The 226,740-nt window shown below is 40.6% G+C and overlaps 5 protein-coding genes and 1 pseudogene across 12 annotated transcripts in view; 3 read left to right on the top strand and 3 right to left on the bottom strand.

The window, feature by feature from the left end:
* LOC141494088 (SCO-spondin-like) overlaps positions 1 to 73,970 on the top strand; it is a 74,144-nt gene extending 174 nt beyond the window's left edge. Inside the window, exons 2-83 of the mRNA XM_074195245.1 lie at positions 48 to 215; positions 753 to 835; positions 1,092 to 1,262; positions 1,522 to 1,766; positions 2,241 to 2,343; positions 3,029 to 3,187; positions 3,425 to 3,504; positions 4,063 to 4,215; positions 4,977 to 5,139; positions 5,493 to 5,733; positions 6,289 to 6,433; positions 6,651 to 6,768; positions 7,011 to 7,186; positions 7,876 to 8,106; positions 8,239 to 8,404; positions 8,652 to 8,886; positions 12,654 to 12,843; positions 13,001 to 13,095; positions 13,734 to 13,990; positions 14,244 to 14,378; positions 15,180 to 15,382; positions 15,548 to 15,675; positions 15,760 to 15,869; positions 16,221 to 16,370; positions 16,628 to 16,721; positions 16,840 to 17,009; positions 17,270 to 17,503; positions 17,804 to 18,028; positions 20,108 to 20,344; positions 20,679 to 20,807; positions 21,056 to 21,147; positions 21,261 to 21,492; positions 21,807 to 21,959; positions 22,304 to 22,444; positions 22,574 to 22,756; positions 23,029 to 23,179; positions 23,948 to 24,101; positions 24,383 to 24,437; positions 25,936 to 26,034; positions 26,452 to 26,670; positions 26,910 to 27,037; positions 30,769 to 30,910; positions 31,010 to 31,163; positions 31,559 to 31,625; positions 34,081 to 34,138; positions 36,156 to 36,302; positions 40,885 to 41,055; positions 41,225 to 41,389; positions 43,675 to 43,854; positions 43,933 to 44,055; positions 44,226 to 44,355; positions 44,526 to 44,651; positions 45,213 to 45,304; positions 46,549 to 46,722; positions 47,160 to 47,324; positions 47,709 to 47,961; positions 49,288 to 49,334; positions 49,602 to 49,772; positions 50,263 to 50,394; positions 50,516 to 50,529; positions 52,388 to 52,596; positions 52,789 to 52,835; positions 53,124 to 53,465; positions 54,823 to 54,990; positions 56,152 to 56,282; positions 61,970 to 62,100; positions 62,498 to 62,544; positions 62,771 to 63,049; positions 63,402 to 63,560; positions 63,976 to 64,092; positions 65,519 to 65,657; positions 66,061 to 66,263; positions 66,373 to 66,534; positions 67,258 to 67,385; positions 67,696 to 67,838; positions 68,144 to 68,190; positions 69,563 to 69,786; positions 70,065 to 70,160; positions 70,345 to 70,405; positions 70,794 to 70,924; positions 73,161 to 73,311; positions 73,717 to 73,970. Of these exons, the coding sequence (XP_074051346.1) occupies positions 48 to 215; positions 753 to 835; positions 1,092 to 1,262; positions 1,522 to 1,766; positions 2,241 to 2,343; positions 3,029 to 3,187; positions 3,425 to 3,504; positions 4,063 to 4,215; positions 4,977 to 5,139; positions 5,493 to 5,733; positions 6,289 to 6,433; positions 6,651 to 6,768; positions 7,011 to 7,186; positions 7,876 to 8,106; positions 8,239 to 8,404; positions 8,652 to 8,886; positions 12,654 to 12,843; positions 13,001 to 13,095; positions 13,734 to 13,990; positions 14,244 to 14,378; positions 15,180 to 15,382; positions 15,548 to 15,675; positions 15,760 to 15,869; positions 16,221 to 16,370; positions 16,628 to 16,721; positions 16,840 to 17,009; positions 17,270 to 17,503; positions 17,804 to 18,028; positions 20,108 to 20,344; positions 20,679 to 20,807; positions 21,056 to 21,147; positions 21,261 to 21,492; positions 21,807 to 21,959; positions 22,304 to 22,444; positions 22,574 to 22,756; positions 23,029 to 23,179; positions 23,948 to 24,101; positions 24,383 to 24,437; positions 25,936 to 26,034; positions 26,452 to 26,670; positions 26,910 to 27,037; positions 30,769 to 30,910; positions 31,010 to 31,163; positions 31,559 to 31,625; positions 34,081 to 34,138; positions 36,156 to 36,302; positions 40,885 to 41,055; positions 41,225 to 41,389; positions 43,675 to 43,854; positions 43,933 to 44,055; positions 44,226 to 44,355; positions 44,526 to 44,651; positions 45,213 to 45,304; positions 46,549 to 46,722; positions 47,160 to 47,324; positions 47,709 to 47,961; positions 49,288 to 49,334; positions 49,602 to 49,772; positions 50,263 to 50,394; positions 50,516 to 50,529; positions 52,388 to 52,596; positions 52,789 to 52,835; positions 53,124 to 53,465; positions 54,823 to 54,990; positions 56,152 to 56,282; positions 61,970 to 62,100; positions 62,498 to 62,544; positions 62,771 to 63,049; positions 63,402 to 63,560; positions 63,976 to 64,092; positions 65,519 to 65,657; positions 66,061 to 66,263; positions 66,373 to 66,534; positions 67,258 to 67,385; positions 67,696 to 67,838; positions 68,144 to 68,190; positions 69,563 to 69,786; positions 70,065 to 70,160; positions 70,345 to 70,405; positions 70,794 to 70,924; positions 73,161 to 73,311; positions 73,717 to 73,739 (12,250 nt within the window). The 3' untranslated portion in view covers positions 73,740 to 73,970. The remainder of the gene's footprint in view (positions 1 to 47; positions 216 to 752; positions 836 to 1,091; positions 1,263 to 1,521; positions 1,767 to 2,240; positions 2,344 to 3,028; positions 3,188 to 3,424; positions 3,505 to 4,062; positions 4,216 to 4,976; positions 5,140 to 5,492; positions 5,734 to 6,288; positions 6,434 to 6,650; positions 6,769 to 7,010; positions 7,187 to 7,875; positions 8,107 to 8,238; positions 8,405 to 8,651; positions 8,887 to 12,653; positions 12,844 to 13,000; positions 13,096 to 13,733; positions 13,991 to 14,243; positions 14,379 to 15,179; positions 15,383 to 15,547; positions 15,676 to 15,759; positions 15,870 to 16,220; positions 16,371 to 16,627; positions 16,722 to 16,839; positions 17,010 to 17,269; positions 17,504 to 17,803; positions 18,029 to 20,107; positions 20,345 to 20,678; positions 20,808 to 21,055; positions 21,148 to 21,260; positions 21,493 to 21,806; positions 21,960 to 22,303; positions 22,445 to 22,573; positions 22,757 to 23,028; positions 23,180 to 23,947; positions 24,102 to 24,382; positions 24,438 to 25,935; positions 26,035 to 26,451; positions 26,671 to 26,909; positions 27,038 to 30,768; positions 30,911 to 31,009; positions 31,164 to 31,558; positions 31,626 to 34,080; positions 34,139 to 36,155; positions 36,303 to 40,884; positions 41,056 to 41,224; positions 41,390 to 43,674; positions 43,855 to 43,932; positions 44,056 to 44,225; positions 44,356 to 44,525; positions 44,652 to 45,212; positions 45,305 to 46,548; positions 46,723 to 47,159; positions 47,325 to 47,708; positions 47,962 to 49,287; positions 49,335 to 49,601; positions 49,773 to 50,262; positions 50,395 to 50,515; positions 50,530 to 52,387; positions 52,597 to 52,788; positions 52,836 to 53,123; positions 53,466 to 54,822; positions 54,991 to 56,151; positions 56,283 to 61,969; positions 62,101 to 62,497; positions 62,545 to 62,770; positions 63,050 to 63,401; positions 63,561 to 63,975; positions 64,093 to 65,518; positions 65,658 to 66,060; positions 66,264 to 66,372; positions 66,535 to 67,257; positions 67,386 to 67,695; positions 67,839 to 68,143; positions 68,191 to 69,562; positions 69,787 to 70,064; positions 70,161 to 70,344; positions 70,406 to 70,793; positions 70,925 to 73,160; positions 73,312 to 73,716) is intronic.
* Positions 73,971 to 81,064: 7,094 nt separating this feature from the next.
* On the top strand, positions 81,065 to 118,732 carry ZNF862 (zinc finger protein 862). 5 transcript variants are annotated; one of them, XM_074193422.1, is made up of 8 exons: positions 81,065 to 81,218; positions 86,507 to 86,618; positions 91,179 to 91,283; positions 94,237 to 94,940; positions 96,919 to 97,096; positions 107,489 to 107,593; positions 108,647 to 110,761; positions 111,707 to 118,732. In XM_074193422.1, the coding sequence occupies exons 1-8, from the start codon at positions 81,195 to 81,197 to the stop codon at positions 111,934 to 111,936; spliced, it is 3,573 nt and encodes a 1,190-aa protein (XP_074049523.1). In that variant the 5' UTR covers positions 81,065 to 81,194; the 3' UTR covers positions 111,937 to 118,732. The 5 variants fall into 5 exon arrangements, with proteins under 5 accessions (XP_074049523.1, XP_074049526.1, XP_074049524.1 ...); XM_074193423.1 differs by lacking the exon at positions 81,065 to 81,218 and adding an exon at positions 81,562 to 81,869; XM_074193424.1 differs by lacking the exon at positions 81,065 to 81,218 and adding an exon at positions 81,683 to 81,765.
* Positions 118,733 to 123,224: 4,492 nt separating this feature from the next.
* Positions 123,225 to 132,798, bottom strand: LOC141492769 (uncharacterized). The gene is made up of 4 exons (XM_074193427.1): positions 132,484 to 132,798; positions 127,869 to 127,995; positions 127,083 to 127,202; positions 123,225 to 124,932 (listed from the first exon to the last, which is right to left on the bottom strand). Exons 1-4 carry the CDS (start codon positions 132,580 to 132,582, stop codon positions 123,746 to 123,748), a joined length of 1,533 nt encoding a protein of 510 aa, XP_074049528.1. The 5' UTR covers positions 132,583 to 132,798; the 3' UTR covers positions 123,225 to 123,745.
* A 1,422-nt stretch (positions 132,799 to 134,220) lies between these two features.
* Positions 134,221 to 169,476, top strand: LOC141492767 (V-type proton ATPase subunit e 2). Of its 3 annotated transcripts, none has more exons than XM_074193421.1 (4): positions 134,221 to 134,576; positions 136,259 to 136,306; positions 140,092 to 140,208; positions 147,270 to 169,476. In XM_074193421.1, the coding sequence occupies exons 1-3, from the start codon at positions 134,473 to 134,475 to the stop codon at positions 140,183 to 140,185; spliced, it is 246 nt and encodes an 81-aa protein (XP_074049522.1). In that variant the 5' UTR covers positions 134,221 to 134,472; the 3' UTR covers positions 140,186 to 140,208; positions 147,270 to 169,476. The 3 variants fall into 3 exon arrangements, with proteins under 3 accessions (XP_074049522.1, XP_074049521.1, XP_074049520.1); XM_074193420.1 differs by having other exon boundaries at positions 147,204 to 169,476; XM_074193419.1 differs by lacking the exon at positions 147,270 to 169,476 and adding an exon at positions 142,645 to 145,338 and having other exon boundaries at positions 134,233 to 134,576.
* On the bottom strand, positions 146,768 to 168,701 carry LOC141492766 (verrucotoxin subunit beta-like). Of its 2 annotated transcripts, XM_074193418.1 has the most exons (4): positions 168,560 to 168,647; positions 162,742 to 162,915; positions 159,902 to 160,026; positions 146,768 to 156,688 (listed from the first exon to the last, which is right to left on the bottom strand). In XM_074193418.1, exons 2-4 carry the CDS (start codon positions 162,855 to 162,857, stop codon positions 154,644 to 154,646), a joined length of 2,286 nt encoding a protein of 761 aa, XP_074049519.1. In that variant the 5' UTR covers positions 162,858 to 162,915; positions 168,560 to 168,647; the 3' UTR covers positions 146,768 to 154,643. The 2 variants fall into 2 exon arrangements, with proteins under 2 accessions (XP_074049519.1, XP_074049518.1); XM_074193417.1 differs by lacking the exon at positions 162,742 to 162,915 and having other exon boundaries at positions 168,560 to 168,701.
* Positions 169,477 to 186,659: 17,183 nt separating the features above from the next.
* LOC141494087 (GTPase IMAP family member 4-like) lies at positions 186,660 to 206,995 on the bottom strand (annotated as a pseudogene).
* Between the last annotated feature and the right edge of the window lie 19,745 nt (positions 206,996 to 226,740).

Below are 226,740 nucleotides of genomic sequence, written 5' to 3'. Positions count from 1 at the left end.
GGGGGTGCAGTAGCACTAAGATGCTCTTCTTCCTATCTCTGGGACAGACGGTGGTGCCAACGGACAGAGACTGTCCAGGTAGAGGAGGTGGTGACCCCTCGGCAAGAAGAGCTGGTACCATGCAGCAGCCTGTATCATTACATTCAGCGGGGTTGGCAGCTGGACCTGACCAGGCCCACAAGCTCCCCAACTTCTACTCTCTGCTTTATCTACAAGTGAGAAGAGGAAGAGGGGAAATTGGGCATAAACAATGAGGACTGGGGAGGGATGACAGATATAGGTCCTGGCAAGAGAGCTCAGGGAGGAGAAAAGAAATGAAGGACTGAGCATGGGTTGGTATGACTGAGATAGAGGAGAATAAATGGGGTCAGGAGACATGGAGGAGAGGAGAGAAACAGAGACAAGGAGGGGAGAGAGACTGAGAGAGACAGAACCAGAGATGGGGTGAGGGGAGAGAAAGACAACGAAGGTGGGAGAGAGACAGGAAGATAGAGACAGGGACTATTTTGAGTATTGTCCTTCATCAACCTCAAACTTTCCTTCTTTTTATGTATGTACAATTAGGTAGCAGAGAGTATTTGAGAATGAAAGGTGGGAATAGGTATGACTAGGGAATGGGATTTGGGAAAGTTTGAAAGAAGTGGAGGTTCTGGATATGTTGAGGAACATTTCAATTTCTCTGAGCCCTCATTCCCCAAGGGACGGAGAAAAGTGAAATGCTACATTAACCCTCCTGACCCTGTATGTTCCAGGCAACCTGTTATACAACCGGTAACATGGAACCGCACTGTTTGGACCTGTTGCCCAGGCTGGAGAGGGCCTCGTTGTACTCTAGGTAAGACTGCCCTGTATCTTATAAAAGATACAGAGTCCAGCAGAACCCAAGTGAGAGAGATGTATCAGGAGAGATGGTGTCAAGATTAGAATTGGGGTGAGGTCAGAGCAGTTGCTGGAAGAATAGGGGATGGAAATATCCATTCCCCAAAGATGACTGGTCAGATCCAACTTAAACACTGCCTCCCAAGCCCCAGTCCTTGTCCAGTTATTCCTTGACAATAGACCCTCCCTTTTGGCCACAATTTCCTTTGTAGGTACTGGATCCAAGGATCGCTGTTTTGCTACATGGCAATGCCAAGTTGGGTCAGATTTATTGAATGTCTCAGCAGGCAGCTTAGAGGAGTGTTGTGCCCAGCCCTGGGGGCACAGCTGGTGGAATGACAGTTCCAAACTTTGCTTCAGTTGTTCTTCCTGGCCTCTGACAGGTGATATCCCCCCCAACACTCATCCTTTGGCATAGGCAAGCTTATGAACCCTCAATTTTTCCCCAGAATAAATGCCCAGTCCCCAGTTTAAAGGGTGCCAATCCTATCACTGCCCCTTCTCCTCTGCTCTCCTACATATGGAATGCACTTACATTTCTACCTCCTGCCTCATGGTTAACCTGGGATTAAGCTCTTTGCTCTCCTACCCCACACCCTTGCTCTCCCACTCCCTTTGCTCAAGGGGGATGATTTTCTCCAGGCAATCATCTGTCTCCAGCCCTCTTACAGCCCTTGCCAGGAGCAGTGGGCCATCTCTGGAGCCAGCGCCAGGGCCTCTCTGCCACCTGTATCACTTGGTCAGGCTTCCACTACCGGACCTTTGATGGGCGTCACTACCACTTCTTGGGCCAATGCACCTACCTACTTGCGGGTGATAATGATGCCACTTGGACTGTTTATTTCATTCCTGGCAGACACTGCTCTCAGCCTGACTACTGCCAGATGGTGAGGGGCTGGGAGTGCCAGAGAGAGACAATACTAGAGGTGGGACAGGCCAAGGTTGGGACAGCTGCCCATCAGTCACGTCCATCCCTCTACTGAGGCTGCTTTCTCACTTCTTAGTTATTAAAGCCAATGCTTTTTTCCCCCCCGGTCTCATCTTCCTTGGGGCAAGCTTAGTGGCACAATGGATAAAATGGCAGGAAGATCTGAGTTCAAATCCAACCTCAGACTTTTATTATTTGTGTGACCTCGGGCAAACCACTTAACCTCCATTTGCTTCAGTTTCCTCCTCTGTAAAATGGAAATAACAGCACCTACCTCTCAGGGTTATTATGAGGAATAAATGAGATAATGTTCTTAACACAGTGACTAGTAGATAGTAAACCCTATGCCAATGCTGCTGTTATTATTATTATTATTATTGCTATTAAATGTTGAAGGAATGAATTTCTACTCCCTATCTCCTCTTGCTCCAAGACTATTCAGGTTCTGTTGGGACAAGATGAGGTCCTGATCCAGGGCACCAATATCTCAGTGAATGGAGCAGCAGTGCCAGAGGGGGAGCCGCTCCTACAGCATGGTGAGTGTGGTCCTTGGGGGAAGAGGAGGATATAACTCTCTAGTGAAGAACCCTCATCCGTCCAGCTAGGGGATGAGCCCTTCCTGGACCTGAAGGATGGGAAGACAGGGTCTACCATGCTTCCTCTCATCTTTTCCTCAACTACTGTGCTGGCAATGAGGGGATTTGGCTTTTGCTTCTACTTCACTATGTGACCTTGGACAAGTTAGCACACTCTAGACCTCAGGTCTCTCTCCTGTTAAATGGAGTAATTAATGCTTTTCCTGCCTAGGCTTGAAGGAGCTTGTGAAAAAATAATGGGTCAGTGGTTGGGGCAGTATTGTGAAGAGTCAGAGAACATTAGAAACAGAAAGGACTTCAAAAATCTAACCTCCCCATTTATCAGAGGATGAAACTGAAGTCTTCAGAGTTTAAAGGCCTCAACCAATGTCTCCTTGCTAGTGGTGATACTCTTTAAAAAAAATTTGTTTATTTAAGGCAATGAGGTTAAGTGACTTGCCCAAGGTCACGCAGCTAGGCAGTGATACTCTTTTCACTGTGCTAGGCTCCTGCTATCAGGTTTTAGAGATGTGTTCTCTAGTATCTCCAGTAAGTCCTTCTCCCTAAATTTGTCCTTATAAAGCTAGAAATTAAGACTAGGAGGGAGCTAGAACTAACCATCCCCTCTCTCTTTATCTTTATCCAGGGCTGAGTTTGCAGTGGCCAGGGGACTGGCTGGTGCTGTCCGGTGGTTTGGGTGTGGTGGTGAGGATGGACAGGACTGGTTCTGTCTCACTCACTGTTGACCATGAACTCCAAGGGCAGACAAGGGGCCTCTGTGGGTTCTATAATGGGCGGCCTGAGGGTAAGGGGGTCAGGGATAGAATGTGTGTGTGTGTGTGTGTGTGTGTGTGTGTGTGTGTGTGTGTGTGTTTATGAGAGAGACAGAGATAGAGACAGACAGAGAGTGAGAAACAGAAAGAGAGAGAGAAAATGTGTGGAGGTGGAGAGGTGGGGAGGGGGAGTTGGATTGGAAAGAGAATTTGGAGGAGAGATGCAAATAAAGCTCGAGACTGAGTGCTTCCTCCTCAAACTCCCACAGATGATTTTCTGGAACCTGGTGGAGGACAGGCTGTATTAGCGTCTACTTTTGGCAATTCCTGGAAGACCCCTGACTCAGAGGTGAGAGGTTTTATCCTTGACCCCAGACCCTCTCCCTTCTACCAAAGCCCTTCACACCCCTAGGTCATCAGCCTAGCTCCTGGGACACTATTGGTCCCATTTTCTTCAGAACTCTCTTCCTACTTCTTGCTTCCAAGAACCCTGACCCAATCCTCTATCTCCCAACCCCACTGTGGCACCAGTAGCAAGTTTTGGTTCCTGGCATTGTATCTAAGAGGGTGTTCCTGGAATGAGCTCAGGACTGTCAAGCCTACTGTCTCTGGTGCTGGTTAACAAAAGGGGACTGGCTATTGGAATAGGGTATTAGCTAGCTGACTAAAAAACTAGATGCTAGGCCCATTCACTCTTGACTTTCTGCTCCCTGCTCTTTTGCCATCCCTTGAAGTTTCCCCTTTCCAAATTGTACCCTCTTTATTTTGTCATCTCCTCTTATTTAGAGAACTTCTAGGTTGGTGGGGTAGGCTGCTTGGGAGAGAGATTGGCATTCCTAGGCCTCATTCAAAAGTGGCCTCCCTCCCTTCCTCCACCCTGCTCTGCCAATCTCAATTTTGTTCCCAGCCTGGATGCTTGGATGCAATGGAAGCAGCTCAAGGCTGCAAGGGATCCAGTGAAGGTGTGGAGGTGGACCCAGATATAGGGGTGCTGCAGGCTGAAGCGCAAGACATCTGTCATCAGTTGCTGGATGGTGTCTTCAGAGAGTGTCACATCCAGGTGTTGGGACTTGGGGAGGGAGCAGCAGGTAGGGAGGGCTTGGAGGTTAATAAGAGAGCCATCATGGCCATCATTTTAAAGATCATGATCTTCCTCCTTCCCCTTTTCCAGATGAGGAAATAGAGCCTCAGAGAACTTAAGTGATTTGCTCAGGATCCCACAGCTAGTGAGGGTCTTGGGCCAAATCTTCTTGACTTCAATACATTATCCCCTATTCTCCACTATCTTCCTTCACTGGGAGCTATGCTAGCTGCTCCCAGACTCAGCTTGGGTTGTAGGATCCTTAAACCTCTTCTTTTCATACCTAAGAAACATTTCTTCCTTGGAAGGGGAAGGGTTCCCCTAATTGTGTGGCAAGAATTTTCGCTTAATTTGAAGCCATCCATGCAATGAGCTCCTTGAGGACAAGCACTGTTCATTTCTGCATGGGGTGGGATACTTAATAAATGTCTGCACAGTTAAGTTGAAAACAATCAAACCAATACCAGGATAGGAAACCTGGGCTAGAAGGGAGAGCACTGACCCCTTAATTTGGGTTTTGCTTCTCCTTATGGGTCCTTGGGAAGATCATTGTACCTCTAGGATTGAAGTTTGGACTAGACTATTTTTTCAGGACCCTTCCAGGTCTGATGACACATGATCCTCTGAATCAGGGACTGGAGCAGGAGCAGTAGGCTGAGAGACAGAAAGGGCATGACTGAGGGTCTGGAGAGGGCAAGGGACATAGTCACAGGGCTGGCTTATTGCTCTTCCAATTGCAGGTTCCCCCCAGTGGGTTCCACGAAGCTTGCCTCTTTGCCTACTGCTCGGCAGGTGGTGGGCAGGCAGGGAGGCGGGAGGCAGTGTGCCCTACATTTGCCAGCTATGCCCGTGACTGTGCCCAGCATGATGTCTTCATCTCTTGGAGGAAGCCTGGCTTCTGTGGTATAGTTTCTACCCTTTTCCTTTACCACTGAGCCCCCACCCCATCCTTTCCCATTAGCAATGGTCACTGAGCCACTCCTAGGAGCTTTGGGAGGCCTGCTCATGGGCACTGTCAGTACCAGACCACAGAAGACCTTTTGTCCACTTGAACCCCTTATGAATATCTTTCTTTTGCTCATCAGTTCAAAATTCAGACCCAGCTGGGACATCCCCACTGTTCCCATCTGGTATCATCTAGGCATGGTTCAAGTTTAATACTTTCCACTTTGGTCTCTGGTCTAAACTTGTACCTGGTTGGGGGAGGGTGCCATCTCTTGGATCCTTTTGCATCATATCTTAAAATGCTTCTACAGAACGCCTTTGCCCAGGAGGACAGTTATACTCAGATTGCATGTCATCTTGCCCACCCAGCTGTGGGGCAGTGGGCGAGTATGAGCAAGGGCAATGCCGAGAGGGCTGTGTGAGTGGCTGTGAATGCCCACCAGGACTTTACAGGGATAACCACCTCTGTGTACCTGCCATTCACTGCCCCTGCTACCACCATCGACAGCGCTATTCCCCTGGCAACACAGTGTACCAGCAGTGCAATCCATGGTGAGGCCTGGGGTACTTCTCTTCCCTCCCAGTGACAGATGAGGGGTACTGATGAATCCTTTGACCACTTTCTATGGATCTCTGACTTCTTATGGTTCCACTCTCCATGCCAGTCCCCTTGTCCTCCAGATTGCCCACCCTGCTCACATTTCTGTTTTGGTACCTCCAGAGGGATCTCTGATCTCCCCATGGAGACTCTTAATTTGACATGGAATAGTTCAAATAATAGTAATAATAGTTAAATTTGGATAACACTTAAAGGTTTGTAATAATACCATTTTAGCCTTGCAGATGAAGTGGTAACTGTTATTATTCCTATTTTGCAGATGAGAAAACTGAGGTTGAGAGAGGTTAAGGGACTTGTTCAGGGTCAGACAGCTAGGAAATATCTCAGACAGGATTTGAACTTGGATCTTTTTGACTCTAGGTCCAGTGCTTCATCTGCTAAAGTAAAGGAAGGGTGGGAGGGATGGAAGGGGGGGAGGTGGCTCATTCCACCCTGCTCCTCCCTTCTCCTGGGATATGGTTGCTGATCTAATCTTCTTCTCCCCCCAGTGTGTGCCTGGAAGGCCGCTGGCACTGTTCCCAGAAGCCATGCCCAGCTGAATGTGCAGTGGGTGGGGATGGACACTACATCACCTTCGATGGAAGAAGTTTCTTCTTCCAGGGCATTGGGGGCTGCCAATATAACTTGGTACAGGTAGGCACAAGAGGGGGATTGAAAGGGAAAGAAATTCCTGGGAGAGGGTGGTGGTATGGTAAATTTTTCTAAAAGTCCTTTTAGGGAGGCCACCCAGCTATGGTAAAGTGTTTATCATAAGAGCTGGCTTGCCAGTCTGGTTTGGGTAGGTGGGCACAGACTCTGAGGAGAACACAGAGACCTGTGGATATGCTCTTCACTCTTTTTTCTGCCCTAGGACTATTTGAAGGGGGAACTGCTGATGGTATTGGAGCATGGGGTCTGCGAGACTGGGAGCTGCCTCCGTGCTATCTCTATCACCTTGGGTGGAGTCTATGTCCAGCTCCGGGCCTCAGGTGCCCCTGGCTCTGACTCCATGTCTTCATATCCCCAGACCACTTCTTTTCCCTCCTGCTTCATCTAGTCCCACAACTCCCTCTTCCTCTTTCCCTGCAAGGTCACCCAAACAACACCCAAACTACTCAGAATCCTCCCACTTTACTCCCCTGTTCCCCAGCATGCCATAGACACACTCCTATCCTCTTCTTTGTGTCACTGGGAGCTGCTTGCCCCCCAACAATGTTCTCTTTGTCCACAGGGGCAGTGCTGGTGGGTAGGCAAGAAGTGGCCTTGCCTTGGACTGGACCTGGTGGTCTCAGTGTCCATCATGCCTCCTCTACCTTCCTACTGCTTCATGGACCTGGTGTCTGGCTTCTCTGGGGTGTGCATGAACCTGCCGCCTACATTACCTTAGAGCCCCTCTATGCCCACCGGGTATGCCCCTGAGGAGATTCTAGACTCCCAAAGGGGAGATATAGCTTTTAGGAGGGACTTTGACAAATAGGAATGGGTGCTTAGGTGGGTGACCAGGTTAATGAGGTCCTGGAGATTGATAATGAAGAGACTGAATATTTAGACTGGATAAAATAGGACTTAGGGAATGAGAAACTTCGAGATGGAAGAGTCGTTCAAGGTAATCTCTTCTAATTTCTTCATTTTATAAATGAGAAAGACACCGAGGGCTGAGATGACTTGTCCAAGATGGCTCAGTATAAAATGGCAGAATCAGCATTTGAATCCAGATCCTTTGATTTACAATCTAGCACTCCTTCCCAAGGTCTCTTAGGTTGAAGAGTATCTAACCTGTTTTCCTCCAATGGAGAACTAGGAATAATAGGTGGGAGGTAAGAAGAAGCAGATTTTGACTTGTTTTAAGGAAGACTTCCCTAACAATCAGAATTAATGTGAGGCACCATGGATTGCTTCAGGAGGTTTCCCAGTGAGAGAATGGGAGGGTCGCTTTTGAGATGGGTTGTGGAGTTTTTTGTTCAGTTATAAGTTAGATGAGATAGTTTCTGACCTCTCCCCCAAATCTGAAATGCTATGTTGTGAATGTGAAGCAATCTGGGGAAGGCGAAGAGGGACGGAAGGGTTCACACTGACTTGTCTCCTGGTGATCCTAGGTGAGGGGTTTGTGTGGCACCTTCACTTGGAACCAGCAGGACGACTTCCTGACCCCTGTGGGAGACGTGGAATCTAGTGTAGCTGCATTTGCCAGCAAGTTCCAGCTGAGTGGTGAGGGTGCCTGCCTTTTGGGGGGCACTGGCACCCTACTTCACCCCTGCAGCACCCATGCTCAGCGGCGTCCCTATGCGGAAGCCTCCTGTGCCATTCTCCAAGGGCCAGCTTTCCAGGTACCCAAGCACTAGGGCACTATGATTTAGAAATGGTCATCGTCCTCAGGGCGTACACCTGTTGGGTCTGTGGGAAGGAGCTTGGGGCAGGAGTTGACTCAGCCCTTGTCCCTTTGCCCATCATCCCATCAGCAATGCCACGGGCTGGTGGAACAAGAGCCTTACCACTTACGGTGCCTGTCAGCAGTATGCAGCTGTGCCCCAGGGTATGATTGTCTGTGTCCTTTGCTAGCCGCCTATGCCCGCCACTGTGCCCGGGAGGGTGTGCTCAGCACCTGGAGGAATCAGACTCTGTGTGGTGAGTCCTGCTTATACCTCCCCATCTCCCTGTCTTTCCCCTTTTCCCTTTCTCCTCAATGGAGGGCTGAATCTACTCATTAGTGTCAACCATGTTGACCATCCTTTCCTAGAGTGACCTTTGTCCTTCATCTCCCTAGAGTCTCCCCATATAGTGAACAGGGAAATTGGTGGTGTTTGAAGGATGCCAAGGAGGCCCAGTCTCTTCTGTGATCCTCCTTCTGACTTCTATCCATATCCATCTTCAGCTATCGGGTGTCCAGCTGGTCAAGAGTACCAGGAATGTGCTCCAGCTTGTGGCCAGAGATGTGGAGAACTGGAGGCCTGTGGAGAGTTAGTGGGCTGCGTGGCTGGCTGCAACTGTCCCTCCGGCCTGTTGTGGGATCACGAGAGCCAGTGTGTGCCCTCCAGCTTGTGCCCTTGCCAGCTGGGAGGCCGGTTTCACCCTCCAGGGAGCATCACTTTGCAGGGATGCAGTCGCTGGTGAGGACTGGATGCTGAGGATGGATGAAGGGAGGCTTTGTGTGAAAGGGTCAAGGGACAAGGAGGGCAGGAGAGGCACAAAACTATTTGCAAACAGTGCCAGAGTTGTGGAATCAAAGTTTAAGGCAGTGGGGGGACCTGGGTGAGAGATCCAGACACCTAGATCACTTTGGGAAAGGACTTATGGGTTCCTTACTTTGGAGTGTGGTAGCTGGAGAATGTCCAGGGATGGGGATTATTTGGAGGACAGCATGGAGTGGTCTAAGCAACAGTGGATTCAGCTGCTTGGCCGCTTAATGAGCTGCCTCACCTTGGACAAATGACTTCTCCCCCATCTCCATCTTGGCTTTGGTTAAGTAGGAATGATTCTAAGAGCTCTCTTACTACAAACAGGACTGGTGTTAGAACTAAATAAGAAAATGAATATAAAGTATTTTGTCATCCTTAATATATTTTATATAAATATCAAGCTTGGTGGAAGATAGATAGAGCCAGACTGGTTTGTGTTTCTGGCCTCAGACACATATTGGGCAAGTCACTGGACTGCTTTCTGCCTTAGTGTCCTTATCTCTAAAGTGGGGAAATTAGCATCTACTTCACAGGCTTGTGAGGACCCCATGGGATCATATTTATAGAGCAAATCTTTAAGTGCTATCTATATAAACACCAGCCTGATTGGGATGGAGAAACTTAGGTGAAATACTGTGCTGCTTCTCTGGCCTGACCTGGTCAGGCCCAAGGCCAGAGCTCAGAGACTTCTTAGTCCCTCCCCCACTTTGCCCTATTCAAACCAACATCCTCTCTCAGGTCTGGGGCTCAGTTATCCTTAACTCTGGGAAGGGTGGTGACAATCTACTGTCCTATGACTAAGAAATTCTTTGCTCCTTATCAAAATCTGGAGCCAAAAACTTCCTTTCCTTTGCAGCTATTTCCTGCTTCCTTCTCCCCATCCACTTCAGCCAGCCCTAACATGTACCTATCCCCAGCTACTCTTTTCTTTCATTTGGCCTGTTCTCATTGCTAATAAATTGTCCTTAATTTTAGATCCCTTCTGACGCTATCTCCATCTTCATAAAAAAATACACACACATATAAATATAAATACACAAATATAGGTATGTATATATAAGTATATACATGCTTGTGTATATATATATATAAATATGTATGTATGTTTATATATATATATATATATATATTTATATAAATATGAGCACCTAAGTGGCACAGTGGATAAAGTACTGGTCTTGGAGTCAGGAGGACTTGAGTTCAAGTTTGATTTCAGATACTTGATACTTAACAACTGTGTGACCTTGGTCACCTAACCCTGACTGCCTCACATCCAGGGCCATCTCCAGTTACCCTGATCTGTATCTGGCCACTGGACCCAGGTGACTCTGGAGGAGAAAGTGAGGCTGGTGACTCAGCACAGCCCCCCCATTTAATCACCTCTCTGATGTCAAGTGAAGAATAAACATCATCATCATCATCAATATCATCATCATCTACCTATATAGACATGTATATATAATGTGCATATATAAAATATAATATATATGCATGTTATATACATATATGCTGCATGTACATAATTATATAAATAAATATATGCATATAACAATATGTATAGACATGTATGGATGTGCAAATCCATATAATGAACACACATATGCACATAGACACATACACACATGAAGATGGAGGTAGTGCCAGAAAGGATCTAACCATATAAATTTATCTATTTATTCATTCATCTATTTTTCTATCTCTCAACCTATTTATTAATCAATTTATTTAGTCAACCTAACAAGCTAGATGGCATGACAGATAAATGCTAGTCCTGAAGTCAAGAAAACTGAGTTCAAATCCTGCCTCAGTCACTTTTTAGTTGTGTGACCTTGGACAAATTCCTTAAACTCTCTCTTAGTTTCCACATTTGTAAAATGGGGTTAGCACCTACCCTATTTCATTGTGAGGATCAAATGAAATAATGACTGTAAAGTGCTTAGCATAGATTTAAATATTATTATTATTACTATTATTATTAAATTAACAAGAATTTCTTTCTTTCCTTCTCACCTACCTCTTGTTTACAAGAAAAAAATGGAACCCCCCCAAATCTTTTCAAGGAATATACCTAGTCAAGCAAAACAAGTCTCCACATTAATCATATCCAAAAAATATTTCTCATTCTGTACCTTGAGTCCATTCGTGAGGCATCTTCATTATGAGTCCTCTGGAATTGTAATTGTTCAGTGCATTGATCAGAGTTTTTAACTCTTTCTGAGGTGTTTGTCTTTATGTTATTTTATTAATTATTCTTCTGGTTCTTCTTACTTAACTCTGTATAAGTTTTCCTGGGTTTACTGAAAACTTTCCTTTTCATCATTGCTTATCACACAATAATATTTCATCACATTCATATTCTATAATTTGTTGCACCATTCTCCAATGGATGGACACTCCCTTTGTCTCTAGTTCTTTTCTACTGTAAAAAGACTGCTAGAAATATTTTTATATATGTGGGTCATTTTCCTCTTTGGGGTATCATCTTTCTATATCTGACTCATGCCAGAAGATACTAGAACCTTGGCTAACCATTGTTCCCCTCCTGATACCCTGATACTTCCCTTTTATCTCTCTCTCTCTCTCTCTCTCTCTCTCTCTGTCTCTGTCTCTCTCTCTCTCTCTCTCTCTCTCACACACACACACACACACACACACACACACACACACACACACACACACACACACACACACACAAACACAATCTAGCCTGGAGGGAGAGGCACACTTCCAGCTCCCCATTGTCCCTTGCAGATCCTCCCTCTGCCATCATCACACCCCTCTTCCTTTGAGATTCACTCCATCCAGATAGAACATGCCACCTGGATCCTAGAGACAACTTCTAGGTAATTTTCTCTCCCTTTGAGGGCCCAGTCCCTGGTCCATAGTCCTGCTCTATACTCAACCCTGTCCTTATACAGGGGCTGCATTATTCATGGCTTCTCCCTTCCCGAGCTTCTTCAGCTCCCATGGACTTTCACTTCAGTTCCGCCACTTACTGGACTGGTCATCCATTTGATCTCATCATCGCCCACAGGCTTTCTCAGCTGAAGCTCAGGGAAGAGACAGATGGACTGGATAGATTGATCTGGGAGTCATCTGCATGGAGATGATAATTAGACCCTTGGGAGCTGATGGGATTACCAAGACAGTAGAAATATTAGCTATAATGGAAGAGAGGGGCGACAAGGGAACAAGGATTTATTACGTTTATATTATGTTTCAGATTATTGTGCTAAGTATTTTACAAATATAAGTTTATTTGATCCTCACAATAACCCTGGGAGGTTATTATTCCTGTTTTCAGTCGAGGAAACTGAGGAAATTAGAGGTTAAGTGACTGCCCCAAGTCATAAAGTCTGAGGTTGGATTTGAACTCAAGTCATCCTATCTGTATCATTGTCTAGTCAGGGGTTAGAATAATCTGTATTTAATAAATGAAAGAATGGATGATACCACTGAATACTGGATTGAGATGTGGGCTATCCCGTGTCCTTTCAGTTATATCTGAAGAGGGGCTAATAATAGGATCCTTGAGACCAAGGCTGGGTTCTGGATTCTGGGGTCTCCTTTATCAGTGTCAGTGATTTGGGTTCCTTCATGAGATTCAGATGTTTGAGTTTTTTGGCCAGGGGGAAGGGGAGGGTTGGAGTTGGCATGGGATAGATTTGGTGAATTTGACTCTCACTCCCTGTTGGCAGTGTGTGCCAGGACAGAGGTATCTGGAATTGCACAGCTTACCCCTGTGCCCCAGGAGTGGCATTCTGCCCAGGAGGGCGTATATATTCCCCGGGCTCTTGCCTCCTCACCTGTGACAGTCTCAATGTCAACGTCTCCTGTGCCATGGATACTTCTGATGGCTGCGTTTGCCCTCCAGGCACTGTGCTGCTGGTGAGTAGGGCAGAGTCCAGACACAAGGAAGGTGCTTTGGGGGCTGGCTCTGGTCTGCATTGGGGCATCATTGGTGATGTTCCTTCCTCTGACTTCTGGGGTAAATAAGCAGGGCTGACTGGTAGATACTCTTTGGTCTTCCTCTTTTCCTGCTTAGGATGAACTCTGTGTGCCTCCTGAATTGTGCCCCTGCAGACACAATGGGCAGCTGTACCCACCCAACTCGACGGTCCAAGAGGACTGCAACACTTGGTAGGGCTTGGCTTCTGCCCTTCCATGATCTTGTGGCCTCAATAGTCATCACCAGACAGCTTGGCATTGTACCTTGCCTTTGCATGGACTTAGTTGCCTGTTTGACCTGGGCAGTCTGTCAAGCAATAAAAATTTATGAAAGACCCCTGTGTACCAGTCTGCCAGTCACTGAGCCAAGTTCTGGGTAGACAAAGAATGGTAAAATATAGTCCCTGCCCTCATTAAGCTCCTCGAGGGCAAGGACCATCCTTTGCCTCTTTTTATATCCTCATGGTTCAGAATGCCGGCCCTATAGCTATAGTTTAACACATGCTTATTGATTAATTACTTTCTCTTGAAGAACTCAATTTAAAGGGGAGATATTATGCAAATACTTATATGTTCAAGGGAGACCTCTTGCTGTACACTCTCTCTGAATCTCAGTTGGATCAGGGAGCAGAATGACCAGTCTCTTGTCTCTGGTGTACCTCAGTTTCTGATCTAACATGTTCTAAAAGACTTAACATGATCTTATGGAACTTTCTTAGTGTTCTTAAAACAATATCATAACTGCCTGTGACATTGACCCTATGCCTTTATGCCTTGACCCTCTGACCCCACACTCTGCCATTCATTTCTTTTGCTTTTCCTCAATTCAGTGTGTGCCAGGGCCAACAGTGGCAATGCACAGGTCATCAATGCGGTGGACGGTGCCAGGCTTCAGGTGCCCCTCATTATGTGACATTTGATGGCCTGACATTCACCTTCCCTGGGAACTGCGAGTATCTGCTGGTCCGAGAGGTGGATGGGCGCTTTTCCATCTCTGCTCAGAACCTGCCCTGTGGAACCAGTGGCCTCACCTGTACCAAGGCCCTAACCATCCGCCTGGGGAAGACTATCGTGCATATGCTCAGAGGTTCCTGGGGCCAGGGAATGAGGGGGGACTGCTGGAATGGGAGCAGAGGGTAGACAGTATCAGGGAGCTGAGAGGTCTGAGCCAAATAGGGAGCTGACAATCTAGCTTCCTCTTTTTCCTCCCTTACCTGGTCCTTGTTTGGACCTGAGTTGTTTCCTCATTCTATACACCTATTGGAGGGGGACGGTCAGAGATTCCCAAAATAACCTAGGACAAATCCCACAATATTTTTCTGATGTCCCTAACCCTACAGGTCGGGCGGTGACCGTGAATGGAGTGAGTGTGCGGCCTCCCAAGATCTATACAGGCCCCGGGCTAAGCCTGAGACAAGTTGGTCTCTCCTTGCTGTTCACCGCTCACCTTGGCCTTTCCTTGCTCTGGGATGGAGGTCAGACCCCAACTCTTGACCCCAACCTTCCCTTGACCCTCATTTTTCAGTCTTTGTGCTCCCATCTTCATTTAGGTTGACTTCACCTCACTGTGGAATATCACAAATATTTGAACCTTATATCACCTTCTCAGTCCTGGCTGACATGGAGCCTTGGAGCTGACCTCTGATTCCTATTCTTCTGTTTCCATACTTTTCTAGCCAACATGACTTCTGAGTATTAGCTAGAACTCTAAGCCTATTCCTCTATTGAGGAACCTCTGTTTTCATCCCTCCTTTACAAAAGTCCTGTTTTTAGTCCTAAAAGTATCCCTTGCTTCTGGACCTTTTTCCCCAAAAGGAAATCTAGAACTTTCTTCATTAAAAACCTACCTTCAGGGGCGGCTAGGTGGCGTAGTGGATAAAGCACCAGCCCTGGAGTCAGGAGTACCTGGGTTCAAATCCAGTCTCAGACACTTAATAATTACCTAGCTGTGTGGCCTGGGCAAGCCAATTAACCCTATTTGCCTTGCAAAAAAAAAAAAAAAAAACAACAAAAAACCTAAGAATCTAAAAAAACCCCTACCTTCATTAAAAACCCCAACAAGCCTTGGGGTAACTTGACCTTTTGGTTTCACTGGTAGATGCCTTGTTTATGGCACAATTACAATTACAATTACAAGCCTATGTCACATATGGGTCACCCTTGTCAAAGGAGAGGCTTGAAGACAGGGTCCCATCATGGTAAACCTCATAGTGCCCACCTCACCATTTCTCTGCTGCCATTGGCAAAGACTACTGCTTTTTCCCTTCCCCTGCCAGGCACACGGGTTATGATACAGTTGGTCCCCCAGTTCCGGGGCCGAGTGTCAGGGCTGTGTGGGGACTTTGATGGTGATGCCGCCAATGACCTTCGGAGTCGCCAAGGTGTCCTAGAGCCTACAGCTGAACTGGCTGCCCACTCGTGGCGTCTCAACCTCCTCTGTCCTGAACCAAGCCTTGGAGACATGCCTCACCCCTGCAGTGTAAGGGGAGAAATGGATATATTCCTATACTATCTATGAGGTGGGGATGAGGGAGGAAAAGGACAGGTCAGGAAGTCCAGAGGCTATGGGGGGGAATCCAGGTATCGTAGAAGGGGAAGTGTGTATGAGAGCATTCCCCTGTGCCCTCACTCTCCTTCCTTGCAGGTAAATGCCCACCGAGTGGGCTGGGCTCGGGCCCAGTGTGGGGTGCTGCTTCAGTCACTCTTTGCCCCTTGCCATATGGAGGTCCCTCCCCAGAAACACTATGAGTGGTGTGTGTATGATGCCTGTGGGTAAGAAAGGGCTGAAATTGGTGGGGGGGATGTTTCTGTATAAGGTGGGCTGGGGATCAGGTGCTGAGATCATCCCTTTGGCAGCTGTGACTCAGGAGGCGATTGTGAATGTCTCTGCTCGGCTATTGCCACCTACGCAGAGGAGTGTGCCCGTCATGGGCACCACATGCATTGGCGCAGCCAGGACCTTTGCCGTGAGTGCCTTTGCCCCTTTCCTGCCTTTCAGCATTTCCTCCCTTAACCCTCCTAAGGGCTGCTTCTGGGCAGCCAGAACCATATAGAATGACAGGAGCATTGCTTAAGAAACCCTACTACTTATTCTTGGTGTTCCCTGGTGTCAGCGCCCGCTGGGTCCAGATTACCCAGTGCTTACATTTCCTGAAACTATACATGTTTACACACATACATATACGTGTATATATATATATGTGTGTGTGTGTGTGTGTCTACATATGTGCCTGTGTCTGTCTATTAGTTTATCTAATACTCATGGGTTCTCATGACCCTGGGCTACTCTTATCTGTGCCTGTCTCTGATCTGTGCAGCTATACAGTGTGAAGGGGGCCAAGTTTATGAAGCCTGTGGCCCTGTCTGCCCTCCCACCTGCCAAAACCCTGCTCCTGAGCCTGTGTGGCATTGCCAAGCTGTATCCTGTGTGGAGGGATGCTTCTGTCCTGAGGGCACTCTGCTCCATGGTGTGTAGCACATGGAGGATAGGGCAAAAGAGATGGGCACCTCTGGTGGGGGGTGGGAGAGTAATCAGAGTGTGGGTGTAGGGGCCACAGATGATTATGGCTAGCTTTAGTGTGAGGAGTGGGAATAGGTAGCGCTTACTAGATGCTTGTGTTGGAGGGGCATACTGCCCCCTGAACCAGGCTAGTGAAGGGAGATCTGGAACCTTGGGGGGGGGGTTCCTCTCCTCTTCCATTTCTACATACGGGGCCTCCCTCAGGTGGGGTCTGTTTGGAGCCAGCTACCTGTCCCTGTGAGTGGCGAGGCAACTTCTTCCCACTGGGAACCATGCTGCAGAGGGACTGTGGGAACTGGTGAGTGTGTTGGGGAAGGGGGAGAAGAAGGGGTGAAATGGAGGCAGGGCAGAGGCTGAGTCTTGACCCAATGGACTTGCTGTGCATCTCTCACTGCTTACCTCCCTTCCCTCCTCAGCACTTGTCAAGCCGGAGAGTGGAACTGTGGGGGAACGGGTTCCCAGTGTGGGCAGCTGGAGCTGGGGTGTGCAGAGGGTGAAGTCCCATGCCACGAGGGTGGGTATTGTGTCCCCCAGCAGTGGCTCTGTGACAACCAGGATGATTGCGGAGATGGCTCTGATGAGGAGGGTAATTCTGGGTCCACATCTCTATGTCCACATGTCTTTGTGAATGGGTACGCTTGGCCTTAGAGAGTACAGATCCCATCTCACCTCTATGTTCCCATCCCAGGGGCAGTGGGTTTTGGAGAGTTAGCCCTAGGGGTGTGTGTGTGTGTGTGTGTGTGTGTGTGTGTGTGTGTGTGTGTGTGTGTGTAGGGTGTCGTTCCATGGATGAGTTCCAGGGAGCCCCTGCTTGGTGTTGAGATCTGAGTGTCTTTCTGTATGTAGGTTGTGCCCCTGCGGGCTGTGGAGAGGGGCAGTTCTCCTGCAGTGAAGGCCGTTGTCTGCCCTTGTCACTTCACTGTGATGGACGGGATGACTGTGGAGATGGGGCAGATGAGCTTGACTGCCCATGCCCCGTAGGGTTCCTTCCCTGTGTTGATGGGCATTGCCTGCCCCTGACCCAGCTTTGTGATGGGCATCCTGACTGCCCAGATGGTGCTGATGAGGAATCCTGCCTGGGTAAAGTTCCATTTTTTCACCTTTGGACCCCCATTTTGCGGAGTATACCTTACTTGATGTCCCAATCCATTTCTTAGGTCCTATCTTTTTCCTATGGGCACTATCTTTTCCAAATTAGTATGAGACCCTACCTGTCCTACTTTTTCTGTGATGCCCACCAAAAGGTTGTAAATCAAGTAAATATGTGATATTCTTTGGCAGGGGCTCCCCCTAGGTCATCCTTTGCCCCAGAGTTCATATATTCAGAGGGGTATGTTTAGTATGAACTGAATGGGCAGAAAAGTCCTTCTTTGCCCCCAGGATGGGAGAACTGTATCCCTGGAGAGGTACCCTGCTTGGATGGAACCTGTGTTGGCACTTCTCAGCTGTGTGATGGGGTCTGGAACTGTGTAGATGGGGCAGATGAGGGACCCAGGCACTGCCCCTCTCCTCTTCTACCTACTCCCCCTGCTGATACACCAATGGGCCCCTCCATGGGCGACCTGGAGACTGGACCAACTTCTCTGAGCAGAGGCAGCAGTCCTGGTGAGGGGGTTTGGGGTAGGAGGAGGTTAGGAAGTAGCGGGGAGGGGCTCTGGCCTCATTGGGGAAGAGAAAACAGTACTAGGAGTGCAATGATGATATATTCCCTTAATAAAAGGACGCATATGATCAAAGTTGCATTGATATCATACCTGCAACTTTTCCAGGATATTATCCATTCACAATCTTCCTTGATCATCCTGCTTTTCCTAGAAGATAGGCAGGGGAGGTGGCAACATCTCTTTTGGATAGAAGAGGAAATGAAGTTGTGACAAGACCACTGGAGTGGAAGTTGGAAGTAGATTAAAGCCCTAGCCCTCTGCTTAATTAGCCATGTGACCTTGAGTGAGTGACTTCCCATTTCTGGGCCTCAGTTTACTCATCTGCTAAATAAAGTTCTTGACCTTTTTTGGGGTACATCAATGAATCCTTTTGACAATCTGGTGAGGCTTCTGGATCCCTTCTCAGACCAATGCTTTTAAATGCATAAATTACATCAAATACACATAATCCTTAAAATGAAACATATAAGATTACAAAAGAAACAATGATATTGAGATCAATATATAACACATGAATATATAACTATGCAATACATATATGTGTATGTATATATATATGTATGTATATATATAAGTTCTGGGTTTAGAACCCTTAGATTTTTTTTTAAGGTTTTTGCAAGGCAAATGGGGTTAAGTGACTTGCCCAAGGCCACACAGCTAGGTAATTATTAAGTGACTGAGGCCAGATTTGAACTCAGGTACTCCTGACTCCAGGGCTGGTGCTCTATCCACTGTACTACCTAGCCGCCCCAGAACCCTTAGATTAAATCAGTTCTGTTGTTCTGTGGATCTGTTCATTAGCTGTAGGACTAGAACCCATGTCTCTAGGCTCTCAGTTGAGTTTTCCTTCCACTAGACCATTCTATAATTTCCAACCTTCCCCCCTTCTGCCATCACTGGGGTCCCCTCGGCCTCCCAGGCTGACTCGGTCAATCTGTACCTTCACTGAGGGTCCTATGTTAGACATGCTAGAGGGTTACAAGAAAAACTTAAGGTACATGGAGCCTTTCCCCCCACTCCCCTTGATTTCTAAACTTATCTATGTACAGGTCATTAAAATGGATAGGACAGTGGGCAAGGGCCACAGGAGTTTCATCCCTTTGGTCCAGAATGATGAGGGAAGGCTTCATGAAGTGGGATTTGAGGTGAACTTTGAAAGCTGTTCTGGAGGGTAGGTGGGAAATGCTTGACAGTGATAGTGGGGCACAATAAGACTGCTCAGACAGGAGAGGAGGGGGCCTAAAGGGACCCAGTGGAGCAACACAGGAGAGTTCTCAGTCTGACTAGAGGGACTTTGGAGTTTGTCCATGGGGAGCCAGTCTTTGAAGGTTGTTGAGCAAAGCATCTTGGGTTCTTCCTATCATCCTAGGACCATAGACCTAGAGCTGGAGAGGAGTTAAGAGGTCACCTCGTTAAACCCCTTCAATTTACAGGTGATGAAATGGAGGCCCAGGCAAGGGCAGTCGTTTGCCCAAGGTCAGACTGGTTAGTAAGTGGCAAAGCATGGATGCAGAACCAGCTTCTCCCAACTCCAGAACCAGCATTATTTCTATTACTCCTTGCTGATTCATCTGTCTGTGGGGAGCTGAAAGGTCTAGAGGACAAAATAGAAGTAGGAAGTTCTGTGAGGAGACCATTTCAGTGGTCCTGGTGTGAGGGAATGAAAGATTTATTTAGGGGATAGCAGAGGGAAGGGAAGAAGGGAAAACAAGGAAGCAAAATCATAGCATGTCAGAGCTAGAAGGGACTTTATAGGATTTTTAGTTTAATAGTCTTAACCTTTTTTTTTTTCTGTATGAGGCAACTGAAACCCCTAGAGGGGTTGTGAGTGCCCAAGGCCACACAGCAAGTATCAAAGTCAGAAATTGAACAATGGCATTTTGGTCCCCAGTTTAGTCATCTTCCCACCACAAAAATAGATATGGTTCTTAACCTTGAGGAGTTTACAGTTTAATTAGATGGGGGATGTAACTCATGCAAATGGGCTAGGAGAAATTTACATGTTGTTTTCCGCCTATAGAACCTCCCTGTGATCACCATGAGTTCAGTTGTGACAGTGGTGAATGTGTGCCTCGAGGTTGGCGCTGTGACCATGAGGAGGACTGTGAGGATGGCACTGATGAGCTGGATTGTGGGCAGCCCTGCCCCCCACATCACATGTCCTGTGCTCTCAGCCGCCACTGTATACCCTACCTGCAGCTCTGTGATGGGACTGCCCAGTGTCCAGATGGCTCCGATGAGAGTTTGGATGTCTGTGGTGAGTTGTCTAATCCTCCAAGAGTTGTAACCACGTGCTTGGGGCAACCCAAAAGTTTTGCTCTCTCAATTCTTCCAGAAATTAAGGTACCTCATCACTTGTTGTCTTCCTTAGGGGGTACCCTCTCTCCTGGCACCATCCAATCTCCTTACTCCAGGTCTTTTTAGCTTTCCTGGCCAGAATAGTCACTCAAAAGTGGAGTACAGAGGTCTTCTGGATCTCAATCTTAGATCTACCCCTTGAGTCCAATTCTTCAGCCTACTTTGTTACCCAGACATTTCTTTTTTTATCCTAAGCATGTTGAACAATATAGAAACTGGCTCTTTGCCTATAGGCTCCACCCAGCTGCCACCCTGTCCCGGGCTTTTCTCCTGTGGCTCAGCTCCCCGACTGTGCTTGAGATTGACTTTACTCTGCGATGGAATCCCTGACTGCCCAGAGGGTGAAGATGAAGTGAATTGTGGTATGGATTCCTCCAGCCCTGATCCTTTCTCCCTCCAACAGTGAGGGCCTGGAAGGGACAGGTGGGGGGGGGGGACAGGTTTGAGTGTTCATGGTCAGGAGGATGGCTTCTGTACCTGGGGACGTTATCTCTGACAATAGGGATATCTCCCTAATGCTTCATCCTTTCTCCCTCCCCCTTCCTCCCCCTTCCTTCCCCTGCCCTTCCTTTTCCTTCCGTTCCCTTCTTCCCTTCTCTTCCTTTCCTAGAGAGGCTGCCAATTCCCATGACTACTAACAAGACTGGGACTCCTTGCCCTGAATATTCCTGCCCAGATGGCCTCTGTATTAGATTTCAGCAGGTGAGAGTCAGGGATATAGGGGATGCAGACTTAACATTCCTGTCCCATCTCTAATCTGCATATTGATCCTTTACCTTCTGCCCATCTTGTCCCCATTCCCTCGCCACCCTCAGGTGTGTGATGGCCAACGTGACTGTGAGGTGAGGGATGGGCTGAGACCATCCTCAGAGGAGCAGGGCTGTGCCACGTGGGGATCCTGGGGCCCCTGGGGGCTCTGCAGCCAGACTTGTGGGGCCGGGGTGCAGACTCGGAGTCGCCAATGCTTCCCCCCTAGTCCCCCTGTGCTTCAGAGCTGTCTGGGCCCGGGACACCAAGCCCGTGCTTGCTTCACCGTTGCCTGCCCTGGTGAGTGTGAGCCCAGGGGAATGAGGGGGGGAGACTGGGAATGCCCTTCTGATGGAAGTCTTCAGAGTATGAGAGAGAGGAGCTCGGTAGAACTTAAGGGATGGGGGAAATCTGGTGGAGGGAGAGAAATAGAGGGGGAGAGGGAAAGTTTCTTGAGGCTGAAGGGTTTCAGTTTGGAACTCCCTCCCCTTTGTCTTGGTTCGGTGTGCCCTCCTTCCCCATGCCCTCCCTTCCTGCTCATTCTCCTCTTCTCCCTGGCCCCAATATCCTTAAATCTCTTTCTACTATCAGTCCTTGACTCTTTCTTCCCACAGAGGATGGTGTATGGGGTGAGTGGTCCCCCTGGTCTGAATGTTTGGAACCATGTAGGGGGATTGTGACTAGACATCGGGATTGCCACCCACCCCAAAATGGTGGCCGGACCTGTGCCACATTGCCTGGGGGCCCCCACAGCACCCTCCAAACCAGTGAGTGCCCACCTAAGGGCTAGGGACATGGGTAGATTAAGGGCAATGGATTGCAGTAGTAAATGTATTGAACTTTAAATTAAGAGACTTGGGTTCAAAATTTACTGATTAGTTCTATGACCAAAGGCAAATCACTTAGCCTGTCTTAGTTTCTTTCACTGAAAGAGAATGATGATCCTTGTACTAGCTACTCTATAGATTCCTTATGAGGAAATCATTACAGAAATATGGATGGTTATTATTTATTATTAATTTTTATGGGTCAATTGGTTGGGAGGAAGGGAGTGTATTCTTTGGACTTTTTTCTGTTCTCAATATATCTTCTTGTTTCTGCTTCTGTCAAGAGATGTGCTACCAGGATGGCTGTCCCAATGTCACTTCATGTCCAGGAGAGCTGGTATTCAAGTCCTGTGCCCCTTGCCCTCTGACTTGTGCCGACATCTCTAGTCAGGTCAAGTGCCTATCTGACCAGCCCTGCAACCCAGGTAAAGTGGTCATGGGCAGGTGGCTTGAGGAATGGCATTCAGCTCCAGCTCAGCCTACTCTCCAACCCTCGGGAGCTGGTCAGTGGTCATTGGTACTTCAGGGTTCTTCTATGCCTATCTACCCCTCAGGATGTTGGTGCCCCGAAGGACAGGTCCTGGGCATTGATGGACAGTGTGTACGACCCCGGCAGTGCCCTTGCCTGGTGGAAGGCACCCGCTATTGGCCGGGACAGCGGGTCAAGATCAATTGTCGACTCTGCACGTGTCAGGATGGCCGGCTACGTCGATGCCAGCCTAACCCTGACTGTGCTGGTAAGTTATTCCAGAGTTATGCCCCCATATGCTACTCTTGACCCCTTACCTCACAGCTCCTGACTTCTTGGGAACGTAGTATTTTTTCATTAAGCTATCTTCTATTACACTGGATCTTTTACTTTCCTTTTAGGACCCTTTACTCTAAGACCCAGGACATTTTCCTTGACCTTCTCTCTTCCTCTAACTTCTGGGGTCTTTCTCTCTTGACTCAACCTTTCCAAACTGATTTTGGGTCATCTATCCCCCATCCCTTGTGAACTAATTTTTAGTGAACTGTGGCTGGTCATCTTGGTCCCCATGGGCTGAGTGTCTGGGCCCTTGTGGGAGTCAGAGCATCCAGTGGTCCTTCCGAAGTCCCAATAACCCTAGCCATGTGGGTCATGGTCACCAGTGCCGAGGCATCTACCGAAAGGCCCGAAGGTAATTCCTGCCTGTCTATGGATATTATCATCCTGAAAACACCACCTCAGCCACCCATTCATTTTTTAACTCCCAAATCCCTGAACCCTTTAAATGTAGGGAAGTCTCCTACTAATACCTTCAATCAACGGGACTTATTTAGAGACAATATCTATACTCCAAGAGGACATCAAATCATGGGTTTCACACTATCCATAATTGATGGAACTGCCAAAAACCAGAACTCAAAAATCTATTTGCAGCCCTATTTTTTCTCTTCCTCCCCCTCAAAAGGATTACTGATCTACTGAGATTCCATCCCAGAGTATTTGTTAGCCCATGGACAAATCTCAATAAAGCTAGGGTCCAAGATCAGCTGTTCATCTAAGTCCCCACTATGTCTAAATCTATGCCTCTGTGTTTAGTGTGTATATCTTTCTGCCTGCCTTGATTCTGTTTTATGGTCCATTAGAAGAAAACTAGGCCAATAAAGAGAAGATCTAGGTAGAATGGGGTTAAGAGTGGTGAGAACTAAAAGATGGTGAGGGCAAAGACACGGAAGATCTTGAGTTATGGAACTCTTTGACACCATGTTCTTTTGTATGTTTTTTATTTGTTTATATTTGCATGTTGTTCTTTTGGGTGTGTGACTGAAGCATACAGAACTTGGATCCAGTGTGATTTGTTCTTTATTTCTTGAAATTGGCCTGGAGTCCAGGGGGTGGGGAAGCCCACTTGACTGTGAGAACCTTCATGAATGCCACAATTTTTCCTTTCTTCATTCACTAGGTGTCAAACAGAGCCCTGTGAGGAATGTGAACACCAGGGGAGCACACACAGAGTTGGGGAGCGTTGGCGTTGGGGTACATGCCAGGTGTGCCAATGTCTGCTCAACCACACTGTTCAGTGTTCTCCCTACTGTTCTCTGGAAGCCTGCCCGCAGGTGAGGGCAGGGTAGGACTGGTATTACCTGGGAAGAAGGAACAGATGCTTGGGCAGGGTGTACAAGCCAGGATGGGCAAAGGTATAGGCTGACAGTAGAGGGAAAGAGGGAGGAGGCAGGAGGTGTTGATGGATGGAATGTAGTGAAAGTCAGAAGGGATGGTAAAGAAAGGAGATTATAAATGCCCTTTTAGGTTCTTCCAACTTGATATTTATGATCTTATGAGTTTGGGAGGTTTTAGGGGGTTTTACCATTTTATCTACCTCTTTTTTCCCCCAAAGGGTTGGATGTTGTTGGAGGGAAAGGGAGAATCATGTTGCCATTGTATTCCTTTTGGTGAGTTGAACTGGGGATATGCGGCAATGTAAGGAGGATGGAAAAGATCTTTGGGTGATGAGACCTATCATCCCTACCCAAAGGGAATTGTGGGATTCCAGAGACCTGAGTTCTATGGAGGAATCCTGGGCAAGGAAAAAAAATCAATATGTAGCAACCCCTTCCGGACCAAGAACCACTCCAAGATTTCCCTGACTTCTGGGTTCCCATCATCACCACTCTAATTTTGAGCAAAAGAGCACCAAGATCAGAGAATGTCATTCTTCTGCCATGCCTTTTCTCCTTTTACTGAAGGGCATACTACCAGAACCCCCTTTCCATCTTTGCTTGGGACTTCACACACACATACACACACACACACACACACACACACACACACACACACCACTGAGAATTTATTTTGAAAAATATGAGAGACCATGGGAGAGACATATGAGAGAGACCAATGTTATAGCATATACAAATCTGACTTTACATCCCCATCCCTATCCCCATCCTTCCATCATTCATTCATTTGGATCAGTCTTAGCCTGTCTTGGTAGATTAGGGGAATGTTCAAATCCACAGAATGTTAGCAGTCTGGGACTTGTCTCTGCCTTAATGAAGAATATTCTTACTTCGGTCATAGCTTTTCAGAACAAAGCTTTTCTTCTTAGATTTAATCTGTAAATTAATGAGGCATTCAGTATTTCTATTATTTTATGAGGAAATGTCAGATATCCTCCCCTGACTGACTAAGAATCCAGGTAAAAAATTAATAAGAAGATGAGCCAAGGGGCGGCTAGGTGGCAGTGGATAAAGAACTGGCCCTGGAGTCAGGAGTACCTGAGTTCAAATCCGGGTTTCAGACATTTAATAATTACCTAGCTGTGTGGCCTTGGGCAAGCTACTTAACCCCATTTGCCTTGCAAAAACCTTTAAAAAAAAAGATGAGCTAAGAGCAGGTAGACAAGGGTGAAAGTGTTGGTGTAGTTGCTAACTATTGCATACACAGCTCCAGGAAGACCCCACAGGCTAAGTTTGTGGAATTTTGTTCCTACTCCTGGTTGATTAGTCATATGACCTTGGACAAGTCACTTACCTTTTTTCAACATCAGTTTCCTCATCTATAAAATAAGGAAAATAATTTCTCATAGTTTATTATGAGAATCTAGTAGTTGAAAAGACAATACTATGAGAAATAGAAACCATATCCAGGGGCAAAGTTTTCTGAGTAGGGTATGGCATATATTTATGGTATAGCATAATATAATATAACATAATATAAAGAAGACTAGATTTTATTAGAAGACTTATCTTAGAGTCCGAGATATCTGCGTGGTCTTGAGTAAGTTTTTTCATCTCTTTTTATTTTTAATTTGTAAAATAAAGGTATTGAATTCTATGCCATTTCTCTGTCTCTGTCTTTCTCCTTTTCTCTTTGTTACCCAAGGGCCTGGGGATGGAGAGACCTTGAGAAGTCTCCACCTTAACTCTCCGGTTTCTCTCTCTCTGCTAGGAGAGAACAGGACAGCTGCCCCTATGACCACTCCATCACTAACTCCTACTCTCCAACCAGAATCCAGTCTTCCCACCTACCCACTGCCTGCACCTGGAGGTGAAGACCAGATACTTTTGTGGGAGGGGCAGGAGGAATGTCCAAGAGGAGAGGATTGGCCTGGAATGGGGTCTAGGATCAGGCTGCCAGGAATTAGAGTCTTGGGTACCGAGGGACCCAGAGTGAGCCTGCTTTTCTGGATGGGTGAATTCATGGTGTGGGCCATTCCTAAAACCCTCTTCTGGATTCTCTTGGATTCTCATTGTGCCTCAGATTGGTGACTTGGGTCCCTTAGGGTTGGATGCCCAGAATGCAGCATGTCTTCCCGACTGTTGCCCCTGCTCCCTCCCTCTATGTCCCATGTCTTTCCCATCCTCTCAGTGTTTCTGCCATAGGTTCTTAGACTATCTACTTTAATACCAGGAATGGCTCTTCAGCCCCCTGGACTTTCCCCATCCAATATCTCTCTTCCCCCAGACCCTTGCTACTCCCCTCTGGGTTTGTCGAGGCTCCCTTCTAGCAGTCTAAGGGCATCATCTGAACATCCTGAACACCCTGCCTGGACTGGTCGTCTGGGGTCCTTGGTGTTGGGACTGGAGCCTCAGGGCTGGAGTCCCAGGGACGACACTTATGCTGAACTACACAGCCAGCCCCCTTTCCTTCAGATGGACTTGCTAAGACCCCGAAACCTCACTGGTCAGTGGGTAGAGATTTGGGGGGACAGAGCTTAGGGGAAGGACAAAGGCTGAGAGGGCAGACGAGTAGGGATGGGGGTCAGAAGTCCAGAAGGAGGATCTCAGGTTTTGGGGGAAATGGATGAGGGCAGGGAAATAGATCCAGGGGGCAAGAGAGGGCGTGAAGAGCATGTGCTGGGAGAGCATCAGGGGATGACTGGGGCCTCCGACGGCTCTGATTTCTCCTTGGCCTCTCTATAGGCATCGTGATCCAGGGTGCTGGTTCCTCGGATGCCTATGTCACTAGCTTTTCACTCCAGTTCAGCACTGATGGGCATCACTGGCACAAGTACCATGAGATTCTGCCAGGCATTCTGCCTACACCCCAGGTATCCTCGCTTCTGTCCGCTATGGGAGACTGACCTAACTAGCTAGTTTAATTGCCACCATTCAGTTTGCCATGGTGACTGACTTCCTTATGGGAGGCAGCTGGGGGCTGAGCACTATGGGGAATGGTTCCTCCCCTTGGGGAACTTGCAATTTATTTGGGGAGGAAAAGGCTAGAAATGTTAAACATCCAAAGACTGCCCTAGATAGCCTTTAAGTGCTAAAGATTTTAGGAGAGAGAGAGACAAATTACTAAGCACTGGGGTGGTCCCAGTGGAACACAATTTGAGCCAGGCTTTGAAGGGTGATGAGTACAAACTAGATAAATATTTATTAAACACCTACAATTTTCAAGTATTATAGTAGGGGTTGTTGTTGAGTCCTTTTTTGGGCCTGTCTGACTCTTTGTGTTGTTATTTGGTATTTTCTTGGCAAAGATACTGGAGTGGTTTGCCATTTCCTACTCCTGCTCATTTTACAGATGAAGAAACTGAGGCAAACAGGGTTAAGTGACTTCTTAATCAGGGTTAAGTGGGAAATAGCAAATCTCTCCAGTGCTTTGTCAAGAAAACCCCAAATGGTGTTGTGAAGAATTGGACACAATTGAAATACTAAGCAACCTTTTGTTTATATGTTTTTTAAATATATATATGTATAAAATAAGAACTTGCTTTGGCATGATAGATAGAAAGCTGGTTTTTTAGTCAAGAAGACAAAGGTTCAAATCCTGCCTATAACACTTATTGATTATGTAACCCTTAACCTCTAAGTGCCCCAGACAACTTTTTAAGATATAAGTTGCAGAATAGGTGGAGTCTTGTGCTGTTACCGGCAGTTTCCTCACCTTTCACCAAAGAAGTCACAGGTTTAATCCCTCTCCAAAAGTATGCGTGCATGTGTGTGTGTACAAAATTTTCAGTCTTATTTCTAGATTCATATTCCAACCATAATCTCTTTAATGGACTTTAATTCCCTATTATCAACTGCATGCTAGATATTTCATCCAGATTTTTATTTACAGAGAGAATAAGTGTGTATGTACAGTTATTGTCTTACTTTTATCTGTGTGGAGATGAGAACCGAATCCATAGTTGCTACTGAGATCAATAAGGGAGAGAAGAGAAGGTTCAGGATGAGGCCATGGGGGACACCCTTGGGTAGGGGTTGGGACATGCTTGATGAACTAGGAAAGGAGACTAAGAAGAAACTGTCGGGAACACAGGAAGAGAACTAGGAAGAAGTGTCCCAGAAACAGGGAAGGGGAAGCTCGGGTACAGTGCTTGGGGCATTGGCCCTGGAGTCAGGAGGACCTAAGTTCAAATAGAACCCCATTTCTATGTAGGTGACTTTCAGATCTATATGTCCAGACCTAGTCTCTGTTCTGAGCTCATCACCAACTATCTACTAATCATTTCCAACTGGAAATCTCATAGGTATCTCAAACTTGATGTATCCAAAATCCCAATTCCCCCTTCTCCCCCTTAATAACCCCACTCCAAAGAAAGAAACCAGGGGAGAATAGAGGATCCAGGATGAGGCTCTGATCAGCAATATGAAAAATTGTAGACATGTCAAGGAGGATGAGGACCTGGAAAAGGTCACTGGACTTAACAACTGACTGTTGATACAGAGAGGAAAGATGGAATGTCACGTTGTAGGAGGAGTAGCTGGTTGGGCTGCACTGCAGAGTGGGAAGGCGAGTGATGGGTAATAAGTCTGTCAGAGGAGGCTGGGCCTGGGTGTGAAGGGGTTTTAATGCCAAACAAAAGAAATGGAATTTTATAGAAGAAGCAATAGGGGGTCATTGGAGCTTTTCTAGATAAGGGTCAGCCCTGTCTTAGGTAGGAATAGCACTTAGGAAGTTCTGTGCAGGATCAGTTTGATGAGGGAGATGTGTGTGTGTGTGTGTGAGAGAGAGAGAGAGAGAAAGAGAGAGAGAGAGAGAGAGACAGAGAGAGAGAGAGAGAGAGACAGAGACAGAGAGACACAGAGAGGCAGAGAGAGACTGAGAGATAGAGAGACACATATAGACAGAGACAAACGTAGAAATAGAAAGACAGACACAGACAGAGATAGGGATGGAGAGACAGAGATAGAGAGATAAGTCAGAGGCAGAGAGAGACAGGGACAAAGAAGGATTCAGACAGAGACAGAGAGACAAATACACAGATATACACACAGACACACAGACACACACACACACACACACACACACACACAGAGAGAGAGAGAGAGAGAGAGAGAGAGAGAGAGAGAGAGAGAGAGAAAATGAGAAGTGACGAGGGTCTGAACCAGGGTAGAGGCTATGTGCATGAAAAAGAATTATGAGGAGGTAGAATCAATAGGAACTGACAACTAAATTGTGTGGGGCAGGAGTTAACTCTGAGGTTGAGAAGGTTGGTAAACGGAAAGATGGTAGTATGCTCAACAGAAATAGGGAAGTTGGGAAAAAAGATGGAGTTTTATTTTTTTGGTGGGGGGAAAGATAATGGATTTTATTTTGGGCATGTTGAGTTTGAAAAACCTAGGGAATTTATGGTTGGAAATGACCAGTAGATATTCCGTGATGAACTCAGGACAGAGACTAGGTCTTGATCTATAGATCTTAAAGTCATTTATATAGAGATGATAATTAAACCCATGGGAGTTGCTGAGATCATTGAGAGAGTGAGAAGATGATCCAGTACAGAGCTTTGGGGATCATCTCTAGTTAGGGGTTAGGACATGAATAATGACCTATCAAGGGACTCTGTGAAGGAGCAAATAGTAGAGTAGTGTCCAGGAGGTGATGAAATGTTGCAGTGATAAGGAAGTATGAGGACAGAGGACAAACAAGGGAGAGCAACTTGAGGAGATCATAGGATCATGGGAGAGTTTTTTCAAAACTTAGTGGGAGACAAGGCATGTCTGTTGGTAGAGGAGAAGGGGCCAGTTTATGGGAAGATTAGAGGAGGAGAGAGGATGACTACAGGAACAATGTCAGAGGAGACATAAAGGGGTGGGACTAAGGATAAAAGAAAGAAAGGGTAGAAGGAAGAAAGATTGGAAGTAAAGATTATCACTAGGGGATGAAGTGTTTGATACTATGGAGGTAGAAAAATAATGGGTGATGTCACTATCTAAAAAGTATGACCATCCTAGTGAGTGACTGTGTTTGAGTGAAAGCCTGATATTGATTAATTTAGGCTTAATATAAGACTTAATATAAGGGCTTACAAAATACTGATTGATTGATAGGTACTGAAGAAGCTGATGACTTGGGAGGCCAGGGTGTTTGAGAGGATATTAACATCTTTATTAAAATCTCCAAGCATGAGGACAGGATTTGGAGGGATGAGAATGAATTTATATTGAGCTCCTTGAGAAATGGAGGAAGAGGGGTCAATACATTATGGTAGAAAGGATCTAGGAAAAGGAACACAGAGAGACAAGTGGAATCTCAAGGGAGGAAAGGTTGGGGAGGGATGACACCAGAGAAAGGACTTGAAAGTAGCAGGGGAATAAGGAGCAGGGCAATTTTTCCTCCTGGGTCAGTGAATCAGGATGAAGGGCTTGATAAAAGGAGCAATCTAGGCTGGGGAAGGTGGCCTAGAGAGCCAGGTTTCTGTGAAGGCCAGAAGATAGTGTCCTATGAAGAGGGCTAAGGAGAAAGGGAATTTGTTATGGGGGGGGAAATATATATATCCCCTCTACTGGGTCTGAGTGCCCATTCCCCCTTTCCTCACCTTAACAGCTCTTCCCAGGAAACTGGGATGACTCCACACCTGCAGTGAGGACATTTGGTCGGTTGGTGCAAGCACGACATGTCCGAGTACTGCCCCATGACTTCCACCACAACATCTTCCTGAGGGTGGAGCTTCTGGGCTGTGATCCAGGTTTGGAGAAGTGTGTGTGGGGAGGATAGGGAGAGGACCTAGAAGCCATCATAGAGTAGAATCCCAGCAAGGCCCCCTCTCCATATGCCTGCCCTGCAGTGTCTACCACAATGACACCACCATGTCCAGGAAAGGAATTCCTTTGCTCCAATGGTGTGTGTCTTCCACCGGAGGCCATGTGCAATGGTGTAGAAGAGTGTGGAGATGGCTCTGATGAAGAGAACTGTGCTACCCTGCTTTCAAGTACTTCCAGGTACAGTCTAGGTACTGCCACCCCATCCAACCATAGGGATTTCCAGGGATGGGGTGGGTGCTGCCATTCTGCTCATGGGCATTTTCGGGTCTTGTCTATGAGCAAAGGCCCTACTTTTCTCTGTACTGCAGTTCTGGGGCCATAGCTTGAGTGATCTTTAGAAATCATCTGGGCCAACTCTCTGTGGTATCAATGAGGACCCTATGACAGCCCCTAGGGCCACTACTCAGCTCTGCTCAACTCTTGGGAACAGTGTCCCTCCCCTCTGCCTGTCTCCCATGGATGAAGTCCCATCATATTACCCAAGACCCAATTTATAGGAAAAGGAACCAAGGACTCCAGGCTGGAAGTCTGAGGCTTGGAGGGCTGACTTGAGGTTCCTTGACTCCTTTCAGGCCCAGAGACTACACCACATCAGTCTTTCCTGCTCACCTCATGCAGCCAACTCCCTGGACCAAGGAGGTGAGAAGCTAAAAGACTAGAGGCATAATGATGGGGGCATCGTGAGAGAGGAAGGGGGATGCTCCTATGCCCACATTCCTCTCCTCCAGGAAGTTTTCCCTGATTAGTCCTCCCTGTTCACCTCTTTACTCTGTCTCTATACTCACTAGTGACTGAGGGTCTGGGGTCAGAAAGACCCAAGTTAAAATCCTATCTCAGCTGCTCACTAGCTGTGTGACCCTGAGCAAGTCATTTCACCTCTGTCTTTCTCAATTTTTTTCAGCTGTAAAATGGGGAGGATCAAATGAGATAATATTTGTAAAGCTTGGGACATATCTCTCCCTCCCATTCTTCTGCTAAGATCTTAAAATCATAGATTTAGAGCTGGAAAGCAAAGCCCTCATTTTACATGTGAGGAAATTGAGGTTCAGAGAGGCTGGTTATCCAGAGGTTGCACAGGTGGCAAAGCCTAGATCCTGCGCTGGGATGCTGCCTCAACAGTACAGTCTGTCTCAGTGTGTCCAGGCAGCTTCAGTTCCAAAGTCCCCACTTCTCTGCCTGCATTTCCACTCCCCCACCACTACATTCGGCCTCTTCTGGCTTCCCTGCTTCTGGCTCTGCTCTTCTTCTGCATATCCTGTCAGGATCTGGGCTCCTCTTCAAGTCTCTCCTGGACTCACAGAAATGGACTTTTCAAGGTCACCCAGAGCTGTGCCCCATCATCCTTCCTCCTGTCTATATTGTTTTCTTTCTGATTCATCCCAGGGATAAAGATGAGCTTGCTAAAGAGATCATCTAGCATGACTGCATCTTTTACAATTAATTTAGCCCAGGGGTATGCTTGTAAATGTTTAACAACCTGCTTTCTAAAAACAAAAGATACATTTTAAACAAAGATCCTTTATTTGTTTTGTTTGTGGCAATGGGATTAAGTGACTTGCCCAAGGTCACACAGTTACTGACTATCAATTGTCTGAGGCTGGATTTGAACTCAGCTTCTCCTGACTCTGGAACCAGCACTCTATCTACTGCATCACTTACCTGTTCCTAAAAAAATTTATTCTGTACTGTTGGTATCTTTTTCATCACTTTCTTCAATTATGGACAAAATGATAAGCCAAACTGTGATTTGTAGAATTTTACTGAATTTGGAGGCATTAATGTTCATACTGAAAATTTAATAATTATTCTTGGGAACTGGTTGGAACTGACTCTGGCATACTTCTAGTTGCTCCTGTTCTTGGGTCCTGGATTTTTAGGAGCTACTTCTTTATACTAGGAAATAGTTCCTGCCCTCAGGAAGCTAAAAGTCTGATTCAGGAGAGCTGGAAGAGACTTTAGAGATCACTTAGTCAACCTTCTCATTTTACAAGTAAGAAAGTGACTTGCCTAAAGTCATAGAGGTAATAAGCAGAATCAAAACCAGGTCCACTGATTCTAGATAGAGTGTTTTCCTCTGCATCTTTAGACATGGAAACACACACAAATAGGTATAAATGTGATATATAGAACTATATACTTAATTATACACATTTTTGTATATGTAATATATAATCATATAATAATAACATATAGGTATAAATATAATCTATATTAATATTATAATGGTATAATTATAGGTATAATTTATATTATATATTGGTATAATAACTATAGGTATATTAATAAAATAATAACATATAGGTATAAAACTCATGCATATCCACTATATGTATATATCTGTATAACAGTATATGTGTAAAGCACTATCTAGAAGCCATATCTATATCTATATCTATATATAAAACACTAAGATGGCACGGTGGATAGAGCACTGGCCCTGGAGTCACGAGATCTGAGTTTAAATCCAATCTCAAGACAATTTACTAAGCTTTATAACTCTGAGCAAGTCATTTAACCTTGTTTGCCTCAGTTTCCCCATCTGTAAAATGTGTCAGGAAAACTACTCCAGGATCTTTGCCAACAAAATCCCAAATGACGAATTGGATGTGACTGAAATGACTGAACAGTAACTGACAACAACATATCTGTGTATAAAGATTATATGTGTATATAATATATATGATGTGTGTTTTCACATGCAAATACTTTAGTGTTGAAAAGATTGTTGAGAGGTATCAGTTTAGAGGAGATAGATAAACCCTGGAGAATAGTAGAGAACAGTAGGTCCCCCCCCCCAACTTTCCCTGTTGGGAAACAAGTCCCCTGAAGGCAGGGCACCACCTACCAATGATGTTGATCGACTCAAGTTAAGCTAGTTTTCATGTGTCTTTCTGATCTGGGATAGAAACAGTGAAAATAAGAGGAATAAATGACTGTGGGCTGGGGCAGTGAAACTATAGTGATGGAGAGATTCTTCCTTAGAGCCTTTGATCAGAATAGGAGTGCCAGAGATACACTGACTCATGGACATATGGGCAATGGCAGAATTGGAATCACAACTGGGATTTGGGAGTTGAACTCTTTTTCTTCCTAGGGTCCTTTGGATACTGAAGCTTGGAAACCTGGACAGGGGTCACCTATCCCCACTATAGGTAATTACAATTGCCAACTTTTTTATAGTGATTTCTAAAAAATATTTAAACTAATTGATTTCATTTACTTTTGACATTATTTTCATTTCCAAATCTATTTTCCCACCTTCCATCATCCAGGAAATTATCCTTTACAACAAAAACTAGATAAGAAAGTGGAGGAGGAGGAAGAAAAAGCAGTTCTTTCCACCCCCCATCTCCATTCTTTTATTCTTTTATTCTTTGCCCAATTGCATGCAAAGGTGGTTTTTAACATTCATCCTTTTACAAGTTTTTGAGGTCCCCATTTTTTCTACTACTCTCCTTTCCCTCCCTCCTTCCTCCCCTTTGGCAGCAAAAAACTCAGATATATATCAGATAGTACACAATGTACAATCGTGTTTAACATATTTCTATATTAGTCATCTTGTAAAAGAGGAACTAGAACTAAGAGGGGAAAACCATGAGAAAGAAAAAACACAAAAGACATTTTAAAAAGTAAACATAGGAGCACTCGCCCTGGAGTCAGGAGTACCTGGGTTCAAATCTGCTGTGTGGCCTTGGGCAAGCCACTTAACCCCATTTGCCTTGCAAAAACCTAAAAAAAAAAAAAAAGTAAACATAGCATGCTTTGCTCTGCATTGAGAGGATAAAGAAGTTCTAATGCTTTGTGTACAAAGTGATTTACATTCAGGATTTCATTTGAATCTCTCCACAATTTTTTGAGACAAGTGCTGTTAGGAGGAAAGGAGGAAAATGATAAAAGTTAAATGACTTGTCCAGGATCATGCAGCTTCTAAGGATTTGAGACTGACTTTGATCTCAGGTCTTCTGATTCCAGGTTCAGTACTTCCACTCTCTGAGTGCTAGGGAAGGGGAGATAAAGCATAAATCTAAGACAAAAAACAAAACAAAACTTGAGAAAATATCTCCTTGCTCACTATTGAAGTTCAAGTCTCTCAATCAAACTCCCCTGGGAGCTGAATCCTATTAAAAGTCACTAAAAAGTCCCCCAAGTCCTTTCTGTTTAGAAGGCCTGGCCTTACCTTATTTATATAGGCCACTCCCATCCAGGTCACCTAAGTCCCCGTCAGACCATATGATAGGGAAGAGGAGGAAGGAAAAAATAATGATGATAGCTAACATGTATATGGTGCTCACTATGATCCAGACACTGTTAAGTAAACACTACAATTATCTTAATCTGGTCCTCACAATAACCCTGTGAAGTGGGTGTGATTATTATCCCCACCTTACTGATGAGGAAACAAGGTGGAAATAGGTTACGTGACTTGCCCAGGGTCACACATCTAAGTATCTGAGATAAGAATTGAACCCACATCCTCCTGACTCCAGGCCATGGCTCTGTCCACGTGGTTGCCCCAAATACAGCTGCTCCCTCAGTTCCTTTCTTCCTGGTGTTCAAGAATTTCCTTTCCCGGGTCTCAGCCTAGCTAAATTCCTGTCTTTGCGTATCTCCTGGACAGAACCAAGTCTTGGTCTCCTCCCAGGGGACACTTTTCCAGCTTCTGAACCTTTCTACCTAGGTACAAAGGAGCCAGTGCTTGAGCCCCCCATCTCCTCACCACACAGGATCCAGACTCTTGAACCTAAAATTGCTTCAGTGACTGTGCCCACCTCACGTCCTCTGCCCACCATAGCTATAATGATTCCTTACATTGGTATAGACATCATGGCAACAATGGCTCAGATTTATATGATATATCATGTTTAGGAAATGTTTTCATTTGTTCCTCACAATAATTAGGTGGGGCGATTTATCCCAATTATATAGATGAGGAAACAGGTTCTGAGAGGTTAGATGATTTGCCCAAAATCTCATGGTAGAGCCAAGACTGGACCTGGAATTTCCTGACTCCTGATGCCAAGACCGTATCTATTCCAAGATAAGGAGTGAGGGAAGATGGGAATAGAGACAGACTGGGCACCTTGAGGTTGAAAGGAACTGGTGATTAAGGGAGACTAGGGCAAGTGGTCCATGTTTCCAGAGCAAATGGGATGGACATGATGCCCACAGGTTCAAGCTCTACCCAGTGGTCACCTTTCCCTCGTGTACTGTGCAGCCCAGATCAGATTCCCTGTGAGTTTCTAGGCTGTGTGGACCCCAAGCAGGTGTGTGATGGCCAAGAGGACTGTCTTGATGGTTCTGATGAGCTACACTGTGGTAAGATTGGGGAGCTGGTGGGTGGTGTTAAGGGCTGGGAACTAGGGACAGGCAGGAAATCATTTTCTTTTTTCAAATCCTGGGACCACAAGACTGGTACTAGAGTGTAATTTCTAAGAAGGCAGGGAGTAGGGCTTATCTGCACATAGTAGGGACTTAAATAATTATGTGAATGAATACATTTGTAGTGTAGAATAGATGTGAGAAGGAAGGTCAAGAGTTTCTTTTCCCACTTTCATCTTTCAGAGAAAGGGAATGGCCAGTGATCCAGATTGGGATGTACTAGCTAGAGAAAAAGAAACTGAAATGAAAGGGGATTGGCTGACTCCAGCCTGTCTTATAGAATGTGCTCATGATAATGATAATGATAATAATAATAATAACAATATATTGATAATAATATTTACATACTGCCTACTATTCCAGGCTTTATAATTATGATCTCATTTGATTTTCACAACAACCTTACTATTATCCCCATTTTACAGGTAAGGAACCTGAGGCAAACAAAGGTTCAGTGATTTGCCCAGGGTCACAGAACTTGTATGTATTCAAAGTTGATTTGGTCTTCTTGACTTTAGCCCAGAATTCTGGTCATTATTCATGTACTTATTCATTCCTTCAACTAGTTATTGAGCACCTGCTACTTCTTTTTATTGATACTTTATTTTATTTTTCCAATTATATGCTATGATAGTTTTTCCAGCATTTATCCATTTGCAAAATTATGAGTTGCACATTTTTCTTTCACCCTCCTTCTCTCCCTGCTCTCCATGGCAGCGAATAATCTGATAAAAGTTGTATATGTTTATCATATTTACATATTGATCATTTTAGGTAAGAGGAATTAGGACTAAGGGGAAATAAAGATAACCATGAGATAGGAGGGAAAACAGAAAAGAAGTTTTTTAAAAGTGAACACAGTATATATTCAGATTCCATGGTTTTTTCCCCCCCTTACCTCTGTATAGGGATGGCATTGTCCATAACTGATCTCTCAGGATTGTCCTTGATCTCTGAACTGCTGAGAGGAGCTCCATCCATCATAGTTGATCATCTCACAGTGTTGTTGTTAATGTGTACATTGTTCTCTTGGTTCTGCTCCCTTCTGCTCCCTTTGCTCAGCATCAGTTCATATGTAATTATTTCCATGCTTCTCCAAAGTCCCACCGTATATGACTTCCTATAGAATGATAGTATTTATTAACTTAACTTTCATATACCATAACTTGTTCAGACATTTCCCAATTGATGGACTCGATACCCAATTCTTTGCCACTATAAAATATGCAAAATAAGGGCAGCTAGGTGGTGCAGTGGATAGAGAACCCATACTGGAGTTAGGAGGACCTAAGTTCAAATGTGACCTCAGACACTTAATAATTACCTAGCTGTGTGACTTTGGCCAAGTCAGTTAACCCCATTGCCTTGCCAAAAATAAAAAGGAAATAAAAAAAATAAAATAGTCACTGCAATAAATATTTTTTTAACATGTGAGACTTTTCCCATTTTTTTAGTTTTTTTTTTTTTTGCAAGGCAATGGGGTTAAGTGGCTTGCCCAAGGACACACAGGTAGGTAATTATTAAGTGTCTGAGGTCAGATTTGAACTCAGGTACTCCTGACTCCAGGGCCGGTGCTCTATCCATTGTGCCACCTAGCCGCCCCACTTTTCCCATTTTTTTATGATTTCTTTTGGATATAGACTTATTTTGGTATTGCTGGATCAAAAGGTATGAGCACCCATGTCTTATGAAGTTCTCTGTACACTATAGTAGATTCTGAGGAAGCCTGGAAGATAAAGCCATGAGATATTGTTTGGGAAGCTTTCATAGAATAATAGACTCACAGAATGTTAGTGTTGGAAGGAACCAGAGAGGTGTGATGAAGATAGTTCAGGATCAGAAGTTTAATGATTGAATTCCTAACTGTGTAACCTTGGATGAGTCACTTCATCCTATTTCAGTTCCATATTTACTAAGTGCCTCCAGCATGGAAGGCATTGAATTAGGTTCAGATGAGAGAAAGACAAAATTGAAAGTTTCTACCCTCAAGGAGCTTCCATTCTATTGAGAGAACAAAAAGTGTACATAGATAAATCAGTAAATACAACAGATAAAGATAGATGAGATATTTCAAGATAGATGGAACAGAATAGGCAGAGGGGAGGAAGGAGAATTAAAAAAACACAAACAACTGTAAAGAAGATGAAGAAGGAGAGAGTATCTAGGAAGTCAAGTTGTCGAAAACTGTAGAGGGTCCAAAAGCCATTGAAGTTAGCATTTAACCCATTACTGTTAACCTTGGAAAGGTCTTCTGGTGAGTGGTGGGATTAGAAGCCAGATTATTACAGTAGATTGAGAAAAGGAGAGGAGGGCTTCCTTCTGAATCTACCTGAATCTTATGATTTTCATGGAACAATAGAAAAATGCTGCTTTTGTTGTAATCAGAGGACCTAGGTCTGAATCTTAGTTCTCTGTGAAATCTTGGACAAGTCTTTGTTTCTCTGAACCAGCTGTCAAATGAGGAGTTGGACTAGATGATTTCTTCGGTCCCTTCCAGTTCTAACCCTCTGACTATTTTATCTGTTTATTTCCTTATTTATTCATTTATTCACTCATTTATTTATACATACATTTATTTATCTATCTATCTATTTATCTACTCTATCTATCTATCTATTTATTTATTTATTCATTTATCTATTTATTTATATATTGTTTTTGATTTATTTATTTATTTTTTTCTTTCTCATTTTCTATTTTGAATCCTAAGTCAAATTGAGCTCCTCTGAAGTCATAGCAAGCAGAGCCCAGTGGATGGCAGCAGGAAACCATAAACAGAGTTGTTGCTCAGGTCAAGAGCTTGTTTTCTTTCACTGGACAGAAGAAACCACTTTAGGGTAGAGATCAAATGAAGTTACAGAGACAAATTGTTTCTCAACAACGAGGGAGACCAAGTCTGAGGATAAGGCTTGGGGCTTCCACCAAGACCAGAAGGGCAAGTTTGAAAGGTAGAGTATTGGCTAAGGAGGATAGAGCCAGACGGAGTGTAGATCTGAGTCATAGAGCAGTCATCTCTTGTAGATGCCTTTTCAACTTGCCCTGTCTCTTCTGGTTAACCTTTCTGGGCCCTTGTACCTGGACTGACTCTCCTAGGTGCTCAGAGAATGTCTAGTTAGCTTTCCTGTTCACTGACATCAGAAATACCCAGATGCTGCCCAGTCAGGAGAAAGGATGCACAGAGCTCATTTAATAAGGACTAGGAAAGCAGAAAAGGGTATCCATGGACACTAAGGGATAAAAATGATGATAAGGGCTATGCAGAGCCCAGCCTAGTGTATGTAATGAGTTCTTTATTTTGCTACGGTCCAAGGAGTCTTAAATTTTTTTGTGCAACATGAATACCTTTGGCAGTCTGATGAAATTTATGGACAGATGCAGAATAATTTTTAAAAATAATTGAATTAGGGGGCTGCTAGGTGGCACAGTGGATAGAACACTGGCCCTGGAGTCTGGAGTACTTGAGTTCAAATCTGACGTCAAACACTTAATAATTACCTAGTTGTGTGGCCTTGGGCAAGCAACTTAACCCCATTGCCTTGCAAAAACTAAAAAAAAAAAAGTTGAATTAGGAGAAGCTAGGTGGCACAGTCAATAGAGCAACTGACCCAGGAGTCAGGAGGACCTAAGTTCAAATCTGACCTCAGACACTTAATACTTACTTAGCTGTGTGACCTTGGACAAATTACTTAACCCCATTGCCTTGCAAAAAAAAATTGAATTAAATAATTTTAAATAACCAAAAGAAATGCTGAACTTCAATGAAAAATTAGTGAAAATAAAGATTTTTTTTCTATCTAAGTTCATGAACCAGCTTTGGAATCTATCCACTGATTTTTGGGGGTCCATGGACTGTAGGTTAAGAACTTATGCTCTAACCCCTCAAAAGTTCATGGACTAGCGGTGGAATCCATCCATTGATTTGTTGGGAGTCCATGGACTACAGATTAAGAACTTTTGCTCTAACCCTTTAAAATTTCATGGACCAGTGGTGGATTGATTTGTTGGGGTTCCATGAACCCCAGGATAAGAACTTTTGCATTAGCCCCTCAAAAAATACAATCAGAGACTTTTTATCTCTTGGTGAAGCAGTAGGGGCTAAGTGACTTCCCAGGGTCACATAGCTAACAAGGGTCAAGTGTCTGAGGCTGGATTTTCTAGGGCTGGTGTTCTATCCACTGTGCCACCTAGCTGCCCTCAGACTCAAAGCTAACCAAGAAAAACATTCAGTTTCTAAGGGTGTGCCTTTATCACTAATAAGAACTTAATAAAATCCTTTTTCATATGCTCATTTGCTTACACACTCACATAAGCAATTTGGTGTGTAAAGAATGGAAATGAATCTAGGAAGTTGGGCTAATCCTTAGTCAAAATAATTTACTCTGCAGGAGGAAAGGGTTCCTAGGTCTTAGTTTAGCCAGTGCCATGCCTAATTGGTTGGAAATTTAGTTGAGGAGGTGGGGACTATTAGCAAAAATGCAAGCAGACAACTGTCTCTTTCTCCACTTTGCTTCATGGGCAGCGAAAACCTCAACTTTTGTGGTGCCCACAGCCACACAGCCCACCTTGCCAGCCATGGGGGCTGTCTGTTCCCCAAAGCAGTTGAGCTGCCTCAGTGGTGAGTGTCTTCCTGCTGACCGTCGCTGTGACCTGCACCCTGACTGCCAGGATGGCTCTGATGAGGACAGCTGTGGTATGGAAACCTTTGGGCAGCCTGGCATCTATGAGCCCTGGGTGGGGGGAGCCAATCCTGCTTAGCCATCCCCTGGATACTTGTTAATGCTGAGCCTCTCCCTAATGCCTGTGTCCCTAGGCCTTCTCCTTGGTTCTGATGCTGTCCCTCTTCCTCTTCTACCCTACAGTTGACTGCATATTGGCACCCTGGTCTATCTGGAGCAGCTGCAGTAGAAGCTGTGGATTGGGGGTGTCCTTTCAGAGGAGGGCCCTGCTTCGAACCCCACTGCCTGGTGGTGACTGTCCTCAAGAAAATTTCCAAAGTCGCTCCTGTTTCCTGCAAGCTTGCCCTGGTAATCCTGGTGTGTGGGCTCCCTCCTGTACAGGGAACCCTGTCAGCTGAGGATGCCCAGGGACATGACCCTCCCTCCATCCAGGGTCCACAGGATCTGGGACTAGAAGGGAGCACAGACCCTTTAGTTTACAAATGGAGAAACTGAAGTTCAGAAAAGGATGGTAATTTGCTCCAGGTCACCCAGATGACCCCAAGATCCAGAATCTCACCTGGGAAAATGTCCTCTTTTTTTTTTTTTTTTTTAGGTTTTTGCAAGGCAAATGGGGTTAAGTGGCTTGCCCAAGGCCACACAGCTAGGTAATTATTAAGTGTCTGAGACCGGATTTGAACCCAGGTACTCCTGACTCCAGGGCCGGTGCTTTATCTACTGTGCCACCTAGCTGCCCGAAAATGTCCTCTTTAGAAAACTCATTGCATTGGAAATTCTGGAGGATTGGGTTGAATATAACACCTCCACAACTCTCTGTCCTGGTCAACCTAGTCTGCTCTTTTTTTTTGTTTTTATTTTTTATCAAAGCGATGGGGATAAGTGACTTGCCCAAGGTCACACAGCTAGGTAATTATCAAGTGTCTGAGGCTGGATTTGAACTCAGGTCCTCCCGACTCCAACCTAGTATACTATTAACCAGGACTTTCTATGGGAAATAGAAACCTTTTATGTATTCATTCATTCATTCATTTAATTAATTCATTTTTAGTTGCCAGAAATGTCCACCAGAGGGCACTCTAGAGGACAGTTCTTAGTCAACTTTCTCCTTTTTGCCCTTTATTGATTGGCCTTCCTCCTCTTACCCTCCCAGCTCATCATTGCTTTTTTTTTTATGAGTATTTGCTGTTAATAAAGAGGAGAAATGGAGGGGAAACAAGAGGAGGTCTGGAAGATCTTTCTAGAATGTCTGCCTTCCCTCCAGACCACAACAAAAAATTATGAATTGTTTATTTTGTTGTTTGTTTTGTTTTTGTAAGACAATGGGGTTAAGTGACTTGCCCAAGGTCACACAGCTAGGTAATTATTGAGTGTCTGAGACCGAATTTGACCTCAGGTCCTCCTGACTCCAAGACTGGTGCTCTATTCACTGTACCATCTTGCTGCACCCCCCCCCCCCCCCCCCAGTTTAGATGAGATTTGGCCCCTACCCCCTGAGTCTGTGCAGAACACACAACATTACCTCATCAATGTCTTTACATACCTTTGAGGTCTGCCCATCAGGATTTTAGATTGTGAGTGTTGTGTAACCCAGTCCATTTTATTTTAAAGATAGGAAAACGGAGCCTCTGAAAATCCTTTGGGTGCCAATTTTTCCATTCTCTAAGAAAGCTGAGTCTCCAGGGATCCTTGTGATCCCACAGCTGGTGCCAAATAGAGCCGCTACTGGGAAGAGGATTTGGAATTTCACTGGATAGCTAGGTGGTGTTGTGGATAGGGGACTGGGGCTGAATCAGAAAGACTCTACTTCCCGAGTTGAAATCTGGCCTGAGATGCGGCCTAGCTGTGTGACTCTGGGCAAGTTACTTAACCCTGTTTGCCTCAGTTTCCTTATCTATAAAATGAGCCGGAGAAGGAAATGGCAAGCCACTCCGGTGTCTCTGCCAAGAAAACCCCATATGGGGTCAGCAAAGAGTTGGATACAACTGAGAAGTAACTTAACAGAACTCTGGTATTCATTATGAGTTGTGTGATTCTAGGCCAATCCCTTCAAGACTAAGCCTCAGTTTCCTCATCTGTAAAAACACCTGTGCTTCTTACCTTATGGGTTTATTTGTGAAGAAAGTACTTTTTTTACTTTAGGGAAATGTGAGTGGTTGCTAGGCTTCATGGTTGACCCCGGGGTTTGTTTGTAGAGCAATCCTGATTCTGCCTTTATTTACTTAGAATCCAGCACTCTCTGGCCCAAGCAGCACACCCAGGTTAGGTAGCCGATTTTTCCTCTATTCGGGTATCTAGATGGTCTCCTATTCTTCTGGTGTTGGTTCTGGTGTTTAAAAGCTCAGGTCACTATCCAGAGCATGTTAGCAAGAGGGTTCCCTGTGGGCAGTATGAATGGGATTGGAGTCTGTGCCCACCTTTGGCACTGCCCAAAAGAATGGAGAGGCCAGAGGCTACAGGTGCCAATTCCAGCAGGCACTGGCCTTCTCAAATGAGCTAATATTTGTAAAGTGCTTTGCAGCCTGGCCTGGCAAATGGAGTTGAATACTCATTCCTTTCAGTTCTCTTCCCTTGACGCTCTGCCATACTGAGGGAATCTCCCTCAGTTTACAGGCTTGTCTTCCCTTTCTCTGCAGTACCTGGTGCTTGGACTTCCTGGGGCCCCTGGAGCCCCTGTAGCGCATTCTGCGGGGGTGGCCAACAGAGACGTGGGCGGAGCTGCACAGATCCCCCGCCGAAGAATGGGGGTGCTCCTTGCCTTGGGGCACCAGAGGAGAGCCTACCCTGTGGCCTGCAGCCCTGCGGTGGTGGTACAGGTACCGGGGGACAGATGCCTGTGCTGGGAAGTTTATCTTAGTGTTCATTCCCTGATTCCATAACCATCTGCCTCCTAGATTGTGGCCCGGATCTTGTATATGTGAACTCTGAGCAGTGCCATCAGGGCCTGGTGCCCCAGTGCCCACCATCCTGCCAGGATCCTGAAGCCAAGAGGAACTGTAGCTCACACTGTATGGAAGGTAAGAAAGGCCTTCATAGTGGAGGGCATGGGCAGGGTTCATGTAGACAAACTGCTTGGAGCTGACCTTTCCTCTCCCACCCCAATCCCTTCAGATTCTTTAATCCTCCCCCCCCATTTCTCAATTCCCTCAGTTTGATGCCTCTCCCATTTCATTTCCCTTACCCCTAGGTTGCCGTTGCCCCCCTGGACTCCTTCTCCATGATGCCCAGTGTCTGACACTCTCCCAGTGTCCTTGTCCAGTGGGCCCAGAGATAAAGCTGCCCAAGGAGTCCTTTCTGATGGATAATTGCAGCCGATGGTGAGTGTGTACATGGTTGTGAGTGTCTGAGCACAGAAAAAGGCACCATATAGGCTTGGAGTAGAGATAGGACCAAGGTTGGCCCCAAGCCCTGGATGAGGGAAATTCTAACACTCATAGTTCTCCTCCAACTTCTTCCTTTTTCTGACTTCTTTGTCTTCTCTCTTTAGTGTGTGTGAAGATGGAACTCTTCACTGTGAGCCAGGGGACTGTCCTGTGCCTTGTGGCTGGTCAGCATGGTCCTCTTGGGGCCCCTGTGACCACTCCTGTGGCCCTGGAACCCGGGTCAGGTTCAGGTGTGTGTGTATGTGTGTGGGGGATGGCATGAAAATTAGGAATAGGTAAGGGAGATTAATAGGGGGTAGGAAGAAGGACAAGAGTAAAAGAAAGGAAGCAAAAGGAATAAAGTGAAATTAGAGTAGAGGAAGGAGAGCTGAAAGGAGGAGGAGTGAGGTCAAAGTGAGGAGAGAAGAGTGGGTTTGGGGAGGGATAGATACAGTACAGTCAAGTTTGGGAAGGGAAGGTTGAAAAAGGAAGGAGGGGCTGGTAGGAAGGAGAAGGGGAGAAAGGCAGAGGACTGGCCTGGAGAGAATATAAAAAGAAATTAGGGGTGTGAGGAGGGAAAGAACCTGTGACCTCAGACTAACAGAGGGCTGGAAGATCATGAAGACTCAAAAAAAAAATAGGGGGGGAGAGAGAGAAAGATATATATATATATATATATATATATATATATATATATATATATATATATATAAATATATATAGGGAGGGAGGGAGAGAGAGAGAGAGAGAGAGAGAGAGAAATGCAGGAGGATGCCCTTAGTGATGGTGTGGCCTTTCTCCTCTCCATTCAGGTCTCCTAACAACCCTGCTGCAGCTTCCGGAGGGGCCCCTTGTGAGGGAAATGAGCAAGAAGTTCAGGCCTGTCATAGCGACTGTGGTACTGGTGAGGTCAACGGATGGGGAGAGAGCACCAGCCGTATTCTTGTAGCACTATTCCCTTCCCTTGAATTCCTATGCCACAATTTGTCCAGACAGGCCCCAGTGGAAAGGCTCCTGTCTTGTTTCCTGTTTTTGACTGGGACAAGAAGAACTGCTATAAATATTCTGCTCATAAGAGTTCCATTATATCACATTGTCTCTGGAGATTAGCAGAGAGAGACAAGATGGAAAGCGCTTAGGACCTTGCTGCAGTGGTCCAGAGCTGAGGGTTCCTGGGTCCGGGCTAGGACTGAGCCAGGAAAGAATGAGTAGTTTTGGGTGAGGTTGGGAAGGACAGGGGATGTGCTGGAATCTAAGTTACCTGGGAGGTTCTAAGCATAGGAAGATGGTTGGTGGCATCCTTGACCAAGGCATGGTTTTAGATAAGTTGAATTTAAGGTGCTATCTTAGGGGGAGGTAGGGAGAACAGGAGGGTTTATCTGTCTGATGATGGGAATTGAGGCTCTGGAACTCAAGATTAGGGGATTACTATATAGAGGTGAAGGCTGGAGTCTGAGAGCAACTGAGATATTCAATAATAGGGGAGGGGTTCGAGAGCATAATTTCACTGTGCAGGGAGCTCCTGGATGAGGAGACCCTCTCTACCAAAGCCAGTCAGCATCTTTTATAGCTAGTTGGTCCAGTGCATAGCATTTTTGGCCTAGAATTGAAATTTGAGTTCAAATACAGCTGTGTGACCTAGTTATTTAACCTTTATTTGCCTCAGTTTCCTCAACTGTAAAATAATGACAGCTATCTCAAAGGCTGTTGTGAGGCTCAAGTGAAGTGATATTTGTAACACACTTAACCCAGAGTAGGGGTAAATGGTAGTTTCCTTTCTTCTATCACTCATAGTTTTAGAGAGTTGCCTGGGACATGGAGAGATCAAGTGACTTGTCTGGGGTCACAGCCAAAATGTGTCAGAGGCTCACTTGAACTTGGGTCTTCCTAAACTTAGAGACTGGCTCTTCATCCACTTTACCATCCTTAGGAGTAGCAGCCTTTTCTTATAGAACCTTAAGATTTATGAGATATTTTGCATCCATGATTTTATTTGGTGGCCAAGGGAGAGAAGAGCAGACAACAGAGGGTAGAGGCTGAAGGAATGTTCCCTCTAATTCTTCTAGGGATCCCTGAGTTTCCTTGAAATTTTTTATGCCCTTTCTCTCCATCCTCCTCCTCATTGTCCTCTTCCTCTTGTCTCCACAGAGCTCCTGGGTTGGACTCCCTGGACACCCTGGTCCTCTTGCTCCCAAAGCTGCTCTGTCCCTGGAGAACCCCCTGTCTGGCGACACCGCTCTCGCCTCTGCCCCAGCTCTGAGGGGGTAGTCTGCCTTGGGGAGCCCTCTCAAGAAGAGCTCTGCAGCCTCCCTCCATGTCCAGGTGCTCAGTTACATCCTAGGCAGGAGAAATGGGCAGGGGGAAGAAGAGGACAGTGTGTCTGATGGGGGAAAGTCAAAGGGGAGGGGGTGCCGAATTCCTGAGGGGCTGACTCCTAAGCAAGGTTGGTTCATCACAGTCACACTACTCAGCCAGAGAAGTGGCACAATACTGGGAAGTCTCCCATTCATTATACTCAGAATCCCTTTCCCTGTGTCCCTGGGGATGCCTAGGATCAAGGTCAGGACTGTAATGGTCCACATTTACTGTTTCCATCTTCAGAGGGAGCAGAGTCATTGTGGGAGAGAGAGAAAGACTCATGAGTCTCCAAATTGTTGTCCCCCTTCCTGTCTGTCTTCCTGTTATTTCTTCATCTAACCTCCTGCAGACTTTCCTGTATCCCTGTTTGGGTCTTGGGGTAACCTTTTCCTTCCTGATAGTGTCTAGTATTTGGACACCTTGGCAGCCATGGTCCTCCTGCTCAGCTGACTGTGATGGGGGTATTCAAACCCGTGGACGCAGATGCTCTGGCTCAGTTTCTGGGAATCCTGAGTGCCAGGGCCCCCATAGCCAGACCCGAGACTGCCACACCCAGCCCTGCTCAGGTATGGAAAGTCTACCTCTTTTTTAGCCTTTCCCATCACTCAACATGACCACACCCAACCTAGCAAATATGCCAACATTGCCACAAAGAAGGCTACTCATCCTTCCTGCACCAGCATCCTGCCCCTGTTCCGATGAATTTCCACTATCTACTTCCTAATTTTGGGGCAGATGCTTTTGGGTAGAGCTGTTCCAATTTTCTTCATCTCTTCCCCAAAAGAAAGGCCTATTTCCAAAGGGTTTGGCAATAGGGCTAAATGTCTAAGGACTCAGGCCTCTGGGAAAAATCAGAAGATTGTGGTTCCTCCCCTTAGGTACAGGCCCCAGAGTCCTCTGATAGGGTCCTGATGGGAATAACCCTCTTTTTCCCTCTTGTTTGTTGCTAGCCCATTGTCCTGAGGGCATGGTATTCCATTCCAAGGAGCAATGTCAGCAGGAGGGAGGGCCATGTCCACAGCTGTGTTTGGCACAGGACACAGGTGTGGAATGCACGGGCATCTGTGACTCTGGCTGTACCTGCCCTCCTGGCCTCTTCCTGCACAATGCCAGCTGCATGCCCCTTAGTCAGTGTCCCTGCCAGCTTCATGGGCAGCTCTATCCACCCGGGGCTGTGGCGCGCCTCGATTCCTGCAACAATTGGTAGGTTGCCCTTTGTCAGAGCCTCTAAAGCATTGAAGGATTGGCCCCGGGAGATGGTGAATGCTGGGTCTCAAAAAGCAGTTTAGATAATATATGAATGTAACGGCTGTATGCCAGGACTGGAAGCCAGGCTGAATCAGATTAGCTCTCCTGGAGATGCCAGAACCAATCCAAGGGATCTTTTCCCATGACTGTTTCTCTGATTTCTAATGATCACTGATCACTGAACCCTAATTCGAGTAAGCACCTCCCCATGCTAGTCCTACTTGGATTCCTAGGTTCACATATCTGCTGTAGTCATTCCTAATTGTCTCTGTCATCCACCTTTGCTGCTGCTATATAACAAGATGCCTGAGTCTAGGAGCTTTCCTTTTATATCCCAGCTGAAAACTACCCCAAAACTACAAGTGTGCACCATGGATGACTTATTTACAAGGAAAAAGAATGTGAAAGTTCAGAACTAATATACTAAGAAAGGTAATTGGAAGTATGAATGGAGGAAAATTATCCAGTTTTTCAAATTGGTATGTCTGGTATACTTAAGTTCTTCTAAAATAGGAGTCCTTAAGTTTTCTTGTATCCTGGACTCCTGTGGCAATCTGATGAAGCCTTTGACCTCCTTCTCAGAATTATATTTTTAAATAAATAAAATACATAGTCTATAAAGGAACTTAATTATATTGAATGATTTATATATGTATATATATTATATATATATATATATTTAAATTTATGGATCACAAGTTAAGAATCTCTATTAAAGTTTTCCATCTAGACATATTTTCCCAGGTGGTCCTAACTTGGTGTGTGATTGAGTATGTCTGTTTTTTCCTCTCCTCTTCATTCTTCCCCATTAAGAAATGATACTTTTTACACCAGAAAATGACTCCATCCCTGCCAAAGGTTTCAGCCATTGGGTGTTCTGCCTGGAATCATTGGTCTAATCCCTCCACATCCCTTCTTAGCCAAAGAGAAAGTTTCCTAATTGTAACCCAGGGTTTGTAATGGTATGCTTATCTGCTCTACCCTGCCCCACCTAGGGAAAATAAGGAAATAAAAATAGGTAAATATATGGTGTTTCCATCACTTAACAAATCAGAAGAATTTCAATATATAATTGTACAGAGAATAATCTGTTGCCCTTCAATTGACTGAGGGGTGAACAAGGCTCTTTGATCTATCTAGGCAGTTACTCTTTCCATACTTTCAGTAGTTTGACAGTAGTTTAGAGAATTATTTGGGGAAGGGTGAGGGAAGGGAAGAGAAAAAGAATTTTTTTAGGGTTAGACTGGACCTCACTTGGCCTCTTTTCTCCTCTTTCTCTAGCACATGCATCTCTGGAGAGATGAAATGCAGCTCTGAATCTTGCCCAGGTACTTATGTCTCCTATGTTTGCTGTTGAGGCAGAGGTGGGTTGGTGCACACATGCACACACACACACACACACACACAGACACACACAGAGGCACACACAGACATACACACACACAGACACACACAGACACACACACACACACACACACACATACACACACACACACAACCAGCTCCTTTAGGAGTGTGACTTGATGTCATTGAATGGTTGGGGCTAGAATGAGGGAGGGGAAATATGACTCTTATCTATCTGCGTGCCCTGACAGTGACCTGTGGATGGAGCCTCTGGACCTCATGGAGTCCTTGTAGCCGAAGTTGTAATGTGGGCCTTCGACGACGTTTCCGGGCAGCCACAGCACCCCCAGCTGCTTTTGGAGGTGCTGAATGTGAGGGTCCCAGTGTGGAGGCTGAATTTTGTAGCCTGCAGCTATGTCGAGGTGAGAGAAAGGTCTGCAACCCTAATGATGCTAACCAGGAGCCACTCCCTTCTCAAGATTTTCCTTGATTCATCCTCAAGTGATTTCCCCCAAAGGACCTTCTCCAGGATAGACCCTGAAAGTCCCTCCAAATACTTTGAGAGTTTATGTCTTATAAAAGACCTCTCCAAGAAGCCTTCCCTAGAAAAGAGACCTTGGGGAAAAAGTCACTTCACTTCAGGACCTCATTTTTATCAAATGTGAAATAAGCACATTAGACTCCATGATCTTTAAGATTTCATACAACTCTAAATCTGACTACATCATTGTGACATTTATGACTTCTGGAGGGATTCCCCTTGAGAAACTGGAAGGTGACCTGAAAGCATTTGTGTGAGATCTGTAATGAACAGTAGTGAGCCCTTGCTGTGTAGGTAGGAGATGAGGTGAGTCCCCCGCCAGGAATATGAGCCATAGTGGAATGCTGGAATGATTCTCATCCCATCTCTAGGTCCTGGTACAGAATGGGGTCCATGGTCTCCCTGTTCTGTTCCCTGTGGTGGTGGCTACAGGAATCGGACCAGAGGCAACACCCCCCACAGCCCTATTGACTTCTCCACCTGTGGGCTGCAGCCTTGTACTGGTGAGGGCCATCTTAGATTATGGCTTTTTCCAGTGAAATTTCTTCCCTCAAGGTCAATGTTGCTACCTCCCTTCACAGAATAATTCCTTATGGGATATGTGAGACCTCTCCCTTTCTGTAGTGCGGGGGCTCCTGGTTGATGCTCAGCTAGCACTTTCTCTTCTCTGTTCAATCCTCTGGATCCCTCCCACCCTTTCCTTCCCTTGTTCCAGCTCCATCTCCCCTAAGGCTTTTCTTCCTCTCTCCCTGACATCTCAATCTCCACCTGATATTTATCCTTTAAGGTCTTTCTCCTCTGATGTTTCTCTTTTCCAGTTGTCTGCCTCTCCCTCAACAAATTGGGTACAAATTCTGGATATACTCCTTGCTACATGTGCGACTTTGAGCAAATCATGACTCTTCTGGGCCTCAATTTTCTCATCTATAAAATGAAAGGGTCAGACTAGCCTTTTTTGGGTTTAATAGCAATAAGAATAGATAGCATTTATATAGTGCTTTACACGTATATTATTTATTCTTCACATTCCTCACAGGAAGAATTTGGCATTATTATTATTATTATTATTCCCATTTTACAGTTGAGGGAAATGAGGCCAGCACAGGTAAAGGGTTACACAGCTATTAAGTGTCTGAGGCCACATTCCAGGTCTATCGCTCTAAAGTTGATAGCACCATAGGAGAGTCAGGATAACTGAACATGCATAACTTCCCTTCAATGATTACAACTGTTTTCATTGGGTACTTTAAAAGTTCAGGGTCTCCTGTGTTTTAAAGTTAGTGCATAGGGGTAAGAGAGATATTTTGTTTATTTTGTGAATAATATGCTCACCAGACTTTGTATAGAGGGTAAGTAAAATATCTATTAAACACAATTATTTATAGTTTTTTAAAAATCTATAATGACATAAGATCCAAAATGTCACAGTCACATTGAACTCTCAGTATATCTTTTGAGAACTGTTAGACAAGATTACCAAGATTCCTTCCTGTTTTAATTCTATAGTCACTCTTGTCTTTCTCCTTTAATGTCTTTTGCCTATTTTTCCTTTATCTTGATTTGACCCTCATTGCCTCTCTTCTTCTCATTTTCTCTCTCCTCCACTGTGCTTCTTTTTTTCTTCAGTGTCCCCCTCTTCCTAGGCGCTGTTTCTCTCAATTTGAATCGGTCTCCTCTCCCTACAAATCATATTTCCTTCCCTGAATTATCACCCCTTTATGAAGTTTCCCTTTTTAAAACATTTTTTAAATACTGAATGAGAAAATCATCAACAAACACATTTCCCTATACAAAGAAGACTCCCAAATGGAGAAAACAGGGCATTATGAATCAATTACATACTGTTGATATTTTTAAAAATTGATTAAATTGGGGCAGCTAGGTGGTGTAGTTGATAGAGCACCAGCCCTGGAGTCAGGAGGACCTGGGTTCAAATCCGACTCCAGACACTTAATAATTACCTAGCTGTGTGGCCTTGGGCAAGCCACTTAATCCCTTTGCCTTGCAAAAACTAAAAAAAGAAAACAATGGTTAAATTCAGTATGCAGTGCCAACATTTCCCAGCTTGTCTGCATCCCCTTCTGAGCTCCTGTTTTCCTCTGCATTTTTAGAAAGGTTTTCTTTGGGACCTTTCCTCCCTCCCTCCCTCCCTCCCTCCCTTCCTTCCTTCCTTCCTTCCTTCCTCTTTTCCTCTTCTTTCCCCTCTCCTCCCCTCCCCTTCTCTTCTTCTACCTTCCCCTACCTCCCTTTCCTTATCCTCCTCTTCCTCTGCCTTCTTCTTTCCTTCCCTCCTCTCCTTTCTTCTCCTTGTTCCTCTTCCTTCTCTCTTCTTTCTTCTCTCAGGTCCCCCTCCCCAGCACATTCTCTTTCCTTTCTCTGCCTATCCATCCTGGCTAACTTTCCCAACCTCTTACATGTCTCTCCAAACCTTAGCTCTTTGCCTTCTGTCTTTGCACCACCCTGTACCTTCATCTGCATGTCCTTTCAGATTGCTAGGAAAGGATCCCTAGAGTCCCCTCTCACTCTCTGCTTTTCCCCTCTACCCCACCCAGGTCATCTACATCTGGTTCGTGGGCCCCTGAGTGCCGAGAGGAGCAGTCGCAGACTAAACCCTGTCCCCAGCCCCTGTGCCCACCTCTGTGCCCACATGGTAGCCACCTCAAGGTCCTTGGGGACAGTTGGCTGCAAGGAGAGTGTCAGCAGTGGTGAGTTCAGAGGCAGCAATGGACACAACTGGCCATGATGGGGGTGGCACATTGGGCAAGGGCCAGGCAATGACAGAAATACAGGCTAAAAGGACCAAGCTGGGAGGAATACTTGAGGGGAGGAGTTGATTTCTCTGAGCTTTGTTCTAGCTGTGCTTTCCAGGGATTTAAGTCTATACCTCCTTCTTCCAGCTCCTGTACTCCAGAGGGCATTATTTGCCAGGACACTGAATGTGCAGGTGCACTACCCCTAATTCCCATTCAGTCTCCACCTTTGCCTTTTTTTGCTTCCTCCTCTGCTGCTACCCCACCTACAACCCTGCTCAGGTCTATTCCTTCCCTCCTACTAAAGCTGACCCACCAGTCTGTCTTCATTGCTGTTCATTTTCCCATCTGACCCTTAAGACCCAAAGAGGCTGAGATTCTGTTAATACCCATTTCTAGAAACCGCTTGAAGTCCCCTTCAGCTCCTATGCCCTATACCCCATTGTCCTGACTCCTTTGACCTCTGACCTCTGTTTTTACAGTGCCTGGGGCTTGGACACCGTGGTCCCCCTGGTCAGATTGTCCAATTTCTTGTGGGGGTGCAAACCAGGTTCGAACCAGAGCCTGTATTGCTCCACCCCCACAACATGGGGGGCTACCTTGCCTGGGCCCAGATACCCAAGCCCAGCCTTGTGGGCAGCAACTTTGTCCAGGGATGCCTGTGTCTTGCTCCTGGGAGCCATGGGGACCTTGCTCCCAAAGCTGTGGCCCTGGACTTGCCTCCCGAGCAGGCTCCTGTCTTTGCTCCCCAAATGATAGTCCCTCTTGCAATGGCACCACTCTGCACCTGGATACCCGTGCCTGTTATTCTGGACCTTGCCCAGGTAAGGAGAGGAAAAAAATGAAGAGATATAGTGAAAAGAGTATTGAATTTAGGGTCAGAGAACCAGGGCTCAAATTCTAGCTGTTCTTTATGACTTATGTGAATTCAGATGTACAGCATCTCTCTGGGACTCAACTTCCTCATCTGTAAAATGAGGGGGTTAGATGAAACGATTTAAGTTCCTACCAGATCTAGTTTGACTGTTTAATCTCCTTTCTTTCTAGTGTTGAAGGGAGGGGAGGGTAGATAGAAAATTTCAGGAAAAATAATTTACTTGAATATAATTTTTTCTTTTTGATTAACTCATTTGATTATTTTATTTTTTAAAAAATATTTTAATTTGTTTGTCCAACAACATGCAATGATTTCACTAATCATTTTTTTGCAAAGTTTTGAGTTTTACTTTTTTTCTCCCTCCCTCCCTTCCCTTCTCCCTACAATTATAAAGTAATTTAATATGTACTCTACATGTGCAATTATTCTAAACATAGATCCATAGTAATCATATTGTGAAAGAAGAATCAAATCTAAATGGAAGAAAAAATTAGAGAGAAAAAAACGACATAATACAGAAGACAACTTTTAAAAATTGAAGAAAATAAGCTTTGATCTGCATTTAAAGTCCATAGTTCCCTGTCTGGATATGGATAGTATTTTCCATCACAAGTCTTTTAGAATTGTCTTTGATTATTGAACTGCTGAAAATGTTGATCATAGTTGATCATCATGCAGTGTTGTTACTAGTGTGTATAATATTCTAATACTTCTGTTCATTTCACTAGTATCAGTTCATATAAATCTTTCCAGGTTTCCATGATTTTCCAGGAAATCCTGTTCCTCATGATTTCTTATAGAACACATATGATAGAATACATTCATATACCATAAATTGTTCAACCATTCCCCAATTGATGGGCAGCCCCTCAATTTCCAATTCTTTGCCACCATGAAAAGAGCTTCCATGAATATTTTTGTAAATTTACCCACATTTTTGTAAATGTGGTTTCTTTATCTTTTTTCATGATTTGAGTATCTATTTTTGGAAAAAAGAAAAAAACCCTGGACTTTCTAGTTTTTATTATTTCACTTCTATTATATTCTTTTTCTTTCTTCTCTATTTTTGCTCTCTAGAGACTCCTTTCTGCTCCACAGAAGGATATAGTAGAAAGCTTGTCTAACTATGAATCATGGGAAAGGAACCCTGCCAGAAATGGCCCAAATGCTCTAAATAGTCTGTGCTTTCTTACTACTTCCCCTTTCTTGCTGGGGTTAGGATAGGGGAGCAAAGATTGGGAGGATTTATAAGAAGTCACTGAAAGAAGCGTCTGGCCGACCTCTTGATTTGTGGTCTTTCCTAGAGGAGTGTGTGTGGACCAGCTGGAGTAGCTGGACGGTCTGCTCATGCCATGTGCTGGTTCAGCAGCGATACCGGCATCAGGGCCCTGGCACCAGGGGGACTTCTCAGGAGACCCCCTGCACTCGTCTTGATGGCCACTTCAGACCCTGCCACCCCAGAAATTGTTCTGGTGAGAAATGGCTACTGGGGGATATTAAGAATGAAGGGAGGAAGTATAGAGATGCTGGACGCCCCAGGCTCAAGCCGCCACCCTTGGTTTCCCGACAGCCCTCTTGACCACGGCTCTATCCTGCCTGGCAGTTACCACACCAAGAGTAACTATTCTTTGCCTTTACTCATGGTAGATGTGGTGTGGAAAGGCAGCTGTGGCATAATGGAAAAGATCCTTTGAATCAGAAGACCGGTTCTCAAATCCTGGCTCCAATACTTACTAATTGTTTATCCCTGGGCCAAGTGACTTAAATGGTTTTTTTTTTTTAGTTTTTTTGCCAGGCAAATGGGGTTAAGTGGCTTGCCCAAGGCCACACAGCTAGGTGATTATTAAGTGTCTGGGATTGTATTTGAACTCAGGTCGCCCCTGACTTAACTGTTCTCAACCTCAGTTTCCTCACTTGAGAAGTGGGGATAATAGCATTTCTATCACCTACCTTACAAAGCTATGAGGAAAGCATGTGTTAGCCTTAAAGTCTACATGAATGGTTATTATTCCCCATCCAAACTCATCCCTTAACCAGGGTTGCTCACTGCTCCATAGTCTCTGCTCCAGCTAGGCGAAGTGCCAAAGTTTTCTATCTCTGGCAAATTTTCTCTCATCATCAGACTTCAGGTCAAACTAAAATATTCTCACTCTCCTACCTGTTTGGTTATTCCCTTCCTATCCATTTACCATCTTCTTTAGCTACTTTTCTTCCTTTCCCCACACCTTCCTCCCTGCTGCTCTCCCTGATTTTTCACAGCACAATCCTAAAGCGTCATTCATTCCCTCAACTCCTTCCTTGCCTTAGTGGCTTTATATGGGTGTTGGGGTGGGACTGCTGGGTCAGCCACATTCCTTCTATGGAACTTAGTGCCTCGAATTCAGGAGCTATTTCTTCTGTTTGAATAGCACTCCCTGCCTTCCAGTGCGCAGAGCAGGGGGTCCCAAATCTCCCATCCTTCCATCTCCAAGGTTTCCTCTATGATCTTTAGTTCACACTACTGGAATCTCTCCTTCGGGTGGGTCACTGTCAATCAGGTAGTCTTGGTAATACTCTGGGGTATGGGAGAGGAGGGGACTCTTGGGGTCCTCCCCAGCGGATGATTCTGCTTCTCTAACTTCTGCTCCCCACAGAGGAGAACTGTGAGCCTCCGTTTGAGTTCCAGGCCTGCGGATCTCCCTGTGCTGGGCTCTGTGCCTCCCGTCAGCGTGCTGGTTTTTGCCAGGACTTAGCTCCTTGTCAGCCTGGGTGCTATTGCCCCAAGGTGAGGGGAAGAAGGGCAGCAGGGAGGGCACAGTTCTGGGGAGGTAGAGAGGGCATGGCCTAAGGTTATTGTGAGAAAAGCACTTTCTGGACTTAGAATCAGTAAGACTTGAATTCAAATCTTGCCTTACTATATGTGTGAACTTGATCAACTGACCTCACCTCTCTGAAAGCCTTAGTTTCCACATTTGTAAAAGGGGAACAAGAATAGCATCTACCTCTCGAGGCTGAGGGGACACTGAAATGATAGATCTGTGTCAGTGTCCATGTCTATATCTGTCATTGTCTATGTCTATATCTATGTGAATGTCTATATCTATGTCTACGTCTATGTCTATGTCTATATCTATATCAATGTCTATGTCTATATCTATGTCTATGTCTATGTCTATGCCTGTGTCTGTGTCTATGTCTATATCTATATCAATGTCTATGTCTATGTCTGTGTCTATATTAGTGTCCATGTCTATATCTATATCTTTTTATGTCTATATTTAAGTCTGTATTTATGTCTATGTCTATTTCAACATCTATGTGTCTATCTATGTCAACATCTATGTCTATGTCCATCTATGTCAAAGTCTATGTCTATATCTATGTCAACGTCTATATCTGCTTCTATGTCAATGTCAATGTCTATGTCTATATCTATATATGTCAACATCTATGTCTATGTCTATATCTGTCTATGTTTATGTCTATGTCTATATCTATGTCTGTCTGTATTTATGTCAATGTCTATGTCTATGTCTGTCTATGTCTATATATATATGTTTAAGTCTGTATGTCTATATCTAAGTCTATGTCTATGCCTAAGTCATTTTCTGTCAATGTCAATGTCTATGTCTATATCTATCTATGTCTATATCTATGTTTATATTTATGTCAATGTCTATGTCTATGTCTATCCAAGTCTATTTCTATGTCTATATCTGTCTATGTCAACATCTGTGTTTATGTCTATCAATGTCAAAGTCTTTGTCTTTATCTATGTCAGTGTCTATTTCTATATCTTTGTCAATGCCTATGTCTACATCTATGTCCATATTTATATCTACATTTGTCTGTATTTATGTGTGTCTACGTCTATGTCTTTGTCTATGTGTATGTCTGTCTACGTCTATAACTATGTCAGTGTCTATGTATATATATATCTATGTCTATATTTAAGTCTTTATTTGTGTATATATCAATGTCTATGTCTATATCTTTCTGTCTGTATTTAAGTCTTTGTTTTGGTCTATGTCTATGTCTACATCTACCTCTATGTCTATGTCTGTCTATGTCTATTTCTAAGTCTGCATTTATGTCTATGTCTATGTCAATGTTTATGTCTATATTTATCTATATTTAAGTCTGTATTTATGTCAATGTCTAAGTCTATGTCTACGTCTATACCTATGTCAATGTGTATATCTATGTCTATGTCTATATTTAAGTTTGTATTTATGTCTATGTCTATGTCTACGTCTATATCTATGTCTAAGTCTGTATGTCAACGTCTATGTCTATTTTTATCTGTGTCTATGTCTATGTGTATATCTATCTTTGTCTATTTTTAAGTCTGTATTTATGTCTATGTCTACATCTATGTCTTTGTCTAAGTCTGTATTTATGTCTATGTCTATATCTATGTCTATATTTAAGTCTATATTTATGTCTATGTATATGTCAGTTTCAATGTCTATGTTTATATCTGTCAACATCTATGTCTGTGTCTATCTATGTCAATGTCTGTGTCTATGTTTATGTCTATATTTAAGTATGTATTTATGTCTATGTCCATTTCAATGTCTATGTCTATATCTATGTCAACATCTATGTCTATATTTATCTATGTCAACCTCTATGTCTATGTCTATGTCAAAGTCTATATCTATATCTCTCCATGTCAACATCTATGTCTATGTCTTTCTATGTCAAAGTCTATGTCTATATCTATGTCAACATCTATGTCTATATCTATGTCAATGTCTATGTCTAGATCTATCCATGTCTATATCATATAATTAAGTCTGTATTTATGTCTATATCTGTGTCAATGTCTATATCTACCTATGTCTATATTTAAGTCTGTATTTATGTCTATGTCTGTATTCATGTCAATATCTATGTTTATGTCTATGCCTACGTCTACGTCTACGTCCACTTCTACGTCTATGTCAATGTCTATGTCTATATCTATGTCTATGTATATGTCAGTTTCAATGTCTATGTTTATATCTATGTCAACATCTATGTCTGTGTCTATTTATGTCAATGTCTATGTCTATATCTATGTTTATGTCTATATTAAAGTCTGTATTTATATCTTTGTCTATATCTATCTATGTCTATATTTAAGTCTGTATTTATATCATTGTCTATGTCTATGTCTATATCTATGCCAATGTCTTGTGTCTATATCTATGTCTCTCTGTATTTATCTCAGTGTCTATGTCTATGTCTATATTATGTCAATGTCTGTCTATATCCATGTCTCTCAGTATTTATGTCAATGTATATGTCTATATGTAAGTCTATTTCTATGTCTATATCTATGTCTGTATTTATGTAAATATCTATGTAAATATCTATGTCTTATCTATGTCTATGTCTATTTCTATATCTATGTCTATATTTTAGCATGTATTTATGTCTATGTCTATTTCAAAGTCTATGTCTATATCTATCTATGTCTATGTTTAAGTCTGTATTTATGTCTATGTCTATGTCTACGTCTATGTCTAAGTCTACCTCCATGTCTAAGTCTGTATTTCTGTCTATATCTATGTCAATGTCTATATCTATCTATGTCTGTATTTAAGTCTGTAATTTTGCCTATGTCTGCGTCTACGTCTATCTCTATTTCTCAGTCTGCATTTATGTATATATCTGTGTCTATGTCTATATCTATGACAATGTCTATGTCTATATGTATCTATGTCTATATTTAAGTCTGTATTTATGTCTATGTCTATATCTATGTCAATGTCTATATGTATCTATGTCTATATTTAAGTCTATATTTATGTCTATGTCTATGTCTATATCTATGTCAATGTCTATATGTATCTATGTCTATATTTAAGTCTGTATTTATGTCTATGTCTATGTCTATATCTATGTCAATGTCTATGTCTATATGTATCTATGTCAATGTCTATGCCTATGTCTGTGTCTATATCTATGTCAATGCCTATCTATTTCTATGTCTATGTCTGTCTGTATTTATGTCAATGTCTATGTCTCTGTCTATCCAAATCTATTCCTATGCTTATATCTATGTCAACATCTATGTCTATGTCTATCAATGTCAAAGTCTTTGTCTTTATGTCAATGTCTATTTCTATATCTTTGTCAATGTCTATGTCTATATCTATGTCTGTATTTATGTCTATATTTGTCTGTATTTATGTCTATGTCTACGTCTATGTCTTTGTCTTTGTCTATGTCTATGTCTATAACTATATCAATGTCTATATCTATCTATATCTATGTCTATTTATAAGTCTGTATTTATGTCTATGTCTTTGTCTATTTCAGCGTCTATGTCTTTATCTATATCAGCATCTATGTCTGTATCTATGTCAATGTCTATGTCAAAATCTGTCTGTATCTATGTCAACATCTATGTTTATATCTCTCTATGTCAACAGGCATGTCTATGTCTATCTGTGTCAAGGCCTATGTCTATATCTATATCTATGTCTATATCTATGTCTGTGTCTAAGCCTGTATTTATGTCTGTCTGTATTTATATCAATGTCAATGTCTATGTCAATGTCTGTCTATGTCTATATCTATATCTATGTCTCTTTCTATATCTATGTCTCAGTCTGTATTTATGTCTATGTCTACATCTATGTCTATGTCTATGTATGTGTTTATATCTAAGTCTATATTTATGTCCATGTCTATGCCTATGTCTTTGTCTGTATGTCAATGTCTATGTCTATCTATGTCTATGTCAATGTCTTTGTCTATATCTATGTCTATGTCCATGTCTATATCTATATCAATGTCTGCCTTTGTCAATATCTATCTATGTCTATGTCTATATCTATGTTTCAGTCTATATTTATGTCTATGTCTACATCTATGTTTATGTCTAAGTCTGTATTTATGTCAATGTCTATGCCTATTTCTATGTCTATATGTCAACATCTATGTCTGTATCTATGTATATGCCCATGTCTGTGTCTAAATCTGTATTCATGTCAGTGTCTATGTCTATGTCTACATCTATGTCTATGTCTTTGTCTATGTCTATCCATGTCAGTGTCTATATCTGTATCTATGTCTATGTCTATATCTATATCTATATCAATGTCTGTCTTTGTCTATATCTATCTATGTCTATGTCTACCTCTATGTTTCAGTCTGTATTTATGTTTGTGTCTACGTCTATGTTTATGTCTAAGTCTGTATTTATGTCAATGTCTATGCCTATTTCTATGCCTATATGTCATTGTCTATGTCTATATCTACCTATGTCTATGTCTAAGTCTGCATTCATGTCTATGTCTACATCTATGACTATGTCTATATCTATGTCAATGTCTATGTCTTTACCTATTTCAATGTCTTTGTCTATATGTGAACGTCTATGTCTATGTGTATGTCAATGTCTATGTCTACATCTATGTCTATCTATGTCAAAGTCTATGTCTATATTTATGTCAATTTCTATGTGTATGTGTATGTGTATGTCTATGTCTATATACATCAATGTCTATGTCTATGTCAACATCTATGTCTATTTCTATCTTTGTCAAAATCTATGTCTATATCTTTGTCAATGTCTTTGTCTATATTTATGTGAACGTCTATGTCTGTTTATGTCAACATCTATGTCTAAGTCTATCTATGTCAAAGTATATGTCTATATTTATGTCAACATCTATGTCTATATCTATATCTATCTTTGTCTATATTTAAGTCTGTATTTATTTCTATGTCTGTCTATGTCTATGTCAATGTCTTTGTCTATATCTATCTATATCTGTGTCTATGTCAATGTCTGTGTCAATGCCTCTGTCTATATCTGTGTCAAAGTCTATGTCTATATCCATGTCAATGTCTTTGTCTATATCTATGTCATCGTCTATGTCTATATCTATGTCACTGTCTATGTCTATGTCTATATCTATCTATGTCAATGTCTATGTGTATATCTATGTCTATGTGTATATATGTCAATGTCTATGTCTTTGTCTATGTCTATATCTATGTGTACATCTATGTCTATGTCTATATCTATGTCAGTGTCTATGTGTATATCTATCTGTGTCTATGTCTACATCTATGTGTATGTCAATATCTATGCCTATATCTATCCATATCTATATATGTCTATGTCTGTGTTCATGTCTATGTCAATGTCAATGTCTACATTCACGCCCATGACAATTGCAATGTCTATATCTACGCTGGTGCTAATGTCAATGCCAGTGCCAATGTCAACATCAACGGATGTGTTTATGTCTATGCCTGTGTCACTGTCTGTGCTTATCTCTATCTATGTCAATGTCTGTGTCAATGTGAATGTCTAGGTCTTTGCCTATCTATGTCAATGTCGATGTTAGTGTCAATGTCTCTAGAAAGCCCCTTTGCAACACCCATCAGGTGTATCCAGGGAAACAAGGACGTTTAGACCAGCGGGACTCTGGGAATCTCACTCCTGATTCCTATTTCCTTCTCTTCCAGGGGTTATTAGAGCAGGCAGGGGGTTGTGTTCTTCCTGAGCAGTGTCACTGTCTCTTGGGCCCCAGTGATGGAGTAGGGGAGCCCCAGACTGTGGCTCCTGGAGAACACTTGCATCTGGGTTGTAAGGAGTGGTAAGTGATGGAGGGAGATGGTTTAGAGATGGGACCTCATGGAGAATCTGGGACGGAGGCTGTGCTGGAGAAACTAGCTTTCTTACTCTCGGTCTAAGGTCTATGGCCAAGAAATGGATGGGGAGTGGTAGGGAAAGGTTGGAACCTTTGTTCACTCTTGACAGAGCAGATGGATTAAAGGTCTAAGAAGCTTGGGCCTGGGGTAGAACATCAAAGAATGTGGATCCAGGAGTGCATCCTTCTTCCCCCATCCTGTCCTTGGTTATTCTCAGTGCTCTGCTTCTCCTTTACCTTCACTCACTAAATCCCTCAGGGACATGTCCCCTGCTCCATATCCCAACACCTAGGGGTTATTCAGGCTCAGCTCTCCCCACCCACAAAAATACCTTCTCCACAGTATCTGCCAGGATGGGGACCTGCAGTGTTCCAGTCATAACTGCCAAGGTAACTCTAGTTCATCTTGACACCATCTCCTTCCCATCCTTGCCCCAAGCCCATCTTGCTATCCCTCCATGGCTCACATCTCCCAAGCCTAACCACTTCTCATTGTGCCTCCTTTTCCCCTAATTCTCCAGTCTCCTTCATGCCTAGGTCTAACGAGTTCCATTAGAGTTGATGCAACCATATGGGAGACCGTTCTGGATTCTCTCTATCTGTGCCCTGCTCCCAGGTCTTCTACCCCTGAGTGGCTGGTCAGAGTGGTCGCCCTGTGGACCTTGTTTGCCACTGGCTGTTCTGGCTCCAACATCCCTGAGTCTCCTGCAGGAGCATGGACCCCAGGATGGACCCTCTCCTTTGCCTGCTGATTTCCCCTTACTGGCTTCTGAGCAGCAGCGGCACCGCTTGTGCCTAGATCCTGAGACAGGAAAGGCCTGGACTGGGGACCCCCAGTTCTGTACTGCCCCTTTGGTCCAGCGGCGCCTGTGTCCTGACCCTGAAGTCTGCCAAGGTAACATGAGAGAAGGTGAAGTAGTCCTATTGGCAGGACTGAGCTGGGAGCTTTCTAGAATGACCAAGCCAGTGTCCGCACCCAATGAAGATTTTGAACCAGATCCGAGTTCCCTTCCTTCCCTTCCATTTTCCTTCCTGGCCTTTGGGCTGAAGCATCTCCAGTTGCCAATCTGAACATGACATTTTCAGAAATAACTGGCAAGGCCTGCTCCTCCCCAGAGCCAGCTGTGCTTCCAGAAGGAAACCAAGGAAGGCCTTGGTATAGGGCAGGAAGCAGGGATGGCAAGTGAGCCCTGCACTTTCCTTTTTACCACTTATCCCCAGTAATCTTTCTTTCTTTGCCCATCTAGATCTTTGTCAGTGGGAACCCTGGGGCTCTTGGAGTCTATGTCAAGTATCTTGTAGTGGAGGATTCCGACTACGTTGGCGGAAAGGAAGGGGTCTTGCCAGAGAAAAATGCAAGGAACCCTTGGCTCAGACAGAAAGTTGCAATACCGATCCATGCCCAGGTAACCTCCTGCTCCAGGAACCTGAGAGTAATAACAGGAAGAGGAGGGTTCTCATTGAATAATGAATGACCTGCCAACACTTAGCTTCTGCCTCAGTTTCCTCAACTGTAAAATGAGGATCATAATAGCATCTACCTCACAAGATTAGATCACAAGATTATAATCAAATGAGATAATATTTATAAGACACTTAGCACAGTGTAGGCACATGGTAGTTACTTAATAAATGCTTGTTTCCTTCCCCTTCCTTTCTTTAAGAACAGTGCCAATGGGCAAGTCAGAGATGAGGAAGAATCAAGGAATTGCAAAGATAGGGATTATAGAAGAAAAGAATGATGTGGTGGAGAGATTGGAAGTGGACAAAATGGGGGTTCCATTTATCCAAATTCTTTATAACATACATCTTGTGTCCCAGGGGAGATTTGTGAGGCTCAAGGTACAGTACCAACAGCTGATTGTGCCAACCAGTGTCCCCGCAGCTGTTTTGACCTTTGGAACAGAGTGCAGTGTCTTCAAGGGCCCTGCAGCCCAGGTATAAATCTATCCACTCAGACTTTTAATTTCTTTTTTTTTTATTTGCAAGGCAATGGGATTAAGTGGCTTGCCCAAGGCCACACAGCTAGGTAATTATTAAGTGTCTGAGGCCGGATTTGAACTCAGGTCCTCCTGACTCCAGGGCTGGTGCTATATTCACTGTGCCACATGGCTGCCCCCCAGAGTTTTAATTTCTAACAAAGAATTAGGCTAATAGCCATAAAAACTGATTCCAACTCCCTAGCCACTGCTACACATATAATAATTCCTGTATGAAAATAAATTTCATTCACTCTATTTTGTTTAATCCCAACTCTCTTTTATGATCAAGGAAGTAGTGTGGTTTTTTTTTTCATACCTATATCTTTGTTGGAAAAGTATTTATGGATTCTACTAATGAATTTCTAGTCCCCAAATGTTCAGTTTCCCAAGTAGTTTTGAAAATGTTGTAGTCAGGGACAACTAGGTAGTGCAGTAGATAGAGCACTGGCTCTGGAGTCAGGAGGACCTGAGTTCAAATCCAGCCTCAGACACTTAATAATTACCTGTGTGACACTGGGCAAGTCACTTAACTCTATTGCCTTGCAAAAAATATGAAAAAATAGGAAAGAAAATGTTGTAGGCAATGGAGAGCCATTATATATTAGCAATATGGTGTGATTTGCTGATCTGTATCTAGTTTCTGCCAGATTGCTTTCCAGTTTTTTTCCAATAATTTTTGTTGAATACTGAGTTCTTGCTCCACTAAGGAGATTTTTGGATTTTTTTCAAACACCAGGCTACTGTGCTCATTTACTTCTATGTTGTATACTTAATCTGTTCCACTGATGAACGTTGATATTAATCACCCAAGTACAAAATTATTTTGGTGATTACTCTTTTGCAGTATAGTCTAAAATTTGGTACTTCTAGGCTTCTTTCTTTCCACAATTTTTTTTTCACAATTTCCTTGATGTTCTTGACATTTTGTTTTTCCAGATGAATGTTACTATTATCCTATCTGATGTTACTTATCCTATCGCATGTGCAACCAATATCTCTCCAAATGAAGATCCTTCTCTGTTTGTGTAGAATCCTTTGCAATTGTGTTCATATAGTTTTTGTGAGTCCTGGTAGGCAGATTCCCAAGTATTTTATATTTTCTGTAGTCTTCTTCTTTTTTGTTGTTGATTTTTCAAGGCAATGAGGTTAAGTGACTTGCCCAAGGTCACACAGCTAGGTAATTATTAAGGTCACATTTGAACTCAGATCCTCCTGACTCCAGGGCTGGTGCTCTATCCACTGTACCACCTAGCTTCCCCTTTCTGTAGTCTCCTTAGGCCATTGTGCATTTTGGCAAGAATGAATTCATGTGTACATGTGCACCTCTGTGTGTGTGTGTGTGTATCTTTCCTTATCCCCTCAAATCTTGTTCTCCCACCGAGGTTGCCGTTGTCCCCCTGGTCAGCTGCTTCAGGATGGACATTGTGTACCTATATCTTCTTGTCCCTGTGACCTCCCAAGCTCCAATGCCACTTGGAAACTGCCCCCAACTGGGGAGCTGCAGTTGGACTGCCATAACTGGTATAGGGGTGATAGTGGTTTTAGGGAGGTTGACCTATAACCAGGGGTGTGCTAGAGCTAGTTAGAATTGGCTCCAGAGGACTAATTGTTAAAATTTCAAAATGAACATTTACATCTCAGAAAGTAGCAAACGCTTTTTGTAAGGACTGATTTGTTATCTTGTTGATTACCCAGATTTAGGAAAGTTATGGAGAAAAGTTTAATAATACAGATTAAATTTAAAAGTATATCATGTGTACGTTTTTTGGAAAGTCAGTTATTAAGCATTTATCAGCATGCATATATCAGTTTTGTAGTCCCTGGGGATGGGTGAGTGAGAGGTGGGATGTGGAGAGGAGTGGGAAGAGGGAAAATGGGATTGAGACCTCAATTCTTCTCCCTGGGTGTATCTGCCTATCTTTAGTACTTGTGTCAATGGGTCCTTGGTGTGCACACCCTATGAGTGTCTGACCTTTGGACCCTGGTCACACTGGAGTGACTGCTCAGCTTCCTGTGGTGGGGGTACCAGGGAGCGGCACCGGAGCTGTGAAGACAGTCTCCAGGGGTTCCCATGCCAACTCCAGGACATCAAACAGATGGAAGAATGCAATTCCGAGTCCTGCACAAGTAAGTGCTCATGTTTGGTCCCTCAGTTTCTGGGTATCATGCCTAAGCAGCTCTTTTGCCCCAGATGCCATTATGATCTGGAACTGGCTGAGGGTACCCTGTATTTCAGCTTTATGTCAAGTGGGTGAGTGGTCAGAGTGGAGTGATTGCAGTGTCAGCTGTGGAGGCGGTGTGTCAGAAAGGAAAAGAGATCCACCTCTGGGGACACTATGCCCCCTGCTCTCACCCCTGAGGCTCCATAGGACATGCAACCCCCAGTCCTGCAGCCAAGGTAAGGGGGTGAGGGAAGCAGAGGAAGGTGGAAGGCATTCAGATCTGGGGGTAGAAGAGGTAAGGGTTAGAGATTCTTTGCTTCTAAATCCTAAACTGTAGGACAGGGTAAGGTGTACTTAGAGTAAGAGACAAGGATTCTATATTTCCACAAAATATTTTTTACCTTTCCAACAAACTTTATAGCTGATAGAGCATTAGATAGTACAGTGGGTAGAGTGTGGGCCTCAAATCGGACCCTAGATACTTACTAGCTTGGTGACCTTCAGCAAGTCACTAACCCTGATTACTTCACATCCAGGGCCATCTCCAGGTGTCCTGATTCATATCTGGCCACTGGATTCAGGTGGCTCTGGAGGAAGAAGTGAGGCTGGTGACTTAGCACGGCACCCCTCATTGAAATCCAATTCATGTGCATATCATGGCATCACTTCCCCTGATGTCATGGTCTTCATGATCTCATTTTATCTCAGCAACTCTTAGCCACAGCAGAGAAGGCAGTATATCTTCATTGCTGATTCGGAGAAACCGAGGCACAGATAAATTAAATAACTTGCCCCAAATTCACATGATCAATGGCAGAGTCCATTTATGAAACCAGGCCTCATGATTTCCAGCTCTATGCTGCTTTCCGTCTAGGTTAGGAAGGGGACCCAAACTTAATTCTTTCTATGTCTTGTGGTTTCTCCCATGAAGCTATGGTCTGCCTTGCTCCCCTCTCCAGAATGCCCTCCTGGTCAGAGATCTGACCCCTGTGCCACATCATGCCCAAGCCGATGCTCAGACCTACAGGATGGCACCCTCTGTGTTCAGTTGCCTTGCCAACCTGGCTGCAGCTGTCCTGATGGGCAGGTGAATATAGTGAAAATGCTGCAGGGGTGAGGGTTAGAGGGGTGCATTTGTCGGGAGGTGGTGTGGGGGGCTATCTCTTTATGTTCCTTACATGCCAGAGTGACACATGTGCCCAGTCTTGGGAGTAGAGATTTTGGGTGATCTTATAAAAAGAGGAATCCTGGGAAAGGGGAAGGGGCAGAGAGTGGCTCAAGGCCTGGGACTGGCAATCCTCCAACCAGGTACTGTCAGTGTGGGGAGGCAGCTGGCTCCAGCCCGACAAAAGCCTGCCCTGGACATGGGCTAAGTCATTGTCATGCTTCTGCATTAGTTACTGCAGACTGGTAGATGTGTACCCCTGGCTGAGTGCCCCTGTGTCCAGTTTTCACTGCCCTGGGCTCTTTTCTTGACCCTGGAGGAGCAGGCAGAAGAGCTACCTTCTGGGACCATACTTGTCCGGAACTGTACCCAGTGGTGAGGGCGCCCAGGAATTAATAGCTAAGAAAATTTGGGGGAAATGGGGGTGGGGGGAAGAAAGGAGATGGGATAGAGTAGGGATGGAATAGATTGGGAGGTGATGGGACAGAAGGAGATGGAGTAGGGTGTTCAGTTGGAATTATACCAACTGGTGAAGCCACTTGGAACTTTATTAGAGGAAAGGGCCTTTGGGGAGAAATAGGGGGAGAGAAAAGGGTTAGGGATGGAATAGGGTGGGGAAAGAAGGGTGGAAGAGAATGGCATGAGATACTCAGCTGAATACTGTGGTTCTGATCTTCCAGCATTTGCCAGGAAGGATCCTTCAACTGTTCTAGCGGTGACTGCCAAGGTGAGACATAGCCCTACCCAGTGATCCTTCCATGGCACTATCCCTTCACCTGGCTTGCTCTAGGTCTAAGGGATTCAGAATCTGGCTCATGTCCAATCTCCTCATCTTCCCAACATCCAGGGCTATGGATGTGGGGGTAGGAATGGGACCACAATGGGAGTTATGGGTGGCCAGGAGGGTGTGTTTGGGGAGGATGGGTCCTGATCCTTCCTCCCCTGATTTGTTGAGGTTATTTACTTGCTTTCTACCTATCCTTCAAGGGCCCCTATTTCCCCTTGACCCACCCAGTGACCACTGACCAATTTATATAGTATTTATCCTCAATTTATGTAGTATTTCTGTCACCTAATATTCATCAGCACTCCTTTATTGCCTACCATTGTCATTATCTATGTGTGTCTCCAATTAGATTGAAAGTTGGAAGTTAGGGACCATGTTATAGATTCTTTTACCCCTCTGAGGAATGAACACTTGCTTAGGTGTCCAGCAGTAGACAAATACTGTGGTGAATACAAAGCTTGAGGAGCTAGCCTCCTGACCATCTAAGAGATTGCAATCTAGCTGGGAAGGAAAAATAATATGGGGAACAATGCATGATGCACAGAAGCTTGGGCTGGATTTTTCAGAGAAGGGAAAACTCATGGGCTGGAGCAGTTAAGAAGGCTTCTTGGAGAAGCCAGACTTGAGTTGGACCCAGGATGATGGGTAGGATTTGACTGATCAGAAAGGATGAGGCATCTGGGTGGAAAGAATGTCATGGACAAGAGGTAACAAGGGATAGTGGAGGGATTGGTGCATTTGAATCAGAAAGGACCAGGGTGCTATTTGCTGTCCATGTGGCCTTGGCTGGACAAGGCCTCTATAATTGCTTCTAGCTTGGAATTCTTTTCTATAAGTCACACTTCTGCTCCCCAGAGGCTTGTAATTTAGCTGGAGAGAGTGAGACTAGGCAGACAGAACAATTATGGAACCATTTTTAAAGAGAAGATGATAGCACAGTGGTATAGACAGTGATGCTGGAGGAGGTGAGAAAAGGGAAAGAGCCGTGTGGGCTGGGGTGGTTGGAGAAATGTCTTGACAAAAGGACAATTTGAGCTAAGTCTTGGAGAATGAATATTCCATGGACAGGTGGAGAAGTGTATAGGAGACAGAGGGAACAGAATGTGTAGAGGTGGGAGTGATGTGATGAAGGCGAGGAAGGAAATCAGTCTAGATGAGATGTATAGAGAAGGAGTGTAGGGGCAAGGAGTCTTCTGGGGACCCTGAAGGGAAGGAGAAAAATAGAATCCTTTGGGGACATCTGCTTCCTGGTCTGAGGGATGGATTCCTGGTCTTGGGCTAATGGAATAGTGGGGCTTGTGGTGCTCTCTAGCAGAGTGTTCACCTGGAGAAAGGTGGCAGCAGATGGTACCAGGGGAACCAGGTCTGTGTGAGAAGACTTGTCAGGAGGTGTATGCTGAGGAGCCCCTCCAGAGCAACTGCAGCATGGGGCCGATGGGGGGCTGTGTATGCCAAAGCGGGCATTATCGTAACCAGGAAGGCACCTGTGTCACTGCTGCCCAATGCGAGTGCTGGCACCATGGACACATCTACTTGGTGAGATGCCCCCTTCTGCCAACCACAGGGAAAGTGCCATTTCTCCCACCCTGACTCCAGTTTCTCTCTTTATCCTTTCCCTCACATCTCTGGACACTGGCATGAGCTCTTCAACCCCAAAACAAAGGTCATGTTATCTGATTTGAAAGCAGCTCCTTCCCGTCATAAAATAATTATACCCAGAACCTGTTCTGCTGTTTTTGTTTTGGCATGCTTTGGTTATTTGGGAGATCCTAGGGTATTTTGGAAATGTTCTTGTTCCATAATTTTCCTTTCAGCCTGGGGCTGAGTGGCAGGATGACTGTGAGTGGTGCAGATGCATTGATGGGAGGAGCTTTTGTACCCGGAATTGTCCCCCCATCATCTGTGCTCAGGTACCCTCACCTCCCGTGCCAGGGAGGGCCTCCTGTACCTCTTCCCTCTTGAGGCATCTCTGAAGGTGCTTATGTACTTATCTGCGGAAGAAGGCATTCCACATTGAGGTTTACTCTTGGGGTGACTGGGAGGGCAGTGAAGCGGGCTTCTTTTACCAAGTTGGGTCTTTGACTGTTCCTACAGGGTGAGATAAAAGTACAGAAACCAGATAGTTGCTGTCCTGTATGTCAACAGGAGGCAGTAGGTACAGAGTGAATGCTTGGGCAGGGGGGAGTCCCCTGCTCTGCCCTTCTTTATGTTCTACCCTTCTTCTCTTCCCTCAGTTCCCATAACCCTGAAGTTCTTTCTGGATTATCCTTCCTCTTCTCACTAGAAATCTTAGAAAAAACTAGGTCCTACTTCATAGTCTTGAGCAGCCCTTGTCCCCAATCCCACTTCTACTTATACTGCAGACCTGGTTCAGGTGTCCCGGCCCTGACCCCCTCTAGCACTTTGATGCCCCTCAGATAAAAGAGGAGACACCCAGTCAGGTTTTTACCTTTCTCCATCTTGCTCCAGCCCTCTCCTCTATCCCCTTCTCCTTCCCACCTTCATTCTATACCCATTGCCTACTTCCCTCCCTTTCCTAACAGAGGAGTCATTAGTGTCCTGCAAACACATCACAGAGCTTCGAAACATCACCAAGGGCTCTTGTCACCTGCACCAGGTGGAGGTGAGCTACTGTAGTGGCCACTGTCCTTCCAGCACTAATGTCATTCCAGAGGTGAGTGCTGGATCCTCCAGAAAGGGTGTGGAGAGTGGGATACTGAGGGAAGGAGGACAGGAAGAAAGGAGTTCCCTATTATCCAACTGAGAGAAAATGATGACACTTTGTGGAGCAGGAAAATTGATGAAATGAAGTCTGCAAGTTTTACTAATTACTTACAACTGTCCTACTCTGGGCTAGACGCTGTGGAAAATACAAAATACAAAAAGAAAAGGTTCTGTTTTCCTGAGAAGTTCCTATCATCTGGAGGGGGAAAATGCTATGAGACAGAAATAATTAGTGCTTGTGAAAAAATCATTTTTTTCCTTCCCTGAGAAAATATTTCTCCTCTCCCCACAGTAAAAAAAAACAAAAAAACCAACTTGGTAATATCACTTGTATATCATATCCATCTTTCACTTATAATGTGAGGGACTGGAATTTGTTGATCTTTAAAGTTCCTCCTGTTCTAACTCTCACAATCTTCTCAAGTACACAGGAAGGGACATTTCTTTACATGTTCAGGAGTAAAATTTTCTAATTTCTAAATGCTTATGTCAATAAAATAGAGAAAAGGGCATATCATTGAACTGGGTATGCAACTTTTTAGTTTAGTCTAGAAAAAGAACAAATTAAAAATCCACAATTAACACCAAATTGGAAATCCTGAAAACCAGAGATTAATAAATGAATGAATGAAATAATAAATAAATAAATAAAACAAAACAGAGCTGATTTTATGAAAAAAAATCTCCAAGATAAATAAACATTTCCTAATGATAAAAGCCATCTAAAAGTAGAATGGGCTACCTTTAGAGGAAGTGGGTTTTGCCCTCACTGGGAGTCTTCCAGCACAGGCTGGATGTTGTTGTTCAGTTGTGTCTGACTCCTCGTGACCACATTTGGGGTTTTCTTGACAAAGATACTGCAGTGGTTTACCATTTCCTTCTCCATCTCAGATGAGGAAACAGAGGCAAATAGGGGTTAAGTAACTCACCTAAGGTCATAGAGCTATATGCCTGAGGCCAGATTTGAACTCAAGAAGAGGAGACATCTTGATTCAAAACCAAGTGCTCTATCTACTGTGCCACCTAAAACCATTGTAGTTGCTTTTATTTTTATTCTACAACACCCTCCTGTGCAATAGTGGTGCAGTTAAACAAAGCAATGGGTACATTGACCGTGTCTGATGACATATAACTCATTCTATACCTGTTGTTGTTAGTCACCTCCAACTCTTTGTGACAAGGATATTGGAGTGGATTGTCATTTCCTTTTCCAGTTCATTTTAGAGTATATGAACAAAGGCAAACAGGGTTAAGTGACTTGCTTAGGGTCATGTAACTAGTAAGTATCTGAGGCTGGATGTGAACTTAAGTCCTCCTGACTCCAGGTCCAGTACTCTATCTACTGCATCACCTAGTTTCCCCAAAAGGCTGGATGATCACTTGTCAAATATGTCATAGTGAGGATTCTTGGGTTGAAATAGATGTTTTGTGAGATCCTTTTCATCCTTGAGATTCTGTCTTGGTAGTAGACTGCCAGGTCTTACTTAGAGCCTATGGTTAGAGATTAAAGTGTTGACTTGCCATAAGGAAAACCTGAGTTGAATTCTGCCTAGAACATTAACTCTGTTTTATGAGCAAACCATAATCCCTTTTAGCCTCAATTTTCTCATTTCTAAAATGGAAATTTAGATGACAGTGATCACTTTTTCCATGATCATCCCTCTTGCCCCAATTAACAACTAGCTCCTTAGGTCTAATATAGAGACAACTGTTACCCTATGGACTAACCTTCCCCAAGTGATTTTTATCACTAGATGTGTAGTGAAATTTATATACAAAAAATCCCCACAAGTGTGTGTTGGGGAAATACTTTTAGTTTAGTTGTTTCAAGGTATATCTTCCCAATAGACTATAAGTCTCTGGAGAACTGGACTGTTGACCTTTTCTAACCTTGTACTTCTCTAAGCTCAAAGCTTACATAAGGTACATAAAGCTTACAAAAATACAAAAAAATACATATTCAATTAGTTGAATATCAGTGTGGGTTGTAGTAATCGAGAGCTTTCATTTGTTGTATGCTTCTTATCTTCCTTTGCACAATGACAATGGAGAGAGTCAAAGGAGGAGGTTACACTTTTTGATGGCATATGGGAGGTCTGGCAAGGTTGACACTTTCATGATCTCTTGCTCCATTCCCACTCCATCTGGATCCCTGTCTAACCCAGATTCCTTCCATTTGCACCCAGGAACCATACCTGCAGAGCATGTGTGACTGCTGCAGCTACCTCCTGGACCCTGTGAACCCGGTCCGCATCCTGAATTTGCATTGTCCTGGCGGTGGCACAGAGCCTGTTGTACTTCCAATCATACATAGCTGCCAATGCAGTTCCTGCCAGGGTGAGAGGCCAAGAGTACCTGTATGCATATTTTTATATGTGTTTGTGTTTTGGTGGGAAAGATGGTGGTTGGTGATGGTTCAAGTGAGGGTTGGGATTTTGTCCCTGGGCTAGAAGATCCTTCCTGCCATCCCAAGATAGATGCAGTGTGCCAGGTCTAGGGGAATACAGAGAATACAAGAAGGACAGGGCCAGTTATGGTTTGATCTTATGGAGAGTTTCCCTATTTACACTCCATCCACACTACCCCCTCCTCATCAAAACAAATAAAGCCTCTTTCCCCACCCCGTTCTCCCCTTCCAACTTCTCTGTCCTTTATTCATTCCTGTTCTAGTCACTGTGGGTTACCTTGCCACTTGCCTCCTTCTTTTGAACATTTCTCTCTCTGCCTGGGTCTCTTTCACAGGAGGGGATTTATCAAAGCGCTGAAGAGATTGGATCGCTTGGCAACATACTTAGTTCAGCAAGATGAACTGTATTGTCTCATTTCAAGACCAGCTTTTAGCTTTAGCTCAAGGAATTTGGAGTTTGTGAAAATATAGCCTACCATAGTTGTGGTGGACAGCCCCTCTGTTCATGAAGCCAATAGATCAGTATGTATAAACTATAAATGACTTGGAGGCTCTGGTACAGGGGCAGCTCATCCTCTAATAAAGTAAATTTGCCAGTATTTTTTGTGTGTGGAATCTGTCTTGAGGGTTCTGGGGAAGCAGGTAGTAGATATGTGCCTTTGACAGAATGCTGGGCAGAAGAGGTGTCTTCTGAAGGACAGGCTCCTTAAATCCACAATCCACTACTAATCATATAACCTTGGGCAAGTCAGTTGTCATTCGTCCACTTTGGGCTTCATTTTCTTTGCCTATAAAATGAAAGAAAAAGAAACGAGCATTTATTAGGCACACATTCTTCTTCTTCTTCTTCTTCTTCTTCTTCTTCTTCTCATTATTATTATTTAATCTTCACAATAATCTTTCCCCATTTTACAGTTGGGGAATTAAGGCAGGCAGAGTTTGAGTGACTTGCCCAGGACAGATATGTGGCTGAAGTCAAATTTGAATTCAGGTCTTCTTGGCATACCTTGTCCATTGTGCCACCCAGCTACCAATAAAGCAGCATGGTAGAGTGGAAAGTCCATTAGCATTATAACCAGAAGATGAAGGTACTAGTCCAGGTTCTGCTATTCCCAGATGTGATTTTGGCAGAGTACTTTACCCCTCATATTGATCAACAAAATGAATGGGTATACTCTCAGGTCTTTTAGCTGAAAAGGTCTTCTCTAAATTGCCTGCAGCTGGGACCATTTTAAACCATTTTTACCTCCCATTGGCAGACTAGAGGCCCATCCATCTATTTGCCCAGGGCCCCTTCCTCTACCACAACTAACTCTCTTTTGGTCTGGTGTTTTTATTGTTGGCTACATTTAGCTGGAAATTTGCTCTATCCTAACTATCTAGGGAGAGTTAGCTGTTAATCATCTGTAGAGCTGATGGTTGAGAGGCCACAGGGACACCAGCCCAGGAGGAAGTCCAGGGAAGGAGCCAGGTTTTGGAGAGATGACAGAAAATAGAGTGCTAAAGTCAGAACTTAGAAAAAGAAATATTTTAAATAATGAACATTGTGGTTTTGAAAGAAGACTCCCAGCTGAGCAAGTGTTCTTAGATCAAAGAAAATATATTTTTACCCAGCTTATTTTTTATGCATTGCCTTTCTTACCCTCAGTTCACCTCAGCCATAGCTTGTAATTAAGTTTTTTTTGTATATAATCCTGTAATAAGTACTTTTTTAAATAGTAAGGAAGTTTAAGACATAATTATAGATTTTGAGCTTATATGGGATCCTAGAGTTTATTTAGGCCCTCCTCCTTATTTGACAGGTACAGAAACAGGTCCAAAGTGACTTGCCTAGGGTCGTACAGTATTACAGAGGTAGCATTTGATCTGACTCCAGAGCTGGGGCTCTTTTTTGTTGTGCCACATCTGTCTTCAAGTATCTTATGCTTTATTAAGGTATACAAATAATATAAATATAGCAAATAATTAAAATATAGCAGTTAAAGGGCAAGCTAGCACGTCATACAACTAAGAAGTACAGGAAGCCAATCCTAAAATCCAGTGTTGACATGAAAAACAATGCCTCAGGAAGGATGCTGGGCTGAGCCTGGGAAATCTGTGCATAATCCAGGCCTACCACTAATTAGCTCTATGACCTTGGTCAAAACATAACCTCTTTGAATCTCAATTTTATTTATAAAACAGGAATCGTAATGACCCACGTAAGTCAGAGAGATGTTGTAAGAATCCTATGAAGAAATGATATATGTGAAAGAAAATTGAAAAATATTTCTCCAAACTATGAATGGGTCATGTTGAAAGGGATTTATTATTAGGGTAGTCTATACCAGAGGTCCTTTACAATTCTGAGATTCTGCGATGCCATGATATTCTATTTTTGCTAAAATCTGGATACAGATTGATGGGTGGCATGGTGTGAGAGAAGAGAGAATTGAATTTATCATCAAAAGACATGGATTTAAATCTTGACCTTGGACAAAAACAGTGAACTTCTCTGGGGCTGGGGGGTAGGGGAACAGGGAATTGTATCAAGTGAGCATTGAGAGATCTTTCAGCTCAAATTTCTATGCTTTTACAGGACCGAAGATGGAGGAGGAAAAAAAGTTTGGTCTTCCTTCTGTCTGACTTTTCTTTCCCTGTTGCTTATGCTGCCTTCTCTTCCTTTTGATGAATATCCTTCAGAGTTCTATTTCTGGTACTTTATTCTCTCTCCCTTAGAGTTTTTACCTATATTCATGACTTCAATTATTACCTCAACACTGGCACTTTTTATATCTTTATCTACTGCTCTGATTATCCTTTTTTTTTTCCAGTTCAGTGTCTACCAGGCATTTCTACACAAAGGTTACAATACCACGTTAAATTCAAGATATCCAAAACTGATTCATTCTCTCTTCCTAAAATGACTCTTTAATTCAATTATCCCAATTTCTGACAAATAATGAATTCAACCAAGTTAAATTCCATATTTATTAGGTAAGGTACAATGTTAGCTTCGAGGGTAGAAAGCTTTAAAAAAGACAACCTTTGTCTTTGCCTCTGAAGGAACTGAGAATTTAGTCCAGTGAAAGTACACACACACACACACACACACACACACACACACACACACACACACAATTTCTACTTTGGAGAGAGGAAACAAAAAGATAATTAAATACAAAATATGTAACAGGGTAGTTAAGGACACCTTCCATGGAGCTGTATATATAGATATTTCTATAGATCCCTCTGTGTGTGTGTGTGTGTGTGTGTGTGTGTGTGTGTGTGTGTGTGTGTATCATTTCTATCACATATATCTACCACTCTGTCATCTATCTATATCATCCATCTATCATCTATCTATCTATCTATCTATCTATCTATCTATCTATCTATCATCTATCATCTATCTTTCCATCTATGGTGGGGAGAGACTGCTTTGACTCAGTGCTGAAAGATGTGTGATTCGAGATTACCCAGCAGTAATCCCTTATTGGTCACCAGGATTATGAGGTTGTGTCAAAGTAGATTGACAATTGCGCCAGAGCCCCCAATACCTAGAGTACTATATAAGGAGAGGAGAAGGACCCCACTTCTCTCTCAACTTCTTTCTTTTGAGGTTGTCACTTGAGAGTTCTGGCATTTATTTGGACTTCCAGCCATAGGATGGGTTGACAGAATTTTTTTTCTTTCTGGTGGCCATGGAAACTAGGAGCACATAGCAATGAAGACATGTACTTTCCTCAAGTCTGAGATGACACTTCAAGTCCCTGGTTGCCTCTTCTGATGTATATTTCTTTCCTCAACAATAAATGACCAAAGAGTAATATTGAGAGGTGGACATTTCTAGTGTTAGCAGTTGCCTCATGAGTTTAATCAAACCTAGTCTGTGCAAACCCAGAATTCTGGGTATCCTGAGCCACTGGTTTATAAAATATTTTTGACAATGATCTGCATACTACCCAACACAAGATCTTCAGTGAAGAAAAATAGAAGATAACAAGTGGATTTTTGCAAACAATTTTCTATATATACTGTATTATAATTGTTCTTTAGTTTAACTGTTTGTGTATTTTAAAAGTATTTGAACATGTTTATGTTAAGATCACACAAAATTCTTTGATAAATGCAAACACTAAGATAATTCTGTTTAATAATCTGGTTATTAATGTCAAGTGAAATATGAAATTTTATTGTTTAGTGGTTTCATTAGAGTTCAATTCTTCATGGCCCTATTAGGGTTTTCTTGACAAAGAAAGGGGTGGTTTGCCATTTCCTTCTCCATTTTACAGATGAAGAAACTGAGACAAACAATGTTGTTAGACTGAAGTTTAATTCAAGTCCTCCAGACTCCAGGGCCAGTGCTTTGTCCTTTGCATTAGTTAGCAACCTGAAATATTAAATTGGGAAACTTATAGTCTCCATACTCTTGGAAGATGTCTTGGGTGGGAGTGGGGAAAATGAAAAAGGCATGTACCATTTAGGTTGTGAAACTATCCAGATGCTTCAGTTTGTGGATGATAGAATACCAACTGTTATCAAACCCAAGAAAATCACAGGGTCTTCTCTTTGATTAGACTGTCCTAACAATCTTTGGAAGAAAAATTAAATGTATCCGGGCAGCTTGGTGGCACAGTAGAGTTCCAGTCTTGGAATCGGGAGAACCTGAGTCCAAATTCAGTCTGAGAAAGTCACTTAACCCTGATTACCTCACATATGAAAAAAGTGATGGAAAAACTAAATGAATTAAAAATGCCTCTTTCCCAGGCATGTAGATAATGGTAAATTTCTAATAGGTTAACACATCAGGACCTAATGTAGATTCTGTATTATAGAACATCAGAATTAGGATCACCCAAAATAGGAAGGGTTTCCAAATACCATCCAATTCAATTTGTACCTGAATTTGAATGCTCTCTATTTGATAAATGGTCATCCAGCCTTTGCTTGAAGATTTCCACTGAGGGAGAAACCCACTATTCACTGAAGAAACTCTTATATCACTTGAATTGTTGGTAATAGCTAGGAGGCATAGTACACAGTGGATTGAATGCCCATTCTGGAGTCAGAAAGATCTGAGTTCCAATCCAGTCTCAGATCCTTATTAGCTCTGTGACCCTGAGCAAGTCACTTAACCTCATTTGCCTCAGTTTCCTCATTTATAAAATGAAATGGCACACTACTCTGGTTTTGGACTCAAATGGGATCATGAAGAGTTGGAAATGACTGAGCAACAAAAAAAAACTGTTAGGAAGATTTTCCTTGTCTCTCTTGAGCCAAAATTTTTCTCTTTATAACATTCACCCATTGCTTCTGGTTTTGCTCTCTGGACAGAAGAGTCATTTTAGGGAGGGAAAATGAATTTGTTTTGAACAGCTTGAATTTAAGATGATAATGGGAGGGGCGTCTAGGTGGCACGGTGGATAAAGCACATGCCCTGGAGTCAGGAGTACCTGGGTTCAAATCAGGTCTCAGACACAATAATGACCTAGCTGTGTGGCCTTGGGCAAGCCACTTAACCCCATTTGCTTTGCAAAAAAAAAAAAAAAAGATGATAATGGGATCTTCAGGTAGAAATGCCTGATAGATATTGTACTGGAAAAAAAGGTGATCAAAGTAGTAAATAACAACAGAACAATAACAACAACAATAGCAGTAACTCTCTGGAGATAAGCCAAATAAATCTATTCTCCAATCATGTCCACATGTGTGAACCTGATCTTCATGCGGGACTCAAGGATGGCAAGAGATTGCCTTCTTCTGGATAGGTTCTAGTTGTTTAATATCTTTCCTAAAAAGTAATACTCAGGGGCGGCTAGGTGGTGTAGTGGATAGAGCACTGGTCCTGGAGCCAGGAGTACCTGAATTCTAATGTGGCCTCAGATATTTAATTATTACCTAGCTGTGTGGCCTTGGGCAAGCCACTTAACCCTATTGTCCTTGCAAAAAAAAAAACCTAAAAAAAAATAATGCCCTGAATTAAACCCAATACTCCAGATGAGTTAGGGCAAAGCACAACTGACAGTATTTCTTTTTGAATGCTCCCAAAGGTCAGGTTTTTTTTTTGTCACATTTTGACTCATATTCAGCATAAAGTTCACTAAAACCCTTAGTATTTTTCAGAGGAATTTTTTTTACCTAGTTATCCCTTCCATGTCCTACACTTCCAAAGTTGTTTTTTGAACTCATATAAGACTATAGTTTATAGGTTAGCTAGGTGGCATAGTGGTTAGAATGACAGACCTTTCAAGAAGATCCCTCACCTTCCTGAGTTCAAATCTGTGATCCTCTGGACAAGTCACCGATTCCCTATATACTTCAGTTTTCCTCATCTGTAAATTAAGCTGGAAAAGGAAATGACAAAACTCTCCAGTATCTTTGCCAAGAAAACTCAAATGGGGTCATAAAGAGTCGGACACGACTGAACAACAACAAAGACTTTATATGTGCATATTGAGAAATGTCAAGGACATTATAGAAATTTCCAAGGTGAGAACTCCTTCCTTCAACTGAGGCAGACAGAACTGTGAAGTCTTAGACAGTTGTCTGAGACTCAAAGTGTAGTATCAAAGATACTGGTTTTCTGATTTGAAGACCAGCACTCTATATACTAGGTCACACAGCCTTTCTGTGATATATAGATGTGTTAATTCAGTATATTGACTTTATAACTAAATCTATCACATTTCTTTTTTTGGGGGGGTTGTTTTTTTTTCATTTAAAGTCTATCATTTCATCTGATTCAATCCAACACGCTAGTCTGTTGAAATCATTTTGAATTCTGATTTATGTCATGCAACATGTTAGTTATGTCTTGCTTCTGGCTTAGTACCATTTCCGATTCTGATAAGCACGCCAGGGATGCCTTTATTCCAGTCCCTGATAAAGAACCAAGGACAGCTCCGGAAAGTGCTCCACCTTCTGAGGCTCCCCAGTCATGAATGACCACCCCGGACAACTGGCGATTCAACCAGTCCCAAACCGGTTGGTCCAGTTCACGTGACAACACGAAAACCTTGGCCAAGGGATTTGTTGACTTTTGAGTGAGTCTATATTGCTTCCGTGATCTGTGATTCTCGTTATCAAAAAGGGAAATGAGATGACTAGGACAAATGCAGGTCTCGGTGGGGCCGCGTTTGTGGTCACTTGGCTTTCCCTAACTGGCCGCTTCCTTGGCCAGGCGGCGAGCCGCACCCCCTCGAGCCCTAGTTTGCCCCCTCCCCCCGGAGGACCTGGCCGTGGTCATGCGGTAGGCATGACAGTGAGCCGTCCTGAGCCGCACCGACATGGGGGCAAGCGTCAGTGCCAGGGGGCAGCGCGTCATTCCCCTCCCCGGGCGCCTGGGGTGGTCTCCTCCAGCTGGGACGCGCCGGAGGCCCGCCCAAGACTGGGGCCGGGTGGCAGCGGGGCATGCGCAGAAGAGGGGAGGGGCGTGCCAAACCCAAAGACAGCGCCCCGCCCATTCTGGGCTCCGCCTTCCCGGCGGCCAATCGCGGGCGTCGGGACGGAGCGACCGAGGCTCGTCGAGGGAGGGCGTGTGCGGGGCGGCGACCGAAAACCGTGCCCCGCCCCCGAGGCGCGGGGGCGGGGCGTCCCGACGGCCAATCAGGGCGGCGTCCCCTCAGCCAATCCCCGCTCTCGGGGGCCCGTCTCGCTGCAACGACGCCTCCCGCGAGGCCGCGCCGTTGCCGTAAAGCTGCGCGCGGGGCGCGACCTGGCTTCGGCTTAGCAGCCCTCGGGGCCCCTCTGCTCCTCCGCAGCCCCGTCCCCGGCCGGCCTCAGGGCGGGGAGGGAGGGTCTGGGGTCGGCGCAGCCCGAGGACCGCGGGGCCATGGAGTCCGGGCAGTCGGGGCAGGTAGGACGGGGAGGGGCGCGGGGTCCCCCCATTCCCGCTCCCGGGGCCCCCGGCTGAGGCAGCCCGCAGGCCCCGGGGCATCGGCGCGGCCGCCTCCTGGGCCTGCGCCTGCGCCCCGCGAGCTCCCGCCGCTTCCGGCCGCGGCCCCGCCCCCACCGAGGCGCGACCCCCGCCCTTCGGCCCCGAGCCGGGCGGCCGCGGCCCCTCGGCCCGGGCTTCCCCGGAGGCCGCGTCGTCGCCTTCGAGAAAGAAGCGCCACTTGCCCCGCCGGCTCAGAGGAGAGCCCGCGTGCGGAGGCGGCAAGGGGCGAGGCCCGAGAGGCTCAGCTTGAGCGGGAAGTTAGCGTGGCCAGCGGCGATGCCGAAGGGAAGCCCGTGCGTGACCTGCTCTCCTTGAACTTGAACGTCGCCCTTCTCTCCTTCACCCGCTGGCGTCAGTTCCCCCGCATCCCCCGCGGCTGCCAAGGGCGCGTGCCCTCGTCACCCCGCGGGCAGCATCACGTACTGAAGAGCAGCTTTTTGTTAGAGATGATGAAGAAAGCGCACTGGTGTGAGCCCGCACAAAGTGGAACCCATTGGGTTCTCAGATTTTTCATCTATGGCATGAGGAGGTTGGATTAGATAGCCTCGGAGACCCCTTCCAGCTCTAGATGTATGGATCTTGAATGTAGAGATGCATAAATGAATCCCTGCATTAAAGACACTTGTAATTCCGTCTCCCTAAGATGTATCATTGACACAGATTTTTGGTGTTTATATGAGGCGGGAGAAGATTAAATTGAGAGCTGTAGTTCCCCCGTTACACTCAGACCCTCATCTCTCTATGTCTAACTGGTTTCCATCTTGGTTTCCATAGATCCATTCCCTTGGCATATGATCTGGAAGGAAATAAATGAAAATGCCCTGGTAGAACACTTTTTAGATTGGATGTGCAAAGAATCCTTGCTATCTTTACTAGGAGGGATTACAGATTCCCAGGGCTAAAAGTTTCATGTTTGATTCTAACCTTGACTTGTCCTTGGACAAAAATCTCTTCTCCGTATCTTTCGAAATGAGATTTTTATCCCCTAGAGTTAATGAGTGAAAATGACTGCTAAATAAAATGTCACTGCAACCTGCCTTGCAAACCAAGGACAGCTCCCAAGGCTCATTGGTGAATGTTGCTGTTCCTTCAGGTGCTTTCAACCTAACTTTATGCCATTTATAGCTCAATCTTTAGTGTGAGAAGCAGTTGACCTGTTTGGGAGAAAGCTAGTTTCAGAGTCACAAAGTCTTTGCTTTAAGGTCTTACTCTGACACATGCTGATGCTGTGACCTTGGGGGAGTACTTACTCTCCTGGCTTGTCAGGCACCTCATATTGTGGTATGTTGTACAACAGTGGCTGATCTTCACTGGCAGGAGTTTCCACATCAGGAACCCTACACCAATAAAAACATAGGACTAGATTTAAAAAAAAAAAAGTCAAGTGAGTGAGAAAGAAGACTTAGAGCTGGCTAAACTGACCCCTCAGAGACAGTCATAACAAATCATAAATTAAGGGGCAGCTGGGTGGCTCAGTGGATAGAGCACAGGCCCTGGAGTCAGGAGTGCCTAAGTTCAAATCCAGCTCAGACACTTAATAATTACCTACCTGTGTGGCCTTGGGCAAGCCACTTAACCCCATTGTCTTGCAAAAAAACCCCAAAATTCTAAAAAAAAATAAAAAATAAATCATAAATTAGTGTCAGCCAAAGAGTAGTCTCTAGTTTAGTGCCTCAGGACTCTGCCCTGGCCTCTGTCCTATTGAACAATTTTCTTGGCACCTGGAGTTAAAATTGATGACATGGTTATCACATTTTTGGCTGAAACAAAGTTGGGATTCAAAATTATATACATAGTGGAATGAATGAAATTTAATTGGGCCCATTGAAAATTCCAGCCCTTGGGTGCAAAATATGAATTAAGACTGAGGGAAATGTGTTTGGATGGCAATTCATATGAAAAGGAAATGAGGTTTTTAGTGGACCGCAAGGCCAATGTGAGGCAGCAGTGTGATGTGGCAGACAAAATAATATGATCTTAATATGTACCAACAAAATTAAAGTGATTAGAATAGAGAACATGATGCTTACCTAGTCAGACTATAGCTAGAGTATTTGATCCTATTCTGGCACCGTATTTTTTTTTTTTTTTTTTTTTAGGATTTTGCAAGGCAAATGGGGTTAAGTGGCTTGCCCAAGGCCACACAGCTAGGTAATTATTAAATGTCTGAGACCGGATTTGAACCCAGGTGCTCCTGACTCCAGGGCTGGTGCTTTATCCACTACGCCACTTAGCCACCCCCCTGGCACCATATTTTAGGAAATAAATGATAAAGCTGGAATAGGTTCAGAGGAAGATGACCAGGTGACAAGAATACTAGAAGCCATGATCAAAGATACCACTACTTTTAATCATCATAGCTTTAAAATGAGCAATTGTCATATGAAAAAAGAATTATACTCATTCTTCCTAATTTAGGAACATAATTTGAGCTACAGGAAAACACTTTTAGTTTAATGTAAAGAAAATCTCCCTAACTAAACTGAACCATAGTGAAATGAACTATCACTGGGAGAGTTACCCACTTCTGGAGGGCTTTTCTCAGAGATTGGGTGACCATTTGTATTGTAGAGGGGGATTCATGTATCAGGTGAGTTAAGGGCAGACTAAATCTTCTGTTTTTAGAATACCCCTTCCAACTCTTGATATTTTGTGACTGACAGGTGTGTGTGCGTGTGCGTGTGTGTGTATGTAAGTATGTAAAAGTGAAATTCTACAGTAAATCCACCTTTTCATGGAGCTTTCTTGTTAAGTGTTTAAGGGTGTCCTCTAGCTCTTCTTGTGACTGGATCATCAAGAAATGAAGATCTTGGAATTTATAAATTTTAAATGATTATAATAGATTGGAAGAGAATAGAGAGCCAGACATAATCTGAATTTTACTACTCTTAGTTGACATAATAATCTCACCCAAAGAAGTGAAATTAAAATATATATCAGGATTAAGTAATTTGTTTTTCTAGATGAATTCTAGCTGAATCCATTCTAGTTTCCTGTGATTAAAATGAATTGCAAGCTGAAATATATGTCTCTTGATTAGAAGTATCAGGTGGGAAATATTTGCCCAATTTTGAATCTATTGCTGCATTCATGTCTTTACCAAATAGCCGTTACTTTTGTTCCCCAATGTTCTGTAATCTTTCAAAGATTTTAAATAATAATTATCTCTATTTGGTATTGAGCATAAACTGAACCTTCTGTTAATGCGTTTTTTTAATCCAGTATTTGAAGGTCCTTTTTCAAGCTCTGGACATCAAATGGATACTGAAACCATGTATAATTAAGTAGAACCCCAAATGATAGCTTTCCATGTCATGCCATGTCATGACTTTGATCATATCAGGTTTTTCCTTAAACATTTAGAGTTAAGGAATTTTATTCCTAAAATGGATCTTTAACATATATTGCATGACATATAACATGAGTTTCCTCACTTAGCTGCCTTGCCTGTCTCACAGTCTCATGAGGATCAAGTGAGATAATGTACTATTTAAATCTCTAGATTTAATATTATAGCTGTACTATGCAGATATATTATACCTATAAAAACCTTAATAGTAGCAGCAGATACACTTTGGTAGAAACAAAAATACTGAATTTGAAATCAGAGGCTCTGGGTTCAAATTTCTGCACTTATACTTAGTACCTGTGAGATTTGGAGTAAGTCACTGCTCAAGGCCTAGGTCTCTCCATTTATAAAAATGAGTAGTTTATACCAGATGTCATCTCAAGTCCCTTCTGGCTCTATGATCCTAGTAAAATAGTATTTTGTCCCTAATCCAGGAATTTTTCAGTAATATCACTTCAATGCATATGTGTGTATATAAGTGATGCGAATATATAGCTGTGCGCATATACACATAAACACATAAATGAAGTCCTTTAGATTTTTATGCTGCACATATGTGTGTATACACATACACACACATCACTCCCTCTATATGTTTTTACTATTTTTAGGTTTTTTCCTTTCTTCTAGTTGTAAGGTTGTATGAAGTAGGAATATAGGTTTTAAAGTCAGAATGAATTTTAGAGATCCTCTAACTTAAGAGGCAGCTGGGTGGTACCAAGTCCAGAGTCGGGAATACCTGTATTCAAATGCTGCCTCAGATACTTACTAATACTTAATAATTGGTGACCCTGTGCAAAACATGCCACCTCTGTCTGCCTCAGTTTTATCCATCTTTAAAACAAGGATAAAAGCATTTAGTTCACAGGGTTGTTGTGAGGATCCAGCGAGATAATGTGTAAAGTACTTGCTATATTGCTTGTATACAAAGAGTGTTTTCTTCTAAATCCTTTTCCTTTCTGATTGTTTCTTTTGTAGATTTGTTCACTTTGACTATTTGCTAATTGTGTTCCTACTTTTCATGCCCTAAGTTCTAGTTTCAGATTCTTTCTCTGATTAGGTTCCTGAGCATTAGAGCAGCAGGAGGAAAGTGTAGACTAAATTTAGGAAATTTAATCTCAAAGTATTATTCTTTAGGATAGATTGGAAATGATGAGAAGTTACTATATCTTGAGTTTCTATTACAGGGCCCTCTCTTATTCTTTTTACTTAGTGTTGAGGGGATAGTATAGAGAAGAGATCAGTTCATCAGCCCTTGGGAGCTTGGAAAGCTAATAAACATGTTAGCTGGAAACTTAATGAAGTATGAAGTAAGCAAACTGATTGTTAATAAGCACACACACACACATATATATATGCATATATATATATATGTGTGTGTGTATATATATATATATATATACACACACACACACACATATGATTATTCCCCTAGGAAAGTATATACTTAACCTAATAATGCTTCCTTTGATCACAGTATTTTTGGAATTTCTTTTGTATATCCTTCAGATCCATATTTTATGGGCCACACATAGAAAATTGACTTTTTTGTTTTGACTCTACAGTCATATTTTACTCAATAATATTATGACTCATCAACTTGAATACTTTATTCACCAGTCTTGGTATTGAATGACTGCTTATGGTCTCCAAAAATTATATGCCTCCTCACAGGTGAATTTGCCACCATTGAGCATACTTGAAAGGATTTGACCCAAGCTTGAGCCAAGGGCAGGGAGCTAGTCATTGACTTATAGGGCATCATGGAGGATAGATGGCATTGAACAGAAGGAAAGGGCTTGGAGAGGTCAGAAAAATGAGCAAATAGATGCTGAAGTCAGTGTTTTTTTGTTCCTAGATGCTGGTGACATTTGATGATATCACAGTGTATTTGCTTCAGGAGGAATGGATGCTATTGGGAGAGCAGCAGAAGGAGATCTGTGGTTCTGACAAGCTGGTGGCACCCTTGGGTAGGAATTCGAATTTGCTTCCCCTTGGGCATGTGAGGGTAACATTTCTTAATCTTTTTTCCACTGTTTCTTACCTGGGAATTTATTGGAATACATGTGAGGCTAGAGAGTGGAAGGATAAGGAATATTCCCCCTTCCCTTGCTGTTCATTGTGCCATCTGCTTTGGCATTGCTGGTCAGCTTTACCCCTAACCACACTGTACACATGGAATTTTGGAGCCTTGGAGATCGTCCAATCCAACTTTCCCTCTTTTCTGATAAGAAAAAGGAAAGACAAAGATGTTTTTCAACATTAAAATCTAGTAATTAATTTATTTTGACCTGTGATTTTATCAGCCAGAGGATCTCTTGGTGAGAAAACTACCTCTACCTATGCAGCTTCTCAGCTGGACTGCAGCATTTAGTCTTTGAGAGTGACTGAGCTATCATCTAGCTTAGCTCTTCCTGACTGGCGCCTTCTCTCTGGCCACTGTGCAGCAGCACTTAACTCTGTAAGACGATGGAAGTAGAGTCATTCATCCCCTGAGGAGAAATCAGGGTGGCTCAGGAGACCGGCCACCTAGATGAAAAAAATGAAAAAACCAAACCAACACACAGTAAATTCTGAGTGGACAAAACATCATTGAATATCTAGACATGTCTGTCAGTCATGTCCTGGTAATTAATTTAAGTCATTTTGTACTTGAATCTCACTAATACTTATTTTGGTCAAACAGAGCTCCTTTGAGTAAGTTCTCTAATTTATTTGGTTTATTATTATTTCTATAGGGCACCTAGGTGATGCAGTAGATAGAGCACTGACCTTGGAGTGAGGAGGGGAGTTCAAATCCAGCCCCAGACACTGGACACTTACTAGCTGTGCAACCTTGGGCAGGTCATTTAACCCTGACTGCCTTGCATATAGGTCCATCTCCAGTTATCCTGATTCATATGTGGCCACTGGATCTAGGTGGTTTTGGAGGAGAAAGTGAGACTGGTGACTTAGCACAGCCTCACTCAAATTCAATTCACATAGTTGTCATGGCATCACCTTCCTGATGTCTTGGTCTTCTTCAGTAATGAAGGACAAACATCATTGTTTCTTTGTAGATGATCTCAGATGTACCACCAATCTTGGTCTTTCTTCTGCACACCCCACCACACTCCTGCATCCTTTTGCAGGGACATCTTGGACTGGATGCCCCTTAAGTATCTCAAACTTAACATATCAAAAGGGAACTTCTCATCTTTCCCCTTCAAACCCTTTTGTCTTACCATCTTCCTCTTGCCCTGGAGGATGCCCCCTTTCCCAGACACCTGGTTCTCACACTCTGTTTGGTCTTCCACTGCTCTGCTTGTCTGGCTTGTTATCTCACCTGGCCATTTCTCCACTTTGCTCAGACCTCTTATCTCTGCTTGCCCAGCCCCACTCTGGCACAGCCCCATGGCACAAGCCCTCCTAGCCTCTCCACTGGAATACTCTGCTACCTTCACTTCCTGTTCCAACCCATTCTTCTCCTAACTGCTAGAATCATTTTCCTAAGTGCTGTTCTGATCATGTCACCCTCCTACCAAAACACCTCCAGGATCAGAAATCAGTTAAACTCAATTCAGGACATGTGTATTAATCACATGGACCAGACTCTATACTAAACACTGGCTCTGCAGTCTTCCATTTATCCTCCAGCACCCCTCACAGCCAGACCCCTTTCTCCCTTCCTGGCTGCCTTGGACTGCATCACCCTCAGTCATTGTTCCTGCTTTTTACACTGGCCACCGCCATGTCTAGAATACTCTTCCTCTTCCCATGCCTCTGGTTGGCACAGCCACAACCAGCCTTCTTATTTTTTACTTGCTCTCCCCTTCCCCCTCAAGATCTTTCCTCCTAATTTTTTTTTATTTCTTTTCAAGGCAATGGGGTTAAGTGGCTTGCCCAAGGCCACACAACTAGGTAATTAAGTGTCTGAGGTTGCATTTGAACCCAGGTACTCCTGACTCCAAGGCTGGTGCTCTATTTGCTGCGCCACCTAGCCACCCCCTCCTCCTAATTTTAAAAGTTATTTCTATGTTGTTCCCTCATTAAAATGTGAATTCATAGGGCAGCTAGGTGGTGCAGTGGATAGAACACTGACCCTAGAGTCAGGAGGACCTGAGTTCAAATGTGACCTCAGACACTTGACACTTAACATTTAACTTTAATTGCCTCCAAAAGAAAATTAAAAAAAAAAGCGAGCTCCTTGAGGGCAGGAATCATTTTTTGCCTTTCTTTGATTAGCATAGTGTCTGGCACAAAATAAATGTATAATAAATTCTCCTTATATGACAAGGGTCCATACTGACCAACTGATTTATTGCTTATATTTGTGCATATTTCTCTGAGGACATGAATTATGACTGCCCATTGGTCTTCCTATTATGTGTGAGATTGCTTTGGCCACTGAAGAATTTCCTATGTAAGCATAGCACCTTGCATATGGTAAATGTTCAGCTCCTCAAAGAACATAGAGCTATCAGGGACCTTGAGACCTCACTCTGGCCATCCTTATTCCATGTATGTATAAGTAGGACTGTGATTTGGACTCTGGCAAGAGGCAATTCATCTACTCACTGAAGATCCTAAGTGATGGGGAACTCACTATTTCATGAAACAGCTCACTCTTAGACAGCTCAGAATGTTTTAGAAGTTTTTTTTCCGCTATTATTCTGAATTCTGCCTCTGAATCTTGTACTTTCTTATCTTATTGAACTTTTAAATATATTAAATCCCCAGTCTTTTTCACATGTCTAAACATATCTTCCAAAATAGGTATCAAAAAAAATTCCTTTTTGTTTTCTATACCATTCAAATGCAAACCTTGGCTTGTTTTCGGTTTTAGATCTTCTGACTGTATTCTTATAAGAACATGCCACACTTTACTATTCATCCTCTATTACCTAGCTCTGCTGCACTTTCTGTGTGTATCTTTTAGAAATCCAAGTTTGTGGATGAATTCCCTTATGTAGGCATGTTTTTGTTCTTAGATAATGCCTTTCCTTCCTCATTATACGCATTTGTGTTTGCTTTAATCAGTTTTTTTTTTTAATTCTCTAGAGAAGGAGTTCTATGGTCTACAGATCCAAGGGGTCCATGAAAAGATTTCAGGTGGTCTGTGAACCTGGATGAGAAAAAAATTACATCTTTATTGTCACTTAGTACCAACTGAAATTTAGCATTTTATCTAATTATGAGTTTAAAAATGTTATTATGAGAAGGGGGGGTCCATGACACAAATAGGATAAGCAACCTTGTTCTAGGACATGAGTGTCCAATCTTTTCATTCTTCTGGACTGCATCACCCAATAAAAACCTTGTCAAGGGCCACACATAGAATTTAGCATTTATTTATGACTACAAGGTAACCCATATCACCAATGAGTATAATAATATAATAAACTTTGGACTAGGAGGTTCTATCAGTTGAACACACCTCCTCTAGAGCATTCCCTATTTCTTGAATTAGTTCTCCTGGAGAATCTTAGGACATGCAAGCCTCCTTAGGTTTTCTCAGAACTCTTGGAAAATCCCTGTAGATTCCACCCCATAGGGTCTCTCCAGTTACTCCCCTTGTCACTTCTCAACTGGCCACCACTCCAGTTCAGGACCTCATCACCTCTGTCCTGAACTATTTCAGTGTCCTCCTAATTGATCTCCCTACCTCAAGTCTGTCTTTTCTCCATTCCATCCTTCATATATCTATCAAAGTAATGTTCATAAAATGCTTTTCTGATGTTGTTACTCTTACTCAAGAAGTCCTGTGGTCCCTTATTGTTTGTAGGATCAAATGCAAATACCTGTGTTTGGCATTTCAAACCCTTCTCTCTCATCGAATCCCCAACTTCCTTCAGAGCTTAGCTTTGGTGCCATCCCCTACTTTCCCCTCAAATGGCCTTTTATTTATATGTTTATGGACATTTTGTTTCCCTTAATAGAATGTAAATGACTTCATTTTTGTCATTACATACCTAATGCCTAGGATAATGGTTTATACCAAGTAGACACCTAATAAGTAGCTCTTCTTTACTGAAAGTCTAGTGTATATATATCAGATTATATCTGACATTCTCCCTTTGTAACTATCAGGAATTTTCACATAGCACAGTCCAATAATGATATATAAACACATAGCTCTTGGATTCTTCCTGAGTAATGATGGTGCCATAGTCATGATAAAGTGCAATGCTTTATCTCTATGATACCATGCTACCTCCACAATCTTTGACATTCTAAATTTCATTGAATGCCTTTATTGTAAAGAAATTCGAAATCCTCATTAATGTGGATTGAATAGAAATTTCCTTGGAGCTTTTGTTATGTGTCTAACTCTCATGATCCCTTATTCTTTGGAATGATGAATGTTCCTTCTCTTTCTCCCAACTAACTCAAAGATTACTCCTTTTCTTGACTCCTGAAGAGAAGTCCCTACTCATCTTCTATCTCTATTAAGAAGTCAATTCACAGAGGTTGTCTAAAACTTTCAGGAATATTCTTTCTAGAAAACCTTTCTCAGGAACTCAACTGTGATTCTCTTTTCTCTGGAATAGGAACCCCCATTGCTAATCCAGAATTGTTCTGTAAACTTGAAAGAGGGGTAGAACCATGGCTGGGGGATGCCTCTGGCCAGAAGAAACTCTTGAATAATCCCCTGGGTAAGTTTGGACTTGCCTTTTAAAGAAAATGGTGAACTTGAGGATTATTAAGAAGAAATATGGGGGTCCTGTATCTCCCCCTGGCTCAAAGGTCTCCTTTACTTCCCCCCAGGGATTCTTTTCTTTTCCATGCTGCATAGTCAGTCTATAGCAGGGCCATAGTTAATATTGTTAAAGCCCCCCATGCCTTGTGTCAGTCAGGGGACTTGAGATACTGCCAAGTTATATGGAAAAAAGGGGCTATGCTTTTCTAGTTTTTGATGACAGAATAGTTTGTATGCTACAATTATATTGATGATTGAGATTAACCAGAACATTGGGGATGTGAGGAGCTAGAAGAACGGTAGAGTTAAATATGAGGAGATAGTTCTTGTATTCTCAAACTTCAGCAACTACACAATTAATTTACATATATTGTATTATACATATAAAATATTACATATATAAAAATTCTAAAGTTGCTAAATTCTGAGGATGCAAAAATTGTCTCTGTTTATATATATGTAAATGTGTATGTATGTATGTATACACACATGTACATAGAGCTATAGCAAAGTGTTGATATATATATGGTCTGGAAAAGAAAATTCATTTGGGATTTTAGGTATTATAGAGTTATTTAAAATTCATTTAATTGAGTTAAAACAGTAAGTTAATTACATAAATTTTTAAAGAAACCTATTTGACAGATAATAATTAAAAGGTAAAATTCATTATTAATGAAGTTGAAACTTAATTTGTTTTAACTTATGAAAGTGAAACTTTAAATAATTAATGCTTTATCTTGTTTCTTTTAATTATTTTAATTCTTGAATAAAAATTTTTATTTTCTTTGAACCAGTTTTTGAGTAGAGCAACCTTCATAAATCACCCATTTATTTCCTCATATGAGCATTAATAACTATATTTTATGTGATTTTCATTGATTTTTGTATTTCTTACTGGCATCTCCTTTAATTTTGATTTTAGCCTACCCTCTCTCCACTATTAGACTTTAAATTCCTGAAGAGCAGGGACTGCATATCTGATATCTTTGGGAACTAGCTATATCCTGAACATGGGCAGCTAGGTGGTGCAGTGAATGGAACACCAGCCCTGGAGTCAGGTGGACTTGAGTTCATATCTTTCTTCAGTCACTTGACACTTACTGACCAGGTGGTCTTGAACAAGTCTCTTAACCTTGATTGCCAGGGCCATCTCCAGTCATTCTGATTCATTTGTGACCACTGGACCCAGATGTTCTGGAGGAGAAAGTGAGGCTGATGATTTAGCACAGCTCCCCTCAAATCCATTTCATAACATGACATCATCTTCCTGACACCATGATTTTCTTTGGGATCAAAGGACAAGCATTATCATATCCTAGAATATAGATAGTAGGTGCTCAATAAATGATAGTGATATTTATAAGCATGATGGAGCAGTTGATTGCTAAGTTTCAGGGATTTTTCATCATCTGCCTTTTTCTCTTTTGGTAACCTTCCCCTTCAGGATTATTTCCTGTCTAGAGATGGCTGATGATTCTCTATATTAAATGATTGGCCTTTTCCCTGAGAGCAAAAGGTACTAAAGGAGAGAGCCTTAAAGATACCCTAACAAAATTCTTTTTATCCCTTTTTCCAACCTTATTCATATCTGTCTGAAGTTGATCCAGAGGATCCTGGTACTTTTTGTTTAAGATTTAAGTTGTCAGAAGGACTGGTTTTTCCTTCCTTGTTTTCGTTTCTTTGCAGCTTTATTTTCATCAACTCTGTACTAGATTGTCGAGAGAACATGATGTAAGTTGCAAACTGGGTGATAATTCTTAGGGCAGGTATTGATGCATTAATAAATACTCCATTTTCTCTCCTATCCTCTCTCAGTACCAATTAAATAGTTCTTGGATGAGATGAGAAGTGGGACTATTAACATAGGCTTCAAATAAAGAACAACTGAAAGCACTGGATAGGAGAAGGCTAGAGAGACATTTGAGAGCTGTATTCAAGAATTTGTTTTGCTGTCATATAGCAGGGAAACAAGTTTGATTGCTCTTGTTCCAGAAGGCTCAATTAGAAGCTGAATGGATCAAAATGAAAAAGAAGCAGATTTGGGCTCGATATAAAGCTAACTTGTCCAGCAGTGGAATAACCTTCCCTGGGATCTGGGGAATTGCCCATTTCCCAAAAATATCAGACAGATTCAGGATAGCTATCTATGAGGATTGCTGCAGATGAAATTTCACAAGTAGGTCGACCTAATTATCTCCACATTTTCTCATACTTGGACATTCTAACCACCATATTCAGGTTTCAAATCACTTTTTAGAAGTAACAGTCAAACTATGTGGTAATGATCACCATTGCCTTGTGGCATAGAGCATTACTTACACAGATCTACCCAGATGCTTCTGTTCTTAACCTTATCCAAGTATGAAAATCTTGTTTATGGTCCATCTAACTCTGCTGAATTATTTTCATTTAAAAGGGAAAGAATTACAGCAGAGGCTCTGGCCCACTTTTTGTACAGTTAAAAAATGGGTTACTTTCAGCTTTAGCAAGATTTGCTGTTTTCATGTTCAGGTTCCTTTGTGTTACCAGGAATGGGGAACCTTTTTTCCTGCCAAGAGCCATTGGATATTTATAACACCATTTGGGGGGGTGTATTTAGTCAAACAATTAATCTGCCCCTAAAATACTCCTAGATTTATTGAATTTCAAGTCCTGCCTATGGTTGCCGTGACAACACCAGACCAAAATGGTCTATTGATTGGAGGTTCCCTGCTCCTGTGTTAGACCCATTGCTCCAGAGTCCATTACAAGGTGTCAGACATACCAGTGCTTGGTAGTGGGGATATGAAGACAAAAAAAACAGCCCCTGCTCTCAAGGAACTTACATTCTACTAGATGTAAATTCAGATTGTTTACTTTTTTTCCCCTTCTTTTAAAGCAAATTGCTTTTGTCTCTTTCTTTAAAGGAAATAAGAAGAGGATACCCATGGGAGAAATAGACATACGGGGTCCCACTGGAGATGTCGGGTTGTATCTACCACCACGGAAAAAAACCTGTGTTTCTAACCTCGGTCACTCGGGATGTGACAGTGTGGAAGACAATTCTATAGGAAAAGCCAGAAAGATATTGAGACCACGTTCCATCCAGAAGTCTTGGTTTCAACAGTTTCCATGGTTGGTCACGAATGAGGAGCAGACGACTCTATTTTGCTCTGCCTGCAGGGAGTACCCATCTGTTCGGGACAAAAGGTCTAGGTTAATAGAAGGTTACATGGGACCTTTCAAGGTGGAGACACTCAAGTATCATTCAAAGAGTAAAGCCCACAAGTTTTGTGTTAATGCTTTGGTTGCAAGGGATCCCATTTGGGCAGCCCGTTTTGAGAGCATCGGAGAAACCCCTGAGGATGTGCTGACCAATGCAGAGCATCTCTTCAATGTAGATTATCCTGTCCTCTACCCACCAGCATCCCTGGACAATTATGACAGTTTGGTTGAGCTTTTACCAAACTCTAGATCTGAGCCGGGAGATACCACTGAAAATAGAACCACGTCATCAACTCTCTACTTGGATTGTATTTCAGATGTGAGGCAGAAGGATGCTATCAGTGACATCTATACCTCATCAAGCATCAATGTTTTGTTGGATGATTCCACAGAGTTCTTTTGTCAGGTACTATGTTTGAATGAGTTTTCATCCCTTTAATCAGTCATCAAGCATTTATTAAACATCTACTATGAACAGCATTATCCTAAGGACTAGGGATGCAAAGAAAGGCCCTCAAGGAACTTACATTCTAATGGGGAGACAGCATGTAAGAAAAAGTATGCACTTATAAGATATAATCAGAGTAGAGAAAAAGAAGTCCAGAGAATCTCAGGCACCAGCAGCTGGAGGGACCATGAAAAATACTCCTTTAAGTCAGTCTGAACAGTAGATGTTAAAGTAATGATAGGGAGTCTTTTATGGAAAGATTCATGAATTAAAAAGAAACTTCATTTTTGACAGGGAAATAAGCTTATATTCATTTACTTTAAAAATAGTAAATTCAATGAATAAATTTAAGAAAGCTACTTTAATATTTTAATGTTAGGGTTAATTAAGTAAAGAATAGAAACAGAAGGCTAAGGAAGAGGTGGGAGACAGAAGCACTCTAAAAAATAAAATTCAGTTTAATTTGTTGCAATGCTCTTTTTTCAAAGCAAAATGGAATGATATAAGCCTTAAATAGAAAAAAAGGGCAAACATTGCCAGATTTTGTTATAAAGTCATCTCTGCTTGGGATAGTAGGATGATTCCTGAAATTTTCCTCATTTTCAAAGTGAAGAATACCATTTTTATGTAAGGGGGAAAAAACTCCAAAACATTAATTTCCAGAGTGAATCTATGTCTTTTCATTTTTTATAAAGTCACTGTCATAGAAAAGTGTTTGACTCCTTTTGAAAGATTGCTCTAGGCTTTGTATTGTTCAGATCTCTTAATTTCTTATCCTTGCTGTTATTTTGGGAAGTAATGAAAAAGCCTAGTTCTTTGCATCCCCAGATGCCTTAATGATGGATGATGCAACCAGTTTGGGATTCAGTGTTTTAGTATCGAGTGATGATACCAGGACCAATTCTTAGTCATATCAAGTCGTGGTTGTCAATGTGAATCAAAGTTGTGTATGGAGCCCTACAATGTGCTGGAAAGAGCCCTGGCTTGGGAATCTGGAGATCTCCCATCTGTTCTAGGGATGATTTTGCTATGGACTGACTTTGGAATCTTGAGCAAATCATTTCCACTTCGAAGCCTAAATTCCTTCAACTATTCAGTTGAAGGTTTACTGCTGATCTCTAGTTAGAGAAACCCATGAATATTATCTTTTATATTTTCAGCTTTAGTTATATTAATCAGTGAACTTTCCTGGCTGAAAATTTCCACAGAGGCCATGAGGGGATCATCCAAATGGGAAAGGCTACTTTCAGGGGAGACATTTAAAGGAAGAAGGGAGTATTCCTATATTGCATTCTGCCTTCTTTTAGTAAGTCTTCTTTATGAAAGGCAGTACCTTAGTACCAGGGCAATTCTTCCTTTTCCCTCTTCCTCTGAAAGTTCAACCACAAGCTAGACAGAAGCCTGGAGTTCCTAAGATAAGCTGGTTCCTGTTAAAAACACTGGCTACCTCTGCTTGAGCCTTGCTTGCTCCATCCAGGTACCTGTATTTATCTGATTCTAAAAGAGATCTGGAGGTCCACTTTGTTAGTGCACTGATTTTGAGAGGAGTGGGGAGAGGCACAGCATGTGCTCCTGAGGGCAAGGGGAGAATTTTATTCCCAGCTAACCTCAGGATTCATATGGGTGAGAAGGAACTTACCAAGACTTTAGAAACTGGAATATGTTTCTATGAAGATATTCTCTTCATAGCTGCCTTTTTTTTTTCCTGCCAGGTCTTACCTGAGGAGGTTATTTATTTTAATTATAGGCCTCAGGATACTCTGATACTAAATGTACTAATTCCTCAGAAACCTGAGGATTTTCTGGGACCTTGCCAGACTCTTGGGGGTATCAGGAGATAGGCCCTGAGAAGGGCTATCATGGAGCCCTTTTGGATTTTTGAACATCTTGGGGGGGGGTGGCATGACGACTGAGTGCCAGACATTCTTTGTTTCAGGATTCTTCTGAGGAGGGGCTGTTACAGGAGGTACCGGTGGTGTTTGAGGAACTTCCAGTGATGTTTGAGGACGTGGCCATGTATTTCACCCGTGAGGAGTGGGCAATGTTAGACAAGCGGCAGAAGGAGCTGTACAGAGATGTGATGCGCATGAATTATGAGCTGCTGGCTTCATTAGGTAAAGATTCCTCTGGGAGTTTTGTTCACCTTGGTTAGGGCTCCAGTGACCTCTTACCCCCTCTCCATTCCTGTTCTCCAGTTTGCAGAGGTGCTGGCTTAGTTGCACCTCAAAAACCCTCCAGCTTTGGATTTCCTTATTATGCTTTTCCCCTCCAGCCTGGTTTTGTGCAGTTCAGGGTGAAAGTAGCAGCTGGCTAGCTGAGGATATTCTCATTGTTGTTATTCAGTTACAGGAACCTGTGTCCTCAGTGTCACTGAGTTGGTCATTAGCAAATTTGGAAAGATGATAAATATGTCTGTGTTCTTTCATCTAATACTCTTGAACCAGCCTTTCAGGTTTTTCTCATGTAAACTAACAGAATTAGAGAATGAAAACAGAGCAGAGATTACTTTAATTCAGTATTTATCATGAAGAAAGCACTGCAGCAGGCTCTGGGAGCTAGTTCACATAAGTTATATTGAATGTAAGAATCTACCAGTAAGGTGATCTGTTAGGGATAATCTTTTTAATAATTCATTTTATTTTATATTGCCTTATTTATACCAACTTTTGTTAAGTTTGTAGGCCAGAGATTACCTACCTAAAGACAGGAAGGATCATAGAATTCTAGATAGAGAGTTGAAGGGACTTTAGAATTCTTCCTCCTCATTTTACAGATGAGGAGTCTGAGACACAAAAAAGGTTAATAAACTTACCTTGTGTTCTGCATTGAGGGGCCTGAGACATGATTCAAACTCAGGACTCTAACCACTGTTTTTTTTAGCTGCCTCTCATAGACTAAAATGCTTCAGGCAAAGTCAGCTCTGGAAGGATGGGAAATGCTCAGTAATGAAATTCTGAAAAAACAAGGGGGGAAATGATTCCAGGAAGCAGGAATAATAGAATTTGTTTGAAGAGATTGTTGCATCCATCACAGGGAATTCATTCAAGCAACTTAAAGTGTAAAAAGAAGTGTACAAAAGATGGAAGCAAGTCCCCCCCACCAGTTGATTAATAGAAGTGTGTTAGAAACATCACTTTGTAAAATAGCATCAAACATGCTAAGAGTGAATAGGACCTTTGCTTGTTGGGGTTAAAGTGATATCAGACAGCAAAGAGAAGACAGAGCTGTCCAGTTTTTCTTTTGTTTCTGTTTCTCGGAAAAAGGGAATAATTTCCAGATTGGAAATGACAAAAGAAACGGGACTCACAGGTAGTGGTGAATACTCAAGATACATTAGGAAAGAGTATGAGAACACCTAGCTACTACTTTACGATTTCGGACTAACTGAATAGCCCAACCAGTGGTCTATATTTCTGGGTCCTGAAAAACCTGGCAAATGTAATTCTTGTGCTACTGTTGATGATATTTGAAAGATTGTGGAAAATGAGAGAATTACCACAAAGAGTTCTTATTTTCAAAAAAAGGAAAGAGGACAAACCTATGGGCTGTTGGATTTGATTTTGATTCCTGGGAAAATCCTAGAATGGATCGTTAAATAAATAGTTAGTACTCTTGGGAAGTTAGTACTTCTAGGAAGGGAAGTATGATTCCAAAAAGTCAGCATGATTTCATCAGAATGTCTGATTTACTTCATGGCATTTTTGAACGCTAGAAGATGAGGAAAACACTGTGGATGTAGTTTTACCTCTGTTGTAGCAAAACTTTTGAAAAAATGTCTCATACTGTTCTGGTGGAGAATATGCACAGAGGTGGACTAGATGATAATCAGATAGATGGATTCAGAACCAATTGGATAGCTAGACTCAAGGGTAAGTTATTAACAGCTCAACAACAGTGTGGCTCCCCAGAGATTTATGTGCTTGGCCCTGTTTAACATTTTTTTATTAATGACTTGGATAAGGTGACACAAAGCTAGGAAGAAGAACTGGCCCAGTGGATCCAAAAGAATCTTGAGAAGCTAGAGCAATTAGATTGAATTGTTTAGATGACCTACAGTTAGGCAAAATGAAAAGGCCTATGTTTAGGTGCAAATGAACTCATATGTATAAGATGAGCGAAGTATGAAGAACTTGTGGTTCTACAATATCTGGGGGTTTTAATAGACTGAAAGCTTAATATGAGTCATCAGTATGATGCGGCAACTAAAAATAAAACTTAATGCAGTCTTGGATTGTATTAAGAGGGATAGAGCTTCCTGATATAGGAAGGCGATAGACTCACTGCCTTCTGTTCTCATCAAACCTGCTCTGCAGCATCATGCTCAGCTCTGGGTGCCCCACTGGAAAAGTCCCAGAGGAGGTCAACCAGATTGATAAAGGGTTTAGAACCCATGATTAGTAAAAGGAACAAGGCATCTTTAGCCTGGAGAAGAAAAGACTCGGAAAAGACATGATAGCTGTGGTTAGGAATGTGAAGGGGGATTGTCTAATGTTTGTCCTTCATGGTTTTGAAGAAGACCATGATGTCAGGGAGGTGATGCCATGACAAGCATGTGAATTGGATTTGAGTGAGAGTGTGCTATGCTAAGGCACCAGCCTTACTTTCTCCTCCAGGGCCATCTGGATCCAGTGGCCGGATATGAATCAGGACAACTGGAGATGGCCCTGCATATGAGGCAGTCAGGGTTAAGTGACTTGCCCAAGTAAGTAAGTATTAAGTATCTGAGGCTGGTGCCACAGAGTTGTGAAAGGAAGTCACTGGAGAAGGAAATCATTAGACTTTTCTGTTTGGTGCAGGAGGGCATATCTGACAGCAGTAGCGAGAGCTACAGAGAGGCCAGCTTGGGCTGAATGTTAGAAAGTCCTCCTGATGAGAATGAGCTGTCTTGACCCCTTCCTTACCAGGTCTTTAGACATCAGGATGATGACTTATTGGGTATTTCTAGTGGACATTCCTGTCATTGGCTTCACTAGCTGGATTGCTTGGTTACTAAGGTTTCTTTATGCTTCAGATTTTTTTAAGAAATGATTATTGTACATGAAATACAATATTGTACGTGACTTTTTTATCTGTTATGGCAATTTGCTTTGTAGTCCAATCTTCCAGAATTTATCAGCCATTTTTGATTTGTAAAAATGTTTTTAATTCCATTGTTTAATCATACATAATTTTGCATGTGCTTAGGAGTAAAGCAGTAAGCCTTTGTTGAACACATTTCATAATATTTATTAGTATGACCAGTGTTATCTGCAAAATGTGAAATTTGGAATAGATGATCTCTCTAATTGTTTTGTTATTTTAATAGCCTAATACTGATCCAGAGGAGGTTTTTAATATAATGAATTTCACATACTGAATTAATTATTTTTTTTATCTAGACTCAATTATATTGGGATCATAATCCCCAAATCCCTTCCTATCCCGCCTTACTCCCTGCGCATAGAGACATACACACAAACCAGATATATAGCCTCTTTAGCAATTTGTTGAGAATTGAAGCTTATGTCAGAAAATCCATCAGATGTTTTGTACTACTGGGCAAGAGACTTAAACAGTAATGCTTTAATTGTCAGAGATTTGGACCAGTATATCTAGTTTGTCACTAACCTCTTTTGTCTCTGATTTTTTATGCAGAATCCTATTATCACTAAATACCTTTGTATAGTTTAGACATGTGTCTTTGAGGCACTCAACAATGTTGACTATATTAATTTCTCAAATTCTAAAATGATCTTTTTTTTATAATCTATGAAACTCTGCTGTTACATTAAAATACCCCACTTTAAAGAAATCAGACTGTGGAACTATATCATTTTCTGCTTGTTTCAATAGTTATTTCCTACTGAAAAATGTACTTACCATTTTTAAAAGCTATTTTAAGATACAAAGGTGAATATTTTGAAAGCATATGGATTTATTCCCAGGTAGAAGAAGCATTGGTGTCCTGTAAATATGAAAATCAATGACTTTTTTTAATGCTTTTTGTTCTCTATCTGTCTCATCTTGATGGAGATATAAGGAATTGAATTGTGATATGACTATTCTTTTACTGTGACTGTAAAGATTCTTTTAAGGAATTGTGTATGTTGGTTTTCTTGTCCAGTTAGGTAGATTACTACCTATAGCCACTGGTAAGTTAACCATCATCTTAGATCCTAAGATGTAGGGTTCACCTGTTAGCCCTTTCATGCTCTCCAAAGTTATCTCATTATTTTTGATGATGTTGGTAATATAGTGTTTTTTGGACTAGTTTATGTGCATTTGTTTAACTCTAATAAAATAGTTTATATGAAATAAAACCTGGGACAATATGTCCATTTTAATTGTATAAACTAATATCACAGATATTTAAAGAATTTACCACAGTATCTGGTGTGAAATTATTGTGTGAAATGCTAAAAAAAAGTATGGGAGCAAGGACACATCCTTGTTTCACTTCATTGGTGACTTGGAAATCTCGAGACTATTGTCCACTATCCAGAACCCAGGCAAGCATGCTATCATGTAATTGATTACTATATTGATGAACTTTTCTGGGCAACTATATTTTGACATAATTTTCCATAAACTCTCATGACTGGTGGTATCAAAGGCCTTGGTAAGGACTACAAATGTTATATACAGACCTCTGTTCTGTTCCAGGCATTTTTCTTGGAGTTGTCAGGCAGCAAACACCTTATTGACTGTTTGTCAACCTTTTCTGAAGCCATGCTGGCTCTCAGGGAGGTGACCAACTTCCAGGTGAAGATCAGCCTATTGAGAACGTCTCTGGTAAGAATCTTACCAGCAATGACTAAAAGAGAAATATCCCTGTGATTGTCACAGGACAATCTATTCCTTTTACCTTCATAGAGAAGGACAATGGAGGCATCTTTGAATTCTTGAGGGATAACCTCTTTATTCCATATAACTTGGAAAATTTCAGTCAGCTTTTAGATGAGCAATGGACCCCAGCTGGAAGAGAATCAGCACTAGGTACTTTACCACTTGAAAGAAGCCTAATGGCAATCAAAACCTCTTTTTCAGTTGGAACTTCAGCTAGGGACTGATTGACTTCAACTTGAAGTACATGGGCAATAACTTAAGCATTGGTTGATGATGGTCTGTTAACACTATGGGAGTGTTCAGACCATCTCTCTAGGATATGCTCCCATGCTTTTTAGCATGATGTTTTTCAGCCATGTTATCAAACACCTTCACTGAGGAGGAACATGGCTTCAAGGTCAGTTACTGCACTGATGGCAAATTCTTTAACTTGAAAAGGCTACAAACCAAGACCAGAGAGGAGGGAGTATTCGTTTAGGATCTTCTGTTTGCAGATGACTGTGTTCTCAATGCAGCCTCTGGAACTTAGATGCCACAAAGTATGGATAGATTCTCTCTGCTTGTGCCAGTTTTGGTCTAACAATTAACACCAAGAAAACCCTGGTGCTCCATCAGCCAGCACCACACTATCCATATGTGAAACCATTGATTACAGCAAGTGGAGATGTTTTGAGTAATGTGGTCAAGTTCACTTATTTTGGCAGTGTCCTTTCCAAGGACATGCACATTGACAATGAGTGATTGTCAGAGGCTAGCTCAGTATTTTGGAGGCTCTGAAAGAAAGTATGGGAGAGAGGACATTAGACTGACTACAAAACTGAAATCTACAGAGCTGTTGTGCTGATTTCATTGCTATATTCCTGTGAAACCTGGACAGTCTACCAACACCATGTCAGGAAACTGAATCACTTCCATTTAATTGTCTTAGGGAAATTCTAAAAATCAGTTGGCAGGAGAAGATACAAGGCACTGAGGTACTTTCTCGAGCTAAGCTGTCTAGCATTCCAACATTCCTACAGAGAGTGCAACAGTGATGGTCTGGATGCGATGTTAGAATGCCAGATATAAGCTTGCCCAAAAAACTATTTTATGGAGAACTCACACAAGGCAAGCACACACAAGGGACTCAGAAGAAACAATACTGAGACACCCTGAAAGTCTCAGTGAAGAACTTTAGAATTGTCTGTACAGCATGGGAGACACTGGCACAGGACCACCCTGTATGGTGTGCCCTCATCAGTGAGGGTGCTGCACTCTATGAGGAAGGCATAATAGAAGCAGCTCAAAGGAACATGAAATCTGTAAGTTTAGAGTACCCACCCCAGGTGTTCACATGGACTATTTGTCCCCCACCCGGGTAGAGCATATTTGTCTGATCAGTCACAGTTGGATACACTCATTTGTCTCAAACATAGTGATGTCATTTTGGTCTTCTTCGATAATGAAGGACAAGAACCAACCAACCAATCCACAAACCAACCACTGTGTGAAATGGGAAAAAAAATTGAATTTTCCAGTGTACTATCAATCAATCAGTAAACATTATCAAACACTTGCCATTTGCTGAGTACCATGCTAAGTCCTGGGGAAACAAAAATAAGCAAAAGACAATTCTGACCTTTAAGGAGTTTAAAATCTAATTGGAGAGGCAACTTGCAAACAAATAGAATCAAAGGAAGTTATCTACAGGACAAAGAGAGTGCAGAGAGAGCCCTGGCAGTAAGTGTAAAAGGTGAGATTTTAGTTGAAACTTAAAGGAAACCAGGGCAGTCAGGAGTTGGAGTGGAGGAGGTAGGGCATCCCAGGCATGGTGGGGACAGCAAGAGAAAATGCCTGCAGCCAGGAGATGGAGGATCTTGTTCATGGAACAGCCAGGAAGTCAATGTCACTGGATAGAAGAGTATGTTTTGGGGGTGGCTAGGTCTAAGGGATTTTGAATACCAAACAGAGCATTTTGTATTTGCTTCTGCAAGCAATAGGAAGTCTCTGATCTACTGACTTTTTTCAGTTCTATGAACATGTTTTAGTATACTTTTCTGTGATTTAGAGGTTAAAATGGGCATATTCAGACCTCACTGATTTCTAAAGTCTGATCACTTGCCTTAACTTTTGTAGATATCATAGGATCATAAGGGCAGATTGGGTGACACAATGGATAGGATGCCAGGTGGAGTCATGAGGAATTGTACATGACTGAAAATGACTCAACAGCCAATCAAAGCTTTGTAGATTTGAGGGCATTTGTGTAGTACCCTCCTTTTTTTTATTTTCAAGTAACATTTTATTGATATCTTTAGGTTTTACCTTGACTTCATTTCTTAGCATATTCTTTGCTTTCCCTTCTAGAGAGCTATCCTTTAAAGAAGATGGGCAAAAAACTGCTTCATCAAAAGTAGCTAGTGCTAGTGGCAGCACCAGGGGCAGGAATAGGGAACATTCTAGACCCTGAGAAGAAAAACCAGACTGAGATAGAGCACCAGGACAGGAAGCATCAGGGCAGAAAGAGATTCCTGGACATCCATCCCTCAGTCAGTGCTGGGTGCAAGAACTGATGTCATCTGGCAGCTCTGTCTGCCATTACTTAGTTTTGGGTCACAAATACAGGGTAAATGGAACATTTAGGAACAGGACCCTGAAAGTGTTGAACAGGGGTTATATTCTGAAAAATAGTTTGGTTCTGAGTCCAGTCCCAAGTCATGACTGTTCTAGCCTTTAGCTTTTATGTGAGCCTGCAATGGAATAACCAGGACAGGAGTCCAAGACTGAAGGGGAGTCAGTATCAGTTACTCTGAACCTCCAGAGACTCTCAGTGATTATGAGTCCAGTCAGTCTACTGAAACTTAACTGCACTCAAAACAAATCAGAAACTTGAAGAGGTCAGAACAGAAGGGGAGTAATTAGAGCATTTCCAGGATCACATGTTGTTGCTATTGGTGTTCAGTTGTGAGACCCCTCTTGGGGTTTTTGTGGACAAGATATTGGAGTGGTTTGCCATTTCCTTCTCCAGCTCATTTTGTAGATGAGAAAACTGAGCAAATAGAATATCTGAGTGGATTTGAATTCTTGAGGATGAGTCTTCTGATTCCAAGCCCAGTGCTCTGTCCACTGTGCTGCTTTGCTGCCTGCCTAGATACTACTACTTTGGAAATATTGAAAATTTGCAGGCCCCTATATTGAATTGTGAGAGCAGCAGGAGGATATGAAAGGACAGAAGCCTAGACCAGATATTCCTCTCCTTTCTATCCCATCTCCCACGAAAATACCCAGAGCCCAGTACAAACATCAAGTCCAAAATCAAGATGTAGACTCAAAAAATAAGCAAACAAAAAACTCAACAAAGAATCCTACCATTAAGAGCTCCCGTGGTAGCAGAAAAGCTCAAGATACCGAAACAGAAGATGAGATCTTGAAAATATCTATCAACAAAATATCTAAAAAAAGAAATGCAGCCTGGACACAAGCCTAAGAAGTTTTCCCAGAATAGTTAAAAGTGTTTCAAAGAAAAAAAAGAACAAAAAAGTGATTGAAAAGACCAAAAGAGAGTGGTAGATGAAAAGAAATGAAACCTATAAAAGTAAGATGTAAAAAGGGAATTAATGATTTCGTAAAAGTTATAAAACATTATTGAAAATAAACTCTTTGAAAATAGTCAATTGTAATAATAACCTTGAAAATGGCCAAATAGTAGCTAATGACTCCATGAAACATTAAGAATAATGGAATAATCAAAAGACTGAAAAATCAAAGAAAATGTGAAATATCTCCTAGGAAAAACAACTTGACCTAGAAAATAGATTGAGGAGAGATAATTTGAGTATCATTGAACTACATGAAAGCCATGAACAAAAAAAGACTCTAGATACCATATTTCAAGAACTTATAAAAGAAGACTTCTCACCTCTCTTCAAATTGGGTAGGATAGGTTGGGGTGGGGCAAAGTAGAATCTGAAAGAATCAATAGATTCAAAAGAACCAATAACTTGAAAGAATCTCCAATATGAAAACTCTTGCATATATTAGAGCCAAAATTCAGAACTTCCAGGTGAATGGCATACTTCTGTGCTTTAAGAAATGACAAAAGGGGCGGCTATGTGGCACAGTGGATAGACAACTAGCTGGAATCAGGAGGACCTGACTTCAAATCCAGCCACTTAATAATTGCCCATTGCCTTGCAAAAAAAAAAAAAAGAAATGACGAAAACTAGTGGTGGCAGACTCAAATAGAAATGATCCTAGCCTTTGCATATTGCCTTAGAAAACCACAAATAAACATTTTCTAGTTATATTTTAATATAGTTATGGGATGATCACACTGAAGAATTTTGCCAATATGGGGAGTTTGACACATTGATGAAAGCATTGATTTCAAGAAACCTGGAAAGATAAGTATAAACTGTTGCAGAGTGAAGTGAGAGAACCAGAATAGTTCCATACAATAGCAACATCTTAAGAACAGACAACTTTTTTAGACTTAAGGTCTCAGTTCAATACCATGTCCAGACTTGATTCTAGAGGCATGCTATCCACCACCTGACAGGTGACAGGCTCAGGCTCAGGAAACAACATTTTGAACATGACCAGTTGGGGAATTTCTTTTGCTTGACTATGAATGTTTGTTACTAGAGTTTTCTTTTTCTTTTTTTTCCAGTGAGGGAAGATGAAAGTGGGGAAGTGGAAGAGAGGGGAAAGCTGATGTTTGTTGATTAAAAAAATTAATTAAAAATGGATTACTCAGAGCCTTAGGGTTCAAACAGTTCTTTCGCCAAAAACATTCCAATACTTATTGGCAAGAGCAGTTCCAAAAGTATTTCAGATAATAATAGATTGTTGGCAAAGTTCAAAGTGACTAGGCTTCTGGGGAACTTCCAACAGAAGTCCTTAAATCTACTTTAATACTCCTTTTTCCTTAAAGGGTCAGCCAGTTGTTTGGACAAAGTTTAGTCCTCCATCTAGACCATAACTTCCTCATATACATAAGTTGTTGTCTAGCGTTAATTCACACCAGTCTACTTCCACTAATAACCATGCTGGTCCACAACATAGGTCTGAGTTCATCTCACATTAGATTGTAAGTTCCCTGAGAATAGAAAATTTCTCATTCCTTCTATTCATATCCCTATCACAATGCTTGACATAATAGGTGCTTGTAAAATGTTCTGTTGATTGTCCTCTCTAATTTTTTTTAGTCATTTAGGTGAATAGTTGTTAGATTGATTAGCCACTCATTAGATTGAGTAGTTGAATGGTTGATTTCCATGTCTACCTTAGATTTATGACATTGCTGACATATTTTATTACTTTTCTTTCCTCCCATTTTTTCTTTTTTATTGCCTTAAACTTGCCACTGACCCTTATAGATACCAGTTAGTCCTATTGGTTGTCCTTAAAGCTAAAGAGGTTGATACTCCATGGTCTTCATGGCTAGAGGAAATTATTTTTTACCTAGATACCTCATTTTTTTTAAATAGAAAACTACTTTAAATCTTATCTTGCCCCTAACTCCTACTCTGAGGTGGGAATATGGCTATCATTGAGATTTTTTTCAAGCCGATTGTTATTTCAGGTATTTGCTGTGTGTGTGTGTGTGTGTGTGTGTGTGTGTGTGTGTAGGGGTTATAGATGGGTCAGTGGATTAATCACTTGTGAGTATAATCTCAATGTGATTTTTGTACTTGGAACAGGACCTGCTGCCGCCAAACCAGATCTGATCTCAAAGCTAGAGCGTAGGGCGGCCCCGTGGATCAAGGATCCCAATGGTCCAAAGTGGGGGAAAGGTCGTTCTCCAGGTGAGTCTACCAAATGAGCCCCAATGAGGGGGATACTGATAGGGCTTCTATCATGATTTCTCAGCTGTAACATTACATACCATATTGGATAATTGGGGGGTGGTCTCAGGAACCTGTCCAGCTAAGAGGACAGGGAACAATTGGGGTAGAAGACAGGTCCTAAGATATGCCCTTTTTATAAGGGGTCTTGTTGCTTATGAGAAGAAGCAGATATTAAGGGACCATATGAGCTACCAGACTTTCTTAGGACCCCAGTTCTTCCCAGGATCACAACTGGAACTATCTTTTGATATTACATTGGATAGAGTACTGGCCTTGAAGTCAGGTTGACTTCTATTCCAATGCTTCCTTAGGCACTTAACTGAGTAACCCTGGACAAATCACTTAACCCTCTCTCATCTTTAGTTTTCAGATCTGTAAAATAGAGAAAATAATTAATGCCACTTACTCATAATCATGAGGATCAAATCAGATATTACACAAGAAGGGCTTTGCAACCTTAAAGTGATTATTAAATGCTTGCTGTTGTTGTTATTAGTGAAACTGTCTAGGTTCTGTGAGGAGGAAATGCAATCAATAGACTTTTTTGTTTCTGGCAAGTAGTATCCTCCAGGGCATAGAATTCTGTGGAAGTCAAAGTGCTTCTTCTCTTTATGAGATCCCCTTGAACGGTAGAGTTGCTGCTAACAGCATCCTCAGTGACTTTGATTTAGTTACTTGTCAGATTATCACTTGACCCAGTATGGCTGTAGGCAATGAGGGTGTCAGGCAGAAGAGTCTAGGTAGATTGGGGAAATAACCTGTCATGAATTCAATGGATATTTAGAGGTTATGAAAGACAAATTTAAAAAAAAAACCTGTGGTCATAGACATTTTCTAGGAAGGTGTCCACCTTTTCTTTGGTTCATCTTCTCTTACTTTGTGCCTGGGTGCACATTTCTTGCTTTGAGGTCTTTGAGTGAATAGGGGACTTTAGGGAAAAAAGGTGAGACCTCTCTGACTGACTTTGTATTAGAGCATCAAAAATGACATTTTTTTAATCTTTTTATGAAGGGAAAAAGAAGACTGTTCTTACCACCAAAGAGGTCGACATATCTGCATCTGCTGGACTTCCTTTGCTTTCTTTAGGAGAAGTTTACTCCTGCCCTAATCCTGGCAATAGTGAAACAGAAGGAGATGTGACTGAGAAAGTGAAGAAGACGTACCGACCCCGATCAATCCAGAAGTCTTGGTTTGGGCAGTTTTCTTGGTTGATAAGTGATCCAGAAGAAACCACGCTGTTTTGCTCAGCTTGCAAAGAACACCCTTCTCTCCATGATAAATCTTCCAGATTAGTTAAAGGGTATACAGGTCCTTTCAAAGTGGAGACTTTAAAGTACCATGAGGTCAGCAAAGCCCATAAGCTTTGTGTTAACACAGCAGAGGTCAAGGAGGATACACCTCGGGCTGCCCTTGTCCCAGTAGTGCCAGAAATTTCTAGTGACTTAATGGCAAACATGGAACACTTTTTTAATGCTGCCTACTCTATTGCTTACCACTCAAGACCACTGAATGACTTTGAGAAGGTTCTTCAGCTTCTACAGAGCACAGGGACCATGATCCTAGGCAAGTATCGAAACCGTACTGCCTGTACCCAGTTCATTAAATATATCTCTGAGACACTGAAGAAGGAGATCCTGGACAATATCCGTAATTCCCCCTGTGTGAGTGTGTTGTTGGACAGCTCCACAGACTCATCAGATCAGTCTTGTGTGGGGATTTACATAAGATACTTCAAAGAGATGGAAGTGAAGGAGTCCTACATCACACTGGCCCCACTCTACAGTGAGACAGTGGATGGCTATTTTGAAACTATAATTTCTGCTCTGGATGAATTGGATATACCATTTCGGAAGCCTGGGTGGGTAGTGGGCCTAGGGACTGATGGTTCAGCCATGCTTAGCTGTAAGGGAGGTTTAGTAGAGAAGTTCCAAGAAATAATCCCTCAGCTGTTGCCAGTCCATTGTGTGGCCCACCGGCTCCACCTGGCAGTAGTAGATGCCTGTGGAAGCATTGACTTGGTCAAGAAGTGTGATCGCCACATCCGGACAGTGTTTAAGTTTTACCAGTCCTCAAACAAACGACTGAATGAATTACAGGTGGGTGCGGCTGCCTTGGAACAAGAAATTGTACGCCTAAAGGACTTGAATGCCATCAGATGGGTGGCAAGCAAAAGGCGGACGCTGAATGCCCTAATTGTTAGCTGGCCTGCCCTGGCCAACCACTTGCAGAGTGTGGCAGAGGCTGGGGGCCAGATCGGTCACAGGGCTGCTGGTATGCTGAAACTGATGAAGAGCTTTCACTTCATCAAGTTTTGCCACTTTCTTCTGGACTTCCTAAGCATCTACCGGCCTGTGTCTGAGGTGTGCCAGAAAGAGGTTGTGCTGATCACGGAGGTGAATGCCACCCTCGAGAGGGCTTACGCTGCCTTGGAGAGCCTCCTTCACCAGGCGGGGCCCAAAGAGGGAGAGTTCAATGCCAGTTTGAAGGAAGGCCGGCTCCATGGAGTCCCTCTGGACCTGACGGAGGTAGCTGAACGACGCTTCCAGACTGACAGAAAGAAGACAGTCTTAACTGGGATGGGCTACCTCCAGAGAAGGTTTGATGCTGACCGGCCACCCCAGCTTCGGAGCATGGAGGTGTTTGATACAAGGGTCTGGCCAGATGGTGCCGAACTTGCTGACTTTGGGAACAGTGAGATACTATGCCTGGCCAGACATTTTGAGCTTTCCCTCCCAGCAGGCTACAGTGAAGAGGGCCTTCTGGATGAGTGGCGGGGCCTCAAGACTGCTGCGAGGAGTCTTCCCTTCTCCATGCTATGCAAGAATGCCCTTTGCCAGCATTCTCGCTTCCCCCTGCTGAGCCAGCTTATGGCTGTGGTGGTCTGTGTGCCCATCTCAACTTCTTGCTGTGAGCGGGGCTTCAGTGCCATGAACAGGATCAAGACAGATGAGAGGACCAAGCTCTCCAATGAGGTCATCAACATGCTTATGATGACAGCAGTGAATGGTGTGGCAGTCACCGAGTATGACCCACAGCCTGCCATACAGCACTGGTACCTGACTTCCTCAGGCCGACGCTTCAGCCACGTCTACACTTGTTCCCAAGGACCACCTCACTCTGATGCAGGTAGATAAGTAAGAGAGCATGGAGACAAGTGTGATAGACTTGTGACAGTAGTAAAAATAAACCTTCATTCTCTGAAAAATTCTGTGGGCCAACTAATCTTATCAGTGGGTTTCTTTAAGACTCTGTACCACAGGGGCAGCTAGGTGGTGCAGTGGATAGAGCGCCAGCCCTGGAGTCAGGAGTACCTGAGTTCAAATCCAGCCTCAGACACTTAATAATTCCCCAGCTGTGTGGCCTTGGGCAAGCCACTGAGCCCCATTTCCTTGCAAAAAAAAAAAAAATCTGTACCATATACCAAAGCTGAAAAATCGTTTCCTCCTCTAGCAGTGTTGCAACCTGCCTTCCTCATTTTTCCAGTTACCCTCTTCTTCCTCCAAGACTTTAACTTGTAGTCGTAGCACTGAGTCTCAGAGTTGATTTCTGTTTTGTAAGCAGCTACAGAGCCCTAGCTAGAATAGCTCCAGAGACTCCAGCTTGATGACCCTGGAAATGAGGAAGAGAAGCCCAAGAGTGAAGGTGTGAGGAGGAGGAGGAGACAATGGAGCCCCCAGAATAAGCAGGGAGAAAACTAGGCTTCAGGTAATTAATAAGCATGTATCAAGTATCCACAATATATGACCTATATGGTCAGTTTCATCCTTAGCTGTTGTGGAAATACAGAAGTAGAAGATTCAGGCTTGCCCTTCTTGGAGTTCTTAGGGAGAAAAGATGTACACATGGGAAATGATGAGGAAAGAATATTGGATGGTATGCAATTGCTTATGCTATGGTGATGACTTAGGGATGTTAGCCCTTCAAAGGGCTGGCCCTATTTTTCAAACTATAAGTAGATTTACTTTATGTGGTGTTCACTAGACCCACCTTAGGGTTCATGGGAGAAGGGGAAGGTAGTTCTGTTCTTGACTTTTCCCTTCTGGCCAGTTATAGATTCTTCTTCACCACCAGGTACTGAGTTCAGGAGTGAGAACATGGGAACTCTCTATATGGAGAAGATGGTGTCCCAGGAACAAGCCTTGCAAACCTATGAAAAGTCTGTCAAGATATCACAAGATTATGTCAGAGACTCAGCTAACGGACTTAGATGTCTCACAGCAGTTAAGAGACCCAACTGTCCAAATGAAGAAAGAATCTTCCAGGAGCAAGGAATCCAGGGGCTCTCTCAGGGAGCCACTTAACCAACTTTTAGGGATAGGTTTTCTAAGAGAGATCATCTGAAAATTTCTTGGAATACTGATCAGCTGCAGGCTGACTAGATCCTGTTCCTTGGAACTCAGGGAGATGCAGCCCTCGGAGGCCACATCATTCTCACCAGGCTTAGCAGCACATCCTTGGAGGAGCAAGTCCCTTATGGGTTAATGTGCAGGGAAATTACTTACTATTAAATTAATTACTATTTCCTTCTTTAAAAGTGCCAGAAATGCATCTTGTCAAGAAGGACTTGCCCTTATAACTGGAAGAGCTTCAAGTATAGGACAATTTGTTTGGGTAGACTTATTCCCAGGGACCCACTGGGAAAGCTGTCCAGGAGTCTGCTAGCTCACTTGCATTATGGATACTACCACATTGGTAAAGAAGGATAGAACTTGACCCCAATGGGGGTCATAGTGTGTGAAAGCCTAGATTATATGGCTTCCAATCTAAGATTTCTAGGCCAGGGCTTAGGGGCTTCCTCGGTTTTAGGGTGGGTTTAGACATCTAATGTGAGCCCAAACTTAACTAAGGAAGAATTCTCACCTACTTCTGGACAGGTTACCTTTTAAAGGTCAGTAATCCTTCAGACCTAATCACTGGAGAAAGATGAGTCTGGAATGAGCTAATGAACTTGTGTAAAAGCTACAAGTTTAAAGGCAAATGGGGTCTGGTTCTATCCAAGGTTATTCCATTTTTATTTTCTGTGCCTCAGTGTTCTCTCCTTTGTGCCATGCCGGATTCAAGGCTGGTGATTATGGAACCATAGTCCTTTTTCCACCCTTGACTGATATTTCTTTCAATTTTCTACCCTTGACTGGTATTTCCTTCAATAATTTAAAAAGTATTAACTTTATATCTCTGCAGTCAGATTAAATTTGCCATTTTCAAACTGCTCTTCAGTGAAGTAGAAAGAGCAAAGTGAGTTTTAATATTACTAGGAATATTAGGGTATGGCTAATGTTGCTTCTCACTTAACCTTTCCTTATTCATGGATAGGAACTCCCTACTTTCCCAAACTTTCCTTCTTAGGAAATAGGATGCATATCTGGTTCCTAGACTTAGCTTATTTCAAATCAGGATGAGAAGTAGTGCCACATCTATCACAATTCCTGCTTATAAATACAGGAGAAGGGCAGAAACCACTTAAAAAAATGAGTCTTTTGCTACTTACTGTTGATTGTAAAGTTCCTTTTACCCAGATTGACTGCCCCCTTTCCTAATAGATTTATTCCATATTCCTTTATTACATGAAGTCTTTTTACTGTCTGACATCTTGTACCCCTCACTATGCAGACAAAACTTTCATGACCTGACTGAGCCCTCAGCCACATGGGGCATCTTAATTCTCCTTTTCTCAGTGATGGTGGAACCTTCTGCCCCACATTTCTGTCAAAATGCTTCATTCGACCCAAGGGGTTCAGGGATTTGAGATATATCTTGTCCTCCAAGCCTTGAGGTACCTTTTCCAATGTAACTGGATTGGGAGGCCAGTCTTCCTATTTATCCATGTTGATTTAGTGAGTCTGTCTGGAAGCTTGGGAATTAGTCTCAGATGTTTAGATGGACTTCTAGGAACTGGGCATGGACTGGAGGAAGACAAAACTGCCCCAGGTCTCTATGGTGAATGATGGTAGCCATTATGTGCCCAGTCCCCAGGGTGACATTGCATAACATTCCTTTCTGCTTGGAGTCGGCCTCCTATTCCTGTCCTGTTATCTTTTGCTCTTTTTTCTTTACAAAATCCCTTGCCAACACTGGTCTTCCAAGTGCCCTAAGCAGGGCATGAGATCAGTTTGATCTTTGATACTGGACAAGGGGGGTTTCCTCTGAGATGAATTTGTGATTAGAGGTAAAAACCATGCTAGAAAAGCCTAAGGAGGGTTTTGTCAGGACCAGTGTGATTGTTGAATTCCTATTTGGATGCACTTTGAAAGAGGCTGTCTGTTTGGCTTTTTGAGCCAAGTTGCCCCTCAGACTGTGGTGACTGAAAATGTATTTATTTATACAAAGCAGTGATTGTAGATGTACACATTACATAAACTTCCTCTAGTAGAGTGGGAGTCACAGAAGGAAGAGACATCTTTTTTGCTAGACTTATAACTCTATAAATAAGCAAGGACACAGGGATCTTTGATGAAGTTTTTGCTTGAGGGCTTAGAATGGAAAGTTCTCTGGCAGAAATGGCCCTGGGGAAAGCCTCAAGACTTGTTTATTCTCAGTTTGACTTTCATCCTCTGTATTGGAAACTGGACCCTGGAAATTCAGTTTAGTAGATATGATCCCTCTTGCACCACAAATGGCCTATAGAGATGGGTAAGGAGGAGCCAAAATTTGACCTAGATAAGGCTTCAGGCTGTAATCCCCCCCCCCCCCGCCCCCTTAAAGAGAACTCTTTCCATATGTATGTCCCTGCATATCTGTTATCCTATGATTGGTGTCCACTACAGCTGTCATTCTGAGTCACCAGCCTTCTAACCAGTAGCTTTAATCTATAGCCATAAAAAATTGGGACTGGGAAAGAGATGAGTTTGGCCACTTCATTTCTCCTGCCTATCCCATGAGGGGGATGGCCATAATCTGGATGTCATCCATATGCAATCCTAGTGTGTACTGGCAGAGAATTCCTTATTTTATGAGTACTTATCATCTGGATGACAGGAAGGACAGCAAAGACAACCCAGCTCATGCTGGTATCCACTTGGTCCAGAATCCACAAAGTGGGGGCATTAGGAGAAGGCGACTTAGGTATCTCTTTTCCAGTTCTCCTTGTTTCAGTCTGTGCAGAATGTTGCTGTTGTTTTTTAAAAAAACATTTGATTCTTAACCTTTTGCTATCTGAATAAAGCAAAGTTTTATTTCAGCATCTACTTCAGTTCTATACATTTCATTGGCAAAGATTTTGGGGAATGTGGAAGCTGGAGTTAAAAATTATTTTTCTATATTTTCAAGAGGCCAAAAAAGGTGCTAAGAGAAGATATGCATGTCTTTCAGGTCTAACATTATCTTTAGGCCTTTCTCTGACTCTTTAAAAGAGTTCAGCTTGTTTTGTCAATATAAATGTAGTGGAAGGAAGCCTAGGCTTGGAGTCAGGAAACCTAAGTTCCCAGGTGGACTCTGCTACTTGGTTAATCATGTCACCTATCTGAAACTCAGTTTCCTTTTTGCAGAATGGGAATAATATTATTATTATCTCTCCTTCCTCACACTAAGATTGTAAGAAAAGCAGTATGAACTATTATGAAAAGAGACAAGTATGTGGTTCAGGTAATGAGAATAACCAGTGATTCATCAGGGAAGATGTTTAGCTTCCTAATAAAAACTCTATTTCTACTACTGATGAAGGCTAACAAGCCAGGTTTCTAAAGCCCAGAGGCCCCAATCCATTATAGAGGGAAAGAGCCTCCACAACTCGCTTTAGTTATGACAGAATTTTCTCTGGAGGAAAGAACAAGGGTCCCAAGAGGGGTGAGTTCAACATCTGTGGGGAGCAGGCAATATTGCTTAGGGCCAGCTTCTTTGTTTATATGCAGATAAAGCCTTGTTTCACCATGTCTTCAGTTTTGAGCTATGCTTTGGAGTATTGGAGGAGATACTGATTTGTCGGGATGCAATGTGATTGGCCTTCATGGATTGAATCATTTTTTATTATGTGCATAGCATACTTGGGTATGACCTGTTTTCTCAGAATGAAATGTGACAAGGAAAAAAAAGCTCTCCTCAGCCATTCCCCTCTTACCCCTCTCCTTGACCTTTTAGCAAGAAAACAGTAAGGCTACAATATATACCTGTTAATAAAAATCATTTCTTCTGCTTCAGAGACCCCCCTAAATGGAAAATTACAGTATCTGATTACATAATAGAGTAGCCCAGCTCCTCCATCAAGAGGGGGCAGTCCTGGCTAATTATGATGACCCTTTCTGCTGCTTTCCCCACCACCAAGAATTTTGGGGATGGGGAGGAGATACATGGACAACAAAGGGAAGAGGGTAATGAAGAGGACCTTCTTCCTTGGGTAGCAGTGAGGAACCATAATGCACATCCATCAGAAAGAGATGTTTTCTGATGTGAGTACCAGTTTGTAAGAACCAGGGGAATTTCAGAGAAGGGAGGCAGAAGCAACTCCATCCACAAGAAGGAAAAGATGAAAATGAGTGAGATCATTCCACCACTCAACTGACAGTTCATGAGAGCAGGAGGAAGAAGACTATTAAAACAGTGCCTAGGCTAGAAGGTAGAGAGAATCCTTAGAGAGGTAGTTGAAAACTTGAGTGATTCTAACATCAAAAATATGATGAAAAATGATCTGTTGAAAAATGGTTCAAAAGTATGCCCTTAGGTACACTTGAGGATGGAATAAGGGAAAGGAGAGTTGACTGAATTGTCTCTTCCCCTGCCATGTCCACGATCTCAATCTTTAGTGGATGCCTTCCTGTAAAAATGTCTTCAGTGACAACAGAAGTAGAGGTCAGATACAAGGAAAACCTTTGAGCAAAGGACCTAGCCAGAGAGCAGAGGTTTGAGTGGGTTCCTTCCTAGAAGAAGGGGTCAGGTATGACTGACCTTTCAGTTGTGGTGTATGGAATTAGAAAGTCCAGTGCCTCTGGTGTCCCATTACATGTGGATCAAGCTTTGCATTTAATCCATAGCTCTTTCCAAGTTCAAGAAGCTACTCAACCAGAAAAGGTCATGGAACTTCTTTGAGTCCCTTTTAAAGGAGTTTTACTAACCTGGTTTGGGTCTATCAACAGTAGGATGGGAAGGACTAGGACTGACACTTCTTATGGAAAGAATTGTTTCATTTCTATTTACCAGTAGGAACTAGGGACTAGATCCTGAACTGCATTGACAGTTCAAAGATATGCGTTGAGTAGTGTTTAAGATTGTTTCTGTGTAGATCCATGGGGGTAAGGAAGAGGATTGAGAAGCAAGGAAAATCCAATTTCTACCTGATTTTTTAAAAAATTTCATTTTTCAGGGAACAGGCCTTTATCTTCTCTCCTGTGCCCAGTTTAAAAGAACTCTTGTAACAAGTAAACATAGTTAAGCAAACAAATTCAGCCTTACCTTTAGTTAGAATTGATAACCTTTTATGTGGTATGATTTGGAAGAATAACACATCTCCAAATATTATACACAAAAAAGTCAGATCATCTTGCCTCAGGACCTGAAATTTCACCTTTAAAAGTTAAAGCTTAAAGCTTGTATAGTAGCTATTGTAGCAGATTTGGAAGAATAAGAGTGTTGTGGTCTAGTAGAAAGAATGTTAAACCTGGATTCTACTTTGGCTCACAGTCATTGTATGATTTTGGGCAAATCACTTAACTTCTCAGTTGTGTAGCATGATGTCTAAATAGCTCATGAACCCCCTTGCCTACATGAAGTTCATTATGGGGTACATTAGGCAATCATATTTATACAGATGCTACTCAAGTCTCCGTCCACTGCATTCTTTATTGACTGATGGCAGGAACCATAAATATCCAAGTAGCTAGAACAAAAGAGCAAATTAGGAAGCAAGGAAAAATTAAATAGCACAATCATTATCTATCTTGTCCCCCAAACATTGGGGAATGCAAACTTCCACACATTCCCATACCAGTGGGAGAAGGAAGCTCATGATTCTAGTATCATGGATGAGCACTCACTGTCTCCCAGTCATCAGCTCTACTTCACTGCTGTACGAATATGCTTTAAAGCTTCAATTAACTGTCTGTTGAGTTAGATACTACTAATTCTTTGCTTGCAAGCTTCTGCTGCCATCTGCTGGAATCTCAACTGCTTCAAAGAAAGTGATACTGCTCTTTCATGAGATGGTCCTGGGCTGAAAAGTCCATATATCTTCAACTCTTTTGGAAAAAAGACATAAAACACAAAACATTCCCTGAGGCTGCTATTCATATATGAGTGGGCAAAGGAAAAATAATTTATTAAGCACCTAAATTTGGCAAATGAATACTGTGCTAAGCAGTTTTACAAATAAATCATTTGACACACATAGATATCTATATACATACATAGATTTCTGTATGTACACACACACACACACACACACAAAAGCATGTACTTAGATACTTTGCTAGATCACGGTTTTCATCAATATGGATCTTCTCTTTAATACTGCAGATTGAAACTTTGTGACATTTCATCTTGTGTGATTCTTGACCTTATCCTCCTGCAGGTCTTTGAAGGGGACCCACATAATGTAAATGGGCCTTCCTTTGCATTTCTTGAAATTACAGATACCAGTGAAGCAAGCAGTCTGTCTATCAATTATCCTTTCATCTCACTTAAGTGAATACAGCTTCTTTTCTAGTCATACTGCTATCTGATAAATCAAGTTCATTGTGGTATTCTTTGGTAACTATATTACAGCTTACTCATACCCACCATGTACTTCTAAATTCTCCTTTGGGAGATGTGATAGTCCTTGACTCAAAGCTTTTTCCCCTTTACTGAAAAATATTTTCAAATTATAAAAATATACAGTTAAAAACTGTAGTGAAAGGGGGTAACTTGGGATCATGAAAAGCACAATGCAATTTCTCAAATGAAATCTAGTCCACTCTCTTCCTCTCACTCAATTCTATGTCTAGTTCACTGCAGTATATATGCCGATGGATCAACTTTATATATTTCCATACAACTTTATCTGGGAAACATTAATTCTTTATCCACTGGGTTTTTGCTAAGTGGATAATTAAGTGATTTATTTTGAGTGATTGTACAGTTTCCCTAAATCAGGTTGATAATCAGCACAGTGTTTGTTGATTAATATTTTTGTTGTTATTTTTGCAAGGCAGTGGGGTTTAGTGACTTGCCCAAGGTCACACAGTCAGGCAATTATTCAGTGTCTGAGGCCAGATTTAAACTCAGGTCCTCCTGACTCCAAGGCCAGTACTCTATCCACTGCCCTTGTTGATTAATTTTAAAAGACATAATTAACCTAGCTGTGTGGCCTTGGGCAAGCCACTTAACCCCATTGCCTTGCAAAAACTTAAAAAAAAAAAAGACGTGATTAAGTCGAACAAAATACTTCTCCAAAAAGGTACCTACTTTGGCTTTTCCTGGAGCTTAGTTCCCTGGCTCTTCCCTTTGCTTTAGCCAGGCCAACAACTCAGGTTTCATGGAGGAACCTATGGAAAGAAAAATAGAGAAAGGTGGAAGGAGATATTTACTTGGAACTCTAGTCTACCCAGAGACTACTCTATCTATGGAATGGTCTACTAAGAAGTTGAATATCTATACCTACTTCCTGGGGGATAAATAGCCCAGTTCTTTTATCACAAGGGAAGACCCACCTTTCTCTGGTCATCTTTCTACACCTTTCTCCCAAGGAGGGCTTTTGGCTATTGGTAGGGGGAGGAAATAGAATGGGAGAATGGACAATGGTGCAAAGGACAGTGGGGTCTTAAGCAAAGGAAAATTCAAGAGTGTTGGGGACTAATTTAGTCCCATAGTTCAGGGTTCTAGAGGTGCCTTGTGTGAATGAACAGAATCAGGGCATTAGCCTACCAGAATGGGCATCCATTTTTCTCAGGACCCAGGCAGATAGTTCCCTTTGTACTCCAAATACTACCAGGACAGAGTTATCTGGTCTAGCTAGGCCAAAAAAATTGGGTCTTAAGTATTGGAGGGCCTATTCTAGAAGAGTAAATTTGGGGACTGGTATAAGCAAGAAAATGGAATGTAAATGGGCCCTGTTTCTCCCTCACCAGCGTTAGGCTTCTCTCCTACAGAGTCTACCACATCATTATTCCTGCAGCCTGTCCAGGTAAAACTTCTGCCCCTCATCCCATGCTGCCTATTTTACTGAAGACCTGGGTTAAAGTCTTGCCTTCAATATTTTCTGATTGTACTGTGGACAAATCACTTAACCTTCCCCAAGCCTCATAGTATTAGAGCTGTAAGGAAACCTTGGGGGCTATTTAGTATTATAATTTCATTTTGCTTTTGAGAACATTTGAAATCAAAGGTGAGAGCTGAACCCATTGAAGTCCTCTGATTCCAGAATACTCTTCAAATACGGCCTTTCCACTTTCTTCATCTGTAAAGATACTTACCAAAAGCCCCATGACTTAATAGTGAATTTAATGCTTTGAGGTGATCTGGTCCAGTTCTCTTATTTTTCAGATTAGAACTGTGAGTCATTTTGCAAACCCTCTATATCCACCTTGTGCATACAGCCACTGTTAAACCTGATTCTACTCCCCATCTCTAAACTAAACCCACTGGCACTCCCATTCAGCCAGGAGATGATGAAGTCCATTGAGGAATTCCCACTAACTCAAAACAAGCCAGGCTGGAGGTGATCCTGAAAAGTAAGTTTGATTAACCTGATTCTGCAATTCTGGTAGGGTCAAGTAGTCTTCAGTTTCTAGAAATCTTGAACAAATTATTCAGTTTTCTTCTTGTGGGCTTATCCTGTGTCCTCTCATTCTACTCTCAATGGGAATAAAGAGGTTGCTTTGGTCCCATTTTCCTTGCCAGTTCCAGTTCATGGCTGCCAGGAATCAGTCTCTAGAGTTATTCATTTATTTAATTCAATTTAGCTCTTATATAGCTCCCTGGGTTCTTTGTATTCCTGACTGCCAATGGAGTTAAGTTAACTGAGGAGGATAGATAGCTCAATGAAGCCTATCCTTATGGTTAGATAGATTTAAAAAAAAATCAAATCTTATACTTGTTCAGTATTTTCAAGTTTATGAAACATTTTCACATCCACTACTTTATCCCCAATAGAAATCTTAATCACTTTTTTTTGAAAAATGAAGAATCTGAGGCCCAAACCTATGGAAGAATAGTGGACCTGTCCAAGGAAGCAAATGGGTAGTTTAATGGTCCAATTCTGGGCTTAGAGTCAGGAAGGCCTGAGTTCAAACATTATCTCAGATGTGTGCTGTGTGACTGGACAAGTCATTCAACCTTTGCCTGCTGCAGGTTTCTTTTACAACAATGAATTTATTGAAAAACCGAACAAAAAGTATAAACACACACCTTACAGAAATATGCCTTGACCAATGTCATTTTGCAGTAACATCATTAAAATGACCAAACCTGCTGTCCAAATCACAGTGGCCATAACCCCTTTCAGCGGATTGCCCATTTAGAACTCTGTTCCTTTGGAATGTACTACTCTGTATAACACTGGAACACATGATGGATTTTTTTCAAAACCAATTAACATGAGGTATGCCTGAATGTTGGGTCTTTAAATATGTCATAGCTGCACTGCAGCCACACTGCCTTTGGATGAGTGAAACAGGACAGAAATAAATAGTATAGGAATGAAATTGGCTTCACCTGAAGGTGCAGGATGTGATGCGATTTGAGGGGTTCTGAAGTCCTCTCAAGTGCTTAATATTTCCTTCCTCATCTAGTTCAATATCCTATATTCCACTAAAAGTAATTCATTCTATATTCTACTAGAAGTAATTCATTCTTTACAGGCTCCTCTTTAAAATGTAAAATTACCAATGCCTTAATATGAATAATAATAATCTCTTATTTGGACCTTACCATTTTCCAAGTACTTTCATTTTCATATACATTATGTCATTTACTGCTCACCATATGATTCCAGAAACGGGACTTTATCTTCTGATAAAGAAAGTTGCTTGGAAAAGTTAAAACTTGTCTAAGGTCGAACAGTTAATTAGTGGTAGATGCAGAACTAAAACCTAGATGTCTTTCATGCACTTTTCCCATTTTATAAGATATGAATTGAACATAGAACAGAAGGCATTCAGGCAGCATGAATGCACGGGGAGAGTTTAAAAAAAGCAAATAAAAGGGAAATGGAGTTAGGAAGAGAGCCTTGAGACAGCTTGCTGGGGAGGGGATCTCTGTTTCACAAAGCTTCTAGTAAATTTTAGGTTCTTTCTCTTTCAAAACCCAGTATTGACTGCTATTCTGCCCTCTGGTGGTAACAAATTTTGAAGATTAGAGTTAAAAGGAGAGGAGAAGAAACAAAAGGGATGGGAAGGAGAAGGAAGGAGAAATAGAGGAAATGAAAGAAGAGCAGAAGGGAAGAAAGAAAAGACAAAAGGAGAAATAGAGAAAGAGGGTTGGAAGACAAAAGAGAATATATTGCGAGGAAAATGAAAGCGGGATAGGAATGAATGAGAAACTATTTTCACCAAGCTTGTGCTTAGTCCGGAGGATACAAATACCAGAGACAAAAACAATCTCTTCAAGGAGTTTACATTTGATTAGGAGACACGTCACAAAAATGAGGGCCAGGGAGGGGCACTTTAGTCTTGAAAGCTACTGAGCTGGGGAAGGAAGTGGAAGAGATAGAATAAAAAAGAACAGGAGGAATGAAGGGAGAAGTAAAAAAGATGGGAGTAAAAGGAGGAAAGAAAGAGGGCATGAAATACTATTACATAGAATTTCCTTGAATTCCCTGGGCTAAAGATTCAGTACTCAAAATTGGTTAATTAGCCTTTTGCTTAACTTTTCCATACTAGACTCTTTTTTTTTTTTGCAAGGCAAATGGGGTTAAGTGGCTTGCCCAAGGCCACACAGGTAGGTAATTATTAAGTGTCTGAGACCGGATTTGAACCCAGGTACTCCTGACTCCAGGGCCAGTTCTTTATCCACCACCCCGCCCCACACTAGATTCTTCTTGATCAATTCAAATTCAGACCTAGTTATCTCATAACAGCATGAGGTTAATTCAGCTTTCTTCAATTCCACAAAAGCTAGTCTAATAGTTAATCTATCCTGGTCTGTGTCTGGCTTCTGGGATCACCTATGGTTTTGAGGGCTTTGGACACCACTGAGCAAAGGAGGGCAGTGAAGAAATCTAGGACAGAAGAACTATTTAACAGAGAAACAAAATGATTTGCCCAAAATTGAACAACTAATTTGAGCTAGATCTTCAGTCTCCTGGCTCCTCTCTGTACCAGATTGCACCCACTGTGCCCCATCCAAAAGCCTCCTCCTTACCCTGGAAACACTATTGTAAATCAAAAGATCAGACAAGTCAGGGAACTTAACAGTGAGCCCACACAGAATAGCAAAAAGAGCTAGAAATACAGGGATGGTAAAACTTTATTATGAAAGAGTAAGGATCATCCAATGCTGTGACCCTACTTTTATGTTCATTACATAGGACTGGAATCAACCACACAAAAATCTAAGATCATAGGATCATAGATTTAGAGCTGGAAGGAACCTGACGGGTTATCTAGTCCAACCCCTTAAGTTTACAATGAGGAAACTGAGGGGTAAGTGACTTGCCCCACTGGGAGGGGAGCTTAGGGCCCCTGACTTCAGATCATTAGCAGAAATTTTTGCACTGTATTTATACCCTGCAGGAAAAGAGAGATGATGTAATTGGATTTTTGATGACAAACCAAAGAAGATCACCCTATTCCTTCCAAATGTAAGAAAAAAATCACATTGCTTTCAGCCTAGACCTCAGATGACATGATAAGCTGAGAGGTATTTTTCCAGGAATTTTTCATATGATGAAGAGAATGGAGAGATCTCTCTAACCTCCTTTCTAAAGGATCTTCATGTGACAACTTCTCAAAGATAAGGAACTTACATTTCTATTCTATGAGGAGAGCCACACTAATGCCTGCTAATCTTTGTCCCTAGGTAAAAGCTTTCGTATTACCCATAATGAGAATTTCTTCCTCTTTAGGCCCTTATCTAGTGTAATGTGGAATAGTCCTCCATTCTCTTCCTGTGAATGAGAGAAAGAAAGGAGCTACAGTGACCTGAGGCCTTTGGAAACTCCCAAGTGGTCTGGCCCATGGCAATCTCAGCTGGCTCTTTGAAGTTGTCTCATTCTACACTTCTTCCAGTGACTGGCCCTGGCAGTCCATGAATAATAGTCATGCTGTTCCCTCTCAGAAGTGGTTCCTTCTTTTGGAATGTCATAGTCTCCAGTGCTGGGCAATGTCTTGGCTCTTCATCATGGGTCTTTTGGTGGGTCAGCATAATCCTCTTGTCCCGGAAGGCCTTCCCACACACCTTGCATTGGTAGGGTTTTTCTTCTGGACGTGATGGGAGCAGTCCTTTGCCTCCTGCCTGGTGTACCCGTAGATGACTTTTCAAATGCTGCTTCTGGCTACAGGTCTTCCCACATTCAGAGCAGGTGTATGGCCGTTCACCTGTGTGCACCCTGCAATGGATGGTCAATGTCTTCTTGTCCTTAAAACTCTTGCCACAGCTGACACAGGTGAAGGGACGCTCACCTGTGTGGATGCGCTGGTGGCTGACCAGGTGGTGCTTCTGGCTGAAGCATCGGGAGCACAGGGAGCAAGTGAAGGGTCTCTCACCCGTGTGTACTCGATGGTGGCTCCTGAGATGGTGCTTCTGACTAAAGCACTTTCCACACTGAGGACAGCAGTAGGGCCTCACCCCCACATGAGTCCGCTGGTGGGACACCAAGATCTGCTTGAGGCGGAAGCGCTGGCCACACTGTCCACAGACAAAGGGCCTCTCTGCCAGGTGGCCATTTATGTGTTTCTTGAGATTTCCAGCCTTTTTGAAGCCTTTCCCACACTGAAGACAGATATGAGGCCTCCTGGGGTCAGGCTTTCTATGCTTGAGGAGGGCCTGTTCTGAAGGGGCATCTTTGAGCATCTCTCCTATTCCATCATGCTTCCCTACATGGATCTTTCCATGCCGCTTTAAGTCTCCCTTGGAAGGGAAACCTTTCCCACACTCAAGGCACTTATAAGGTCTCTCCCCAGTATGACTTCGCTCATGGATGATCAAAGCTGTGTTGCTTTTAAAGCTCTTGTCACACTCAGCACAAGTTGGGGGCTTCTTTTTCCCCAATGGCCTTTGGGGCACATTAGACCTTCCTGCAAAGGCCTGTTTTTTCCAGGACTTTTTTCTACTATTTTTTGGCTTTAGGGGGACCTGGACAAAACTCTTTGACTTCATCAACAATGTGAATATCTCTGGGTCTTTCATATTGTATCCAACATCTTTAACCTCATTTTCTATCCCATTTATAGAACCTAAAGAGGAGAAAAAGAATCCAGATGTTAGCTATGGAGAGGGTCTGTCATTGAAGATTAGTTCTCAGTCCCAGAGTAGTACCCACAAAGAGAATCCTATTCTAGTCTTCTTGTTCCATAACTAGATAGGACCATTCGTTTTGGAATATCCGCCAAACTATAGCCCTAAATCAGAATCCTTGAACCTTAGGGAGTTGGGATAATAGAGCTGGGGATAATATACTCATCTATAATTGAATGAAGAGAAAATTTCAAATTAAACCAAACAAACCCCAATCCGACCTTTTAGTAATAGGGAAACAGACGCTTCAATGCCTCAAATACTGAACTAAAGTTATTAAACTTTGCTGCAGACAGATACAAATAATCAAGTCTAGGTAGGTAGAGAATTTTGACCTTACCTACTTGGTTTAGCAGATAGATTTGTAGCCAAGCCAGATAAATTTTTAGGGGTATCAAAGAACTAACTATTTAGTAAACTAAAGTAACTAACTAGTTACTATCCATAAAGGAAGGCTGTAATGTCCACTGAGGATACAGGGGTCATAGAGGAAAGACCTAAATTTGAGGATACTTTGCCTGGGTTGTAAATTTTGTTTTGTTTTGTTTTGTTTTTACTTATGATCAAAGAGCTGTCAGTCTGCTTTTATGTCCTAGAACCAGTATATCCTAGGGTTCAAATGACTCCAGTGACTGTCCCCCCCCCCCCACCTCACAAGGGAAGAGAACCTAGAAAATGGAATGCTCAGTATAGAGCAGAGCAGCAATGTCAAATAAAAAGTCACATTTTGATTTAGATACCCACATATTAGTATTATCTGTGTTATACTGTATTTTTATTTATTTTGTTAATTGCCATCGACATTTTAAGCTTGTTCTGACTGCTCAGGCCTATGTGTTACTTTGACTCCAAAGCACCACTCAAATAAAACAAGGACTAGAAGAACAATGCACAGGGCACATCCAACTGGTTCAAGGAGTTAAGTGCAGTGAGACCAGTAAGATGACCTTACCAGAAAGACATTGGTAGTCATCAGAGGGTGAGTTGTCTCTCCACACACATTCCCCACATGATGGTCCCACATGTTTTATTCTTATTCCAGCTTACTCTCCTCATAGTGGTATGCATATCTGAGAAAGCATGTGTCTTGTGTTTATGAGAAGAATCTTTTCTTGCAAATCTTATTCCTCCACTATTTCAATAAATGATTTTTGCTTTGAGTTAATTATACCCTTAGGCTGACTAAGGAGGAAAAAGGAAACATCAATGGGGACTGGTGAAGGAATTTTCCGAGTGAATATGGATGCCCAAAGTACCTTGAAACTTGAGTTGTTATTCTGGAAGTGTATATGGGGGGAAAGGAAAGATGTGATAGCCTGTACTTAAGATTCTGACCTAGTTTTATTCATTCTTTTGACTTTTGGTGGGATACCAAAGGAGGATGGAGTAAGGTGATGTCAGACTCTGGACTGAGTGTTAGCACTAGTCTATACCTCTACCATAGCCAGTGTTAAATTTGTAACCATCAGGTCCAGGAGGCTAAGACAATGAATAGCAGTACATCAAGAGTGTTGGTGCAGGGTGAGAATGCCTTTATACAGAAATTATAGAAAGGATCATTTTAGATTTATACCTTCAGGAGGTTACTGGCAGTAGCTTGTATAAAGATCTTCTTAACAGCTATTAATAGCTTAGTGCAATTTATAACAACAAAAACTGGAAACAAACTAGGAATATTATATTACATAAAAATAATGGAAAAACTCATTGGAAGTGAAACACAGTGCAGAAACTTGAGCCAGTAACTACAACAATATAAATGAAGACTTTCTTAACTAAACAAATCAAAGCCTCTGGTTAAGTATAGTTTTTCCTCTCTTGTTATCAGCTAAAGTTCACAGCCTTCATTTCTTTTAACAAAATGTGTATGGTTGAATGATTTTCCCCAAGTCTACCATTATACTCTGCACACACTAGGAGCTTAATAAATATGGTTTTGTAACTGCTAAAGGTAGAACTTAAGGCAGTATCAACTTATGAGAAAGAAAGTTTGCAAAGAAAGAAACGCATATTGGAGAACACAAAGTGCTTAGGTGGGGTTAAAAGGCTTAGAACCAGAGGTCTGGGCAATGACTGAAAATTGAAAGACTGGAGCAAGACTTACCCCAGTGGCAATTCAGGCCTCTTCTGCGGTTCTGAGAGTTCTTCATCCATGGTTCTTCCTTCTGTTTAATTTTACAGATAACTTCTGGTTTGGCAGCTGGATACCCTGGATTGAGAAATCTGGTTGAGTGTGGCTTATAATCACATGGGTAGAAATCAAGAGCTTAGTTATCATTTATGAAATCTGCCTTGAAAGGCATATTTGCAATGTCTTGGGCTCACCACCATTGCAGCGGTGTATTGAGAATTGAGACTTAGACTCAGGGTTGCAGCATGAGAAACATGCTGTTGACTAGCAAGAATGGGCAGTGGGAAAAGAGTGAATCAAGTTAAGAGTGAAAGGTTGATGTACTAGGGCATCCACATGCATTTGTGGGGTAGTGTGATTTCTTATAGTGTCATAGGATTTAGAGCTGTAAGAGGCCTTAGGGATCCTCTACCCTATCATTTTATAGATAATGACATATAAAGATGTCATATGATTTTCCCATGGTCACAAAAGTAGTATGTAGTAGAACTTAGATCTGAACCCAGGTCTTCTGAGTAGAAATTCGATGTTCTTTTCACTATAGCTCCAAATCCCACTCCACTCCCTGCCCCCAGCAGGAAAAAAAGAGCAACCAAACAGAGGGAAGGCTGGGTTCTGAACACTTTTTTTGAGCTTTTTGAGCCTTCAGGGATTCTGAGAAAATGTGTAGCTCTGGGCTTCCTGACCCCACACACTGGGGATTCCTGACTGGACAGCTACCAAGCAAGTAATCAACGCCCTCACCCAGCGAGGCCACCAACTCATGGGTCCCCCTCATCACGTCCTGGTAAAGTTCCTTCTGTTGTTGGTCCAGTAATGCCCACTCCTCCTGGGAGAAGTAGATGGCCACATCCTCGAATGTCACTGGCATCTGCAATGACAGCAACCACTCTGCACTGCTTTCACCCTGGACAAAATCCCTGGGGCTATAGAGAGGGTATCCAGGGACCTTCATGGATCTGAAGCATACTTTCCAACACCCTGAAAGGGTCTCATTACTTGGAAAGAATCAGAAATATTCAAATGAATTTTAATGGTGTCTCTACAGAACTCAGCTCAGTAAACCTTTTAATTATCTTATTTTAGAGACTTTAGGCTAATTTTTAGAAAATTAATAAATAATAAAATGATATCAGGTCACACCCATTGAGGGCTATCATGGCAACTCTACTAATAAGCAATCAGAAAGATTCAATATGAAGAGTAGTAGGGGCCAACATCATCTAACGGACTTAAGTAGCAAACCTATTACTATTTTTTTGGGGGGGGGTTAGTTTTTTTTTTGCAAGGCAAATGGGGTTAAGTGGCTTGCCCAATGCCACATAGCTAGGTAATTATTAAGTGTCTGAGGCACTCCTGACTCCAGGGGTGTTCTATCCAATGCTAGCTGCCCCCAAACCTATTACTATTTATTGCCCATCTGAAGGTGTCAAATAACAATAGGTCCCTCACACTGAAATTGTAGACAACAGTTCTGCAAGTCTGGGCTCTTTTCCTTCCATTCAACAAATATTTTCCCCAGGCTTAGAGTTCATTTCTCACATCTCAGCCTATGATGGAATGGTAATGATTGAATTTCCTAGAAAAAAAGTATTTTTATCAGTTTGCCAACCCATTTCCTTTTCTAAGATTCCTTTTCATTTTGATCAAGGATAAGAAGTCTTTTTTCTGCCTGGTGCCATTTGGATATATCAAGAATGATTCTTGAGCCATACAAAATTATCAACTTAGAAATTAACCCTCTATGTTTGTTCAAACATTTGATTAATTCACCCCTAAAAAGTTCCATTTATTGAATTTCAAATCCTACCTGCAGTTACCTTGACAATGCCAGACCAAATGAGCCAATTGTTCCCTACCCCTGATTTAGATGGGCCATTAGTGAGATGAGTTCAAAACAATATAAATTGAGTAAAGTACTATGAGAAGATGCCCATATCACAAATTCATTTAAGAAGAAGGTTGTCCTCATGGGTCCTGGGAGATTAGGGATTGGGCTAGTTAATTCTAGCAATAATTCGATTCCTCTGTGGATTATCTTTAGTTCTTTCAAATGAATGAGAAAATATTGAACATAATGCAAAATTAGGAAAACTGCAGCTAAAAGGATTATCTACAGGGAACTGAGGACCATATATAATCATGCATCTGTAATGAACTGATTACTCCAATTAAGCAGTATAATTAATGGCTCTAAGTTTGAAGCTAAGGCAAAATGGGAAACACCCTAATTTATGGTTTTCATCTTCTGACATGATAGAGTACCCAAATTTACCTATAGGAAGTTTCTCTTGGAACTAGACTCAGAAATGGATTCTTGGCTCAGAATAAGATCCTAGATTTAGCTAGAAAATAACTTTAGGATCATCTTCAATTTATAGGTGAGGAAACTGAGGCCTAGAGACATGTTCAGGGTCTCAAGGGAGTAAATAGCCTGACTTTGGACTATCTTCTATCCCAGGTCAACTGTTCCAAGGTGGCATTCTGTTGGTTATAATCCTCAAGTCCCAGAATTTCACACTTATCAATAAAACCTTCCCAGATCAATTCAGTAAATGGCAAACTTTCTTTTCTCTGAACTTTTTTTTTTTAGATTTTTTCAAGGCAATGGGGTTAAGTGGCTTGCCCAAGGCCACACGGCTAGGTAATTATTAAGTGTCTGAGGCTGGATTTGAACCAGGTACTCCTGACTCCAAGGCCAGTGCTCTATCCACTATGCCACCTAGCCACCCCTTCTCTGAACTTCTAACACAAATAATAGCACATTATTTTCACAGCAGAGTTTACAAAGCATTTCCTCATTCACAGCAATTTAAAACAACCCTGGGAAGTTAGTAGGAAAAGAATTATCTTCATTTTACAGATAAGAACAGAGTGTCTCAAGAATACTATGAAGCCAGTAGAGTAAGCATTATTGACTCCATTTTACAGATGAGGAAACAAAAGGTCAAAAAGTTTTAATAGCCTGTCTGTGGTTATCAGCTAGTAGGTGATGAAATTAGGCCTTAAACATCCTGGGTTTTTTCCTACTACATCACATGGTCTATCTTTATTACTTATATGTTTTGTACTAATTATATGGCATTTGCCTCATAATCTATAAAGGCAGAATGATTTGTAAGGATTTCAAATTTAAACTGGAGTTCTAAGTTTGGGATTAACTAGCTGTATAAATTCTCCAATCTCCCCTGAGCCTGAGTTTGCTCCCATGACAATTTGCATCACCTGCCTCACAGAGCTGTTTCAAGGAAAGCACAATGTAAAATATATAGAAATATGTGCTGTTGTTAGCCTATCCCTGTATGATTTCCCTTAGTGGATAGTAAATAACATAAGAGTAGGTATTATGTAGCCTTTATAGAGCTTTTCCTATAAAGGACACTCAGTAAATGTTTGTTTAATAACGTGAATGATGGAGAGATCTTAGGAGAGAATGCTTATTATAAATTGTGGTACAAAACATGAGGGAATGTTCTTGTGGGTTAGGAAACTAGGAATGAAAAATTCTATGTCAACTAGGAAGTCTTATTTGAACTGACATCTTGTAAAGTATGCAGAACCAGAAAAACACATAATGACTACAGTAATATAAATGGAAAGAACAATAAAATGAAACTGAACATTGTCTAGTTTTAAAAACCAAGCTTTGCCCAGGAAAAGAGATAAGAAAAATATTCCTTCTTTCTGTGGAAGATTTGGAGGACTTCGTATGTTTTCAATTCTATAACATTTATTAAGTGCCAAATACTGAGATTACAAAGACAAAAAAAAACCAGGAAGGGGAATGAAAGAGCTCTCTGTCTCTGTCTCTGTCTCTGTCTCTGTCTCTGTCTCTGTCTCTGTCTCTCTCTCTCTCCCTCCCTCTCTCTCTTTCCAGAAGACAAAGAGATAGATATGGATCTATGGTCTTTATCTATTTCTCTATCTTTAGATAAGAAAACAAATTCCGAATAATTACAGGGAGTGGGGGTTATATCACTGACAACTAAAGAAACAAGGAAGTTGTTCTTAGATTAGCCTTGACAGGTATTAGGGCTTCCAAGAGACAGAGGTAAAGGAGAAGAGCAAGGCTGATATATTTGTTGGTTCTGCTGAATAGTGTTTTGTTTTTAATCTTTGTTACATGAGAAAGCTTGATGGGGAGGGAAAGGAGATGAGTATAATGGAAAAAGAATGTATGAAAAAATGAAAGATATCAGTAAAGCTCCTAAAAGCAAGACAATGTGGATGGCTCATTTCAATCCAAAACTGTGGGTGGAAAACGGCTCCTAAAATATATACCATAAGTAATGTTTCCTTATTATATGAACATTCACATCTTCCCAATTTGGAGGCAGAACTAATATCAGGAATGGAGCAATTCCTTAAGAGCTTTCTGTTACCAAGTTATGCAGATTTCAAACCTTGGGAATATAGTAGGTAGGTCAGCATACTGCTTTTAAGATAATCTCAGGAGGCAACTGGTATTTTCTTTTGCAGAAGGGAAAGCTGCAACCACTAATTCTAATTATCTACCCTATGATTCCTAGAATTTAAATGGTAGAGATCTGGGAGTCATCTAGTTTGATTCCCTCAGATTTGGGAACAAGCCCAGAGAAGGCAAGGTCATGCAGCCAGTTAATGACAGAACCAGAACCCAAAATGTAGGTCTCCTGACTCTTAGTATAGAACACATAATTGCAAGGGGACCTACAGAGACACATTCAGGGTTATCCTACCTATCTATGATTTACCAATACTTGGAAAGTAAAGAAAAAGATCTGGTCGAACCCTAGGGAAAAAAAAATACAATTCTCTTTAGGCTCCAGACCAAGTTTTTCTGTCTAGAATGTGAGTTCTGGATATAAAGGAGAATATCATTGCACAAATGATCTCCTTCCTCATGGGCTTCTTCGATTTCTTGGCGTCATCTTGGGAGCAGGATATCGAGGAATAATACCCTTTAAACTACTGGTACATGCCATTATTGTCAAGCAGACAACCAGATCCCTGGATCCTATGAAGACAGTTCAGTGTTGTGTTTCTTTCTCAACCCACAAAACCCTTACTGCTTCCATCCATCCTTTCCATCTTAGTCCTTTCTGTTGCAAACTATCGAAGAAGAGAATGGATTCCAGTTTCCCGAGATCTAGAGGCCAGAGTTTCTACTTATTCACTCCTCTCAGGCTCCCTGTCATCCGAACAGTGAAGAAGCCTCAGCCTCAGTCCCCAGTCCCAGGACAGGTCCCTCCCCCGAAGAGAACAGAGCCAGGCAGAGGGATGAAAGGACCCAGTTCCCGGTTGGTTTCGATTGTCTCTTTCCGAACTGGACCTTCTCTTGGGCCCAGGACTGTCCCGAGAGTTGGGCAGGATGTCCTACCTGCAAAGAGAGCCCTTTGGATACCCGAGGGGTTGCGTTCTGGCAGCTCCAGATCGGCCTTGGGCCGGGGCTCTCCTGCAAGTGCTGCAACTGAGGCATTGGAAGCTCCGCGTGTCACCGGAGGCTGGGGACTGGACCTACAGTCTGGTCCCTGACCTGATCCGGCTGACCTGTGGTGGGTCCTGGACTAAAGCGAACTGACGCATCTCACGCATCCGGGGTGGGATGGGATGGTGATATACAGGGTGAAGGACAAAGAAAATAGGAGGAGGGTGAGAATGAAGCAGTAGCAGGAGGGAAGGGTTTAGCAGCGGGAGGATGGCAGGGTTGGGCCCAGGGTGAAGGTGGGGTGGGAGATCCAGTCTGAGACCAGACTAGGAGATGCTGGAGGAGACGGGTTTTAAGAGCATCCTTTTGCAAGAGATGAGATTCATCTCCTTTATTCCTCGGCTCCGGAGTGGACCAATAGGCAGTGCCTATTGAGAGACCTGGGCGGTTCCCTCCTTCCATCCCTGGTGCTTTGTGGGACTTGTAGTACTTGGCCGCCACTCCCGGAGGCTCTCACACCCCACTGGTCACCCTTCTTTGGTTTCACGACTCTCTGGAAGCCGGGGCGAAGTGGGGGTAGACATGGAATGGCTAAAAGAGGGTCAAGGAAAAAAGCCTTTTGTCTGACTCTTCTAACTTTAGCCTAGATAAAGGAAAGGGATGCGAAGCACTGAAGCTGGTGTCTCGGAGCCTTGCAAAATCTGTGCAAAACAAGGAGCCTTTGGTTGGCGGGGCAGGGGCAGCCAGAGAACTAAGGGAAAACCGAATGACTGCAGCCAGGGCTGTGTAGACGTCTAATGCCAAATAGAAGAGGGTGGGAGAGCCGGAGGTTGGTCCTTATACTATCCCTCTCACTTCTCCCTTTGTAACATCGATCGTCCTTTTAAAGGCCAATTCTAGCGTCACCTCTTCCCGAAAACTTCCAGCCACTGCCCCCCACCCCCACAGTCCTTTGGTAAAAAACAATCAAACCAAATCAACCCCCCCCCCCAATCCTTCCCTTCCGAGTCCCCGAGAAACTTTGTTTTGTAACTAATGCAGTTTTAGGAGTGCTTAGGTCTTATTTTTCCTCCTAGATCTGAAAGTGAGCTCTTAAGGTCATGTCCCCAGAACCTGCACAAAAAAAGGCGCTTAGTAAATTTTTTATTTTCTTATTTATTGATTAATTTTGAAATGGCACCAGAATACAACAGAGAGAGAATGGCTTCGGTTGCCAAGTTTCTCCCTTATCCTAGAATCTCGGGATCTAGTCCAACCCATCCATTCTACAGATGAAGAGAGGTGAGCTATCTTGCCCGAGGCCACACAATGCAGCAGAACTGGGAGTCGAACCTGGACTCCAAATCTGTGCTTTTTCTACTTCGGCGTTGTGCGGCAGTAGGCAAGTTATTTATCTCTCTGGGCCTCTCATCTAAGAAAAGAGGATGTCCCAGGGGATGTTTGCGGTCGCTTCCAGGTGTAACATTCCATGAATTCTGTGAAAAGGAGGAAGAAAAAGTGGGATAGCAATCCCATCTGGAGAAGAATCGGAAAGAATCCAGGCAGATTGGTTTTAATCTCATTTTACCCCTTCCCATCTTGTTCCCCCCCCCCCCCCCCCCCCCCCCCCCCGTGCAAGCAGACGCTCCGCCCTCGCCAGGCTTGCTAGGGAAATGGTGCAATTACTGAAGAGGAGACCCAACATCGCGAATCCTATCTGGGTCCTAAAATCCTTCCTTCCGACTCCTAGTCTGAGACACAGGGAGGCCACTGCGCATGCTTCCGCAAGCTGCGCTAGCCGACTTCTTAAATCTGGGTGCTTAATCAAAGGCAGAGACATCCGACTCCGCGCTTGGGGTTCGGCTCCTAAGGCTTGGGAGCGCCCCATCCCCGGGCCGCTAGCCTCCTAACCCGTCTCCGAACCCTCTGTCTGGTGGTCAGCCCTTCCAGGCCTCTCCAGCCATGACAGCTCATTCCTTCGCTGTCCCCGTGATCATCTTCACCACCTTCTGGGGCCTGATCGGTATTGCCGGGCCTTGGTTCGTGCCCAAGGGGCCCAATCGTGGGTAAGAGTACCCCCCTTCTCTGCCCCCTCCCCCGCCGCCTTCGTGAGTCCCCGATTGTTACCCTGCTTCCCCTTCATTTTCTCTAGTCCTCTTAAGCCTTATCCCTGCACTTACCTGCCAATCATCAAGTCACCTTTTCATTTGCCCCTGCCCTTCTTTCCTACCTTAAGGCCTATACCCACCCACAACTCTTTTCCTTTCAACCCCCCCCCCCACTGCATTAGTTCTCCATTCCAGCCACAGCTTCAGTCAGTAAATATTTATTGAATTCATGCTGCACCTCCATCCCTGGTCCCGAGAACTACAGAGAAGGATGCCTAAGGAAAAAACTGTCTTTTCTGTAAGCTTCCTGAAGGGAAGCACCACACCATGCCTTAACTAATATTTGGAGTTAACTTTTCAGCGCCTAATACTGTGCTCTGCACCTTGGAAGCGAGCAATCACCTGTGTGTTGAGTTGAAAAACAAGATAACCTTCCCCATTGAAGTTGATAGTTTAATTAGAGGATGTCAGACTCGGTAGAGAAAATTGTTAAGTCCTTTCAATTATGTCGCATTTCTCATGACCCCATTTGGAGTCTTGGCCAAAAAATATTAGAGTGGTTAGCCATTTCTTTCTCCTGCTCATTTTGCAGATGAGGAAACTGAGATAGACAGCGTGAAGTGACTTGTCCAAGATCCCGCAGCCAGGATATCAGCTGCTAACTCCTTGGTAGAAAAGATCACTGAAAAGATTTAAGGGAGCAAACAGTCAGGAAGAGCCAGGCTTTTGTAAAATGACTGTTTGCTAGATGGGTGGGGAGAATGACTCCAGACTACTAGGCAGATCTACCTTTTACTTCTGGCCAGAGGAATGGGACTCTATTGAGACTTTCTTCTCAGTCAGTATGGTATAATAGAGAAGACCAGGCTTTACCATTTATTTCCTAGTTGTGAAACCCTGGGTGAAGCATTTCAGTTTGACAAACACCAGTCAAGTGACTGTGTAAGGCATCATGCTAATCAGTTGGAATAGAAAAATGAAAAATTATACAATGCCTGCCTTGAAGAAGTTAACATTCTCTGAGAGTCAGTTTCCTCATCTTCCACACCTACCCTCACTTTTTCACAGGTTTGTTAGAAAAATCTCTTTGTGAACTAATTTCCTATGAAGTAGATGATTCCTCAGTTCATTGTAATCTATTTCAGGGTTACACTGCCTTATGCCTCTGAATCTCTCAGCAAGATGCCTGGAACACAGTTGAAACTTAATAACTACTTACTGACTGACAGATTTGAGATTTTCCCTCTGATTTGACTAAAATCCCTCCTGGTGTGTTTTAAGGATCTCTCCTACCTGCTCCATGTGCTTATGAAAAGTAGCTGATTGGGATTTTGATAAAACAATTCACTGTACTTTATATATATCTTCTGCTCTGTCCATTTTCCTTCTGTATCTTTGTGAAACCTAGCCTCTTTTTTCCATGACCCCTTTCTCTTTAAATTTTGAGCTCTAGAGTTGGTTCTGACTTCCATAGACTTACAAATCCTACTGGCTTTAATTCTTTCTTTGGACATCTCTGCTCTACCTCTGCAATTCCAGATGCCTCTCTGATTGGTGGTTTGCAGCTCTGGAGCCAAGGGACTCTTACCTGTTTGCATAGCCTACCTGTCTATCCTAACCTTTGTTCTCTCTCATTGCAGGGTAATCATTACCATGTTGGTCACCACTGCTGTCTGCTGTTACCTGTTGTAAGTAACTCTCTAGGAAGTCCACACCCAAACCACTTATTTTCCTTATCTGTCTTTTCCCACATCCCCAGTTCTGCCAGGCTTCATCTTGCTTCTGTTAAGCATTTAAAATATTATGAAAGTTGCACTGGTACACCTCAAGGAGGCAAGGTTGGGATGACAGTTTGCTAGTATTGTGTGATTCTTGTTCAGAAAAGTTTTGGACTAGATGGTCACTAGGCCCCTTTGATCCTGATGTTCTATGATTCTCTGAGGTGAGGTAAAGTTTACAGGGGCCCCCTGTTTTGAGAAAATCCAATACATGACAATTTAAAAACAAATACATTTGCATTACTGTCTGCAGATGATACTTTGTAGGAATAGCATGAAACACAGGAGAGACCCAATCCAAATTGGCTGCCTTCCTTAATGAAAGGCAGTGTGTCACTATATTAATTATCCAACAAGGGAGTACAATATGAGTTCTGGTTCTACTGTCTTTGAGCTTTCAACCCAGTAACAGATTGTCTTAGTTCCTCTCTGACATATAGATTCAGTACAACTTCCCCAAAATACTGTCTACCATTGGCGTGCTCAGCCTGCAAATGATTAGACTATTTCTTCTGTCCCTGCTCTCGTACAACTGCTTCTGCTACTCAGATTTGAAATTTAAACTAGGGGACAATATAAATTATTTCTCCAAATGATTTAAAATAGGAAATATATCTCCACCCTAGAGCTGTAATCTCTTGGTCAATGGTCCCCACATTCATAGAACATAGGAACCTAATGTGGTTTGACAACAGTAATAGCTAATAATAATAATAAAAGCTCTTTAAAATTTGCAAAGTGATTATATATATATATATATATATATATATATGTATATATATTGTTACAGTCTGTTCTCAGAACAACCCTGTATTTCTATTATCACATTTTCTAGATGAAGACCCTGAGGCAAAGAGAAGCTAAGTGATTTTTTTTCCCAGAGTCACTAAGCTCATAAGTCCTTGAGGCATGATTTAAAGTCTGGTCTTTTTGACTTCAAGTCTATCATACTACCCACTATGTCATCTACCTGCCCATGATGTAATAGCTAACATGAATAGCACTTTAAGGTTTGTAGAGTGTTTAACATTTATCTCATTTAATTCTCACCACAAATCTGTAGTGCTGTTGTTGATCCCATTTTATAGATGAGGAAACTGAGACTGAGAGAGATTAAGTAATATACATAGAATAGAACAGCTGGTACATGACTGAGATAGGACACTCAGAAAATCTCCTTCTCTTTGAATATCCTTGATGATCTGTGTACTTCACGATATGGTGAAAACAAAACTGACTAGTGATTGGGAGACCTGAGGTTCTTCTCCAGACTTTGGCGCTTTCTGGGAGTTGTTGGGGATAAGATATTTTACCTTCTAATAATAATAGCTAATATTTAAATAGATCCTTTCATGCACTGTATTACATTCTTTACAAATATTGTCCCATTTGATTCTCACAACAAACCTGGGAGACATTGTGACATTGTTATTATTTTATTGCTATTTTACAGTTGAAACAGGCAGACAGATTAAATGACTTGCCCTAGTTCTTACAGGTTTATCCACTTTGCCACCTAGCTTTAATTTACTCATCTGCAAAATGGGGATAATAATAGTAATAATAATATCTTCTTCCTTACCTCCCAATATTTGTCAAAAGAGATAATAAATCTCAGAGAATTTTTTTTGGGGGGGGCAAGGCAATTGAGGTTAATTGACTCGTGCAGAGTCACACAGTTAGCAAGTGTCAAGTATATGAGGCTAGATTTGAATTCAGGTCCTTCTTAATCCAAGGTCAATGCTGTATCCATTGTACTACTTAGTTGCCCCCAGAGATAATGAATCTTAAAAGTGTGATCTACATGCCAGTTGCTGTTGTACTTATAATGTTGTTATTTGAGGATTGTTGAGTCAAGGTTTAAAAATATTGAGTACTGAATAGAAGTTTTTCTTGCTCTCAGTAAGGAGCAGTACAAAATGAAAAATAGAGACCTTGCCATTAAAATGGAAATGAGTTGAGGAAGCAATCTGATTTACAAATATTCACTTTATGCAGAAATTTATCTGGGACTTAAGGATTACTTAAAGCAGATATAACTAGGAAAAGGAAGGAGGGTGAAGTGCTAGTAAAGATAATGATGACTATCGGTATCCTGCCTAAGGAAAGAGTTGGGAAGAAGTCCAATCCTTAGTCTGATTGTTAAGGGAAACCACTACCTTGGTTTTATCAACTCTCAAGCAAGGATAATTATGAAGGAAGGATAATTCTTTTTTTTTTTTTAACATTTTACCAATTTATTTTTCCAAGTACATGCAACAGTAAGTTTTCAACAATCATTTTTTTTGGTAAGATTTTGAACTTCAACCAAGGCAAGGATAATTCTTAAGCAAGAACCTATCTCCTACTAGGCAGCATTTTGGTATATGGAAAAATCACTGTACTGACTCCAAGTCAGACATGTGCATGTTTGTTCTATGCCTGTTGTTTATTAGCTAGGTGACTAAACAAGTTTGTTGATCTGAAGCAGCTAGGTGCTGAAGGGTATAGACTACTGGACCTGGAGTCAAGGAAGATTTGAATCCAGCCTCAAACACTTACCAACCATGTAACTTCTTATAGCCTCAATTTCTCCATCTGTAAAATGAAAATAATAATAATAGTCCTTACCTCCCAGGATTGGTGTGAAAATAAAAATGAGATATTCATAAAGCACTTTGCAAACCTTAAGGTACTATAGATAAATGCTAGATATTACTATCATTATCATCATTATCATCATCATCATCATCTCTCCAAGCCTCAATTTTTCTATCTGTAGAATGGGACTAATAATATATATGATGCTTATTTCCCAGGGTATGAAGTAGTAAGCTACAAAGAGCTATCATTACTCTCTTCCTCTAGGAAGGCTAATCTGATCAAATAGGGATAGAATGGAATGATGAACTCAGTACAAGGAGTGTCTCAACTCTGATCCTCGGAATCTCTAGCACCAGCCTTCTTTCTCCAAATGTACAAAAAAGGGGAAAGTGATCTTTTTTCTATCATCAGTAACTGGCCCATCACCACCCTGGCTCACCCAAAACCTCTATTTGGACACCAGCTGAAAACTTATAATTATAGAACTTTAAAGAGCATCTAGTGCAATGCCCTCATTTTATAGTTGAAGAAACTGAGACCTCAGGAAAGGAAGTGGTTCAATATGAGCTGCTTTCGTTTTTATCTTTGTTTCTCTAGAAACTAACACAATGCCTGGCAAGTAATTAACATTTGGTGGGTGACTGATTGTCCAATGACCAAAGATCAATTAGTGACAGAGATGAGCCTAGGGCCCCGAGACACTAAGTTCAGTTTCCAGGACTGTAGTCAATGTGTTCAGTTTTGTGTTCAGATCTTAGAAGATCCTCAAGAAATCTTAAGTCATTTTGGGCTATTAGGAGCATTTGGTTACTCTTAAATTATGGGTTTGTTCTCTGTGTCCTAGTCAGCCATGCAAGGGAGCAATGATTTATGGACATAGGCTTTTTCTTATATCCTGGCTATAGTTATCACATAAACACATGTGCTCAGTCATAGGGCAGTCTCATTATTGGAAAAAAGCAACTCAAACACAAGCCTTAATGATCAACAGGAGAGTCACAGTACATTCTTTGCATGGAAAAATTATCATATTAGATAAACTCATTTGTCTGAGGTTCAGGGTGAGGTTTCTATTCCTTTCAAACTCATCTTCTTGTCTTTGCTTCTGGTAGCTGGCTGATTGCCATCTTGGCCCAACTGAATCCTCTGTTTGGGCCCCAGTTGAAGAATGAGACCATCTGGTATATCCGATTCCTGTGGGAGTGACCAGCTGTCATCACCTGTCTGAGGTACCAGGGAAGGCAATGGAGACCCTAACAGCCCTTTCAGGCAAAGGGGGACTTTTTCCCTTTTTCTACTCCCCTTCAACACTGGGTCTTTTATGGGGTGAGGAAGGAAGTCCTTTTATAAGGAAACACTCCAGGAACATTGATTCCCCTATATTTTTTTGAGTATAAGATCTTTATTTTTAACATAAAAAATTTTCTCAGGTATCCTCCACATGATAGTAATTACATTCACTTTGGGCAGCTAGGTGGTACAGTGCATAGGGCACTGATCCTGAGTTCAAGTCTGACCTTAGACACTTGACACTTACTGTGACTTTGAGTAGGTCACTTAAGCCAGATTATTTCACATTCAAGGTAATCTCTAGTCATCCTGACTCTTATCAGGCCACTGGACCCAGATGGCTGCAGAGAAGAAAGTGAGGCTGGTGACTTAGCACAGTACCCCCTCACTCAAATCCAGTTCATATGCACATCATGGTATTACCTCCCTGATGTTGTAATCAAGGACAAACATCATCAGTTGTTCACATTCACATTATACATTTTGTTGGAGCTAAAGAAAACTCAAAATGACACTATTTTGTGTGCATTGGGATTCATGAACCTCTTTACAATAATAACTCCATAGCTCAAAGGGAAATATTATAGCCTCTCCCCAGCAGTCACTGAAGAAACATTTTGAGTTAGGTCAATTAATTGCAAGGTCAGCAAACATTTTAGGATTAGATGCTTCTGGCAAACTAGTAGTATAGGTTTGGGAGATATAGGAGATAGAGAGTTGCATAAGTGGTGAGGAATAGTAAAGAGAATAGTACAGAGGGGCTTTCCTACATCAGCAGAGTTGGCCCAGGTAATCCCCAATGGTCCTAATGGTCAAAGGGTTCCTCACTGTGTAGAGTAGGCATGAAGCACCCAGAGATGTGTAGGTAAACTGGTTCTCTGATAAGCAAAACACTCTTTTAAGTTTAATCTTCATTATTAACATTTTCTTCATTACTTCCTTAAGTTTAAACAACCAGCAAAGTGAATCAAGTCCTGATTTGTATCATTTGCTAATTTCTGGAGTATAAATGTTCTCTTTTATATTTGCTCCCAAAAGTTAATGTGAGCTGTTATTGACTGGATGAGTCCATTCTTTCTGAGACTTTTAGAGTCTGTTCTAGATAATTAAGTTCAACAATTATGCACAAGGTACTTTGTGATGAGAGCAGGAAGAGAAAGAATAGCACTGACCCTCTCCTTAAGTAACTCATAGTCTAATGGAGATACATATACATAGATTTTAGAGGTCTCCACATTGTTTTGAGAACAAAAATATCTTTGAACTGTATACTACTCTATCATAAAGAAGTGACTGGAATTGGCATTGATGCGGGGTGATCTGTGATGGAGGCAAAAGAGAGGTCTAGTAAGCACTCTGAGAACATTTTAAGGAGGGAAAGGATATTAGGGGAAGCTCAATAGAGTAGATGGCCCCCAAACTGGGAAATCTTTTGCATCCCCTCCTCTCTCCTCATATTGCTATCCTATTTCAGGCAACTTCTCCTGAACTAATGTTCAGCCTCCTAATTGGGTTTTCTGCCACCATTTTTTTCTTTCCAATTTATCTTCCACATGATGGTTAAATAGAATTCTTAAAACACAGATATGATCATGTCACCTCCAATGTAAAAACCTTTGGTGGCTACCTAATTCTCTCAAAGCTGAAGATACAAAATCCTTAACTTGGCATTTAAACTGTTTGCAACCTAGTTCCCACTTCCCTCCCCAGGATTATTTCATATTACCTTCCCTTTAACACAGTCTCTTTTCCTGTCAATCTGGCCTGCTACCAATTTTCTATATAAGACTTCCCATCTCTCAACTTCCCACAAATGTTCCATATCTGGGCTGTACTTCTTCCTTACCTTCTCAGAATCTTTGACATCTTCCCCAGCGTACAGCCTAGGAATCCACTTCTTACATGAAACTTTGCCTTTCCTTCCCCAACTCCTTCTCCTCCATAGTTATTAGTGAAATCACTTTGCCTTAATTTGTATAAATTTATACTTATTTATTAAGGTCTTGTATTCCTTGGGTAGAGTATAAGCATGGCCTTTGTACCCCTAACATATGCAAGCTACTTAATAACATTTGTTGATTTGAATTAAAGGAAGAGAAGGATTTTAATCCCCTACTGGGTTAGGGGAGCAAGGAGGCCTACTGGAAAGCAGAGGTTGCTCTATTCCAGTGCATTGTACTCAAGTGTGGAAGATTCCCTTTTTTGTTTCATCTCTTTGGGGTGAACGGGAACAGAGACCCAATATTTAAAAATGGGAAAGTGAAGCACTGGGAAAGGGAGTAGTGGACTTGGGAGAGGGGTTCAGTTGTGTTTGCTATCATGGGAAACCCAAATATCTTATGTCTGTTTATCCATTTTGTCTTTTTTCTTTTCAGCTTCTCCAGCCCTTTTGCTCTTCTGTTGATTTCAGGTCCAGTCAACCCTGATGGCCTCCCCACATCTGTATCCCTGTTTTCTTGTTCTTTTGTCTCTACAAATTGGTCACTCTTAGACCAAGACCTTCATATTGGATTTGATCAAGGACCCAGCCCAAGAAACTAGCCTCTTCCCTGGTAGACCTGGGCCCCAAGGGAGAAGGACTCATTATCAGGAAGGAGTGAAAGAATTCTCAATTTTTAGCAAACCCTCCCTCCTTCTCCCCAATCACACTTAGGCCCCTGCCAAATACATGATATTTCTTTTTATAAATGGAACTGAACGAAGAGACTAACTCAAAGATGGGTCCCTGTTGAATGAGTCCAATATTCTTAGGACCTGAGATTGAGTTTATTGGATAGGAAACAGTGGGGTTTAGTGGGTGCTTTGGATCAGGAGTCTGCAGATAAGTCATAACCTCTCTCAATTCTAACATTTGATTATCCTTTTTGTGATTCATGATATACTTTGATATCTATACAATTTATGGATATTGTGAGCCATGGGAAAGAAGGAGGAACTTTCTTTTCTTTCTTGGAAAAGCTCAGAATTGGAGTAAAAACTAAAGTATATATTAAATAATTGTTAGTGATTTTTTTCAGAGCTGAAGTCACTTTACTTAGGAAAGAATGAATGCATTTATTATGAGTAACCTGGTCTGCCAAACAAATGAATTTGCTCATTTTATATAAAGAATGAAGACTTAGAATGAAACTGGAAAGCAGAGATGGAAGGGAACCAGAATATTTTTGTTTTCTAATTTGAAGAGGAAAAATAACAACAAAAAACTGAATTTTCCTTGACAAATTTTTCTGCAAGCAGGGTTTTTTTTAAAATCCCTAGCTTTTGAATTTTTGAGTACATCTGACTCCCTTTCATCCAGTTCAGATAGGTGCTAGATATACTGTTAGTCAGTCACCATAGTTCCTTGAGGGGAGTACCAAATCCTAAAACTGGCACCTTGGAGCCTAAAGAAGATGTGACCTTGGGTTCTCTGCTACTGGTTGGAGATACAAGATGGAAGAAGGATAGACTTTGAGAATGTTTTCACAACTATTTGTAAATAATTGCATGGTACTGTTAAAAGGGCTGGCTGGGTGGTAAAGTGGATAGAGCGCTGGACCTGGAGTCAGGAAGATTCATCTTCAAGAGTTCAGATATGGTTTCAGATACTTGCTAGGATGTGTGATCCTGGGCAAGTCACTTAACCCTGTTTGTCTCAGTTCCTCATCTGTAAAAATGACCCTGAGAGGAAAATGACAAACCTTGCCTATATCTTCGCAAAAAAACAAAAAAACCCACCCCAATTCAGGAACTGAACAACAACTACAGAAGGAGCACTGAATTTAGAATCAGAGATCTGACTGGATTTGAAGTCACCTTTTGGCTCTGCTGATGGCTCACCTCTGCTTTCTGACCTGCAGTGTCCTCCTTTCCCAAGTGAGGCCAGTAGAGCTTTAAGAATCTTTTCAATCTCTGAATCGTTGATTCTATAAACTGATGGGATGTATACAGGTAATGGAATGCCTGGAGATAAAATTGAATAACCTAAGTGCTCCTTTCCCTCAGTCTCACCTTAGAATTTTAGAGGAACTCTTGGGTTACATCCCTAAGAAAGTATATACATCCCTCTAAGCCGGGGAAATTTTTTTTTCTGTCTGACATAACTTTTACTTCCTGTGGGTGGACACTTTTTGTCTCTTATCTTCTAAGCAATAGCTACCTAGTAACATCAAGCTTCCTAGAGGGATTATTAATGTTAGAGGCATTAGAACTTTGTATCATAAGGAGTATAGATCTGAGGGGGTACTTAATCACTATTCAGTCCCACTCCCTCATTTGAAAGTGAAGAAGCAAATTTAGAGGTTAGGACAAACACCTGGATTATGGCAGGTCTAAGGCTAGGACCCAGGGCATCCAGTTTCCCAGCTCCCCAGATCAGTGCCCTTTCCCCTAGCCCAAACTCACTCCTATAAGAACCTGGTTCTCTTATTTGTTTGTTTATTTACTTGAAATTAATTATTTATCACTTAGAAAGTACTTATGGAATACGGAAGAGAAGTGTTCTTGTTCACACTTTCTGGTTCTGATGTTGAGCAGCTCTCTCCCCAACCCCCATCCTCAAAGTCCAGATGTATCTGCTCTCAGATTTCCTGCCCTTGGTTCCTGGATCTGTGTTTGTCCTGATGGTGAACTGATTACACTCAGATCCCATTTTGTTTAATGATTGAAAACAAATCAAGGTGTTTGCAGACAGTTTCTCAATCTCTTTGATCTTCTGGTCACTGCTAGATCCCCCACTTTTTGGTGTGGTTGAGAAGTGAAACATCCTGGGAAGCTGGAACTGAGGCTTAACACTTCAGCCCAGGCTGGGGGTGGGGAGCAGCAGCAGCAGCTGGTTTGGTAGCAGGTTCCCAATGGCTACACATCTGGCCCCAGGGATCTGGAGCCTGATTCTTTCCTCTCCTGAGAAAGGTGTAGACCCTATCCTAGCAGCTCCAGGAAGAGATGAGGAGCACAGAAAATTGGAAAGGTGTGTTCAGGCAGAACTGTGATCACATATGCCCCTCCTTGGCTCTTCTGTACCTGATAGAGATCAGTGATTCTTATTGCAATGGGTGTTATGAGTGTTCAATAAATCTGGACATAAATCATTTTACTGATACCTTTTGGTTTTTTAACATCTCAACTGTTTCTAGATCTTATCCCTCCCCCACCAGGGAGCAGCACTTTCCTTGTAACAAAGAATGAAAAAAGACCAGTTGATACAAGACCTGACCTATCTTGTGCATCCTTTTGCTCTTATTCTTTCTGCCAAGGGGAGGAATGTATTCATTCACTGAGAAACATGATTATGTTTCGCAATTACTCAGAACTGTTTCCTTTAAATTGCCTCCTATGTGGTTTGTATTATCCTAAGCCCTGAGGATACAAAGAAAAGCAAAACCAAGACCTGCCCTCAAAGAGAGAGTTCTTATTCTAGGTGAGCTATGCTATATATGTATAATTAAATAGGATGTAATTAGAAGAAAGGCAGTACCCTATAGAAGAGATAAAGGCTACTAACTGACCTGGGTCAAGTTACTCTCTCAGTGAATGCTCTAGGATACTTTTCCCCATTTTTTAAAAAAAAATATTTAACATTTAACATTAATTTTTAAAATTTTGAATATTAAATTCTCTCCCTTTTTCTGTTCCCTACCCAATCTATTGAAAGGGCAAGCAAATAGGATATCCATTATACATGCAAAATCATGTAAAATATATTTGCTTCCCAAATTCTTCCTTTTGCTTCTCACCCTGATCATTTTCCTCCTTTAATTTTTCCTTTATATGTTCTACCTTTTCTATTAGTTCCTCCTACTTCTGTCTGATTTCTTCTTTCTCCCTCACAAATCTACCCTGCAGTATTCCTGATGTATCTAGGAGTCTTTCTAGAAGAATGCTTCCACAGATGCATATATATTGTTGGTGTCATGAGTGTCCCCATTATCTCGTGTCATTTCCCCATCCATGGTCATCAGCTCTGATATCAGGGCATTTCTCTGGGTTCTGAAAGCATTATTGTCAAATGCACAATATTTGTGCTCACACTTCAACAACACCCTAAAATATGAATCACCATTGGTTCCTAGTATACCACTTTCCCTATACTTGTCTTTCCCTGTGAATATAATGATAAAAACCTTCATTGCTTCAGCTCCTAGCATGTTATAAAATTGTTCAATGGCTGCCTTTCCACCTGGTTGCTGCTCTCTTGCAACACCAGGAGTACAGCATAAGGTCCTGAGAGCACAGTGTGAAATGAGCTATTTTTTTTCAAATTTTCTTTCACCTCAGTCTCAGTGTTAATGTCAGAATTATCTGAAGAATCCACAACAGAAATGTTCCTCCCATTCCAGGTGGCCCTGGTTTTCCTGCAGACCTTGGTGACTGACCCTACTAACACTTAAGATTCAAACTCTGTCCTGCCTGGGAGGGTGTTTTCTGTTATACTTTTCCCAGTCCCCATTTTCCCCACAAGGAGAATTCTTAGTTCTGGCTGCCTTGAGTCTCCTCTACTGTTCTCTGGGTCAGTAAGAAAAAAAAAGGACTGACTGGGTTTGGTAGGTGATTGTAATAAAGCCCTGCTCAGAGATCCCAGCAGAACAAGGAAGTGACCCTTAAGGTTCTAGAAGCTTATGTCTTTGGAGCATAATCTGAGTTGGCTTCTAACAGTCTGGACAAGTTCTGAGTATGGACGCCTTTCTATCATTCTAGTGAAATTCACAGATTCTTGTCAACAGAAGGGAGACCTCCATCATTAGGTGACTTTTTTGGGGAGGGGGACAGAGAAGGTTTGGGAGTGGGGTTTCTTAGAAGAACATGACTGTAAATGCCACCCTTCCTCTCAGAAATAAAATGAATGAATTACAATTGCTTGATGGGATACTTACGCATACATATACACATTTATACATAGCTGTATTATACTGTACACAGTTCATATTAATCACTGAGGCATTTTTCTCCTTGTCAGGTTCTTTGTTTGATAGAGGAGTTTATTCTTTCCTCCCTTAAAAAAGCCTGAATTATTATTTCATAGTTAGAATCTGCAGAGAATAACAGCAACATGGGGGCGATGATCAACCTTGATGGACTCACTCATTCCATCAGTGCAACAATCAGTGGCAATTTGGGGCTGTCTGCAATGGAGAATACCATCTGTATCCAGAAAGAACTGTGGAGTTTGAACAAAGACTAAGGACTATTAACTTTAATCTAGGAAAAAAAACCCTGATATCTTATTGTCTGATCTTGCTATCTCTTATACTTTATGTTTCTTCCTTAAGGATATGATTTCTCTCTCATCACATCAATGTATACCATGGAAGCAATGTAAAGACTGGCATATTGATTTCTGTTGGGGGTGGGGGGGAGTAAGATTGGGGAAAAATTGTAAAACTCAAAATAAATAAAATCTTTAAAAAAATTAAAAAAAGAATCTGCAGAGAAAAGCCATAAATCACCTTTAGTAAGGAGGTCTTTGGTTTTCCCTTGAGAAAGAACTCAAATCCATTTTTCTGTCAGTATGTTCTGGGGAGATGCACCACCATATTAATTGCCTACTATCTTGTTTGCCTAGGTAGCTTTGATTTCATGAAATTAAAGTTTTTACACTAATAAAACTAAATGCATCTAAAATTAGAAGGAAAGAAGCAAACAACTTTTTTTATAAAAAAATGATAAAGGTCTCATTTCTCAGATATAAAGGGAATTGTGCTAAATTTGTAAAAATAAGTGCCACTCCCCAATTGATGAATGGTCAAAGCATAAGAACAGGAAATTTTCAGAAGACAAAATCAAAGCTACCAATAGTCACATAACAATGCTTTAAAACACTAATAATTTGAGAATTGTACATAGAACAGCACCTATCAGATTAGTTAACACGAGAAAGAGGAAAAATGACAAATGCTAGAGGGGATGTGGAAAGGTAAGGACTCTAATACTCTGTTGGTGGAGTTGTGAACTGGCCCAATCATTCTGGAGAACTATTTAGAACTATGCCCAATGTGCTATAATACTGTGACCTAACAACACAATTACTAGTTCAATATCCTAATGAGATAAAAGGGAAAGGATCTCTGTGTGAGAAACAATTTATAACTGTTTTTTTTTTTTGTGTGGTGGCAAAGACTGGAAAATGAGAGGATGGCCCTCATTTGGGGAATGGCTGAACAAGTTGTGGTATATGATTGGATGGAATACTATTGTATTATATGAAATGATGATGGGGACAATTTCAGCAAAACCTGAAAAGGATGATGTATAGTGAAGTGAGCCTCACCATGAGAAGACTATTTGCAATAAAAGCAATATTGCAATGCTGAACAATGGACTTGCTGGTCAGATATCTTGGTGTTACATAACTATTTGGCAGAACTTCTCATTTCAGTCAGTCCTGCCCAATGATTCAGGACATTTCCAAAGAACTTGTGATTAAAAATTTTATCCTCTCTAGAAAGTGAACTAATAATTCTGAGTGCAGACAAAAGTATATATTCATAATTTTCTAAATTTTTTCTTGCTTTTCCTTTTTTTTTTTGCAGCTTGGCATGATGGCATACATAGTTTCCAAAACTTCAATATATGATGAGTATCATATTACTTGTCTTCTAAAAGAGGATTTAAGGAATGAAGGAAGAAATTGAAAAGGATAGATAATGTAATTAGAAAAAATTAACAAAATAAATTAGTTTATTTCCTATACCCTCTAGATTCTGAGTTAACATTTCATATGTAAAATCCCAGAAAAACTACAAATGTGAAAACCTCTATAAACCTCTGATTCCTCACTTGTGAGAACAATCCAAAGTTCTTCCCCTATTACTTGATAGATAAATGGCAAGTTTCTTTTCAAATTGTCTATTAGTTTTTGCCCCTAAAACCAGTCAAGAAGGTCTCTCTCCATCTTGTCCAATTTACTTCAGAGATGAAGTTAGGCCATATTCAATGACCAAGATGACTCACATAACCTAACCTCATAGATAAGTTGAATAGATGAGGTTATTATTCAGTACATCCCTTCAATTCCTGTGCTTATCTATGACAAATGCCACGATAAATTGAGTCTTCTCAGTGGAATGATTGACCTTGCAAAATGTTGCTTTTCTTCTTGACTTTCTGACCTTGGCCCATCAGAAATTTTTCCTGTGCTCAGTCAGACTTGAATGATGCTGGATTCTAAAACCACATTTCCAATCTGTTAAAGCTACCCTCCTTCAGCAAAAAAGTGAATGCAAACACCAGGATAAATCTCTGGGGAGAGCCTAGTACCACACTGTCTACCTCATTCTGGTCAGTATGACTCTCACATTCATCAGAAGGGGGAGGCAAGAATTTGCCATCATCTCCTGGAGCTTCTGATCTAGGAATTCTGAGAGCCTTTTAGGGATGAATGTGGACTAGATTTCTTTCTTAAGAACCATGTCTTTAACACATGGAAATCACTCTGGCTCTCATTGATTGACCCACAATAGGTCCCAACCTAAGTCCCAGCTAGTCATTGATTGGACCCTGATGGCTCAGAATGAATGTAAATACCAAATGTATGTGTTTTGACCAGAAATCCTGAGGGCTTTCCCCTCACAGATTGATTTTTTTTGACTAAGTAAAAAAAGGCCTTTTTTTTCTCATTTTTTTTACCTGGTTTAATCACTGAATGAGCATTGCTTCAGTAAAACCTGTTAAGAAACTTAACTTAAAAAAAGGTCAAGGTTTAGAAGAACATTATACACACTAACAGCAACTTTGAGTGATGATCATCTATGATTTATTTGTTCATTTCAGCAGTTTAATAATCAAAGACAATTTTGAAAGATTTGTGTTGGAAAATGCCATCCGTACCCAGAGAAGAAAGTGTGAGGTTTAAATGCACAACAAAACTTAGCAACTTCAATTTTCCCCCATTTTTCTATTTCTTTTTCTTGTTATTTTATTTTTCCAATTTCATGTTATGAAAGTTTTTCAACATTTATCCACTTGCATATTTATAAGTTACACACTTTTCTATCACCCTCTTTTTCCCAATCCCCTCTCCTTGGTGGTAAACAGCCTGGAAAAAGTTGGCTATGTACCTTTGTATTTAACATATTTACATATTAATCATTTTATATATGAGGAATTAGGACTAATGGAAAAGAAAGAAAACCATGGAATAGGAAGGAAAAACATAAAAGAAGTTTAAAAAAGTGAACATAGTATCCATTTAGATTCTGGGGTTTTTTTTCTGGTTCATTTGTTTTTTTCCCTTTGGATGTGGATGGTATTGTTCATAATAGATCTTCCAGAGTTGTTCTGGATCTCTGAACTACTGAGGAAGCTGCATCCATCATAGCTGATCAACTCACAAGCTTTTGTTAATGTATACAATGTTTTCTTGGTTGGTCTCCCTTCCCTCAGTATCAGTTCATGTAATTCTTTCCATGCTTCTCTAAAGTCTGAACATTCATAGTTTTTTTTTTTATAGAACAATAGTACTCCATAACATTTACATACTATAACTTGTTTTGCCATTCTTCAATTGATGGGCATCCTTCAATTTCCAATTCTTTGCCACCACAAAAAAAGCTGCTATAAATATTTTTGAGCATGTGGGACTTTTCCCATTTAAAAAAAATTTTTGGATATAGGTCTAGAATTATTATTGCTGGTTCAAAGGATACGATTAGTTTTATTGCTCTTTGGGCATAGTTCCAGAAGTATCTTCAATTTTTAAAAGTTGTCATATATTATGTTTTTTCCCTCTTTTTTTTCTATTTGGCTTTGATTATTATTTCCCAACATGATTAATTTGGATCTATGTTTAGCATGGTTATACATGAATAGTTTATATTAGATTGCTTTCTGTAAGGGGAAGGGGGAGGGAGGTAGAAAAGTATAAAACCAGGTTAAGTGACTTTAAAAAAATTGTTGAAAACTACCATTGCATGTAGTTGAAAAATTAATAAATCAAATTATATATATATATATATATATATATATATATTCATATGTATATATGAAAAGGGCAAGGCTTCTCACAGTATCCAGGGCATCTCCAGTCCTGATCTGTATCTTACTACTGGGTCTGGATGGTTCCAGAGGAGAAAATATGGGTGGTGACTTTGCATAGCACTCATGCACTTAAATCCAACTTACTTGCATATCATGGCATTACTTCCTTGACTTTCTTAGGCTAAAAATGAAATTAAAAAGATGAATTTAGACATGAAGTTTTATTCTGTAAGAGCTTATCAAGAAACCTATAGGTACAAGATATCATTAAAGATATCAACCAAGAGTTTGTTGAGAAAAAAGAATTTATAGAAACCACTCAAGGATTCATAAAATATTAATGGCCAATCAATCAGGTTACACATTTGTACAAAAGTGTCATTGATTACTTTATGATTCTCTTACTCATCCATAAAGTCTATTCTATGTCAGAACAGACAAAGATCTAACTAGCAACAGGACTACTGCTTCTATTCTAACTTAATATTTTATGTTGTTTTTCAGATAAGATATAGACATATAGAACATTGGGATATCACCCTTTCCAAAATGTCATAAGTATAAGAATTTCTTTAAGTCTCTAATTGGGACCAGTTTTCTGCTTTCTCAGGATGGACTTTAATTGTTGACACAACTGTGAAAGTCAAACATGTAGATGCAATTAGAGGAGGACCAGCTGGTCTTCAGATTTATAATTGAAGAGACACAGACCTTGAGGAGGACAGAGGCTAACATTCAGACTCACAAACCCCAATTAGAGGCTGAGAAACCAATTTCTGATCAAAAGTATAAGATTAAAGAAATTAAACAATGGGATAGCTAGGTGGTGCAGTGAATTGAGCACTGGCCCTGGAGTCAGGAGGACCTGAGTTCAAATCCAGCCTCATATATTTAATAATTGCCTAGCTGTGTGACTTAGGCAAGTCACTTAATCCCATTGCCTTAAATAAGTAAAAGAAATTTTAAAAAAGGAAATTAAACATTTACCTTCCAGAACAAAGGATGAACAACAACTGAAGGGAATCACCATTTCCTTTTCCAGTGGATTCTTTTGACAAGAAATCAGAGGTCAAGTGACTTGCCCAGGGTTACAAAATGAGGAAGTATCTGAGGCTGAATTTTGATTATCATGATATAGTATTTAGTATATCCACATTTTATGGCTTGTATAAAGATATTATTTTATTATGTGGGTTAAGTGGAAGTAGTTAGTAAGGGCAAATTTACGTTATGTAAAAATTGCTTCTATATAAAGCTAGTTCTCAGAATAGTTCACTTCCACAAAGCAAGATTTATCTGTACATAATAGCTTCTACACATTACTTTAAAACTGCTTGCTTATTTGTACTTCCTTCTGATCTTCCTTTTTTTCACCCATCAACCTATTCCCCCATTAAAAAAATTGTGATAAATATAGTGAAATGATATAAATCTTTTCAGAGATATGTTCCATAAAGATTTTTAGTTCCAGATTCACTTTCTCTTCGGTCCCTCTCCTACCCATTGAGAAAGCAAGCAAAATCATACTCCTCAGACTGAAATCTATATCTCTATCTATACCTTGTTTTCATTACCCCTCTGTTAAGAGATGAGTAGCATGCTTTCAGCATAGGTTCTCTAAAGACCTGTTTGATGATTTTTTTTTAAACAGAATTCTTATTTCTTTTAGAATACTTTTCTTTACAATGTTGTTTTTCTTAGAAATTGTCCTGCTTCTGCTCACTTCAATCTTTTTTAAATTTGGTTTTAATAAGGCATTGAGGTTAAGTGACTTGCCCTAGGTCACACAACTAGATAATTAATAAGCATCTGAAGTCACATTTGAACTCAACTCTAGGGCTAGTGCTCTATCCATCTAGCTGCTCCCACTTTAATCTTTTTGAATCAGTTTTGTGCATTCTTTGAAACCATCTTTTGTCATTTCCTAGAGCAAAATTAAAATTCAATTAAATGCATGATACTGTAATCTGCTCAGCCATTTCACAGTGGATGTACTCCTTTTCAGATGCTAGCTCATTGCTTATCCTCTCGTTTTAATGATTGCTTCAGAATGTAGAAATCTACTTTGTTTATAACTATTCCTTCCCTAGCTTATCCTTCTTAAAATATCATTCCCCATCTTGTTTCTCTTTTGAGTTTATCATGTTTCTCCTTTCTATATTAGGGTATTCTTTTATCTACTTTTCTCTCTCTTCAAATCATTTGAACAGAATCTGTCCATTCTTAGGCTCTCTCTTTTTCTTAACTCTCTCAGTTGAAAACACTAAGGTTCTGAGGAGATATTTGTTTTACCTTATCCCCATGGCCTCAACCCCATGAGAATGTTAACAATCCAAAAGCATGTAGCTACTTAACTTGTTCAAATAAAATGATCTTTTTAGGTTACTCTTGACCCCTGTTTTTTTTTTACTTCAATGTTTTTATGCAGCACTAGTCTTTTCATCAGTTTGAATGTAACTTGAAAGTTCTGTACTCCCTTTGAAATCCATGTCAGCCCAGTTTGATACTTAAATTAATGGGTTGGGTTGCTTTAATAATGGGACAATCTTAGAGGAGACTAAGGATCTAATTAGAAAAATGATGAGAGGAACATTATTCCCTCTTAAGAATTAAAATTCCTAGTGAAGTCCTCTCAGGGTTAAAAATCATTAAAAAATTGACAAACTATTACTCTTAGACTATTCTTAGAAGAAAGAGGGAGAGAAACCTTGCATTCCAAGCTAGGCACCCTCCCAATTCTGTTAGGAGGAAAAACAGTGGACGATTTCCAGAGAAACCTTGGATTTTTGGTTAGTCACCTATTTGTTGTTAAAACTATCTTAACTGGGAGGACAGTTGACTGTTCCCATGAGAAAAACCTTACATTCCAACGAATCTCATCTCTTGTTTGATGATAAGTAAACTGTTACTTCAATAAGATAATTATAATCCTGAAGGTTATTCTCACCATATTTTATGAGGTAATATTTTATGAAAACTTTTCATTCTTCTCTTTGTTACTGGGGTAGATTTTCACATGTAGAATGTAACTCTGAAGACTAACCAAGACTAACCATGAATTGACAAAGAAGGACAATAGGGGGGGAGGAGGGGATTGAGTTAGGCCATATAATCTTGCTTGACTGTCAATTCGGGGCAACTCCTTGATTTTCACTACCTTTGTGAGGCTTGGAGTGTGCTCTTTTCTCCAGAAAACCCAAAATAAACTTATTTTTTGCTCAGAGTAGTCTCTATATTTTTTTAAGTGGATTTTTATCCCACACAGTGATGATCATAAATAAATGGTTTGGGAAGACTTCCTGCCACTGGGTTCTGCATCCTTCAAAAATTGTAAGTCTTCATTAATGCATCCAAAAGTGGTGACTAAATATGAGAGAATGCCGGGTGTCAGTAGATCTTAAATTTTTTGGTGACTACACCTTTAATTGTTTTTAAAATGGAAGCCCTTGGAACTCCTAGGGAAACAGGTCCTTATGGGGTCACTCTTGCCACTGCTCACACTGGTCCAACCATGATCATACACAGCAGAAACTCGGAAGGTGTACACAGTCTGAGGGGTCAGTCCCTTAATGACACAAAACTCTTTATTATTTCCTGTTCTGTGTTCATGCCATTCTCCTTCCCCCTCCTGACCCACAGTCTCAGTTTCCTTTTTATACTCTATCATATATTCCTTGATCTTTACTTGTTTTCCAATGATACTTGGACCCTGCCAGCCTAGGTATACAGCCTGTGATTCCACTGCAATAGCTTCTGGCTTTTCAGGAGGTTGGACAGGGGCAATTGTCCTCAAAGCAGGACTCACATCACTATTCTCACTGAGTCCTTGCTCACACACCTCAGCACACCGGAACCAATACTCAGTGCAAGGTTCAAGGCCATTCACTTCGAATTCCTCTACCTTTCCAGAAACAGGGATGGTGGTCCAGTCATCTTCCCCTACAACTTGGTACTCTACATAGTAGTTAGTCATCCTTTCCCTTTTCCCAGATGCTGGGGGCAATGTGAGCTCTACACAGTCATATGCAACTCCAGTAATTTGGGGAGGGGGAGGTTTGACTGGTATCTCAAAGTTAGTACTGATCCGCAGTCCATTTTCATAAAGGTAAAGGGAGACTCCCTTGTTTTTCTGATCTGGAATAGATGCCACAATAAATTGAGTCTTCTCAGTGGAATGATTGATCTTGGCAAACATTGAAAAAGATTCTGCCATTTGTCTTGTTTTTCTCCTTGTCTCTCTGTCCTTAAACCATGAGGAATATGTCTTTTTCTCACATTCAGGACTGAATGATGCTGGATTCTGAAGCCACTGTTTCCAATCTGCTAAGTAGGGTTCTTCTTGCAAGGAGGTGAATACAAATACCAGGACAAATCTGTGGGGAGAGCCTAGTACCACACTCTCCAGCTCATTCTGGTCATAGATGACTGGTACCTCCTTCAGAAGGGAGAGATAGGAATTTATCACTTTCATCTCCTGGTGCTTCAGATTTAGGAATTCTGAGAGCCTCCTAGAGCTGAATGGGGACTGGCTTTCTCTAATTAAAATCCTGTTTACCTCATCTTCCTCTGCTCTGCCCACCCGAATCAGGGGTAAGACCTTGGCTATTTCCTTTTGTAAATACTCTCTGTGTTGTTTCACTAGTTCTTGGAATAATATGACCTTTTTCTTGGTTGCAGAAAAGACTGAAAGACCTGGTGCCTCCAGCATGTCATTACATTTCTCGGCACACTTGGCTAACTTCTCCAGGGTGTCCTGGGCATTCGATACCCAGCTCATGCTGATTCCTTGAACTAGCTTGGCAGCTTTGGAGTTTAGCTTCTCTAGAGGGTACAACCAGACCTGGAGGGGCACCCCATGGCCCCTCAGCAGCTTAGGAAGAGAGGCATAGACTTTTACTACATCTTCATAAGTCACAGGATTGTTCTCAAGAACAAAATCCCCATAAAACTTACATGTGAATTCCTTAGTCGATTTTATCTTTCTGTCCTCAACTTGTAATATTCTTGCTACTTCAGGAATAATCTCTACGGCTGCCTTCAATGTACTTTCTTTATCCTTGACATTTTCATTGGTGTGAACATTCTGATCAAACACAAAGAAAGCCTGGGCCCCATAAAGCACTGCAGTGACCACATGGGTGGCTGTTCCATTATAAAATACATCATGGTAAGAAATATTCTGATATCCCAGATGGTCCACTGTTAGGTGGGAATACTGTGTAGTTATACTGTACTTGAGAGTGACCTGGACTTGCTGGTCAAATGTCTTGTTGTCATATAAATATTTGGCAGATCCTCCTATTTCAACCAGCCCTGCCAGGACACTTGCTTTCATCTCTACAGGAATATTCATGGCATTGATCTTCTCATCAATGGTGTCAGAGATGATGATGTCAAAGTCAATCTTGTATTGTTCTTCTGTAGTTGTGTTTTTCTCCAGGGTTTTCTTCTCCCACAAAGTGATACCTAGAATGGGGCAAAGACATTAGGGAGTAAATGGCAGATTGCAGAGGGACCACAGCCTATCTTTCACTTTAGGGTATACTTTCCATCAGGAACAGCTGGGTTTGGGAGGCAGTACCTGGAAAGAGGGTAAGTAGGGCAAGAGTCATAGATGTCAGAGATGGAGAAAATTCTATTTCTGAACTGGGGGGTGGGGAGAGAAAGAAAAAAAAACTTCTCTAGGCCTCTACAACTTCCTTGCACTATTGAGCCTTCTACAACAGATAGGGAGAATTGTAACAAATCTTCAACCTTATCTGAGTCCCTGAATTTGGAAGCTCATTCTCCCCCCCCCCCCCCCAGGACCCCAGTTCTCAGATCTCCTCTGTTCCTTCCCTAGGTAGGCAATGTCTCCTCCCTTCAATCTGGAGACTGAATTTTTTTTAAATTTGGTGACTGACTTTAAAAAAAAACCCATGGTGATATAAACTCAGAGTTTACAAAGCACTTTCCTTCCACAATTCTGTGAAGTGAGTATGCTATCATCATTTGTCCCATTTTACAGACAAATAACCTGAGACTGAGAGAAAAGTTGGTTAACTGTTTGGAGACTATATAGCTAGTAAGAGTCAAAGCAGAACCCTGTTCTTCTCACTCCAAAAGTAACCCCACTGCCTGCCCTAGATGGAGAGCAGGAGGTGACCCAAAGTGAGGTCAGTGCCTGGTGTATGGAGGAGGAATGTTGTTTGTATGTGACAAATTTGGCAGTATTAGCTGAGGATACAATCTTTGAAACATTTTCTGAGACAGAAAATGAGTAGTTTTCTGAGTAGGCTCAGAAAAAGTATAGCTCTTTCTGGGTTGTCTTGGTCAGGCTCCTTGTTTTGAAATATTCCTTGCTGCTGTCTAATCACAATATTATTTCCTAAAAATTATATTACATTTTAAAATTTGAAGAGTATTGGAGAATGACTGAACAAGATGTATTATATGATTATAATGGAATATTATTGTGTTATATAAGAAATGAAGAGTAGAATATTTTGATTAAAACCTGGGAAGGGACAGCTAGGTGGCACAGTGGATACAGCACTGGCTCTGGAGTCAAGAGGACCTAAATTCAAATCCAGCCTCAGATGCTTAATAATTACCTAGCTATGTGATCTAGGGAAAGTCACTTAACCCCATTGCCTTCAATAAAAATAAAAATTATAAAAAATATAGTAAAAAACCTGGAAAGAACTTGCATGAGCTGATGCAAAATGAAGTGAGCAGAACCTAAAAAACACTGTACACAGAATAGCAATATTGTTCAATGATCACCTTAGTTATTTTCAGAAAAATAAAGGTCTAATGCTATTTGGAAGGATTTTTGATGAAAAGGCTAGGTGGCTCAGTGGATAGAACACTGGGCCTGGAGTCAGGAGTACCTGAGTTCAGATCCCCCCCAGACACTTCATAATTACCTAGCTGTGTGGCCTTGGGCAAGCCACTTAACCCCATTTGCCTTGCAAAAACCTAAAAAAAAAATGCTATGCACCTCCAAAAACAGAACTGATGGAGTATGAATGCAAATAATTTTTTTTTTTTTGCTTAAAGTATTTTCCTTTTCTTGTGTTTTCATTCACAACTTGACTGATATGGAAATATGTTTTTCATGACTGCATATATATAAACTATATAAAATTTCTTGCCTTCTCAATGAGGAAGGAGGGGAGAAAGAAAGAGAATTTGGAATTCAAAAATGTTAAAAATTTCTTTAAAAAAGAATATTTTGTGTGATTAAAAAATAAAATTACAACTACTAAATATATAAATATTTTTTTTGTTTTGTTTTTTTAGGGTTTTTTTGCAAGGCAAATGGGGTTAAGTGGCTTGCCCAAGGCCACACAGCTAGGTAATTATTAAGTGTCTGAGACCGGATTTGAACCCAGGTACTCCTGACTCCAGGGCCAGTGCTTTATCCACTACGTTACCTAGCCACCCCTGACTACTAAATATATAAATATTTTAAAAGTGTTTTGCAAATATTAACTCATCTGATTTTCAGAACAGCTCTGGAAGATGGGTACTATTATTATTATCATCCCCATTTTGCAGATTAGGAAACTAAGATAGAGTTAAGTCACTTTCCCAGAGTTTCCACAGTTAGGATGTGCCAAATTCTGGATTTTTCTCATTTTCTCAATTTTAGGTCCAGTACATTAAACCACATAGCTCCATACTATTAGCTGACTACTGGGATGTGACTCAGGAAGTAATTGGAATAGAATTAAATGGCTCTTTTAAATCATCTTGTTCAGTAGTTTCTGACTTTTTCTGATCCCATGGGCTATAGCTATTTATGGGATTTATGTATATGGCAAACATTTTGAAGTATTTTGTCATTTCCTTTTTCAAGATTCAGTAGATCCTTTTTCAGACAATCAGAAGTTAAGTGACTTACTCAGGGTCACACAGCCAGAAAATATCTGTTAACTGAATTTGAACTCAGGTCTTCCTGACTCCAGGTTCAGTGCTCTACCCAATGAGACAACAGCAGCCTCTCTTTTAGATGCTGATAAAGATCTAAAGCCAATATATATTCAAAGGACCTGCAACCCTCACCCTTATCAAAGGAAAATGATGGGACTGTTTGTTTTTCCAACTTCCTTTCCAGTCCTTCATTCTGAACCTTCAGGTCTTCCTTTCTCCTTCAGTACTGCCTTTCAACCTTATTTTAACCAGACTGGTTAATATGGTTAATATGCCCAAACCCTTCGATATATGTGTGTGTTTGTGTGTGTGTGTGTGTGTGTGTGTGTGTGTGTGTGTGTGTGCAATCTGCTCTCCTTTCCTCCCAACACTGTGACAGATTTAATTAAAGCTCTGATACTGTCTCTGGTCAAAGCTGTTTTTTAAAAAGCAGTCTTCTTTTTGTTGGATCTTTCAGAGATTGCTTCTCATTTTGACCTTCACTTTCTGAGGGTCAAATGAGTCTTTTCCTAACACTGTTCTCTTCACACATTCCTTATCACTCCTGGCTTGGATTTTCCATCACATAGCATCAGAACAAATCAATCTAGGTGAGTTCTAACTGGGAGAAGAAAGGTGAGACACTTTAATGACTGAGATGTTCTCTGAATCTGAGTTTCCATTCTTTCCATACTCATCATTTTTTTACCTAGAAAAAACAGTTTTCTAACACTGTCCTCTCCTGACATCTGGAAAAAGCCTTGCATTCAAGAGAATAATTACCTGGGATGAAGGTATCTGAGCAACAGTCATACAATGTCCCCAGATGTAAGGGTCGACCAAGAGCTGGAATCTTCATTGTGGTCTTCAAGGTCATGCTGGTTGGAAGTTCTTTCTCTGGAATTTCCCTAATGAAAGAAGATTGAGTTCTAGGGCAGTTATCAGGGGATTCACTTTCCAGTAAGCTCCTAACATAAATGCCCCATTCTTCAAGCTCTTCCAATTTCTGTTAACCAGGAAGCCAACAGAAAGGTAATGACTGTTCTGGGATGGAAAGACATTGATCTTGTATGGAACTCACAAAGAAACCAGATACCATGAAATGAATTGCTCAGTTTAGAGAGAGTCTTAGGAACAAAGTAGATCAGAGGACAGAGGTAGAGCTAGAGAGTAACCAGAAGGATTAGTTTGAGTGTGGGGGAAAAGTATTTATGCTCCACTATAAGGTTTGCAAAGATTAACTCATTTCATCCTCACAACAACTCTGGGAGGCAGGAGCTGTCATAATGAAAAGAGGAAGAAAATATACAAAGGGGGAAAATGGAATGCAGGGAAATACACAGTTAGCAATCATGAATGTGAATGGGATGAACTCTTCCATAAAATGGAAGTAGATGCAGAGTGGATAAAAAAAAACAGAATTCCAAAAGAAATACATTTGAAGCAAAGAGATAGGACATAGAGTAAAAGTAAAAGGTTGGAGCAGAATATACTATGCTTCAGCTGAAGTGAAAAAACAAGGGATCAATAAATTTGAAAGTTAGAAAACTATTGAATAATAAATAAAACTAAGAGTAGATAAGTTAGAAAACTATTGAACAATAAATAAAACCAAGAGTAGGTCTTATGAATAAACTAATAAAATAGATAAGCATTTGGTTAATCTGATTTTTTTAAAAGAAGAAAACTAAATTATCTATCAAAAAATGAAAAAAGGGGAATTTGCCCTCAATGAAAAGGAAATTAAAATAATAATTTGGAGCTATTTTTGCCCAATTGTTTGCCAATAAATCTGACAATCTAGGTGAAATAGATGAATTTTTTTAAGTTTTTTGCAGGGCGAATGGGGTTAAGTGGCTTGCCCAAGGCCACACAAGCTAGGTAATTATTAAGTGTCTGAGGCCAGATTTGAACCCAGGTACTCTTGACTCCAGGGCTGGTGCTTTATCCACTGTGCCACCTAGCCACCCCTGAAATAGCTGAATTTTTATGAAAATATAAATTGGTCATATTAACAGAAAAAGAAATAAAATACTTAAATGATCTCATTCTAGAAAAAGAAATTTAATAAACCATCAATGAACCTCCTACGGGGAAAAAAATCTCCAGAGCCAAATTAAAGTAAATTTAATTCCAATACTCCAGTTCTGTCAAATTACAAATACCATACAAATATGTTGCTGATACCCAAATGAAGAAGAGTCAAAAAGGAGAAAGGAAATTATAGACTAATTTCCATAATGAATACTGATGTGAAAATTTAAACTAAAATATTATCATAGAGATTATAACAATTTATCACCAGGACAATGCAATATGACCTCGTATTTGTACTAGGAATGCAGAACTGGTTTAATAGTAGAAAAACTATCAGTATGAGTGACCATATCAATAACAAAACGAATTAAAAAATCATATAATTATCTCAATAGCTACTGAAATTTTTTTTGACAAAATACAGTGCTCATTCCAATTAAAAACACTAAAGAGCATAGGAATAAATGAGGTTTTCAGAAGAACATTGTACACCTTTACAGCAACATGGGGGTGACGATCAACCTTAATGGACTTGCTTATTCCATCAGTGCAACAATCAGGGACAATTTTGGAATATCTGTGATGGAGAATGTCATCTGTATCCAGAGTAAGAATTGTGGAGTTTGAACAAAGACCAAAGACTATTTACCTTTAATTAAAAAAAAAAATCCTTTATCTCATTATGTAATTTTGCTTTCTCTTATACTTTTATTTTTCTTCCTTAAGGATGTGATTTCTCTGTCATCACATTCAACTTAGATCATTGTAGACCATGGAAACAATGTAAAGACCGGCAAATAGCCTTCTGTGGGGGGTGGGGGGAGGGAAGCAAGATTAGGGGAAAAATTATAAAATTCAAATAAATAAAATCTTTCTTTATAAAAAAAGAATAAGTGAGGTTTTTCCTTATAATGATAAGTAGTATTAGTAGTAGTAGTAGACAGAAATCATAGTAGACATCAAAGTAATGGACATAGACAGATAGTGCATGATCTGCTTCAATAACCAAGGATAAACAACCTCTGGGAGTAATAGGATCGTTTTTGGGCTAAACAGCTTTTATTTTTCCTTCTCCTTCCTCCCTCCCTTCTTCCCTTCCTTTCTTCCTTCCTTTCTCTTTTTCTTTTTATATTGATGGGTTCTCTGACCAAAAGCTTGGTAAGATTTCTTATGTTTTACTGGTCCCAAATCATTCTGGTTCTCTTGATTACCCAACAGTGGATCTCAGACTATGTCCATTTGGATATTGATTGGTTCCTGATTGTTTCATTATTGTTTGGTTCCTGATTGTTTCAGAGTGAATTCAAACAGTAATTGTTTCTGTTTTGGCCAGAAAACCTGAGTCTTCCTCTCCTACATAGATAATTGTTTTTGCACTATATAAAAGAGGCTCCTTACTTCCTTTTTCCCTCACCTGACTTAATCACTGAGATACCCTCAAGGTCTTACCCTCCCAACTGTTTTTTTTTTCCTTTTTCTTTTTGGAAGTAGTTATTCCTGGACTCTTGTCTCAGCCCTCTCTTTCCTAATCTTAATGACTAAATGAGCATTGCCTCCATTTAAACTGAGATGTGGGAAAGACCTACTTTTTTTTAAAAAAAGGTCTTCCATTGCATCTAGGGCCATCACCAATCATTCTGATCCATATCTGACCATTCATGGAATCCCGATGGCTCCAGAGAAGAAAGTGGTTGCACAACATCCCACACTTAAATCCAACTCATTTGCATGTGGTGGCATCACCTTCCTGAAGTCATGGCCTTTGAGAACAAAGGACAAATAATATCAACAAGTAGTAACTATTTTAAAACCATCAAGCAAGCAAGCAAGCCTTATCTGTAATAAGAGCAGTAGTGAAACAAAGATGTCTTATCACCGCTATTATTCAATATTGCAGTAGAAGTGTTAGCTTTATCAAGAAGAGAAGAGAAAGAAATGGAAGGAATTAGAATAGATGAGGAAACAAAACTATCAGTCTTTGATATGATGGTATATTTAGAGAATCCTTGAGAATCAACTAAAAAAAACTACTTGAAACAATGACCAACTTTAGTAAAGCCGCAGGATATAAAATAGACACAGAAATCATCTGCAAGAAAAACCCAAGAACTCTATGAACACAAATACAAAACATTTTTCACGCAGATAAAAATCAGTTCTAAATAAACAGAAAGATGTCAACTGGTCAAAATGACAATTCTACAATGTTAAATTTATCTATGTATTCAGTGCTTCTCAAACTACCAAAAATTATCTTACAGAGCTTGAAAAAATATTAATATAATTCATCTGGAGGAACAAAAAGTCAAAACTATCATCAAGGGAATTTAAAAAATATGAAGAAAATAACTTAACTGTATCAAATCTAAAATTATATTATAAAACAGCAACCATCAAAACTATTGGTACTAATTAAGTTATAATGTGGTGGATCAGTGGGATAGTTTAAATACAAAAGAAACAATAGTAAATGACTATAGTAACCTATTATTTGACAGACCCAAAGACTCCAGCTTCTGGGATCAGAACTCACTCTTGATAGAAACTACTGCGAAAAATGGAAAATAGTATGGCAGAAATTAGGCATATACCAGTATCTCATACTTTATGCCAGTTGAAATGGATTAATGATTTACACATGAAGGATAATATTATAAATCAATTAGGAGATCAAGCAATAATTTATCTCTCAGATTTACAGAGTGGGAAGAATTTATAATCAAATAAGAGATAGAGAACATTATAAAAGTGCAAAATGGATAATTTTGATTACATTATATTAAAAAGTTTTTTCCCACAAAAAATCAATGTCATTAAACAGAAACTCAGGAAACAATTTTTGCAGCCAGTATTTGTTTTAAGGTGTTTTTAAGGTATTGTTTGCAAGGCAAAGGGGTTTAAGTGGCTTGCCCAAGGCCACACAGCTAGGTAATTAAGTGTTCAAGTCTGAATTTGAACTCGGGTCCTTCTGACTCCAGGGCCAGTGCTCTATCCACTGCGCCACCTAGCCCCCCCCACCCCAGCCAGTGTTTTCGATAAAGCCCTTATTTCTAAAATATAGAGAGCTGAGACAAATTTATTAGAATATAATTCATTCCTCAATTAATAAATGGCTGAAAGATATGAACAGGCAGTTTTCAGATGAAGAAATTATAGCTATCTATAATCCAATGTAAAAATGCTCCAGATTACTATTAGTAATTTTTTCTAATTTTAGTAATTAATTGATTAGAGAAATGCAAATTAAACAACTCTGGAGTACTACCTCACACCTATCAGATTGTCTAATATGATAGAAAAGGAAAATGCTAAATGTTGGAGAGGATATGGGAAATGGGATATGGGAAAACTGGGACACTAATTCATTGTTGGTGGACTTGTGAATTTATGTAACCATTTTGGAGAACCAATTTGGAGAACAATTTGAAACTCCAAAAGACTTTAAAACTGTATTGCCTGTGTGACCTCGGGCAAGTCACTTAACCCCACTGCCTTGTTAAAAAAACAAAACTGGGGCAGCTAGGTGGCCTAGTGGATAAAGCACCGGCCTTGGAGTCAGGAGTACCTGGGTTCAAATCCGGTCTTAGACACTTAATAATTACCTAGCTGTGTGGCCTTGGGCAAGCCACTTAACCCCATTTGCCTTGCAAAAACCCAAAACTAAAAACCACTATGCTTTTTAATACAGCAATACCACTACTAGTATCCCAAAGAGATCATAAAAAATTAAAAAGAATTCTCATATACAAAAATATTCATAGCCAATCTTTGTGGGTGGCAAAGAATTGGAATTTGAGGAATGCCCATCATTTGGGAATGACTAAATGAGTTGTGCTATATTAATGTTAATGTAATGAAATTCTATTATTCTATAATAAAGGATGAGAGGGAGATTTCAGAAAAACCTGGAAAGACTTATATGAATTGATGCTGAGGAGGGTGAACAAAACTAGGAGAACAGCTTACAAATTAATGTAATGATTGACTATGATAGACCTAGCTCTTCTCCACACTAATTACATATGAAGATAGTTTTCAGCATTCATTATTGTAAGATTTTTGAGTTCCAAATTTTTCAAAAGACAATTGGAAAAGTCATGTGATGGAAAATGTCATCCATAATCAGAGGAAGAACTATGGAATCTGAATGCAAATCAAAGCATACTATTTCCCCTTTTTAAAGTTTGTTTTTTGTTTTTTTTCCCTCTTCCCCCCCCTCTTTATTTTGTAACATAAGTAATTTAGAAATATGTTTAACATGGTTGTGAAGAAAAAAGGAAATGGGTTTCAGGAATCATCCTATGTGAGGCCATTTTTGTGAGGAACTCACCAACTCTACTCAGGGAGGTAAGAAAGGCTCAGATTTTAATTCTCACAGGTTGCGCAAAAGGTTAACAGGTTACTAAAGAGTGTCTATAGGTCCCTACACGGTCCACAAACTACTTCACAAGTGTACAAGTCAGGTCCTGTGGAAAAGCAGCTTAGAGAGTGAGTTACTTACAGGACAGGCTGATTAGTAGAAATTGATGTTAAGAAAGACTAAAGCACTTAAAACAGAAAAAGAGGAAAGAAAAGCAACTTAGATTAACATAGATCCAGTCATGTGGAACTGAACACATTTTGTTCCAGTGTCATGGGCCAAACCTGGTCTGCTTAGAGAAGAAAAAAGAGGAAACAGCCAAGAGCAAGCCTCTCCATTGGGAATCAAAAAAGAAAGAAAACCTGGGCAAAACTCTGCTCAAGCACATTTCTGGTAGGCAGGACAAGAGCCGTGCTTGAGGAGTGACTCAGTACCTTGTTCCTATTCTATATATGCATACATTCTATTTTCTATTCTATAATTCTATAATATGCATGATACAGGGCTGGTCCCCTATGTGGTGACTATTTTTTTTTGTTTTATTTTTGCGAGGCAATGGGGTTCAGTGACTTGCTCAGGGTTACACAACTAGTATGTATTAAGTGTCTGGGGCTGGATTTGAACTCAGGTCCTCCTGACTCCAGGGCTGGTGCTCTATCCATTGTGCCACCTAGTTGCTCCAACTATTCATTAGGACTATGTTTTCTGCCCCAAAGGGCATGACCAAAAAGTAATGGAGAACACAGTACAGCTCTGAGACCAAAGTTCCCCTGCATAATTGTACATGTATAAATTTTATCATATATTTAATGACTTGTATATGGGGGTGGGAAGGACAGGGTAGAGAAAAATTTGGAACTCAAAATCTTACAACAATGAATGCTGAAAACTATCTTTATATGTAATTAGAAAAAATACTATTAACTAAAAATATATATATATATATACTAGAAAATCTCTAAACAAAAATTTCCTTTCTTATTTCCTCCAGCAAAACTACCATTTCCTCAGGCTCTGCTTTTTAAATCCCTAGACATCAGACCTGAGCTAGTAAATGTACCTTTGATACACTTTTAAGTTTTATATACATTATTAACAATTTCTGCCTGACTTTTAAAACTGTAGGCAAGCAATAAAACAATAAATCAACCTGGATTCATAGTGCTCTCTTGAAAAATTAGCAACTGACTCTAGGGAGCAAGTGAGAATTGATTCTAGCACAGGCTTGCCAGATACAAAATAAAATCTCACTAAAATCTTTATTTAAGTTAGGGTCTGATAAACTAACATACTAAAATGCAAATGCCTGGGAACAGTTTATTTGAGAATAATTCTCATTCTAGAAAAGAATTTTACTTAGCCTTCCTTTGGGGAGGGTTTTTTTTTTGCTTGAGGAGACTTTAAAAAAGTACAATTCAATCTTTATGTGTATGGGACTAGGTAGGGGAGGTTGGAGAGAAATGGTCAGAGCACCCACCAGAAAGGTCGGAGGAAGGGGAGACTGAGTTGGCTTTCTTCTCTTCCCATGGGGAAGGTTAAAATAAATCTTCTTTTAGGATGAGAATGTAGCCAGAGGACACCCGGAGAAAGAAAAGTTTACCCCCAAAGAAATGAATGTAGTGAGATAGGTGTTTAGAACAGGTATCTGGGGCAGGAAAGACCAAGGGTGGAGCACTATCAACCAAAAACTCAGGACATGATTTTCTCTGATTAATGGTGAGGCTGACTTTCCACTTCAGAGTCATGACTTTTGTCTGTGGGTCCCTGTTTCCTTACTAGTGAATGAACCAAGCCTCAATCAATAATGACCCTGACCTGACTCTGTTGCAGGAGATAGGTTTGTTCCTTCCTTCAGATTTTCGGACCAAGTTCTGATTTCCTCTCTCACCCACCTCCCCTCACGAACAGCCCAAACTCACAAATTTGGCAAAGTGTGAAAGTGATGGGGTCCCAATTAATGAGGCCCTCTCTAACTTTCAGATCTGCTCTGAGTGTCATTCCTGAGTCACTACTATCAGGAATTCTAACAATGACTTAATTGACAACCCTACAATTCCTTTCTCCAGGCTGCTTGCTCAACACCTTTTGTTTCCTGTTTGAATGTTATTTTTAACCTTATGCTAGAGTCAGACTAGAGGCTTAAATTCTTATTTCCAGCACCTGGGGTATTCTTTGATATTCAGAAACCCTTTTTACAAGCAAATCCCATAAGTCAATTAGAAGGTTGGCCCTATCTAATTGCTCCTTGGTTGGGCCAACTTCTGATCTGCAGACCCACTTTCAAACAGACAACTATTGTCTAAGTTCATTTCCTCTCTCTTCTCTCTCTATAGAAATGAGGATATGTTAGGTGTTTCTTTGCTAGAGTATCTCCCAACTCTCAGCCCACTGTGCCAGCACAGTTTCCAATAAAATATCAACTGGCTTGGTGGGGAACCCCAAATCTCGTGAATTCTTTCTCAGACTTCCAGGACTAAACCCCAATATTATGGAGGTACAATAAAAGGGCAATCAATTTGGAGGCAGTGGGGATTCATTCAAATATGCTTTCAGTCTGAATATGTACATATTCATTTACAAATGTACTTTACTGTCTCAACAGGAGCAAAGATAAGGATTTTTTTAAACCATCATTTTTTTTCCCCAATTACATGTAGAGATGGTTTTCAACATTGATTTTTGTAAAATTTTCTCCATTCCTCCTTTCCCTCCTCTCTCTCTCAGACTGTAAGCATTCTGATTTAGATTATACATGAATAATCATATTATACAAATTTCTACATTAGTCATACTATGAAAGAAGAATTAGAACAAAAGGGAAAAACTAAGAGAAAGAAAAAACAAATAAAAAAAAGAAAAATAATAAACTTTGATCTGTATTTAGATTCCCATCGTTCTTTCTTTGTATGTGAATAGCATTTTCCATCACGTCAAAGCTAAGGTTTTAAGTAAGCAGAGAAACAAATCAGACTGTATGAGAGGGGCCGGTCTGTCTCCTGTACAGGGCAGGGTGCTCACCCTCCTGCAGAGGTGCCATCACTTACCTGGACAATCTGGACACTGTGGCGTTACCAAAATTAACAGAGCTGGTATGGAGTATGGTTGGAGCCTGGGTGTGAGGGAGAAGCAGAAGGCAGATTGAAAAACAAAACAACTGCATGAAACTGAAAGTTAGCTGACCTAGGGACCACCCATTTCCTGAGTGGGTGTGCTCTTGCCTGCTGAGCTGTTTTGAATCATATGACTATGAATTGTTTTGATTTCTTCATTTGAAAATAACTTGTTCATATTCTTCAGTTGGGGGAATGACTCATTCTCTCTTACCGGGTCATTAGTTTTTGAAGCTTTTCCTTTTCCTCCCGCTAAACTTTCTCTTAGCTTGTAAGCTACATTATCCTTTTCAGGACCTTTCTGAATGGAGCAGTTTTGTGATGAAAAGTAAAGTAAATGGCCAATATGACCAGAAAGGATAATGATCTTTCCTCTCTCTTTCCCTCAGGTACTTTCACTTAGACTTTTGTTATTCACCGTGTTCTCAAGTCATTTACTGTCATTCCAGAAATAAAAAGTTTTAAATTGTGGACTTTGCAGGATTGTGAAATAAAAATACTGAGCTTAGGGCTAGTGTGAGTTTTTCACTTTCAAAACTGTGACATCAATTTCTTCCACATCAGAAACAGCTTTCAAATGAGATTTGAGCAGTTTCAGGTAGAAAGTTAACTGTGACATAAATATAAAATACTCAAAACTCTCCCTTGATCCTATCAAACTGTGTAGGGTATTGAGACCATAACCCCAAATGACTACTCGGAGTCCTCTCAAAGTGGCAGCAAAGAGTTAAAATTTATTTCGATTCTTGCAAGAAGCCGGGCAGTTCCTAACTCTGAGAGAGAGAGAGAGAGAGAGAGAGAGAGAGAGAGAGAGAGAGAGAGAGAGAGAGAGAGAGAGAGAGAGAGAGAAAGCAGGAAAAGCCGAATTACAGAAGCTGAAGCAGGGTTAAAAAAGCACAAAAGCCACAAAAACCACAACTCATTTTCCCTCCTCTTTTCTGCTGATCTTTACAACAATTGGTCAAACTTGATGGTCCGAAGAGAAGGGAGGTGTACCTAAGCTTTCCCAGGAGAGTCTATTTTTCTTTACATTTTATATGGTTAGAGTGACATGATTTTTCTAGCCGGAGATCCGGGTTCTCACGCTCACCTGATTCTTGAGAAATAGAAACTGAGGCCTATGGTTTAGTCTAATTTAGCACTATATTTCTGAAAAGTCAGCATTTTTGTCCCTCACAATCCCAACTAGCTATCTTTATTTGGGTGCTGAAATTTTAGAAAATATTGGCTCCTTTACTTCCTTTTTATTAGTCCATTTACACATACACACATATGTAAATTTTTATCTTGGCTTAAATTTTAATTCACAGGTGTGAGGAATGTAGGGTGTTGGTCTTCACAGGGTGTGGAGGGGTGCCCTTAGGGAATCCATTGCAAAGGGGGAATGGCCCAGCCAATCACAAGACTGAGAGAGTTTTCCTAATCCCATTCCAGGGATAGCAAACCTAAAAGTGGTTCTCAACTGGTCAAGAGTGACCTAGAGATCTTGACCTAATGCAACTGAGTTTGTGTAATTAGGTAATTGAATATTAACCCCCATATCCCCCGTGACAGATTGGGGTTCATTAGCATATCATGCCTCCTATGATGTGTGGGGGGGATCATATTAGGGGCATGTCATAGAATGGGTGGACCTCTTAGATTATAACTCAAACTCTGAGAGCCTATGAAAATCCAAGAGGGAGGGGAAAGTTTCTGAGGACTATAAATTACTTGATGTTCCAAGACCAATACGTGCCTCAGGTGAGGTACCTGTATCTTGCAAGGTTCGTGAATTAAATGTACAGTTTTCTCTCACTCTAGCAGGTTTTTCTTTTCATTCATTTATAACAACAAGTTACACAAAAGGTTCACAGGTTAAGTTCTTTGGAGAAGCAGCAAGATAGTAGTTTACTTAAAGGACAGACTGATTAGCAGAAGTTGAGGTTAAAAAAGGAAAAAGAAAAAAAGGAAAAAAGAAAGAAAAGAAACATATCAACGTAGATCCAACTGTATGGAACTGGGGCCATATTGGTGGTTACAGTCTGGGAAAGTGGTAGTCAGGTTAAAAAGGAAAAGCAAAAGAAAAGAAACATAGATGAGTGTGGGAAAAAGAGATGGCAGGGAACCCAGGAGAGAAGAAGGGAATAGAAGGGAAGAGAGAAGAGAAGAGAGAAGAAAAGAGAAGAGGGAAGAGAGAAGAGGAGAGAGAAGAGAAGTTATGAGGACAAATGAGCTGATATAGAGTGTAAGCCTCAAAGTTTTGTAAGCCATAAAGAACTATGTAAATATTAATTATTCTTCTCTACCCAGTGATTTACTATTTTAATTTTCCTCAATTACATATAAAACAATTTTAACATTATTTTTGAAAATTTTGGACCCTCCCTTCTCCTTCCACCCCACAATTGAGAAAGTAGTCAATTTGATATAAGGTTATATATGTATTTCCATATCAATTATGTTGTTTAAAAAGAACCAAAGAAACAGACTGAAAAAATCCCCAAACACCTAGAAAAATAAAGAAAAAATATACTACAGTCTGCATTCAGACTCTATCAGTTCTTTCTCTAGATATGGATAACTAAAAATGCTAACTGTCTTGATTGCTATTAGTTATATAGGGTTGGAAGGGAAGGAGCAAACAATTTTGAAACAGTTTGTGGCAGATAATGGAAAATTCCCTTGATCACTGGAGAGAAAGTTAATATTTTGGAAGACCCAATAGGAGGGGGTCTGACTGCTGTGGGTCAAAGATAAACCAAACTGAAAACAAGAACTTTATTAATGTGTTAAAGAAACTTCTCATAGCAGCTTCGACTTCCTACAGCACAGATTTAGTTTATAGAACTTTTCAGATTTTTTTTTAGAATACATGGCCAGCATTCTGTAGCAACTTTGAAAGAGAAGCAATGCTTTTCCTAGTAGAGAGGAGAAGAGAAAATAGGAATCATTCAAGATGAAGAAGAGGTTTCTGGAGAAATATTGGCCTTAGGTACACTGAAAGGATGTCTTAGCAGGATGACAAGACACTACCTGTCTAAGGAATGGAGACAAAGGGAGGTGACTAAATACTTTTACATTTGTCAAGAAGTCCTTTTGGACAAAATTGCAAGGATAAAGTAACCAACGGGAACAATTTGGAGGTGTAGCTCATCTAAGGACAGCAAAGACTTATGACAACAGTGGACAAGGTCATCCAACTTTTTGAAGTATGCTCTAGTTTCTTCTTCCTTTTCTTTTTTAGTTTACCAGGTAGTTGAGGAGTTCTACCTTTTAGTTCAGCAAATTGTCAAGAAATGATTCCTGATTCCTATTTTCTTCCTCACAGAAAGCTAAGATTCCTAGAAAATGTCTGAAAAGCAGATTTTTTTTCTTAATATAAAACTAGAAGTTCTCTTGGAAATTAGCCCTGCAAGCTACATGATACAATATCTGTATTACATCAACTAGTATATAATTATACTAAATAGGTGCAGAAAAAGATATTATGTATATGAATATATATTTAGAAATATGTGTAATTTATGTACACATAAATAGGTATACACTCCATTGTCTCTATTAGACTATACATTTATATAACTATACAAATCCCTAGGGTGAGAGCAGGGGTAGAGGGGTGCGGATTGTCCAGAGCATAGAGTAAATGGGGAGGAGCCCTAAAAGATAAGGCTATGATGGTGAAATGGCATCAGATGGTGGAGGTTTGGATTTAATTGGTATCACTGAAAATTCTTTGAATAAAGGTGGACTATAGGGGCACCTAGGTGGCGCAGTGGATAGAGCACTGGCCTTGGAGTCAGGAGTACCTGGGTTCAAATCTGGTCTCAGACACTTGATAATTACATAGCTGTGTGGCCTTGGGCAAGCCACTGAACCCCATTAGCCTCGCAAAATCCTAAAAAAATAAAAAAATTAAAAAAAATAAAGGTGAACCACTATCCAGATCTTTGCATCAGTCTGGTCTTTGCTCTCAGAGAATAGACATTCTTTGGTAAGAAATAATATTTCCAAAAAATTAAATACAAAATAGGTATAAAGTATTTCATGGTGAGGCTTCCACAAATGGGGTAAGCAGGATAGACTTCCTATAGGAGGAGGGACCTGAACTGAGTTTTGAAGGGAGTTGGTTTCCACAAGATCAAGACTGTGAGCAGTGAATGCATTTCAGGCAAAGTGACAGTTTGTGCAAAGGCTGGGAAATGGGGGAAAAGGGATGCTAAAGATGGAGAAAATCAAGCTGAAGAATAGTAGAGAGTACATTATCACTGAAACTGGATGACCTAATGGATAAAAGCACTGACCTGAATTTAGGAAGACCTGAAATTAAAACAAACTCAGACTCTTATTGACTCTGTGACTTCAGACAAGTTGCTTAACTACTCATTGCCTCATTGCCATCTACAAAATGGGCATAACAACAGAACTAGGGCTATTGAGAGGATCAAATGAGTTGATATTTGTAAGATACTTTGAGTACTAGATAATGCTATTAACAATCACAAGATTGTAATGAATATGGGAAGAAATAAGAAAGAAAAGTCAGGAAGAGGCAAAGATTGAAGCCCATGAAGCCAAATGGAAGCTTTTATATTTGATCTCAACCTTGACTTTGACCCTAAATATTAAAGCTTTTCTGATTTCCAAATTCAAAGTCAAAGAAAGCACCAGACCTCCTTGTTTCCTGAGTTAGTGAAAGATCAGCCTCTACCCAGAATCACCTTCTCTCTGTCTGTCTGTCTCTCCTTTCTTCCATGTTTCCTTTCTTCTTTCTCCTTCTTTTATCTTTTATCCTTTTCTTTCTTCCTTTCTTCCTTCCTTTTTTCTTTGCAAATTCCACTTTATTTGGGCGCATGAATTTAGCACCTATCCTTTTTTCCTTGTCCTACTGCAACTACCTTGTGTTATACCAAGGATATTTATTTATACAGGAAAGAAAATGCCAATTCAAAAGTAACACGCAAAAGTAGGTAGAGATATCCAAGATCCCACAGAGGGCAACAGTGAAGCTAGTTTTCCAGATGATTATTGGTAAATACCCACATCCCTTGATCTAGTTTGGATCTAGGATTTTCTCATTCAGGGGTCCTTAACTTGGGGTCCATGAACACTTGGTTTCCTTTGTAATCCTATACATTTTATTTTATGCATTTGAATATATTATTCTGAGAAGGATCTCAAAGCTTCACCTGACTGTCTAAAGGATCTGTAAAACAAATAAAAAAAAATTGTAAACTTTAATCTAGGCCAAAAACCTAGTCCGTGGGGTCTGGCTCTTTTGTTGCCCTCAGAAAGAATGCTGTCACTCTACTAGAGAGCAGCCTCAATCTCCCTGAAGGGCACTTTGCTCGGGGACCCATCCCGAGCCGTCGCCTGGAGACATACCTTTCCCCGGTCTTCGGACGTCCCGGACCCTCCTTGGGGACGGAGGGCAATAAACTGGACAGAGCACCCGGTCGCAGTCTAACAAGCAGGTCTTTATCGGTTACATTTGCTGCTTGCTACCTCTCGAACCTCCCTTCTTCCCCCCGTGTCCCTCTTATATCACTCCCGAAGTCCTACTACCGCGTGGCCAAGCCCGCCGGGCAGCCTGTCCTGTGAAGGGGCAGCCTCCACACACTCCTCCAGATGTCGGGCTTAGACTCCGGGGCCAGAGCCCACAGCCGGGCGGCTCACGCTAACGGCCCGCTCCGCCCCCAGGACTCCAGGTGGGATTTCTATATTGACTGTCCAATCAAACGACATAATTTTCATTTTTCAGTTTTTCTCCTTAAAGTCAAACTGGTTCATATTCTTAAATCTTATTTTATTTTTTATTGCCTCTTTATGGTTCAAAAAATCCTAACTTTCTTTGCCTTTCGTATTTTCCCTCAAGTGTTTAATTATTTCTCTTTTCAAGTCTTCAAAATGAATTACTCAGATTACACAACTTTTCTTGTTCAACCTTATTTCAGACTGTATTATTTCCAATGAATATTTATTTTATAATTTTAGTACAATTTAACAATTGCTGTTAAACAAACCCAATGACTTTTCAAAAACCTTCCTTTTCCAGCTATATAGTTAATTTAAACTCAAATGACACTTTTTTCTTTTTCATGAATTTACTCATCACAATCTCTTGATTTGCCATAATTCAGGTATTCCTTAAAAAATAAAAGCATAAAAAATCCATTAAAAATTTCATAGCAAAAAAAATTCTTAGCACTGATACTAACTTTAACAGATTGGTCTATTAATAACAATATTGATAAAGTAAAAAGAGAAGGCAAGTAAAAAAAAATTTCAAACTGCTTTCTTAAATAAGCTCATCTTGTATGGTAAGGAGCAAGAGACTTCTTAAAATTCAAATACAGAGGAGTGGCTGGGTGGTGCAGTGGATAGAGCACCGGCCCTGGAGTCAGGAGGACCTGGGTTCAAATCCGGTCTCAGACACTTGATAATTACCTAGCTGCGTGGCCTTGGGCAAGCCACTTAACCCCATTGCCTTGCAAAAAAAAAATCAAATACAGTAATCTATGATAAAATGGTTTATCTTATTTTTTCTTTTTGCAAGGCAATGGGGTTAAGTGATTTGCCCAAAGTCATACAGCTAGGTAATTATCAAGTGTCTGAGACCAGATTTGAACCCAGGTCCTCCTGACTCCAGGGCCGGTGCTCTACCCACTGCACCACCTAGCTGCCCCAATCTATAATAAAAGGAAAAGGAATCTTATATAATTTATAGAAAGAGTTCCACTTTCATAGACTGCATCCCAATTCAAAAAGTTATATTTACATTGAACAGTGTTTAATTTTAACTTGTATGATTCCTAAACACCAAACTAGACATTCCAATCAAACTTAATTATGTTTTGTTTGTGTCCTACTTCACAAAAGACTTTCCCATTTTTCATGGTTCAGGAAAGGGCTAAGTGTCTGTCCACTTCTGAAGTGTAAACCTTGAAACTTTCATTGGCACAGCCCCCAAACCTATCTTTCTAAGATCAGCGAAATGACCTACTTTACAAACTGTAAAGCAATTTCTAGAGATGGGAAAGGGGTAATGGAAAAAACGTAATCTTAGTTCAGAAATTCAACATTTCTACCTATGTCTCATTCCTATTTACCTTTTCTGTCAAGATAGATACTACTTCAGCTACTTCTGCTATAACTTTTTGCACATCCTACTCTAGCTGTCTTCTTCTGCTCCCCTTTTATTCTCCGTTTCCACCTCCAACAGTCTTGTAATGTCTTCCTTAAGAACTGTGAGGAGCAGTCACCCAACATCTGCCACCACTCACTTCCCCTCTTTACCCAATCTAATAGACCCAATTTACATTAGGAGAGTCTCCAAGCCAATAGGGTTTTGGGGATCTGTACTCACATGACATGGGTCACCCCATCTGCCATAACGATCCTAGGCCATCCTGGGATTTCTCCCTGTCTTGCCCCGACTCCCCTTGGCATTTCTTTGGTATCAAACTACACTGATTATCTTGCCTAGAATTCCCCTGCAGTAGAATATTCAATGCCCCTCCCAAATCAGCGGTCTCAACTTGATACCAAAGAAAGAGACCAGGAGCTTCAGATTGATCATATAAGTAGTTTAATAATCAAAATAGGTAACTTCCATAGGAGCAGTCTGGGGCAGCACACAGAAACAAAAGTGGATCCCTGCAAAGACTCCCCAAAACTGGAAGGTCATTCTAGAAATCAAAGAGAGAATATAGAGCATATTATATATATATATATATATATATATATATTATTGCAGATTATTGCAGATTAGCTGATATTTTGGGGTTTCTCTGCTTAGGACTGAGTCTAAGTCCCATGCCTGGGTATCACATCAACACTGTTTGGGTCAAAGTCTTGGTCATGTAAGACTATGTACTGTTATTATTATTATGGTTTTCAACAGTAGGGATCCCACAATAATCTCTATTGAATTGCTTGCCTTCTCAATGGGGGGGGGAGAAAGAGAGAGAATTTAGAACTCTAAAATGAATGTTAAAACTGTTTTTTACAAGTAAATGGGGAAAAGCAAAATATTAAATAAGATTTAAAAAAAAAAGCTGCTTGTGCTGCCTATTCATCTCTTTGAATACACTGACCTTTTCCTTGGTTACAAAAAAGACTAAGGGACCTAGTGCCTCCAGCATGTCATTAAATCTCTTGTAACAATCACATAACTTTTTATTTTTAGGGTTTTGGAAGAGAATTCCAAAGGAAAATTCCAAGGGAAGAACCTCAGACAATGTTCTTGGAGAGTTCAAAGCAGATTCCTACTCTTGGTCATCCCTTGTATCTGGGGATGACTGTCCCACAGATACTCTCATCCCTGGTTATTACTCTCCTGAAGACAAAATCTGATACCAGAAATCAGGAGAGAAAGATGGAAAAGAGTTAGAGGAGGAGAATGTCAGGTTAGGACAAGTCCAGTGTAGACTGTTACTTTGTCCTTCCTCTAAGCCAAAGGCCAACAGATTTTTTTTTTTTAATTGGCAAATTTTCATTATGATGAGCATCCAGGGCAGTTGTGAAGGGGAATAGAAGCCTTAATCATGCAAATGGAAAGGTACTTGTGGGAAATGTAAAGGCAATGGCATCATTTTCTCTTGGTGAGAGTGAGGTCTGGGAATGGACTGTGCATAAATGGGCTTCAGATGCTTTAGCAGCCTGTGGGGGAAGCATCCAATGGACTTGTGAGAGCAGTATTCAGAGACATTCCTAGAGATGGGGACAAGGGTCTTGATATTATAAATACAGGGAAGTTCTATTGCCAACATAAATCTGCAGCTGATTTGAAATTTAGGTTTAGGGGATTATCTGGGGTGCTGAGACAGGAAGTGACTGGTCCACTTAGAGGAACTTCAATCAAGGGATTATTGACTCTGAGGCCAGCTCTTTGTCCACTAACTCCTGCTCCCACTCTTGGTAGTTTAGCTGCTACTTTCACATTCTAGAGAAAATTCTAACGACTGTAACCCCAGCTATCACTCAGAAACTTACTCTTCACAAATTGCCTCTTTGAACCTCCACCGAGCACTGACCTCACTCTGGGTCATCTCTTGCTCTTTATCTAGGGCAGGGAATGTGGTGGACTATGCTTGGAATCAGAAAACTAGGGCCCCGCTTTTACACTTACTAGATGTGTGTTTTCCAAGAAAATTAGCTAACATCTCTCTGAATCTCCGTTTATTTGTCTGTAAAATATGACTAAAGACAATAGCACTATTCACTTCATAGAACTGTTGTGAGGAAAATGTTTTGTAAAGCCTTTCATATATCACATGGGATTTCAGAATATTTCTTACCATTATGTGTTTAATAATGGAATAACCACCCTTGTAGACACAGCATTGCTCTATGGGGCCCAGGTTTTCCTTGTGTTTTATCAGAAAACTTTCACTAATGAAAATGTCAAGGTTAAAGAAGGAATATTGAAGACTGCAGTAGGACACAAACAAAACATAATTAAGTTTGATTGGAATGTCTAGTTTGGTGTTTAGGAATCATACAAGTTAAAATTAAACACTGTTCAATGTAAATATAACTTTTTGAATTGGGATGCAGTCTATGAAAGTGGAACTCTTTCTATAAATTATATAAGATTCCTTTTCCTTTTATTACAGATTGGGGCAGCTAGGTGGTGCAGTGGGTAGAGCACCGGCCCTGGAGTCAGGAGGACCTGGGTTCAAATCTGGTCTCAGACACTTGATAATTACCTAGCTGTGTGACTTTGGGCAAATCACTTAACCCCATTGCCTTGCAAAAAGAAAAAATAAGATAAACCATTTTATCATAGATTACTGTATTTGATTTTTTTTTTTTTTTGCAAGGCAATGGGGTTAAGTGGCTTGCCCAAGGCCACGCAGCTAGGTAATTATCAAGTGTCTGAGACTGGATTTGAACCCAGGTCCTCCTGACTCCAGGGCCGGTGCTCTATCCACTGCACCACCTAGCCACCCCTCTGTATTTGAATTTTAAGAAGTCTCTTGCTCCTTACCATACAAGATGAGCTTATTTAAGAAAGCAGTTTGAAATTTTTTTTACTTGCCTTCTCTTTTTACTTTATCAATATTTATTGTTATTAATAGACCAATCTGTTAAAGTTAGTATCAGTGCTAAGAATTTTTTTTGCTATGAAATTTTTAATGGATTTTTTATGCTTTTATTTTTTAAGGAATACCTGAATTATGGCAAATCAAGAGATTGTGATGAGTAAATTCATGAAAAAGAAAAAAGTGTCATTTGAGTTTAAATTAACTATATAGCTGGAAAAGGAAGGTTTTTGAAAAGTCATTGGGTTTGTTTAACAGCAATTGTTAAATTGTACTAAAATTATAAAATAAATATTCATTGGAAATAATACAGTCTGAAATAAGGTTGAACAAGAAAAGTTGTGTAATCTGAGTAATTCATTTTGAAGACTTGAAAAGAGAAATAATTAAACACTTGAGGGAAAATACGAAAGGCAAAGAAAGTTAGGATTTTTTGAGCCATAAAGAGGCAATAAAAAATAAAATAAGATTTAAGAATATGAACCAGTTTGACTTTAAGGAGAAAAACTGAAAAATGAAAATTATGTCGTTTGATTGGACAGTCAATATAGAAAAAAATTCTAGAGAACTATGAGTCACTTGATAAGCCATGGATCCTTCTGAGAATGTGAAATCCAGATTTGAAGTATATTAAAATGTATACTTAAGTGTGATAAGTGGAATATATTTCAGATTGCCACTTTTACAATCTTTTGCAGTAGATTGACTGGAAATAGTGGAAGCCATGATGTGAAATGTTTGTAATTAATACCATTTGTGTAAAATATACTACTGTAGTATTAAAATCAAAATCCAAAATTCTATGTAATTCTATTTTGAATATTATATTCAGGTATAATTGAATTCATTTTGGTCATATTTTTTTTAGTTTTGTTCATTTTTTTTTGCAAGGCAATGGGGTTAAGTGGCTCGCCCAAGGCCACACAGTTAGGTAATTGTTAAGTGTCTGAGGCCAGATATGAACTCAGGTACTCCTGACTCCAGGGCTGGTGTTCTATCCACTGTGCCACCTAGCTGCCCCTTTGGTCATATTTTATTTTATTTTTTAACATTTTAACATTTTAATTTTTTCAATTATATACAATAGTAATATGTATTGCAAGGCTGTGAATTCTTCAATTTTTCCCCCATCCTCCCTTCCCTCCCCCCCGACAGAAGACTGTCTGATAGTATCTACATTGTTTCTATGCCATACATTGATGTAAATTGAATGTATTATAAGAGTAAACATAAACCCCCTCCCCCCCTGCAAGAAGATGAGAAACCTCAAGAATAGAGAGAAAGAAAAAATATTGTACTTCAGTCTGTGTTCAGATTTCAATGACTCTGTCTCTGGGGTGAGTTGCTTTCTTTATCATAAGTCCACCAGAGAAGTTGCTTTAATATTTTTCCCACGGTTGCTATTACTAGCTGTACCTCCATTTTATTTCTGCCCACTCTCATTTATTCTATTCTCTCTCTCCTTTCATCCTGGCCCTGTCCAAAAGTGGATTGAATCTGTGTACCCTCTCCCTTGATCTTCCCTCTCTTCTATCACCTATACCCCCCTTCCCTCTCCCCATTCCCTGTATCCTGTCCCTTTCTTCTTATTTTTCTCTGGGGAAAGATAGATTTCCTCATCCTATTAAGTGTATATGTTATTTCTTCTCTGAGCCATTTCTTTTTTTTTTACTAGTTTTTTTTTAGGTTTTTGCAAGGCAAATGGGGTTAAGTGGCTTGCTCAAGGCCACACAGCTAGGTAATTATTAAGTGTCTGAGGCTGGATTTGAACCCAGGTACTCCTGACTCCAGGGCCAGTGCTTTATACACTGCTCCACTTAGCTGCCCCTCTGAGCCATTTCTGATGAGAATGAAGGCTCACTTATTCCCCCCTTGCCTTCCCCCTTTACTCAATTGAAAAAGTTTTTTTCCTTGACTCTTATGTGAAATTTCTTAGCTTCTTCTTCATCTCCTTTTCCCTCCTCCCAGTATTTTCCTTTATCACCCATTGACTCCATCTTTTTACCATATCATACCATTATAGTCTGCTCCTTCCTATGTCCTGTCTATATATATATATGCTTCTTCTGACAGCTCTTATAAATGAGAAAGTTCATGTGAGTTATCAGTATCTTCTTCCTGTGCAGGAATACAAAAAGTTCAATTCCATTAAGTTCCTCATAGTTAGTCCCTCTCTTCCACTCCCTCTATGGTTCACCAAAGTCCTGTACTTGGAGATCAAACTTTCTGTTCAGCTCTGGTTGTTGCAGTAGGAAAGTTTGAAAGTCCCCTGTTTCATTGAAAGTTCATCTTTTCCCCTGAAAGAAGATATTCAGTTTTGCTGGGTAGTTGATTCTTGGTTGTAAACTAAGATCTTTTGCCTTCTGGAATATCATATTCCAATCCCTACAAGCCTTTAATGTAGATGCTGCCAGATCATGTGTAATCCTGACTATGGAGCCTTGGTAGTTGAATTGTTTGTTTCTGGCAGCTTTTAGAATTTTCTCTTTGATTTGGGAGTTTTGGAATTTGGCTGTAATATTCCTGGAAGTTTTTCTTTTGGCATCTCTTTCAGGAGGTGACTAGTGAATTCTCTCAATTTCTATTTTACCCTCTGCTTCTAGGATCTCAGGGAAATTTTACTGTATTATTTCTTGAAAAATGAAGTCTAGGCTCTTCTGGTCGTGGCTTTCAGATAGCCCAATAATTTTAAAATTATTTCTTCTGTATCTGTTTTTGAGGTCAGTTGTTTTTCCATTGTTTTCTAATTTTTGGCTTTTTGGAAGAGTTTTATTTCTTCCTGATTTCTTGTAAAGTCATCAGCTTCCTTTAGTTCTATTCCTCATTTGAAGGAGTTATTTTCTTCAGAGAGCTTTTTTATCTCCTTTTCCAACTGGCCAATTCTGCTTTTTAAAGCATTCTTCTCCTCATTTGCCTTTTTTGTTTGCTTTTTTCCATTAAGCCTAAACATGTTTTAACATATTATTTTCTTCAGTATTTTTTTGTATATCTTTCATCAAGCTTTTGATTTGCTTTTCATGATTTTTCTGTATTGCTCTCATTTCTCCTCCCAATTTTTCCTCCATCTCCCTAAATTGCTTTTCTGAATTTTCATTTTGTAATGATTGCTGATTTCTTTTTTTTTTTAGGTTTTTGCAAGGTAAATGAGGTTAAGTGGCTTGCCCAAGGCCACAGAGCTAGGTAATTATTAAGTGTCTGAGACCAGATTTGAACCCAGATACTCCTGACTCCAAGGCTGGTGCTTTATCTACTATGCCACCTAGCCGCCCCTTAATTGCTTTTCAAAGTCTTTTTTTGAGCTCATCCATAGTCTGAGCCCATTTTCTATTTCTCTTGGAGGTTTTAGATACGAAAGATTCGATTTTATCATCATCTGAGTATGTGTTTTGATCTTTCATGGGACTAAAGTAATCCCTATGGTCAGATTCTTCTTTTTCTTTTATTTACTCATTTCCTCAGCTCAAGACAACACTTCAAGGCTTTGTTTTTTTTTTGGGGGGGGGGAACACCCCACTGGGACCTTTATTCCTCCAAGGTCTTATGCTCTCTTACTTGTGCTTTGATATGTAGATGCCTCCCCCCCCCCCCACTTCCCTCTGCCCTGGGGGAATCTAGCTATCTTAGTATAGAAGCCCAAATTGCAACCAGGAGCTGAGTGTAGACAAATAGCAGAGTCCTACTCCAGGGAGAGCAGAGGAATCTCTGCAGACCTCCCTTCCTGTTTCTGGGGCTGCTTTTTCCAGATTCTCGCTGTAGATTCTGTGGCTGGTGCTCCTCACTCATTCTGGTGTAGCAGAGTTCTCTCCCAGCCCCTTCAAGCTGTTGACGGTGATCTCTGGGCTGGGCTAGGTTGGGCTGGACTGGACTGGGTTGGGCTGGTGGCTTTTTTCCAAGCCTTGGTCCTGGTAAAACACACCTTTCCCGTAGAACTTCTAAGTTATCCTGGACTGGGAAAATGTATCACTCAGTCTTTCTGTGGGTTCTGCCCCTCTAAATTTTGGCTAGAGCCATCATTTTTTTATTTTTGGAGTTTGGGTGGAAGGAGTTCCTGGGAAATGCTGCCTCCATGCCACCATCTTGACTCTGCCCCCCCCACCCTTTGGTTGTATTTTAAATGAAATTTGTCTCTCTTAATTTGATGTTTAAATAAGTCAGAATTTATTAGACTATTTTACATTAAGACAAGTTTGGAAATTGGATGAATCTGAAGTTTGTTAACTGGATGACTTAAAGTATGTTACCTCACCTCTATTTATCTCACTTTACTTCACATGATAGTAAAAGTGCCTAGCAAACTTCCTGGCATAAGGCAAACACTATAAATATTAACTATTATGATTAGTTCCTTAATTAGATGTAATTGTTTCATACTTGATAATTTTATAAGGGCTTTTAAATAGTAACAGTATACAGTATCAATGGTGATGAGATGCCTGATTTTCTGTCTTAAGATTATTTGGAAATGAATTCAACTGAATTGGAATCATCTTATCAAGAATGGATTTGTTTCAAGTTTCAAGCACACAATATTTTTTTTAATATTGGTAAATTTTTGTATTAATTATCTTGAACAACTTTTTATAATTTGGATATTGTTAGAGGATGAACTGAAAGAAACTGCAAGATGGTGCTACTGCTAGGTCTATATTCCAGAAAAAAATGAAATATGGGAAGAAAAGAATATGTATAGAGAAATATTTATAGCATCACTTTTCTGGTGGAGGGAGCTGGAGATTGAGGGGATGCTCACCAGTTGGGGAATGACCAAATAAATGGTGGAATGTGATTGAGATGAAATACTGTTCTATTATGGGAAATGATGAGCAGGATACTCTCAGTAAAAAACTTACATGAGCAGATGCAATGGGATATGTACCTTATATGAAATAAGAGCAATATTGCTGTTCAGAAATTGTGTTATAACTGACCTACCTTTTCTCAGCAATGCTGTGACTCAAGAGAACTCTGAAAGACTTATAATAAAAATGCTATCCATCCCATAGACAGAGCTGATGGTATCTGAATAGATTGAAGCATACTTTTTTTTCCACTTTATTTTTCATGAGGTTTCTCTTTTTGGGGGAGAGTATGTTTACTTTTACAACATGGCAATTTCAGTAATGTTTTTCATGTCTACCCATTTTTAATCTACACCAAATTATTTGCATTCTCAATGGGGGGAGTGGGGTGGGAGGAAGGAAGAGAATTTGGAACTCAAGTTTTTAGAAGTGAAGAAGTTGAAATTTGTTTTTGCATATAGTTGAAGGAAAAATTTTTAAATAAATAAAAATAAATATTTTTATTTGTTTTTCTGACAGCATTCCTTTGCAATTTCTGAAGTTAAATATCTCTACTTTTGACCATTTATAGTACAGAGTTAGACCTTGAAATCTTAAAAAATAATGATTCCCTAATTCAGATGCTAATTTGTTACTGATTATTATTCTAATAAATAGATCTATAACCTAAAAGAATATAAGGAGGATTCACAATGTAAACATTCTAATAAAATCAATTACCAAATTAATTTTAAGCACACATAACTGTGGTAACTTGGAATAAAAATAAATTTCATTTAAGATGGCACAAGCTTGCATCTGTATCTATTTTTCTAAAAGAATCCATAGCTTACCAATTGATTTAAAACATCTATTTTTTTCTTGATTTGTTACAATATAGGTGTTTCCTAATGGTGATTGCACCAAAAATTCTTTAAAGATGCTTTGCAGAAATCTTTAACGGCTTACAAAACTTGCTCTATTCAAGTCATAATCAAGTTCTGGTATATTATAAGTAAAAGTAGCAACAAAACAAGTTACTTTCTTAAATAAGCTCATCTTTGTATGGTAAAGAGCAAGACATTTAGCACACACACACACACACACACACACACACACACACACACACACACCTACCTAACACAGATGCAAGAATATAAGACAAACAGGTTAGTAGTGCTGTTCACCAATCATATAAATACGTGCAATTTTCAGTCACTCAGTTATATTATAATACCGCTAATAAACATGCAGACAGAAACAAAGACAACATCAAGAATGTCCCTAAACTTTTATATTTCCATTTCATATTTATTCATCTGCATGTTGAGGTAGTGACATCTCCCAATTTGTCCTAATTTTGCAAGAGACAGTCTTAAGGAGCAGTAAGGCCCCAAAACAGCTCACCTTCCCTTTACCAGATATTTTCCTTTAGACACTGTATTCAATGAGGGAAAGAGTTTAAGTTCTCAAACAGGATATTTTCCACTTTTAGACAACTTGCAAGGTGCAGACATTGATGGAATTCAGAGAGACCCAAAAAACTACTCCTGTCTATGTGACTGACTCCTGGGTTGCCAGCTAAGTAAAGGCAATGGGTTCATCTCATATTAGAGAGAATCAGAATTAGAGGTATCCCCATATAGGGTCACTAAAAGTGTTGAGATTCAAGAAAAATATTTAGGTTCAAGAAGTAGGTCATCTTTTAAAAGAATTTAGACTCACACTTTCTCCAATTCAATCAGAGCATATCTCCTCAATTGAGGAGAAGGTGAGGTTATGAAGGGTAGATTTATGTTAATTAGGGACATATAGATGGGGGGACAGTAGCTCAGAGAGTAAAGATGAGATAATTAAGAACATGTATTTGGAGGGGCAATAGCTCATAGACTTAAGCCTTCTAGGCTAGGACAGGGATTTATTGTCTTGTTGATAGGGACTCTTCTTGTGCCTGGGGGACAGGGATTTATGAAACCCTTGCCAAGTTTTCTCTGAAGTTCAGTGATCTCATTAGGTTGAGGTAATTGTGATCCTTGTTTTCCCATCCCCAAGAACTATGATTTGCCTATAGTCATTAGCCATTAGACAAGTGAATGAGATGAACTGAAAGGCAATATTGTCAAATCAGCTACAACTAGACTTGGGCACCCATATGAAAATGAAACCATAGGACAAAACAGTCAATGAAGAAACATTTATTAAGAGCTTTCTTTAAGCTAGTAACTTTGCTAATACTGGGGATATAAAGGAAGGTCAAAGATAGTCCCTGTTCTCTAGGAACTCACAGTCTAATGTGGGAGACAACATGGAAACAACTTTGTGTAAATAAGACCTATCTAGGAGACAGTATTGATAATCATAGATGGAAGGCACTTATAATAAGAACAATGGGGAAAAACTTCTTACAAAAGGGGCTAAAATTGCATCCCAGGGGGAAATTGGAGGAAGCCAGGAAAGTCCAGAGGTTGAAGTGGGCAGGGAGAGAATTCCAAGCATGAATAATAATAGTCAGTGAAAAAGCTAGGTATGGGAGGAAGATCAGGGTCACTGTATTCCAGAGTACATGTTGGGGATTATGATGAAAGAATCCTGGAAAGGTAGGAAGGGATCACGTTATGAAATGCTTAACAATCAAACAGGGTATTTTATATTGAATCCTGGAGGCAATAAGGAGACACTGACCTTTCTGATATGAGGCTAAGGGGTATGTGTTTGACTATTTTATAATATTATAAACATCTTCCTTGATATTCATCTATGGGGGTAGCTAGGTGGCACAATGGATAGAGTACTGGCCCTGGAGTCAGGAGGACCTGAGTTCAAATCCAGCCTCAGACAATTAATAATTACCTAGCTGTGTGACCTTGGGCAAGTCACTTAACCCCACTGCCTTGCAAAATAAAATTAAAAAGAGATATTCATCTATGAAGAAGATAATTTCTTTAATTTCTTACATGGAAAAAAAATTCACTTGGAGGTGAAGAAAAGAAGAAAAAGGCAGGGAAAGAGAAGGGTTCCTTTTTTGTTTTTGAAAGGAGCAAGGCAAATTATTTGATTTCCTACATTTTCTACTTTTTTCAGGCCTTTACCTTTACAAATAAATGAAATTTAATTAATTTAAACAATGCATTTTTATTTTCCCAAACAGAGACTCTAGATATGCTTTATAAATAATCGATGGTTTATATTCTAAACTTTTCCAAATTTCTATTAAAAAATAGCCCCAACATCTGCATAGTTTATCTTTCATCACTCTGCTCCTTCTAAGAAAAATTCTCAGGTCTTTTATTTTATTTCTTTTTTCTCTTTGAACTCCTTGGTTGAGGTTGGGTTTCTCCTTTAAGGTAATCCTCAAGGAGACTAAGGATTTGTTTAATAAAGTGAGGTCAGGAATAAATGGTATTTGAAGGCCTCCTGCCACTAGGTTCAGTACCCCTCAAGAACTATATGTTTTCAAGAATGTAGCCAAAAGTGGGAACTAGATATGAAATAATTCTGGGTATAACATGCGTTGTGAAAGTTTGAGGAAAAAGATATAAGCTATCCCTCTAATAATTATTCCCCCAAATCCTTCAATTTGTGAAAGAATTTTTTATCATTCTCAGCCTCTCTCCTAGCATTGTTATAAAGTCTCCTGAATTTTTCCTTTTCTTCTTCTGTTGCTTTTTCCCTCAAAGTTTCATTGGACTGCTTTAGTTTCTCACATTCTCCCTTTTCCTTCCCCAAGCGTTCCTTTATCTTCTCCAAATCTTGCATTTGCTTCTCATAATTCTGCCTGATTTTTTTCTTCTTCCCTCTTCAACTGTTCCTTATAGTGTTGCTGATGATCCTTTATATCTTTCTGGAGGAGCTCTTCCACAACTTCATATATATTGTTGGAGTAGTGGGTGTCCCCATTATCTTGCACTATTTTCTAAATCATAGCCATCAGTTCTGAAACCTGGGCATCTTTGGGCTCGAATAGCATTATTATCAAATGCACTACATCGATGTTCACACACTTCTCCAACAACTCTTTGTACTATGAGTTATCAATGGTTCCTATGTAATCTTCTATACTTTCCTCTCCCAGTTTGTCTTAATACAATGGTAAAAAATTTACTGCCTCAGCTCCTAGAATATTATAAAGCCATTCAATGGCTGCCTTCTCCTCCAGGGTGAAGCAACCCACCTGCACTGCCAGGAGTAGACCATGTGGTCCTGGAGAGGATAGTGTCATGAAACAACATATTTCAATCAAATTTTCTTTCTTCTCAGTGTCAGTGTCAAAAATGCCTGGAGTATCAATTATAGAAATGTCTCTGCCATTCCATGTGGTCCTGGCTTTCCTGCAGACCTTGGTGATTGATGCTGATGAACACTTGGACTCAAACTCTCTCTCCTGCCAAGGAGAGTGTTTCCTGTTGTACTTTTCCCAACTCCTGTTTTCCCCACAAGGACAATTCTGAATTCTGATTCCCTCCACTGTTGTCTGGGTCTGTAGGAAATAAGTTAGAAGAAAATGAATGGCTGGGTTTAATAGACTAAAATGGGTATATGGTTTTTATCTGACCCATCTATGGATAAGGCAAGGGTTTATAACATAGAGGTAGAGAAAATCACAGGGTAAAATGAATAATTTTGATTTCACGAAATTTAAGTTTTTACATTAATAAAACCAAGTACACCCAAAATTAGAAGGAAAGCAAGAAAATGGGAAACCATTTTTTCAAAGTATGATTCTCTGATAAGAGTCACTTTTTGAATGTAAAGGGAACTCCACAAAATTTAGAAAAATGAGATGTATTCCACATTTGATAAATGGTTAAAGCATAAGAGCAGGACATTTTCAGAAGATGAAATCAAAGCTATCAGCAACCATATAAACAATATAAGTAAATAATAACTAGATCATGGTATATTCAAACCACACCAATGTGCTATTGCGTACATACCTATCAGATTAACAGAGATGACAGAAGAGGAAAATAACAATTGCTGGGAATGTAGGAAAGTAGGGACACATATTTTATTATTGGAGCGGTAAACTAACTTTTCTGGAGAATAATTTAGAACTATGCTCAAAGGGCTCTAAAGCTGTGCATACCCTAGCAATACAACTATGAAGTCTACATCCCAAAGAAATCAAAAGAAAAGGAAAAGGTATATGTTGATAATTTATAAGTGTAAGAGATAATTTATAATAGAAATTTTGGGGGGTGGTAGAAAAGGATTGGAAATTGAGAGCGTATTCATCAATTGGAGAATGACTGAACAAGTTGTGGTATATGATACTGATGGAATATTACTATATTCTTTTGAATGATGAGGAGCATGGTTTCAGTAAAACCTGTAATTATCTGAATTGATGCATGTTGAAGTGGGCATCACATGAAAGTACTGTCTGCAAGGAACATCAATATTGCAATGTAGATCAATTCTGAAAGACTTATCTGCTCTCATCAGTCCATGGCATTTCTAAAGGACTCATAATGAAAAATGTTCCACTCCAAAATTTTTCTTGCTTTTCCTTTTTTTTGGCATCATGGCTAATTTAGATGTACGATTTTCCAGCCTTCAAATGTATAACAGGGATTCTTTTGCTTCTCTTCTAAAATATGATTTAAGGAGTTGATGAAGGAAGAAAATTTGGAAATTAAAAATGAATCAAAAATAAATAATGTAATAAGAAAAATTAAAAGGAAATGGAAAAATGGAAAAATTTATTCCCTACTCTCTCTAGATTCTGAGTTGATATTTCACATGTAGAATCCCAGGGAAAAATCCCCCCAACAAAAGAATAGATATGAGAACTTCTATAAATTCTGATTCTTCACTTTGAGTACAACCCAATCTCTTATCCCCCCTTATATAATTGACAAGTTTCCTTTAAGGACAGTCTATTTATTTTTACTATTGCTCCCCAAACCAAAAGATGAGTGACCATTTTATTCCATATCACCTGACATCACAGATAAATTTCTCTAGAGTTCTCTTATCAGTTAATCTGGAATAAATGAGGGAATCTTTCAGTTCCATATGCTCATCCCTTGGACTAATTTCTACACTCATAGATTCCAAGACTCAGACCTGGAAATTGAGTAGCAAATAAAACTTTAGTTCTCTTCTAAAATTCCCACTCCCACACAAACACTTCAAAATTAGGTAAATCTAGCAGAAATAAGAGAAGGAACTTTTCATATATAGAAAAAGAAGTTGAGAAGTTATTTTTGGAATATCCACACTACCCCAATTCAGATGCAGAAATGGAGCACTGTAATGCCTCACTTTTATCAACATCCTGGGCCTTGGTATGCTATATGGAAGTAACTTTTAACAAATCATCTTTGAATAAATAAATCTCTTGCATGGATTTCCTTTATCCCCTTCCTAGGATAGACACATAATCACTTAATGGGAAAGAAGAAATTGAAACAGGTAGGGCACCTTGATCAAATGTCTTCATTTAAAAGAAAATTTTGGAAACTCAGGAAATCTTCATTATAATTGTTGCCAAAGAGGAGCCCTAACTGATGTCTCCTTCAGTCTCCCCAATTAAGAGTTTATAGAAAAGGGTCCAAATAAGTGCCCACAACCTGGGATCATAAATGTGAAATTTGTGGCTCCTGTATGGAATGGAAACTCATTATAAGCAGAGACTGCTATATTCTTTGTAATTGTGTCACCCCACATCTAGCAGTGTTGATAGTACTTAATACATATTTCCTTTTATGACTGGGATCTCCCTCCATCTCTAGTGAGCTGTAAAGAAAATCCTTTAATATACCTCTTTTAGATGCCTAAGTCTTAAATAGGTTTTTCTTTTTTCCCCCCTTCCATTTGTGGATGCTCCATTATCACATAATCACTGATCTGGAAAGCTTTTTGTCTCTAGGCATAAGAATTGAAATGGGTTGGAGGAATTGACTAAGGTCTTCTCACTTCTAAACTCCTTGAACTCAACCAGAGAGCCTTCCTTCATGCCTCTACGATAAATGTTCCAAATTCAGGGTCAAATATTGATAAAGGGCAGTGCAGGGCAATATGGTTACAAAGGGATTATTGGGTCTGGGAATGGAGGCATGGACATAAAAGAAGACGTGTGTATATTTCTTTGAAATAATGGGATTTTGTTGGTAGTGGCTGCCATTCTCCTAGTTTCATTGCATTGCTGCCAAAGGACTCAGGGTGGTGGTGGAGTGATGGTGAGGACAGGGAAATAGTGTTTCAGGCGACAGAAGATGTACCAAGACACCCAAAAGTGTTAGTGCATATTTAATCTACTAAAACTTAAAGCTACATTATACTTTTGGGACAAAGTGTTGATAGAGAATTGAGGTAGAGCATCAAGTGTTTTGTTAGTGAAGTCACTTTTACTACCTCGAAGTCCATAGCACTTGACTGGTCTCTTCTCCCTTATCTCATTCACTCCTGGACCCACTTCAGAGACATGATGTTTAATCATCAGTTAAAAAACAAGAAAAGTTAAAATTAATTTTTGGCAGATTTTCTTCATAAGCAAGAGACAAGTTCCTAGCTCTCAGTTATGGGCCTTGGGATGGGTGTTGCCAGACTTATCCTACCCTAATATCCAAGGTCAATAATAATATTTTTCTGATGAGTTAGTTTTTATTTTTCTGAAGGGCTATGATTTTCAACAAGGCAGATAGGGAGTGTTTACAGCAATAAGCCTGAGGGGGAATAATGAAGCTTAAGGAATTCATCCTTAGACCCATGGATCCCTCTTATCCTGTTCTCAGAATTCTGACCAAGAACTACCATTAATGGACAACTAAGTGGCACATGGATAGAGCACTGGCCCTGGAGACAGGAAGACCTAAGTTCAAATCTGACCTCAGATACTTAATAATTACCTGTGTGACCCTGGGTAAGTCACTTAACCCCAATTGCCTTGGGAAAAAAAACAGAACAAAACTATTATTAAGCCAATAGAGTTTTCTTTTATGTCTACCTAAAATCTGAGTTTCCAGTTCCATCTCACATACTCCCTGCTCATGCCCTAGTTCTCTTTCTCTTCTCACCTGCACAATGCCAATGATGAGAATTAAAACAGAGTATGAATGGTGGCTGAGGAGATATTAAAGAACAATTATATGATAAATCGACTTCCTGAGACTTTAAGTTTTCTTTTTCTGGCATCTAGGAAAAAAGAACTTCAGAACCCCATCCTAACTATTTCCTGTAGCTGAAGGAGTGCTAGACTAGGAATCAGAACTGGATTTAAGTATTGCTTCTTACACTTTTCATCTTTGTAATTTGGACCTTCCTGAGCCTGTCAAAAGAGAGTTGGACAACATGACCACTAAGATCCCTTCCACCTTTAATTTTATAGAAGTCTATAGAAATTCAGGAATAAAGCCAGAGTATAGCATCCTTAGAAACAGAAAGTAACAAAAATTAAAGCCATTGGATGAGGTGAGCCATCAGGAAAATTGCCCTCCCCAAAGAGAAGGTTTTCATATGTATTGCTGATCAGAGCAGGGTTTTACCATAATCTCAGCAAAGGGTATAAATGAAAAAAGGAATGCTTATTGAATTGAATTTACTCAGATGGTTTTTGTTGAATCTCCCCCCCCCCCCGAAGCTTCTTTGCTCAGGTAGAGAAGAAAAAACCAATAGAACAAATTCAGTTCAGTGAAAATTGATTAGAATCAGTCTTAAAAGGGGATACAAAGAAAAAAAATCAGTCTCTGTTCTCAATGAGAATCCCACTAGATATAAATCCAGAATAAATGAGTTAAGATTGGTAAACTGTCTATAACTAGGAGTTTTAGAGGGTTGCCCACCAATGGTCTAAATGAGGCATCAAAGTGACATGGGAGCTGAAAATACTCAGGGAATCTTAAATAGAATCATTGTGGTTTAGGTTTCCTATCCTAGATGTCAATTTTGTGCCAAGTAATATCTTTAGTAATATAAGGGGTTTTTTTTTAGGTCTTTGCAAGGCAAAGGGAGTTAAGTGGCTTGCCCAAGGCCACACAGCTAGGTAATTATTAAATATTTGAGACCAGATTTGAACCCAGGCACTCCTGACTCCAGGGCCGGTGCTTTATCTACTGAGCCATCTAGCCACCCCATAATAGAAGGTTTTGAGTAAGACTTGGTGCTTTAAAATTGGCTATAAACTTGAGGGAGATAGTGTGGAATAAATGGACAGCAGACTCAAGTTCAAGTCCTTTGTGAAGATGGGAAAAGTCCCTTAATCTCCTGTGAACTTATAACAAAACAAGTCAGAGGTAAATTTATAATGGGATCCACAAACTTGTATAGTTGTTTTGAAAAAAAATGGATAATTGCATTTGTAATCCTATATTTTACTTTATGCATTTAAAATCACTATTGTGCAGAGGACATCCATAGGTTTCAGGATAATGTCAATGGATATAGAACACAAATCAATAAGAAATGCTTCTTTTAAAACCATAAATTACCAAGAAGTTACTACTCTGCACAGGATTTTCCATCATAGGAATTTCCAATGAAATTGTGGCAATTATTGGCACAAACCAAAAAAAAAAAAAGTTTAAGCAAACAGAATCTTAGACTGCATCAGTAGGAGTAGAATGGTTTTATCCTGGCAAATGACAGTCCCATTGTACCTCAAACTAGTCACATCCTATGTGCAATATCACCTTTCAATTTGGGTTTCATGTTGTTTTTAGAAGGTTGGATCAGGGTAGAAATCCTTAAATAAGTCTACCTCCTTCATTTGATAGATGAGGAAACTAAGGCTCAAAATGACTAAATGATTTTGCCAAAGTCACCAAGGTCCAAAGAAAGAGAGGATCCGATTCAGTTCTCATCTCATTCTGCTGCAGGATCAGCTAGTGCTCAAGTTGAGGAGGAGGATGAGGAAGGTGGAAGGTGTAGACTGATGACCCAGAAGGAAGAGTTCAAGGAATGAGAGATGTTTAGGCTTGAGGAGGGATGGCTTAGGAAGGGCATAGTCACTATTCTCAGGTATCTGGAGGGATGTCATCTAGAAAAGGGAATAGATATCTAACTTTTCCCTAGAGAACAAAGGTTGTATCAAGAGCTGTCAGTTACAATGTTTTACAAATTTTCAGGGGAAATGTTTTAGCTCAATTAAAAAGGAAAAAAGTAGGGGTGGCTAGGTGGCGTAGTGGATAAAGCACCGGCCCTGGAGTCAGGAGTACCTGGGTTCAAATCCGGTCTCAGACACTTAATAATTACCTATCTGTGTGGCCTTGGGCAAGCCACTTAACCCCATTTGCTTTGCAAAAACCTAAAACTATTATTAGGCATAGTATCAGAAAGGGGGTTCTATCTTCAGGTAGGATGTTGAACTCTCAAGTTTTCTCTAATTCCTACAGTTCTCTGAAGGACTCATTTTAAAATTTGAAAAACATCAGCTGTAACATAAGAAACTACTACTTTCCAGTCAGGAAGAAAACTAAGTATCCATCCTAAAAACAGAAAAGGCTATTTGGGAAATAGGAATACTTTGAGAGTTACAGTGTGCTTTATAAATATTATCTTTAAATCCTCCCAGTTCTGCCAGGTGGGTATTACTGTTATCTCAATTTTATAGATGAAGAAACTGAGGGACACAGAGGTTAAGAGATTTGCTCCGACCTAGATGGATCTTGAAGGTCATTTAGATCAACTCCATTTAACAGTTAGGGAAATTAAGACCCAGACTCATTAGGTTACTCAGTCAAAGTTGTCACACAGTTAGGAAGGGGCTCAATTTGCATTTGGATTTATCTTTTTACCTCCAGGTCCAGCTCTCTAACCATTGTGACTCTTGACTAAATCTAGGAAAAGTTTGTTAGGGTACCTGGAACCCCATGCCTTGGAGAGAGGATTATTCTAATATTCCAATTCTCTCACTTCCATAGAAGAGTATTTGGGACACAGTGCTGCACCAACCTAAGAGCTCAAACATTTTGTAACATCATGGTGTATCCTGATTATTTCTCCAGTAAATATCTCATTGCACATTGATTGATGCTCTGCTGATTACACTAAATATATTGTGAATATGGTTAATGTGGACTAGGCCTTGAAAGTTTGATTCCACCTGACTGAAATAATTCAATCCAATTTATGAAACTGTAGCACTAAGGCTGGTCAATGCATTTTCCCCATGCAAAGGGACCAGACCTATTGAGACCTCATCAAGATACTATTTATATCCCTTTTTGAATGCTATATATTAGATGGAAATATTTTCCTCGAAGTTCCCACATAAGCCACCCAAATAACATCTGAAGTACTCTATAAACATTTAGGCATGAACTAGAATGGGGGTGCCTTTGTGGCTGTCATCGAGCATTCCCCTTCTGGAATAGCCCACACAGAGCTGACATCTTCACTCTTTTCTCAGACCCAGGTATTTTGGGCTATTTTCTTTCTCTCTGATGGTATTTTTCAGGAGCAAATTAGGAAGCTCCCTGACATCATCTCCTCCCCCAGCTGATCCTCCTTTTCAGGCAGGAAGAGAGGTATTTAGTGATCCTTCTGCTTTGATTCTGTATCCCTGAAGATTTCTGTACCCAAGAAACCCAATCAGAGTATATCAAGGTTCAAAATGCTAGCATTGTAAGGATTATTCCAGGCTGTCTGCATCTGGCCTTACTAGAGAACTCTAGGTTTTGGGATGAGGACAAGGAACATTTCACAGTTTGGGAAGTCCTGTCAGTTCAACTTCTATAAATGACATGACTTCCCAACTCTCAGATCTCCTCTACATGTGACTGTAGGTATAGACATGATTGTTGGTTACTGTCCTTCTACAGGGCAGGTCAGATGAATGAGTAGGTAAAATATCATAGGAATGAGCTTTCCAAATCTCCCATTGTCAGATGCTGAAAACTCAGTTTAGCATTTTCAGATATGCTAGAGAACGAATGAAATTCATTCCATTCAACTGGAATTGTGAGGGGGTAGAAAACTCTAAAGGTCTCCTCCTCACTAGGCAATAGTCCAGGATTGGACTATTCAGAGAAGGAAAATCTCAGGAGTAGACAGTTTTCAGTTCAGGAAATCTGAGTGATACGTACATTTGGCAGCCATAATGTTCATTCAAGGCAATGGTTCTGGCAAGCTTGGTCTCCCAGTAATGTCCTGCTGATCTTCAGACACAGGTGTTATTTCTTCACCTGCTGTTCTTTAATTCCAGTCATCACTTGTTTTTTGCAATGAGATTTTTCAGGAGCAGATCTTCTGAACCCAGAGCCAGTTCTTTCTTTCCCATGCTATCTTCTTAAGAGAGATGGATGGTGATGGGAGAATGGGATAGAGGGGTTTGGATTCTACACCCTCAAACCAGGAGATTCAGAGGGATTGTCAGCTCTAACAATTAGAAAAATCCAGGATGATTTAAGATTATAAAATTGAGAACCAGAATAAACTTTACAGGTCTCTCCCTTTGTTCTATATTTTAAGAAGTTGGCCCCAGATGGATTCAGTGATTTCCTCTAAGTCACACATCTCTGAAAGGGCAGAGCTGGGATTCCAACCCAGATCCTCTGACTCCAGTTCCAATGTTCTCCTGCTTTACTTTTCTCTCTACTTACTCTCTTTACTTCTTCCTAATGTAGCCTGCAGCTGAAATCAGAAAGCCACAGCTCAGCTCTCCCCTTTTACAGGGGAGAAACTAAGTCCTCTGAAGATATTCCAGTCTCCTGTCTTGTGTAAAAGATACCTGAAAGTAAAAAGAGAAAAAGCAAAGGGGCAGATCAGTGGACAGGGTGGCTTTTTATTCTGCCCTGATCCTGGAGAATCCCCACCCCTTAGACAATTCATCTTAATTGCCAGCAGGGCCTTAGAATTCTTTTTTAAAAATATATTTGGCATTTATTTTTATCAAGCATTTCCCAATTACATATATGTTTTTTAATATACCTTTACAATATTTTTCTTTTAAAATTCTCTTTCTTCCCCACTTCCTTGAGAAGGCAGGCAATTTGAGGTTGATTATTTATGTAAAGTTCTGAAAAACATATTTCCATATTAGCCACATTAATATTTCCATATTAGCCACATTTTCAAAAAATGGTAATGGTAGGATTCTTCACCTGGTGTCCATAGACCCCAAGAGTTTGATGGATGGTCCAAGGAGTCTGTTAACTTGAAAGGGGGAATAATATCTTCCCTTCCCTTTAAAAACCAATGCTCTTCCTTTCATCTCTCTAGTATGTAGCCTCCAAAATAATTCAGAAAACCCAGATTTTAGTAAATGGGAACAGAGCTAAAGTATAGCTGACTATACTATACAACCAACTTAGTCACTAATGCTATCTCCCTCTTTCCTTCTGATAATGGAGGTGAATTGGAAAAGGTACAAGAACAAGGGAATTTTTCTCCATTAAGCTCTCAAAACTTCCTCTAATTAAATTGAAGCAGATTTTCTAATTGTATATCAAAAAACATTCTAAAAAGTGTTCATGAGGCTTTAGCAAAAAATTAAGACCTTTTGCTATACATAGATGAGCTTAGGTGGTAAGATGGAAATTTCAATTTTTACAAGTGATTTATATGGATATCTAACCGATCTTACCATCAGCCATTTAACAGCTTTTAACATCTTTCCTTTTTTTAAGCCCTGTTTGTCCCTGCTCTATGTGAAACCAGAAATTGAGTATTCTCTCCCAGACTTATCTAAAAAAAAAGAGATTTACATTTTAATCAACCTTGTGAAGCCATACTCAAAAAGTTCTATTTTCTTGGATAAAAATGCCTGCTCTGCAGTGGGAAGTGAATTACCAGGCTGGGATGATTTATATATTTCAAAGTAACAAAGAACTTTCTTCATGGACTTGTACCACTCTTCAATCAAAGAGAATCAGAGAAAGTGTGAAAGTTTTGAGGACACAGAAGATGCTCAAGTTCAGGCTTGTTTCTCAGGGAAATGCATTTCTCTGATGTCAGCCTATTCAGAATATGCTCTGTTGGCAGAAAATGGAATACTCTTCAAAAATGGAATCTTCCTTTATGACAAAGGAGTTGTTTCTTGGATTTCCAGTGGTACTTTTTTTTGTGAGGAGCAGATAACTCCAGACTCATAGTATACATCTTTATCTGTTTCTGTTTCATTCTTCTCTGAGTTTCATATCAAATAAAACAATACGTCTGTAAATCACTTGCAATCCTAAAAAGCCTCTATAAAATATGAGCTGCTGTTATGAAGAAAAAGTGTGATGTGGCCTCAAAATGTCTTCTCCACTGGCCTGCAATAGCCTCATCTTCTCCTTATGCTTACTGTAAACTCTCCAAATCACTTTCTTTCTCTGAGTCTTGGTTTCCTCATTTATAAAATGAGAGGTTTGGCCTGGAGAACTTGGCAATAGCCCTCCTAATCATAGATGACTAGAGGGAGCTTAAACCAGCTCAGTCTTATTAGATTTTTTGGATGAACATCCCTCTTTTCTCAGATTTCCTGTCCTCGATTCCTGGGTCTGTGATTATCCTAAAGATGAATTGCATTCAGTTCCCTCTTTGTTTAGTGATATGATTGGTGAATTAATCAAGGTGTTTGCTGGCAGTTTCTGAATCTTTTTCCTCTTATGGCCCCTTTTAGCTCTAGTATTTTTGGTGTGGGCTCAGGAAAAGGGAAACCTCCTGGGAGATGGAGCTGAGGCTTAACAATGCAGCCCAGGGTGGGTAGCAGCAGCAACTTTCCTGTGTTACACATTTGGCCCCAAAGGGATGAACTTGACTCTTTCCTCTTTTTTTTTTAGGTTTTTGCAAGGCAAATGGGGTTAAGTAGCTTGCCCAAGGCTACACAGCTAGGTAATTAATTATTAAGTGTCTGAGACTGGATTTGAACCCAGGTACTCCTGACTCCCAGGCTGGTGCTTTATCCACTGTGCCACCTAGCTGCCCCCTGACTCTTTCCTCTTCTGGGGAAGGTGTAGGCACTGTTCTCCCTTCTCCCCAGCAGTTCCAGGCAAAGGTGAGGAGCAGAGATAGAGGGAGAGAGTTGGAAAGGTGTGTTCAGAAAGAGTTTTGATCAGCTGGTTCTCTTATTCTTGATGGAGATCAGTGATCCCTATTTCAATGGGTGTTATGAATGTTCAATAAATATGGACACAAATCATTTTACTGATAGCTTTTTAAAATATCACTTTGTTTCTGGACTCTCTCCCCCTCTCCCTTCCCCACTGGGAGCCCTCCATTGTAACAAAGAGTGAAAGAAAGCCTCTTGATACAGGGACCTTACCTAACATGTGCATCCTTTTGTCTTGTCTCTCTGTCATAGGAGGAATGTATCACTGGAAAGCATGATTATGTTTTGTAATTACTCAGAACTGTTTGATCTAAGTGCCTTCTACTTTATAGGTACTAAACCATGAAGAAACAAGAAGCCTATACCCTGTGTTCAAAGAGCTTAGAGTCCACTGAGGTTACAGTTTGTACATAACATTAAATAGAAGATACTTGGAGGAGGAGAGGTAGTGTAGGATAATGGAGATCAAGGCTACTAACTGACATAATCCAAGGTAACCTCTCAATAAAAGCTCTAGGATATGCTTTTGTTCCATGACTTTTTTAAAGTTTAAAAAGAAAGTTTAACGTTAATTTTTTAAAGGCTGAGTTCCAGATTCTCTCCTTTCCTCCATTTACTATTCTCCATTGAGAGGGAAAGTATATATGTAAAATATTTATTTATATATAAACTATTTCAATATTAGGCATGCTGCCAAAAAAAAGCAAAAGAAATTAAGAAAGTGAAAAAAATATACTTCAAATTGTTCTGAGAATTCATCAGTTCAGATGTTTCATAGCTTAAATTCATAAAAGTCCCCATATTATGTGAAAATGTAAATACAAGATATGTCTTCCCTCCATCCCACTCTCACCACCTTAACAAATTAACTCCTTTCTTAATATGAAGAAGCATAGGAGTTTCATGTTGAATCATACCTGGGCATAAGTTTTATATAGATAAGCTTAGTGGGACCCAAGGCACTGTCTGAGATCACACTGTGTGTGTGTGTGTGTGTGTGTGTGTGTGTGTGTGTGTGTGTACCATAAATAAAACTCCAGTCTTTCCCTTTTTACATAGCTACACCCTTAACCATTAATCATGATTTTGTCTACTACCAGACTTAGCCAGAGCAGACAACCATCTTGGTCACTAATGCTATCTCCTTATTACAATCAGCAAGCCTACCTGACTCTGCTCCAGGGGACTCACTGTCCAGTAGCCTTAATGGGGTGAGCCTGTAGCCCTGGAATAGTTGCACATGGACAGCTCCCAGCAGACAGCTTCTATCAGTCTTGCCCAAAACATCCCTGGTCCTAGGCATTTAAGCCTGCCTTTGCAATAATCAATGAGTAGTATGCTTCACTCCTGACTGAACCTCACTTATTCAAGGCACCATAGTTTCTTGTCAAGTTTGACATATTGTATTAATTAGAATAGTTAAGGCTTTCACAATTGATTATCTTTGCAATAATGCTATTATTGGGTTCAGTGTTTTTGTTCTCACTCCACTTTGCATCTATTTATTTTGAGTCTTCTCAGGTTTTTCTCAAACCATCCTACTCACAATTTCTTATAGTACAACAACACTCCATATATACTAATTTGATCAACCATTCCCCAATTGATGAACATTCCCTCAGTTTCCAATTCTTTGTCACCACAAAAATAGTGCTAAATATTTTTGTACACACAGGTCCTTTTCCTTTGATCTTTTTGGAATATTGACCTTGTATTGGTGGTATTGTTGTGACAAAAGGTATGTATAGTTTTGTAACCTTTTATGCAAATTGCTTTCCAAAGTGTTTGGACTAGTTCACAACTCTTTTTTTTTTAGATTTTTGCAAGACAATGGGGTTAAGTGGCTTGCCCAAGACGACACAGCTAAGTAATTATTAAGTGTCTGAGGCCAGATTTGAACCTGACTCCAGGGCTGGTGCTCTTATCCACTGTGCCACCTAGCCACCCCCACAACTCTTTTAACAATGCATTAGTGCCCTAATTTTTCCACATTTCCTCTAGCATCTGCCATTTTCCTTTTCTGATATATAGGCTAATGTGATTGGTGTGGAGTGGGACCTCACAGTTTTACTTTTTAGTTGTAATTTACAGTTACAGCTGTAATTTAATTTGCAAATTTTTAATTTAATCAGTAGTGATTCAGAAAATTTTCCTATATGATATTAATAACTTTGATTTCTTCATCTGAAAATTACCTGTTAATATCCTTTGACCATTTATCAATTGGGGAATGGATCTTATTTTTATAAATTTGTTTCAGTTCCCTATTTGTGGAATAAGGCCTTTATCAGAGAACATGCTATAAATTTCCATCTCCTATCTCCTAATCAGTTTTCTGCTTTCCTTTTAATTTTGGATAGATTGGTTTTGTTTGAAAAAAGATTTTCAATTTCATGAAATAAAATTTGTCCATTTTACTTTCTGTGATCCTCTCTATCTCTTATTTGGTCATAAAATTTTCCTATATATATATATATACATACATATATATGTATATATATGAAATATAAATCTTTTCCTACCCCTTTCATTTATTTATTATGTCAGGAGAACAAATGGAGGCTGAGATTTCCAATTAGGAGGCTGTTATAAAAGTTCAAGTCAATGACGAATAGATCCTGAATGGGAATGTGAGTGGGGATGCAGTTTGAGTTGGGACAAGGAAAGAGACACAAAGATATTGTAGAGATAGGACTGTTAAAATTTGTCATTTTTTTCAAGAGCAGTTGCAACCATATTGCCTCTTTCTTTATCTAATAAATTCCATTGAACTTCATTACCTCTGGGATCAAATACAAAATCCTCCATTAGGTATTCTAATCTCTTCCTAATCAAGCTCCCTCCTACCTTTTCAGTCTTCTTACATCTTCCTCTTCATTATGATCTTTTCAATACAATAACAGTGGCCTTCTGGCAGAGTTCTGGGCATGTTCAATCAGTTTATTATCTAGCTGGCGATAATCAATAAATTGAGGTCATTGATCTCTCTTGGTAACTAACCAAAGACACCAAATGAGCATCTCAGACCCTTCAGTAGTCCTCCTAATATTATATTGTTGGGACTTCCCCTGAAAGTGAAAGGCTTAACTCTGACAGCAGAAATGAGGTAATCATTGGGACACTGGGTTCCTGATATAGAAGGGTTACTTTTCTCACCAAAGCATGTAGAGAAAAGTGCAGAAAGAAGAGATTGCAGGTAGCAAAGATAATTTGCTCGGTTGGCAGCTTTTCTGGCATGTTAACCCTGGAAGGGGAGATGACACAATATGGTCACAGCCTTCCCAGAGAGGGGATCTAATCCCCTTTGCATCAAGAGAAATGGAGTAAGAAAGGAGCTTAAATCACTTAATCTTTTTCTACCTCAGTTTCCAGAATTGTAAAATGGTAATATATTTTTTATTAGATTTTTTTTCAAGGCAATGGGGTTAAGTGGCTTGCCCAAGGCCACATGGCTAGGTAATTATTAAGTCTGAGGTCAGATTTGAACCCAGGTACTCCTGACTTCAAGGCCAGTGCAAAATGGGAATATTAATAGCTCCTACTTCCCAGGGCTGTTTTGAGGATCAAGAGATCATATTTGTAAAAATTGGCTTAGTCCCGGATCTGCTAAATAGTAGGTGATAAATAAATGCTTTGTCTCTGCCCTTCTCTTGCACTCTTTTTTTTGAGGCAATGGGAGAGTTAGCTGACTTGTCCAAGGTCACACGGCTAGGTGATTATTAAGTGTCTGAGGTTGGATTTGAACTCAGGTCCTCCTGACTCTAGGGTTGATGCACTATGCACTGCCATGTAGCTGCCACTTTCTATTGCACTCTTGTTGAGTTCAAGCAAATGTTTAGAGAGCAATACAAAGTTTTGCTTATAAAAAGCTATACAAATGGCTGGGGGTGGTGCACACATACTTTTACTTTTATTCTGCATCATTCACACTTTCTTAAGTCCAGACCAATGGTATGCAACTCAAACAGAAAGGGAGTGAGGAGTTTAGCATTCTTTGGATGGGATCCCAAAGACTTAGTTGAAAAATGCAACATTGTCTTTTTTTAAATATTTGCTGTGAATAATTACCTAGCCGTGTGGCCTTGGGCAAGCCACTTAACCTCATTGCCTTGAAAAATCTAAAAACAAACAAACAAAGAAAACCATTTGCTGTGAAACAAGCACTGGGCTAAATTGTGTGGGTACAAAGAAAGGCCAAAATAGTCCCTGCCCCCAGGGAGCAGTGAGATTTATGGATCCTTGTCACCAGAAGGGAGACCATCTCCACCATGTAACTGTTTTTTTGGGGGGTTTGGGAGGAAGGTGATAGGAATTCTTAGAATTACATAACTGCTAATGCCATCTTTCCTTTGAGGAATAAAATAATTGAATTATTATTGCTGGAGAATACATGTATGAATGTGTATATTTATACATAGCCATATTATATACAGATATATTAATAATTGAAGCCTTTTTCTTCTGTGATATTGAAGTTTATTCTTTCTTGCCCTAAAGAATCTGAATAAATATTTCATAGTTTGAATCCTAAAAAAGGAAAGTTATAATTACCTCCATCAGAAGGTCTTTGATGTAAGAGACTGTTGAGGGTTACAGAGAGGTCATTGTGTGACTGGCAATGGCCTAGTGGTCCTCTTGCCCAGGAACATCCTTGACTTAATTTTCTGGGTCAGGTCTTTGGATCTTCTTATCTGTTCCTCCTGTTTGGCACTTCCTAGAGCATTGTGTTAAAGACCAGGCCGGTGATAGCAACATTGTGGGAGAAGTACTAGCCTGAGGAAGTAAACTTTATCACCTGCTGTCCACTAGTTAGACAGAATTTGTTTGATTTGCTAACTGGAGAACCCATGTGAATCAGGAGTAAACCAGGGACTAAGGGGATATTTAAGCTCTGGCATTCGGTAAAATAAAGGGAGAACTTGCCATCTTTGTCTCCCTCCTTTTCAGCGTTTGTCTGAGACAAGTATTAGGTTGTGATTAATGGATAAGTTAGCTGGCAGGCACACAAAACTTTGATTTTCTCTTGAGAAAAAAAAACCCCAAATCCATTAGTACTTTATTGAAAGACTCATGCTCATATTCATAGCCTACTATTCTATATATATTTACATTTGAATATAATTGTTTTCTTTTGTAATCCTATATTTTCTCTTATGCATTTAAAAACATTATTCTGGGGGCAGCTAGATGGCATAGTGGATAGAGCACCAACCCTGGAGTCAGGAGGACCTGAGTTCAAATTTGACCTCAGACACTCAATAATTACCTAGCTATGTGACTTCAGGCAAGTAACTTAACCCTATTGCCTTGCAAAAAAAAAATAACAAACCAAAGCAAAGGGATCCATAGGCTTCACTATACTTTCAAGGAATTAGGACAGGAAAAATCAAATTAAGGAGTAATTTAACAGGAGTATTCCTCTTGCCTCCAGAGAGCTGTCACAATATATAGAAAAGAAAAAGATTTCTCAGACTCCCCAAAGAAACATTATAGTGAGGACATAAGAAGCAACCCAGAGTCAGAAGAGATGATATGCTATGACTCCAATGGAAGAATTTTTTTAAAATTACAAAATACTAAGAGTGTCTTGAAAGTCAAGCAATTTAAGCTGACTTTCATTTAAAAAAACAAATATGTGCCAAAGAACACTTTTTATATACCTGGAATAACGATCATAGTTCAGAATCACTGTCAACTCTGTATGATTTTCAGCAGCAAGAATTTCAGTCACAATTTAATAAATTAAAATAGTAGCTATCTCATCTACCTGGCATTCTTCTGGGAGGGTGGGTGTGAAATTTGATTGAACAGGGGTGCCTAAATCAACCCCCTTCCCACACTAAATAGATACTTAAAAATGCAAATAAATCTCTCAGAATGTGACCCTCAATAATTTCATTAAATGGATTGTGAAACACAGTGAAAGGTTTCCTGTACACCCCCTGCAACTCTTCACATTTCAGTAATATTAGAGAAATATCCTTGAAGATTCTAGTTGCTAAAAGCCCCTTACTAGACACTGTAGCTTCCTTTGTGGTAGAGAAGAACCTCAGTGGGCCACTTTTGCCATTGCTGTCACTGGTTCAGTCACCAACATGCACAGTTGAAACAGTCCTAGGTGTCAGTCGATCAATGTCGCTGAATATCTTGTTATTTTTTTATTTTCTGTTCAAAATGGGGTTAAGTCTCAAACCTATTGGCTAGTTGTGGGGTATTTACTCCATGCATGTGAGGACTCCTGTGATGGAATAGGTGAATGCAAACATTATATTTCAACAGTCTATGAAGGTATCAGGGGTAGGTGCTATATAGCTCTTAGGGTTTGGTCAGACTTTAAAGATGTCTGGGTCATCCAATGCATTCAGAATCATCACTAGTCATCTTAACATTTGCTTCTCTCTAGGCTCCAAAGATGCTGGAAGAGAGAGTGATGCTGATAACTTAGTACAAAACTGTTCCAATTAAATCCAAATTATTCTAGAGTTAAAAATATTATTCATACCATTTAAATATTTTATTATTTAATACTTTCATAGTTTTATAATTTTATCATTCAAAAATTTATTTATTATTATACTATGCTACTATTTTACACTTCCTATTTAGCTACCTCAAAGACCTATGGCAATCAATTAGCAGTTACAAATTTACTGGGAGCTGTTTTTCCAACCCTGCAAACAGGAAGCTTAAGGTATCGGTCACTCTGTCACAGGACTGAAGCAGCTGTGGGCTTTGTCATCTCCCTGGGTAGCTGAGCAGACTACCTAAAAATGCATAACTCAGTGGAGATTATGAGGGACTGGAAGTGGAGGAGAAGGAATGGCATCATATAGAGCTGAACTGATAAAAAGCAGCAACCCAGAGGCAATTTGTGAAAAGAGGAGGCAATCAATCTTTATAGCCTGATTGTCTACTTCCAATGATCCTCCATTACTAGAATTGTAGCCTAAGGATTTCATTGAAAGATTAAAGAAGCCCAGTGGGAGAGAGCCCAGAAGCCTCCCAATGTCTGGGATCTCAGGACTTTGAGTCTATGATGGGTTTTACATCAATGTCCTGAGAAATAAGGATTAGTTAAGACAATGAATAGAGGCAATTTTGATGTGAGTTGAATGGGGCCAAGGCAAAATCCTCACCTTCTCTCCTCAGAGGTACAGAGGCTGTATCCCTGGTGTGGTAGGACAAATGTTGGTACTTTTATTGTGGGAACAAAGGCTATTCTAACAGTCCCATCACCTGGCCACAATCTCAGGAGCTGGCTTGCGGCCCTGAGAGATAAGGTGTGCTGGAGTCCTTGGGAGCTGGTCTTTCCACCCCACAGCCCAAGGGCACAGGACACAGCTGTGCCTTTACCACCTCCCCCTAGTACCTCCTTATCCTGTAATGCAAGTGCGGCATGTAGACTGCTTGCATATCCCCCCATTTCCTCATTTTCTTTGTTCTACCCTGGAAGACCTAACAGTATATATGTTAGAAGCTAAGCAGTAATAAATTTGAGCTTGAGGCATAAGGCAGTGGTGGCTTGACTCCTTATTCTCAGCTCCCCTCCAGGAGGGAGGTCATCACTGAAAGTGCCCCAAGGTGAAGCAAGCCACAACAAATGGTGCCAAAACCTGGGATCCCCCTCTGAGGGATGCCTCAGAGCACGCTCCTCCTTGCTGGATGAGGTAAGTGCCCCACATTGACCAGTCTCCCACGGTTCCCTAGCCCCAGTGACCCCTCGGCTTGTAGAGCCCCCCTGTAGTCCCTTAATATAATGGGGAATCTTCCCCCTTCTTCCCAAGATACCCAAGTACAGGTTCTTGAACACCTCCTAAATTCCCATTGCCTGAAATGCTCTGAAAGAGAATCTAAGATAACACTCCAGGTGGTTTTGGCTTTGGCCCCCTGGAATGAGACTGGCCATATGATAGACCCTGATATCTGGGGGCACATTTTGACACTTGGCCGCAGAGCTGAGGTCCATGGTGACTTTTCTGCCCCGCTGCCCTTCTATCTTATTGTCATTGCAATACATGCCTGCCTTTCAGGGAGAGAGGAAGAAACTCAGCACATTTTACAGTCAGTCCTAGACGCAGAAAAATCAAGTGCAGAGAGCCCATGTCACCTCACTGAAGTCTGCTATGAGGGCACCTAAACTGTTGAGAAATCCACTTGCCCCCCTCCTCCTGAGCCCTCCCCGATCTCACCACAGCACTCCTAGGCTTTGCTGAGTCTATTGATAACCATTACCTACTCTCCCCTCTCCTCAAGGGAATTTCAGCACTCCCTGTTAGCACACTCTTCTTCTCATTCCCCCCCCCCCACTCATTCCACAGGTTTATGTAGCCTTTACAGATGTAAATAGAAAGCATCTGGGCTATGTAACCTACAGGAATGGATCCGTTGAACTCACACACAGGTGCCCCCACACCCAGTCTGTGCAATGGCAGAACTGCAAGCCCTGGCCTTGGTCCTTGCCCGCTTCCCTTCCTCCCCCATCCTAATGCAAGGGAGAGGGTTTGCTTGTGTTTTTCCCATAGATTGCACCACCCCGCTGTGGATTTCTGACTGTCTGACCTGACCTGCCTGTCAAGATGATGCCCTGCATAGCAGCCCTGACCAAAGAAATGCAGAGCATGTCACTAAACAACAATAGATGAGACCCAAGACACAGAGGACTGAGGGAAAGAGACAATCCCCCCAACCTCCTGCAGTGCTCCAGGATGAGCTCCTCACCTTGGCAAAAAAGAGCGATGGACTTTAACCCCAGAGGACATTTGTCTCTTCACCAACTCCTTGTTACTATGCTGTTCCTGCTGAACACCCCCAAAGCACGGGCCACCCCTCGATGGGCATTTATCCCATCCCCCGTTCTTTTACCTGTGGGTTATGATGTGTCGTCTCTCTTCCCTGCTCTCTTTACCAGTAGTGGAACTGTGGGTCTCCCCACTCTCTCACCGGAGGAACAAGCAACCACACTGTTCCTGGGACTCTTAACGTTTCCAATTCTGCCAGTTTCACTTTTAACTGGTCCTTAGCACATCCGTACTGGGTCCCACTAACCTGTTCATTCCAAGGGGACCTAAGATTACTGAATGACCTCAAACCCCACACACCCCTCCCTGCCCCTATCTCCCTGATATTGGACACTCCCCCCACATCTTGTCTCCACAGATCCCCTGGACCCTGTGTAGAAGCCCCTATGCATTTCACATTGGTTCCCAACTCAGTGTTTATTTTATTATGACTATCCAGGTCCTCCGGGCCCTTAATGAAAAACAAGGGGGAGATGTGGGAACACAGGCTATTCTAACGGCCCCACCACCTGGACACAATCTCAGGAGCTGGCTTGTGTCCGTGAGAGATAAGGTGTGCTGGAGTCCTTGGGAGCTGGTCTTTCTGCCCCCACAGCCCAAGGGCACAGGCTACAGCTGTGCTTTACCACCTCCCCCCCCAATGTACCCCCTTATCCTGTAATGCAAGTGCTGCACTTAGACTGCTTGCACATACCCCCATTTCCTCATTTTCTTTGTTCAACCCCTGGAAGAACTAACAGTATATATGTTAGAAGCTAAGCAGTAATAAATTTGAGCTTGAAGCATAAGGCAGTGTGGCTTGAATCCTTATTCTCAGCTCGCCTCTGGGAGGGAAGTCATCGCTGAAAGGGTCCCGAGTTGAAGCAAGCCGCAACATTTTATTACTCTATCTTCAAAGTAATTATCCTTTTGCTATTTGCCTGATGGACCTTTAAATGGTATTGGCCAATTGGTCACCAGTGGCTGACCAGGAGTACAGAGGGAGACAGAGGGAGACCACTACAAATCACTCTAAAGTTCTCTACGGAAACACTTTGGAGAGATGCAACCAGTCTTATCCAGGAGGAGCCAGGGCACTGCTGCTTCAGTAGAAGTTTCCTGTTTTCTTTAGCAAGAGGAATGTAGAAAGATGTGTACAGGGTTATATAGGCTCAACTAGAGGGACCCATGACAGGAAGAGACAGAGGGAAGGAATTAACCCATCCCTCTAAGTCTGCCACAAGCGTTTATGCCCAGTGCAAAATTGCTGTACATAGTAGGCAAAGGTGACTTCAAGTAGCCCCATCAGAGAGTGAAACACCATTCTCTCTAGCAGCAAAGTGAGGGGAGTATTCTGATGCCTCCAAAGCAGCTCTCCCTTTGACTAGCTTTGCAGCTGATACTCACCTAATGGAAAAAAGGGCGATTGGAACCAAGAGGAGCCAGGAAATATTCAATAGCACTTCCCTCTCCAGGCAATAGAAGCCAAAACAATAACCAAGAAAACCTGCTAAGCAAAAGTAAAACCAATGGATTGATCTGGGAGGCACCAATCCTGTTCTCCTAGAGAGTGTTGGCATGGTGGGGCTAAAGCAGCCTGGGGCGGGGGGACCCAGACAGGAGTCTTGGAAGGGAGGAAGCCAGGACCAGCAATGAGCAGGAAGGCACAAGGTGACAGCAGCATCAGCAGCAACAGGAGGAAGGAACTTTGTGGGTTAGGCTAGGAGCAAAACAAGGCAGATTCCTTGCCTGGCAGCCAACTTCCTTCAGCACAGGGCCCTCTTGGCTCAGGATACTGACTCCTCTATAGCAACCCTTCAGCATGCCAAATACATGTACCCAAGAGCCAGAGGAAAACATAACAAAAAACTAATCCTACAGGTAACAGAAGAACTCAGGAGAAAAATTTCTCTTCATCTATATTCAAAGAATTCTGCAATATAAGAAAATTGAAGGACAAAAGTACAACAGAATTATAAACTGAAGCTTTGGGAAAGATAAAAGTTAAACTGAAACTAAATCAAATGGAAAATGAAATGGAGAATTGTCATACTACAACTTATAACTTTTACATTTTCTGACTTCTCAGAAAGCCCGGAGGATGAGGCCAATAGACTCCTTAGTATGACTCCCTTTGTGTAGTAATGGATAGAGAGGCCCACAGTCTCTTTGGGAAGACAGTTTGGTGAGTTCCAAGGACTGGTTGCATGACCATGGGATAAGTTACTGAATTTTTTTGCCTCCCTTCCCCCACAATTACAAAATAGGGATAATTATAGAGGATTACACAAGAAAAAAAGGAATCCAGTTATATTGTCTTTGAAATATTAAAAACAATTGCATAGACACCTGTCATTGAAGGAATTAATGGAAGTCTGTGCCTTAGAGAAACTTACCAAGAAAAAAGAAGTTGAACTAACTCACAGAAACACAGAGAAGCTGAGAAAAATGTATAAAAATAACCACTGAAGCGGCAAAACTCAGAATCAATAGTGTGGTGCAGGAATTGCTCCTCCACAGAGTCAGGATTGGAACTGCTTCAAGTCCAACCCTCTCCTTCAACAGACAAGGAAACTGGCCTAGAGGGGCTGGCGGTTGGCATGATGTCACACAACCCAGGGAGTGTCTTAGGCTGAATTGGAACTCAGAGTTCTCCAATCCACAGTGCCATTTGAAAATCATACTAGCACAGAATGCCAGGAAGCCAAAGACACAAATACAAAGGAAGGCAAAGTAATGAAATTCACTCAATGAGGATCTCAGAAGATATTTTGCCTGTTTGAAGGGATGAAAGAAATTTACAGAAGTGGTCAAAAATAGACACTCTCTATGTGAGAAAAGAATTCATAGTAGGTAGAGATTCCCCCAGTCAAATCTATAAAATACAAACTCCTTATGACATTTTTCCTCTGATGCTCTGCCAGAGATAGGTCTGGGTCTCACTCTAGGTTCCCTTGTGTTTTCACAGGCCACATTTCTGGAACCCTCAATTATAAATTCCTTAGGGACCATGCTTCATTTAATTTTTTATATCTCCTTGGGTATATACTGCATACCTGGTAATATATTTGTTGGATTAAAAAACTTGCAAATGCAGATGAAGGAAATAAAGAAAAAATAAAATAATGAAGACCTATGTAAATGTTTTTTTATTCGTGAAAGCTTTATAAATGTTAATTTTTAAATTTATTTATTTTCATCAACATGCACATGTATATTTTTAGTTACAAAATTTCCTTCCACCTTCCCTTCACACCCACCTCTCCTCAATGGGGAACAGTCAGGTTAGAATTGTACATGCATATTTTGATAAACATGTTTACAAATTTGTAATATTTGGCATGAGGAATTTGGATTAAGGGAAAGAGATACACAAGAGATAATTTTTATAAAGTGTTCATCAGACTAGGAAGGGTTTTTTTTGGTGGTTTTGTTTTGTTTTGTTTTGTTCTTCTTCCTCTGGATGGGGATAATATAGTCCATAGACAATCTAAAACAATTGTCCTAGCTCTCTGGACTGCTGAGAGGAGCTGCTTTCATTGAGGTTGTTCATTTCATAATGTTGTTGATGTGTACATTGTTCTATTTGTTCTACTCCCTTTGCTCAGCATCAGATCCCATCATTCCAGGATTTTCTAGAGTCCAAACAATAGAATAATGGTATTCCATAATATTCATGTACCACAACTTGTTTAGACATTCCTCAATTGATGGGCATCCCTTCAATTTCCAATTATTCACCACTACAAAAAGAGCTGTTGTAAATATTTTGGAACATGTGGAGCTTTTCCTATTTATTATAATTTCTTCTGGATATAGGCCTAGAATTGGAATTGCTGGGTCAAAGGGTATGGGTGGTTTTATTGCTCTTTGAGCATAGTTCTGGAAGGGTTGGATCTGTTCACAACTCCACCAGCAATGCATCAATGTCACAATCCTCCCACAACCTCTCCAGCATTGATCATTTTCTCTTTTTCTCATCTTGGCTAATCTAACAGGTGTGAGATGATACCTCATTGTGGTTTTAATTTGCATTTCTCTAATCAATAATATTTGGAGAATTTTTCATATGATTCTATATAGCTTTAATTTCTTTATTTGAAAACTATCTGTTCATATCCTTCAACCATTTATCAATTGGTGAATGACTTGTGATCTTATAAATTTGGTGCAATTCTCTATATATTTTAGAAATGAGACCTTTATCAGAACTCCTAGTTGTGAAGATTGTTTCTCAGCTTTCTACTTTCCTTCTAATTTTGGCAGCACTGGCTTTATTAGTGCAAACCCTTTTTAATTTAATATAGTCAAAATCATTCATTTTGCAGTTTATAATGTGCTCTAATTCTTGTTTGGTCATAAATTGATCCCCTTTCCATAGAGCAGATAAATAGAGTATTTTTTGGCCTATTAATTTATCTATGATATCTTTCTTTATGTCTAAATCCTGTACCCATTTTGACCTTATTTTGGTATAGGGTGTGAGATATGGATCTATGCCTAGTTTTTGCCATAATATTTTCCAGTTTTCCCAACAATTTTTGTCAGTTAGTGAGTTCTTATCCCAGAAGCTGATGTCTTTGAGTTTATCAAATAGTAGATTACTGCAAGTCATTTACTGCAGTTTCTTTTGAATCTATCCTAAACTGCTTATCCATTACTCTATTTCTTGGTTTTTTGTTTTTTGTTTTTGTTTTGCAAGGCAATGGGGTTAAGTGATTTGTGCAAGGTCACACATTATTAAGTATCTGAGGTGGGATTTGAACTCAGGTCCTCCTGACTCCAGGGCTGGTGCTCTATCTACTGTGCCACCTAGCTACCTCTTGCCCCTCCATTACTCTATTTCTTAACCAGTACCAGACAGCTTTGATTACTGCTGCTTTATAGTATAGTTTTAGACCTGGTAGAGCTAGAAAACCTTGCTTTATATATATTTTTTTCATCAATTCCCTTGCTATGCCCTTTTGTTGCTCCAGAAGAAATTTGTTACTATTTTTTCTAGCTTAGTAAAGTAGTTATTTGGTAGTTTGATTGGTATGGCACTGAAGAAGTAATTTAATTTGGATAGAATTGTCATTTTTATTAAATTAGCTCAACCTAACCATGAGTATTTGACATTTTTTCCAATTATTTAGATCTGATTTGATTTGGGTGAGAAGTGCTTTTTAATGGTGCTCATACAGTTTCTGGGTTGGTCTTGGAGGTAGATTCCTAAGTGTTTAATGTGTTTATAGTTATTTTAAAAGGAATTTCTCTTTCTATCTCTTGTTCTTGGACTTTGTTGTTAATCTATAGAAATGCTGATGATTTATGTGGGTTTATTTTATATCCTGCAGATTTGCTGAATTTGTTAATTGTTTCAAGGAGTTTTTTTTAGATGATTTTCTCAGGTTCTCTAGGTATACCATCAAATCATCTGCAAAGAGTGGAAGTTTTGCTTCCTCATTGCCAATTCTGATTCCTTCAATTTCTTTTTCTTCTCTTATTGTTACTGTTTATATTTCTAACACTATACTGAATAGTAAAGGTGATAATGGGCATCCTTGTTTTACCCCTGATTTTATTGGAAATGCTCCTAGTTTATTCCCATTACACATAATATTTGTTGATGGTTTTAGATAGATACTATTTATTATTTTAAGGAAAACTCCATTTATTCCTAAACTTTCTAGTAATTTTTTTTTTTTTAGTTTTGGCAAGGCAATGGGGTTAAGTGGCTTGTCCAAGGCCACACAGCTAGGTAATTATTAAGTTTCTGAGGGCAGATTTGAACTCAGGTACCCCTGGCTTCAGGGCCGGTGCTCTATCCACTGTGCCACCTAGCTGCCCCTTCTAGTATTTTTAATAGCAGTGATGTTGTATTTTATCAAAGGATTTTTCAGCATCTATTGAGATAATCATGTGATTTCTCTTGGTTTTGCTATTGATATGTTTATGTTTCACCTTGTTAAGTGAAACAGCACCTATTTTCTTTCCCATTTTACTCACCTCCCCCCCCCCATGTTACTTAACCCCTTGTTAAGTGAAGCCCCAGTTAAGTCAAAAGTAACTGCAAGAATTTTAAAGAACTCTAAGTACTGGGAGGCTCTGGAGGTCTCACCTGAGAGCTTTACAAATGATTATGTTACAGATTCACTGATTTAGGTTCTCACAGTTTATGACCCACTCAGGTGCTAAGCACAGTGGGATTAAAGTGAGTCAAAGAATGATGAGACACTTAAATTTAAAGTTAACAGCCCTGCTTTTCTTCAGGGCTTTTTGTCTGAAAGAGAGTGATGTTATCTTGGACCTCTTCAGTTTTGAGATAAAACATAATTATCCCCATATTCTTTAGATTCATTCTCTTCAATTATATTCTACCCTTTAATTATCCTAAGAGAAGTAAAGTTCTAAAGAATTAGAAGTGTTATATCTTCCCTTTTAGGGTTGTATATAATTTGATGGTCTTGTCCAACATTTGTTTTGTTTTGTTTTTTTCCTTCTCCTTTTCCTTTACCTTTTTTTATGCAACTCCTGAGTTGTGTATTTGGTGACTGAATTCTCTGTTAAGTTCTGATCTTTGTCACAGGAAATTCTGGAAGTCCTATATTTCATTGAACATCCATCTTTTCCCCTGACAGTATATGCTGAATTTTGCAGGGTAGTACATTCTAAGTTGTAAATCCAAGTCCTTTGCTCTCCAAAATATACTTTTCCACATCTTCCAATCCTTCAGTGTTGAGGCTGATAGGTCCTGTGTGCATCTGATATTGTTTCTTTTGTATTTGAATTGTTTTCTTTTTTGCTGGTTGCAATATTCTCTCATTTATTTGAGAGTTCTGGAATTTGGCTATTACAGCTCTTGGAGCTTTTAATCCTGGGGTCTCTTGCTGGAGGGGTTCCGTGGATTCTTTCAGTTCTTCTATTGTAATCTTGTTCTGGTAGATTTGGACAGTTTTCTCTTATAATTTCTTGCATGATATTTTCTAGGTTCTTTTCTTGAACCAGGTTTTCTAGTAGTCCAATAATTTGTAGCTTGTCTCTTCTGGATCTATTTTCCAGGTCATTTGTTTTCCCTAAAAGTACTTTACATTTTCTTCAATTTTTTGTCTTTTTATTTTGTTTAATGGAATCTTGTAGTCTTGTAGGTTCATTGGTTTCTATTTGTTCAATTCTAATTTTTAGGGTTTTATTTTCTTCAATTAGCTTCTGTTTTTCCTTTTTCCAATTGGTTATTTTAACTTTTAACAGAGTTGATTCCTTTGGTCAATTTTTCATAATTTTCCTACATGACTTTCATTTCTTTTTTCCATTTTCCTTCTTTTTCTCCTCTTTGGTTTTTAAATTCTTTTTTTAAGTTCTTATATGAGCTTTTGTATTTGAGTCCAGTTTATAGACTGTTTTGATACTTCTCCTGTGCGTGATTTTTCACTGCTTTCTTCTTTAGAAAAGGCACCACTGTCATCTTTGTCTGTAGAGTAGTTTTCTATAGTGATCACTCTTTTAAATTTTTTGTTCATTTTTGTTGCTTTAGCTCTGCTCCTTGGGCACAGGGAGTATAGATACAACGTTTTTTTATTTTCCTGGGACTGGAGTCTGATCCCTGACTTGCCTTGGCCAAGATGTTACTTATGCAGTCCAGGTCTTGCATTTGCAGAGGGTTTTCCCTCTTTTATATCCAGGTTCTAACTTAATAGTGGTTTGTTCCTGACTTAGCCCTCTCTTTTACTTGGTGTTCTCAGGGTTCAGACATTTTTTGGGTCTGGAGTCCTCCCTGCTGGCTTCCTATCTAGCTGCTGGGACCTCTGCTGTTGTTAAGCTGTCAGGACCTGGATTACACTGTGGCTAAAATCCTCCTGCTGGCTTTCCCACTCTCCTACCTCCTGGACTTTATTTCCCCTTTCCCCCCAAAGAGACAGACCTTCACTGAAGATCTTCTTTGATGTCTAAAGTTGAAAACTTCTTTGAATCTTCTATTTTACTTTTTGGGATCTGTAGTGTGAGAGGTTTCATTTATCTTTGATGGGGAAAGGCTCCTGAATCATGTTAGTTTCATGCTGCCATCTTGGCTCTGCCCTGGAAGTCTGATGTATGTAAATGTAAAAAAAAATCAAAAGGGAAAGAAAAAGGGAAATAAAAGAGTCCTAAAAATTGTTTCATGTAATCCCAGTCTGCCAGGTAGGGATTCCACCTTGTGGCCAAAATACACAAACCTGTAAAAATATTTTGCAAAGATGATCCATTTACTATTGTTCCTTGGGATGTGTACAAACTTAAGGACAATAAGAAATCCAGTAGAACTGAAAGTCAAACAGTTCTTGATAGGGGTGAACTCAGAAGGCATCACATGCAAATAACAGCCCTGAGTGAAACAAGAATAGCAAATGAATGCCAATTAACCAAAATCAGAGCTGGAGTGGTTGAAGTGATGGCCTGTGCCATGAAGTGGGCATAGGTTTCACAGTCAAATCTAATCTAGCAAACTTGTGTGCCTTCTGAAATGAGTGAATGTCCTACTCATGATAATGTGATTGCCACTTTCAGGAAAATGCCATGCTACCCTCATCATTTAGGATGCTCCTACCATGACATACCCTGGTGAGGTGAAAGACAAATACAATGACCTGGAGACATTCCTTATCAATGTGCTGAAAAAGGACAAACTTATAATTCTAGTGACTTTAGTGGCAGAGTATTACAGCTCTCAGACATGGCAGGAATTAGAAATAGCAATAGCCATGGTCACTTACTATTGAAGAGCTGTACATCTCATGACCTGCTCATAGCCAACACTGTCTTCTGTTTATCTAAATGCAATAAAACTTTTTTGGAAGCACAATCTCAACAAACATTGACATTTAACAGGCCATGTCATGATGAAATTTGGTTGCTTGGAGAATTCACCAATATTAACCAGTTTCATGAAAGCATGCTTGCAAGGTTTTTGCATGAAGAATCATATCCTTTTTCCCAGGCTTCAATGGAATGAAGCTTGTGTGTGTGTGTGTGCTTGCTCCCAAGTGTTTTAGCATGATGTTTTAAGTGATTTTGTCAGACACTTTAAAGACAAAATGTAAACAGTATCAAGGTCAGTTATTGCACTGATGGTAAATTATTTAATTTGAAAACATTCCAATTCAAGAATACAGAGGATGAAGTGTCAATGTGAGATTTATTGTTTGTAAATGATTGTGCATTTGATAAAATATTTGAAGCTGGGGTGCAATAAGGTATGGATCCATTTTCTGCTGCTTCTGCTAATTTTGGCCTAATAAATTGACATCAAGAAAACTCAAATTCTGTACTAACCAGTACTCTACCATTCATGAGGGGGACAATGAGTTAAAGCAAATGGAGATTTTGAATACTGTGGATAACTATAGACATGTTCACTTACATTGGCAATATACTTTCATGGGATATACTTAGAGACTGTAGAAGGCCAGCCCAAGGGAGTGATATTCACATATACTTGGTGACTTTTTCCACCAAAGATATGTGTGGATTATTGCTCATTGTATGAATCCGTTGGCTCACCAGTGAACCCTGACCTAGGATAATCTATGGCTCCAGGATGGTTGTAAAAAGGTTTCTTTGATAGAGAAGCATGCATTTTTCTAAGAACAAATATTGTAAATTTATCCAGGAACTTGTAAAACTGGGTCTCCTTTAACGGGTCATTCCTGAGATAAGTTTTTGCTATAAAAAGTCTGAGTTTCCAAAAATAAAGTTGGTAGATTTTCACTCCCCAACCTTTTGTGTTTGGATATGTTTGTCTACCTGACCTGACTCTCAGAAATTCATGTCCAGACCCACACCAGAGCTATTGCAGGCGATAAGACTCTCTCTCTCTCTCTCTCTCTCTCTCTCTCTCTCTCTCCCCTCTTTCTCTTCCTTCCTTCCTTCCTTCCTTCCTTCCTTCCTTCCTTCCTTCCTTCTTCCTTCCCTCCTTCCTTCCTTCCTTCCTTCCTTCCTTCCTTCCTTCCTTCCTTCCTTCCTTCCTTCCTTCCTTCTTCCTTCCTTTCTTTTGTCTTTACTGATGTCTTTTGTTTTTATCATACCCATTATTTTCCCCATTAAGGTTCCGTTCCCCATCTCAGAGAACTATCTCAAAGGGAAAAAAAGTATCTCTTTATGAAGACAAAAAAAAGAATTTAAGAATCTGTATCAACTAACCAATAAATTGGAAAATAAATGCAATATATATATCCCTATATCACTGTGTATCCCTATATCCTTTGTAGGCCTCCCATGTCTGTAAATAGGTGGGGTAGAATTGTCTAGCATCTGTGTTCTCTCTTTTTTTCAAACTGTTCAATTTTTTTTCAAACTTGAGGCTCAAATGGCACATGACATTTCACCAAATGGCTTCAGAGTTTGGGGTAGAAGAGGGAGAAGACCTCAAAAATAAACTGGGGTTGGGGGGAGAAGGGAGATCTGACTCCAGTGGACAAAGGATGTATTCCCTTTCTTTCACCTTTGGGGGAGAATGTATGTATGGATGATTGAACCAAATTAAAATGTTGATTTATTCTCCCGAGTTCTAGGAAGGAAGAGACAGGTGGGAACATTGAATTTTGTCCTTATATCTACAGACAAAGATATGGATATAGATATAGAGTTGGATATAGAATATAGATATAGATATGGATATAAAGATATAGATATAGTATAAAATTTCTGTGCCCTACATGGGCTGCTGCTGGTTAGATGACCAGGACTCTGACAAAATGTTGCTGGTAAAAGGAGATGGGGTTGGGGCTCAAGGTAAATCCCCTCAGCATCTCCCACACACTTTCAAATTTTTGGTTGTTGGTCCTGGTGGTTCATGCTTCTGGGGAGGCTGAAGCTAGTGGACTGCTTATGTTCAGGGGTTCTGATCTGTAGTAGGAGTAAGCATGATCAGGTGTCACATTAAGTTCAGCACTAATAGACTGAGACCCCTGAAGCAGAGGGATACCAGACTGAGTAGGAGGGGCAAAGCAGCCAAGGTCAGAAAAAGGAGAAGGTTAAATCTTTGGGGCTCCTCAGGTGAGTGGCTGCTGCATTTTTAGCATAGGAAAGATCAAATACTAAATTCTCCTCACCCACTCTAAAAGGTCAAATTGAAATATAGAAATAATTTCAGCCTCCTGTCAGTTGTTAAATCCCATAGCTGACCCCCCAAGGAGGCAGAAGGACAAGTCCTCCCAGTCTAAAAATGTGTAGCACACTTTAGTACAGGGATTACAGGGAGAATAGAGCTTCATCTTAATTAAACTATGAATCTGTTTTATGTTTTAGGGAATATTAAAAATATTTCTGGCTTCAAATGTGGTAGTAAAAAATATAAAACCTGAAAGTAACCATTTTTGGTAACTCCTTTCTTCTTGGAGAGAATTTTTCTGACAATGCAAACATATTTCCTGATCTAAGGTCAGGTAATTTTCTAGTTACATATCCAAGAGTTTCTTAAGGAGGAACTTCCATTCTTGGCAACTTGGAAAATTTAAGGATGGAAAGGGTATGAAGGGTAGCTTATTTTATTTTTAAAATGTATTTATCTTTCCATCTATTTGGAACACTAACATCTTTTTGCATGGTTAATATGATGAAGACTAATGAAAATAACTATGGACAAACACACTGTAGTTAAGGCGAGTGGGAAAGGTTTCTTATAGATGGTTAGATTTTAACTAGGACTGGAAGGGTGTCAGGAAAGTTAGGAGGCAGAGATAAGGAGGGACAATATTCTAGACAAGGGCACATCCAGGAAACTTCAGTGTCTTGAATCAAGAAACAGCAGGGTGTTGAGAGTCCCTGAAGTGGATAAAAAGTAACATAATGGATAAAAGTGCAGGACCTAAGGTTGTAAAGACCCGAGTTTTAAAAAAAACTCCAGGCCCTTACAAACTGGGCATATCTCTTCAATCTGCCTCAGGATCTACATTTGTAAACTGGGCATATTAACAGTCCTAACATTCCAGAGTGGTTTTGATGATAAAATGAGACAATATTAGTAAAAATGCTTTGTAAATCCTAGTATAGTGTATGCTGGTGAACTGTTATACTGGATTGTAGGAAACCATGTAGAAGTCACTGAAACAATGCTAGGTTATAAAAGGTTTTAAAAAAATGCCAAACAAAGAATTTCATATTTGATCTCAACTAGAAGATCTTGCCTATGGTCCTGGGACTTTTTTGCATTCTCAAATATTAAAGTTCTGCTAGTCTTCAAATCCCAATCAATCCCAAATCAAAGAAATTACCAGGCCTCCAGATTGTCTTGGTTCCTGAGTTTATTTCTTTTCTTGGGCTAAAAAAAAGATAATCTTCTACCTTTCATTGCCTTTTCTTTCTTTCTTTATTTGTAAATTTGACCTTCACTGAGGATCAGTAACCTTATCATTTCCACTTTCAAGGAGTAAAAACCCAAATTCATTTGGGGAATAGGGATGAAGGTCTCCTTTTCTGGATTTGTTTCAGGCTGATAAGGGTCAGAGATGTCCATGCCTCAATGGATCCCATCCTCAGGGAGGGAGATGATGTAAATAGAGAGAGAGGGGGAATCCAGGGGTTGTAAGGAAGTCTGCCATCCTGAGCTTTATAGACTTCAGCCTAGAGGATACAATACAAGTGATAAAATTCAGGATTTGTGGGACAGTTATCTAAAGAAGGAAAGGGAAGAGATAGATGACAATTTTTTAAAAAGATTTTTGCAAGGCAAATGGGGTTAAGTGTCTTGCCCAAGGCCACACAGCTAGGTAATTATCAAATATCTGAGACCGGATTTGAACCAGGTATTACTGACTCCAGGGCTGGTGCTTTATCCACTGCACCACCACCTGATGGATGACAATTTGACAAAAATCAAAGGATCAGTTCCCTTTGGTAATTGCATCTTAAAAATAAAAGGTGCACAAGACAAAGATGGTGACAGTGAAGCAAATTAAAATCTGTACCTCTGCAAATATCCAATGCAGTCTCTTAGTCCAGGTATGATTTTCAGAGCAGATTTCTAGTTCAAGCCACTTGGCAAGATTTCTGTTAAAAGAAGCTAATGTCCTTGGATTTATCAAACTGTAGATTATTATAGTCATTTAGTATTATTTCTTTTGTACTTATTCTAATCCACTAGTCCATTACTCTATTTTTTTTTTTTTTTTAGGTTTTTGCTAGGCAAATGGGGTTAAATGGCTTGGCCAAGGCCACACAGAGAGGTAATTACTAAGTGTCTGAGACCGGATTTGAACCCAGGTACTCCTGACTCCAAGGCCGGTACTTTATCCACTACGCCACCTAGCTGCCTCCCATTACTCTATTTTTTAATCAGTACCAGGCAGTTTTGATGGCTGCCCCTTTATAGCATAGTTTTATTTCTTGTAAAACTAGGCCACCTTCCTTTGCATTATTTTTTTCATCAGTTCCCTGATATTCTTGACCTTTTGTTACTTCAGATTAATTTTGTTACTATTTTTTCTAGCTCTGTAAAATAGGTTTTTGGTAGTTTGATTGGTATGTCAGTAAATAAGTAATTTAATTTGGGTAGAATTATAATTTTATTATAATAACTCTCCCTAACCATGAGCAATTTTGTTTTTCCAGTTGTTTAGATCTGACTTTATTTGTGTGAACACTATTTTGTAATGATGTTCATACAGTTTCTGGGTTTGTTTTGGGAGGTAGATTCTCCTGTATTTTGTATTCTACAGTTACTTTAAATGGAATTTCTCTTTATATCTCTTGCCCTTGGACTTTGTTGTTCATATAAAAAATGCTGATGATTTATGTGGGTTTATTTTGTATCCTGCTCCTTTGCTGAAGTTGATAATTGTTTCAGGTAGTTTTTAGTTGATTTTCTAGGGCTCTCTAAGTATACCATCATATCATCTGCAAAGAGTGTAAGTTTTGCTTCCTCAATGCCAATTCTAATTCTTTCATTTTCAGAAAGCTGGGTCACAATTTTCACAGTTTGTGGTTCTGATAAAAGTTTCATTTCTAAAATATGTAGAAAATTGAATCGAATTCATAAGATTACTAGTCATTCCCCAATCAATAAATGATCAAAGGATATGAAAGGCAATCATCAGATGAGAAATTAAAAGCTAAATATGGTCATATGAAAAAATGCTCCATTATTGATTAGAGAAATAGAAATAAAAAAAAAACTATGAGGTACCACAGCATACCTATTAGATTGTCTAAGATGACAAAATAGGAAAATGAGCAGTGTTGGAAGATTGGGACAATAATACACTGTTGGTGTAGTTGTGAAATGATCCAACCATTCTGGAGAGCAATCTGGAACAATGCCCAAAGAGTAATAAAACTGATTATACCCTTTGACCCAGTAATGGGAAAAGTACCATACGTTCAAAAGTATTCGTAGCAGCTCTTTTGGTAGTGATAAAGAATTGGAAATTGAGGAGATGCCCATCAATTGGGGTATAATTGAATAAGTTATGGTGTATTAATTTTATGGAATACTATTGTTTTAACAGAAACCATGAATGGTCAGACTTTAGAGAAGCATGGACTGATGCTGAGTGAAGGGGACAGAGCCTAGAGAACATTGTACACATGAACAGCTACATTGTGAGTTGATCAATTATGATGGATGCAGCTCTTCTTAGCAGTTCAGAGATCTAAGACAACCCTGGGAGACCTGTTTTAGACAATGACAATCCTCATTCAGAGGGGAACACCCCCCCCCCCATAGAATCTGAATGTACACTATATTCACTTTTTAAAAATTTCTCATGTTTTTTCTTCCTATCTCATGGTTTTCTTTCTTTTTCCTTAGTCTAATTTCTCTTATACCAATGACAAATATGTAAATATGTTAATACATAAATGAACATGTACAACTTTTACCAGACTCTTTGCCATTGTGAGGGGATGGGGGAGGGAAGGGAGGATGGTAGAAAAATGTGTAACTTATAAATATGAAAATGTATGAATGTTGAAAAACAACTAGCATGTAATTGGAAAAATAAAATAAAATATCAACTAAGAAAAAAAGAAAAAATTAGCCCACAAGCTATTCTTCTGATATAATTAATTGCTGATTTTTTTCCCCTTGGAATCTAAACTGTTATGATAAAGAATCATAGTCTGGTATCACAAATCTTTATCATTCACCTAAATATCCCCATAGAATTGTGATAAATTAACAGATCTTGATTAACACAGGGATATGAAGCTAGTAACAGATGCCAAAATTAAACACTTGCTGCTTAGAATTTTGAGAATTTTTGGTTAAATTGCTCAAATATTATATCTGCACCTTATTATAGTAATTCAGATGTTCTTCAGTATTGGTTTATGAGACAAGGATTTAATATTGTTGATACTGATAATCTGACATGATCATATACACTTTCAATAAAGAAGAGGCACATAAGGGAAAATGTTTCCTTATTCATCCTTATTCAGATGCAAATTCCTGGTCTTACAGATGACCAATTGCTTTGAGTCAGGTTTAAAGTCTGACAATGTAAATGACGTGTTAGAGAAAATAAGTCAGGAAAAAAATTACCTCAGCAATGTCAGTAATTGTTTCCCCTGACTTTTCCCATGAGAACTCTACCTTTAGTTTCTGCATATAAACCCCCACAGTATTGCTGGCATCATAGATCGTTGACTCAATAGCATTTCCTGATCATCAGATCTTGAGGTAGACTCAGAGTATTATCAGTTACCAGTCCCATTTGTTCTTTCAATACCAAGTTTCCATAATTAAAGCTTCAGATGAATCCAACTCACTTGGATCAAATATCTCATACAGTGACTATAATCTCATGTTAAGAGATCCTCAAAAATGTCACAACTAATTTTGTTAATATACCGCAAATGATTTTGCTTTAGGAAGCTTAAAAATAAAGACTTAGGATATATAAACATAATAATTTCAAAATGCATAATTTTATTTGATGAAACATTGCCTATTAACTATACTCCAATAGACAGACTCCTATTCTCTGAACTTAGCTGACTCTTAAACATTTTGCATCTTATCTGTATACATGTTCTAATTCCAGATTAAATGATCAAATATCAGATTTCCAAATTGGGGTGATGCAAGATAGCTCATAAATTATTACTGTTACACTAATATTAACATTTCTATACTGAAATCTTTTTTCTAAGAACACACAACATCAAAAAAGGTTTTTAACTTTAATCTTATAAAGAGATTCTTCAAGAATCTTATATATGTGGCAAGTTCAAGTTCTAAATTAACTCTTTGCTTAGGTAATGTAACAGTAACAAATTCAGATGAAAACAGCAAGATCTTTCCCACTTACAGTTTATAACAGTAATATGAGTAGATCTAGTACAGCAATAGGAAACTTTTACTTTTTCTATCCTGATAATAAAATTTTCTTTTGAGAGCTATAATCAGGGACATAGCTATAGCAACATCAAAATTGGTCCTCAGGGCATATTCTGAAAAGTTCCTTAGCACATAGAATCAGATGGACAGATATTATGGGATTATACAATATTTCTAAGGTAACCTCCCCACTTTATTCCTAGGGACAGATATTCACTAGTCTTTTAAACTTCTTCATTCTTTCCTTTTGTTTTCAACAGTATAGTTTTAACCTTACAATACCTAAAGTAGAAGAGAAATTGCCCTTCCCAGTAATCATAGTTAATACCAGTTGATACCAAATTTCACAAGATAAACAATATTATGTATTTAGAATTTGATACAAAACCCATTTCCAGTCAGATGATCTCAATTCAGTCGAGTGCATTTCCAGATTACCTTAAAAAGAACATTGTCTCAAGGATATTGGATTGTTAATAAAAATCATGTAAAGTTATGAGGCAATTACATCTAAAGAGATAATAATAGAAGCAGCTGACAATCACATTCATAATAACGCTGACATTTGCCTTATGACAAAAATTGGATTTTTAGTCATTTACTCTATTAAGCAATTAGTGCCTATGGGGAACAACAGAAAGAAGCAAAGGCAACACGAATTTGTTGATAGGGCTCTTTGTGTGTCTTTGACAGGGGTAAGGAACTTCAATGAAGTTCATTGAGTCCTATAATCCTCACAACAACCTTGAGAAGGTTAATTGCTTGGGCTCACACAACTAATACATTTAAAATCAAATCCCGATTTATTATCACTAAAGGTAACATTTAAATTCCATGGCTCAGTAGTTTTAGGACTTCAAAAAAAAGATGATTATCTATCTATCTATCAATATACACATATTTCTATTTCTTAAGACATGTGGTAACAGTTCCTAACTCTGTATCAATTTTTCTTCTACTTCCTGAAAGAACTGGATAGATTCTCAATCCTCTGCCCCCCTTTACTTGTTTTCAAGACCCTCCAAATTTGCCCTTAAGTATTTAGCTTTCATTTCTCATTCTTCTGGGAATTTCAAGTTGTATAAAGTAGAAAATTCACAAAAAGTTTTATAAACAATTGACATTCACACCAGTTATTATTTAAGCTAACTCAAAGTATACTGCTTCAAAATATTTTAAGTTATCACATTTAGAATTTATTGATTTCTTTTTTAAAATTTTTTTCAAGGCGATGGGGTTAAGTGGCTTGCCCAAGGCCACATGGCTAGGTAATTATCAAGTATCTGAGGTCGGATTTAAACCCAGGTACTCCTGACTCCAAGGCCAGTGCTCTATTCACTGTGCCACCTAGCCACCCCATTTATTGATTTCTTAAAAAAAAAACCCTTTCCTTTGCAATTTCGCCAGTCAAATAACTATACTTTTATCCCTTCTAACATGGGGCTAGACCTTGAAATCTTAAAAATAATGTCACTCTAACTCAGTTGTTAAGTTGTTATAATTTAAACATTTTTTCTAATAAAATAAATTAACAAATTAATGTTAGGCATTATCCTTAAGCACATATAACTGGGATAATTTGGAAAAATAATAATAAATTTCACTTAAAATGAGACCAGAAAAAATTGAACTACACCTGTGTCTGTTTTATCAAAGGGTACTACATAGAATCTATAACTTACCAATTGATTTATAGCTCCGTATAAATTTTTTTCTTGATTTGTTCTAATTCACGTGTTCCTTAGATGATGGACATAGCAAAAAATCCTTTAAAGATGCTTTTAACTCTTGCAGAAATCTTTAACAGCTTACAAAACTTGGTCTATTCAAGCTAAAATCAAGTTCTAGTAGGTATGGTACCTTTGCAAAAATAGCAACAAAACATTTTCAAGTTACTTTCATAAATAAGCTCATTTTTGTATAGTAATGAGTAAGACATTTTTTTTTTAGTTTTTTGCAAGGCAATGAGGTTAAGTGGCTTGCCCAAGGCCACACACAGGTAATTATTAAGTGTCTGAGACTGGATTTGAACCCAGGTACTCCTGACTCCAGGGCCGGTGCTCTATCCACTGCACCACCTAGCCGCCCCAAGACATTTCTTAAGATCCAACAAATTATCTACCAACACACACACACACAGACATAATAGTACAGAAACAAGATCACAAGACAGATAAACAATTTAGTAGTTGCTCATCAATCACATAAATATTTGCAGGTTTCAGGGTCAGTCAGCTATTAGGACCTATGTAGAACAGATAGAAGCAAATAACAAGAATCTTGTGATTAGGGACTCTTCTTGTGCCTGGGGGGTCTTTGACAGAGGGTAAGGTATATTTCACTAAAGTTCAGTGATCTCATCAGTTTGAGGTAATGAAATGATTGTGGTTCCTCTTTTCACACCCTCAGCAACCGTGGTTTGTCTATTATCAGTAGCTATTAGCAAAGAGAAGGAGATGACCTAGAAGGCACTATTGTCAAATCAGGCATAACTAATCTTGAGTAGCCATTTGAAAATGAAACCACAGGGCAAAATAGTATAATGAAGAAACATTTATTACCAGCTTTCTTTGTGCTATTCAATTTGCTAACCACTGGGGAAATAGAAAAAGGCCAAAGACAATTCTTACACTTAAGCAGCTCACAATCTAATGTGGGAAGCAAGATGTAAACAACTCTGTGTAAACAAGATATATCCAGGAGAAGGTGTTGATAATCACAGAGGGAGGCACTTGTAATAAGGGCAATGGGGAAAGACTTCTTTCAAAAAGGGCTAAAATTGGGGGCAGCTAGGTGGTGCAATGGATAGAGCACCGGTCCTGGAGTCAGGAGGATCTGAGTTTAAGTCTAGGCTTAGACAATAATTGCCTATCTGTGTGACCTTGGGCAAGTCACTTAACCCCATTGCCTTATATGAACAATTTTTTTTTAAAAAAGGCTAAAATTGCATCTTTGGAGAAATTTGGAGGAAGTCAGGAAAACCCAAAGGTTGAAATGGGTAGGGAGAGAATTCCAAGCATGGGATGATAGCCTGTGAAAAAGCTAGGTATGGGAAGAAGGCCAGAGTCATTGCATTGCTGAATACATAGAGAGAAGTATGGTCAAAGAATTCTGGAAAGGTAGAAAGGAGTCATGTTATGAAATGCATTAAGAGTCAACCAGAGAATTTTATATTGGATCCTGGAGGCAATTAGTAGCCACTAACCTTTCTGGAATGGGACCAGGGGAGAGTGACAAAAATAATACTATAAACAACTTCCTTGA

The sequence above is a fragment of the Macrotis lagotis genome, chromosome 7 (genome assembly GCF_037893015.1).
Source record: "Macrotis lagotis isolate mMagLag1 chromosome 7, bilby.v1.9.chrom.fasta, whole genome shotgun sequence".
In the NCBI taxonomy this organism is placed as follows: domain Eukaryota; kingdom Metazoa; phylum Chordata; class Mammalia; order Peramelemorphia; family Peramelidae; genus Macrotis; species Macrotis lagotis.
The sequence above is the reverse complement of the archived record's forward strand: the minus strand, read 5'-3'. Positions and strand labels throughout refer to the sequence as shown.

Bases quoted from the DNA above. Each gene is read 5' to 3' on its own strand.
- ZNF862 (XM_074193422.1), top strand. From the start codon at position 81,195: ATGGAGTCCGGGCAGTCGGGGCAG. The intron at 81,219-86,506 runs GTAGGACGGGGA...TTTTGTTCCTAG, and splicing joins AGTCCGGGCAGTCGGGGCAG to ATGCTGGTGACATTTGATGA. The intron at 107,594-108,646 runs GTGAGTCTACCA...CTTTTTATGAAG, and splicing joins GGGGAAAGGTCGTTCTCCAG to GGAAAAAGAAGACTGTTCTT.
- LOC141492769 (XM_074193427.1), bottom strand. From the start codon at position 132,582: ATGCCTCAGTTGCAGCACTTGCAGGAGAGCCCCGGCCCAAGGCCGATC. The intron at 127,996-132,483 runs GTAGGACATCCT...CTGTCATTGCAG, and splicing joins CCAAAGGGCTCTCTTTGCAG to ATGCCAGTGACATTCGAGGA. The intron at 127,203-127,868 runs GTGAGGGCGTTG...TTCTCAATCCAG, and splicing joins TGAGTTGGTGGCCTCGCTGG to GGTATCCAGCTGCCAAACCA.
- LOC141492767 (XM_074193421.1), top strand. From the start codon at position 134,473: ATGACAGCTCATTCCTTCGCTGTCCCCGTGATCATCTTCACCACCTTC. The intron at 134,577-136,258 runs GTAAGAGTACCC...CTCTCATTGCAG, and splicing joins CCCAAGGGGCCCAATCGTGG to GGTAATCATTACCATGTTGG. The intron at 136,307-140,091 runs GTAAGTAACTCT...TGCTTCTGGTAG, and splicing joins GCTGTCTGCTGTTACCTGTT to CTGGCTGATTGCCATCTTGG.
- LOC141492766 (XM_074193417.1), bottom strand. From the start codon at position 168,675: ATGCAGTTGTTTTGTTTTTCAATCTGCCTTCTGCTTCTCCCTCACACC. The intron at 160,027-168,559 runs GTAAGTGATGGC...TTCTTTCATTAG, and splicing joins ACAGTGTCCAGATTGTCCAG to GGAAATTCCAGAGAAAGAAC. The intron at 156,689-159,901 runs GTAATTATTCTC...GCCCCATTCTAG, and splicing joins CTCAGATACCTTCATCCCAG to GTATCACTTTGTGGGAGAAG.